We start from the raw sequence: 245,121 nt of genomic DNA, 5'->3' as shown, positions 1-245,121 counted from the left end.
ACAAGACCCTAGCAACCAGAATGCTGCTGAAATTCCAAACTGGAGAGCTGCACTAAAAAATAATAAAACCCAATGGCAAGTTGTATCAGAATATCAATGTCTAGCTCATACTTGGAGTTAACTTAAAGGTGAACAACCCCTTTTAAAGGAGAACTAAACCCTAAAAACGAATAGTGCTAAAAATGCCGTGTTTTACATACTGAACTTATTGCACCAGCCTAAAGTTTCAGCTTGTCAATAGCAGCAATGATCCAGGACTTCAAACTTGTCACAGGGGTCACCATCTTGGAAAGTGTCTGTGACACTCACATGCTCAGTGGGCTCTGAGCAGCTGTTGAGAAGCTAAGCTTAGGGCTCGTCACTAATTATCCAGCAGAAAATGAGCTTCCCCTGTAATATAAGCTGATGCTACAGGGCTGATTATTAAATTCTGATGCTAATTGCACTGGTTTCTGTGCTGCCATGTAGTAATTATCTGTATTAATTACTAATCAGCCTTATATTGTGACATTTCTATTCTATGTGTACTGTATATTGTGAGTGGGTCCCTAAGCTCAGTAAGTGACAGCAGCACAGAGCATGTGCAGTGAATCAGCAGAAAAGAAGATGGGGAGCTACTGGGGCATCTTTGGAGACACAGATCTTTACTGCTAAATGGCTGTGATTACCTTGGGCTGGTACAGAAGCCCTAAAAATAATGTACAACATTTCTACCTACTTCTTTGGTTTAACTTTCCTTGTCCTTTAAGTTCTAGCAATATGTGATGGCATAAGTTCTCAAACCTGGTGGGCTGGCCTGAAACCTGCAGGACCCGTGTGTTGGGCAGGTTCAGGCCCTTCCATTGCGGGTCATGAGCAGGTGCAGCTGAACTCTGCCCTCGGTCTCCATCAGTGGGGGTGTATATATTGCGTCTTCTTTGGCCCATCCTCTTCAGTGACATCATGGCTGGGTGTGAGCAATTGGTTGCGGGTTGACTTTTTGCACATCACTTGTTAGACACCCCCAGTCATTAGAACTGTGAATTTCAGCCATTGTAATGTGGTCTCTTGTCCCAGGATCCCTTGTGTCTGCCCTGGGCAGTGCAAATGTGCAGTACATTCAAATTGAAATGACTTCTAATACTGCACATTCAGGCTTTAATGAATGGACAAGATGGAACTCTCTTCTGATATTAGAGACCAACGTAGGACTGCATCTGAGCCATGCAATAATAATATACATTTCTTATCCCTACAATATTACCAGTCATGTATATTAACCATAGTCTCTGTCCAATCACGTCTTCCCTTTTTCAGCTGTAGTTTATTGGCTGTGTTATAGATACAGATCGTTTCATTGGTACGGAGAAACCTGGCTGGCCATCTCTATCCCTGATTCACATCTTGCTGCTCCATTGAGTTTTATTGACCCCTTTCACTGCAGCGCTGTTCATCATTTCCCACGTAGCTAAATGGTAATTTGATTTACTCCCTGTTAACCTCTGGATCGTAGAAAAGAGGATAGAAAATCCTCCGGAGGGCTCTATCAGGCTGACAGGCCGCTAGTTTAGACAATCAGCCCCTAATGCATAGATTTTTCATCTTGACTTTATGCTTCGCTGAACAACGAAAGAAGGAAGAGAGATTGTCCCCCCCCTGCATGGGAGATTGCAACTGCATAATTGTGACATCATTAATGCAGGGTTTTTTCTGCACATGTCCCGTTCATCTGGGATCATAACCAGGGGTAATTTTTTGTATTTTAAGTGCCCTGTATAGAGAAGGACCGACAGATATACTGCCTTCAGCTCAATTTACAAATAACTATACAATCATTAAATGATATAAATAATAAAATAACTATAAAATCTTTAGGGATGCACTGAATCCAGGATAGGGTTCAGAATTCAGCCAGGATTCGGCTGAATCCTTCTGCCAGGCCGAGATGTATCCTAATTTTCATATGCAAATTAGTGGTGGGGAGGGAAATTGTCACAAAACAAGGAAGTAAAAAAATGTTTTCCCCTTCCAAACCCTAATTTGCATATGCAAATTTGATTCGGCATTCGGCCAAATCTTTCACGAAGGATTCGGGGGTTCGGCCGATTCCAAAATAGTGGATTCGGTGCATCCCTAAAAATCTTAGAATGTTAAAAGTATTATTCAAACAGATGGTTGCTAGGGTCATGAAACCTAGCAATGAGAGCGGTTCAACTATAACCTGGAAACCGCCAAGAAAAAAAAAATTAAATTTAAATTATGGCTGATTATCTTGGGGAGTATAAGCAATAATTGCCCCATTGCCATAACTTTCTCATTCAATCCTGTGGCCTATAGTGATTAGCGTTTACCATGAAGCCTTAATCACTTCCTGGTCCACAGAGTGTATTATGGGATGTTACACAAGGTTATTATTAAAGTTTTTCAAAGCAATGCGAATATGATGTACTGCTTTACTGCACTGGTAAAACTGGTGTGTTTGCTTCAGAAACACTACTATGGTTTATATAAATAAGCTGCTGTGTAGCAATGGGGGCAGCCATTCAAAGGAGAAAAGGCTCAGGTTACACAGCAGATAACAGATCAGCTCTGTAGTATACAATGGGATTCTTCTGCACTTATCTGTTATTTACTGTGTATCCTGTGCTTGAATGGCTGCCCCCATTGCTACACAGCAGCTTCTCTATATAAACTATAGTAGTGTTTCTGAAGCAAACACACCAGTGATTTAAAGCTGAAAAACGAGAAAATGCACAGTATACACAGTTGATAAAAGATAAGCTGTGTAGTTTACAGAATGTATCTGTTATCTACTGTGTATCCTGTGCTTGAATGGCTGCCTCCATGGCTACACATCAGCTTGTTTATATAAACTATAGTAGTCTTTCTGAAGCAAACACATCAGTTTTACCAGTGCAGGGCAACATTGCATTATATTGTCATTCCATTAAAGAAGTGGTTCACCTTCAAACAACTATTTGGTATCAGATAGATCATCAGAAATAACGACTTTTTCCAATCACTTTCTATTTTCTATGTGTGGCAGTTTTTCTAATATTGAAGTGTAAAGTGTCATTTTTCACCTTCTGAAGCAACCCTGGGGGGGGGGGTCGCTGACCCTGTAATTTGATACATTTAGTTGATACATTTCTTATCTTTGTCCCTGCTGAGCAGAATCTCTGGGTTTCATTACAGGCAGCTGTTAGAATTGATACAATAGTTGCTAATACTCCAGAGATGCTGCTGAGAAATGGATCAACTCAATGTTGCAAAATTGTAACAGTTCAGAGTCTGCACCTGAATTACTGAGCTGTCAGACTCAAACACCAGAGACACCAACATTCATCTTTAATCTTAGATTTTGGAAAAAGAGTAAAAAATAAATAATGTAAAGTAAGTAAAAAAAGTCTTTATTTCTGGGGAGCAATCTGAAAACACCTGAATTGAAAAAAGTGTTTGGAAGGTGAACAACCCCTTTGAAGCACTGGAAATGTTTGGTGTTACTGTTCCTTTAAAGGGGTGGTTCATCTTGACATTGATTTTTAGTAAGTTATAGAGTGTGTGATCTGACTGATCAGGCTGAAGGTGTAGTGATTAAAGTAGTCGTGGTCCTGTTTGTACTGATCAACCATAAACACCATCGGCTGTGGTTCCAGGTCACTTGAATTCCTCCCAGGTTTGTCACCTTGAGATATCACGCTGGGAGCTACTTGCAGTCTGAATTCCAGTTCTGGATGGGGAAAAACAAAGGGTTAGACCATATTGTGTTGTACAGCCAGAATATTAGGCTTAACTCCCCATATTCTGAAACATCTGTCCTTCGTACTCAAATAACATAAATGTTCAGCTGTCCAGGCCTAGAGGCTGTTTAGGGATGAGATTTGGGGAGAAACTAATTTGTTCTCCCAGATACTCCTGAAAGTCCATCTTCAATATTGTTGATTTGTGACCCTGTATATTCTTGGAGCTGTGGCTGAATGGTGGTTACAGTACTGTCTTTATATGAGCTAAAGCAGGATTTCTTGACCTTGTTTTTTAACCCATGAGCCACATTCAAATGTAAAAATAGTTGGGGAAACAACACAATCCTTAAAAAACTCCCTGAAAGTGCCAAATAAGGGCTGTGATCAGTGTCGGACTGGCCCACCGGGATACCAGAAAAAGTCCCGGTGGGCCCAGGTGTCAGTGGCCCTCATGCTGCTAAACATTTGGCCTATTTCATGGCCCTTCTCTATTTCTATGAGAACAAAGAGGCTAAATAGATGGAAGATTGAGTATAGTATGTAAAGAAAAGAGACTAGGAGAATTGAGGTTAAGCAAGCGGAGGAAGAAAAATAATACTAAGAGTGGGCCACTGGTCTAAGATTAATTGGTGGGCCCCTGGCTAAGATTTTTGGGTGGGCCCCTGGTGTCCCAGTCCGACACTGGCTGTGATTGTCTATTTTGTTGCCCTGTGTGGACTGGCAGCCTACCGGAGTCTCTATTTGGCCATAAACCTGGTTTTTATGCAACCAAAACTTGCCTCAAAGCCAGGAATTCAAAAATAAGCACCTGCTTAGGGGGAGGTAAAAATAGTTGGGGAACAACACAAGCATAAACTTCCTGAGGTTGCCAAATAAGGGCTGTGATTGGCTATTTGGTTGCCCTACAGTTTGTCCTCTGTTTGGCAGTGCACCTGGTTTTTATGCAACTAAAACTTGCCTCCAAGCCTGGAATTCAAAAATAAGCTCCTGCTTTTAGGCCATTTAGACTAGAGCAACATCCAATGGGTTGGAGACATGTTATTCACAAGCTACTGGTTGGGGATCACAGAGCTAAGGGCTCCCTAACTAAACGTCTGATTCAAATCACGGTTATGAATCCAGCAGCATGTAAATGTATTGGTGTCCATAGCACAGGTGAAAGCATTAATGGCAGAAGTAGAAATGCATGAGGGGGAGGAAGAGCGCTGGCACGTTATTCTCATCCAGCCATAAATCACTTGTCCTATTTACATTGCAATGGAAGAGCTTCTGTAATTGTATTAGTGATGTTTTTCCTATAAACTCCTGTATTTCAATTAGGCTAACCAGGCTCTACTCTCCCATCACAATCCTACATTAACCATTAACTTCAACACTTCAAGACCACCTGAAGATTTATCACTCCTGGTCTACCTCTTCCCAATCTCACACCATACAGATCCCATGGTGATTCGCCATTATGGTCGTTTCAGTCCATGGTACTGTAGGTACATTAATGAGTATGCGAAGCACAGACTGAATCCTCTTTTTTTTTTTGTTAAAATCCTTCATTAATATGCATTCTGAGTCCTCCAGTCGGTACTCTGCATGCTCTCGGGGGAACTGCTATCTGCTTGTTTTCATGGTAGAGCAATGAAGGGGCTAAAATGTCTCCCAGCAGACAAGCAAATGATTTGCTCTTTTTTTGTTCATCATCAGCATCTTCATTGTCAAGAGAACTTGCTGTAAGTTTCAGTAATTCTTAAGAAAAGAATGTGAGCCACACAGGAGCAAGGAGCCCATAGGCCATGTGTATGGTCATAGCTGGGCCAACATGTTTCAGGTAATGGCCAGGGTTCTTTGCTGGAAACGTTGATGATGGTGCGTTCTCATCTTGTACACTATGCTTTGATTCAGAAAAGAGTAGGAGAATCTGCCTCTTGTACCCCCAGTCACTGTACAGTTGCAATGTTAACCAGAACAACCTAAAAGTGAACCTGCACCGTGTGTGACCTGCAGGTTATCTTCAGACCAGTCCAGCATAGAACCTGACATTTTGGAGCCTATTCTTAAATCAATTAGATATAGATATTGTCAGATGTTTTTTAAAATAATAGTGGAAGTGGCAGATCCTCTGGTAGGCTGGTCTGGCCGGGCTTGAGGCATTTAGTCTTACATGGTGTTATAGTGTCTGCGAAGTGGTAATGGAGACCCAATTATTAGTGGAAAGCTAAAGAAGAAACATTTGCCTAAAGTATTATTTGAGGATTTAATTATAAATTAGCCACTCCACCCACTTTTTGCTTCCATTATTTATGGTAACTAAAGTAGAAGATCGCACCTTCTTTCTGTATCACTGCCTAGAGATGCTTATTTGTGCCCTACTCCCTCATGGCAAGATCTGCCACAGTCCAACCATTCACTTTCAAGGCTATACTTATTTACCCTAAGACAAGTACCCAGCTGTCAGATTTTGGGTGTTGCTACTCTTTTCTACAAGGAATTACTGCCTTGTCCTTGTGAACAGGACTGGACGGGCACGATACTAGGAGCTAACTCTGGGCCCTACTGACCTAGGCTTGCTCCCCTGCCGGGCCACCCCATCACAGTTGAGGAGGAAAAAGGTAAAAGGTGTGGGTGCTCTCATTCTTGCTTGTATGGGGGGGGGCCTAAAGCCCCAGTCTGACACTGCTTGTGAATACCCTCTGCGACAACTGTCATAGCCACAGGATTAGGTAAGACAACAGCAGAGGAAGAGAAGATAAGTAGGTGGTAAGGTAATACAATGCAGAAAGTTTGCACCAGGCCAAGAAACATTATCCTTATAGTCTGTGGCCATCATAGATACATGATTGGAAGAAGAATGGTGGAAACAGCAAGGACAGATGAACTAGACCAAGGCAGGACAGACTGACCCTGACTGAAACAGACAGCAGACCTTGTCCAGGAGTGAAGCCCAAAGGCAGATACTCAAATGAGTAGGTATGTATTGCTGGTCTCTGGAACAAGGACAGAACTAACATAAAATTCCCCACTGTATTTCAAATAACATGGTCCAAAACAGGGGCAAGAAGACGCTCTTCACAGTAATAGTTGCAGAGTTTGTTGGCACAGCTAACAATCATCAGTGCCAAGGTGAGACAGCCCTTTGCCAGGAAACTTGGCTTTGGCCACAGATTCTCCACAGACTGCATCTGTTGTGAGAAGATCTTCCTGGAGACAAGGCTCTTGTCAATTCCAGTGATCCAAGACCTAATGAATCCTTGTTCAATATTCTTTCAGAAGTGCTGAGCTCAGGACGTTGGCACACTTACAGGCCGATGGCTGCTTGTTCCTCCATCTGCAGCCATTGGGGACAACCCACGCCTGTCACAGGCCAAAATTAGCTACTAGTGCTTTTCATTAGGTCCATGTTTGCATATCAGAATAATACGTCTTTAACCCTTTGTTGTATACAATGGCCTACTTCTAGGTGAACTCTGGCAGAGTATTGTTACATGTATGACCTTCAGAGGAGGCTGAACTCTCAACACTGACTGTGTGAAATAATGAATGGCACCAGTGGTTCTAAAACCAAACAAATGATCTATTAACAGCAGCACAGTCTCAGTACATCATATAGGTACAGTTGCAGAGCATGGGCCACATTGTCTTGCGGGTAGGTTTGCCACCTTTTCTGGAAAAAAAATACCGGTCTTCCTATATTCTTGACGTTTTGTCCTATTGATAACATTGGCATCAAGCATAATTTTTACCGCCCTGGCCAGTAAAATACCGGCCAGGTGGCAACCCTACTTGTATTATTACTCACAAACCACAGTTATTGTCTCCTAGTGTTTTACACTGCATCAAAGGTGCTCCAAGAAGTCCTTACCCACTCAAGTCCCTACAGTTGATCCATCCAGGGAACTACCCCTCAACTACGTTTCCTTGGTGGACCACAAACTGCTCTTTCTAGCTATCCTATCTATCTCACAATGTCTAAGGGAAGTGCATTTCTCAGACTTCACTAAGGAACCTCTTTCCCTTACAATCGCATATGGTCCAGGCTCCTCAGCACATCCAACCCACCTGAGATGGAATCCATAGTCTCCATCTGACCCTTAAATAAATTATGGTCAGGAACAGCTAATCCTACCCCTTTGGGCCTATGGGAAAACATCCCTCCCTCAAAGCAATGGTTACAGTTGCTGGGACTTCCTAAGCCAGTAGGGCAGTGATCCCCAACTAGTGGTTCGTGATCAACTTGTTGCTCACCAACCCATTGGATGTTGCTCCCAGTGGCCTTAAAGCAGGTGCTTATTTTTGAATTTCTGGCTTGGAGGCAAGTTTTGGTTGCATAAAATTCAGGTGTACTGTCAAATAGAGCCTCCTGTAGGCTGCCAGACAACATAGACAATCACAGCCTATATTTGGCACCCCAGGAACTATTATCATGCTTGTGTCGCTCCCCAGCTCTTTTTATATTTGAATGTGACTCACTGGTAGAAGAGGTTGAAGAACCTTGCAGTAAGGGAATAAACCCCTTGGGTGCCTTTCACACTTCTTTTACTTTAACATCATGGAACCTAGCGCTACATTTTTACTTCTAAACTTACAATAAAATCTGCATTTTGCACTGATCAGCCACTCCATGGTTGTCACATTAGTATTAGTATTTTACTGCGGATAAAAGGGAACATCTCTTCCACACAATTATGGATGGCGCATGCCTGTTCCACACTACTAGTCTCCGCCATGTTGTTTGCTACTATGTAGCTACTGTTACTTTTTCTGTCCAGCAGATGGAGCTTCTGCTCAGAGTTCAGGGCACCCTCTGAATACCAAGTTGTCTTATAGGATAGTCAGAAGAATGCCTCTTTCCAACGGAATGTTTCTAGATGTGTAAAAGCCAGTCTGGAAAGGCCAGTAGCGTGCAGTGATTTGATAATATGGATCCGACAGGACTCCTGGCTGAAATGACTACCAGCAGGGAAATGATAGCTGGTCTCAGATACCAACTGAAACTGTGCCGGAAAAACAGCAGAAAGCAACGAGGATCTTCCAAATGACATTCCATTCTGCTGAAGAGCAGCACATTCTCTATCACATGTATCTCTGGTTGGGAAAATGTTAATATATGTATCTGGATGGCAAAATGTGAAGCTTCTGTGATTAAGCCACAATAAAGACTCTTAGGGGATTATTTACGAAACTCCGAATGCAAAAATCATGAAAGACTTTTGTTTTTTTTTAAATAAAATCGGACTTCGAATCTCAGACCTGTCGAGGTTGCAGTCAATAGGAGTCAATAGGAGAAGTCCCAATGATGTGCGCTGGGTTTCGTGCAATACCCCGAAGTTTTTAGGCAAACATTTGAGTTTTCAGAGGTGAAAAATCAGAAAAAATCATGAAAATCGTTTTGTTTTTTCTACCCGCAAATTTTCAGGACAATGTAATAATAAATCAACGTAAAAAACCTAATCGGATTTGATCGGAGTTAGTAGCAGAAAATATTGAGATACATTTGGACTTTGATAAATAACCCCCTTAATGTGGCTTAGTCACAGGAGCTACACCTTTTGCCATCCAGATACATATATTAACTTTCTAATAAAAGGAATTATATCCAATTAAAGAAAAACATTACACCCAGAATGAATCCATAACAAACAGTTTATATCATATTATGTGGCCTATTAAAGAAGCTTACTAAACCGGAATATATATACATCGGTAGATATTGCCCTTTCCACCTTTTCCCTTGAGCCACCATTTTGTGATGGTCTGTGTGCTGCCTCAGAGATCACCTGACCAGAAATACTGCAGCTCTAACTGAAACAGGAAGTAATTTGAAGCAAAAGACACAACTCTGTCCATTAATTGGCTGATGTGACCTAACATGTATGTGTGCCCTTAGTTTGTTTGTGTGCACCGTGTATTGTATGAACTCAGGGGGCAGTCCTTAATTCTTAAAATGAAACATTTCTATTTAGGATTACCCAATGGCACATACTACTAAAAATGTATATTATGATACTGGTTTATTGAGATGAATCAGGGTTTTACATATGAGCTGTTTTATGCAATATGTTTTTATAGAGGCCTACATTGTTCGTGGATATGGTTTTCCTTTAATAGTTGGGTTTAGTTTCACTTTTTTTTTCAAAATGTTTAGTCTATAGAATAATGGCAGTGCTGTTTTGTCTGCAGAGACTGGATACTTGATATACCATTAACCTGACCCAGTTAATAGGACAGTCCTGATTGCTGAGCTGAAAGTGGAGGGGGGGGAGTTGGTAAGGTTTGAGGTGGATCAGGTAAAACATTGGTTTAAATGTTGTGTGGCCTAAAATGTCAGTATTTAAATCACATATGTTAAGAGGTATGGCCTAAGGTTATTCAGAATGCAAATCAGTGCAAAGCCTTAGGTTTTTTGTATAAAGTACATGATGAATAAATGTTATTTTTTTCACAAACATTTTACGGCATAAAACGTGGTCATGGCACATCAGCCCAGCAAGCGAGAAGGTTTCCATACAACTCCACTCAGCCACAGAATCAAATATATATGGTGCTCTTACAGGAAATGTCCATCTCCACATTCATGGGGTAAACTGACTTTGTGGGGCCCCATTTGAACCAAGAGTAGGACTGTTGGGAATGTTAATTCTTATATGTTGTACCAAGTGTGAACAAAAACACCTTCCAATACATCGTTACTGCAGAAGGCATTTGTTGGAATGCTGTTTTAACTGACCCGTGGATACTGGACCATTCTTCACTTCTGGGCCAATGGCTATTTGTGCCTACGTCTCCATCTTGCTTCAAATTTTTGAATGTCCCCATAAAATATATTTCATAAGGGAAGCTCCAGAAACATCACCTCATTGTCATCAGGGAGATAATGATACATTCTATGCTACCACTTGGTGTAAAGAGGAATAAGGGCTCATACATGCCAGGAATGGATCATTATTTTCTTGATGACTTGGTATTAGATGACATTTCTGTTCATCTAGCTTAGCATTCCTTCACAACATACTAATGCCTCCTATACAATATAACCCCACAATATACTATAACTTCGTCTTCTGGAATACTAAGTGCAACGTATTTTATATTTCAGAGCCCTGTTCTTGCACAACCCAATACCTTGTGTCTTATATTCCCTTCTGCTAATGAGCAGGGGCCTCAGTATTTGTATGTAATTACTATGTTTGATGTGTACACTGTTGTGTACAGAGCTACAAAATATATTGATGCTTTGTAATTTGGTTATCCCCACTATAAAAACTGTTACAAGCACCAGTAATATACCAGCCACAGCTCCTTCCCAGAGACTATTATCCCACTGTTACTATAGGCACCATCTCTCCCTACTATACCTGCTATCCCACAGTCACACTCCCTTCCCAGAGACTATTATCCCACTGTTACTATAGGCACCATCTCTCCTTACTATACCTGCTATCCCACAGTCACACTCCCTTCCCAGAGACTATTATCCACTGTTACTATAGGCACCATCTCTCCCTACTATACCTGCTATCCCACAGTCACACTCCCTTCCCAGAGACTATTATCCCACTGTTACTATAGACACATCTCTCCCTACTATACCTGCTATCCCACAGTCACACTCCCTTCCCAGAGACTATTATCCCACTGTTACTATAGGCACCATCACTCCCTACTATACCTGCTATCCCACACTCCCTTCCCAGAGACTATTATCCCACTGTTACTATAGGCACCATCTCTCACTACTATACCTGCTATCCCACAGTCACACTCCCTTCCCAGAGACTATTATCCCACTGCTACTATAGGCACCATCTCTCCCTAGTATACCTGCTATCCCACAGTCACACTCCCTTCCCAGAGACTATTATCCACTGTTACTATAGGCACCATCTCTCCCTACTATACCTGCTATCCCACAGTCACAGTCCCTTCCCAGAGACTATTATCCACTGTTACTATAGGCACCATCTCTCCCTACTATACCTGCTATCCCACAGTCACACTCCCTTCCCAGAGACTATTATCCCACTGTTACTATAGGCACCATCTCTCCCTACTATACCTGCTATCCCACAGTCACACTCCCTTCCCAGAGACTATTATCCCACTGCTACTATAGGCACCATCTCTCCCTACTATACCTGCTATCCCACAGTCACAGTCCCTTCCCAGAGACTATTATCCACTGTTACTATAGGCACCATCTCTCCCTACTATACCTGCTATCCCACAGTCACACTCCCTTCCCAGAGACTATTATCCACTGTTACTATAGGCACCATCTCTCCCTACTATACCTGCTATCTAACAGCCACCGTACCTTTTTAGAGACTATTATCCCACTGCTATACCCACTATATCTGCACGTTACTGATTAGTGAGGTATCATTATGTGAGATTTCAAGAGTAGTGACTCCTATTTAGAACCCGCTACAGACAGCTGTTACATGCTGTTACCCATAGGCACCAGAAGTAATGTCATGAGAAAACATGATCAAAGTTAAGGCCACATTGTTATATCTGCTACTTTCTGTTAAATAATGAGTATTTTATTACCCTAGCAACCAATGCACTGATTTGAATAAGAGACTGGAATATGAATAGGAGAGGCCTGAATAGAAAGACGAGTAATAAAAAGTAGCAATAATACATTTGCATCTTTACAGAGCATGTGTTTTTAGATGGGGAAGAAGGTGGTGCGTATTTTGGTTATTCATTTTACAGAGTCAAGTTCCAGGCTCTTGTCCCTGGGAGTCTGGATATGGCGCAATACAGTTTGTTCCTGATTGAATCCTTCATTGCTCCTTCAAAGGGAAAGGAACAAAAGGCTGCTAGTGTGCTTGGTGTGCTTCCCAGCTTGTCTGACAGACACATGGAATGGTACATGAGACACATGGACAGAGGAACAGAGGTATCAATGGAGACAGAAGAGGCCATTGGGGCCCTTTGTAGAAAACAGATAAAGGTCTGAGGGATGGTACACTTTGAGGCCCAGTAACTTCATCTCTATTAGACAACTAATGGTTTCCATTGAGCTGCATACGACTTTTTGCACACAAGTGCAAATGGTGCATACAATGTGTACTTACTCAGGACTCTCAATTACATTTTTGGGTTTAAATGCCCTTGAATCTACCATTTATGCTACAATCACCTCCCTTCCACCCCCCCCCCCCCGAGGGTTAGTGTGTTACCCCTGTTGCCTTTAATCCACCCAGGCAGCTATTGTCTATTTTCTAGGTCAATTGTAATTGTTTTTCGTTGCCCAGTAGGTGGCAGTGTTTAAAAGTATAAAGGTTATAGCCCCAGGTGCTCAGAGTCTTTCCTGGGACCTCACCTCTCTGGGAGGTTGTTACAGGTCCAGGGCTACAGTTTGGTGAAAGTTTAGATTAGGTTAGCTAGCAGGGGTGTAACTATAGAGGAAGCAGACCCTGTGGCTGCAGGGGGGCCCAGGAGGTATAGGGGCCCCAGGAAGCCCTAATTCGTATACAATTTCAATCAATATTGGTAAAAAAAAAAGGTCAACCTTCAGGGGGCCTAAAAATTAATTTGCTGTGGGGCCCATTCATTTCTAGTTACGCAACTGTCTAGCGATAGTTAGTTTTGTTACAGTTGCACTAGGAGCGTAGCATAAGGCTCAGGGAAGGTAGTGAGGACCAGGTATGGTGCCAATATACTGTACAAGGCCCCAGGCTAAGGATCCCAAGTTCTACTCTTAGGGAGGAATTGGCTCAGGAGTGTGGTTATTATACTTTGCCTATTTTACCTCTGGTAGAGATCTGTTAATATTGCATTTGCACTCCTCAATCAAAGCGACTGCTAACTACTGTACTAAAGTTTTCTTGTTAATAAAATTGTTATTTGCTGCAAGAAAATCTCTCTGTGATTTGGAGTCTGCAAAGAGAACGGGGAGCACACAAGGTACCGGGAGTTGTTTGGGTACAAGTGGGTCTAAGGCACACTACAAGCAGCCTACCCTGTCTACTCACACTCTTTACCCTATTCTCAGGCCCCCTACGGGTGTGCTACATATTTATATATATATATATATATATATGCCATGTTTGCTGCACTCCCTTATATAATCAACATATGCCTTGGTGCCGTCTTGTATATCATAGGTAAAGTTTCTCAGCAACAGACGCACTACAGGACTTGATATCTCAAGAGAAAGGTCCAAATATATATATATATATATATATATATATATATATATATATATATATATATATATATATATATATATATATATATATATATATAATATTGGCAGGCACATCCTAAAGGTTTTAGACACCTTAATGGGTCCTAATGAGAACTTATGTCAATGCTCTGCTTATGTAAGCCTCTGTAGTTCTCACAGTAAACTGTAGATGGCACTGTGCAATAGTATAAAGTACTAGGTAACCATGCAGTCTGGGTCCATTTTGCTTTAGCCCTTACCTGAGCAGGCAGGAAGGGAATGGGTAGTGGAACCTAGGTATATTAGGCCTAGTACAGGATAAGCATACTCCAAAATTGGTCACTCTAGGAGTGACAGACAGGTTATTTAGTTGAGCTGCTCAAGGCTCCGATGAGGAGAGTCAGAGGGATTAAAATCCCAGGTACTAATAACCCAGAAGTAGGGACCAAGTGCATAGATTTAGGGATGTATAGATTCCCCTGGGTTCCACTTAGGGCACAGGCTGAAAGCTGGGTGTACCTTTTTAATTGCTGTTTAACTACTACTGCTGTTACTGCTCCCTTGCCTGCAGGGACGAAGCTGTTTCTCTGGTACCATGAGTATATGCTATCCTTAATGTTATTTGTCCTATGAACTTCTATGTGGATTGTTCTGTTAAATAAACTCAGTTCTATGGTTAAGCATAAAGAACCACTGGCGCCCAGTTCTTGTGCATAAGCGCATTGTTAGAGTTGCACTACACCCTGCCTCCACACCGTTTGCGAGGGCTTGCACCTGAGAGAAAGGTCTCATCCGTGGCACAATTATATTTGAAAGTAAGCTCATAATAGAGACGGTGCCACTCAATTTATTATAGTGCTACGTATATAGCAATGCAAATTGACAACACTCAGAGGAAAAATCACAAAAGGATGTGTAGCAAACATACTAGAGGTTTGTTGTATCCAACGTTTCCATTCATACAGGAACCTTTGTCAGGAAAAATACATACATATATAGGCCTGGGTGAAGTCCATGTCCAGAAAGCATTCAAAAACAAGAGTGGACATCCCTAATAGCAAATATATTGATTATTGAATAAAACTGATGCTTTAACTGGATCCCAAGCCTTTATAAATGTTCTATGAACAGGTATTGAATCCATTATCTGGAAACCTGTTATCCATAAAGCTCCAAATTACTGGAAGGCTATCTCCCATAGATATAATCAAATAATTAAATTTTTTTTAAATTTAAATGATTTCCTTCTTCTCTGCAGTAATTAACCGCTACCTTGTACTTGATCCCAACTAAGATATAATTAATCCTTATTGGAAGCAATAATGTATTGGGGTTTAAATTACTTTTTAGTAGATTTAAGATATGAAGATCCATATTACAAAAAGATCCCTTATCCAGAAAACCCCAGGCATCTGGATAACAAGTCCCATACCTGTATATAAAAAGAAATGATTCAGCTGCCCATCCAACCAATACTATTTAAACAATTGTTTTAGAAATTCACTAAAAGGATGTGACCTTTAAACCTGGGACCAACAAACATGGATCTGTAAAGGTCCTGTTGTAGACTAGACTACTACTTTGTAAGTACAGGGCAGAGCAAAGACAGGGCTTATTAAATAAATGTATGGGTAAGTTAGAATGTTGCTGAGCTCTGTGTGTCTTCCATTCTGTCTTGTTCTCACTCCGACTGTTGGGCTGCTAAATATATCCTAAGCAATGGCTAAACTAGGACCTGAATAAAAGCTGGCAAGAGATCAATGTTATGGAGGCTGCTGCTTTATTGTTACTGCAAGAACAATATGAACTCTATTGTTTCAGGTGCTACAGACACTGTGCAGAATATTGTATTATGAATAAAGTGACATCTAAAATGAGAAGTGGAGCATCTCTGGTGCAAAATGATTAGCAGGTAACAATAAAGAAATATTTTTAATATTATATCTACAAGGTTTCTTCCCACACTCCAATAAGATACAGGCAAATGAACTGGCCCCTGATTAAACTGACCCTACTATGTGTGTGACTGGGATAGGGAGCCTGAGCCCATAGGCGTCAGAACCAGGGGGCCAGACAAAAATTCTGTCCTTCGCTAATTTAAATTTGAGCCCTGACAAAGGTAAAATGGCTGACCGATCCTTCCCTCCTGCAGCTCCTCATTTACAGATAAAGAGCTTATAAAGAAGGTTAGAGAAAAGAGTTGTAGCGGGTACAGATCAGTCAGTGATTTAATCTCAAAAGCAGACGCAGCTAAAGAATCCTGACTTGGGCAACATGAAAAGTTGGCTTCAAAACCAGCCCAAAACTAGCCAAGAGGCACTTCAAAAGTAGCCAAAAAATAGCAAAAAATAAAATAAATATATGTGTCAATACATCCATTTTAAAATCTTCGCTAATTAGCAAATTTTTCCATGAAGCAAAATGGGACAGATTTGTCTTTCACCAGGTGTGTAAATACAGAAGGGGCCCAGGAGGTATAGGGGCCACATAAGGCCTAATACATAGACAAATTCTATAAACATTGGTAAGACAGGTCAACCTCTAGACTTTTTGGTGGCCAAAAAATTGGCTGAAATTGAGGAAAATGCAAGAATGCTTAAAGGGGTTGGTCACCTTTGAGTTAACTTTCAGTATGATGTAGAGACTGATAACTGAGACAATTTGCATTTGGTTTTCATTTTTTAGTTTGTTAGCTAGGGTTCAAATTCCCCTAGCAACCATACATTGATTTGAATAAGAGACTGGAATATGAATAGGAGAGGTCTGAATAAATAGATGAGTAATAAAAATTAGCAATAACAATACATTTGTAGCCTTAGAGAGCATTATCTTTTTAGAAGGGGTCAGCGACACCTATTTGAAAGCTGCAAAGAGTCAGTAACTATAAAAAAATAAAGAAAGAAAGCCAATTAAAAAAATTGCTTAGAATTGGCCACTCTATAACATACTAAAAGTTACCTTAAAGGTGAACCACCCCTTTAAGTGGGACGGGAGACTGGAGTACAGACTGGGGTACAGAGCCCAAACCTGGTAATGCTCAACTTCTACACAAGTCAGTCCCATTGCATGCTGGGTATTGTAGTCTTACGTTAAACTTGGCAGTTGGCAAATTGTTGAACAAAGACTACATTACCCAACATGCATTGTGAGACGCAGGCTTGGCACATTAGGGCAAGAAAGAAAACTTTGGCTGGTTTCCAGACTACAAACTAGCCAAAGGCCCAAAAAGTAGCCCAAATCCATACCTTGGCTAGTTTATACTTTTAAAACAGCCTTGGCTTTAAATTAGTAGCCAATTTGGCTGGAAAACCTCCAACCTGACAAATCTGCGAGCCTCCCAGATGCTCCCCCTCCTTCAGCCGACTTCTCTGTGTTTAGTGTAAATCCCGGTTTAGCCGCTCATGGATTGGATAATCTTGGAGAGTGGCATTTGAACTTCATTCCAGCCTATCCAATCCCTGTGCTACTAGACAGGAACTTAAACTATTTGTAAAAAAACGAGCAGCAGCTAGGGTTGCCACCTAGCCAGTAAAACACCTGCCAAAGCTGGGGCCAGTCTCAGTGGTCCCCTGGCAAATACACTTAAATGTAGTGCCACTTGCAGTTTTACTTAGATACAAATCCAGGACAGGGTGCAATGTGCCATGTTTTTACACTTTGATGATTCTTCTCTTCTCCTTTCCTGAGCAGAGCAACATCACAAGACTTTCCTTTTCTCAGTTTCTTTATTTTCTGCCGACTGTGTTGGCCCGAAACAAACAGCAGGTGGCGCTTAATTTCAAATCCATATTAGTAGTGTAAAATATATTTTGAAAACTAAAAAACAAATAATCAATGTAAACTGCAAAAGTGCTTATACGGGTACTCTGAGCAATTCACTGTCATTTGTTTTGAGGTTTTACATTTCCTATAACTTAATGTATTTTTGTTTATTCTAGGGGGGGAGTAGGAGAAAACCATTTTCCTCCGCTGTGAGGCCTCCTCCCCCGAGCAGAACACTATAAAGTATTCAGTAAATGTTCCTATTCTGCATGATTTCATCTCTTTATTGTTTTGGCACCTTTGGATCTTTGGAGTTGAAGGAACAATGGATCTTATTACATCTGCTTTTAATAAGAGAAAAGTTATCGCTTTAGGTTCAATCTTGTCCTAAAAGGTTAAAGAGAAAATGTTTAATCCCTAAGGGAGAGCTAACTTGTCCTTCCTCTCAACACATTGACTGCAACACTCAATAAGCTTTTAGGCGGAAGCCGACCCCGGAACACAAGCAATTTTCCCATCGTTGGAGAGTGAAAGAGAATAAGGTTCTATAATGTATGCGGCAATAACGAGGGGTATGTTTGTGCCTCTGGGGTGGCTTTGCTAAGCAGCACTAAACTGCAGGCTCCTTCTTTTCCTGCCGCACATAAACTAAACATTCAAATACTTATTGGTATTGAATAATGGGATTGGACGGAAGGGCTGGCTGAGACCAAGATTTAGATACTGTAAGCAGTTTTAGAACCCAACATGAAAATCCAATTTTTTCAGACAGATTCACAGCCATGAAAGGAGAGACATGTCTCTGGGGAAGTAAACCTTGACCTTGAACAACTCATGGAGCAAATGTACTGACGTTACAGTCCGAGGCATCTCAGGAGGGAATGACCAGTTCTTGGTTCATCTCCATAAAGGGCTCATTTGCAGTAGAAGCTGCCCCTGGTGTCGCTGCAGTGGGGTCCTGCACAAACTCACAAGTGCCGATCAATCAAACCTAGGTGCACACATGCATGCCCTTACTACTACTACTGTCTCTTCTAAATACTTCTCACAACACTCAAATAAGCTTCTAGCCATTCTCTATAAAGGGGCAGTATGCTCAATGAATAGGGCTTGAGCTGAACATTCTTTTGGCCTCTTATTTTAATTAAAATAATGTCTGTGGTTTCTGTTATTTCAGGCACTAAACAAGAATATGAAGCCACTGCCTGTCACTTCTGGTCCCAAAGAACTTCAGAGGAGCTGATACGAATGAATTCGATGAACGAATTACCAGTCTACTGGGAAAATCCCTGATAATGAGGTGAGTCAACTTTGGGTGACTTTGGAAAAATGAAGTGTCGCTTATGGTTTGCATTATTGAGGGTAGAAAAAAGTATTTTCAGGAGATTAGTCGCCCATGATAACGAAGACTTATCGCAGGCAACTAATCACCTGGTGTGCCGTTGTCCTGATGAGTCGGATCTTGGAGAAAGGCAGGCCGAGAATATGCTCCTCCACTGCTCCTTTGCTAATCAATGTGTTTGCACCTGAAAACATTGCCTCCCCTCTGGTGCAGGCAGACATGGTGGAATTTAGAGTGAAATTTAAAATCTCACATGTTGGTGCTGAAAGTTCACCTTCATGGAGTAAATGTTTCTGGGTGGAGGAACATTGAGAGAGAAGGAGTGGATCTGACTTGTCTTGCCCTAGTCTTAGAGTAGGGGTTTCCAACATTTTTTTAAAACGTAAAAAAAAAGTTGAAGAGCAACAAAAGCATACAAAACATTCCTAGGGGTGCAACATATGGGATGTAATAGGCAATTGGTAGCTCCAATATGGACTGGCAGCCTACAGGAGACTCTGTTTGGCAGGACACCTGTTTTTTATGCAATAAAAACTTGCCTCCAAGCCCGGAATTCAAAAATATGCACCTGCGTTGAGGCCACTGGGCGCAACATCTAAGGGGTCGCTCGCGAGTCACTGGTTGGGGATCACTGTCTTAGAGGTTTATCTAAAGGTAGATACGGAGCTCTGAACAATTTGCCCTGTTTATAAAGGAAGAGGGAGAGGAGTTCAGTAAAAATAGTGCTTTGTAATGGCAAATTGGAAAATGTGGATTTTTAAAAAATGTAAACAGTAGGCAGCATTTAATTTGATCATAAGGTGTTTTTTGGTGTATACTGTCCCTTTAATGATATTCCTATTCATATGTGCAATCAAATCTACTTAAAGTGCATTTCCATTACTCTATTTATAAGGGTAAAAACCTAATATTTGAACCATATCAAAATGCAAGCGGCTGCCCCTGGAGGAGGTTTTTTTTTTAAACCAAAAGGAGAAGGAATTCCCTATAAACAAAGGTCAGTGGATGAGCAGTGTAATCAGTTATGACAGTCAGTATGTCTTTAACACTGCCCACTTCTGGATTTCCAGTATGGCAGCCATGGCTGAAGCTCTCCAACATTCCAATGGGTCTTTGTGTCCAAAGATGCACCACTGCATCCATTCCACCTCTTCTGATGAATCACATACATCTACTGATGATCGGGAAACCCCAAAGCTACTGCCACCTTCAAGCTATCGGCAAATCCAATGTTCCTGCATCTGTCGGCACAGCAACTTGTCAAACTTGTCAATACACCCTCCTAAAGTGAACGTATCAATTGTGGGGGGCAAAGCTCACTTGCAGAATTACAGGATAAAAGCTGCATTGTGGGTAACAAAGCATATTGCATCTGGAAATGCACTATTCATAAAACATAGAAAATGATTCCAGGCCATTTGAAAGCACTATGCCAACCAGATGGTAATATCTGTGAGAAGTACATGGACATACATGCAATCAAGAACTAAAAAGTGTGGAATTGCACAAGATATCATTATTATTATAATAATATTATAGCTTTAATACAATCAATGGTGCTCATTTATCATCACTGGACAAATTTTCCTTTGGGCAGTTACCCATAGCAACCAATAAATAATTAGCTTTCTAAGCCAACTGCAGGTAGAACAATGAATGCAGCTATTTGATTGGTTGCCATGGGTTACTGCCCACAGGCAAATTTGCCCAGTGTTGATAAATGTCCCCCAGTATGTATGTGTGTTGGATACGATTCAGCAATAGGAATACTGCCTATAATGTATAAATAGTGAGTGATATAAATATTAGAAGCAAGGAGTTCTTGCTAGGTTGGAAACCTAGTCGGCGCAAACCCCCCACCCCCCCTCCTGTTTGTTGCCCACCCTCCCTCCTCCCCCATGGTCTACCCCTCCCGCTGGGCAAATGCCCCTAACTTGTTACTTACTCTTCTGCGCAGGTCCAGTCCAGGGAGTTCACAGACGCCATCTTCTTCCACGCGATCTTCTTCCTGCTGTGAACGGCGCATGCGCAGTAGGATCATTTCGCCGGTACGATCTACTGCGCATGCGCCAAAACGCCATTCACAGCAGGAAGAAGATCGCGTGGAAGAAGATGGCGTCTGTGAACTCCCTGGACTGGACCTGCGCAGAAGAGTAAGTAACAAGTTAGGGGCATTTGCCCAGCGGGAGGGGGGGGTGGGGGGTTTGCGCCGACTAGGTTTCCTTCCCCTTTAATCCTCATTGGAAGCAAAACCAGCCTATTGGGTTTATTTAATATTTACATGTTTTTCTTGTAGACTTAAGGTATGAAGATCCAAATTTCAGAAAGATCACGGGTCCCAAGCATTCTGGATAACAGGTCCCATACCTGCACTAGTAAATATCTAGGACCAATATAGGAGACAAAGGGACCTATGTACTTTGCTACATATGAAGCCCACCAGGGTTCAAGCTGCACCCGGTTGTAAGGACATCAAGGTCCCAGCAAACAGTCCAAATAATTGATTTCAGAGAAGCAAGCTCCAAAGCAAAGTGCATACTCCCCCCCCCCCACTCATAGGGGTAATGGGCCAGAACTGGGAAATCTCCATGGGTATCACTCTACTAGGATCTATTAGGTGCTACACCATCCATGACTGTTTCTTCCTTGCAATCGGTTTAGAGACAGGATTGGCTACGTTTGTGCAGGGGAACCTCAAGTACTAAACATACAGAGCTATCTGACCCCTGTCTTAGGGTTAGCGTCGGCCTTGTTGACTGCAATCAATAAAGAAAAGCAGAAGGATCAATATCTTCCCGGGAAGCAGAATCCCAGACCCATCTGAGGCATCTTTCTTCATGTTGGATTAGGAAGAAAACTGCTTCCATAAGGAGAACCCATTTCTCCGAGGATCAACCAGCCCAAAGTTGGTATTTTCAACAATGAATTATTTTCTGCGTATTTATCTCGGGATTTTAGAGAACAGAACAGGGGAACAGGGGATTTTAGAGAATAGAACAGGACCAGCTCACATTTCTTCTTTTAGCAATAGGGTCCCATTAAAAATGGCAGCTCTTTCAGATCGAATTCTAAAGTGCCGCGGTACAGCCCAGCAGAGTCGTCTGTACGGTGTAATAAATACATTGTAATAAATATTTATCTGTGCAGCTAAGTTGTTCGAGGCATACTGGCCGCTTCTCAGAATAGGCTTTCTTTTCAGATTTGGGCCTGACTAATGGCGAGAGAGTGAATACAGCTATTTATATCCAGCGGCTAACCACATACCACTAATATATATTGCTCCGGCTTCGAGTAAATTACGCAGCACCAAATTTAGAAATAACAAAGCAATGCTTTTATGAAGCAGTAGGACTTGTTGGAAATGGGGTGGCACACACATGAGACACATAGAGCATTGGGTCTTCTTAGGGAAGTGATTACCTAGAATCTTTAATATCCCTTAGGGCGTCTCTGTCCGACTTATGTGGCCCCCACATGAATGTCTGCCCGCTGTGACTGCTTAGGATACAAAACACTGTATCCAAAAAGAATGTGAGGACCTCCAATAATAAAGAAACAAATTTATAAAAAAGTAGAAAAATGTATTAGGACAAAAGACCTAATGCGTTTCGTGCCTATTGAGGCACTTACTCATAGGCACGAAACGTGTTAGGTCTTTTGTCCTAATATATTTTTCTACTTTTTATAAATATGTTTCTTTGTTATTGGAGGTCCGCACATTCTTTTTGGATACAGTGTTTGGGACTTTGCACCTTGGGACTGAGGTGAACTGTGAGTGAATCCTCCGTTATTTACTTAATAACGCAAAATTTTTTTGATTCATTAATTATAAATAGTGGTACTATTTATATTTTTCTTTAATGTGGCAGTAGCACAAACTTTATCTTTATTATGCTTAGGATACAAACCAAAAAAAGAAATGTGCGTATTCCCAAAAATAATAAAAGATTTAAAAGTACAAAAACATTTATTAGGACATGGGGAGCAAAGCCTGATGCGATTCATGCCAACTGGGGCACTTTCTGATATTCTATGAGTAAGTTCCCCAGGAGGCACAAAAAGCATCAGGCTTTGGTCTTCATGCCTTGTAAATGTTTTTGTACTTTTTACATTTTTTGTTATTTTTGGGAATACTCTTGAAGAGATCCTGAGGCAGTCTCCCCTGTATTTGGACACCTAAAGTGGTTCTGAGGATCTTTAATTCACCCAGGCAGAAGACAGGTACCGGCTCAGCGCCCCCCTTTAGTTGCACCCTAGGGAGGTGCCTCTTCTGCCTACCCCTAGTTCTGGCCCTGCTGTAACTGCTTACTTTGTGTAAGCTTAAAAAGGTATCAGTACTAAGAGGCTCCTGCATTGTTTAAATTTTACATTTACATTTTATCATTTGGAAATTGTTGTTTCGGGGCCCCTAATTAAATTATGTGCTGGGGGGTGCTGTGTTATCACAGGAGAGGAGGAGGCATATGGATTTAAAGGGGACCCGCCGCCCAAACAAATATTCAAAATCCTATTTTATCGCTTTAGTCAAGCAAAATGAACTTTAATTACACCATATAAATGATTTGAATCTTGTTTCCATCAGTCTGGGAACTCATAATTATAGCAAGCAGGCAGGAGCCATTTTGTGGACACTGTTATTAAGACAAGCCTTGTATCATCTCAGAATCTTGTTTGTGCACCAGAATGGGGGACCTGATGTCCATCCCCATGTCCTGGTTACACAATTAAATGGTGAAGAGAACTGGGGAATGTGGGGAGAGCAGTGACATCTAGGAAGTGCTGAATGGAAAGTGAAAGTAATTGTCTGACTAAGGCTTAGAGGAGGGGCAGACACTATTACTTACAACAGCTATGAATGCTTTAATAGAAAATAGAAATTGTATTTCATGTTTAATTTGAAAATGACTATTTGATAAGGATATGTTGTAATATGACTTAAATTTTCCACACATGAGTGATGAGTAATATCCCTGCAGTGAGCACCAACTATTTGTCTTTTTGGTGCGTTACCACCATTAATGGTCTTAACAGGTCTTGTGGTAACATGGGTGTGGTTTAAAGTGGGTGTGGTTTAAAAACAGGGAGTGGTGAACACTGGCTTCCGTTATTGGACCTCCATAATTTAGGCCAGGGCTGTCCAACTGGTGACCCGCAACCCCCCCGTCTGTGGCCCCCCACATTCTGTGTCTGCTTACCATATGTAATCTTTAAAAGGTATCACTACAGAGACTGACTGGCCCCTGCATTGTTTAAACCTCAAATTCAGACTCTTATCCCCTGTATTATTCACACCTGTGATCCCCCTGCATGGTTCACACTTGTGACACCTCTATTGTTTATATCCTAAAGGCCTGTACTGTTCACACCTGAGACCCAGACTGAAACTGCCCACATTGTTCACCTGTTCACACCTTATTCAAAATGCTAATGGGGCACCAGCACTGTGTCACTGTATGAAGTATATATAACAATGAGAGCTTTCCCTGTCTCCTGCTCTGTTCTTCCTTCCGACCCTATGTCCCTCCCTCTGCTTGCCCAGTGCTGCTTGTGTGTGCCATTCTCTACTTTCCCAGTGCTGCTTGTGTGTGCCATTCTCTGTTTGCCCAGTGCTGCTTGTGTGTGCCATTCTCTGCTTTCCCAGTGCTGCTTGTGTGTGCCATTCTCTGTTTGCCCAGTGCTGCTTGTGTGTGCCATTCTCTGTGTGCCCAGTGCTGCTTGTGTGTGCCATTCTCTGCTTGCCCAGTGCTGCTTGTGTGTGCCATTCTCTACTTGCCCAGTGCTGCTTGTGTGTGCCATTCTCTGCTTGCCCAGTGCTGCTTGTGTGTGCCATTCTCTGCTTGCCCTACGCTACCTGTGGAATGTAAGCCTGTTAGGGGTTTGTTCTGGGGGTTTGTTAACATTTGGAAATTGTTGTTAAGGGCCCCTAAGGTGTTTAATCATGTGTTGGGGGTTGTTGTATTATCCACAGGGGAGGATGAGGCATATGGATTTAAGGGTATGTTTTAACATGACTTAATTTTTCACATATGAGTGATGAGGTATTTGCCTGCAGTGAGCCCTAACCATTTGGTTTTTTGGTGTGCTACCACCGTTAATGTGGATATGATCTTAAAAGTTCTTGTGGTAACATGGGTGTGTTAACAGTGGGTGTGGTTTAAAAGGGGGAGTGGCCAACACTGACTTCTATTATCGGCCCTTCACCTCATAGGCCAGTAAAAATTAGGCCCTCGGTACCACAGAAATTGGACAGCACTGATCTAAGGGGATTAAGTGTGGCTACTCCCATATTTGACTGCTCTTTAACTCTCACCAACCATCTGCTGGTTATCTCTGTTCCCACTCAGGAGCCAGGCATTGGGTAGGGGGCATTTATTAGCGCAGAGTGGGTTTCTGTGCTCTACTGCAAATTAGGATCCAAACATCACTTAAAAAAAAAGAGAAATGGACTCTCACTTGTGCACTGTAGGAGCTTTTCCTGTTGTTATTTCTTGCCCCAGCAGGTACTTAGCTCATATCATGGCAAAAATGCCATTGGTTGTTGGAGGCAACAAGGATATGGAGATCATTAACAGCAGTGGATTGAACAATTCTACTTTATTTAAGTAATGGAGTCCTAGAAACTTTGTTTTGCCCTATTTGCTGCTTCCACTTAAGACAGACATGTGTATATACATTCCGTATCCGCTTGCTGTTTCCATGAATATGTATCCAGTGTCTGTGGATTCCTATATCTTTCCTCTCTGCCTCTCTCTGGGTGATGATTCACTGTTTACCAATCTCCCTCGGTGGTTCTGCATTGATACCGCCTGCCTCGATGTGTTTGTGTGGCTGTCGGATCATTTCTTCACATACAGAATGATATTTTAATGGTTTAACTTGTTTATATGAGATGAGAGCTTTCTCTGGAACTAGTTATAAACCCTACATTTCCCTCTGTAGTACCTAGTAGCAATGTATTCAGTGATACCCAGGCCCATATACAATCCTTAACTCCAATCTCCCAAATAAATAGGGGTTAATCCCAGCAGTGTCTCCCATGTTATGTTTGTCCTGAGACTCCGTGTCTGCAGAGGATCTGCCGGGTCAGCACCCATGGGCTCATGCATTATTTAGGGTTCTGGGCTCTGTTCATCAGGGGGAGGAGCAGGAATATGTGGGTAGAGGATTGGGACGTGAAGGGGTGAATCTATAGAGTGCTGAGCTTGTGAAATATACAGCAGAGCAATAAATCTTTGTGCCTTGAGTCTGTTTTATGCAGCTAAATATTGATATCAGTTCTTATTGTATATTGTTTTTCTTCTTATATCTACTGTATGTGAATGTTATGCATAAATATGAGAGATTTCTGTATCCCTTGTAGCTTCAGTATTGGCAGGACTTCTGTATGGGCTTCCTGCCTTGGTGTCACCTTCACAGAAGTCCTGGCATTGGCACCCATGTAACCGCTCCAGGAGATGACCTTGCTGCTCTGTAGAAAGATCCCAACTGGAGATTAACCGGCTCTATCATTCTGTCAGTTCTGACAGCCCCTACCTACTAGTGTTCTCCTCTAAAGCCAGTTCTGCTGCCAGAAACTCCCCCCCCCAGTCACTTCTCTGTCAATTGATCTTAGCTGCCAATGTCAGCTCCTAAAAGCTTCTAAAACCAGACCAGAATTATTATGGCTATGTGGCCCAGCATGCATCCATACAACAGCTCATATAAGATGGCGACCCAAGGCTGGGCTTGGTCTGTGTATGGGGCCTTTCCGATGGTTTTCCTGGCCATCAGTTGTGGTCCTCTGGTGCTTATTTTGATTTCCTGACTTGGATGCTACCAAATACCCAATCCCTTATTTGGAATCCACAGGGACTTTTTTCATGCTTGTGTTGCTCCCAAACTCTTTTTACGTTTGAATGTGGCTCATGGGTAAAAAGTTTGGGGACCCCTGCCCTATAGTCTCAGGTTCTTCTTATTTTTTTATCACAACCACAGTGTCTTGACTTGTATATCAGGCCCAGCAAGGCTGCCACCTCAAGGGCACCCACCCAAGTCATGATTATCGATGCCCTCCTTGTCCCCCGAATACCTTTTACTACTCAATGCAATTAGCATGGGGGTCAGGAGAAGCGGCAACAGTTTGTGGCAGGGACCAGCTGGACTGAAGGGGCCTGGGGTCCGCAAGGTTCTTTTTCTGGTGTCTCAGTTCGACACTGCAAACTCATTTCCCTTAGACTCACTCAATCTGAAGTTTTGAAGTGGGCGATATCGGGCTGATCCGATTGTGGGCCCTAGGGACCAACGATTGGATCATAATGCATCTGATACGGGCGGTCAGATCGCTGGACCACATACACGCACAAATGCGGCCACCATCCGACGGGATTTTTTAACCTGCCGATCGAGATCTGGCCGACTTTTGGCCAGATATCGATGGGGGAAGCCCGTCGGATGGCCCAACACACAATAAGCTGCCGGCAGCTTTAATCGGCCCGTGTATGGGGGCCTTTATGGTTACATTGATGGGGTTCAAACAATTGTCCCAACAGCTTTAAACATTTTCGACACAAAATGATGAAATCGGTGGGTGGGATGATAAGATCATTGCTAAACTAACATTCACTGTCCATGCCTTTAATTTAAATGGTTGGGTTCAATGCAAAAGTGAACAAAAGGACAGACGGCCATCGGTTAGTGTATGTATGATCTTGCAGCCAACACAACATAGAGACAATTAAAATCTCCGCATGTATCGAAACTAGTTTGTTTTGTATGTGAATTTGGGATGCACAGAATTCAGGATTCAGTTTCAGGATTCAGTTCAGGATTCGCCCAAGATCCGGCTTTATTCAGCAGGATTCAATTTGGCCTAATCCATGTTCCTGGTCAAACCAAATCCAAATCCAAAAAAATAACCTGCCTTTTCATCATACAAGGAAGTCAAAATTTTTTTACATTTGTGAACAGTTCTTTTTCCCTTTTTTTCTACTTAATTAACATATGGGGTTTGGATTTGGTTCGGTTTTCAGCAAAGGATTCCGAATCCTAAAAAAGTGGATTTGGTGCATCCCTAATCTGAATTCATTCAAAATAAACCCTGAAGCATCAGCTTCTATTATGTACATAACATTACCTTCTGCCTGAGGCTCTTGGACCCCAAGTCAAACTCTGCTTTTCGACACACAAACAAGGAAGCAAAAATTAGTTTTTCCTCTTTTGCCCTTCCTTGCCCTAATTTGAATATGCAAATGATGTTCCAAATTCCATTTGTTATTTGCCCAAATATTTCTGGAAGAATTCCGAGTTATGCCAAATCCCAAATCAGTGAATTCAGTGTGTAGTAAGGTAAAATGTTAATGGTTTAATATAAATGTTAAAAGGGGAAAGCCACACAAATATAACTTATGTTTTTTGAAAAGTAAACATAATTTCAAGCAACTTTGCAATATACATCAATTAAAAAATATGCAGACTTTTTATTATTTTTAAAGGTTTCTGACAGTTCCCTAAGCCTAGCCCCCTGCTCTCCTGCTGATCTGTCTGACTACTTTGCTGGCTGACTACTGTTACTTTGTATCAACAACCATCTGTCCTCAGCCTGCATCCGCCAAACCCCACAATTCCCTGCACATGTGATTTCAATAAGGAACAGAACATCCCAGTGCAATGCATTGTGGGTGATGTAGTTCGCGCATGCTGTCTGTAAGCTGTGGAGAAGTTGTTACAATTTATAACATCAGTGTTTAGTCCCTCCTTCCCTGCCAGGATTTCAAATGATGCAGAAAGAGAAGAACTGCTAAACAGATGGATTTCAGCATTGGAATATGGCTTTTATTCATACAGGTAACTGTGATGGGTATATTAGGGGTTTCTTTGTTATGTGGGCCTCTTTATCAAATTTTGATTTGGAAGCCAGAGCTCCCCTTACAGAGAAATACAGAGAAGTAAATGGGGAGGGGTGGGGGAGGCAAAAGAAGGCCGCCTCAGGCCTCATAATGGCAAGAATCGCCCCTGGCCCCTCTGGCATTTGCCAGAATCCACAGATTGCCAGTCCATGTCTGCAGGGTATTTGTTGGTGAAATGGCAGAACCAGAGAAATAGACTAGTGCTGGTCTTAGCAGAGAAAGGAATAATGGCAGAACTTCTACAGCAACACTGACCGGGTTAGTAAACTGGTGACATTGCTGCAGAGAATGCGATTGGCTGAATAAACACACTGGTGTTATGGCACAGCTGAGTGAACTGGTTCCTTAGTTTTGCTGGAGGAGATGGGCGAGAAGGTGCACGAGTGGAGCCACACAGGCCCAGACTGCTAATCTGTGGATTCTGGTGTAGGGGCCCACATGGTTAATGTGCCCCTATGGCTTTAAATCCCTACACTTCCTGATCTCCCTAGTTGCTGGGCAGATGGCCATGTGTCTAGTTGTAATTTACATACCCCAGTTATTGGCCAAGAGGTGTTGTGACCACTTCCTGTCATACTTTTTTTTTTTAGTGAGTGAGATGGGATGGATCTTCCTCTTTGGCTTCTGGTGTATGACACAGCTCGATGTTCTCATTGAGTCTGGTTACAACAAGGCCCAGTAAAGCCAGTTGCCCTAGTGGGGCCTGAACCTCTAGTGTTGAAGTCAGGGAGCAGGGACCCCGTGAATGAGGCTAGTGAGTGGCAGGAATATAAATGTTATAGACTCTCTAGGAGAGTAAGACAGTGAGGAAAGATAGAAAGAGCAGCTTTGTGCTCCATCAAGGAGGTGTAGCAGAGAGTAGCTTCCCAGGCTGTAAGAGTTGCCTACAGTAAAGGGACACAGTGGATAGGGTGTAGGGCTTTAGGTTCTCCTCCCTGACCCACCACTGGGTGAGATCCAGACCACGTGTGAGGTATTTCTGCCTAGAGGTAAGTTGTACTGCCTTGACTTCATCCTCAGGGAATGCACCTGCATCTACCTCTGACATACAGTCTGACATGTGTGTCTGTTTATTCTCCAAATGCCTCTTTACTTATGTAAGTAACCTGTGGATCATTTGTCTCTGACAAATAAAGTTACTTTGTTCTGTTTGATTTGCAAGAACCTCCTGGCACCCATTTCTTTATTGATTTATGCACAGTAGCCTATGGGAGGTGTAGTTGCACTACACCACACCTTCACTACTTCCAATTTGCAAAGGCCCTGCCTTAAGTGTTAGAGTCAAGTGTAACCCATGCTCTAGTTTACTAGCTGGTGATTAACCCCGTTAGCCTGTATAGTCCAAAAACGTGGCTAATGCCAGAGGAGCTGCTGTAAGATGCCATAGACTCTCACTATTTATTGGGTCTGAAAGGGGGTTGTTTGGGCTTCTGTGGATTGAAATGCCAGGGCCTATATTAATTCCCAGTCCAGACCTGGTGCCACATCAGAGATGAGTAAGCCTCATTAGAGCTGATTGACTAATTAGATGAAAAAATTTAATAAAACAGGTTAATACTGTGCTCGCCGTGTTGAAGGTGATCCAAATTTTGTTGCAAACGACTCAAAGAAAGGACCCTTCAAGGTCACTACCCTGCCTACATATCGCCACTCTATTCTATCTCCCAGCCTTATTTTGCCAATTTCCCTTAATTTTTTCCACTCATTCCGTTCCTTTTCTCATCCCTCCCTAATATTTGCTACTTTCTCTTTTTCTCAGCAACTTTTGTTTCTCCCTCTACTTTCCCTCTACAACTCCAATGGAATGAATGTGTCCTTTTACTCTAGTGCTACTGGTCCTGAAACTGGTTATTGCATTGGATGACAGGGGCTAAAAGACGTTCTTCCCAGGTCTGTTAATCGGCTGGCAGCCAGAAAGACACCTCTTTTCAACAGTAAATATATGCTATTTTGAGAATTTGCTTAGAATTTCATTTTTGGTTATTATGCAAAAGACAAAGCTTTTGGGTGGAGTTCCTCTTTAATATATTGGTGCTACTGGAGCTGAGAGGAGAGTATATAGACATGATATGACAAGACAAGAGTTAGTACATTAATGTTATTGGAGCTGACAGGCACGTAGTACATTGTCATTATATGAATGAGGTTTACACATAGTTGTGAATGATACTAGTGATCAGCTGCAGCTTGTAGTGGAGCAGACACAGTTAAGAAGCAGCAGAGTAAAGTAGTGTGTCAGTAAGTGCATTAAGGAGATGAGGATGCAGCTGGAGGAATTAAATGTAGTGGCTGAATAAAAGGGTTTCAGGATCTCACAGGGTTTGCAGTGTGCTTGTTCCAATAATAGCTTCCCTCTGTACAAGTGTCTACTACAGGCAGTGCCATCATCGTGCAAGAGAAGTGTCCTGATTCCACCCCATACAGGTGAAATAAAGCTACTCCTTTTTTCAGGCCCGGACTGGCAATCTGTGGGTTCTGACAAATGCCAGAGGGGCTGCTGTATGGCTCCATAGAAAGTTACAATATAGTGGGCTGGTTGGGGTCTCTTTGGGCTGGTAGGAGGCTGTTTGGGCCTCTGTGTATTTGGAATGACAAATATATTGACTCCCAGTCCAGGTCTGCCTTCTTTATTCAGCACTCGGATAATTTAATTGTCTATGTCTCCTGGCTCACTGCTCTTTCCCTGTAGCAACATGAGTGTCCTGTGGGACTGTGTATAGACAGCTGTGTGTAGTCGTATCGGGGCTGTGTGTAGTCGTATCGGGGCGGTGTGTAGTCGTATCGGGGCGGTGTGTAGTCGTATCGGGGCGGTGTGTAGTCGTATCGGGGCTGCGTGTAGGCGTATCGGGGGCTGCGTGTAGGCGTATCGGGGGCTGCGTGTAGGCGTATCGGGGCTGCGTGTAGGCGTATCGGGGGCTGCGTGTAGGCGTATCGGGGCTGCATGTAGGCGTATCGGGGGCTGCGTGTAGGCGTATCGGGGCTGCGTGTAGGCGTATCGGGGCTGCGTGTAGGCGTATCGGGGCTGCGTGTAGGCGTATCGGGGCTGCGTGTAGGCTTATCAGGGGCTGTGTATAGACGTATCGGGGCTGTGTGTAGAAGTATTAGTGCTACTTCTTACAAATGGATCCATGCATGTGCCCTTCTTTTTTTTTTTTAAAAGGTAAGTTTTATTGCTTTTTGAACACAAAACAGACACACAAAACAGACAGTCAAGCAGACCGCTTCACATAGATTATACATAGGTACAAAAAATGGCTGGACATGCAAGTTGACTACAAGCACAATAAAATAAACATCGCTATGAGACAATAATGGACTTCTGGGATAATCGAACACCCAAAAGACCTTACAGGGAATACAGGATGGGTGGAACCACCACTAGTACGACCCAGACGGTCAGCATAGCTACCGTTCAGTCAGGAAGGTTTGGATCTATGTCAGCCCACGAGCCCCATATTTTGTCAAATTTCGTAGGCGAGCCCCTGGATTCATAGGTGAGTTTGTAAAGGGGTAAGACATTATTAACTAGTTGCACCCACGCTCTAAGAGAAGGTGGTAGGTTGCCCATCCAGTGCATTGCAACTGTTTTCTTTGCATAGAAAAGGAGGATACGAAAGGCAATTCTGGGGTATTTGGCCGGGACCAGTTCTTCTAAGACCCCCAACAGACAAACGGACGGGTTGATAACCCTCGGGAAGTCAAGGTTATCGGCTAGAAAGTTAACCACTCGCGTCCAGAAGCTTAAAATCGGTCGACATTCCCATAATAGGTGGAAGAAGTCCGCACCTGGTTGCTGACACCTCGGACAAATGTCAAGGGGGATTCGGCCCATTTGCTTAAGACGTACTGGGGTTATATACACATGGTGTAAAATTTTATACTGAATCAACTTATCTTTAAGAGAGATAAGGCCGGTGTACACATTATCTATTGCCTCATCCCAGTCCTCCTGTGTAAGACCAGTAATTTCATTAGTCCACCATTCTTGAGTAATCAGGAAGGGTTTAGGTCCAGCTAGTAGTAGCCGGTGGTATAGCCGGGACACCAATTTGGAAGGGCTAGGGTCATGGAGGGTGTCTTCTATGGCCAGGGAGGACTGTTGGGGGCCAAGGGTACCAAATTGGGAGTAAAAAGCATGTCGAAGCTGAAGGTATTGAAATAACAAAAGTGGCATCGGGTGGGTCTTACGCTGAAGAGCACAATATGTGGGAAACACCTGGGGATCAAGAAGATCTTTTAAGCACTTAATGTCCCTGCTAGGCCAAAATACGAAATCCGGGAGGTACCTGAAGTGAGGTAAGTATGAGTTACCCCACAAAGGTAAGTGAGGGGACAGCAGCGGAGGAGCATGGCCCAAAGTTTTAAGGGCTACCTGCCAAGCTTTGTGAGGGGTGGTCAAAGTAGTGGGCAGGGGACTGTAATCCCTAATAGAACGGTATGGAAAATGTCGGAGACCTTCCCAGGAGGCTACAAGGAGAGCCTGTAACTGCGAGTTTGGGTTGTACGGGTCTGGGTGAAAGCACCAGTGTAGGTAATAAAGTTGTGAAGCCAGATAATATAGATAGAAATTGGGGAGAGCCAGGCCCCCCTCCTCACACGGGGCACATAACCGGGTCCAAGCAATTCTGGGTGTTTTATTATTCCAAAGGAAGGGGATCATGATCTGGTTAAGGCGCTTGAAGTAGTGTTTAGGGAGATATATGGGCGCATTATGGAGCAAATAGAGGATTTTGGGAAGATAAATCATTTTAATAAGATTGACTCTACCCCACAGAGATAAAGGTAACTTCGTCCAACGGTTCAGCGTGGTGGTCAGATTGGTAAGGAGGGGGTCCAAGTTGAGGGAGACATACTTGGAAACATCTGCCTGGATTGTCACGCCAAGGTATTTGAACTGAGTGGCCCACTCCAGGGGGGTCTCGGCTGTCAAAGGTCGAGGCTGGTCAGGGTCAATGGGGAATAGAACAGACTTATCCCAATTCACCCGCAAACCAGAGAAAGAGCCAAATCGGTTGACCAGGTCTAAAAGGGCGGTAAGGGAGTCATTAGGGTCGGCCAGGTAAATGAGAAGATCATCAGCAAATAGAGAGATTTTTTCTTGTATAGTGCCGAAGGTTAAGCCTTTTATCCGAGGGGACTGTCTGATCAATATCGCCAGAGGTTCAATCGCAAGGGCAAATAGGGCTGGGGAAAGGGGGCAACCCTGTCTCGTACCTCTCGTCAATGTAAAAGGGGGCGACATAAGGCCATTGACTCTAACTCGCGCCGTGGGATTCCTGTAAAGGAGCTTAATCCAAGTTAAACAGCGGGGGCCGAACCCAAATCGGGCCAAAACCTCCCACAAGAAGTCCCACTCCACCGAATCAAAAGCCTTAGCAGAGTCTAAGGAGGCTACAACTCTGGTGCCTGTCTCCACATGAGTGATTTGTAAGTTGGTAAACAGTCTGCGAAGGTTAATGTTGGTGGAGCGTCCTGGCATAAAGCCAGATTGGTCAGGGTGGATCAGGTCTGGGACCACCCGCTGAAGGCGGGAGGAAAGTATTTTAGCTAAGATTTTGGCATCGGTATTGAGCAGGGAAATAGGGCGGTAGGAAGAGCATCGGGTAGTGTCCTTACCTGGTTTGGGGATAACTACTATGAGAGCTTCATTGAATGAGGGGGGCAATGAGTTACTATCAAAAGCCGACTGGAGAGTGTCAAGGTATTTGGGAACTATTTGATCGGAGAGGGCCTTGTACCAGTCGGGAGGGAGGCCATCCGGTCCAGGCGTCTTATTAGGGGGTAGTGAGGCAATGGCCTCCCTAACCTCTTGGGGAGTAATAGGGGCATCTAGAAAAGCTTGATCGTTAGGGGAGAGCGATGGTATGGGGATGGAATCCAAGAAATGCTGGAGTTGGGCTTTGGAATACAGTGCCGTGGTGGTGTAGAGATTTCGGTAAAAGGTAGCGAATTCTTGTGTTATAAGCCTAGGTTCCGTGACCACTGAGCCATCGTCTAGTACGATGCGGGAGACCGCCGAGGGTGCAGAGTGTTGCTTGGCCAGAAACGCCAGGAGTTTACTATTTTTGTCGCTTTGGTCAAAAATGCGTTGATTCTGATAGAGAAGGGCTTTCCTGGTGAGGGAAATAGAGGCCTGAGAAAGGGTATTTTGAGCCTTCAACAGATCAGTGTAATTAGCAGGGGTAGGGTCCTGGGTGTGTATAGAGAGAGCTTGCTGGAGATCATATTCCGCAGCAGAGACTCGTTCTAGGGTAGCATTTCTAGCTTGTGATATGGCCCCCGTGAGAGCACCACGCATAACTGCTTTGGAAGCATCCCATAATGTTTGCTGGGAGGCAGAACCCGCATTACAGGTCCAATAATCCCCATAAGCGCGAGCATTAGCATCGGCCACAGTATTGTTTTTGAGCCAAAGAGGGCTCAGCCGCCACAGCCTATCAGTGGCCGCAGGGTTCCACCTTAAGGTGAGTTGTAACGGGGAGTGGTCTGAGAGGGCCTGAGGTAAATACTTGACCTGGTCAATAACGGGCAAGAGTTCCATAGAAACAAGGGCCAGATCAATTCTCGAGAAGGTCTTGTGGGTTGGGGAGTGGCAAGAGAATTCTCTTTGAGAGGGGTGTTTCCATCTCCAGGGGTCAGTTAGGTGCAGGGCCTCTGCCCAGGAGGTGAGATTAGTCAGAGTACGGGGGTCGGGGCCTAGTTTGTCCAAAGAAGGATTTAAACAGCAATTAAAATCCCCAAGGATGCAGAGAGGGCTGGGGGGGAATGCAGAAAGCTTAGTCACCATTAGGTCCAGGATCGACACTGCGAATGGCGGCGGCACATATATGTTAACTAAAAGGATGGGTTTGTTGGCAATGAGGCCATGGAGTATTAGGAATCTGCCATAGTGGTCTAGGTGGAGCTTCAAGAGCTCAAAAGGTAAACTTTTCCTGATTAATATAGAGACCCCCCTCGAGTGCGAGGAGAATGTAGAGTGGAAATGCCAACCCACCCACGGCTTTTTTAATGCCAAAATTTTTTGTCCAGTAAGGTGCGTCTCCTGGAGAAGAAGGATGGACGGGGGGTATTTTTTCAGATAGTTGAACATAAGGCTCCTCTTAAATTTAGAATTGAGGCCTCGCACATTCCACGAAAGTATTGAGAAACTAGCCATAACTCACAGAAATAGGTATATGCCAGGCCAAACGAAGTGTCCATCCCGTAACACAAAGCCAATGGAAAAACATAGCGAGCACATTTTGTACACATATTACATCAGTCAACACACAGTGAGTAGTCTGCAAAACATATTGAAACATAAACCCAACAATAACATATACCCAACCCACCCTACTCACCCCCCAAACTTGAGCGAGTCTAGTACCCATAACACTTAAGAACCTAAACAGGGCTCAGTCCCTAGATATCTGCTAAAAAACAGTCCCTCCTGCGGGATCTAGGGTGGCAACAAGTCCTAGCGATTGCCTAAAGCTGAGGCCCGCACTGGTGTGCTGAACAGTTACCCTGTGACAGAATGCAAGCGTGGCCCCCAGCAAGGGGGGCAGAGATATAAACCCAAGAGAGGAAAATATATGGAGGGAGAAAAAAAAAAAAAAAAAAAAAAAAAAAAAAAAAAAACCACCCCCAACCGGGGGCCGGACTTCAGTGCTTAACCAAAGGGCCATGGCACACCTATGGCAGGAAGTGGGAAGGAAGTTCCATAGTATAAGGCGGTGCAGTCGAAATGGCAGAGCATAGTCAAGAGGTCACATTCCAACCCTGGGGCGAGGTAGTGGCCCATTAGCTTAGTTGGGGAACCAGTAATAGGAATCAGGCGTGGAAAGGACTATCCTCAATATGAAATCCACCGAGAAAAAGAAAAAAAAAAAAAAAAAAAAAAAAAAATGGTACAATCCACTGCAGATGTTTGATGCCCATAGCATTGCCAAAAAGGTTGTCACCCAGGTGTGAATGGGGTGAAATTCTAGAGGCTTCCTGCGGTTCAAGGCAGCTCAGAAGGACCTGTAGGCGAGGCTTGCTACAGTCAATCATTCCTGCTTGGGGATCGGCGAGGGCCCCTTCTGTTAAGCCAGTCATCGACCTCCCCGTGCCCTTCTTTTTAACATAAACCCTCAGTTGGTGCAGTTTGTATCCCTTAGGGTACACGTGGTGTAATATGCCTCTGACATAGTTTATCCTTGAAACTCTGAGGTCCTAGATTCAATTCCAGATGGGGGAATATCTGTAAGACAGTTGTATGTTCTCCCCGTGTCTGTGTGGTCCCTCCGGGTACATTGGTTTCCTCCCACACGCCAAAAACGTAGAGGCAGTTTAATTGGCTCATGATCAAACTGACCAAAGTGTGTGTAACTGTGATAAGGACCTTAGAGTATCATTTCTTTTCTGCTCTTTTTAAACAATTAAGCAAAAAAAAAATAAGCATAGGAATTCATTATACGAGAACAGCAAGAGTTTAGGTAGGGACATTAGACTGTAAGCTTCACTGGGGTCACAGATTTCCGGGAATGATGTATAATCTCTCTGTAAAGTGCTGCAGAATACATTGGCACTATATAAATGAAGCCTAATAGGAATGATACATAACGCCGGCTTGTTTTTGTGGATACAGCACTCTGTGACGCAAGCACAGTCAGGATGATTTATAAAGGAATAAACACTGATGTAAATATATCTATAGTATCATCCCATAAAGGCACAGAGATACAAGTGAGAGGAGAGATGCATCTCCCATGCTGATGCTCCGAGGGAGGGGAGAAGCTGGGAGGGAGTGCAGGAAGGTGAGCGGGATGCAGGAGGAAGCAGAGTGTCTGCATCAGCAACACTGCAGTGAGAGGGGACAGCACACAAGCTGAATGATGCTCTGGTACCACCGCCAAGACACATAGAGAGGCAAGAAAGAGGTAGGTACTGGCACACAATAATGGCACTGCACTGAATCCTGCCAAAGGGAATGGGGGGAGATGGAAGAGGAAGGCTATGCAATATGAGCTGCATGTTGCAGGAGAGAGAGGGATGAGATGGAAATTGCAGCCTGCAGGCAGTGTGACTTAGGGCTTGTGGGCAAACAGAGGTAAGTATGGACTGGCCATTCTGCTCCCCCCCCCCCAGCTCCTGTGATGGGAAGGAATGGGGGATAAGAGGCAGGAGTACGTGCTGACCATATCTCTCTGCAGGGACAGAGGTGGAAAGGGGTTTGCCGGAATGGGAAAGAGCGGCCGAGAAAGAGAAGAGGGAGATGGACAGTGTAAGATTTGCTATGGGGAGAATGGAAGGAGCAAGTGATGTTTGCTGGGGGAGAGGGGGTTGAAGGAGATTTAAAAAGGCACAGGGAGGGTGACATGGGGTGAAGGGGTAAAGTGCTACATGAAATGCTTGTGTGGGTAAAGAGAAAGAAGCTTTATATACATATATATTATATATACTCATTTAAATGTCAAGGCTAGAGTCAGGCTAGGCACATGCAATCCAGAGGTACAGCACTGCAGTCATGTTGTGTTACAGGCAGAGAGATGTTTGTGTCCCAACACAAGAGACCGTGTATATACCAGAGTGTGTGTGTGATGTAATGGGTTTACATGGGACTGGCCACTCTCCCTCTATACCTTTCTATTATTGATGTGGCTGATTCTGGGAAATGTCTGTCAGTGCCCACTGCTCCACTGGAGCCAGGGAGATCTTAATCCTTCACTTTGTCCCACACACACTTCACACTTTGTGTTGCCTGTGGTGTAGATTAGGAGTGTGTCCCTGTGTGTGTGTGTGTGGGGGTCACAGTTGTGCCATTCTCAGATCACAAAAGCTACCAATGTTTCAGAAATGGCCATCAAATGCCTATATTACCCAGTACAAATCGCAGCTCTGACCTGCCACTGGCTGCAGGAGGATGCTGGGAGCTGTAGTTCAGACGCAGGTGCAATGCCCCAGGTTACCCAGAAGTAGCCAAGTGCAAGAATCAGCTGACACAATCAGTGAACATATGCTGTGCACATAGGGGGCTCCCTGTGGGGTGGATAATATCCTGATTGACGGCACTAAAGCTAAAACCAAGCACAAAACTTTGCCCAGGCTACACAATGTACTGTTTATAGCAATAGTGGGTTTGTGTCTGTTATAAGATGTTTGTATATTGGAATTAGTGCGTCTGCCAAACTAGGCTACAGTAGTGTTTTAGTGCATTCATATGAATATGAGTGTGGGCTGTTTGTTAAGCAGATGGCGTTGTGTGTGTGTGTGTGTCTGCCATACTCTCGGCTTTCTCCCATATTCCTAGCTCCATGCAACACATATTAGGCCAAATTTATGCTACTAATGTGAAACTTGCAGTGGACTCGAACCTCAGGCACCCAGTGGCTAGCTGAGAATGCTGGGTAATGGCAGGTCACAAGAAATGGAAGGCTGGGCCTTTATAATAAAGCACACAAGGAACAGCGTGGCCCCTTCTTTCAAAATATAAATATCGGAGATCCATCTCAAAAGAAATTCATAAGGGTCGAGGTCATTGAACTCCAAGGTGATATAATATTCTTAGATCACTCAGCATGGGGTCCGTTTCTTTAATATTACATGTTTCAACGTAACAATGACATCACTGATGATGTCACTAGGCATATCGCTGGAGACGTGTGGGCGCTTTTTCATTTGTATAAATGGCTTTTGATCTAGGAATTGCACTTGAAAAACACATTCCTAAAAGCTATTTTCCTCTTTTGTAGGGTGAGCAGCCCCAGGAACCGATGCTCAAGGACAAGCCGTGCCACACACAACCGACTCGGGAGCTTTCTATGTTACTCTGTCTTTCTGGATCGAGGTCCAAGCTTGAAGCCTTGTGTGTGGCATTGTACAGGGCAGCCCTTGAGGAGTGAGTGGGGTTCAGGATGGCACAGGCTGCCAAACAACTGAAAAAGATCAAAGATGTGGAGGCCCAGGCGCTGCAGGAACAGAAAGAAAAGGAGGAATCTGATCGCAAAAGGAAGAGCCGCTCCAGAGACCGCAAGAAAAAGGTAATTCTTACAATATTATGCTGAGTAATATCTTTAGGGCCCCAGGGCAAAAAGCAAAAAGTGGGTTTGCTCCAAATATTAAGCCTGAAAGACCACCGCCTGTTTCCAACGTTAATGGCATGCAGTTCCCATGATGCTCAGTGAAACCCTTGGTGCCCGTATTGAGCCAGGGCTGAGGAGCACAAGCTTGCCTATGCTTCATTTAATGCATTGCTACGAGTAGAAGTGACGCTGGCCTCTGAAATTGGCTCTCTGCCCGCCCCAGATCTGAGCCCAGCAGAGCGTTTCGAGTAATGCCAGCTCTTGCGTTACTGCATGTAAACTGGCATCTGAGTCACACAGTAACAGAACAATTTCAATGCCATAATATTGGAATTCGGTTACAATAAATAATATCTGGCCGTTCTCTGCTCTTCCACCGGCTTTTTTAATATCCAGAATACAACACATTTCGTTAATCTTGACTATTCAGACAGGGGTAATTCACCTTTAACTTTAAGTATGATGTAAATTTTGTAATACTGAGACAATTTGTGATTGGTCTTTGTTTTTTAATGTTTATCATTTTCAATCAGCTTTACTGTATGTTCATTTTGGAATTTATTCGATTCAGTCCAATTTACCCTAAACAACCAGGCAACGATTTAAATGAGAGACTGAAAAATGATTAGGAAAGGGCCTAACTAGAAAGATGAGTAAGAAAACAGTAACACTAACCTTGCAGAACAATATTTATTTTTGGTTGCCAGGGTCAGTGACCCCCTTCCAACAACCAGGCAGAATTTTAAAGTGGTTGTTCACTTTTGAGTTATCTTTTAGTATGATGTAGAGAGTGATATTCTGAGACAATTTGCAATTGGTTTTCATTTTTTATTATTTGTGGTTTTTAGGTTATTTAGCTTTTTATTCAGCAGTTCTCCAGTTTGCAATTTCAGTAATCTGGTCGCTAGGGTCCAAATTACCCTAACAACCATGAACTGATTTGAATACGAGATTGGAATATGAATTTAAGAGGACCTAAATAGAAAGATTAGTACTCAAAAGTAGCAATAACAATACATTTGTAGCTTTACAGAGCTTTTTTTTTTTAGATGGGGTCAGTGACCCCCATTTGAAAGCTGTAAAGAGTCAGAAGAAGAATGTAAATAATTACAAAAAAAACTTTTTTAAAAAAAACAAAGACCAATTGAAAAGTTGCTTAGAATTTATAGCATACTAAAAGTTATCTTAGAGGTGAATCAACCAAGCTGGAAGGAGATAGAGGAAAGGCAAATAAAAAAATATAGACCAATTGCTAAGAACAGGAAAAGTTTCATACTAATAGTTGGGAAACTGTCCCAAATGATGGCTCCGGCATTTACTCGAGTCAAGACCAATGTACTAAGATTTTAGATTTACCTGTACTAGATATACCATGACCTGGATGAATGAAAATCTTCATAGACTTATATTAACATTATTTTTTGCTTTTCTGTTATTGGTGGATCCACTTGTGGGCTATTTTCTCTTTATCATTAAATATAATATATAATGGGATGAGAGGAGTGATAAATTAGCTGCATGTTATTGGTGGATCTACTTGTGGGCTATTTTCTCTTTATCATTAAATATAATGGGATGGGGGTGATACGGTTTGGTATACAGTATGTGCTTTCATAATGACTTGTAACTTGGGTCTATGAACACAAGGTGCCATTCAGGTGGTAGCGAGGGATGTCCGACCTCAGAGGTGTCTTCTCTTTCTGATGACTAAGGTGTAAGTCGCCTAAAAATAGTACCTGGCCAATGTGAGATGCAGCAGGGCCAGCAGATTGGGAGAAAGTGCTGCTCAGCAGATCTGTGTTTTAGCAACACCCATACCTTGCTACCCGCTCCACTCTGTGTCATGTTAAGGCTTGGAGCTGGCACATCAGTCCTGACTAAAATGCAAAATGAAAACCCCATCACCGAGTGCCCAATCCACGGACGCCTCGTCTTGTAGCCTTTGTTCCAGCGTTTAATTACTTGTGCTCATTGTGCTTCTCTTACTGTGCCTTGTGCTGATGTGACGGAATTCTAAAGGGTTAGGAGCGATATACTATAAATATTGTGAATTATTATGTGTTCTGCACATTTTCCTCCCTTTTTTTCATTCCGTTTCTTTGAGCCGAGTAACTTTCTCTGACACTGGGGGGGGTTGGATTGTATTAGACAAACTGTATATTTTTGCCTGGTTCCTGTAATAACCCACCCTGGTGATCTAGTGGGCGGCAGGGACGCCCCTGCGTAGTGCTTCTGCTTCTTATTAGCGCAGGCTTCCTATGGCACTCGTGCCACGTACTTCCGCATTTTACTAACCGTGCGTAATGACATCATGGAGCTTTGGTACGAATTCAAACTATTAAAAGGGGCTTTGGGCTAGAAGTCTTGGCCTATTGTTAGGTCTAACTTGTTAGTATCTGGGTGTGATTTTGGTCTGTATATATTCCGGTTTTGATCCCTACCTGACTGACTCTTCTGTTTTCTGCCAATCCTGACCTTTGCCTGGCTGACCATTCTGTGAACTCTGCCTATACTGACCCGGCCTGTCTGACTATCCTTGAACTCCATCTGTACCCAGTGTCGGACTCGCACACCAGGGGCCCACCCAAAAACCTTAGACCAGGGGCCCACTCTTGGTATTATTATTCTTCCTCTTCTCACTCAACATCTATTCTCCTAGTCTCTGTTCTTTACATACTATAATCCATTATTCCATCTATTTAGCCTCTTTTTCTCATAGAAATAGAGAATGGCCATGAAATAGGCCAAATGTTTAGCAGCATGAGGGCCACTGACACCTGGGCCCACCGGGAGTTTTCCTGGTATCCCAGTGGGCCAGTCCAACACTGCCTGCACCGACCCCGGCCTGCCTGACTATGCTTTTTCATTTAATCCGTGAGAATCTGGTGTTGCCTTCCGTCCTAAACCTTGCTTTGCTTTACTCAAGTTAAGTCCTGGTGGCATGAGGGCTCCTCCCGAGGCCAAAGGCGGCTGCTACAGGCAGAAGATTGAGCCGTGACCAGAGAGCTTAACACTTGTTCTGAATTTAGGGAGCCGTACGTGACAGTTTCGTACTGTAGGTCGTAGGCATTTTGCTCCAACTCTGTCGTATACTATGACACAACAGAAAACATTGTAATAATTATTAAATAACGACAATTCTGTCTTCATGGGTTTTGCCCCAATAAGATTTCGCATTGGACTGGCCTATCTGGACACTAGGAAAACATCTGGAACCTCCTGATCGTTTACCTTTGCATGCCCATACCAGGACCGCTTTCTATTTCTGTTTGAGAAGAAAGAAGAGAAATAAAGTACAGAATAATCCATCTGATAGACTGTAAAAAGAATAGCATAGGAGAGTAAAGAAGGGGAGTGAAAAGAGGAACAAAAGTAATTTGAAGGGTGCGCCTGAAGTCTAACATTTTCTTGGAAGACTATCAGCAGGGGTCCAAATGTCCCCAAAATGGACATTCTCCCATAAAATCAGTATCCAGTATCAATCAGGAATTAATCATGGAGCAATAATTTTTGACCAATAGGTAAAAGGACTCCTAAAAGGCAACCGTATCATAGAAGAGCAGGCACTTCAAAATATCAATATCTGAAAGATTATGTACATGAATAACTACTACTCTTTTTACAAGTCTGTCTGGAAGATTGGTCTTTTGAAATGCCTGCTCTTCGATGATATAGTTGCCTTTTAGGCTGAGGGTTCAGGGAGGTGCACCTTGACCCAGTGGTGTAACTACTGGGGGAACAGGGGGTGTGATTGGGCAAGGGCCCGCACCCCCTCAGGGCCCCCCCCGCCAGCTCGTGCGCCACTGTGTTCTTGGGGAACGGCATTCGTTTCCGGGTGTACGGAGGGGGGCGGGGCTTGTGGTCATTATACTCCTAAAAGGCAGTTTGCTCTAGAGAGGACCAGACTCCACTCAACACATTTGTATCATTTGGTTTATATAGAAAGCATTTCATTAGATGTGGGCAAAAAAAAGGCTCAGTGCAATCACCCATAGCAACCATTCAGCATTTAGCTTTGAACAGTCCACCGCAGGTAGAATACTAAAAGCAAACCTCTGATTGGTTACTATGCTGAGGCTGTTTTGCCCAGTGTTAGTAAATGAACCCCAATGAATGACATATATTTTCCTCTACACAGCACTGACGAAACTTCCTTCTCATGATCTATTTAATATTTTTCATGGAAATATATCAGTGCATTATTGTAACAGACGTTTCCCTGGAGTCTATAACGTTGTTAGTGATTCTGCTTGCATTTTCTGTGATGCGGAAGAACTTGCTGTTTTCTTCCATCCCTTGCAAAGCAATGCTGTTATTCTTTCCCTAGGGGTCGGCACCCAGGATGGGTCTTCGTGCTGTTTAGCACAGGCCTCCTTGATTGTATTTAATATAGTGAAATGCAGTTTTGTATTTGCTAGACCATAGTTATGATAAGGAGATAATGCTACACCCATTCACAGACTGAATTTTGGTCTCATTCAGAAAAGGTCAAGGTACACATTAAATTGGACTATTGATGCCAATAGTTTGGGGAATCCAAGGCATGGCCTTCATATGGAAGAAATGTTGCTGCAAGCACAGAGCTGATCTCATAGCTGCCTGCCAGAAAATCATTCAAGGTCAGTCAAAGCACCTCTGATACTATTGTGCCCGCCAGCATATTTAATTCAAATGCACGGAGGAGAGCCATGGATCCTGGCACACCCAGCCATGAGCTAGGGACGATGGAAGGATAGACAGTATGTTGGGAGCGATTGTGCTTTACAGCAACACAGGAGCCAAATATTGTATTACTGGCTCATTAGCTGAAAAGGGTGAAAACCAAATACTGCACCCAACATTTACTGTGAGTGCAAGTGCTGGAGTATTAAGGGTTCCATACAGTAACCACTTGTACCTACCCGGAGTGAGGTACCTGCTGTCGCCAGTATGTTGTTTGTTTTTTGTTCCTTTAGTCCAGGTATGGGATCCGTTATCCAGAAAGCTTTGAATTACGTAAAGGCCGCCCCCCCATAGACTTTTCCAAATAATCCAAATTTTAAAAAATAATTTCCTTTTTCTCTGTAATAATAAGACCGTAGCTTGTACTTGATCCAAACGAAGATATAATTTATCCTTATTGGAGGCAAAACCAGCCTATTGGGTTTATTTAATGTTTAAAGGATTTTCTAGTGGACTGAAAGTATGAAGATCCAAATTACGAAAAGTTCCGTTATTTGGAAGACCCCAGGTCTCAAGCATTCTGGATAACAGGTGCCATGCCTGTATTAAAACCCTGATGTGCTTCTCACCTAGTGCAAAAAAATGCAAACAGGTTCATGAGGGTCTCAAACTTCTGGGTCCCCTAGCCAAAAGGCACAAAAAGATCCAGAGTCCTCCGGTTCCACTTCACAGAGGCTAGGGGGAGCCCCTTTATCCCTGACCCCATGGCCAAAAGGCACCGCGGGGGGCAAGGATCTTCAGGCCCCCTTCAGCACAAGGTTAGGGGGGTCCCTCCATGTCCAGCCCAAAAGCCGTCAGGGTAAGAAATGGACCTGCAAAAAGGTCCTGACAACGGGGTGTGCTCTTGTAGGGCCTTAGGGGTGTAGCAGTCTAATGGCCAGTCAGTGCTTTTGACCCAGAAGCCAATGCACCAAATCCAAAGTGCAAAATGTAGTCAGTATCTTGTGTCAGATTACATATCCGGTGCAAGGAAATGAAAGCAGCATTGCAAGGGAGCTCATGTGACAGGTACAAACTGCGCCCACCAGTGTATTATTCACTGCTCATTAAAACTCCATCATCTTGTTTTTCACTGTACCCCCCACTGCTGTCGGTAGCAACTATTTGTACCTCTGGAATGGAGAGAAAAAAACTAGCAACTCACAACATTTTGGTGCTTTCACAGAGGGAAAGGTGCATTGTGGGCAAAAACTGTGAGAACTTTGTACCAGTTCCACCTTTCATTATTGAGCCTTTTAGTTTTCCAGCCCAGGCCTGCCAATAAACCTGTTAAGTATGGAGACTTCTAAATCTACAGAATTGTCATCCTTCATCTGGAGTGTTGGCTTCTTAGAAGCTCCAGCTGGCACTAGGGTCCTCTTATGCTGATTCTACTTTCTTTGGCAGTAAAACAGTTAAAAGATTTTGGTTTCCTACTTATTTTTAACTCGTCTGCTAATTGCTGTCTCAGTATTGGCGGCCGGGTGAAGTCATTAGAGCCCGGCGTAGTTTTGTAGTAACGGCTGGAGCCTTTAAACGTTCAGTGTGTTGTCTAACCTTGGGCGAGTGTGAGTTTGTGGTTAAATGTAGCACAGTAAGTGGATGAAGTGTTTTTTTCTTACAGCACAACAGATGTTCCATAGTATCATTCTGCTGATGCATGTCAGTGAAGGCGTTAAATGAGTGTGCTTGTGTTTATATGATTCAAATATGTGCTATAATATACGACGGCATCTCCCGCCTTGCAAACAGATAATGGCTGGCTTAGCATGAGAAACTGCAGATTCGTCTGCAATTACAGCTGCCTTAAGGCTTGGAGCTCATAGATGTGCTGAATCTGCTGTCTCTGGGAGTTAGTGCCGTGCCCACAAAGTGCATAATCTATTTTAAGTTTGATGGCTGCATGGAACGGATGGAAAGTTGGGTGGAAATCCTTCTTTGGGGCCTTGTTTGCCTTGTAGGTATATTCCAAGCTGAAATCTGACCTGATAATGCTTTTTATTTTCTTTACCCAAAGCCACAAGTATTGTCATATAAAAATATCTATTTTATTTTTAAGTAGTACGCATAGCTTCAAATGTATTCCATACCTGCTCATTTGGCTCCTCTGCTCTCCTCCGTGGCATTGGGATCACTATGTTCCGGAATATACTGTAGCTGACATTGCTCTAACCCTACAAGGGTCCCTTTCTCTATTTAGTAAGCTCTCGTGCATCTCCTGCCCTTGAGGGCATCATTACTGGCAGTGTGCGCAGTACATACAGTAAGATAGGGCTTTATATCATTTATATAGTTGGGCTCACTATATGCCAAGCCTCTCTGCTCTGCTGCTTGACCCCCTGAAACATGCACAGGTGCCCTCACTCCTTTTTTTCCGTAAAAAAATGCTTTTTACACTGTGGAACCCCTGATAATTTTAGTCTAGGCTTCTGACATTGCAGCATACTAACCACCACACCACCAGCACTGAGCCAAGTCTCCACTCCTTGTATTCACATGACAGCTATGACCAGGGGACCCTTGTACTATATCTGACTATGCTGACAGTTTTGACCCCCTACATCAAGTTGCATCCTGGTTCCATTCTAAACAATTCTACTGCATCTAGGGTTGCCACCTGTCTGGTATTTTACTGGCCTGGCCGGTAAAAATGATGGTCGATCCCAATGTTATTATTAGGGAAAAAAGATAGATAGGAAGGCCGGTATTTTTTGTCAGAAAAGGTGGCAACCCTAACTCCATCTCTTATAAAAAAAAAAGTAAAGTGGGACCCAGGGTCATGTGATATGCTGTACGCTTCCCCAATGCAATGTCACAATACAGTGTCAGAGCACTGAGATAGGACAAATCTTAGTGGGTCCCAGTCAGGGTGGGACCCTCCTGCAGCTCCAGGCGGCCTCAATGATTTTATTGGCCCTGTGGCTTCTGTCGGATATACTGCTCCTACCCTGGCAGTGGCAGGAAGTTGGGGGGTGATGGAGGCTGCAGGTGGGGTGCCCATGAACCAGAGCTGGGCCTGAACGACCAGGCACCCTAGGCAACCTGGCCAGACACGGCACCGACTGGGCGTGTGCGAGAAGTGCGAATACACACGAGCACCAATAGACACGCATGCGGCAATAGCCTCAGATATGAATACAAGATTGCATGTGCCAATAGACGGATGCGAATACACTCTAGCGCGTGCATGCGACTGTAGGCATGCATGTGCAAGCGCACAATCAGGCAGAGAGTTGACCGGACTCTGAGGCAAAATAGGTAAGTGCCTGCCGGCCCTCCAGTTTTGCACCCTAGGCATGTGCCTTCTCTGCCTACCCGGCTCTGCCATGAGCCCCGGCTCCAGGTACCCCAGTCCGACACTCCGTATAGTGCTCCCCTGCACTTTTGCGCACCGTGCCTGGTGCTTATTTCTCATCAACTGTCAGACATTGCCAGAAATGCCACTCACTATTAAACAAGGCCCTGTTCCATGAAATTCTACAAACTGAAAACTATTTTGAATAGTGTGATATGTTGCAAGTTTAACTTTTTAAAAATGCCTTTCCATTGTGCACCTTAGTGTTTGAAAGCCTGCTGATTGGGCGATTTATGAGCACACTCCCTCCCTAGAGAGCCACTCGGGCCCTGCAGCATAAAAACCTGAAAATAAATGGCAGGCAGGTTTTCAGGAGTCCTGGGATTCCTAGATCGAAGGAGATGAAATACAAGCTGATGCATTTTTACTAAATACAGTATACTGCAGCGTGCAACAGAGTTGCTGTTAATGAGATTTCAGAATACAGAGAAGGGGTTTTGGGGTAGAACTGGGGTTTAGCAGAGCTTCAGGACACACAGAGATTGAAGGGGTTTGGTTATTCGGGAGCAGCAGACTGTAGGAATTTGGTGATACTGAGAGGCAAAAGCAAAGTAGACACAGCTGATAAGGGCAGGGGAAGGTCTGGCTGAGATGAGGGACTTCACCCTGTGAACCCTCAGATGCTTTTAATATTTCCAGCAAGTTTCACTTTGGCAAGACTGGGACTATGGCCTTAGGGTAGAGTCCTGAGTGGAACCAATTTGTTAAACCTGACCCATGACCCGCAACCGGCATACTTACCCGCTTTGACCCACTACCTGTCCCAACCCACAAGTACCTCATCTGCAATCTGATCCGCGACCCGTTGACCATCAAGAAACAGGAAGTGCTGTAATTGTAAACCGGAAGTGACATAATTAGAAGTAGGTGTGATCAGAAAAAAAGGAGTAAAACTTGCTATTGAGAAGACCCACGACCCGCAAACCCGGAGAACCGCCAACCCGCGGCTATACCTGCTCCCGAAAATTCTACCTGCAACCCACAGGGTACCCCAGGTTTTTGCGGGTAACCTAAGAGTACCCCACCCGCTGCAGGACTATACTTTACTTTAAGGGCTCATCCTCCCCAATGTCCCCACATGAACAGGGACCCTGGGAAAAGATCATTATTTCTAGTGAATAAAGCAGCATTGCGATTATAAGCAGTAACATTCTTTAAGAAAGTTCTCAGAATGCTTAAAGGGGTTGTTCACCTTTGAGTTAACTTTTAGTATGATGTAGAGAGTGATAACGGAGACAATTTGCAATTGGTTTTCATTTAATATTCGTGGTTTTCGAGTTATTTAGCAGCTCTCCGGTTTGCAACTTCAGTAATTTGGTTGCTAGGCTCCAATTTACCTTGGCAACCATGCATTGATTTCAATAAGAGACTGGAATAAGAATAGAAGAGAGTTTAAATATACAGATGAGTAATAAAAAGTAGCAATAACAATACATTTGCAGCCTTATGGAGCATTTGTTTTTTTAGAAGGGGTCAGTGAACCCCCATTTGAAAGCTGGAAAGAATTAGAAGAAGAAGGCAAATAATTCAAAAACGATACAAAAATAATGAAGTAAAACTGAAAAGTTGCTTAGAATGACACATTCTTAAAGGGGAACTGCCCCTTTAAAGGAGAACAAAACCCTAAAAATAAATATGGCTATTAATACTGTTCTTTATATACTGAACCTTAACGTTTCCGCATCTGTGTAACAGTAACAATCCAGGCCTTCAAATTTGTGCACAGGCGTTTTCCATGTTGGATTTTGTTAGGAGTGTCAGTGGCACGCACATGCTCAGTGTGCTCTGGACAAATGTTGAGGGGTTGTTGCAAATATTCAATCAGTAAGTGGGATTATTTAATTCTGAAGCGGTTTCAGAGCTGCCATGTAATGTGAATCTGAATTAATTACTAATCAGCCTTGTATCACACATTTATATTCTATATATACAGTATATTGTGAGTCCCTAAGCTCAGGTAAGTGCCCAGAGCATTTATTCTGAATCAGCAGAAAGGAAGATGGGGAGCTACTTGGGGGTACAGAAATTCACTGCTAAAGGGCTGTGGGTTCCTTGATAGAACCCGACCCAAGACCTAATATGCAACATTTCTGCCCTATTTCTTTAAGTTTTAGTTCTCCTTTAAAGCCAAAAATAAACATTGAATTTCATTTGAATCAACTGTCCAAGATACGTTTTGAATGGTCTTAGATGTATCTTTAAAGGTGTGGTTCATCATTAAGTTAAGTATGTTATGGAATACCCAGTTCTAAGCAACTTTACAATTGGTCTTTATTATTTATCTTTTGTAGTTTTTAAATTATTTGCCTTCTTCTTCTGACTCTTTCCAGTTTTCTAACGGGGGGTCACTGACCCCCAGCTAAAAACAAATGCTCCGCAAGGCTACAAATGTATTGTTATTACTGCTTTTTATTACTGATCTTTCTATTCAGGCCTCTCCTATTCATATTCCTGTTTCAAATCCATGCATGGTTGCTACAGGAATTTGGACCCTAGCAACCAGATTGCAGAACTTCCAAACTGGAGAGATAAAAACACGAAATAACTCAAAAAACACAAATAATAAAAAATGAAAACCAATTGCAAATTGTCTCAGAATATCACTCTCTACATCATACTAAAAATTAATTTAAAGGTGAACAACCCCTTTAAATGTAACTGCCTTTAAAAAGATGTTGCTGTCTATCTATTCTCTGCATTGGTGGTTCTGAGTAACCAACCTAAGGCTAAGGGGGGCTTAGTACCCCAACCTCCCACCTCAAAAACTAGATTTCCACATTTTGCTAGCTATAGCCATTAATCATCAAGGTAATGGAACATTGTCTGAGCTCACAGCCGAACTATTGAGTTTTCTATGAGAAAAAAGGGGGTGCTAAGCAGCTGCTAAGGCACATTCCAGACAATTGATGTCCCACCGTATAGAGACTCATAGCTCAGCTCATAGCCAGCATTGCAATTATCATGGTAATTAACTCTGTCATACGGTTTTAGCATTGCTGGCAAGACTACACAAAGGGTTTGCCATGATCCTTACATCTGAGTGACATTGTTTTGCCAGGAGACTGATTTGTGCCTGCCCTGGGATAGGGCTCTTTATGTTGGGTTTAGTGATGCGCGGGCCGGCCCGATAGTGATACCGTGGGTCGGGCCTTGCACCCCCCTTTCGAGGCGAGCTTACTAATGCCGGCTTTCGGGTTGAACTTTTATAGGTGCTCCTGCCCCTTTTTTGACCCCCGTTTGGGTCTATAAAAGGAACCTGGAAGTCTGGCTTGGGCCGGTGGCGGGAAAATCCCGACCCGCACATCACTAGTTGGGTTGCTGTCCCTTTTAAAGGAGACATATTGTGTAAAAAATAAGAATGTACCAGTGCATTATACTCATTTAGATATAGAAGAATTGTGCTTAAAAAAGTAGTGTTTCAGGCTGATTTATTGAATAATTTTGCAAAAACCCTTATAATCGCTCCCTTCTCTTCCAATTCCTGCTCCCTGAATTCCCAAGCTGTGCAGGGGAGCTGGCGACTCTCAGCTCCAGTGTCGGACGGGGGGTCCTGGGCCCACTGGGACTGCTACCTCAGGGGCCCCCACACAGTGTCGGACTGGGACATCAGGGGCCCATCCAAAAACCTTCCATGTCCGGACTGAGAATTGAAATAGGCCCTGGTATTTCAGGTACACAGAGGCCTAATCAGCCTACATAGAGGCCCAAACAGCCCCCACCAGCCCACTAAATACTGACTTTCTATGGGACCTTATAGCAGCCCCTCTGGCATTTGCCAGGACCCACAGATTGCCAGTCCGGCCCACTCTCAGTTCTTTTATTCTTCCTCTCTTCACTCAACCTCTATTCTCCTAGTCGCTTTTCTTTACATACTAATGTAGGGATGTGAAAATCTTAGACACCCTTACACTTTACAGACAGGCACATCCCTAGTAATATGGACACCTCAGTGGGTCCTTATGGGGACCTTGTGCTTATGTAACCCCTGCAGTTCACACAGTGTACACCAGATGGCACTGTGCCAGAGTATAAAAGGTTTAGGAACCATGTGTTCTGGGTCCATTGCTTTAGCCCAACCAAGCAGGCTGGAAGGGAATGGGTAGTGCTGACCCATAGATCACTCTAGGAGTGATAGAGAGGTTATTTAGTTGAGCAGCTCAAGGCTCCGCCGAGGAGATTAGAGGGATTAAGATCCCAGGGTATTACTGACCCAGAGTAAGGAACCAAGTGTTGAGATAGGGATGTCAGGAGTTCCCCTAGTCTGCCACTGGAAGATATCCCGAAAACTGGGCAATACCCATCACATGACGGGCGAATTTGCGCTGTTTCGCTTCGCCGAAAAATTTGCGAATTTCGCAAAACGGCGAAAAATTCGCAAAACGGCGCCCGTTTTTGACGCCGGCGCCCGTTTTTTTTCCGCGAATTTTCGCGGGTGTTTTGCGAATTTATTCGCTGGCGGCGAATCGCGCAAATTCGCCGCAAATTCGCGCCTGGCGAATAAATTCGCCCATCACTAATGCTGTCAACTTACTCTCTGCTGTATATTCCCTAGCCTGTGGGGATTCAGCCTATACGTGCTGTGAGTATATGCTTCCTTTATGCTGCTGTGTATGTTCTATACTCCATTGTGGATCAATGTGCTGAATGATCTATGTGCTATTGTTCAATAAATAGTTATTTGTTCAAACGTTAAAGAACTACTGGCGCCCATCATTGTGCTATCGCACCCAGTTACAGTTACACTATACCCTTGCCTCCACCGTGTTGCGTGGGCTAACCCCTGAGAAAGAGAGCTCATCTGTGGTCTCAGCCCACAAAGGAAAGTAGCTAAAACTGCCCTGACACAAGTCAGTTTATTATAGCGCTACACTATAATCTATTAATCCATCTATTCAGCCTCTTTGTTCTCATAGAAATTGATAATGACCTTAAAATATATAGGCCAAATGTTTAGAAGCAGGAGGGCCCACCGGGAGTTTTCCTGGTTTACCGGTGGGCCAGTCCGACACTGCTCAGCTCACTGCATTGTAGGACAGGAACCAATTAGCAGTTAGCAGGGCCTGATAGGGAACTGACGCCTGTCTTTGCTTGTGTGACTGCAGGGCTGTGATTGGCTGTCGCTTTACTACTGTGTTTTTGGCAGGGACCGTAAAAAAAAAAAATGCACACCCCTCATTTGAAACACGGACAGGAACTGTAGCAGATCTATTAGCTCCAATAAAGGGCTTATTTAGAAAGATAATATTAACTTTTAGCACCAGGTAAAAGCAACACCATATATTTCTTATAATTGTCTTCAAAATTAGGGTTTTTTCATTTATCCTATATGTCTCCTTTAAATGTCCGAACACACATCAGTCGCTGATTAAGGTGATCTGAAGCGGAGTTGCGTAGAATAAGCAGAACAAAGGGCTTTAATGAGCTGCAAAAATTGTACACATGTCTATAACCAGCCAGCATAATAAGTATTTGACTCTTTAGAAAGAAGTTCAATCTTTAATTCTGTATTATTGAGTCTTTTTTTTTTGAGATGTAAAATCTCTACTTCACTTCAAAGAGATGATTAGCCCAGAGCATGGCAATTAGTGCATTGGGGACTCATTAGCATATACACATGGCACACACTGATGACATCGCCGCTGGCAAGGAAAGTGATTAGGATGTGTAAATGAAAAACCACAGGCCTGCAGGGAGCATGGGGCGGAAATCTCAGGCTAGTGTCACTCTGACGTCTCGTAATAATGAGATAATAACGAGATAAATATCAGGTCCGTTTACCTTTGGTATGTTATAGGATATCCTGTTCTTAGCGACTTTTCAGTTATGTAAACGGAGTACTCCTTTAATGAAGTACAAGTATGGGACCTGTTATCAAGAATGCTCAGAACCTGGGTTTTTTTCCCCGAATTTGGATCTCCTTACCTTAAAGGTAATTTAATCGTTTTATTGAATTATTTGCCTTCTTCTTCTTCTTCTGACTCTTTCCAGCTTTCAAAAGGGGGGTCACTGACCCTACCTAAAAAAACAAAAAACAAATGCTCTGTAAGGCTACACATATATTGTTATTGCTGCTTTTATTGCTCATCTTTCTATTCAGAGAGAGAAGAAACTCACAGGTCCATATCGTGGCCACTCTTTCGTTGTGTCCAGTCCCAATGGTGTGCTGGTTCCCTCTTACTGGTCTCCAATCCAGTGGACATCATATGTAGGGGGTTTGGTGGGTGAGAAAGCCAATCCACACACTTTGGATAAAAATCACTGTCCAGCTTTATTGAAAAAATTAAAACAACAGACAGGCATCCTTAGCAGATGTACTCCTACCCTATGACATGTTGAATCACCTGACGCGTTTCATGCCCCCTTTCTGGCACTTCATCAGAGGTTTCTATTCAGGCCTCTCCTATTCATATTCCAGTCTCTTGTTCAAAGCAGTGTATGGTTGCTAGGGTAATTTGGACTATAGCAACCATATTTCTGAAATTGCAAACTGGAGAGCTGCTGAATAAAAAGCTAAATAACTCAAAAACCACAAATAATAAAAAATGAAAACCAATTGCAAATTGTCTCAGAATATCAGTCTCCACATCATACTAAAGGTTAACTCAAATGTGAACAACTCCTTTAAGTCTGCTAGAATTTATAACAACGTTTGTTGTTACATGCATACAAAACACAACTTTAGATCATTTTATGCATTTTGCTTATCTATGTTTTATAGATGAGAATAAATTCCTTTTAATTATGCGTATTGTAACATCCCTTTAAAAAGAAGGAAAGGTTAAAATGAAGTAAGCTTTACCAAAAAGGTCTTTATAAATACACCAGTAAACCCTCAAAGTAATGCTGCTCTGAGTCCTCTGTCAAAAGAAACACCACATTTCTTTCCTTCTATTGTGTACTCATGGACTTCCTGCCTTCATCTTAAACCTCCTTGCCCTGGGCGTGAGCATGCTCAGTTTGCTCCTCTTCCCCCCTCCCCTCCCTTCTCTGCTGTAATCTGAGCCCAGAGCTAAAAGTGAGCAGGGAGAGACTCAGGCAGGAAGTGATGTCATAACAAGCTAATAAGGCAGCTGCTATCCTAAACAAACCGAGACCGTTTCTATAGCCGTTTACTCAGGTATGGTAAAGCATTCTACAGAATAAATATAGTGTTATAGCTTGCACTATTGTGGCTTATCTATTGGCAATAAACTGCTTCAGTAGCTTTCTTTCTCCTTTAAGGCCAAACCATAATTTAATGAAAGACCGAGCAAGGAATACAAACATCTTTCTTGTAGATTGCGGCTTCTGTGCACTTTGTATGGTTGACAAGAATGCTGTATTGTGAATAATACGGCATCACAGTGACACATATAGTGCAATACACAACATATATGCAGGCACACGCACACACAGAGACTTAATAAGCCGAGACACATTAAGAGAGAAACATACTGAGTAACTGAAGACAATCCAACGGCACAGCACTAAAATCCTGCCAATATAATCCGGGTTTTATGGGGTGCAAATTGACCCCCCTCTAGTGCCTGTACGTGAAGCATTCTGTAGTGGCTGGTACAACACACAAATCCATGGCACAGTAATGCCTGTATGATGGGCATCCTCATAAAAACAGTGGCTAAGAGCTTGGCACAATGTATTCCCCTGAGACTGAAGTTCAACTTCAAAATAATCCCTGCAGCGGCCAGATTACAATGCATGAGTAAGATCCTAGCTGCGGGGAAATGATCCTCTATGCACGTTAATTCATCTTCCTTGGCTTCTAGATAACACAGCTCCTACTTTAAAGGAGACATATAGGATTGCTGAAAACCCACCTAATATTGTAGGCAATAATGAATAATTAATATGAAATTAATGAAAAATAATATTATCCTTAAAGAGGACCCATCACCCAAAAAAACATTCAAAACTCTATTTTATCACATTATTCAAGCAAAATGAACTTTAATTACACTGTATAAATTATTTGAATCTTGTTTCCTTCAGTCTGGGAATTCATAATTACAGAAAGCAGGCAGCAGCCATTTTGTGGACACTGTTATTAAGACAAGCCTTGTATCATCTCAGAATCTTGTTTGTGCACCAGAATGGGGGACCTGATGTCCATCCCCATGCCCTGGTTACACAATTAAATGGTGAAGTGAATGGGGGAATGTGAGGAGAGCAGTGACATCTAGGAAGTGCTGAATGGAAAGTGAAAGTAATTGTCTGCCTAAGGCATAGAGGAGGGGCAGACAATATTTGATTGACAGCTGAGATTTTTAAATGCGCTTACAACAGCTATGAACGCTTTAATAAAAAATAAAAATTGAATTTCATGATTAATTTGAAAAGGATGTTTATTATATAGACTTTTGTGTCTGGGTGACAGGTCCACTTTAAAAATGGCCCCTTTATTGGATCTTACTGTAGGAGAGTGACAGCCAATCACAGCCCTGCAGTCACACAAGCAGATAAGCTTTAGTTCCCTATCAGGTCCACCTATCCTACAGTGTAGTGTGCTGAGTGCCGCTGGCTCTTCTGCACAGTTGTGATGTGCGGGTCGGGCCAAAACCTGCAGGACCCGAGGGTTTGGACTGGCTACTGTATAAAAATAAAAACCTATATTTGTGTGTGTGTATATATATATATATATATATATATAATTCCAACGTTTATGATGCACTAATCCCAATGTATATCAAAGTCAAGGGTGCTGATCCCAATAGCAGTGAGTAATTCCGCTTCTTAGTTATATTGGTCCAACCAGATCGCACTCCATATTTAAAACATAGCTTTTATTAGCTTGTTAAAATGTATCACAAAATGGCATTCTTCACAACATAGTAGCAGCGTCATTTGTATCAAGACACTTATCTGTTAAAAGTCCAGCATAAACGCTATATCCATCCACACTCACGCGACGTTTCGGGACACATCCGTTCCCTTTCTCAAGCGTATGTATCGTGTAGTAGCGTGTAGGACTCCATTGCACACACTTTCTGCTTCCTCATTAGGCGGGGCATACGTGGTAAGTAACTGTGATGATGCTTCCTCACCTGGAGGCCGGATCTGCACGTCAGTCACCACATATCTCCACCCTCCCGTTACTATGCAAAGTCCATAGTTACCAAAGAAAAGAAATATATCAGTAACAGCAAATTACATGGGCATTTTTCACTATATCTGATGATTGTAGTTGTTTGAGCAGATTATGCCAAAATGAAAAGCAAAAGTTAACAGATGAATGGCAAAAAAGAAAAATTTTTTTTTAAAAAAAATACAAAAATACTTATAAAGAAAATATTCAAAAAATATACACAAAATAATATTAGTTGCCCAAAATATTACTACTCACCCTAAATGAGTACTTTACAGAAATAAATGCAAGTCAAAATCACGATTTAGACCCCTTGGACTGAGAGTCCCTAGACTGTCAATCCATTTAACTTCTGCTCTTATTAATGCTAGAACACGATCTCCTCCTCTTTTCAGAGGTGGGACATGTTGGATAACTCTGAATTTCAGCTCCTCTGATGTATGTCCTTGTTCTAAACAATGTCTAGAGACTGGCAATGATCTATTGCCCATGTGTATAGTTGATCTATGTTGAGAAAACCTATCCTTCACCTTCTGGGTGGTTTCTCCAACATAGACCAACCCACATGGGCACACCAGCATGTATACAACAAAATTGGTATCACACGTATTATAACCCCTAATTTGATACTTCTAATCCCTATGTGGATGGTCAAAATCAGGACCTACCAATACAAATCGACACTGGGCACAACCCTTACATCTATACATGCCCTCTTTCTTGGGACCCCAAAACATTGCCTTATTAGGTGGTTTCCGTATGTCTGCATTCACTAATCTACTCCCTATGGTTGCTCCTCTGCGATAGGACATCATAGGGCCTTGTTGAAACTCTGGAATTGAAGGATATGCATCTTTTAATAAGTGCCAATGTTTATCTAATATGCATTTAAATTTGGAACTGGCAGAATTATACTGGGATACATAAGCTAATCTATTACCTGTAGTACGCCGATCTCTTGATGTACATCCAAGAATCCCTTCCTTAGCAGCCTGTTGGTTTTTTTGTATTAGCTGATTCGGGTATCCCCTATCTGTAAGTTTCCTAGACATTATTTCTAAGTCTTGTTCCAGGACCACTGGATTATTTGTAATTCTACTCACTCTGGTAAACTGGCTGATAGGAATCGATCTCTTAACTGAGGGGGGATGGAAGCTGTCATAAGAAAGAAGTTGATTTCGATCCGTGGGTTTTGTATAGATACGAGTATCAAACCCTGTCTCGGTTCGTGTAACCAATACATCTAAGAAAGTAACTACTTGGAGATCAGCTGTCATCGTGAATTTAATGTCATTATGGGCCCCATTAATTGTCTCATATATATATACTGTATATGTATATATGTCAATCCAACCCTCTTGCCACAGGCAGTTGCAGCCAATAAATGTCAGCTCATTCATAAAATATCAGCTAACCCCAGCAAAAGGGGTCATTCCTGCACACAGATGGAAGGTTGGGGTGAGATATAAGGATTTAAAGTATTCACAAAAATAAAGAAGCGTCTTCTATCCAGCGAGCATTTGCACTTGCTTCCTATCACCACTCAAATGTATGACCTTTTCCAAGTCTTTACCAGAAAACAGAACAACAAGAGCTGGAAAATTCTATCACTGCAGCAGAATCCATCACTTACAGGCAGTAAGTCACACAAACAGGGAAATCACTGCAACAAGCCTCCTGCCTGATTACTCTTGTATATTATTTCCTACATTCTTCTTTATGGATACAAAGTATATTATCATAAATATATGTTTGTATTTATAGCACGGATATGGGACCTATTCCCTGGAAACTCATTATTCAGAAAACCCTAATATACAGCAATGACATTTTTTCAGTGTTTCATTCAGCGGAACGATTCTTCATTTTTTTGCTGATTTGCTTTATACTTGATGTTTAATATGCTATGATGTAAGCAGCAATATTATAAGATACTTTGTAATTGGTCTTCGTTTTTTGTGTTTTTATTGGGATATTTAAATTTTTTGGTCCAGCCTTGGGTTGGACTGGTGGGTGTAGGCCCCAGGGGCCCCCACACCCCCTAGAGGCCTCAGCTCAATTCTCATTTATTATATTTGTCTGCCCTATGTGTTCTTTTTTATATTGTAAAATTATACAGCTCTTTATATCTTAGTAACAATATATAGAAAAAAAAATACACATATATTTTTCATTCTGCAACAACAGGTTTTGGAATTCTAAAGGCTAACTGGTTGTTGGGGCTAAATAACCCTAGTAACCAGGCCACAGTAGTTAAACAACCAGCTAGGGCTGGCACTGATTTTAACACTGACATTACAAATTTACCAGAATTGTGCTTGCCGGTAAATTCTCCAATTGAATCCCTTGAAGGGGCAGATTATTTGCCTTCCCCAGCCTTTGTTTAGCAGACTTTCTGAAAATGCTCTGATGAGAAGGTTCAAAAATGGGTCTACAGTTTTGGAATCACAAATTGCATAATTTTCCCTTGGAACCTTTGGAGCAAGCAGATATTAATTGACAGTGATTTAACGCCTAGGCGTTGGAACCAGGGGGCCAAAGGGTTCGTTCCCCCACCAGATTTTTCCTCCTCCAGCTTGGAACGTTTTTTTTTTGCCTGTTTTTCCAGTGGCGGGCTTGCGGGGTATGTGGAGCGGGGGGAGAAGTTGCACCAGGCGCTTTGGATTTTTTATTTTTTTGGGGTTTTTTTGCCATTTTTTTCCCGCCTGCCGCAGAAACGGAGCCCGGAAGAGGAGACAGTGGCAGGCTGGCGCCATATGTGGAGCAGGGGGAGAAGTTGCACCATGGCCTGCTCAGTGCCGGAACCCTAAACTAACTCTAATCAGTGCTGGGCCACAGCCACCCCCATTTTTCTTGTTAAATGGAGCAGTCCAAGCCAATATAGACTTGTCTGAGTGTGCCCACCCTTTTTTGGATTGGAGGTACGCATGGATTGGAGGTATAATGTGTCTATTATATAACAGTCATATATTAGGATTTTTTTTCAGAAGCAAGGTGTCTTAATAACTAACCTGCATTTTTTTGTCCGGCATTAAAGGGGTGGTTCACCTATAAAGGAGAAGGAAAGCTACTGAGTCATTTTATTGCCAATAGATTAGCTGCAATAGTGCAAGATAGAATGTTATATTTATTCTGTAAAATGCTTTACCATACCTGTGACATCACTTCCTGCCTGAGTCTCTCCCTGCTCACTTTTAGCTCGGGGCTCAGATTACAGCAGAGAAGGAAGGGGAGGGTGGAAGAGGAGCAAACTGAGCATGCTCACGCCCGGGGCAAGGAGGTTTAAGATGAAGGCAGGAAGTCCATGTGTACACAATAGAAGGAAATGCAGTGTTTCTTTTGACAGAGGACTCAGAGAAGCATTACGTTGAGGGTTTACTGGTATATTTAGGTGGACCTTTCTGATAAGGCTTACTTAGTTTTAACCTTTCCTTCTCCTTTAAGTGAACTTTTAGTATGTTATAGAATGGCCACTCCTAAGTAACTTTTCAATTAGTCTTCATTAATTTTTATAGGTTTTTAATCATTTGTTGCCTTCTTCTTCTGACTCTTTCCAAATTCAAATGGACCCCATCTAAGAACAAATGTTCAGTAAGGCTACAAATTTGTTGTTATTGTTACTTTTTATTACTCGTCTTTCTATCCAGCTTTCTCCTATTCATATTCCAGTCTCTTATTCAAGTCAATACATGGTTGCTAGGGTATTTTGGAGAAATGCAGAAATGCAAAAAATGCAATCTGGAGAGCTGTTGAATAAAAAGCTAAATAACTCAAAAACCACAAATAATAAAAAATGAAAACCAATTGCAAATTGTCTCAGAATATCACTCTCTACGTCATACTAAAAGTACTCCTAGCTGAACAACCCCCACAGAGATGTACCAGTCCTCTTCTTTCCATATTCCGTACCTCCAGAAGAGGTCAGACTTCATTCTCTGGATGTTTGTAGATTTTCCAAAAAGTTAAAATTAAAGCATTAAAAGAATGGAGCATTGGGAATGCATTTATCCCTTTTTTGGGCTAAAAATAAGATGCAGACCGTCTCCAAAATAAGTCTTGCAAGGTGGAAACAAGACACAATCCAGACCTGCTGGATTGCAGAAAACTGATCTCCTCCTATTTTTAATGAGGATTAAACAAGATATAAAAACATCAACAACTAAAGGAGCAGGAAGCAGAGGGCAAAGAGTGACATCACAAGAACAAGCTTTCTCATAGAAATAACTATATAAATAAAACTTCAAACAGACAATGCTACTCGAACAAAGTGACTCTTTAAAGGAGAACTAAAGCCCAACTAAAGACGTAGGTAGAAATGTTGTACATGATGTTTTGTGCTTCTGTACCAGCCCAAGGCAACCACAGCCCTTTAGCAGTGTCTCCAAAGATGCCCCAGTAGCTCCCCATATTCTTTTCTGCTGATTCACTGCACATGCTCTGTGCTGCTGTCACTTACTGAGCTTAGGGACCCACTCACAATATACAGTAAACATAGAATAGAAATGTCACAATATAAGGCTGATTAGTAATTAATACAGATAATTACTACATGGCAGCACAGAAACCAGTGCAATTAGCATCAGAATTTAATAATCAGCCCTGTAGCATCAGCTTATATTACAGACCAACCTCATTTTCTGCTGGATAATTAGTGACGACCCCTAAGCTTAGCTTCTCAACAGCTGCTCAGAGCCCACTGAGCATGTGAGTGTCACAGACACTTTCCAAGATGGTGACCCCCTGTGACAAGTTTGAAGTCCTGGATCATTGCTGCTATTGACAAGCTGAAACTTTAGGCTGGTGCAATAAATGTAGTGTATAAAATATGGCATTTTTAGCCATATTACTGTTTAGAGTTTAGTTCTCCTTTAAGAGGAATATTCTCACCACCAGTATTATATTCTAAAGCATCATACAATACATTCTCTGGGGGCATAGTCACCTACAAATCTTTCCATAAGACACATAAGTACTCATTTACCAAAGTGCAAAAATCTGGCACAATTCCCTGTTGTTTTTTTTATTGAAAGTGCATATTTCTTCATGTCAACATTAGTGTGTGTCATTTTGTAACAACACTGCTAAATAGACATCTGAACAATAACCCAGTTAGACAGTCTTACTTCAAGTTGGATCAAAACAGCGGTTATAAAATAAAAACAAAGTGCAGCCCGAGACCCCACTGGCCCCAAGTGGTAATAGTTCCCCAGATTTTTTAACAGAGTGGAGCAGAGAGTGGGGAGGAATAGAGTACAGGTATAGGATCCCTTATCAGGAAACCTGATATCCAGAAAGCTCCGAATTACGGAATGGCTGTCTCCCATAGACTCCATTTTATCCAAATAATCCAAATTTTTAAAAATGATTTCCTTTTTCTCTGTAATAATAAAACAGTAGCTTCTACTTGATCCTAACTAAGATATGATTAATCCTTATTGGAAGTGAAACCAGCCTATTGAGTTTATTTAATGTGTAAATGAATTTCTAGTAGACTTAAGGCATGAAAACCCAAATTACGGAAAGATCCGTTATCCGGAAAACCCCAGGTCCCTAGCATTCTGGATAACAGGTCCTATACCTGTACCATGTTTTTTTACTGGATTTTTACCCAGCATTTCATTGTACAGCACACAGCGTTTGTATGGGGGGTCTAGGGCCCCCCAGCCTCAGCTCTTATCACCTCTGGGCCCCCCAGCCTCAACCCTCCTCTGATCTAACCTTAGATAATCTTGTTAAGGCTGCATTTGGGGTGGAGGGGAGTAACAGTGCTACGCAATATGTACAGTGCTACGCAATATGTTGGCGCTATATAAATACATGTTAATAATAATAAGGGTGCAGCACCCAGGGTGGTGAGCAGGTGTGGGTCAGTGAGGGCCTCATTATGATATTATAGCCTTATAGAACAATGTCTTTTTGGTTTCTAGGGTCACTGACCCCCTCCTACAACCAATTTTAAATTGGTTGTTCACTTTTGAGTTATCTTTTAGTATGATGTAGAGTATGATGTAGAGAGTGATATTCCGAGACAATTTGCAATTGGCTTTCATTGTTTATTATTTGTGGTTTCAGTTCTGTAGCTTTTTGTTCAGCAGCTCTCCAGCCTGCAGTTTTAGCAATCTGGTTGCTAGGGTCCAAATTACCCTAACAACCATGCATTAATTTGAATAAGAGACTGGAATATGTATAGGAGAAGGCCAAAATAGAAAGGAGCAATAACAATAGATTTGTAGCCTTACAGAATGATTGTTTTTTTAGATGGGGTCAGTGACCCCCATTTGAAAGCTGTAAAAAGTCAGCAGAAGTAAAATAATTAAAAAAGGACAAAAAAAGAAATAATGAAGGCCAATTGGAAAGTTGCTTGGAATGGGCCATTTTATAGCATACTGATAATAACTTAAAAGCAAACAACCCGTTTAAAACAAACACAAGTAGTAAATCTTATTTTCATCGGCAACACATAGAGGAACATTTATCAAAGGTCAAATTTCGAATTCATGTGAGTTTTTAAAAACTCGCCTTAACTCCCTTAAATTCTAAATTCAACCAATCTAAATTTATTAAAAAAATAATTTTTTTTAAACTCGGATGAATTTATTTGACCTGAAAACTCGAATTTGAATTTTAAAAACTAGTTTCGAGTTTTCCCCCCGAAAAAAACTCGATTTTCAGGAAGGCTGCCAACAACTCACAATTGATCCTTGGACGTCTCCTATTGACTTAAACAGCAATTCGGCAGGTTTTAGGTGGCGCATAGTCAAATTCAGTTCTTAAAGGGCCAGAGTATGCTAAATCTCAAAAATCTAATTAGATTTTTTTTTTAAATTCGAATCAAATTTGAATAACTCCCTAGTCCAATTTGACAGTTTTGGCCATAAAAATTTTTAATTTTCAATTAGACCATTTATAAATCTGCCCATAGGTTTGCTATGGACTGGGGTATGTGTTCCCCCTTCTCTTACAGAAAATATCAACAAGAACAGATAAAAATAACAAAATACAATGTAATTAAATTGAATTGATACTTTTAATGAGAGCATATTATACTGTGTAAAATATGTTCTTCAATTCAGTCTCTAACCCACCCTAGAAGTGACCCTGACTGACGCAGAAGTGCTGCAGAGTAATTAGACAATGATGTGTGATTCTAGCAAACTAGTGCCATTGTGTAGTAACAGGGAATAAAGTAATGAGTACACTGTAACCATAATGATGAGATGTGACTAGTTCTGTGAAGATGTGTGAATCTAAACACCCCATTGTACCGTAACACTGCATCTATAATGCTAAAGTGAAACAAGCATCAGGCAATAGCCTTTATTTTCCAGCCAGGATATTCCAGGATATTGATCCCCTGGTCTTCCTTTCCTTAAAGGAGAAGGAAAGTCATCCTGCACTTGGGGGTGGCAAATGTTAGGCACCCCCAAGTGATTGTATTGATTTACCTGAAACTTCGGGCCAGTGCTCCTATCAGCAGAAAACGGCACTGGCCCGAGGTTATACCAGTGAGCACCACGGAGCGACATTTGGCACCTCCAAGTGGTGCAAGCCTTTCCTTCTCCTTTAAATTAATAGCCATCATTAGCAATAATAATTAAAGGAGAAGGAAAGTCGTTTCACACTTGGGGGTGCCAAATGTTAGGCACCCCCAAGTGATTGTATTGGTTTAACTGAAACTCCGGGCCAGTGCTCCTATCAGCAGAAAACTGCACCAGCCCGGGGTTACTCCAGTGAGCACCACGGAGCGATCCTCTTCCGTCTTCCTCTTTCTTCGTGTGGCAGTAGAACAAAAAGCCGAACTTCAACGAAAAAGTCGGCTATTTTGTTCAACAGCGCATGAGTTTGGCACGCGAAGAAAGAAGAAGCCGGAAAAAGATTGCTCCGTGGTGCTCACTGGAAGAATCCTGGGCCGGTGCAGTTTTCTGCTGATAGGAGCACCGGCCTGGGGGTTTCAGCTAAGTAAATACAATCACTTGGGGGTGCCTAACATTTGTCACCCCCAAGTGTGAAACAACTTTCCTTCTCCTTTACTATGTTGTCTTTAATGGCATGTAGCTGTAGCTTTTACTAAATTATATATTTCTGGTTGGGTTAAGGAATAAGGAAATTTATCAGCGACTTCCCAATTTCCCAATTTGAACAAGGAAAATATTACAGGTTAAAGAGGGGGTTTAACTGTAAGTTAACTTTTAGTATGGTATAGAATGGCTATTTCTAAGCAGTATTTCAATAGGACGCTATTCCTCCTTTTATTTTTTAATAGTTTTTGAATACCGGTAATCGGTCTTCTTCTTCTGACTCTTTCCAGCTTTGAAATGGGGGTCACTGACCCCATATAAAATATATAAAATGCTCTTTAAGGCTCCACTTATATTGTTATTGTTACTTTTTATGACTCATCTGTCTATTCAGGCCTCTCCTATTCATATTTCAGTCTCTTGTTCAAATCAGTGCATGGTTGCTAGGGTAATTTGGACCCTAGCTACCAGATTGCTTATAATGCAAACAGGAGAGCTGTTGAATAAAAAATGAAATTACTCAAAAACCACAAATAGAAAATGAAAACCAATTGTTTATTGTCGCAAAACATCACTCTTTACATCATACTAAAAGTTAATTTAAAGGAGAACAACCTCTTTAAGTTTGAATTACTTATATTCTTCACAAACAACCCAGATTCTGAGCTCTAAAGGAGTAGTTCGCCTTCCCGTTAACTTTTAGTATGTTATAGAATGGCCAACTCTAAGCAATTCAATTGGTCTTCATTGTTTATTTTTTTTAGTTTCTCAATTATTTGAATTCCTCTTCTGACTCTTTCCAGCTTTTAAACGGGGGTCATTGGCCCCAAACTAAAAACAAATGCTCTGTAAGGCTACAAATGTATTGTTTTTGCTACTTTTTATTACTTATCTTTTTACTCAGAACCTCTCCTATTCATATTCCAGTCTCTTATTCAAATCAATGCATGGTTGCTAGGGTAATATGGACCCTAGCAACCTTATTGCTGGAAATCCAAACTGAATAAAAAGCTAAATAACGTAAAAAGCACAAATAATTAAAAAATTAAAACTAATTGCAAATTATCACTGTAAAGGTTAACTCAAAGGTGAACCACCTTAAGGAGGAACTAAAGTGAAAACAAATTTAATGTAAGAATCCCAAGAAAATAGGCCAATCATTAAATGTAATCATTCAAAAGTACTGTGTTCATTCTGGCTAATCTAATTACACTTCTCTCTGCAATCCATTGTTGATGGACAGTTAAGTCTAATACATGATTGGTCTGCGCTCCGTTCGATTAGAGTTAACTGTCTTTATAAAGATATAACTCTGACATTAAGCCTACATGGAGCAAGACTGATGGCCGAGAGGAAATTGTGACGAGTGAAGAGTAACCTATTAAGACACATTATGAAATTTGTAATTGATTATCCAGTATTTAGAAAGCTTCTTGTTTCCAGGAATACATTACAATTGCAGTTTACCTTACTAGTAGGGAGAAGGCGCTCAACTTATTTCTATACACTGATGATGTCACATAGTGAGTCTCAAATGTTGCAGTATATATGGCTCCAGAGTACAGTAATTAATAACTTTATCCCGGTAAATGTAACGAGACGGTAATGGCGGAGCTCCCCCAGGCAAGTAACGTCTCCTGGTGGGACGCAGCGCTCGCGAAATTTCGCTACTTCTTCCCGAAGACTCCAACATTTACGCCCACTTTTAAACTGTTCTTGCATTGTGTGTCACAATAAAGCCGAATTGTTATTAATAGCGTCTTTCAGGGTCGGACTGGGGGGCCCCCTCTGGCCCCGCCTACTGCTTTTTGTGTAGCGCCGCGTGTGCGCACCTACGTGCAGTGTTTTAGCCGCCCAACAAAGGGAGGTTGCGGCATTAAGAAGGCTCCAAAATTGCGGATCTGGGCTGGCGGGGCCCACAAGAGCCGGGGGCCCACCAGGTTTTTTCCGGTGTCCCGCCGGCCCAGTCCAACCCTGGTGTCTTCAGTGTGGCGTGATGGTCAGCGCTCATCGCGAGTATCTGTTTGTGTAAATATAGTAATTAATAACCTCACATGATCATAAGATACACACCACTGGTGGGCACCTCAAATCTAGATGGGAGGCCATTTCTAATTAATTACATAGTTTTCTGTTTATGTAGAAACAGTATTTGTAGCCTGTGCCAACCTACTTAAAAGAAATGAAAAGGACTGAAAGAATTTGGCAGAGGTCATTTATATGCTGTAATATTTTTTGGCAATAATGTACCCCCTGATAAGAATATTATAAGTTTCCAGGGATTTTAATGATCATATAAAGGCAGGGTCAGACTGGGCCAGCAAGACACCAGGAAAAAAACCCTGCTGGGCCCTGCTGACCATGATCCACTACCTGCCTTTGACAAAGCTCGTGCATTCCTGAGCGAAACGCGCGTCAGGCGCATTTTACTTTGTTTTAGATTTTATAAGCAGGGTGTCGGAACTTTCTTAAAATGGGACAATGAACGGCTGGGAGGGTATTTTGCTGGTGGCTGGAGGTTGCGATCAGATCTAACGGGGGCGGGTAAATACACGGAACGACTTCAGCACTTCCAAGTAGTGGTGCAAAAGCATAACAGCCTTTTTACGGTTCGGCAGGCTCAATACTGGCCTCTTCAACAGTGGCCCTGGGAGCTGTTGATTACCGGTCCCTTCCATTTTGTTCCTCTCATGCTTCTGCCTATACAAATTTTAACCAATTCCTCTTGACATAACTTTTATTAAAAACAAAATAAAATTAGGTAAGTCTTAACTCATACAAGAGAGGGGGATAACCTGGGTGGGAAGGTGCAACCTAGATTGGTCATTTCTTCTTTTTCTCTACTTATTCATGGTAAACGACTTGACCCTGCACACCACTCCGTTCTTCTCTTTGATGGAAAGTGCTCCCAATCATTACTATTCTTACCCCAAAATGTCTAGAGGTTGACTTGTTTTACCAATATTTATTGAAATTGTATATGAATTAGGGCCTCATGGGGCCCCTATACCTGCTGGACCCCCCTGCAGCCACAGGGTCTGCTTCCTCTGTAGTTATGCCCCTAAGTCCAGTGCTGTAGAAAGGCACAATGCTACTAAAGTGCATTCACAGAGGTCTTAGAACTGCAAGGTGTTTTCTAATATCCTCATATTTTACAAAAAGGGGTACATTATATTTTATAATACGCAAGTTTCTGTTAGTCACGTGACATTAATAAAACCAATAATAAATGATCACTGAGCACCTTTTGCAAAGTTGTATTTTACAGGTTATTGTTTTACTGCATATACTGTTATACAAGAACCTGTCATAATCCAGTTGGACATGGGTACTATGGCAGCCCACCAAGGCCCTGACACAAAACACCCCAGAGCTGTGTACAGGGTCGCCATCATGGGGGCACAGGGGTTACAACTGTACCGGGCCTGGGCCTGATGGGGGGCCCGGCTGTGCTGCAGTTTTTGAAATAGCCGGGACCCCCTTGGCAGCACCAAAGCCGTTTCCGCCTCTTCGTAAGTCCTGAACTGCCAAAAAGCCAAAGTTCCGAACTGCCGTTCGCGAAAAGAGCTGAAGTGCCGAAGTCCCGAAGCTGCGAAAAAAGTGACGAAAAGAGCCGAACTTGAAAGTCCTGAAGCTGCAAAAAGACCTGAAGTCACGAATAGAGCAGAACTTGCAGTCCTGTTTAGTTCTACTGAACACCAATGTGTGTTTTTTTTATTTTTTTTAAAGCCCAAGCCACCAATGTAACAAAGTAAAATAGTAAGTTAGGTTGAAAAAAGACACGCGTCCATCAAGTTCAATCTTTTAACTTTTTTTAACCTGCCGAACTGCCAGTTGATCCAGAGGAAAAACCCATCTAAAGCTTCTCCAATATGCCTCAGAGGGGGAAAAAATTCTTACCTGACTCCAAAATGGATCAAATTGTACTATGAGCTATCTTCCATAACCCTGTATTCCCTCACTTGCTAAAATTATTATTAAAATAAGTATTATTCTAATACTTTACAGGACCCAATGTTTTTTGTTTTTTTTTCAAATAGTCTGTTTTATGGGGCCCCGTGATTTCTAATGGCGGCCCTGGCTGTTTATCACAAGCAGGATTTTGTCAGAGCCCTATGGTAGTATATCACAAGGGTTTTAGGCTCAAAGAGTTTGGGCTAATTGTAGTATATTCATTGGGTAGGCTTTCCAGTCTCAGATCCACTCCCTACTTGAGACTCGATGTTCCTCTGTCCGTGCAGCTAAGAAGTTGCTATGGGACTATAGTAGCTCAATAAAAGCCATTCAGTATGAACAGGCCTATTTTAGGTTGCTTCAATGACTAATTCTGACAAAGTCAGGCTTGAAAAGAAGGATGCTGTTCTCTTCAATAGACAGGTCTCCTGGTAGCTCAAGCTCTCTCAGATCCTTCAAGGGAAGCCCCTTACCCTTATTGCTATGTAATGACCATGGCTGCCTTTCATGACTATCTGGTGTTCGTCAGAATGCGACAATACAAGGACAATTCAAAGGACAGCAACCTATTGATAAACATGCTGGAGATCCATTCCATTATCAGCACTCTCTGGGTCTGTAAGATCTGACTGACAGGTCAACCTGCCATCAGTTAGACAATGGGACCATGGCAGCCCACCTAGAGGAGCCAATAGTTGTTTTACTGTCCTAGCACAGAGCTTCCAAGAGCTGCGTGTCATAAACTGGATATCCCTATGGCATTACATTACAAGTAGTTATTAGGGCTAATACTTGAATCATCGTTGGAAAGGATCTCTCCTGTCTCAGATCCACTCTCTCTGTGGGACGCAATGCTTTTCTGTCTGCGCCACTTGAAAGTTGCCATAGGACTATGGTCGATTCATTAAAGTAATTTGCTATGAATAGTTCTATTTCAGGTTGCTTCAATTGGCAATTTTTACAAAGTAAGTCTTGAAGAAAAGGATGCATGCAGTCCTCTTCACCAGACAAGTCTCCTGGTAGATCAACTCCCCCCCCCCAAATCAGGGGAAGCCTCTTATACCTTATTGCAGCGCAGGGTCGGACTGGTGCATTTTTGTGCCCACTGGGTTCCAAACCTCGGGCCCCCCGTGTGCATGCGTAAAAGCTGTCAATAACCGGCACACCGTGCACATGCACAAAAGCCCGGCACAACAAGCGCATGTGCAAAACCAGCACGCCGCACGCATGTGCAAGTCCTGTGTGGTGCGTAAAGACTTCTTTTTTTTTTACTTTGCCCAATAGAGTAGTCCGCGGGGGCCCATAAGGCCCAGGGCCCACCGGCCCAGTCCGATCCTGTTGCAGTGATCCCCAACCAGTGCCTCTTGAGCACCATGTTACTCAGCAACTCCTTTGAATTCCTGACTTGGAGACAAATTTTAATTGAATTAAAACCAGATGTACTGCCAAATAAACTCTCATGTAGGCTGCCAGCCCACATAGGGGCTACCAAATCTCCCCTATTTGGCACCCCCCATTGACTTTTTTTCATGATTGTGTTGCTCCCCAACTCTTTTTACATTTGAATGTGGCTCATGGGTAAAAAAGGTTGGGGGCCGCTGCCTTATTGCTTAACCATGGAAGTCAGTCTCTCTTGATTATCTGGTCCTCATCAGACATCTGACAATCCAAGGACTTTGCTCTTCTAGAGGAAAGCAACCTATTGACAAACATGCTGAAGTCCCAGGGCCATTTTCAGCACTTACTGGATATGCTGAGACCATGGCAGCCCACCTAGAGGACATACAATTTATTTTAATACACACATATGAATACACACACGTATATTTGTAATAAAAAAAGTGCTTTAAATGTAGATTGTTTATGCAGTACATTTCTAGTAACACTATTGTGTGATCATTTAAATGTTAAGGGTTTTTTTTTTACAGTGAGAGCTGTGAAGATGTGGAATTCTCTCCCTAAATCAGTATGTATGTAAATCAGTATGTAGGGACCCATAGGGGTTAATCTGCCCCTATGGCTTTAAGGCCCTACCTTTTCCTTTCCCTAGTTACCAGGCAAAAGCCTATGTATCTAATTTCTAGTTCTATTTGCATAACCAGTAGTTATTGGCCAAAGGGTGTAATGACCACTTCCTGACCACTTCCTACCTACTTTGGCTGCTGGTGTCTGTATTGACTGGATGTGCCCATTGAGCCTGGGTACAACAAGACCCAATAAAGCCACGTGCCTTAAAGGGACAGCACCTGTAGTGTCGGGGACCAGGAAACCCCGTAAATGAGGGCTAGCTAGAACAGGGTAGATCTGTAATAGTCTCTCTAGGAGAGAAAGGCAGAGAGTGTATGTAGAAAGAGCAGCTGAAGCTCCAACGAGGATTCGTAGTAGGGAGTAGCTTCCCAAGGCTTCTTGATGTTGCCTTACAGGTAGGGATCACAGCGAATAGGGTGTCAGGCCAGACTCCTTCTCCCTGACCATTTCTCTAGGTGAATTTGGATCACTGTAAGGTGTGTTGCCGGCAGACCCGGACTGGCAATCTGTGGGTTCTGGCAAGTGCCAGAGGGGCTGCTATAAGGTCCCATAGAAAGTCAGTATTTAGTGGGCTGGTGGGGATGTTTGGGCCTCTATGTGGGCTGATTGGGCCTCTGTGTACCTGAAATGCCAGGGCCTATTTTAATTCTCAGTCCGGACCTGGTTGCCGGGGATTGTTGTACTACGTGACTACATTGCCTAATGGAGTTCTGTTCCTCAGCTGATTCCTGTGTTACCTGTTCTAAATGATATATTATCTGCTAACGCCTATTCAAATGTGAGTAAACCCGGGGACAATGTCTTGGACTAATACACCTTTTCTTTGTTTGCATCATAAGAACCTCCTGGCGCCCATTAATTTTTGTATATTTTGCATGCACAGTATTCTGGGAGTTGTAGTTACACAACGTCTGTCTGGGAATGCTTCCACTTAGCGAAGGCCCTGATCCTGAAGTGTGAGTCCAATGTAACCCATGCTCCTATCTTAGCTGGACATTAACTATTTGTGGCTTGCCTAGCCCAAATTAGCGTTACAAGTGGTACAGGCTGATACATTAGATAGCTTTAAGAAGGGGTTGGATGGTGTTTAGCAAGTGAGGGAATACAGGGTTATGGAAGATAGCTCATAGTACAAGTTGATCCAGGGACTGGTCCGATCTTGGAGTCAGGAAGGAATATTTTCCCCTCAGAGGCAAATTGGAGAGGCTTCAGATGGGGTTTTTTGCCTTCCTCTGGATCAACTGGCAGTTAGGCAGGTTAAAAAATGTTAAAGGGTTGAACTTGATGGACATGAGCCTTTTTTCAACCTAACTTACTATGTTACTTTTCACTATGGTTTTAAGCCATAAAAAAGTCTCTTGGACTCGGTAATAAACAGGCCCTATACATTCCCATAAAAGTGTGGGATAGAATTAGAAAGTGTCACTTTAAACAATCTGCAACAGGAATCCTATTCTTATGATAAAGCCCTAAAAATGACTAAGATTATGCAGCATTTAAAGTAACAGGGCATTGGGCACTGATTATAAATAATATGCAGTGGAAGCAGCAACTGGGAGCCATCGCCTTTGTTGGTGTGCTTGTTTTGTATCTAGGACTGAGTTGACAAAAGTGTGGAATCGTGGAGATTTGGTGCACCGGCATTTCAAATAAATCCTTTGGCAAGAGGTGAATGAGAAAAGGATCACTATTTTAAAGGGGTTGTTTACCTTTAAATTAACTTTTAGTATGATGTAGAGAGTGATATTCTGAGACAATTTGCAATTGGTTTTATTTTTTTATTATTTGTGGATTTTGGGTTATTTAGCTTTTTATTCAGCAGCTCTCCAGTTTACAATTTCAGCAGTCTGGTTGCTAGGGTCCTAATTACCCTAACAACCATGCATTGATTTGAATAAGAGACTGGAATATGAATAGGAGAGGCCTGGATAGAAAGATGAGTGATAAAAATCATGATAATAAATGTATAGCCTTAAAGAGTATTTGTTTTTAGTGACCCTCCCATTCGAAAGCCGAAAAGAATCCTAAGAAAAAGGCAAATAATTAAAAAAAACTTTAAAAAATAAATAATGAACCAATTGAAAAGTTGCTCAGAATTGGCCATTGTAACGAAAAGTTACCTTAAAGTGGTGGTTCACTATTTGTATCGTATAGAATGGCGAATTCTAAGCAACTTTTCAATTGGCCTTCATTATTTCTTTTTTTGTCCTTTATTTAATTATTTTACTTCTTCTGCTGACTTTTTACAGCTTTCAAATGGGGGGTCACTGACCCCCATCTAAAAACCAAACGCTCTGTAAGGCTACAAATGTATTGTTATTGTTACTTTTTATTACTCATCTTTCTATTCAGGCCTCTCCTATTCATATTCCTGTCTCTCATTAAATTAGTGCATGGTTGCTAGGGGAATTTGGACCCTAGTGACCAATTGCGGAAACTGCAAACTGGAGAGCTGCTGAATAAAAAGCTAAATAACTCAAAAACCATAAATAATAAAAAATGAAAACCAATGACAAATTGTCTCAAAATATTACTCTCTACATCATAATAAAACAACTCCTTTAAACCAATGTTGTACTATACAAGATGCAATCCCACATTGTGCGCAGCAGTGGGTTTGAGAAATCAATTCCAAACGTATCCCTGCAGATCAGCCCGTTTCATGTCCTCCCCCCCCACTTCATGGGACCCTTCTCTGCAGTCACTTGAGACTCCCATTCTGCTTGTCAGACCTGTGCAGTGCTGTGCTCACTGCAAACATACACTGACTTGTTTTTAGCGTTCAAGTGTTTGCAGCTGTCAGTTGCTTTAATAAAACGAAGGCACAGAAATTCATAGTAGTGGGTAATATGTGCATGGCACGTCATTTCTCTTGGAATGATAGAGCATTGAGTTACTCTTCAACCTGTGATTGAACTGGCATGAAAAGGGAACTGTATTATTATTATTATTATTATTATTAATAATAAATAAAGGGAAGCTGTAGTGACAAAGCAAAATAATGAGAAGGATATGGTAAATGCAATAATAGAGGGTGGTGCAGTAAGGGTTGCTATAGCGCTATCCTATTGTAATAACACAGGTATTAGAGGTTTCTCACTGCAGAGTAACACATGGATACAGCAGGGGGAATAAAGAAGTACTGCACTGCAGTAACACATAGTAATATGGTGCAAACTCAGGACAGGTAACCAGAAGGCAAATAAAGTTAAAGGACCAGTAACATCAACATTTTTAAAAAAAGAAAATCATTAGTATACCACGGAAAAAAAACACAGAGACAAATTACACTTTAAAATCGCACAGCCTTTATTAAGAAATAACTTAACAAAACTTCGCTTGCGCTCCTCTTCAGAAAAAGCTATCCGGTGATCCATCGTGCAACGCTCGATTTCTCCTCCCTGCCTTCCTTATTGGAGATAGCAAGGGAGGAGAAATAGAGCGCCGCGTGATGGATAGTCGCCATGTCGCCTTTTCTGAAGAGGAGCACAAGCGGAGTTTCGGTCAGTGATTTCTCAATAAAGGCTGTGCGATTTTAATGTTTAATTTGTCTTGTTTTTTTTTTCGTGGCATACTATTGAATTTTTTTTTTTTGATGTTACTGGTCCTTTAAGCCTTCATATGATGCTGTTTCCAATATTACCAGAGGGTGGCGATGCACTACAACAAGTAATACATGTGGCTTTCATATCACTACATTAACACAGTGCTGTGAGCTCCATGCATCCATGTAGATATACACACTTTCTGTCTATAGTATTAATGTCAGTGCCCAGTTATGGTCGGACAGCACAGTTACTATGGCAGAGTTTGCCTTTCACACTACTGGGACTCATTTTTTCTTGTGTTGATTGTTGCAGGAATCATAGGCAAAAGGATAGGATTTCTCACTGGAACGCCATCAGAGCCGAAGGACAAAATTTGGGCGGCAAGTCCTTGGGCAAAATGGTTATAGAAATGTTCCAATACTTATATTAAATATAAATAAAGGCGATGTTCACCTTTCAGTTAACTTAATTTGCAATTCAATTTCATTTTTTATTATTTTTGAGTTATTTAGCTTTTTATTCAGCAGATCTCCAGTTTGCGATATAGGGTCCATATCACCCCAGCATCCATGTCTTGATTTGAATATGAATAAGAGAGGACCTGAATAGAAAGATGAGTAATAAAAAGTAGCAAAAACAATAAATTTGTAGCCTTAGGGCAGAGACACAATGGCAGATTTGGGGAGATTAGTCGCCCGGTGACAAATTTCCTCTTCTTTGGGGCGACTAATCTCCCCGAACTGCTTCCCGTCGGCTAGAATGTAAATCGCCAGTGGGATGGCACAAGGAGTGATTCATTTTGCGAAGTCACCCGAAGTTTCCTCGTTCTAGCAGATGGAAGGCAGTTCGGGGAGATTAGAGGAGATTTGTTTTTGCGGGTGTCTCTGCCCTTACAGAGCATTTGCTTAGATGGGGATCAGTGACCTTTATTTGAAATCTAGAAAGAGCTAAGAGAAAAAAGGCAAGTAATTAAAAAAACTATTAAAAAAAATAATGAAGATCAATTGAAAAGTTGCTTAGAAGTTAACTTAAAGGTGAACCACCCCTCTAAGATACTGAGATGCAAATTACGGAAAGACCCCAGGTCCTGAGCATTCTTAAAGGGATCCTGTCATCGGAAAACATGTTTTTTTTCAAAATGCATCAGTTAATAGGGCTACTCCAGCAGAATTCTGCTCTGAAATCCATTTCTCAAAAGATATATTCAGTTTTGAAATCTGACATGGGGCTAGACATATTGTCAATTTCCCAGCTGCCCCTGGTCATGTGACTTGTGCCTGCACTTTAGGAGAGAAATGCTTTCTGGCAGGCTGCTGTTTTTCCTTCTCAATGTAACTGAATGTGTCTCAGTGAGACATGGGTTTTTACTATTGAGTGTTGTTCTTAGATCTACCAGGCAGCTGTTATCTTGTGTTAGGGAGCTGTTATCTGGTTACCTTCCCATTGTTCTTTTGTTTGGCTGCTGGGGGGGAAGGGAGGGGGTGATATCACTCCAACCTGCAGTACAGCAGTAAAGAGTGATCGAAGTTTATCAGAGCACAAGTCACATGACTTGGGGCAGCTGGGAAATTGCTGGAGTAGCACTTTTAACTGATGCGTTTTGAAGAAATTTTTTTTTCCCCATGACAGTATCCCTTTAAATTGACTGCAGCTTTGCCGGCCCTTGCAGTAGTGTATATAAGTCATAGGCACAGTGTATCCTGAGGCCCAGACAGATACAGTTACTCGAAATGCTGGACATTAAGCAACACCTCAACGTGGAATAAGAGATGCAATAAAACGTCATGAAATATGTAGAATATGACGGATGCCAGGCTCTGACACGGAGTAGCAGGTCACATGGGGTAACGTGAGGTATTGGGGCATGCTCTGGTGCCAGACAGTAATGCAGGGTATCAATTGACAGGATGAAAAGCGAGTGTGTAACCCATAGTCATTAAATACATATTGACTCACTCAGCGGCATTGGGCAACAGTGGCACGAATATAAGCTAATGGGACTCTCGTTTTTATTTCTAAATGAGACTGTTTACACTGCAAATAATTCACTTTACAATATAAAATTTCATTCCTGAACCAAGAAGTGTATTTTATTTTAGTTATAATATTGGTGTGTAGGTGCATCTCAGGTCATTTTGCCCGGTCATGTGATTTCAGGAAGAGCCAGCACTTTAGGATGGAACTGCTTTCTGGCAGACTGTTGTTTCTCCTACTCAATGTAACTGAATGTGTCTCAGTGGGACCTGGATTTTACTATTGAGTGTTGTTCTTAGATCTACCAGGCAGCTGTTATCTTGTGTTGTGCATATGCAAATTAGGATTTGGTTCTGTATTCGGCCGAATCTTTTATAAAGGATTCGGGGGATCGGCAGAATACAAAATAGTGCATTCGGTGCATCCTTAGTTGCTAGGCTGCTGGGGAGGGGGGTGATATCAGTCGAATTTGCAGTACAGCAGTAAAGAGTGACTGAAGTTTATCAGAGCACAAGTCACATGACTGGGGGCACCTGGGAAATGGACAATATGTCTAGCCCCATGTCAGATTTCAGAATTAAATATAAAATAATCAGTTTGCTCTTTTGAGAAATGGATTTCAGTGCAGAATCCTGCTGGAGCAGCACTATTAACTGATGCGTTTTGAAATATTTTTTTCAGATGACAGTATCCCTTTAAAGGAACTGTTCAGTGTAAAAACTGGGTAAATAGAAAGGCTGTGCAAAATAAAAAATGTTTCTAATATAGTTAGGCAAAAATGTAATGTATGAAGGCTGGAGTGACTGGATGTGTAACATAATAGCCAGAACACTACCTCCTGCTTTTCAGCTCTCTTGGTTTACACTGACTGGTTACCCTGGTTACCAGTCAGTAACCAATGAGAGACTTGAGGGGGGGGGGCACATGGGTCATATCTGTTGCTTTTGAATCTGAGCTGAATGCTGAGGATCAATTACAAACTCACTGAACAGTTATGTCCCATGTGGCCCCCCCTTCAAGTCGCTGACTAACTCAGAGTTAGAGAGCTGAAAAGCAGGAAGTAGTGTTCTGGCTATTATGTTAAACATCCAGTCACTCCAGCCTTTATACATTACATTTTTTGCTGAGTAACTATATTAGAAACATTTTTTATTTTGCACAGCCTATCTATTTACCCAGTTTTTTTATTTTCACACTGAACTGTTCCTTTAAGGAAGATGATCTCTTTTATCTGTATATATATATATATATATATATATATATATATATATATATATATATATATATATATATATATATATATATATATATATATATAATACACAAAAGCCATGAATATCCTGTAAATTATATTCTTATAAACGGTGAGTTCTGATGTCATCAGTTATAAACGGTGAGTAATGATGTCATTTCTGTCACATGACTCACTAAAACTTGTGTATTATAGTAAATAAAGTACCCCCAGTTGTAAAATATGAGGATATTAGAAGTTACCTCGGAGTTCCATGACCTGTATAAAAACACTCGGCCTTCAGCCTCGTACTTTTATATGGTCATGAAACTCCTCGGTAACTTATAATATCCTTATATTTTACAAGAGGGGGTACTTTATTCACTATATATATATATATATATATATATATATATATGATACAATATGTGGATCAATAAGGACCCCAAAGCATTCTGCAAGTTCTTTTGCTAGTCCAGTGCTCCCAATAAATAGTTGCCTGCCTGTGTACGGGAGAGCGGCTCTGCCATAAGGGTGTAGCGCTGGTGGTGCCACAGACTTAATGCTGAATCATATCTATTGTACGGCGCTGTGGAATAATACGTATAATGATCATGCTTTCAATAGCAATAACATTTATTAATAACGTTAAAACCAGAAAAATGTGTACATTGGAAAATTAGCAAGTACAGGTATAGGACCTGTTATCCAGAATGCTCGGGACCTGGGATTTTCCGGATAACAGATCTTTCCATAATTTGGATCTCCATACCTTAAGTCTACAAGAAAATCATGTAAACATTAAATAAACCCAATAGGCTGGTTTTCCTTCCAATAAGGATTAATTATATCTTAGTTGGGATCAAGTACTGGGGTGCTGATTTATTATTACAGAGAAAAAGGAAATCTTTTTAAGAGATTTTTTAATTATAATGGAGTCTATGGAAGACGGCCATTCCATAATTCGGAGCTTTCTGGATAACGGATATCCAGATAACGGATCCCATACCTGTATGATATTATCTTTTATTTTGGGTTTACATCACCTTTAACAGAAGGGATAGTACCTGTTGTGGCGGGAGGGCAGGGAAACTATTTAGACACAGGTATGGGATCTGTTATCCTGAAAGCTCCAAATTATGGGAAGGCCATCTCCCATAGACTAGTTTTTTTTATAAAATAACTAGTTGTTTTTTAAAAAAAAAATTTTTTTCTATAATAATATTACCGTGCACTTGATCCTAATTAAGATATAATTAATCCTTATTGTGGTTTCATTCAATTTTTTTTTCAATACACTTAAAGGGTTTGTTTACTGTTGAATAAACTTTTAGGGGCAGATTTATCAAAGGTCGAAGTGAAGATTCGAAGTTAAAAACTTCGAATTTCAAAGTGAATTTTTGGGTACCTCGACCATCGAATAGTCCAACTTCGATTCGAAGTAGAATTTTTTTGAAGTACTCTTTAAAGTCTCTTTAAAACTTCGACCATTCGCCACCTAAAAGCTGCCGAAGTGCTGTTTTAGCCTAAGGGGGACCTCCTAGAACCCGTATGGAGGCAATTCGGGGAGTTTGGTAGATCGAAGGTTGAAGTAAAAAAAATTTCAAATCGTTTGACCACCATTCGATTGGTCTTTTTGAATTCGAAGTTCAAAGTTTTTTTAACTTCGACCTTTGATAAATATGCCCCTAAGTATGATGTAGAGAGTGATATTCTGAGACAATTTGCAATTGGTTTTCATGTTTTATAATTTTTTTGTTTTTTGAGTTATTTAGCTTTTTATTCAGCAGCTCTGCAGTTTGCAATTTTAGCCATCTGATTGCTAAACCATAGATTAATTTGAATAAGAGCAGTACCATAACTAGAGGGGGGCGGGCCCTGGTGCGTGACGCGCAGCCGGGCCCCCTCCGTATGGCCCGCATTTCAGTGGCGTGCAGGCTGCCGGGGGGCCCTGAGGGGGTGCGGGCCCTGGCCCACTCGCACCCCCTGCTCCCCCGGTAGTTCCGCCACTGAATAAGAGACTGAAATATGAATAGGAAAGGGCCTCTGTATAAAGATGAGTACCAATAACAATACATTTGTAGCCTTACTGGGTCAGTGACCCCTATTTGAAAACTTAAAAGAGTCAGAATAAGAAAGCAAATAATTCAAAAAGATACAAAGGAAAAAAATTGAAAACCTGCTTAAAGTGATACTGACACTAAGAAAACTACTCTTCAAAATATTAATGTACATTTAGGGGCACATTTACTAAGGGTTGAATTTCGAAGTGTTAAAAACTTAGCCAAATATTTGCTATAGGTTCTACGAGGTCCCCATAAGCTAACATAGCAATTCGGCAGGTTTAAGGTGGCGAAGTGTCGAATCCGAAGTTTTTTAAAGAGACAGTACTACGATTTTCGAATGGTCGAATATTCAAAGTTTTTTCAATTCGATCTAATTTTGGCCTACTCGATGTTTGAAGTACCTAAAAATTACTTCGAAATTCGAAGTTTTTTAATTCGAAAATTCACTTCGACCATTAGTAAATGTGCCCCTAAAAGTTAATTATAAATCATGTTGATTGTTTCTCACTTATAGGGCTGTTTTTTGATAATTGTAACTTGAAGTTCCTAAACCTGTTTTGCCAACCTGACTGTCCCTTCTCAACTGGTCAGTTAGAGTTTCAAATGCAAACGGACTCCTGCTGCACAAATATGGCAGCCCCTTCATAGAGGAAAATTGGGGGGATCAGATAAGTAACGAAAAGCATTGGGCAAATACTTTTATGGTATAAAAAGTATAATCAGCATGCAACGACAGTTATGATAGTTAGATGTAAAAAAAGATTTAATTTCTGGTGTCGGTATCTCTGTAAAATTGGCCATTCTAAGGGTACAACTACATGAGCGTCTTCAACGCGATTCTGGCGGATCCGACGTGGTGCGCCAAAACGCAGGCATCAAGGGTAAACATATGGAAACAAATAGGCAGCACTCCGGTTAAAATGAATAAGGAGTATTTATTCCAACAAGAGATGGATCCACATCGCCTTATGCGTTTCGGGAAAAGGTTCCCTTCAATAAGGTAAGCTATAGCAAAGTCGGATGGTTTCACAGCGTTCATCCGACGCGACACGACTGTCGGATGCAGACTATGACAGAACTCTGCGACACCATCCGACATTTGTATCTACCTTATTTTCCGTCGCATCCAACTTGACACCTGCGTTTTGGCGCACCACGGCGGATATGCCGGAATCGCGTTGAAGACGCTCATGTAGTTGTACCCTAAAACGCTTTAAAAGCCAACTTAAAGGTGATTAGGGTATGGAGAGCCAAATTACAGAAAGACCCCTTAGCTGGAAAACCCTAGGTCCTGAGCATTCTGTATAACAGGTCCCATAGCCATAGCTTTGAGTAATGCTTATACAGGTATAGGATCCCTTATCCGGAAACCCGATATCAAGAAAGCTCCGAATTACGGAACGGCTGTCTCCCATAGACTCCATTTTATCCAAATAATCGAAATTTTTAAAAGTGATTTCCTTTTTCTCTGTAATAATAAAACAGTAGCTTGTACTTGATCCCAACTAAGATCTAATTAATCCTTATTGGAAGCAAAACCAGTCTATTGGGTTTATTTAATGTTTCCATGAATTTCTAGTAGACTTAAGGCATGAAGACCCAAATTACAGAAAGATCCGTTATCCGGAAAACCCCAGGTCCCGATATAACAGGTCTCATACCTGTATTCTTTCTCATCATGCTATCTGCTAGTTCTTTAATCCTTGGCATTTATAAAATTCTGTTAAATATAAGCAATAGCCCATAAGCTTTCTAAGACGCAGAAAAGACTGCTATGCCGGCCGCTGGCTATTAAAGCAGCTCTCATGGGCTTGCCAACCCACTGAGCAGTGACTACCACACTGGTTAAAAGAGAGTTATAGATGGCGGTGTAACTAAATATTACTGGGCCCCACAGCAAATTATTTTTCAGGTCCCCAAAATGTCTAGAGGTTGACCTGTTTTATCAATATTTACTGAAATTGTATATGAATCAGGGCCTCGTGGAGCCCCTATACCTCCTGGGCCCCCCTGCAGCCGCAGGGTCTGCTTCCTCTATAGTTACACCCCTGGTTACAGAACCTGGCATACAAGAAACAATGCAGGTCAAATTAGAGTAAATGAGTGGGATCTGGATTAAATAAGGGTGGGGATGGTTTGAAGACCAAAAACCCCTCCTGCTGCCGGTGATAGGGCTCCAGTGTGCACTTATAGATAGCAGGAGAGTGGCTCTGGCAGAAAGAGAGGGACCCATAGTAAGACACAGTATCAGGAGGACTGCTCCCTCCCTGCTTTCATCATGCGCCTGAAGGTAAGTTCTGCTGCCGTTTTGCAATTTACTGGTTTCGTTCTTATTTCTGCGGTTGTGTAGGGTAGGGTTACTAGTAGGTTCGTGACCCTCACCTACAGAATAAAGCTGAGCACCTTTCATAGGAAGCAATTATATTACAGGGCTGAGCAAATGCTAGTAATTCATTTATTCATTCAACAGGTTCCTCTGCTGTATCTGCTTTTAAAGGAGAACTGAAACCTAACCTAAAGAAGTAGCTAGAAATGTTGTACATTGTGTTTTATGCTTCTGTACCAGCCGAAGGCAACCACAGCCCTTTATTAGTAAGCATCTGTGTCTCCAAAGATGCCCCAATAGCTCCACATATTATTTTCTGCCGAGTCACTGTACATGCTCTGTGCTGCTGTCACTTACTGAGCTTAGGGACCCACTCACAATATACAGTACACATAGAATAGAAATGTCACAATATAAGGCTGATTAGTAATTAATACAGATAATTACTACATAACAGCACATAAACCAGTGCAATTAGCATCAGAATTTAATAATCAGCAAACCTGTAGCATCAGCTTATATTACAGATCATTTTCTGCTGGATAATTAGTGACGAGCCCTAAGCTTAGCTTCTCAACAGCTGCTCAGAGCCCACTGAGCATGTGAGTGTCACAGACACTTTCCAAGATGGTGACCCCCTGTGACAAGTTTGAAGTCCTGGATCATTGCTGCTATTGACAAGCTGAAACTTTAGGCTGGTGCAATAAGTTAAATAAAATATTTTTAGCTATATTATTGTTAGGGTTTAGTTCTCCTTTTAAGGGGTAAGGTGACGCCCAGGCAGGAGTTTTGTGGGCCACAGTGGTGTTGTTATTCACTCTATAGGCCTTATTTATGACCACAAGTGCGAAGGGCACAAATGATCACAAAACCTTATAGCAAGTTGATGCTCTTCATAAAGGTACTTGCGCCAATACATGATCCTTTAAACCTGCAGCCAGTGCCAATACATGTGCCCAACCTGCGCTGATGCATTTTACTCAAGTACAGCCTGACACAAAGGAACCATAGAATGTCTATCAGACTGGACCTGCCACTAATTCCAATACTCTTTTAGCAGCTTGCTTTAAAGGGGCACGTCACCTTCCAAACATTTATTTCAGTTCAGTTGTTTTCAGATCGTTCACGTTCACTAGAAATAAAGACGTTTTTGCGATTATTTTCCTTTTTTTCTTTTAACCATTCTTCCAAAATTGAAGTTGAATGTTCCTTTCTCTGTGTTTTAGCCTGGCAGCTCAGTGATCCAGAAGCAGATTCTGTTAAAAATGTCTGCATTCGTTTCTCAGCAGCATCTGTGGAATATTAGCAACTATTGTATCAATTCTAACAGCTGTCTTTAAAGGGATTGTTCACCGTTGAGTTAACTTTTAGTATGATGTAGAGAGTGATATTCTGAGACAATTTGCAATTGGCTTTCATTTTTTAGTATTGGTGGTTTTTGAGTTATTTAGCTTTTTGTTCAGCAGCTCTCCAGTTTGCAATTTGAGCAGTCTGGTTGCTAGGGTCCAGATTACCCTAGCAACCATACTTTGATTAGAATAAGAGACTGGAATATGAATAGGAGAGGCCTGAATAGAAAGATGAGTAATTAAAAGCAGCAATAACAATAAATGTGTTGCCTTATAGAGCATTTGTTTTTTTAGATGGGGTCAGTGACTCCTGTTTGAAACCTGGAAAAAGTCACAAGAAAAAGGCACATAATCCTATTGAAATTGTAAATGTAATGCATTACGGTGTAATTCTTATAATTGTTGTATACCTATAAAAGGAAAAATGGAAAAATAAAGAATATGTTTTCAAAAAGGCACATAATCCAAAACTATAAAAAAAAAAATAATGAAGACCAATTGAAAAGAATTAGAATTGGCCATTTTGTAACATACTAAAAGTTAACTGAAAGGTGAAGCACCCCTTTAGGACAGGGTCACACGAAGCTACTGGGGGAGATTCGTGTTAGGGGCACACAGAACTACTGTCGCCCAGCAACAAATCGCTTCTTATTCGGGCGACGAATCTCCCCGAACTGCCTCTTGAGACGAGTTAATCGAAAAAAGTCTTTATATCTGGCCAACGCTCTGAAAACAACTGAACTGCAAAAAGTGCCGGAAGGCGAACAACCGCTTTAATGATCTGCCACTGACTTGTTAATGATGAACTCCAGGAACTTTGCATGGAAAAGATGGTGAACTCTAGATATTCCTTGCACTTTGCCCACCTTAGTAAATAAATCTGAATTAGTCTTGCTGTGAATATTGATGGGACAAATGATGTGTACTAAATTTCCAGCATTCAGCCAGTTTCCACTAGCTTTAATCAGAAGGGAAGCAATTCTCTGTTTTTTTAACTTCCGTAAATGCTGCAAAATCTCATCTTACAAATAAGCAATTAAAAACAGTGGCAAACCCTGCTCTGTGTATATGAATAATTGCTAAATTGAGTGGGTCGGGTGTTATCTGAGATGAATCTGTGCTTTGTATATGTTACATTTTGTATAATATTCTCAATGTGGTTCCAGCTACCCCTGCTCAACCCGCGGGCACCTGTCTGGGGGCTGGGGGCTAGTTGAAGGGGCGTATGTAGCTGAGGGTGCTGCTGCCTAAAATTTTTTTTGCTGGGGGTCAGGCCCTTTAATGCAGGGGTTCCTAACCGTTTTTGGCCTGGGGACCAAAAAAGAGCCATTTTTTTTTCCAAGGACCAGGGGGGGGGGATCAGGAGGGGTTGGGGGGTTCAGGAAGGGGTTGAGGAGGTTGGTGGAGGGGTCAGCGTCCAATTTGGGCGTCATTGTTCGGCGGCCCAGTTCAGGACTGTCCGCGTTGCTTGGAGACCCCTGCTTTAAACGTACAGTTCAATGTGAAAATAAAAACTGTGTAAATAGCCTGTGCAAAATTAAAAATTTTCTAATATAGTTAGCCAAAAATGTAATTTATAAAGGCTGGACTGACTGGATGTGTAACCAGGCCCGGATTTAGGGAAAGGCCCCCTAGGCCCGGGCCTAGGGCGGCAAGATGTTAGGGGCGGCAAGAAGGCGCCCCCTAACATCTTGTGTAAGTCGGCTGCTCCTGATAGATCCGGCTGGCTTTAGGACCGCTCCTCCAGCCTATCTCCCGCTGTGGCTCCGCCCCCTCCCACTCCTCTCTGTGCTCGTGCTGCTGCTGCCTCTGCTGTGCTGCGTGTGTCCCAGCAAGGTGATCTGTTCCTGGTATGTACATTTAATATTTCCCCTGCAGATCTGCTGTATATCGGCCATGTAGAGAAATATGTCATAGTCAACTTGCAGATTTGCTGGAGGTGCAGAATCACAAGTGTTCTAACTTCTAAACCTGTTACAGATTTTTTTATGTCCCTTTCCTGCTTCCTACAAAATGAAAACCATTTCAGTTCATGTATTATAAGGGATAATGTACCCCCTACTGTAAATGATAAGGATATTAGAAGTCACTGAGGGGTTCTATGGCCATATAAAGGCACAAGGCTGCAGGCTGAGTTATACAGGGAACTCTGAGTATCACTCCTGTATTATAAGGGATAATGTACCCCCTACTGTAAATGATAAGGATATTAGAAGTCACTGAGGGGTTGTTCTGTGACCATATAAAAGCACAAGGCTGCAGGCTGAGTTATACAGGGAACTCTGAGTATCACTCATGTATTATAAGGGATAATGTACCCATACTGTAAATGATAAGGATATTAGAAGTCACTGAGGGGTTGTTCTGTGACCATATAAAGGCACAAGGCTGCAGGCTGAGTTATACAGGGAACTCTGAGTATCACTCATGTATTATAAGGGATAATGTACCCCTTACTGTAAATGATAAGGATATTAGAAGTCACTGAGGGGTCCAGTAACCATATAAAGGCACAAGGCTGCAGGCTAAGTTATACAGGGAACTCGGAGTATCACTCATGCATTATAAGGGATAATGTACCCCCTACTGTAAATGATAAGGATATTAGGAGTCACTGAGGGGTTGTTCTGTGACCATATTTAAAAGGGACAAGGCTGCAGGCTGAGTTATACAGGGAACTCTGAGTATCACTCATGTATTATAAGGGATAATGTACCCATACTGTAAATGATAAGGATATTAGAAGTCACTGAGGGGTTGTTCTGTGACCATATAAAGGCACAAGGCTGCAGGCTGAGTTATACAGGGAACTCTGAGTATCACTCATGTATTATAAGGGATAATGTACCCCCTACTGTAAATGATAAGGATATTAGAAGTCACTGAGGGGTTCTGTGACCATATAAAGACACAAGGCTGCAGGCTGAGTTATACAGGGAACTCTGAGTATCACTCATGTATTATAAGGGATAATGTACCCCCTACTGTAAATGATAAGGATATTAGAAGTCACTGAGGGGTCCAGTAACCATATAAAGGCACAAGGCTGCAGGCTAAGTTATACAGGGAACTCGGAGTATCACTCATGCATTATAAGGGATAATGTACCCCCTACTGTATATGATAAGGATATTAGAAGTCACTGAGGGGTTGTTCTGTGACCATATAAAGGCACAAGGCTGCAGGCTGAGTTACACAGGGAACTCGGAGTATCACTCATGTATTATAAGGGATAATGTCTGCTGAGAAATAGGAACTACAAAGATTATGATGCTGCCAAGATTTGACTTTTTTATTTTATAATAAATATTTAACTGATGCTGCGGCTGCGCACTGTAGCACAATTGACAAACTTATCAAAACAAGGGACACATCTCTCTCTGCATCTATGTATAAAAAGGTGTCTATATATAGAGAATATATATAGATATATCTCAAACAAGCCTAACTGCTAGTTGATCCATCTGATCCACTTTTGCATAAATGTCCTGATTGGAAAAAGATTCACATCCAGGGGGGGGGGGGGCGGCACAGTAGCTGGGCCTAGGGGGGCAAGGAGGGTAAATCCGGCCCTGTGTGTAATATAATAGCGAGAACAATACTTCCTGCTTTTCAGCTCTCTAACTCTGAATTAGTCAGTGTGGGACATAACATAACATGTTCAGTGAGTTTGCAATTGATCCTCAGCATTCAGCTCAGATTCAAACACAACAGTTATGACCCATGTGCCCCTCTCAAGTCACTGATTGGTTACTGCCTGGTAACCAATCAGTGCAAACCAAGAGAGCTGAAAAGCAGGATGTAGTGTTCTGGCTATTATGTTAGACATCCAGTCACTCCAGCCTATTTATTTACCTAGTTTTATTTTTAAACTGAACAATTCCTTTAATGTCATGCCAGTATTTGTTGCTGGCAGGCCCTGTGGCTGTTAGGCAGGGATTGCATGGGAAAGCTCTCTCTAGTGTTGCCAAGTGTTATTGGCGTGCCACAGGCAGCACATTTCACATGGTTATTTACAGAAACAAGTAGGCAAGGGAATTCTGATCATGCTGATCCTTCAGCCTTTACTAGCCACCCCATGTGCCATTAGGCTTAGGAGCCCTCACAATGATGAGTCTTCCCCTAATAAACTCCTGCCTGCTTTTCAGCATTCTAATTTATTTGTCCAGGGGCGTAACTACAAAGGAAGCAGACCCTGCGGCTGTGGGGTAGGTGCCCAGGAGGTATAAGAGGCCTTAATTAATGAGCAATCTCAACATATATTGGTAAAACAGGACAATCTCTAGATATATTAGGGGCCCACAAATTAAATTGCTGTGGGGCCCAGTAACATGTTACAGTACAGTTACACACTATTAATCCATATATTTAAAAAACAGTATTTGGGTTAGGGTTGCAACCTGTTTGATTTTGACCCAAACAGTTGTTTGTTTTTCAGCCTTATGAAACCCGAACAATAATCTGGCCAATACACATAAAACATTTAAATACTAAGACACTCTCCCCAACATGGCTTAGTTACTATCGAGTACAGTTCATTTCTTATTATTACAGAAAAAACAAATCAATCAAAAAATAAGATTTGTTTTCTAAATTGGCATTGCTGCATTTCAGAGCTTTCTGGATAATTAATTTCTGTATAACAGATCTCATACCTGTAATTAAAGGATCGGGCTTAATCATCAAGCAGAATAGAGATGGGGTTGCCACCTGTGTGGTTTTGAACCGGGCATCAACACTTTAAAACATTGACAGTGGCATCCAAGTGATGCAATAGCCTCACCCCGGTGTCATAACTTCACCAACATCATTGTGCCCACCTCTGATGTCATCATGCCTGTTCCTACATCACTGCCCCACCCCCAATGCTATCTCCCCCCCCCGTTCGGGTTTAGCAAAGGTGGCAACACTAATTTGGGTGGATATTCCCTTTGAGGATCTGCCAGCCTCATCTGGTAAAGATAGTGAAACACGGGCAAAGTCTATTAGCCATCTTATAGTAGCTGCATTTTGTTGTGTTTGAGAGTAAATCCACTTTTTTAAATTACCAAAAAGGCCAATTTTTAAGCTAAGCATTCACCACAGGTGCGTGACAATGACCGTTACATCTGTGCGAATGGTTAGTGATGGGCGAATTTGTCCTGTTTCGCTTCGCCCTGAAATTCGCGTATTTCCTGCAAAATTCGCGAAACTGGAAAAAACTTTGACACCGGCGTTGAAATCGTGCCGCCGGCTAATTTTCACCAGTGAATTTCCCACAAAATTAGCAAAACTGCCGAAAAATTGGCACCAGCGCTGAAAAAACTTTGACGCAGATGAATTTTCATCAGCGAATTTTTGCGGCAAATTCTCAAATTTATTTGCTGGCGGCGAAACGGGCAAATTCACTGCAAATTCGTGCATGGCGGGTAAATTCACCCATTACCACCAATGGTCCCTAATTTTCAGGGACACACAGACTGGATCTTTCTGTAATTTGGATCTTCATACCTTAAGCCTACTATAAAATCATGTAAACATTAAACAAACTTAATAGGCTGGTTGTGCTTCCAATAAGGATTAATTATATCTTAGTTGGGATCAAGTACAAGGTATTGTTTTATTATTACAGATAAAAAGGAAATCATTTTAAAAGATGTGGATTATTTGGATAAAATGGAGTCTATGGGAGACAGACGTTCCGTAATTCGGAGCTTTCTGGATAACGGGTTTCTGGATAATCGATAACATGCCTGTATCTAGAAATAATTTTCAAATATTAACAACTAGGCTGTTTTGTGCAATGTTGATGCACAGAGTTTCCAACACTGAGACCCGGCCGCGGCCTTATCATACATGTGCAGAGCTCAGGGTGGGGCCACAGAGAATTACACAGCACTATCTGCTCATCTGTTCATGTGCTCCCACGATAAACATTATTCCATACATTTACTCTGGGTTGATATGTACCTTGCATTAGACCTATTCTGCTTGCTGGTGATTGCTGACGTAGAACACTTTTAATAATATTGTGCCCTGTGCACTGGAATTCTGTGTGTGCAAATAAAGAGAGAATGGTTGGAGGGAGCCTTTAAGAGGTAGCAAGGTGGCAACTCTAGAGTGCGAGCTCTATTTGCAAACATCTTTGAACTATTTTAGGGTGACAGGTGCCCTTTAAGGTGTGGGAAGTCTTAAACGTATTATACATGACTCCTCTCAGTTATTAACAGTTGGCCTTACATAGGGTTCATTGCACCAGCCATTAGTTCCCACAGTTCTCAGCGGGGAACAGGCCTGGGCCAACAGGACCCGCCAGGTTTTTTTTCTCAGTGTCCCACTGGCCCAGTCTGACCCTGACCCTACAGATTTTAGAAGTCGGTGGATCTGCTGCTGCCTAATGAAAGACAATGCAATTCTACGTACCGGTAGCTTTGCAATATACATTCATTAGAAATTGTTGGCAATTATTCACTCTTGCTACTAAAAATGCAACAAATCCAGGATTCGGTTTGGGGTTTGGCCAAGATTTTTCAGCAGGATTCAGATTTGCCCAAATCCGATTCCTAACGTGCATATGCAAATTGGGGAGAGAATTTCTTTCCACTTTTTCCCTATACAAATGCAAATTAGGATTTGGTTCAGTATTCATGTGGATATTTCATGAAGGATTGGGGGATTCAGCCGAATCCCAAACAGTGGATTCAGTGCATCCCTACTTGCTGCCTATAATACCAGGACATATCTCTTATGTCCAAACCGATCTTGTATTGTACCTGTAGCAGTTGAGATGATTTATTATATATTCTATATAAAGCCCTAGCGGGTGGGCTGTTTGACTAAGATTGGGAAATCAGACAGTAAGCTCCACCTGAGCAGAATTATGAATGACTGAACATAAACCATTGTGGAATGCACAATGTATATTGACAGCCATTAAACTCAGCCACAGCAGAGATGTTGAGTTTTCTAACTCTTTACATTGACAGTGAGCTAAACCTTTTGGCAAACTGCTTACAAGGTTGCCATCAGGGGTTCCCAGTTATTAGCCCATTGGCCACCTGGGCCCTGAGGGTGGTGGGCCCTGAGGGTGGTGGGCCCTGTCAACAAGTTAAATGGGATAAATCCCGAAAAAATGTGAGTTTTTTTTTTAAAAATTAGGATTTTATAGTCAAAAAAACTCTAATTTTTCAAGTTTTTGCCGTTCAGCCTTTAATAAATAACCCTCAAATGTAAGGCTACAAATGTATTATTGCTACGTTTTATTACTCAGACCCTCTCCTATTCATATTCCAGTCGCTTATTCAAATAAATGTATGGTTGGTAGGATAATTTGGACCCTAGCAACCAGATGGCTGAAATTGCAAACTATAAAACTGCAGAATAAAACCACAAATAATAAAAAATTAAAACAAATTGCAAATTGTCTTAGAATTGTCATACTAAAAGTTAACTCAAAGGTTAACTACCCCTTTAAGGGTAAAGGCACACAATGCTATTTGGCAATGCCTTCCTGTCGGCTAGAATCTAAATTGCCAGCAGGATGGCACTCAAAGCGCTTTGTTTTCCGAAATTGCCAGAAATTTCATCGTGAGGCAACTCCGGGCGACTTTGGAAAACTAAGCGATCCGAGTGCCATCCCGTTGGTGACTTACAGTACATTCTAGACGGCGGGAAGGCATTGTGGGGAGATTAGTCGCCCGAAGAAAAGGCGATTTGTCACTGGGCGACTAATCTCCCCCAATAGCATTGTAAAGGTGGCCATACATGGGCCGATAAAAGCTGCCCACAGACCGTGTCGGCAGCTTATTGGCCCGTGTACGGGGCCCCCCGACGGCTTCACCGATCGAGATCTGGACGAAAGTCGGCCAGATCTCGATCGGATGGGACGAAAAATCCCGTCAGATCGCGGCCGCATCTATTCGTTGATGCGGTCCCGCGATCCGACCGCCCATTGCTATTCGTTAGGATCCGATCGTTGGGCCCTAGGGCCCACGATCGGATCAGCCCGATATCGCCAAACGAGATGATCTCTCAGTGTATGGCCACCTTAAGCCTCTACCCTAAGAGCAGTCCGATGCCTGAATCTGCACCGAAGGGTAAGGAAAAAGTTAGGGGCATTTGCCCGGGTTAGAAGCTAGGCTGGGAGGGAAGAAGGGAGGGGGGCGGTGGGGTTTTTTTTAATAAGGGGTTTGTTTCTCCTTTAAAACTGGATAATTAAGTCCTAGCAACCAAGCAGCAAGTGAGATTCCAAGCTAGAGAGTTGCAATCAGTTATATGCATCCTACTGACAGTTCCCCTTTAAATACAGATATTGCATTAGGCTTCCCACTTGAAGTCTGCAAGGAATGTTCTCTTTCCTGACCAGGAGCAATGCATTTGCATGTTATGATTGTTTTTGTAAGTGACATCTGAGAGGCTCTAGGGCCAACTTCTTCTTACCCCCATGCCAAAGACATATGTCCAGGATGTGCTGCCCTGGGCACTGTGCCTGGTATTTAAAGATGGGAGAGAAAGCAGGACAGGGGAGGGACGTAGTGTGTGAGATGGAAGGGAGGGGGGTTTGTCTGTATGCAGCAGCAGCAGCAGAATGGCAGAGCGGGCGGGCAGGCAGCGGGCACAGCCTGTGAGTAACAAGAGGGAGTGAGGGGGGGTTAGATATGGGGTTAAAAAGACTAGAGGGGTGGGCTGCTTTAACATTTCCCCCTTAGTCTAAAGCCCCCAGAGAGTTTATTTATGGCCTGGACACTGGGCACCTGCTTCACTGTATCCCAGCCGGCAAGAGAGAGTGAGAAGCAGCAGCTGAGGCAGCTCCCTAACAGTAGCACTGCCTATAGCACTTTACATTGTCACTGTCTGTGCCCTCCCCCTGCACCCTGTGACCCTGGATGGACTAAATCTAAATGACAATTCTCCGGTGTCATCTCATGCGGGGACATGATTTACGCTCAGCCACTCTCGTATCGGATTGCTAGCTCTTTGGGGGAACTATTCCTCTACTTAACTGGCTATCATCCATGCACTTAATTAAAAATACTGCCCAACTATTATAATACTTTTATGCTTCTTAATTCTCTTCATCTGTAATCGGGCTATAGCCATTCATACGGACATACCGTATATACTCGAGAATAAGCCGAGTTTTTCAGCCCCCAAAATATGCTGAAAAACTCTACCTCGGCTTATACTCGGGTCAATCGCAAAAATGGTCGCCGGCGTCTAAGAATAGTCGCCGGCGTCCAAGAATAGTCGCCGGCGTCCAAGAATAGTCGCCGGCGTCCAAGAATAGTCGCCGGTGTCCAAGAATGGTCGCCGGCGTCCAAGAATAGTCTCCAAGAATATTCGCCGGCATCCAAAAACGAGATGCCGGCACCTCCAATGGGAGCAGAAACCGTCAATTTTTTGATTGAAACTTACCAGAAGCTGCTGCATCTCACCCTCGGCTTATACTCGAGTCAATAAGCTTTCCCAGTTTTTGGAGGTAAAATTATTTACCTTGGCTGATACTCGGAACGGCTTATACTCAAGTATATACAGTACTTACACTTGCTTTACTAACATATTACTCTCAGTTTCTCTGAAGTATCTAATGAGCCTTAAGCTCACTCACATGCAAAGTAGAATTAAGCAATGAAATGCCACATCCCTTGGGCTGTTGATCTTGTAATTACCCTGTGTCATTTCTGATATCTATTGTAGGTTAATAAGATTTTTAGGATGTCTCTGTTCCTGTCTGTATTTGCATTCCATAGTATAAAAAGTAGTTCTATATAATATGTTTGCCATGTTTTATTTTGTAAATAATATAAAGATATTAGAGGCTGCATTCTCTGGCCATATTCATAAAATAAAGTTGATTGTTGATAGCTTTATACAGGAATGGGACCTGTTATCCGGAATGCTCAGGATCTGTTATCCAGAATGCTTGGGACCTGGGGTTTTCCATCTGTAATTTGGATCTCCATACCTTACGTCTACTAAACAAATCATTTAAACATTAGGTAAACCCAATAGGATTGTATTGCTTCCAATAAAGATTATTTCTTCGTTGGAATCAAGTACAAGTTACTGTTTTATTATAACAGGTACTGGACCTGTTGTACAGAATGCCCGGGACATGGGGTTTTCCTTAATTTGGATCTCCATACCTAAAAAAATAATGTAAATATTAAATAAACCCAAAAAGATTGTTTTGCCAACGAGGATTAATTATATCTTCGTTTGAATCAAGTGAAAGGTACTGTTTTATTATAACAGTTATGAGACCAGTTATCCAGAATGCTTGGGACATGTGATTTTCCATAATTACAATACAAATTGTGCAAATAAAGTACAAGGTACAGTTTTATTGTTACAGGGAAAAAGGAAATTATTTCAATAAAATGGACTCTAGAAGATGACATTCCCGTAATTCAGGGCTTGCTGGATCACAGTTTTCTGAATAACGGATCCCATACCTGTACAGAAAAAAAAGGAAATCATTGTAAAAAAATGGGAATTAATTGATTATGATGAAGGGTATGGGGGATGGCAGAGCTTTCTGGATAACAGGTTCCTGGATAACAGATCCAATGCCTGTATATTTTATTTTGGGAGAATGGCTTGAGAAATCCTGGTAATGAGACATTTTCTCCTAACATGTATGTTTGAGTATGTTTTATAAATGATTATGTACAGGTATGGGACCTGTTAGCCAGAATGCTCGGGACCTGGAGTTTTCTGGATAATGGATCTGTCTGTAATTTGTATCTTCATACCTTAAGTCTACCAGAAAATCCTGTAATCATTAAGGGGGTTATTTACCAAAATCCGATTTTATCTCGACATTTTCTGATCAAATCTGCTTGTTTTTTTAGGCTTATTTATTATTACATTTTCCCCAAAATTTGCTATACAGGAAAAAAAAAATCTGATTTTCACGATTTATTTGGATTTTTCACCCGAAAATTTGGGCATTTGCTTTTTTTTTCACGAAAACTCGGAAAACTTTGGGGTATTGCACGAAAATAAAATAAAGCGCACATCAAAAAATCATTGGGACTTCTCCCATTGACTTGTATGCAACCTCAAAAGGTCTGAGATGCCGGATTTTCTAATTCGGACATTTCCATCCTTGGGGTTTAATAAATTCCGAAAAATTTGTGATTTTATATATTTTTGCATTTGGAGTTTAGTAAATAACTGCTTAAATAAACCCAATAGGCTGGTTTTGTTTACAATAAGGATTAATTATATCTTAGTTTGGATCAAGGACAAGCTACTGTTTTATTACTACAGAGAAAAAGGAAATCATTTTTAAATATTTGGATTATTTGATTATAATGGAGTCTATGGGAGACGGCATTCCTGTAATTCGGAGCTTTCTGGATAATGGATCCCATATCTGTATAAGATATTCTAGCTATAAGATCAATAGTGTTATAATACTTAAATTCATCCCTTGATCTACTACCTGCTTGAAACACAGGGCACAGCTGGCATTATGAAGAGGTTGGCGTTATAATGAATTGAACTTCTGGCTACAAGCAAGGGGGACTCTATAAAGAGGGCCAAGTTTAGTCTTTCTAATCATATTCCCTGTAAACTCTCAGCCTGTAAAGCAGATGAAGAATAATGTGTCTCCTGCTAGAGTCGTAGTAAATGTGTTCCTCGCTAGCATTTGTCTTGATTTGTCTGCATGTCCCTTAGAACTCAGTACCCTTATGTATATAAAGTGTACTGATAATAATAGCCCTGTGTGTATGCTTTGTTCAAACACTGGTTATTAATGCAATTGCTAGAATTCTGCCAGTTTTGGACACTGTCAGCTACAGATAGATCACTGTATCTTGGCAGTTGCGGTATGCACATTAAAGGAACAGTAATACCAATAATTGAAAGTGTTTTAGAGGAATGACAATATAATGTACCGGTACCCTACACTGGGAAAACTGGCGTATTTGCTTTAGAAAGACTACAATAGTTTATATAAATAAGCTGCTGTGTAGCTAAGGGGGCAGCCATTCTAATCTGTAAAAGGTGAAAAGGCACAGGATACACAGCAGAAAACAAATAAGTTTGTTAGTATACAATGGGATTCTTCAGATCTGGGGGCAGATTCACTAACGGGGGAACTTTCACCAGCATCGGCTTCGCACCACTTCACCAGGCGCAAATACACTACGACTAATTCACAAAAATGCGAAGTTTCGCCCGGGCGTCAAATGATGACGAATTTTCGCCAGCTTTCCTTTGGCTGTGCGAGCATTTCATAGCGTAGATGCGCTAGCATTCATTTGTGCCTAGCGAAACATCGCTAGTGATCTTGCACTTAGGTCAATTTGCATAGGGAAGGAAATTTAAAGTTGCATGGACGTCTTTATTATAAATGATGCTGCAAATGGTTTAAATTACCGGTTTTTATCACACATGTCCAGGGAACCTTAATAAAAGCAAGAGCGTTAATATACTGCCCTACACATGAGCCCACTGTAAAATGAATGTTCCATACATTAGGAAATGTCTGGAAAAAACTAGGGATGCACCGAGTCCACTATTTTGGATTCGGCCGACCCCCGAATCCTTCGTGAAAGATTCGGCTGAATACTAATCCGAATCCTAATTTGCATATGCAAATTACGGGTGGGAAGGGGAAAACATTTGTAACTTCCTTGTTTTTTGACAAAAAAGTCATGCAATTTCCCTCCCCTTCTGTAATTTGCATATGCAAATTAGGATTCGGAATCGGTTGGGTCGGGCAGAAGGATTCAGCCTTACTCCGAATCCTGCTGAAAAAGGCCGAATCCTGCCCGAATCCCAAACCGAATCCAGGATTTGGTGCATCCCTATAAAAAAACGGACTTTTGCAAGCAATCACACTGAAAAAAAGGAAAAGTCGCCAGGTTTTTTTTGAACTTTGATGCATTTTTGGCTCACAGGGTATGATGCAAGTGACAGAGATTGAGGATATAGCACTTCGCCTGGTCTGAGGTGGCGAAGGCAACTCTGGCGAAAGAGGTAACGTTCAGTAAAATCCACATTTTAGCAAATTTGCGGAGTAACGCCCGTTCACAAGCGCGAAAAGTCTGTTTCACTAGCGTATTGGCACCTGCACCTGTTAGTAAATTGGTGACATCCCTGCGGGTGGCAACGCTGGCGAAAAATCACTTCACTCTTTAGTAAATCTGCCCCTGGTATCTACTGTGTATCCTGTGCTTGAATGGCTGCCCCATGGCTACACAGCAGCTTGTTTATATAAACTATAGTAGTGTTTCTGAAGCAAACACATACGTTTCACTAGTGTAGGGCAACAGTACATGATATTGTCATTCCTTTAAAACACTTTTTTGATATTACTGTTCCTTTAATAAAGTGACATATGCAGATAAATAAGACTCTCCGTGCACACTACCCCTATGGCCTAATGTTATGCTGAATATTTACCTAGTAAATAAATTGTAATGAAGAGAAAGATTCAAAGGCATTTATTCAAAAGGCAATTACAGTGTATAATAGTCTGTGACAGGCACAAACAATGTATCCCTTGTACCAGAAGCAGCCAAGTTATTCTCCAGCTGTTCCAGAGCCGACGCTCCCAGTCTCCGGCGTTTGTATGCTTCATTAGCAGAAAGAGCACCATAACACACGACTGCTCCCAAGATCACTTAGGTTAATGGCATATGGGGTGGGGTGAGTACAGTTCAATCTGTAAAAGAATATCTGAATTGGCCCCTTGGTCTCCTTTAGTTATGAATGGAAAGTAAATGGTTATAAATGGAAAGTAACCTGATCCTATTCACCTGGGCTAAGAAGTACCAGTACTAGTACTTTCAGGTATTTTGTATTGAAGGGGTGGTTCACCTTTATGTTAACTTTTAATTGTTATAGAGTGGCTTATTCTAAGCAACTTTTTTTATACACGGGAATCAAGCACAAAAGGTGGTCCTGTATGGTACAAACATTGGTCAGATATCAAGTTTGAAAATCCCATCAGACGAGGAGCACATTGGGACGTTGATGCAGTCCTTGTCCAACGGGTCTCTGATGGCTCAATGGATGATCGGATCTTTGGCCAAATTTAGACCAGAATATAGGTGGCCAAATTGTGCCCAGATCCACTGGTTTGGTGACCTTGACAAATGAATGTATCTGGTTGTGTATTGTAACTGCAGTTCATCTTCATTATGCATTGGCCTAGGTGCCATGGAAGATGAGTTCAGGCGGAGGGATTTGGTGGATTTTGGTTCTACATGCAACTTTTCTTTCCACCCCTAGCTCCCCACTTGGCCACCCTCGTTAACTTCCAAACCTGGTGTTTAGTTTGATTTTGCCTTATCAAGATGGTGGTCAGACTTAAGGCGTGCAATGACCTGTGCTTTTCTGATGAGTACATTGCTGTCTGTAATTGTCAGTGCTATATTCAGGAGGGGTGGACAGCGGAAGGCATGTAGGTGTAGGCATTCCCTCTCACTATCATTCAAATGGGACATTTTTCGTGCAAGGTGCAGGGTGCTACAATGCCCACAAGTATTGGGTAAATGAGCAATAAGGGGCATGTGCATCTAGGGATTTTGTAAATGACCCCTAAAAATGTATGCCATCAAGTTAACCATACAAAAACTACTTCATAAAACTAGTATGGGGAAGCAGAGGCATAAGTAGACAATACCTAGCTCCACCGCAAATTAATTTTAGGGCCCCATATCTAGAGGTTGACCTGTTTTACCAATATATATTGGAATTGCTTATTAATTAGGGCCTCATAGGGTCTGCTTCCTTTGTAGTTACACCCCTGTAGGAAAGACAATATTTCTTATTAGTGGAGAAATAACAGAAGGTACAGGTATGGGATCCCTTATTTGGAAACTTTATCCAGAAAGCTCTGAATTACATAAGTAAGTTAAGTTGCAAAAAGACACACATCCATCAAGTTCAACCTTAAAGGACAAGGAAAGGCAAAAAAATAAAATCCCCCTTTTACTTTCTTTAATGAAAAAGAAACCTATTTCCAATATAATTTAATTAAAAAATGTGTACAGTTTTAAAAGAAACCTGACTGTATGCAGTGAAATTCTCCCTTCATTTACTGCTGTGGATAGAAATTGTCAGATGGTCCCTAACTGCTGAGCAGGGAAACAATCATACTTATGAACAGCAGGGGGAGCCTCCGCCTTACTTCCCAGCCATGCAGAACTCAAGCAGCTTTGTTTATGACGATCCCTAAGCAGCCCAGACCACACTGAGCATGTGCAAGGTCAGGGTCAGGCAAAGATGTTTAACAAAGTTTCAAGATAACAGCCCCCTGTGGCAAACTTTGAAAGCATAATTCATATGTTTGATTAGGCATTGTGGTGCAGTAAGTTCATGCTTATGTTTAGTATTCAAAATACAGCATTTCTAGCCTTATTCTATTTTAGACTTTCCTTGTCCTTTAAGTCTATATATAACCTGTCTAACTGCTAGTTGATCCAGAGGAAGACAAAAAACCCATCTGAAGCCTCTCCAATTTGCCTCAGAATTCCTTCCTGACTCCAAGATTCAATTGGACCAGTCCCTGGACCAACTAGTACTATGAGCTATCTCCCATAACCCTGTATTCCCTCACTTGCTAAACACCATCCAACCCCTTCTTAAAGCTATCTAATGTATCAGCCTGTACCACTGATTCAGGGAGAGAACTTCAAATCTTCACAGCTCTCACTGTACGAAATGACCATCTCCCATAGACTCCATTTTATCCAAATAACCCACATTTTTAAAATTGATTTTCTATTTCTCTGTAATAATAAAACAGTAGCTTGTACTTGATCCCAACTAAGATATTATTTGTTCTTATTGGAGGTAAAACCAGCCTATCGGTTTTATTTAATGTTTAAATGATTTTCTAGTAGACTTAAAGTATGAAGATCCAAATTACAGAAAGATTTGTTATCCGGAAACACCCTAGGTCCCGAGCATTCTGGATAATCCCATGCCTGTATCAGGAAGAGATGAGTGGATTAGTGATGGGCGAATTTATTCGCCAGGCGCGAATTTGTGGCGAATTTGCGCGATTCGCCGCCAGCGAATAAATTCGCGAAACGCCCGCGAAAATTCGCGGCAAAAATTCGCCGGCGTCAACATTTTTTTTTCAAAAAACCGACGCCGGCGCCATTTGCGCAAATTCGCCCATCACTAGAGTGGATTACTTTGGGAGAGCCCCCAAATGCACAATGCAGCTTTTTCACTGAATATCACACATAAAACCTGATCTAAAATGCATATCAGAGATCAGATCATAGACTGGCACTTTCTGGTTTAGACATAGAGAACATACAGGATTTTAAGCTGTGCAAATGGCTGTTGTGTAAATACCATGTATATACTGTATACTGGATACCCATCCAGTTGTCAAAACATATCAGCATAGCCCATGCATATCAAATACATATCATCTTCTTCTTCTGCACAAATGAACGCTACAGCTTTATGTTCTGCAGCCTTCAAGCTTACCACTCCTTCCTCTTTATCTAATTAGCTGGAATATCTTTCATATAGACATTCTCACAGTAATTAACCTCACCGTTCCTACAATTATCATCACTCATGAGCCAATCCTTCAATTATCTTTATTTAGAAGGTATAAATGTGTTCTGGATTCCATGTCTGCCAGTGACATGCTCTCAGCAATACAGTGTCGACTAAGCAGGCAAGCACTTTGTGGATAATGAAATAATAATTTGCGTGAGCCCTGCCAATAATGTTTCAGTGAAATGTTATTGTTTTCTTTTTAGGCTGATGCAGCAACCAGTTTCCTTCGAGCGGCCAGAGCTGGGAACTTGGACAAAGCTTTAGACCATCTACGGAATGGAGTGGATATAAACACATGTAACCAGGTAAGGTGTATATAGTAGAAAATAATTACCGACACTCAAGGTAAGGAATACTCCAAACCACAATTAGAAGTATTTTAGTTACAAGCCTTTTCCACTAGGACAGATTCAACTTGAAGACTAAAGAATTGAATCCTTATTCAATTTAGAATTTCCCCATAAGCTTCTATAGAGTTTTCATGTAATAAGCCATAGGATAATTTTTTCTCATTGACGATTAATCTACCCGAAATGCCTTCCCGCCGGCTAGAATAAAAATCTAGAGTGCTTCATTTTTCGAAGTCGCCAGAAGGCAGTTATGGGAGATTAGTCGACACTGAAGAAGAGATTTGTTGCCGGGCGACTGACCGTGTTTCTCTGCCCTAAATGGTACTATCAGTAAATGACTCCATTGTGACTATAAGACTATCAAGCCCTTTAAAACAATTTCATTTTCACTGCTCGCCATGTCAAAATCCCAATCCCATGCAGCTGTAATGTTAATGGTGTAAATCAGGCCATAGCTGGATCATTCACACTTAAAGGATCCTGGGTCCCCAACCCTTTTTACCTGTCAGCCACATTTAAATGTAAAAAAGTTGGTGAGGAACACAAAGAAAAGAAATGTTTCTTGGGGCTGCCAAATAAGGGCTGTGATTGGCTATTTGGTAGTCTCTATGTGAACTGGCAGCCTATAGGAGGCTCTGTTTGGCAGGACACCTATTTTTTATGCAACCAAAACCTGCCTTCAAGCCTGGCAGGGTCGGGCCAGACCAGCTTCCCCGAACAGCTGCCCTCCCCCCTATAAAAAATATGATGTGCCACAATGAACGGTGGGCCGGCGCTTACACATCCGCATGGAGCCGAGATTTGGAAGTCGGGAGGGGACCCCTGGGAACTGCAAGGAGGGCCCTTAGTGTCGCAGCCCCAGTGGGCCCCCTATGCTCCAGTCCGATCCTGAAGCAAGGGATTCAAAAATAAACATCTGGGTCCACTGGGACCAACATCCAATCCACTGCTTGATTGCATTGTTATTCTCTGTAACCCTTGTTTGGTAAATGGTTTTCCCCATTCCCAAGCCATCAACATACTGCTCTCTAATCTGGAAAGTACACTTTACACACCTCCATCCCCAAACCATTCAGCACTTGGACAGTTCTGCCTCAAAACTAGCTAGCATTGTGAAGTTGCTCCATCCACCCACCCCCCTTAACACCCTGTGGCACCTTTTCATCTCCAAAACTATCGCCATATTGAAACAAAATAATATTAAAACGAGTTCCCAAAGTAAAATGCACTTTACTGCACCCACAGCTGGACACTTATTTGCACACACAGTCCCTCAACTAACCAACTTCCCTTACTCATCCATCTCCAAACTATACAGCGTTTTCCACCCCTCCCTGCATTCTAGTGTTGCTTCTTCTGTTCCAAACCTAAAAAAGCTCTGTCTTAACGTTCACAGCAAATCATCCAAAGTATGATGTTTCTTCTTCTTCCGTCTATCACTACATGGCACCCTGAAATACTAACTTGGGTTCAGCTTGCACTTTTGGGTCCTCTGGAGAATATCGGGCGTGTGGGAAAGGTCCAGCCTCATATGTCCTGTGATCCTGAGGGGGAGATATGTGGTCAGACCTGTCCCACAGGTCGTGTATTCTACCCTGACCTCACCGTGCCTTCTGACCTCTACTCTAACCCACTAACAATCTCATTCCTTACAACTTTGGCTTCTTATTCATATTCTGATCAATATTTGCATCTATTTCCCCATTGTATCAATGCAGCAGCTCTAAACATTCATATATAGCTTTTACAGGTATATATATATATATATATATATATATATATATATATATATATATATATATATATATATATAGTGTAACCCTTTCGACACCCCTATTCGGTATTACACTCCACGTGTGGCGCTTACCTGATGGCACTGAACAAACCTAAGCCACCCCACAATGGTATTGGGAGAGACTGGGTACCTGGTACTTACTAGCGCAGTGCCTCCACCTAGTGGGATCCGGCAATGCACCTACGGGTGGTCCCACTAGGAATACAGTAATAAAACACACAGTATTGGTTAAACGGAATAATGGTTTATCTAAAATAAATGGCCAACTAGTACATGCAGCACTCCTAACCAGTGGCAATAAGGCCTCACTAACTAACTGTCTAGCTAACTCCGTTATTGTCCTTAAAATAAACAGTCTTTTTATCTGTAGTTCTCTTTAGGGTACTGCTCCTTTAAACAGGATACTCACACAAATCCTCTTTGGATACTTTAGAGCTCTCTTCAGGCGAGTCCAGCACATTTAGTCATACAGTGCGACTACCAGCTACTTTGTATGCTCAGAGGCACAGTATGTGTCTTCCCTGTGCCAGCCCGATCCAAATGAATGCTTTTGGTGTAGCCTCTCAGCTCTCTGGACCAACCAGCCTCTTTCTCTGTTAACCATGCAGCTTTCAATGCCAGGCTTTCTTCTTTTGCCAGTCTCCATGACTTCCTCTTCCTGCCAGCCAGTCACTAGCTGCTGTGTCACTTCCTACTGCACTGAACAGCTGGTTGCTAGGTAACAGCTTACAGCACGCAGACACAGGCTCTGTGCTAATTCCCTATATTAGCTTTCTGTCTCTCAACTTTTTATCTCAATGCACGTAATGCAAGTTATCTAAATGCTTTACACTGCCACTAAATTTGCAGGCTTATCTCATATAAGCAAACGAAATGCCACTGTTCTAGTTGTATATATAACACCTTTAGATTACTACATCTCCTGACACTTTTTAAGCTTCCATTTCTCTTTGAGATGTTCACAGGTATTACATTAGCCGTGGTACAGTCTGACCCTGAGTTACTCTGAGCATTTCCTAGACTTCCCTGGATGTGTAGCCTCTTCAGGTGCAGCTCAGCTTTGCAACTTTGCCAAGTAGCATTGGCCAACTGTCCGTCAAGCTGATTTAGTGACCACATTTCTTTTAAAGACAGCTTAGACGTAAATGAATGTCAAATTGATCCGTGTTCCATCTTATAATGCTGTGCCGACTTCAAACCTCTGTGTATAATTCATGTGATGCGGAAAAAGCCTTGTCTCTGTGTATCAATGTCTATTTCTAGGTCTATTTGTGCCTAGTGATACTTCTTCCCCCCCCCCCTTTTGTGTCCTTATATGTTCTCTGCCCTTCCTGTCTGAAAAGGGTTTTTCAGTTGGTCTACCAATGGAAAAAGCCTTTATAGGAGAAGGAAAGCTACAGAAACATTTTATTGCCAATAGATTAGCCACAGTAGTGACAATCTTCTTGCCAGCTATGTGGGAGTGAACCACTGGCGGGCCTTGAAGGGGTGCGGGCCCTGGTGCAATCACACACCCCTCTGCTCCCCTGGTAGTTATGCCACTGCTACAAGGTAAAAGAAGTTACATATGTTAAAATTAATATACAGGTATGGGATCTGTTATCTGGAAACCCTTTATCTAGAAAGCTTTGAATTACGGGAAGGCTATCTCCCTTAAGGGTTGTGACACACGGGCAGATTCGGGGCGACAATCTCCCAGAACTGCCTTTGCATGTCTTGCCGTCCGCTAAAATGAAAAGTCGCCTGCGTTAAAGCACACTCGGTACTTTGTTTTCCGAAGTTTCCTCGTGAGGCAGCAAGAGATTGAGAGATTGTCGCCCAGAAGAATAGGCAATTAGTCGCGACTAAATCTCCCTGAATCTGCCCGTTTGTCACAACCCTAAAGTGGTTGTTCACTTTTAAATGAGCTTTTGGTATGATGAGAGTGATATTCTGAGACAATTTGCAATTGGTTTTTATTATTTGTGGTGTTTCAGTTATTTAGCTTTTTATTCAGCAGCTCTCCGGTATGCAATTTTAGCCATCTGGTTGCTAGGATCCAAATTACCCTAGCAACCTTGCACTGGTTTGAACAAGAGACTGGAATATGAATAGGAGAGGCCTGAATAGAAAGATGAGTAATAAAAAGTAGCAATAACTATTAATTTGTAGCCTTACAGAGCATTTGTTTTTTAGATGGGCCAGTGACCCCCATTTGAAAGCTTGGAAGAGTTGAATTTTAGCTTAAAATTGGCCATTGCATAATATACTAAAAGCTACCTTAAAGGTGAAATTATTTTTGGATTCCAGGCTTTGAGGCAAGTTTTGGTTGCATAAAAACCAGGTGTACTGCCAAAGAGAGTCTCCTGTAGCCTGCCAGTTTAAATAAGGGCTACCAAATAAAATTAAAGCCTTTATTTGGCACCCCAGGAACATTTTACATGTTTGTGTTGCTTTTTACATTTGAATGTAGCTCATGGGCAAAAAAAAGGTTGCCCGGCTCTACATCATACTAAAAGTTAACTCAAAGGTGAACAAGCCCTTTAATAATAAAGCAGCACCGTAATTACTCGCCTGTTGGGTTTAATTCATGTTTAAATGACTTTATAGAAGATTTAAGGTATGGTAATCCAAATTATGGAAAGACCCTTAGGGCAGTGACACACACTACGATTTGGGGAGATTAGTCGCCCGGCGACAAATCTCCTATTCTTCAGGGGGACTAATCTCCCCGAACTGTCTTCCCGCCATCTAGAATGAAAATCGCCGGTGGGATGGCACTCGGAGCAGTTCGTTTTCCTAAATCGCCAGAAGTTGCCCCATGAGGAAACTTTGGGCGACTTCGGCAGGGGAGGCAGTTCGGGGAGATTAGTCACCCTGGAGAAGAGGAGATTTGTCGCCGGGCGACTAATCTCCCCGAATCGCAGCTTGTGTCTCTGTCCTTATCTGGGAAAACTCCAGGTCCCAAGCATTTTGAATAACAGCTCCCATACCTGTATCAGGTTTTATACAAATGATCCTGAATTTTCACAAAGACAGACTAAACTAACCTCATATATAACCTCAAGTACATGAAATAAAAGACAGGAGGGTTCCCTAGCTGTGATCCAGTCTCTAATCAGATTAGGCAGTCTCAGCAGTGCAGTGGAAACGCTAGAATCTGTATCCTGTGGGGATTCAAGGCAGAAATCCAGGGAGGTCAGAAGAGAACAGATTATATAATTAAACATTTTACTTTAACCTTTATGATGGTGAATGATAATATATCCTATTTTATTGTATAATTAATCAGCTGTCTTGTTCGTAAGTCATACTATGCAGCTAGACACAGATCTTTACTGGGAATAGTCATGTAGCAGATAAACCACTATAGAAAGCTACTGTATGTACAGGTATGGGACCTGTTATCCAGAATGCTTGGGACCAGTGGTTTTTTCGGATAAGGGGGTCTTTCCTTTATATGAATCTCCATATCTAAAGTCTTCTTAAAAATAATTTGAATATTAAACCCAATAGGATTTTTTTGCCTCCAATAAGTATGAATTGCATTTTAGATGTTTAGAAATTAGAGTAATTTGGAGTCTATCGGAGCTAATCCGTAATTCATAGTGCTCTGGATAACAGGTTTCCAGATAACGGATCCTAAACCTGTATGAAAATAAATAGTATATTGCGCAAATTTGGTTTACTGTCTATTTAAAAGAAAAGAGTTCAATTTAAAGGGGTTGTTCACCTTTAAATGAACTTTTAGTATGATGTAGACACTGATATTCTGAGGCAATTTGCATTTGGGGTTTTCATTTTTTATTATTTGTCGAGTTATTTAGCTTTTTATTCAGCAGCTTTCCCGTTTACCATTTCAGCAATCTGGTTGCTAAGGTCCAAATTACCCTAGCAACCATGCATTGATTTGAATAAGAGACTGAAATATGAATAGGAGAGGCCTGAATAGAAAGTAGAGTAATAACAAGTAGCAATAACAATAAATGTGTAGCTTTATAGAGTATGTGTTTTCAGATGGGGTCAGTAACCCTCCCATTCAAAAGCTAGAGAGAGAATATTAAAAAGGCAAATCAATAAAAACTGAAAAAAATAAATAATGAAGACCAATTGAAAAGTTGCTTAGAATTGGCTATTGTATAGAATACTAAGAGGCACATTTATCACTATTTTAATATATTTTAATATTCATGTGAGCTTTTTGCATGGCACTCAGAGAACTTCATTTTTCAAAGTAGCCCAAAGTTTCCTTGCGAGGCAACTTAGGGCAATTTCGGAAAACAACTGCCATCCTGCTGGCGATGTCTATTCTAGCCATCACAGAGGCAGTTTGGGGAGAGGCTAAATCTCCCCGAATCTTGTCGTCTGTCTCTGCCCTAAACAGCAAAATCTAGGTCCCACTGCGACACATTCTGTTACATTGAGTAGGAGAAAACAACCTGTCAGAAAGCAGTTCCATCCTAAAGTGCTGGCTCTTTCTGAAAGCACATGACCAGGCAAAATTACCTGAGATGGCGCCTACACAATTTACATTCTAGCCGGCGGGAAGGCAGTTCAGGGAGATTAGTCGCCCGAAAAAGAGGAGATTTGTCACCGGGCAACTAATCTCCCTGAATCGCAGCACCTGTCTCTGCCCTAAAGATGAAGGAGTGTTTCCTTCCTCAGAGGTCAAGCAAAGATATGTTTGCAAATGATTGGAATGTTATTCAGGGTTTAATCTCAACCAACTGTCTAAGTGAAAACCAGATGTGTTGATACATGCCATATCCTTTTGTGCAAAGGTAATTAATTCAGGAATACCAGAATAATGAATCAGAGTTGTTGCTGCAAGCGTGATCATTGTAGCGCAGGGACTTTCAAGAAATTTTGGAGGAGTCCTTGAAGGCACTCACTGATGATGAACCAACAAAAATGGTTTTGGCACCATCCTTGAATAGAGAATTAGCCAATCACTTACAGCTGAGACTCCAATTCCATCTTGCCTTTTGCAATTTTATTCCTCTTATTTTAGAACTGTAGTTAAAGAGAAACAGCAACCCCCCCTCACCCCAAGTTTAAATGGCTACCAATAGAGTTATCTTTATTTGTAAAGTGTTGTTGAGGAATACACACAGTACAAATGTACACACAGGGAGGGCAAGTCAGACAAAAAATACAATGGTACACAGAGCTCATAGAAGGACACAAAGCTTAAAGAACCAGTAACATCAAAAAAATTTTTTAAAAATTTGTTCCTGCCACGTTAGTCATTTTTATATGGGGTCAGTGAACCCCTCCATTTAAAAGCTGACAAGGGTCAGAAGAAGGCAGCAAATAATTAAAAAACTATAAAAAAAAAATAAAAAGGGAAAACCAATTGAAAAGTTACTTAGAACTGGCCATTCTTTAATATACAACAAGTTAACTTAAAGGGCACCTGCTAATAGAGTCCGCACTCCGGTTGGGGGGTAACATATATATATATATATATATATATATATATATATATATATATATATATATATATATATATATATATATATATATATATATATATATATATATATATATATATATATATATATATTAGGGATGCGCTGAATCCAGCATTCGGTTCCGGATTCAGCCTTTTTCAGCATGATTCAGATTCGGCCAAATCCTTCTGCCCGGCTGAACAGAATCCGAATTTGCATATGGAAATTAGGGGACGAGAAGGAAATCGCATGATTTTTTGTCACAAAACAAGGAAGTAAAAACGTTTTCGCCTTCCCACTCCTAATCAAATGCAAATTAGGATTCCGGTTTGGTATTTGAACGAATCTTTCGTGAAGGATTCAGGGGTTCGGCTGAATCCAAAATAGTGGATTTGGTGCATCCCTAATATATATATATAGGGGCATATTTATCAAGGGTCGAATTTCGAATTGATAAAACTTCAAAATTCAAATTCAAAAAGTCTAACAGAAATTAAGTCAAAGTTTTTTTGGTCAAATAGGTCCGTTTTCAAATAAGTAGGTCCCTATTCGGGTCAAATCAAATAGTACGAATAGAAGGAATATCGTATTCGATCAAATTCGATTTGAAGTTCTTCCCAAAAAAAAACTTCGATTTTTCAAAGTCCACCAATTGACTCTGAATAGGTTCTAGGAGGTCCCCCATAGGCTAAAACAGCAATTCGGCATGTTGTAGATGGTGAATGATCGAAGCCGAATTTTTAAAGAGACAGTACATAATAATTTTCGATATTCACATTTTTTAAATTCGATATCGGATTTGGAATATTCCCTAGTCGAAGTGCACAAAAAATAGCTTGAAATTCTAATTTTTTTCATTCGAAAATTCACCTCGACCTTTGATAAATCTGCCACATAATGTTTTTCTTCTACAAAGCATACAGACAGGCCAGTTAGCAACATTTTTTTAAAATCAATATTAACCAGTGAGATAAACAGAAATATCCATCTAGTGGTCATTGCAGATACTGCAGTTCTACTGAATGCTAAGGCCCATACAAGAAGCATACTCGGTATAAAGGTATAATAAATTCATATCGTTATTAGTATTTTGACACGAGTTTTCGGATGAACACTACAGTATATTAAAGGAATGAGAAGATGTTGCAGTGAATTAATGTGATTCTATGCATGTCAGCACAGTAATGATAAGCAATGAATTTGGCTATTATCCAACATAAAAACAAAACTAAAGATCTTATTATAAAAGTGTCTAAACAGATGAACTATTAGATCATTTGAAAGATTTAAGCAACAGGTCTTGCAGAAATAAATAATAAAGTTTAATAATTATCATTATTTAGGTTGGGCAATGACATTTTCAGCTGTGGTTGCAATGAAGGAGATGCCCCTGCTGGCTAGTCTTCTATTTGATACTTGACTGCTCTTTTCTAATCATTTATGAACATGCCCGCGACTGTGGGTGCCGTTACACTGGAGTAATGACCCCCTCATGCCTTCTGAATTAGACATCATTTTGGTGAGCAGCTAGCTGACCATTATAGTCAATTCATGGTGTTCATATTATAACTGATCACTTTTTGTCTTCCAGCATTTTAACCTTTCTCTGCACAAAATGTACTCATTTGTCCCCGCAGAATGGGCTGAACGCTTTGCACCTCTCCAGTAAGGAGGGCCACGTCAAAATGGTGACGGAGCTGTTACATAAAGATATTGTGCTGGAGACCACAACCAAGGTAAGAGGAGAAGAAGCCTCCTTACTGCCTCAATGATATTTTCATTACTCCCCCCATGTCTTCTGGGGCTCCCTTCTTCTTCTGGCTCCCCAGCAGGGTCTGATTACTCTGTATTTAAAGGAGCACTAAACTGTAAATATGGTTAAAAATGGCATATTTTACATACTGAACTTATTACACCAGTGTAAAGTTTCATCTTATCAATAGCAGCAATGATCCAGGACTTCAAACTTGTCACAGGGGGTCACCATCTTGGAAAGTGTCTGTGACACTCACATGCACAGTGGGCTCTGAGCAGCTGTTGAGAAGCTAAGCTTAGGGGTTGTCATTAATTATCCAGCAGAAAATGAGGTTGGTCTGTAATATAAGCTGATGCTACAGGGCTGATTATTAAATTCTGATGCTAATTGCTCTGGTTTCTGTGCTGTCATGTAGTAATTATCTGTATTAATTACTAATCAGCCTTATATTGTGATTATTTTTATTTCTATTCTATGTGTACTGTATATTGTGAGTGGGTCCCTAAGCTCATTAAGTGACAGCAGCACAGATAATGTGCAGTGAATCAACAGAAAAGAAGATGGGGAGCTACTGGGGCATCTTTGGAGACACAGATCTTTACTGCTAAAGGACTGTGGTTGCCTTGGGCTGGTACAGAAGCCCAAAACATAATTTTCAACATTTCTAGCCTAATTCTTTATTAAGCTTTAGTTCTCCTTTAAACCCTTTGGTATTTAAAACAAATTGACTGGACACTTCCGCAGTTCCTAGCTAAAAGCCTAATAAAATGAGCAGACCCCAGATGTTGGCTAAAGTTCTCTTTGCTTGGCAGAACTGGCAGTTTTTGGCCTTGGTGTTGTTGGTTCCAGCAGGTACACATTTCCTCTATTCCGCAGAGCTGACTTTTTTCATCGGATGAATGTTTTGAAGGAAGATCAATAATGTTTTACAAGTACCAAACACCCACTGGTTCTGCTCTTCATTAACAAGATTGTACTTATTTCCAGGAGCATTCTGTAACATTTGTGCAATGAAACACTCCATGATGGCAGGACAAAATGAGTGCAGGCAATATATATTTCTCCACCAGCCGGATGCCATATGTATAACTTCTCACAAGCTCTCAAGTCATTAGAAGTACTACACACACATAGGGAAAATTATAGGAGTAGCCCTTAACTTATGTCCTTGCTGCCTGTCAATCTCTGATGGGAGAGAAATGTAATTATAAGTTCACATTCCAACCCATTTTGGCTTTACAGAAATGCTATATTCTGACTGGTTGAAAAGTAATTTTACCTACCCTACGGGGAAAGATGCCCTAGTACAACCAGGGTCAGATTGGCCTGATAGAGGATAATTCTATACTGTGTATCAGTTCAGTATTGGAATTGCTAGCACTGCTTTACTATTAGAAAGGCCGCTAAACTCGAGTGTAGCACTAAAGTGGAATACAAGGGGAGTCAGGTCACATTGCAGGTTTGATACCTGTAATGCACCAAATTTTAACATGGAAATCCATATCCACTTAAGCTATCATTTTATTTAAAAGACTATGACTATTGTGTCCTTTGTATACATCACTTTTAAATAATTCAATGGCCTCCACTTTATCTCCATTATTTCCCCCACATAGAATGTTCTACACCATTCAGGTATCACAAGCTGCTCATTCTCACTGTACTACCTTCTGCACAAATCTATCTCTCTATATCTATCTACCTCTATCTATTCTTTTATCATCTATCTATATATCCTTCTATCCATCACTTATCTATCAATTGATTTAGCCATATCTATCTATCATCTACCGTCTGTCAGTGGATCTATATCTATCTATCACTATCCTTCTATCTCTCTATAATCTATTTATATCTATCGGTCTCTATCTCTCACTATTTATCTATCTTTTTTATCTATCAATCTCTGACTATTTATCTATCTCCCTGTCATCTATCTATCTATATATATCTGTTGCTATCTATCTCTTTATCTTCTATCTCTAGATACTTATTTCCCTGCTATCTATCTATCTATCTATCTATGTATAGTGATGGGCGAATTTATTCGCCAGGCGCGGATTCGCGGCGAATTTGCGCGTTTTGCTGCCAGCGAATAAATTCGCGAAACGCCCGCGAAAATTCGCGGCAAAATTTTTTTCTTCGGAAAAATGGACGCCGGCGTAAAAAACGGGCGCCGGCGTCAAAACAACGGCCGTTTTGCGAATTTTTCGCCGTTTCGGGAATTTCATGCAAAATTCGCAAATTTTTCAGCGAAGCGAAACGCCGCAAATTCGCCCATCACTATCTATTTATCAATCTCTCTATCTCTCCCTATCTGTCTACTATTAATCTATCTGTCTCTATCTACCTAGTTATATCTATACCTCTATTACTATCCTATCTCTCTGTCAACTATCTATTCCTATCTCACACTATCTCTCTGGCATCTATCTACCATCTAGCAATCTATTTATAGATATCTATCCATCTATTACTATCCTGATATATGATCTATCTATATCTATCTCTCGATACTTATCTCCCTGTCTTCCGACTACTATCTATCTATTTAGCATCTAGCATCTATCTGTCTGTCTATCTATCATCCATCATCTATCTATGTATCTATCTATCTCTATACTGTATATGTATATATATTATCTATCTATCTATCTATCTATCTATCTATCTATCTATCTATCTATCTATCATCTATTTATCTATCTTTCTATCATCTATCTATCTATCTATCTATCTATCTATCTATCTATCTATCTATCTATCTATCTATCTATCTATCTATCTATCTATCGATCTATCTATCATCTATCTCTATCTATCTATCTATCTATCTATCTATCTATCTATCTATCTATCTATCTATCTATCTATCTATCTATCTATCATCTGTCTGTCTGTCTCTATCTCTATCTGTCTCTGTTAAGTGCACCACTTCTGTTCTTCTACAGAACTTTGTTCACGTTTTTTAAAGGGGTGGATCACCTTTAAGTCAATTTCCAGTATGTTATAGAATGGCCAAATCAAAGTAACTTTTCGATTGGTCTTCATCATTTATTTTTTTTATAGTTTTTTTAATTATTTTTATCAAAATCATTATCTAGCTGGTGTCTGGCTGTTTATATTCTCTGCACTGGGGGGGGGGGGTCCCAATTCTAACTGATTTAGTGGAGAACTGACTCCTGCTTCATTGTTTTCAACTGCCAATGTCTGTTTGGCAGATTTTACTCAGTCCCTGTCTTTCTCTTTCCTCCTGACATGACAGAAGGGGAACACAGCGTTGCACATTGCGGCCCTGGCAGGTCAGGAAGACGTGGTGGGGGAACTTGTTAATCACGGGGCCAACGTTAACAGCCAGTCCCAGGTAAGCGCAGCACTGATTAAATTAACAATTGTTAATCATTTGTATTTATCTATGAAGAGAATATAGACTAAGAATCAATGGGAATTCCAATTGGGATATGTGATGGCTCTTAATTGTGTTCCTTCCCTAAACACAGAAAGGCTTCACCCCCCTGTACATGGCAGCTCAGGAGAACCATCTTCCTGTGGTAAAGTTTCTGCTGGAGAATGGAGCCAATCAAAACCTGGCTACAGAGGTCAGTCATGTGATGTATATTATTTATACATCTCTACACTCTTCCCTCATTTCAGTACAGGTATGGCACCTGTTATCCAGATCTTTCCGTAATTTGGATCTTCATACCTTAAGGGCAGAGACACACGCTCAGATTCGGGGAGATTAGTCACCCAGCGACAAATCTCCTCTTCTTCGGGGTGACTGATCTCCCCGAACTGCCTCCAGCTGGCTAGAATGTAAAACGTTGGCGGAATAACAATCGGTGTGCTTTGTTTTCCGAAGTATCTTAAAGTTGCCTTACGAGGAAACTTTGGGCGCCTACATTAAACGAAGTGCTCCGAGTGCCATCGGGGAGTTCAGGGAGATTAGTCACCCCAAGGAAGAGGCGATTTATCGATCGTGTGTCTCTGCCTTAAAGCTAGCCATAGATGTAAAGATTTTAAAAAAGATCCGATCGTCATCGTGAGACCACGATTATCTCGAAAAGACCATTTGCCAGGAAAACAAAGGGTAGCTCTGCCTGCTTGTCCCTGCAAACATATATAGATTGCACTGGGACCGACAAAGATTTTTTAACCTGGCCGATCAATTTTCTGACAGATGTCGGCCGAAAAATCGCAAGATGTACGATCGTTCAAATCCCACTAACCGCACGATAATTTCGAAGGATTGGTCGGACATCACTAAAATCGTCTGTCGTCTGTGTCTATGGGCACCTTTAGTCTTCTAGAAAATCATGTAAACATTAAATAAACCCAATAAGCTGGTTCTGCTTCCAATAAGGACTAATTATATCTTAGTTTGGATCAAGTACAAGCTACTGTTTTATGATTACAGAGAAAAAGAAAATCATTTGCAAAAATTTGGATTATTTGATTATAATATAGGAGACAACCTTTCCGTAATTCAGAGCTTTACGGATAATGGATCCCATACCTGTACTATGTGGTTTAATTACCTGTTTAGGTTACATACGATAAGGGGCTAATTTATCTATGTCTGAATTTGAGATTTGGCCACAAACAAAAAATGTTTGCTCTAAAACTCGCAAATTTGAATTATAGTGTCAAAAACATGAATGTTTAGTATTTATTCAGCCCATTGGAAACTTGGAATGTAAAAAAAATCTGGAATTCAAAATGACAGCATCTAAAAGCTTGCATGTTTATGTCGGTCAAGTCAAGACAACATTTAAGCCAAGTTTTTAGAATCTTTTCATTATTTTTTTGAAAGTTTGCAGACCCACTGAAAGTGATGAGTAGAATATGAATTTGAAGCATTCAACTTTTTTAAAATATATACACATTCAAGTTTTGTTAAATGTCACGTTTATTCGATAAATGGGACTCTTAAGTATTGATACAAACTATTTATGGCATATTGATTGGCAGGGGCATAAAAAGAGTGCACCAGGGCCCCCGCCAGAAAATTTTTCATAGGGCCCCATGTGCATAGGCACTCCCGCTTGCTTCTGGCTGCAGCCCCTCCACTGTCTCGTGCTCAGTCAATTTAAAGAAGAAATTGGCGGGGAGGGGGATTTGAACACTATAGAGGAAACTGACTATGGAGTCTGCTTCCTCTACAGTTACGGCAATGTGTTGATTGGTCATGCTTTTCTCTAAAAGATTGTTGCTATGCAAATGTATAAGTCCTATACTACACTACTATACTATAGATACTTAGCATAGGCATGAGTAAAACATTATTGGATGTAATAGCTAAACATTGGGGGTCTAAGACCCTGGATGCTAGAGCACTAAGTGGCACAAAAGCACCTCCCTTAGTGCTCCAGAGTCTGGATGCACTCTGCACATATAGAAAAACAATAGGGCTGGTAGTACGTACAGAGCAGGTGCTCCCTAACTTGCAAGTCTGAATAACACACAATTGCAACCACCATCAACCCAAGACCCATTGAAAAATTAAATAATCGTCCCTAAACTGTCTGACACCCTCTGGTCCCATAGGATGAGGTATATTTCAGTAATTTGACCATATTTTAAGTCAGCTAAAAGATAATTTAAATGGAAATTCAAAGTAGTGGTCATTAAAGAAAGGAGCAGAGTAAGAAATGGTGGGCAATTCACAGGTGGGTGTTTTTTGTATATCGCCAATTGGGCTGTGTTGGTTTTGCTTAAATAATAATATTGAAATGCTATAATAACGGATACATGCAAACATTTTCTTGAAATTTAAAGTGTACATTAGAAGATTGCGAGAAGGTTGTGGCAAAAAGACTCAGAATTTTACATAACATAGGATACTTGGAAAAGAGGTTATGGGAGAGCAGAAATAGAGAGTTCTAGGAAAATAAGAGCAGAAACAAACAGAATGAAGAAAAGATCAATAAAAAAATAGGAATGGATAGAAGCACATAGGAACAGAAAATACTGTAAAAGAAGAAGAAAAACTTACATTAGAGGAGGCAAGCAGGAGGGAAATGACAATAAAATACAAGTGATAGAAGGGATATATTTTATTTATATATTATTATTAATATTTTGTTATAATTTTATATAATGATTGCTCTAATAACCCTTTAAATGCCACAGAATGTAGAATCTATGTTCTGCAGCTTTAAAGGGTTTTGGAACAGAGGAGTGGCTTGTAAAGCCGATCACTCCATTACTACTCATTCCCCAGCCCCTAGGCAAAAAGCCTAGTTTGGGAACAAGTGGCCCCTGAGGCGCAATTGCCCAGGGACCCCAAAGTCAGCAGCAGGCTCGAGCAATGCTGCTGACTGCACCCTCGGGATGATCCTGAGCCTGCCACCCCAGGTTAGTGCCCACCCCAAACACAAAAAAAAACACACACTTATTTTATCAATACACACTTACATTCACACACACATACGATTTTGGGGGATCAGGGGTCACACATATTCACAGCACTCACATGCTTGCACACAACACACAATTTGCCAATACACACTTACATTATTTTGTCTTTTTTTTGCCAGAAAAACTGGTTTATTGCCATTGGCAATATTGTATTGCACTGCACAAAACCTTTTGCTTGTTATTTCGGTGATTATATTGCAATTTCTGTGATTTCGGTGCATTTTTAGCCGTTTTATTGCATGTTTAGCTATTTTATTGCATTTTCAGCTTTGCGTAGGTGTTGTTAGCTTATTTCAGTCCGTAAAACCTATTTGGCCATGCTAAAATATTCAAACTGGAATTCTGACTGCTGATTACAGTAATAGAGGAAAAAAAAACATTGGTTTTTGTGGTTTTGTTGGTTTTTGTGGTTTTGTTGTATTTTAGTGATCTTATTGTATTTCACTCTGTTCTTTGTTACTTAATTTTGCCCATGGAAACTGTGTATGCTATATATCCATATTGGGGGTCTCTGTGCATGACATAGTTTGGTTTATCTATGCATATCAGGCATCAAGCTGTTCAGTAGACCTCTGGTGTTCATATTTAGGATTTGCTTTGTTGGTACGTTACAAAATGGGAGGTATACAATGGGGTAAAATGCAAGCTGTGTTATGATTTTCAGAAATTTCATATAAAGCTTTATGTTTGGCATAGCTTTGCAGTTTGGTAGTTTGCAGTAGAAAGACATATTTACCCATTTTATAGTCATCGGAATGTGTACTTTCTGAAAATATATGTTTTTGTAGAGTTTCCATACTGTTAGGTGGGTATGGCACATAATACACATACTGGTTGCTTATATGGTAGTAGCCAGAGTGTCATACATGAGAATTCATATACACTATTTGGATTTGGGGGTCTCTGTATGCCACATAGTTTGGGAAATCTATGCATATTGGGCATCAAACTGTTTAGTAGACCCCTGACATTCATATTTAGGATGCTTTATGCTGATAATGATACATGGATGATACAATGCTGGAAAGTTGAAGCTTTGAGACAATTTACAGGTATTTCACCAAAACCACCAATTTTGGGAAAGCCTTGTGACTCAGTAGTTTGAAGCAGAAAGGCATGGGTACCTATTTTAGATTCGGTAGAATGTTTACTTTCCAAAAATATATGGGTTTGGGGGGGTAAACATATATTTCTGTGTTTTTACCCCACGAAAAATGCAGTCAATGTGTTGATTTTTCATTAGCTGAAGTTACCCACAGGACTATTTGTCTATTTATGCGCTAACTTCATTTTGGGGCCTCTAAATGCCAGATACTTTGGTAATCCTATGCACAATGGGCACCAAACTGTTTGGAGGACCCCTGGCAATCAAATTTAGGGTGCTTTTACTTGGCACATAATGATACAATTCACTAAAGCCTTGCGACTCCGAAGTTTGGCATAGGTACCCATTTTAGATTTTTTAGAATGTGTACTTTCCAAGAATATATGGTTTAGGGGGTAAACATATATTTCTGTGTTACCCCACAAAAAATGCAGTAAATGTGTTTTTCAGTAGCTGAAGTAAAGTCCTGGACGATTTGGATGCGCTAACTTCATATTGGTGTCTCTAAATGCCAGATACTTTGCACAATGGGCATCAAACTGTTCAGTGGACCCCTGCCAATCATATTCAGGGTGCTTTTTTTTTTTGCTGCTTCACAGAATGGATATTTTATCTGTTTAACTGAGCTTTCATTTTGTGGAAAGAATGAATCCTGTACACGCTTTCAGTCACAAATATCTATTTTGTCATTCAAATCTTGCTTGGCATGCACTAGTTAGTTACACTATTATATATTATGTCCAAGTTTTTTTTAGCATAATTAATTCTGGCTCTACACAAAAGTGCTAAATAAATCTTTTGCAGTAAAAGCTGCTATTTTGTGTGCTCCATCCTACTTCGATTTTGCATATTACATTGGTCAGACTGATGTGGCCTAATCACGAGAGAGAGCAGAAACAGATGGTGGAATTTCGTTAGAACAAACCTACCTTGTCTACACAAAAGTGTGTCTGTTACATGGATGTTATACATTTGTGAGACAGATTGATTGTTAAAATGCACAGAATGGCATTTGTAATATAATGGCACACAGGGCAATTGAAAAAGCAGGGTTACCCCTTGCTACTTTTATTTAAGCGGACGTGCGACGTTTCGGGGTTCCTACCCCTTTCTCAAGCATACATGAAAGGAACCCCGAAACGTCGCACGTCCGCTTAAATAAAAGTAGCAAGGGGTAACCCTGCTTTTTCAATTGCCCTGTGTGCCAGTGTACCTTTTTGGAAGCCTTTACCGAGGGGGTTGCCGAGCCCTCTACCCTGAGCACCGGGCGTCCTTGATTACACTGAGGAGTGTGCTCTGCTTCACCATCCATTTTATTTGTAATATAATGACATCCTTTTGTGCACTAACCAGATTTTGTTCGCATTCTTTAATAGAAATAAGTCTTTTGTTCATTTTTTATCTTTGTATATGGTCACAAATACTTATATACCATGAGAGACATTCATTCTCTGTGCTAGGGATAATTTTGTATACAGAATGGATTTGGGACAAACAGCACCCAATAACGTTCTGACAAGCTTTGATGTTTGATAGTTAGGAGTAGAGAGACATAGTTACCAATTTTGGAATCAGCAGAATGTGTACTTTTAAAAAAATGGTTGTCTGGTAAACAGGTTTGGACTGGGGGGCCCAGGGCCCACCGGGATTGCTGTCCAGGGCCCCCTCCAGACCCCCTGTCCCCTATCTGTGACGCACGCGCATGTGCGCATAGAACCGCAGAGCATGCATGCGCACACAGAGCCACATGGAGTCACACATATGCGCCAGGAGCCGCAAGGCGCGCATTCGCATCCGGAGCCGCGCCGTTTTCTGCCTTTGAAAAATTGGTAATATACTGCCAAATCTCCCTAAATCAATACATATCTGGCACGGTTGAGAGACATGATGCTTTCCAAATCAGTTGCGTAAAATGAAATATTTTTTGGTATAAATTTATATAATTATGAAAATAATTTTTATTTTCTTGGTATTTAGCACTATAAATCTTTTTGCAGGGGTGGTAATACATGAAATCTCAGGCAGATTTAGAAAGCTCAGGTATAGTTTTTTTATGTAAACTAAAGGTTTCCCTCAGAAGATGCCCCTAAAGCGAGAGAGCACAAAATGTTTTGAAAACGTCTGGTATTTTCCAGTAACCAAAATGCCAAATTCTGGTAGCACTTAAAGGGTTAAAAACATTTATTGTTGACTCCTTTATCAATAATAATAGTATAATATAATAGTGCATATATTACATTTACATACAGACATATATACTGTGTGCATGATAAATATATACAATATAAATACAAAATAGAATATAGAAAAAACATAACTAGGAATTAATTCAAAAATATATCTTTATTTATATACAATTGGATGTATAAAAATACATGTATAAATATAAAAAGAGAAAATATACAAATTCAAGACAGTTCTGTGCATGGTCTACACTGGTGATGTACCGTATATACTCGAGTATAAGCTGACCCGAGTATAAGCCGAGGTACCTAATTTTACCTATGAAAACTGGGAAAACGTATTGACTCTAGTATAAGCCTAGACACAACTACAGCCCTGTCTCCCAGCAGCGTACATTCTGCCAAAGTGACCCCCCCCAGCGATCAACTAGACTTCTTTGCAAAGTTGATGGTGACAGAGAATTGCCAAATGGATTACTGTGTGCATTGTCCCACTGTCCCACTACCATTTGCAGAGGGTGCTGTGTGATATTGCCATCACTGTTAGTTTTTAATATAACCAACAGAGGGCGCTGTGTGATATTGCAGTCACTGTTATTCTTTCATATAACCAACAGAGGGCGCTGTGTGATATTGCAGTCACTGTTATTCTTTCATATAACCAACAGATGGCGCTGTGTGATATTGCAGTCACTGTTATTCTTTCATATAACCAACAGATGGCGCTGTGTTATATTGCAGTCACTGTTATTCTTTCATATAACCAACAGAGGGCACACTGTTATTCTTTCATATAACCAACAGAGGGCGCTGTGTGATATTGCAGTCACTGTTATTCTTTCATATAACCAACACAGGGCGCACTGTTATTCTTTCATATAACGAACAGAGGGCGCACTGTTATTCTTTCATATAACCAACAGATGGCACTGTCATTTTGCAGTCACTGTTATTCTTTCATATAACCAACAGAGGGCATTGTGGGATATATTGCAGTCTCTCCCCAAGTGAACTGTTGGTATAGGAATGATTAAAAGTGACTGCAATCTCAGCTACTGCCCACTTACCCGAGTATAAGCCGAGATAGACTTTTTCAGCACATTTTGGATGCTGAAAAACTCGGCTTATACTCGAGTATATACGGTATAAATATTTGCATAATCCCAACTTTCTCAGAATTCCCCTTCTAAATCCACCTTTTTGCAGTTTAATATAGCACTAAGAACCTCCTGTAAATAATTAAGAATTTATCTATATAAAAATCTTGCTCTCGCCTGGAGACTACAAGTTGAAATTTAAAATGTTGAAGCTCCACTTCTTAGTTCCCTGTTGTGCGCGGTATGGTATTATGCCACACAAACGCCGTGTCCTGTGTCACCAAACCCAGGGCTGCCATCAAGGGGGCACAGGTGTTACAAGTGAACCAGGCCCGGGCCTGAAGGGGGGCCCGGCAGCGTTGAAGTTTTCGAAAAAACCGAAGCCACAAAATAGCCGAAGTCAAAGTCCCAAAGAGCCGAAAAGACCCTAAGTCAGAAGAACAGCCGTAATTCAAGTCCTGAAGCGATGTAAAGACCCAAAGTCACAAAAGGAGGTGAAGTTGAAGTTCTGAAGCCACGAGTTCAATTCCTCTGAACACCAATGTGTTTCTTTTTTATTTTTTTTAATCCCCTGGCCACCAATGTGTTATTTTAATACTCCATAGGCCCCTGCCACCAGTGTTTTTTTAAAAAATGTTCTTTTGGTTTTTAACTTATAGGGGGACCGTGGTCCCCAATAGCTTTTTATAACTTGTGTGTGGGGGGTTACCTTTTTTACAGCTGATATCTGTGTGGTCTTTTAACTGTAAGGGGGGCCCTGGGTGCAATGTTTTTTAAAAAATATTCTTTAGGGCCCCAATTTTTTTTTTAACCAAAAATTTTGTTGTACGGGCCCTGTGATTTTTAATGGTGGCCCTGACCACACCTAATCTTCCAGCGGGACTCTAAGCGTTTTGCACTGTGTACTTTCTCAAGGATGCCCTCTGGGAGTTCTGGATAGCTTAAATACCCTCATCACCCTAACCCTTTACTTCTAATGAATGGGACTACATCTCCAATCATAGTTTCAGCTAAGTTCTGTGCCAGGAAAACATTCCTATATAGATATGTAGTGTTTTATGCCACTAGTTCTATGTGCATGAAATCCATATGATTAAAGCTGGGATTGTGCAGTTGTCTCTATACTTTCATGATGTGCGTAATTTTTGAACAGTCAGAATCAAGGTCTCGGTCTTAGTTATAGACTGATGAATTATAGAGAGGTTTTGATGGGTTTCCGCAAGTGGTGAAGATTGAAGTATGCTTGCAGGGAGAATGAAATTTCGTTTACTTTTACATCAAAATAAATGGACACATATTACATTTATTTTATTACATGGGCCCTGCCATACAGAAATCAAAATAATATGAATTAACCAGAACTCATCATAGCACCCCTCTGTTTTACGACACCCCAAAGTACCTGGTTATTTCTGGATGATGATAGCTGTTGGCATCTCTGCCATCTTCTTTTTTTTCTTCTTCTTTATACGATATGCCGCAATAAAGAAAAATACCGCTCCTATCACTGCCACTACTGGCATAATTGTCATAGCAAACTGCATACTCTTCGGCTTAGTGGTTTTAGGAAAGATCTTCATTAATGCTTCAGAGACCTGGCAGAAATAAGATTTCACTGCAGATTAGGTGCGAACTAAATCTAACAACAGAATTTGAAAATGTCCTATTCACTAGACCCTACAATAGAAAGGATAACAGACGCTACTTACCTTTTCAATTAATAATAAAGGCCCGATAATTCCGAACAGCTTACCGTAGTTTAGAATAGCTCCATAACATTGGTTGTCTTACGTCGTTTTGGACTCACTCAGTCCTGGAGAGAGAAGACAAAGTGTTAGGATCATCTACCATTGATTATTTTCAGAAGCACTTAAAGGCCAAAAAGACACATTACAGGAGCTACAGAGCCCTTAATTCATTTCTATAGGAAATAAGGAACAAGAAAAAAAATGACCGGGATAAATAGTTTGAAGGTAAAATATAGTACAGTAAAGTTTACGCTACCAGTTGCATTTTAAGTTTCGGGACTTGGCATATAGCTTCAAATACTACAGCGATGGCAATGAAAGCCTGAAAAAATGAAGAGTAAGAAAAATTGACAATTAATATAAGCTAATTTCTTATAAATGGCAGAATATTCATAACAGGAGAAATCCATGTTCATTGTTATATATTAGGTCCTCTAATTCTATAGCCACAAAGAACAGACTGATAATACTCACATAGGCAATGGCAAAGTTGATCTTTGGTAAAACTATAAAGAGCATTAAGATGGGGGCACAGAGGATGAGCCCTATTCCACACAATACTGCATCTGCTTCAGGATGACTCTTCTTATAACGCTTGCTGAATTCTGTGCCAATAATAAGGCCTATTAGATTTGTTGCACAATTGATGACTCCATAGAACATGCTAGGAAAACAAAAAGAACATAAAAAAAAGAGAACATTAACCAGAGTAATTTTTTGGCAAATCAGCAATGCAGAAAACTGTAAGGTTTTGTTTAACTTTCAAATCAACCTCAGTTATCGGTTTTCAATGTATATAAAATATGTTACTGCTAAAGTCTTGTATCTAGTGAAAAAGTATCTCGTAAAAAATAAACAAAACATTTTTGCCCATAGACTTCAACGCATTTCGGCAGGTCAGATTTAAACAGGTCAGATTAGCCCATCACTACTTGTATCAACCCTGGCCTAAACCACTGGTCATTACCAAGTTATTTTGCCTGTTTAGAAAATCTGAATAGTACTACTGATACAGGTATCTTACATGAAGGGGGGATCTTAGACATATATCATAATGCTTTGCAACTTTACAAGTTATTGGTCAATAATCTAGGACAAATTGCCAGGTTTTCTGGGTTAAAGGGAAAAAATGAACCAGTGGCAGTGACATATTTACACAGGGCTCCTTTACTAGACACCTGATAGGCAACTTCCCCAGGCTGTAAGGGTCCCCTATGTTGCTGCATAGTCTGTATGTCTGTACAAGAGTTGGAAATAGTTCACTGTAGGTAATGGGATACACAATAAAACATCTAACTTTACTTAATAAGAGCAGAATTTACTTGTTGTCATAGTTGCAGCCTGTGGTCAAACAAGTTGTCTTGATATGTAGCTCTTTCCGGGTTTCTTTAAATAATTTGTTGACCCATGAAATGTTTGCACCATATACAAAAGCATAGCATAAAACGCCAGCTGTGAAGGTGAGAAAGCTACAACTGAAAGAGGAGAGTTCACGTTAGTGACCAACAGGTTTTTTTTATAGTTAACTTTAAGTTATTTCTATCAAGTTAAAGTTTTGATACTTTATTTAATGTGAAGAGACACCTACTTGGTCAGCAATTTCTTTAGGTCAGAAAAGCAGGAACAGTCTAATTCAAGATTGGCATCTTCATCTTCCTCTTCATCCATGCCTTCAGGTTCCTTCATGATTATTATGGCCAGCACCAGACCAAACAAGCCAAGTGCTGGAGTTGTCTATATTAGAATGAATACACTTGTTAGTAAACACTTACAATCCATATCAAGCACTAGAATAACAGAATTATCCCTGGGTCATACCATATAGATGGTTGTAGAGTTACTTTCTCGGCTTATATTTAACTATGTACTGCCATTAAATTAGACCATTAGTCCATAAGGGGTGCCATGTTTCTGTTTTGTTTTAGTGGCTTTAGTAGTTAAATAAACTTTATTGCCCAGGATGAGAAACATTTTTCCATTTACAGAAGCTGTGCTATAAACTGTGATTTTTATATCATATATTTCAATATACTACAAAACTGAAACCCATTATATAATATTCCCTACTATACATATTGAACTTCCTTAGTTTGAAAAAATGCAACTTTTTTTGTTTTACATAACGCCAGTGTTGAGACGCCAAATCAAGTATTGTTGTTCCATAGACGCGAGCAAACACACTGTAATAGAAGGACAGCAAATTATACAGGAATAAGTATCAATGTATATTGTAATTATTTAAATCAGTGGATGAGGTAAAGGCCTCACATGCATTCATGAGAGGAGACTTTAGGAATTCAGTGGTAAAATGAGTTTGCAACATATAAACACCTAATATTATTATTATTAACGTATTTATATAGCGCCAACATATTGCATATCGGGTATAATCTACTACTTACCAGCAAAATGCTTTACTGCAGGTATATAAACCTAGCACGTCCTCTTCTCAGGATGGAAAAGATCAGCAATCACTAAAGGAACCGTGGCTAAGCAGCTTTCTGCCATTGCAGCCACAAATAGTCGCGTGATCGTGAAGAGCCAGAAACCCTAGAGTTGGGAAAGATAAAAAACAAATTGAGCACTTTATTAAGAGTCACACTGAATAACAAGATTCAGACTTATGCAAATAAGTCAAGTGGGGTCAATTCTATCTAAACCTTAACTTTACATCAGCTAACTCTGCTCCTGAATGGCTCAGTCAGGGGAGCTTCTGACTCCCCCGTGCTTAAGGCAGGTGGTAAGGGGAGGATTTGTCAAAATAATGTTAAAATGGTAGAAAACATTTGTGAAATTTACAGAAAGTAAAGTAAGTTGAATGAATAGCAAATAAGCACATACCGTATATACTCGAGTATAAGTCGAGTTTTTCAGTCCCCAAAATATGCTGAAAAACTCTACCTCGGCTTATACTCGGGTCAAGCGCAAAATCGGTCACCGCGTCTAAGAATAGTCGCCAGGCGCCTAAGAATAGTCGCCGGCGTCCAAGAATGGTCGCCGGCATCCAAAAACGAGACGCCAGCACCTCCAATGGGAGCAGAAACCCTCAATTTTTTGATTGGAACTTACCAGAAGCTGCTGCATTTCTCACCCTCAGCTTATACTCGAGTCAATAAGCTTTCCCAGTTTTTGGAGGTAAAATTAGGTACCTCGGCTTATACTCGGGACGGCTTATACTCGAGTATATACAGTAGTTACCTGCTGGGGGATAAATGTGCATCCAAAGGAGAAAAAGGAATACAAGAATAGCCCAACGCACGTTACCATCTTACGATTATAGCGAGATATGGCACAGGTTAGAAACGCTGTTGGGGGAAAAACATGATTATGAGTGACAGAGAGACTGACTCACGTGTAACAGTAGGCTAGGTAAATATGGGTTAAATAACAGCTGCCCCCAAAAAGTTTCACATTAAAGGGATCCTGTCATCGGAAAACATGTTTTTTTCAAAAAATAGTGCTACTCCAGCAGAATTCTGCACTGAAATCCATTTCTCAAAAGAGCAAACAGATTTTTTTATATTCAATTTTGAAATCTGACATGGGGCTAGACATATTGTCAATTTCCCAGCTGCCCCAAGTCATGTGACTTGTGCCTGCACTTTAGGAGAGAAATGCTTTCTGGCAGGCTGCTGTTTTTCCCTTCTCAATGTCTCAGTGGGACATGGGTTTTTACTATTGAGTGCTGTTCTTAGAGCTACCAGGCAGCTGTTATCTTGTGTTAGGGAGCTGCTATCTGGTTACCTTCCCATTGTTCTTTTGTTTGGCTGCTGGGGGGAAAAAGGGAGGGGGGTGATATCACTCCAACTTGCAGTACAGCAGTAAAGAGTGATTGAAGTTTATCAGAGCACAAGTCACATGACTTGGGGCAGCTGGGAAATTGACAATATGTCTATGTGAATATAAAAAAATCTGTTTGCTCTTTTGAGAAATGGATTTCAGTGCAGAATTCTGCTGGAGCAGCACTATTAACTGATTCATTTTGATTTTTTTTCCATGACAGTATCCCTTTAAGATATTATGGGGGTTATGTAATATAAGGGCAAAGTTTCCTACAATCAGGGTTGGACTGGGTCTGTAGGAAACCGGGAGCCTTGGACCCTCAGCTTGACGCTGGTTACAGTTATAATGGCCTATAGCAACCAATCAAAAAGTAGCTTTTACTGGTTACCTGGGCAAAAATGCCTTTTATTTCATATGCGGAGTTAAAAAGAAAACACAGAGAGTGGCCTTACAGACAGATATACAGAATAAAATGAAAAGTTTTGTCATACCTATAATTGTTAATGATGATGTCACTTCCACGTTCTGATAGGCTTTTTTTATAATTGGCAGAATAGCCATAAAATGAGACAAAAAGAAGACATTTTTAATACAGATGCTCAGGACCACCGTGGGTCATTAAGTAGCATCCCCATTACCTGTTCTCCCACCCAAAACCCCAGAAGGGACATTTCTCTAGTGTAGATAGTGTTATGGTGCTTTCATGTATTAAGTTTTAATGCTAAGAACATGGGAAGTTTGTTTATAAAAATTTCCTCCAGGCTAGCAAATAAGTCTTCCAGCAGGCAGCCTTTTGCTACCCTGAGAAATTGTCATCCTTATAACCTTGTCTTATGGGAGCAATATGCTTTATTAATAAAAAACGGATAGATATACAAGCTAATGAAAAATCTATGTCTTACAAATGGTGAAGAGTGAATTTTCTCACCAGGCATGGGTTTGCGCATTTCACTATCTGTAAATCTTTTCACAAAACGGCGACAAAAAAAAGTCGCGGCAAGAATAAAGCCCCCATTGGCTTTAATGCATTTGGACAAAAATGTCGGCAAGACAAAATAGTCAGTACAAGAAAAACCGCCCATTTGGAGTGAGAAAAAAAAGTTGCGTCTCAAAAAACAATTTATCGCCTAGCCTATTGACTTTAATGCGTTATGCAAGTTTTCTGCAGACAAATTCACTAAAATGATTGTAGTCATTGATTACAGAAATGTAGCCTGTAAATGATAACCTTATACACAGTGATTATGGAGCAATTGGGGGTTATGATATCCTTAGATTTTATAGTGGGGGGAACATAATGCAGCAAGCATAGATACAGTAACTGGACAGTGATGAATAAACCTGATTAAGTCAAAAGATTTGTCCTAATACAGTCACATCACACACACTGAGCACTAACTTGGTTGAACTGCTTACCCAGATATATATACTGGTCCAAAACGGACACAAAATGTTAACTCAAAGGTGAACAACCCCTTTAAAGGGGAACTATTATAAAAATGAAAATGCAATATAAACGTCATCTTAGTAAAATGAGAAAATGTCTAAATCAAGTGTGATTACTGCAAAATAATAGTCCCATTCCTAATTAGGAAACCAAAAGAGAAGTGTTATTTATTTATAATGTTAAGATAAATTCTACCATGTGGTCTAAATTGCCCTGCTTTTGAAATTCAGATGTGTGACATGTTCTTCACATAGCACTTCCTTTTCTTTCATGGCTAGCCTTTTAATAAGCACCTGTCTGTTCCTCTTTTAAAGGGAAACTCCATCCAAAAAAATCTGATACAATAAAATAAAATATGATTGTATTATGTTTATGCTCTGGACATCACAAGGAAATGTTTAGAAATACAGATCATTTCACCTTTGCAAGCACCAAATCAAATCTACATCTCTAAAACTCAGTGTAGACGGCTTATAAAATATATAAAATAATCTGCATATGGAAATGACAGGCATGAGAAGCAAATGTGTGTGCTCTGCAATAACAATCACAGGCGCAGTGCCATTTTTGAATGCTCAGTACTGTTTAATGCACTGTGGCCTTTACAAGTATTGATTTTGGAGACATATATATTGAATTCGGGGGTCTTTCTTTCTCCCAGGGGGTGCATGTAATTTGTCTATAATCTGAGGGAGGTCAGACATGTAGGGGTATATTTATCAAAGAGTGAAGTTAATAGTGAAGTTCTGCCACTAGAGTTAAATCCCGCCACTCTCCATTCATTTCTATGGGATTTTTATAGGCGTATTTATCAAAGGTTGAACTTTCACTTTCACCCATTGATAAATACGCCTTTCAAAATCCCATAGAAATGAATTGAGAGCTGCGAAATTTCACTCTAGTGGCGGAACTTCACTCTTTGATAAATTTAGCCCAATAGCTTACAACTGCCCCCTGCATCCTCTGCAATCTGCTGGGAGTTGAAGTTTACAACAGCTAGAGTGCAATAGGGCTGTTTTAATAAACTAGGTGCTAAAGTGCACCAGTGCAGATGCCAATGGCAACCAGCCTGATCTTTGTTTTCATTTCCAAAATGATAGTAAACTGATCAAAACAAATCTCTGATTGGTTGCAACGTTGCAGCTATGTTTGTGAATGAGTTTTGTATTGCAGGGTAGCCTCTAATTTCTTAATCATACAGTGTCTTGTCTTTTTGCTGGGTATATGCAAATTTATCTGAATATGAAAGTGGAAGATTAATGGGCTCAAAGCAATCATACAGATTAAAGAACATTGCGACCAAGTGCCCAGTTCAATAGTCACTAAACTTATTACCTTGATTTTTTTTAGCTATTTCTCTCCAGACCAGCATTTCTCTCATGAACCATCTTGTTCATTTATTTGTTTTACAAGGACATGCATCTCTACACATTACGTTTTTAATGTCACACTGTTTTGTACTAATGTTAAAATAAGATAAGATCATAGGGATTTCAGAAGCAGAAGCATAAGCAGTAGAGGGCACCCAAGCAACTTGAGTCTCCTGGTGCTCTATGGCTGGCAAGTTCAAATTACACCACTGGCCACATTTATTCCAGGGCCAAAGCATGTAAACAAGCAGGGTCATATTGGGCCCGGCTCTTGTGCTAGCCCAGAAACGCTCCCTATGGAGGGTTGTGGCTTGGGGGGGGTCGTGGCTGGGGGCCCAGTCCGACGCTACAAGCATAAAAAAGGGCATTAACTCAAGGGATGAAAACATAATTATGCCTCTTTATAGGTCCCTGGTAAGGCCTCATCTGGAGTATTCAGTGCAGTTTTGGACTCCAGTCCTTAAGAGGGATATAAATGAGCTTTTGCTTTTGTTGAGCATAAACAGTATGAAAACTGAATACTAAAGTATAAAGGTTTATTACACACTGCTTGCATTATACAAGATAACAAACAAATAATCCACTAACATTCTTGGATATCATACCACCCATAATAATTATTATTATTAACATGTATCAACCAGTACCGCTACAAAAAGTGAGGAAGGTCCTGCACAAAAAAAGCTTACAATCTAAAGGGGAAGGGAATGAGACACAAGGTGTGGAAGTGCGCAAGATCAGAAATAAGCGGGTGAGAGATGTAGCATATGGCATTGCATTTGGTAACTAAACAGAGTGAGGGTAAGCTTCTCTAAATAAGTGTGTTTTAAGAGATCTTTTGAAAGCAGAAAAGTTGGGCATTAGTTGGACAGACCATGGGAGAGTTTTCCAGAGGAGAGGTGCATCCCTTGCAAAGTCTTGATCATGTGAGGAGGTAATGAGAGAAGAGTTGAGTAGCAGGTCAGTAGAGGAGCATAGTAAGTGGTTGGGTGAGTATATAGAGATGAGTTCAGAGATGTAGTATGGGACAGAGTTATGAAGTGCTTTGAATTTCAAGGTTATTAGTTTGAATTTAATTCTGAAAGGTAGTGGAAACCAGTGCAGGGATTGGCAGAGTGGCATGGTAGAGGAGGAGCGGTTGCTGAGGTGTATAAGCCTGGCCGTAGTGATCATTATGGAGAGTTACAGTAATCTCAATGTGATATGATGAGAGAGTGAATAAGAAATTTGGCTACATCTTGGATGATAAATTATCGTATTTTGGATATGTTTCTTAGGTGATAGTGACATGGTTTAATAAGTGACTGGATATGAGGAGTGAAGGACAGGGCAGAATCTAGGATAATCCCAAGGCCTCTAGAGACGGGGTGATCATAGGTGTCCGCAGGAGGGGGCAACTGCACCACCCTGAATTCTCCAGCTAGTTCCAACAATACATTAAACTTCCCTTCCCAAGGAAAGCCTTGATTAGGTTACCTTATGCATTGTCATAAATTGGTTCATCTTCAGTGGAATCAGGGGAGCTCCGTCAATGAGTCGAGCTGAGCAACTCACCCCAGATGGCAGCACCAGGGGGGCGGCAAAAAGCCACTCCTGTGCCTTTAAGAGCCTAATTTCCATTTTATAAACAGGAAATTCGGCTTTACTAGTGCGAGAGATCGATACTGCGCTCTCCTCACTAGTGTTGCTGCCTCCCCCTGGAAAGGTAAGCGGGTGGGGGGGCGGCATTACATGAGCCGCCTCAGGCGGCTCTTTCCTGCAAAACGGCTCTGAGTGGAATGCTACACTATGTATTAGTTTACTTGTTCCCCCCTGGAGAATTTTCTGTGGGGGTGATAGTGGAATTATTAACTACGGGGGTTAGGGGTGTTAGTAGGGGGAAACAGAACCATTTCAATTTTAAAGAGGTTTAATTTAAGGTAGCATTGCGACATCCAAGAAGAGATAGCGGACAGGCAGGAGGAGACCTGAGTTTAAGAGCTATGGATTGAGATCAGGAGAGAAGAGACATTTCTGAGTATCATCAGCATAGAGTTGTTATTGGAATGCATTCTGTTACACATTACCCATCTCTCTGGGGACTTGCACTCTCTTCCTACAATTCTATATGTCATCTACAGTATTATTACTGATCCAATCCATTGTTTTATATGTCTCCTTATGCACAGGACGGCTTCACTCCACTGGCTGTAGCTCTGCAACAGGGCCACGAGAATGTGGTTGCTTACCTAATCAGTTACGGGATGAAAGGGAAAGTACGACTCCCGGCGCTGCATATTGCGGCTCGAAATGACGACACGCGGACGGCTGCTGTCCTTCTGCAAAATGACCCCAATGCAGATGTGCTATCAAAGGTCAGGGGATGTGATGACTTTAATGTCACATAAGTACTGAGTTGTGTTGATAGACCTGTTTATACTGTAGCATGCTATCAAGTGCTGTTGTATCAATACAATGTTGTTGAATTACTGGCACAGGTACAATCACTGAGAGATCTGGTGGGCTAGCTACATTTCCCAGCACAGCCTAACAACTAACATCTGAACTAGCATAGTTGTGGCGACTGGTATCAGTCTGTAATTGTGATACAACTGGTGATATGTTGCACTTGTGACATTGTGTGATTGTGTTACAGACAGGATTCACGCCACTGCACATTGCCGCACACTACGAGAATCTTAATGTTGCGCAGCTACTGCTGAATCGAGGAGCAAACGTTAATTTCACTCCTCAGGTAAGAAACCATAGGCTGATCCATATATCTGCCCCTCTTACTTTCTAACCCCACTGCAAATGAAATACAGGCAAGGTTCCTGTTATCCAGAATGCACAGGGACCTGGGGTTTTCCAGATAAGGGATCTTTGCATAATTTGGATTTCCGTACCTTAAGTCTACCAAAAAATACTTTAAACATTAAATGAACCCAATAAGATGTGTTTGCCTTCAATAAGCTTGAATTATACCTTAGTTGGGATCCAGTACAAGGTACTATTTGATTATTACAGAGAAAATGAAATCATTTTTAAAAATGTCATTATTTGATTAAAATGAAGTCGATTGGACATGGCCTTGGAACTTTCTGAATAACAGGTTTCTGGTTAAAGAGATCCCACACCAGTATGTCGGTCCATTCTCCCTTAGGGCAGAGACACATGGTCAGATTCTGGGAGATTAGTCGCCCGGCAACTTATCTCCCCAAACTGCCTCCCCTGCCTTTGCGTCTGCTAAAATGTAAATCACCAGCGGGATGGCACTCGGAGTGATTCGTTTTCCGTAGTTGCCTCGTGAGGAAAGTTCGGGCGACTTCGGAAAACGAAGCGATCTGAGTGCCATCCCGATTTACGATTTACGCTGTAGCCGAGGAGAAGGCAGTTCGGGGAGATTAGTCGCCCCGAAGAAGAGGAGATTTGTCGCCAGGTGACTAATCTCCCCGAATCAGAGCGTGTGTCTATGCCTTTATATTTCAAACGTTGTTCCAGATTCAGTTCTCTGAGCAAAACTTATACCAGGTATGTCCAAAGTCAGGCCCGGGGGCCAAATGTGGCCAGTTTTCAAATTTACACCGGCCCTTGGCCTCCATCATGAAATTAATAATAATGTGGCCCGCCAGCGCAGTGCAATCAGGAATCGCCTAGCTGTAGCAGTACTATTTGGGCACAATAGTGAAATGAACTGCCACTTGGTCTATACTGCTGCCTGTGTGCTGAAGGTGTTAGAAATAGACACCTACTGGCACGTAGAGACGCGCCGCTTCACATACTTCTTTCGGGCTGAAGGTGTCAATAGACATACTGATGTGCCAGTACAGTAAACTAAAGATGTATGCGAAAGCAGTGCGTCACTACGTGCCAGTACGTGTTATATTGCTAACACCTTCAGCACACAGGCAGCAGTATAGACCAAGTGTCAGATCATTTCACTAATGTGCCCAAATATTACTGCTACAATTACATGATTCCTTGTTTAAATGAGTTAAATGATGTTAATGGTTCAAAGAATGTCAGGCTGAATGGTCGGCCCCCACACATTTTCACCTCACAAAATCTGGCCCTCATTGCAAAAAGTTTGGCCACCCCTGATTTATACCATGGTTTCTCTCATGAGCACTAATAAAAGTCTATGTGAACATTTGGAAACAATTTAGTAAAAAAAATATTCTCACTGAACTCTAAAGATCTCCTGAACATTCTTGGTTTATATTTGCCTCTTTCCCATGAGATTTCCATTTATTAAATTGCATATGATATTCTCTTCCATCTTTTCCCACACTCTGACTCCTCTACTCCCAGTCTTCCATTCCAAGTATATTCCCTTTGTCACACTCAGACTGTTACTGGTCCTTTAACAAATGTTGTTCTCTCCCTCCACCACAGAATGGCATCAGTGCACTCCATATAGCCTCCCGCCGTGGTAATGTTATCATGGTGAGACTGTTATTAGACCGTGGTGCTCAAATAGACGCATGCACTAAGGTAACGTTATTGCTGAAGGATGTGGCAGCAGCTCTTGGTACTGTGCTCAGACATAGGAAGTTTTAGGGTACTCTTTTGTAAAATAACCAATTCTTCATTGTAGGATGAGCTGACCCCTCTACACTGTGCTGTACGAAATGGACATGTCAGAATCTCAGAGATTCTGCTGGATCATGGGGCTCCAATTCAGGCAAAGACCAAGGTACACCAAGAAATATAGTTATAGTTATAGTTGGTAATCAATCTTAATTTAAGAAATGTAACTGTAATCTCTGTGAAACTTTACTATACATGTATATAGTCCTATTTTCCTTATGTTGGGTTTATGTGAATATATTCCCCTTTATTTTAGAATGGTTTGTCCCCAATCCACATGGCTTCCCAGGGGGATCACCTGGATTGTGTCCGACTCCTGCTCCAGTACCAGGCACAAATTGATGACATAACAATGGATCACCTAACTCCACTGCATGTGGCTGCCCACTGTGGTCATCACCGAGTGGCTAAACTCCTGTTGGACAAGGGAGCCAAGCCAAATTCAAGAGCCTTGGTATAATGAAAACTAGTGATTAAAAAAAATTACACCTTATTGACAATGCTTATCCCTTTCCTCCAAAAAATGTCCCTTTTTTTAAAAAAGGCCAGTTTATGACTTCATTCCTATAATCTAAGTTTCTTACAAGTTTTATTAAGATTTACTATAAACAAACCAGATTTTAACAGAACATCAGTGATGGATTATTCCTATAATCTCATGTCTTGTACTTTTTTTTTATCTCCAAATCTTTTCCCTCTCCTGCTTTTCTGCACCCCCTTCCTATATAGAATGGCTTCACACCCCTACACATTGCCTGTAAGAAAAGTCACGTTAGAGTCATGGACCTTCTCCTGAAATCTGGAGCCTCTATTGATGCAGTAACAGAGGTCAGAAAACCTGATGATGTTATCAGTTACTTGCTTTTCTCTCTGCCCTATGTTATTATTTAGTTATTCTCCTAATTATCCCTTGCTCCTCCTCCCTTTTAAGGAAAACTATACCCCCCAAACAACATAGGTCTCTATAAAAAGACATTGAATAAAACAGCTCATATGTAAAACCCTGCTTCATGTAATTAAACTATTTTCATATTGATATACTTTTCTAGTAGTATGTACCATTGAGTAATCCTAAATAGAAAATTGCCTTTTAAAAAATAATGTCTGCCCCCTGGGATCGTACGATTCACTGTGCACACAAACATACCAACAAACCATACTTGTTAGGTCACATGAGCCAATTAATAGACAGAGTTCTGTCTTTTGCTTCCCCACTTCTTCCTGTTACAGTTAGAGCTGCAGTATTTCTGGTCAGGTGATCTCTGAGGCAGCACACAGACCATCACGAAATGGTGGCTCAAGGCAAGAGATGTAAAAGGGCAATATTTACTTAAATATATATTCCAGTTTGGTAAGATTCTTTAATATGCCACTTAATATGATGTAAACTATCTGTTGCTTAAGTGTTCATTTTGGGGGTATAGTTTTCCTTTAAGCATTTTTTTCTGTTTGTTCGTATGACTTCTTTTATCTGGCTTTTATCAGGTGTCTGTCTTCATCCTTAATTGTTTTCCCATCAATATGTGTATAGCGTCTCATATCTTTTTCTCTCTACAGTCTGGCCTCACCCCTCTCCATGTTGCCTCATTCATGGGCCATCTACCCATTGTGAAAACATTGCTTCAGAAAGGAGCAGCTCCTAATGTCTTCAGTGTGGTGAGAAAACATATGGTCAACCATATTATTATGGTTATCCACAATGGGGTTTTCCAGATAAGGAATATTTCCATAATTTCCATAATCAGGATCTCTCTATACTTTTAGCCTACTAAGGAATCGTTTAAATATTAATTAAACCATATCTTAGTTGGGATCAAGTACTGTTTTATTATTACATGGAAAAAGGAAATCAGTTTATAAATTTGGATTATTTGGATAAAATGGTCTACTAGAAAATCCTTTAAACATTGAAGGCTGATTTTGCTTCCAATAAGTAGGGATGGATGAATTTTTTCACCTCGTTTCGCCGAAAAAATGACGCCCATAGACTTGTATGGCGGCGTGTGTCAAAAAAATGACGCATGACAAAATTTTTTTGAAGCCCATAGACTTTAATGGGCATCTGCAACATGTCGTCGGTGGTGAATTTTTGACGAAACGGGTCAAATTCGCCCATCCCTACCAATAAGGATTAATTAAATCTTAGTTTGGATCAAGTACAAGTTACTGTTTTATTATTATAGAGAAAAGGGAAATCATTTTTAAGAATTTGAATGATTTCTTTTTTCTCTGTAATAAGAAACCATACTTTGTACTTGATCCCAACTAAGATATAATTACTGCTTATTGGAGGCAAAACCAGCCTATTGGGTTTATTTAATATTTAAATTACCTTTTTAGTAGACTATAGGGCAGATTTATCAAGGGCGAATTTCAAAGTAATGGGAGTTTTTTTGAACTCCCATAACTTCAAAATTTGAATAAAAAAAGACCAACCGAAATTTATTTAAAAAATCTAAGGGTTTTTTTTGCCAGTGAATAGGCTGTATTTGATCGTTCGATTTGAAGTAAGATCGAATTCGATCTAATTCGATTCAACATATTTAAAAAAAAAAAAAAGTCCACTAATTGACTCCATATAGGTTCTGGGAGGTCCCCCATAGGCTAAAACAGCAATTTGGCAGGTTTTAGATGGCGAATGGTCAAGGTCGAAGAGACATTACATGATAAATTTCGATATTCACATTTTTGAAATTTTTTCAAATTGGAATCGAATTTGGACTATTCCCTAGTAGACTTGAAAGAATCTGACAATTTCAGTTTACCAAAAACTCGCTGACGACAAAATTTCGCCGACGCCCATTAAAGTCAATGGACGTCAAATTTTTTTTGACTCACGTAATTTTTTTTTTTTTTTACAAGTGACGCCATACAGGTCTATGGGCATCATTTCCTCAGCGAACAAGGCGAAAAAATTCGCCCATCCCTATTCCCTAGTCAAAGTACACAAAAATAGCTTGAAATTCGATTTTTTTTACTTCGACCCTTGATAAATCTGCCCCTTAAGCTATGAAGATCCAAATTACGGAAATTCTAGATAACAGGTCCCTTACATAAAAGTTTATTCAGTTTTAAATGACATTCTATTTTAGGGTCACGGCACACACTCAGATTCAGGGAGATTAGTCGCCCAGCGACTAATCTCCGTGAACGGCCTTCCTGCCAGCTAAAATGTAAATCGCCTGTGGGATGGCACTCATGAGGAAACTTCGAGGCGATTTCAGAAAACGAATCGCTCTGAGTGACATCCCACCGGCGATTTACATTTAAGCCGGCGGGAAGGCAGTTCGGGGAGATTAGTTGCTTCAAAGAAGAGGAGATTTGTCGCTGGGCAACCAATCTCCCGAAGTTGCCTCACGAGGAAACTTCGGGCGACTTTGGAAATCGAAGCGCCGCGAGTGCATTGGTGCTAGTGTTTTGTCATTATAGCAGGCGGCAGGCACAGCGAAGGCAGTTCGGGGGGGTTGTCGCCCGCAAAAGAGGCAATTAGATGCCAGACGACTAAATCTCCCAGAATCTGCCCGTGTGCTTGAGGCCTTATGTTCTTAAATCCCATTTCCAGAATACAATTACATCAGTGGATGAACTACCTTTGTCTATTTTATCTAAGTAAAACAGCAGTGCTTTAAAGTTGACAATCATGATTTAGAATTTAAGAAGAAATTGAATGCTGATAAAATGAACTAACCTTAATTTTTCACCCCAGTTGGGCCAAGTAGTATTGGTGACCTATTTAATCCTACTACATTTATAAATACTGGGCACATTTGCATCTGGGCAGTAATACTCGCAACCAATCAGTGATTTGGGTTTTTTTTTTCATCCACCTGCAGGTAGAACAATGAAAGTGAATATCTGATTGGTTACGATTGAGGTGCACATTTGCCTGGTGTTTATAAATGACCCGTCTTTATATCGAATGCATCGTAAATTAATAATGCTACTTTTATATTATCTGGAGTGCTACTGCTAGGGAACGCTGGACCTTACTAATAAAGGAAGCATCCAAATCCTACATTTTAACAATAAATAGGGCTGTAGTATGCCAATTTGTTTTTACTGCACAGCCATTCAAAGCAGAATCCATTCTAATAACAAAGAATAACCTTAAAGGGGGTTTCACCTTTATATTCAATTTTAGAATGATGTAAAGAGTGAAATTCTGAGACAATTTGCATTTGGTTTTCATTTTTTATTATTTGTCGTTGTTAGTTATTAAGCTTTTTATTCAGCATCTCTCCTGTTTGCAATTTCAATAATCTGGTTACTAGGGTCCACATTACCCCAGCAACCATGCATTGATTTGAATGACAGACTGGAATATGAACAGGAGAGGCCTGAATAGAAAGATGAGTAATAAAAAGTGGCAACAAAAAGTGAAGACCAATTGGAAAGTTGCTTAGAATTAGTCATTCTGTGACATACTAAAAGTTGACTTAAAGGAACAGTTCAATGGGAAAATAAAAACTATAAATGGATAGGCTGTGCAAAATAAAAAATGTTTCTAATATAGTAAGTTATCCAAAAATGTAATGTATAAAGACTGGAGTGACTGGATATGTAACATAATAGCCTGAACACTACTTCCTGCTTTTCAGCTCTCTAACTCTGAGTTAGTCAGTGACTTTAAGGGGGGCCACATGGGACATAACTGTTCAGTGAGTTTGTAATTGATCCTCAGCATTCAGCTCAGATTCAAAAGCAACACATATAACCCATGTGACCCCCCCTCGAGTCTCTGATTGGTTACTTCCTAGTAACCAGGGTAACCAGTCAGTAATAACCAAGAGAGCTGAAAAGCAGGAAGTAGTGTTCTGGCTATTATGCGAGACATCCAGTCACTCCAGCCTTTATATATTACATTTTTGGCTAACTAACTATATTAGAAATATTTTTTATTTTACACAGCCTATCTATTTATCTCGTTTTTATTTTTACACTGAACAATTCCTTTAAAGGTGAACCAAAAAAGTAGGAAAAAGAAAGGCTTACATATGCACTACTTTGCATGTCTTGAAAGAAATTAATTTAAGGATTCATTTGTCGATACAATGAGGTGGTAACATAACCATATCCCGATTGTGTTGCTGTGTTACAGAAAGTGGAAACCCCCCTTCACATGGCGGCGAGAGCAGCTCATACGGATGTTGCTGAATTTTTAATCCAAAACAAAGCAAAGGTCAATGCAAGAGCAAAGGTGAGATGGCAGTTAGGGGTGATAATACAATGCAAGTGGCATATCTCTTACAGAACCAGTCTCATGTAGACAGGATGATAAGGACTGACATTTCTGAACATTTATTTCATATTAGAATTAAAGGGGTTGTTCACCTTCCAAACACTTTTTTCAATTCAGTTGTTTTTAGATTGTTCCCCAGAAATAAAGACTTTTTTCAATTACTTTCCATTATTTTATTTTAAATTTTTTTTATTTTTTTTTTTATTTTCAAAATCTAAGTTTAAAGTTGAATGTTAGTGTCTCTGGTGTTTGAGTCTGGCAGCTCAGTAATTCAGGTGCAGACTCTAAACTGATACAATTTTGCAACATTTAGTTGATACATTTCTCAGCAGCATCTCTGGAGTATTAGTAACTATTGTATCAAGTCTAACAGCTGCCTGTAATGAAACCCAGAGATTCTGCTCAGCAAGGACAAAGATAAGAAATGTATCAACTAAATGTATCAATTTAGAACAGTTTACAGGGTCGGCGACCCCCCCTCCCAGAGCTGCTTTAGAAGGAGAGAAATGACACTTTATACTTCAATATTAGAAAAACCGTGACACATAGAAAATAGAAAGTCATTGGAAAAAGTCATTATTTCTGGTGATCTATCTGAAACCAACTAGTTGTTTGAAGGTGAACAACCCCTTTAATGGTGAAGAGGAACTAGGTTTTAAATGAAATATGATTGGATCATCATCACACCCCTTTGAAACAAATAATAACAAAAGTGGGATAAAGGTGATACCTTTTTGGTGCAAATACTTCGAATGCGGTAAAACTTAGTTTTGAACGATTCAAATACAGCCTATTCACCCGAAGTTAAAAACTTAGATTTTTTTTAAAATAAATTTCGATTGGTCTTTTTTAATTTGAATGCCAAGTTGATGGGAGTTTAAAAAAACTTCACCAGACATTCAACAGCAAGTGAAGCCCCTTCGTCAAACCCCGCCCCCGAAACGTTACATCACAAGACTTGAATAAACACGCAGGGGTCCGCCCCGCTTCACTTGCTGTTGAGTGTCTGGTGAATTTTTTGTCTCTATGTATATTGGAGAGGTGCCGACCTCTTTTCCAGACATCAAGCTATTTGACTGGAGAGGCTGGGGAATCAGGAATCCTTTTTGTGAGTTTAAAAAAACTCCCATCACCTCAAAATTCGACCCTTGATAAATCTGCCCCTAAGTGAAGTTAGATGTGCATTGCTTATCTACTACCCAACCAAAAAAATGTTTAGCCATATTCATTTTTAGGCTTTAGTTCTCCTTTAATGCATGTGCTAGTGCCAATTCCCCCCACTTGCACCACTCTTTCTCCCTTTTTTCTACCGCAGGATGACCAGACGCCACTTCACTGTGCTGCCCGCTCCGGTCACTTTGAAATGGTGCGGTTGCTACTTGCTAATGGAGCTCACCCTGATCCCCCAACTACAGCAGGTCACACACCTCTGCACCTTACTGCCCGTGGGGGCCACACTCAAACGGCAGAGCTTCTCTTGGATAAACAAGCAGCACACACCTCCATGACCAAGGTACAACTGCACCAACATTCCAAACATTTTGAATGAGCGCTAAGGTTTTGCTGACTGTAACTTGGAACCATCTTATTCTTTCTCTTTCCTTCCAGAAACGTTCTTCTTTCTTACATTCTCCCTCTCTGTTTTCAGAAAGGATTCACTCCTCTCCACGTGGCTGCCAAATATGGAAAGATTCAAATTGCCGAAATCCTGCTGGAGAGAGGGGCTCATCCCAACAGCGCTGGCAAGGTGACTCTCTGCCCTGCATGCCTGTGTCATTTCTTACACTGTAAACCACAATAGCACATTTACTTCTATCCCACTACAATTCCTATTTCAGAACAATTACCCTATAGGTGGCCATAGACTTAGAGTTCCGCTCGTTTGGTGATGTCGCCAAATGATCGGATCTCTCCCCGATATGCCCACATTGAGGTGGGTGATATCGGGCTGATCCGATCGTTGGCCCTAGGGCCCAACGATCGTATTATAATGAATCCGATACGGGTAGTCAATCGCGGGACCACATACACACACAGATGTGGCAGCAATCCGATGGGACTCTTTAACCTGCCTGATCGAGAAATGGACGACTTTTGGCCAGATATTGATCGGGGAAGCCCGTTGGATGGCCCCACATACGGGCCAATAAGCTGCTGACTGTCGGCAGCTTTTATCGGCCTGTGTATGGGCGCCTTAACATGTTGCTTGTGAGCCACTGGTTGGGGATCACTGCTCTAGACTGTGTTGGAAGCTTATTGGTCAGTGTATGGGGTCCTCCCCAAAATTCAACAGCAATTGATTAGACAGGTTTAAAAGAATCCATTTGGGTGAGGACCACATCAGTGCGTTCCTGTGGTCTTCTCCTGACTGGTGTCTCAAGGATTCCATTATTATCTCCCACATCCAATTGGATCTTTCCAATTTGGCACAGCGTGTTGGCCAGAATGGTTACGGATCTCTTTGGCAATCTCACTGAATGAGTGGTCGTTAAAATGCATGCCCACCTCTTTATAGCATACTAAAGACGGAAGGCCCCACACACAGGCCAATAAGCTGCCGACTCGGTCTGTTTATCGACCCATGGGGACCTCAACAGCACCAATAGCTTCTGCCTCACTTTATCCAGCCTCAGCGTCACTGCCTGTTCATCTGTCAAAATATTACAGAAAATGTAACCCCCTCAAGACAAATACATGCAAAATGACTCTTGTAAACACTTTTGCAATTTACACTACTTTTATTCTAATTTTCAAAACATCAGAAGTTTAAACCGCTAATGGAATGAATTTAAAAGCAACAGCACCACCTGCTGCTTATTTCAGCCAACTGCTGTAGTCGGCTTTGACAAAGTGTCTTGAGAAGTTGCCTTGCTTAGAACTGACCAGGGAAACTGGTCCCAGCAACATCACAAAAATGTTTCCTATTCAGTTATTAGCCAACGCTAGTCAGTCACCTACAATGACCAACAGGTGCCAATGTTGTTTTAGATTTATTATATCCGCCATTTAGAGACTGCTAATATCTTGAAAACTAATGGAAAATGCAAAAGTGCTTAAAAAGAGAGTTCTGAGCAATTTCACATTATGTTAATTTAACATGGCATACATTGTACTTCACAATCTGGGGTGGTGTCAATAAAAATAGAATAAAACTACCATATTAATGAACTGGATTAAGGCTTTTTTAATCAGCCGATTAACTCCAATAATACTTCTTATAGCAATTTCAGTTTATGCCACTTTTGTGAACGCCCCCCTCTGGGTGTTAAACAGTTACTTTACCCTGTTACTCTGTTAAATAGAATTGACATTAAGGTTGCGGGGGGTCTGGGGAAAAGGGGGCGCAGACAGCCAGGCCCGGATTTGTGGAAAGGCCACCTAGGCCCGGGCCTAGGGCGGCAGGATTTTAGGGGGGCGGCATGCTGCCCAACCACACCCACATTGGTTTAAAAACACTGGGAATGCGCTGGAGATACAATCATTTTTAATTTTAAATTTCCTACGCACCAATCCCCATTGATGATGAAAATTTGCACGAATAAAGGGGAGGGGACAGGGGGGACGAACGGCAGTGGGCCTAGGGGCACCCACTATGTAAATCCGGCCCTGCGGACAGCGGGGTCTGTTTCCTCTATAGCATTCTAATCCCCCTCCCTGCCGTTCTTCTTCTACTAATTGACGCGCTCGCGTCTATGCGAGTTTGCAGCAGGGGAGGGACGTTGTGAACATGGGGGAAGCAGACCCTGAGGTTGCAGGGGGGACCGGTGTTTTAGAGGGCCCAGTGAAGCCATCACTAATGATTAATTTCAATATTTCATGGTACGAAAAATCGACATACCTCCAAAAGTTTTTCTGGCAGGGGGGGGGCCCAGCATGCACTTGTTATACCCCTGCTGGCACCTGTAATGTTTATACTGCTGTTTATCATAACATTCACTCCTGTTCCATTGCTAGCTTTTCCCCTCTCAGAACTCTGAAGCCTGCGTGACTGCTTGTTTCCTGAGTCGGAACATTGACGGCTATGCTGCTGCTTGTTTCCCCTGTCGGAACATTGAAGCCTGTGCTATTGCTTGTTTCCCGTGTGTCGGAACAGCCAAGCCTGTGTTACTGCTTGTTTCCCTTGTGTCGGAACACTGACGTCTATGCAGCTGCTTGTTTCCTGTGTCGGAATATTGATCCTGTGCAACTGCCTGTTTCCTATGTCAGAGTATTAAAGCGTGTGCCAGTGCTCGTTTCCCCTGTTGGAATTTTGTAGGCTGTGCTGTTGCTACTGTCTACTAAGTGCATGCAACTGTCTGCCGCTGCTTGTCTGAAGTGTAAGAAAATGCACCGTGTCATGTGTTTCTTTCAATAGCAGCCGCCACTTCCATGTAACACATTAACACAGCATGCAATTCCCTTGTTTTCTCCGCTACTGCATGATTGTCTTTTGTCACATTGTGCCAGTAGCCTTTCTGTTCTGCCATTGTTCTATGTGGCAACGAATGGTTATTTAGTTCATAGTAAAATATTCTCTGTATATGAATTATATAGTAAATAAAGAACCCCTTTTGTAAAATATAAGGATATTATAAGTCACTGAGGAACTCCATGACCATATAAAAGCACAAAGCCGAAGGTTGAGTGTTTTTATACAGGTCATGGAACTCTGAGGTAACTTCTAATATCCTCATATTTTGCAACAGGGGATACTTTATTTATTATAATACACAAGTTTCAGTGAGTCATGTGACAGAAATGACATCACTTAGCTCTGATTATAACCGATGACATCATTAAGCACCTTTTATAAGGATATCATTTACAGGATGTTCATGGCTTGTGTATTTTATATATATACTGTATATACAGTATATATATGTACATATGTACCTCACTTTTACATACCCTGATTTTAGGTTTTCCCACCAACATTCTGGTTACACCAATATATAATGCACATTGTATTTCCCTGATTTTACATTTTCTCCAGTGTTGCAACATTTTTTTCTGGGCCCCTGAAAAAAATGTTAAACAGGGCTTCTACTGTATATGTAAGTGAAATAAATTTTCTGTATATATATATATATATATATATATATATATATATATATATATATATTATATATATATATATATATATATTTTACATGTGTATGGGTAATGCGTATGAATGAGAAGTGTAATATTGCTTACCATGGCTGAGCCAGTTGTATGCATTAGTACAAGTGCACATAAGTAGCTTGCAGGGTGATCTAAATATAATAGTAATTCTTCTTTAGGTGAATGGTATAAGTTAAATGAAATAGATATACTATGTACCCCTCATTATCTTTTCTTCTATGATATTTTCTTGTCACTGTACTTTGGAATCTGCCATATTATACACACTGAGGGATCGTTTATAAAGTTCGCACTGCACATATTTATTCGCAAATGGTTGTATTGCCCATGTTTTTTCCTGAACGCTAAAATATTGCACTGCTGTGCCTGTCTTTCCGGTTTTTGCAAATTCGCATTGAGAATACATGTTCGCAAATGAGACAGGTGTTTGCGTGAGTGCGCCCACTGTGCGAGGTTGTTTTGCGAGAAAGTAGCGTTGACAGTAACTTAAATTCGCAATTTGCGAAACTGCTTTTTGAATATTGTCTCTGCCATCAAAGTTGTGGCGTAAATCAAACTCAGAGTGTGCACATAATATTCGCAATTTGCAATTAATCCCATGTTTAAAAAGCTCTTATAGATGTCGCAGTATGAAAAAAAAAATTTGCAATTCTGTTTGCACACTCTTATTTAGATTTCTAAATATAACCATGTGCAGGGCAAATATATTCAATGTGCGAACCAATCTCCCCTGTGCGAAGTTTATAAATGAGCCCCGCTGTCACTCAGCTGTGTTGGACTGGGACACCAGGGGCCCACCCAAAAACCTTTTACCAGGTGTCCACCAATTAATCTTAGACCAGGGGCCCACTCTCAGTGCTATTATTCTTCCTCTCCTCACGCAACCTCTATTTTCCTAGTCTCTTTTCTTTACACACTATAATCTATTATTCCATCTATTTAGTCTCTTTGTTCTCATAGAAATAGGTAATGACCATGAAATAGGCCAAATGTTTAGCAGCATGAGGGGCCACTGACACCTGGACCTACCGGGAGTTTTCCTGGTATCCCGAAGGGCCAGTCCAACACTGCTCTCTTCACTTGCCACCATCTGCAGGGCCATATTTATATATCGGCACATAAGGGCCATGCCTGTCTGTGGGGTGCAGTTAGGTGCTTATATATAATAGCAACAACCCAAAACAAAAATCCCCCCCCAGCCTGCAACCAGATATTGTGCTTAAATCTAGAATGGCATGGGCTGCCTTAGTATTTACCCAAGAAGGATATGAATCACATAGAGGTTTGTTCAGGTTTCAGTGTCATGTTCCAGAGCCGTATAATACAGATCCACACTGAAAGCCATAAGGCCAGTGGTTTCCAAACCATGGGTTGAACCCCCTTTGTAGGCTTGCATTAGTGGCTTGTTTAAGGGACAATTAGGATGAGATTTGGGGTAAATATGCATTTTCTGTCATGGATAGTCTTGAACTATGGCTGAATGACTGATCCAACCATATTTTCCTATATGTATACTGATTGGATGATCTATGGGAGGGAGCTCTGCCCAAAAGCTGGACCTTCAAAGGCTGCTTGAATTCAAAAACTTTGCCAACCACTGTATTGAGGTGACATTTAGGGGGTGAAGGCTTTTTTTTCAATTCAGGTTTAGTTAGTGAAAAATGAATTTATCACTGCCAAAATCAGTTGAAACTATTTAGTTGCAGTGAATACAAACACAGTTTGCAAACCTTAACTACATGGCACATTGTCTAGAGAAAGATTGTATGATGTGCATTTGCTCTCACCAACAGACTGGCCTGAGCCCTCTTCACATTGCTGTGTATCACAATCACCTGAACATTGTGAGGCTTCTCCTGAATAAGGGGGCATCTCCACACTGCACAGCCAGGGTAAGTACACACATACTGACAGAATGGACAAGGTGACACTTTAATATTCTGGAAAGACTCACACTTATGTGCAATTTGGTATAGGTTATAGACTGATTTTATACTAATTCATCAAGAGGGGAAAAGCTGCTACAATACATCCAAAAAATGCTAGATAGCTCCCTGGATAGGTGGTTCACCTCTAGTTCATTTTTAGTATGTTATAGAATGGCCAATTCTATAGGTTACCATACATACAATGTCGACAAACGAGCGGATCTCTCCCCGATATGCACACATTGATGTGGGCGATATTGGGCTGATCTGATTGCTGGCCCTAGGGCCCAACGATCGGATCACAATGCAGTCCACACGGGCGGGCGGATCGCGGGACTGCATCAACTGACAGATGCGCCCGCGATCCAACCTGCCCGATCGAGATCAGGTCGACTTTCAGCCAAATATCGTCCGGGGAAGCCTGTCAGACCAATAAGCGGCCTGTGTATGGGGGCCTTAAGCAATGTTTTGATTGGTCTCCATTTTTTTTTTTTCTGAGTGGCACATTTTTCAGTGATCCAAAAGTAAAATGTCACTGCATAGACCTGCACTGAAATCTTCTAGAAATGGAGCAGTACACGCATTCAGGCAATTACCATATAAGGGGGGAGTGCAGCCATTTTGTTGCTGAATTTTAGATGCAGCCCTTCAAGCCTTTACTCTTACAAGGACTTTATTTATTATATTTAGGAACTAAGCTAAAAAAAAAAAATCGAATGTGGCATAAGACAGTTTTTAACAAGAGGGGAAAATAAATTATTTTGTAACCCAAATATAGCAGTCAGATCAATAAATTAGGCACTCGTCAGATAAAAAACTCAGTAAGTGATCGCATTTGTCCTTGCAATGAGTCATTAGCACCTCCAAAGTCAAGGACTTCATTGTCATTATTGACTTTACTAAAAAGGACCCATCCTTTTGACCATTGCTCGTATCTACTTTAGTAGCTCAGAGGGGATGGCATCATGTCACTCAACGTGTGCTGGTGGGAAGAAAGAATTTCATGTACTGAGCCTATATGTATAAATTAGCTTTTTCAAAAGATGAGCTCCTGTCCCGCCTAGACAACCCAAGGGCCAGGGGTCCCAAGCGCAAGGCACATTCCCCATCAGAGGATGAAAGCGCAAGTTACTCCAGGGACCCATCACCTACACCCCAGAAGGGGAGGAGTTACAATGTCTTATCAGAGGGCGAGTTATCACACAGCTCAGACCTACAGGAAAAATAATCCCCCAAATTCTCTTCCGAAGCAGTGGACTCCCTAATCTTGTCAGTATTAGAGACCCTGAACTTACAGGAACCAGAGACCACCTCGGACTCATCCAAGAGAGAAACAGCAGATCTTCGCCTACTTTTCTGGCCCACTCCCAACTGGAACAGATAATCCAACAGGAAAGGGACAAGCCTGAAAGCAGTTTCCAGCCAAATCGCAGATTCCTTAAGCTCTGCCCATTATATTCAGAGCTTACCGAAAAATGGTCTACTCTACACTTGGTGGATGCTCCAGTTTTATGGCTCTCTAAAACCACAGCCCTTCCAGTCCCGGATGCCTCTTCATTTAAAGGGATACTGTCATGGGAAAAAAACGTTTTTTCAAAATGAATCAGTTAATAGTGCTGCTCCAGCAGAATTCTGCACTGAAATGCATTTCTCAAAAGAGATAACAGATTTTTTTATATTCAGTTTTGAAATATCATTATGGGGCTGGACATATTGTCAATTTCCCAGCTGCCCCAAGTCATGTGACATACTATACTCTATTCTTCCATTATTAAGCCTCTTAAAGAAATAAGAAATAACCATGAAATAGGCCAAATGGTTAGAATCAAGAGGGCCCACTAATACCTGGGCCCACCGGGAGTTTTCCTGGTATCCTGGTGGGCCAGTCCGACACTGGCTATACCCCATGGTTCAATGTGTCCCCCATGCGGCCAGAGAGAAAGAGAGTTTACAGTGAGTTCACAAAATCTGCAGTCAGCTAATCCATTTTTCTAAGCCTTTCTTCATATTGTTGTTGTAGAGAGTGATATTCTGAAACAATTTGCAATTGGCTTTCATTTTTTATTATTTGTGGTTTTTGAGTTATTTAGCTTTTTATTCGGCAGCTCACCAGTTTGCAATTTCAACAATCTGGTTGCTATGGTCCTAATTACCCTAGCAACCATCCCATTGATTTGAATAAGGGACTGGAATATGAATAGGAGAGGCCTGAATAGAAATAATAAGTAATAAAAAGTATCAATGATAATAAATTTGTAGCCTTACAGAGCATTTGTTGTTTAGATGCAATCAGTGACCCTCATTTGAAAGCTGGAAAGAGTCAGAAGAAGGCAAATAATGAAAAAACTATCAATTAACGAGTTGCTTAGAATTGGCCATTCTATACTATACTAAAATTTAACGTAAAGGTGACCACTGAATATAATTTGAAACCTGTGGTACAACCCTGGTTACTATATCCTATTTTGAAAATACAATATTTATAATGAAATACATAAATTAACTAGTGCATGTGAAGACACTGAATTGTGTTCCTAATTGAGTATGGTAGGGTGACACATTGACGTTCATTAAATATGTTGCATGGGTTATAATGTTGGGAGCACATAATGGAGTCCATTGTATATACAGATGTTGTGTTTTTCTATTACAGAATGGATACACACCTCTGCATATGGCAGTTAAACAACGCTCAGTGGACACGGCCCGGGCTCTCCTTCAGTTTGGTGCAACGTGCAATGCTCAGTCTTTGCAGGGGGTCACACCTCTACATCTTGCTGCTCAGGAGGGTCATGGGGATATGGTGACTCTGCTACTCAGCAAGCAGGCAAATGTGCATCTGGGAAATAAGGTAAAGGACATCAAATACAGGCAGAAACCTCACAAACTGCTTTAGATCCTGATTAAAAAAAAAAGCATTGGTAACATAGTAAGTTAAGTTAAAAAAGACACACGTTCAAAGTACAACCTTTTACGTCTATATATAACCTGCCTAACTGCTAGTTGATCCAGAGGAAGGAAAAACCCCAATTTGACGCCTCTCCAATTTGCCTCAGAGGGGGACAAATTCCTTCCTGACTCCAAAATGGCAATCGGATCAGTCCCTGGATCAACTTGTACTATGAGCTATCTTCCATCACCCTGTATTCCCTCACTTGCTAAACACCATCCAACCCCTTCTTAAAGCTATCTAATATATCAGCCTGTACCACTGATTCAGGGAGAGAATTCCACATCATCACAGCTCTCACCGTAACAAATCCCTTCCGAATATTTAGAACCTTCTGTCTTCTAATTGTAATGGGTGTCAGCTGGAAGGACCTACTGGTAAATAAAGCATTAGAGAGATTATTATATGATCTCCTTATATATTTATACAGTGACGGCATTGGTAAAATGCGGATTTCATACTTGCCAATGGTAGAGAGGTACAGGGGCCTCTGTTTTGGCTCAGAATTGGGTTAATTGTTACAAATACTGATACAAATAACACAAGCAGTGACATCTTTTGATATTGGTTTTAGAAGTGGTTTCATGCGACTAATAAAACTGCAAGTGTGAAATGAGTCAGGACGATGGTCAGTGCAGATAATGGAAAGGTATGGGATCCGTTATCCAGAAAGCTCCAAATTACGGGAAGGCTGTCTCCTATAAACTCAATTTTATCCAGATAATCCAGATTTTTAAAAATTATTTTCTTTATAATAATAATTGTTTATACTTGATCCAAACTAAGATATTATTAATCCTTATTGGAAACAAAAACAGCCTATTGGGTTTATTAAACATTTACATGATTTTCTAGTAGGCTGAAGGTATGAAGATCAAAATTACGGAAAGATTCATTATCCGGAAAGCCCCAGGTCCCAAGCATTCTGGATAACAGGTCCCATACCTGTATTGCATTGCATCGGTCGGAGTTGATCAAAACAGGCTTGATATCTGCAACCTTATGAACTGATATAATCACTGCAATTTACTTTATAAGACGTCTTAAACTAATTTGTGCCATCATTGATTTTCTCTCTCTCAGAGCTCTCTCACTCCTCTCCATCTGGCTTCTCAGGAGGGTCACTTGAACATTGCCGAGGTCTTGGCATCACATGATGCATCTGTGGGCGCAGAAACAAGGGTAAATTAGTTAGGGAATAATAATAATGTGAAAGGGCATGCTGTAGACTTGGAAGATAGAACCCAAGCCTAAATGCATTTATTATATCAGACAGTCCCTGTGATTTCCAGCTTTATTAATATTTCTGCCTGGGAGAAATGAGTTTTGCTATGACAACCTGCATGTTATGTGCAGCAGTTCTAAGCCCACATAGAAACCAAAGGCAGTGGTACTTTTAGGGCAGGAGTTCCACACTAAAACATCCTGAAAATTGTCAGTATTACTACAATTTAGATTTAATTGTATAAAAGCCTGGATTAGGCCTAATCCGATCTTTTTTCAGCAGGATTCGGATTTGAACGACTCCAAGAGCCTGGTTGAACCATATCAAAACCATTAAAATGACACCACTTTAGGTCAAGTGATTAAGGGGATACACATTTTTTTGCATGCAAATAAGGGTTTGGAGTCAGCCGAATCCTTTCCTACAGATTACATTTATGTATTTGTATTTGCAGGGTTTTTGTTTGAATGTATATTTGAATTTTATCAAAGCAAAACTGACAAATGCTCCAGTGGACTAGTGTCCATCCATATCTGCCAATGCAAAAAAAACATGGAGGGTGGTTGGATTTCACTGCATATACAGACCCAATAACAAGTGGACCAATGTCTACCCACTTATTTGAGAGGTTCAGAATAACAACATATAGGAGGTTATTTACTAAAGTCTGAATTTATCTCATTTTTTCAATAAACAAAACTCGACCAATCGAGTTTTTTTGTCTTATTTATCATAAAAATAATTAGAATAAATTAGATGGGGGAAAAACTTGATAAAATCGAGCAAAACCCTGAATCATACTTTTTTTCAGACTTTTCTCCCAAAATTTTTTTAATTACACCCCTATGCTGCAAAAAGCCAGAATCCAAAAATTCACCATCTAAAACAAGGTCAGGCATAAGTAAATGGGAGATGTCCCTATCCCAATTTAAAGATATCGTGGTTTGTGCTGGGTTTAGCCCGATAATCCGAAAAATTTGAGGTTTCGGATGATAACCTGAAAAAAGGTATGATTCCGTTCCCATCCATGAGTTTGTCTTATTTATCATAAAAATAACTATAATAAATTAGATCGGGGAAAAACTTGACAAAATCAAGCAAAATACCGAATCATACTTTTTTTCAGACTTTTCATCTTATTGGCCGAAAACCATGATTTTTTTCGGATTATAGGGCTAAACCCAGCTCAAACCACGATATCTTCAAATTGGGATAGGGACATCTCCCATTGACTTATACATGACCTCGACAGGTTTGATATAGCAGATTTTATGATTCAAGCTTTTTTCAGCATCGGGGTATAATAAAAAAAAGCCAGAAATAGCCAGACCAGAACAATGTGAGTTTTAGTAAATAACCTGCAAAAAGAAAGACTTACACTCGCACACCCTGGCCGTCCAGACTTCAGCGACTCCCAGGTGCTCGATGCTAGAGGGAATGGGCAACCTCAGAAACAACGTAGGAACAGGACACACCGGCACAACATGGGTAATTTCAGCAGGTAAAACCTTGCTCGTTTATTGCGGATGCAACGTTTCGGGGCGTGACCCCTTTCTCAAGCATGCTTGAGAAAGGGGTCACGCCCCGAAACGTTGCATCCGCAATAAACGAGCAAGGTTTTACCTGCTGAAATTACCCATGTTGTGCCGGTGTGTCCTGTTCCTTTTAGTAAATAACCCCCATAAAGTTCCAAGAACAAACATTGTAGGGGTTATTATACTAAAACTAAACGAAACAAATTTTTATTACACCCCGATGTTTCAAAAAGCCCGAATCCAAAAATGTAACTATCTCAAACAGGTTGAGGTCATGCATAAGTGAATGGGAGATGTCCCTATCCCAATTTACAGATATCGTGGTTTGTGCTGGATTTAGCCTGATAATCCGAAGAAATTTGAGGTTTCGGGCGATAACCAGAAAAAATTAAGGAGAAAAGTCTGAAAATATCGTATGATTCGGATTTTCGATTTTAGCAAGTTTTTCCCTGTTCCAATTCATTTGAGTTATTTTCAGGATAAATACGTCAAAATCGTGAATTGGAGTTTGGTCACGTTTGTTTGAAAACAAATGAGATAAATTCAGATTTTAGTAAATAACCCCCTGTATGTAGGATCTCCCGAATCAATCAGTTCTACCCAGTGATGCTTGTGTCTCCTTAGATAGTTACGGAGTCATAGTAGAAAAAAGGCACTTTGTTTGCTTAGGTGCAGTAACAGATACAACAGATCAGCATTCAGGGTCGGACTGGGGGGCTCAGGGCCCACTGGGGCTGCTGTCTCAGGGCCCCCCGAGCCCCGACCCTGCCGCAAATCCTCCTCCGGCCCTGGCCGCAGCCACCTTCGGCATGCCCACTCCTGCACGTGCGCATACCGTGCTTTGCTGCAACTGGAACCCGGAGACAGAGATCACAACAGCAAGTGCAGGGAGTGGTTCTGGGCCCACCGGGTTTTTTCCTGGCGCCCCGCCGGCCCAGTCTGACCCTGTCAGCAGGTAACATTTACAGGTTACATGTTTAAAAGCAAACATATGTTGCTATGAGTTACTGCACCTGGGCAAACTTTTACTGCCTTAACTATATATGGGGATTAGAGTGTTGCAATAATGTCAGTCTACCAGTAGAACCATGTTTTTTTGAACCCTATAATAATGTTTTATACTGTATATGATTTAATAGTGAATTTAGCATTGACCTATTGATCTTTGCCCACAGATGGGCTTCACTCCACTTCATGTTGCTTGCCATTATGGGAACATCAAGTTGGTGAAGTTTCTTCTTCAGCACCAGGCTAATGTTAATGCTATTACCAAGGTGAGAGGCAATTCCACTTTTTGGCTGCTATGTTACTTTTTTGCTTTGTGGTAATAACATTTCCATTGTTGTAGAATGAACCCCCTATGAGCTAGAGCAGACCTGGGAAATAGCGGAATTATAGGAATGGGAAGTTATTATTGAGCTAAACATTGCTTATAGCATTCCCTCTTCTTGCGATCATGCTTGGCATTGAAAATTGTTCATTATTACAGGTATGGTACATGTTATCCAGAATGCTCAGGACCTGGGGCTTGCAAGATGAAGGATCTTGCTGTAATTTGGATCTCTATGCCTTAGGGTAAGGCCAGGGATGATCCAGGCCCCTCTGCCGCCTGAGGCAGCAGTTGCTGCTGCCCCCCCTCCCCCGGAAATTCGCTCTTAAAGTACCAGGAGCAGCATTTTTGCTGCCCCTGGTACCTAGTGGGGCGCTGCTGCCTGAGGCGACAGCCTCAACTTGCCTCATTGGCGAAGCACCCCTGGGTAAGGCCAGACGAGGAGATTCAGGGAGATTTTGTCGCCTGGCGACTTATCGCCACGTCTTTTGCGCGACTATCTCCCCGAACTGCCTCAGCGTTTTTTCCCCCATAGGCTAGAATGAAAAGTCGCCTGCGCTAATGCACACACGGCAATGCGTTTTCAATAGTCGCCCAAAGTTGCCTCACTGAGTGTGCATTAGCGCAGGCGATTTAGCGCTGTAGCCTATGGGGAAAAAGACGCTGAGGCAGTTCGGGGAGATGTTGCGCAAAAGACGTGGCGATAAGTCGCCAGGCGACAAAATCTCCCCGAATCTCCTCGTCTGGCCTTACCCTTAAGGGTCAGGGCACACAGGCAGATTTGGGGAGATTAGTCGGCCGGCAACAAATCTCCTCTTCTTCGGGGCAACTAATCTCCCCAAACTGTCTTCGCTGCCTTCCACCGGATATAATGAAAATCGCCAGCAGGAGGGCACTCGGAGTGCTTCGTTTTCTGAAGTCTCCCAAAGTTTCCTCGTGAGTCAACTTCAGGCGACTTCGGAAAACAAAGCGCTCCGAGTGCCTTTCCGCCGGCAATTTTCATTATAGGCAGGGGAAGGCAGTTTGGGGAGATTAGTCGCCCAGAAGAAAAGATTTGTCACTGGACGACTAATCTCCCTGAATCTGCCTGTGTGCCCTTGCCCTAAAGGAACAGTACTGGTGCCCTGCAGTTAAGGTTGCCACCTTCACCCATTTAAAACCAAACACATATGGAATACACAGCCTGCATGGCTAATTAACAATTCATTTAGACGCATGCTGCAGACTGAACTGATTTATGTGCAGCCATGCATCATGCATCTAAATGAATTGCTAATTAGCCATGCACGCTGTGGATTCCATATCTGCTCGGTTTCAAAAAGGGGTGAGGTGGCAACCCTACCTGCACTGGTAAAACTGGTGTTTTGCTTCAACTATAGTTTTTATATAAACAAGCTGCTGTGTAGCCATGGGGGCAGCTACAGAATACACAGTAGATAAAAAAGACGTTCTGAAGAATCCCAATACAGAGTTTTATCAGTTGTGTATCCTGAGCCTTTTCTCCCTTTTCAGCTTTCAATGGCTGCCCCCATGGCTACACAGCAGCCTATTTATATAAACTATAGCAGAAGTTGTGTAGCAAACACACCAGTTTAACCAGTGCAGGGCAACAATACGTTGTATTTTCATTACTTTAATGCGCTTCCATTTTTTTTTGGTGTCACTGTTCCTTTAAGCCTGCTAAAAAAATCATTTAAACACGAATTAAATGGAATAGGATTGTTTTGCTTCTAATAAGGATTAATGATATCTAAGTTAGGACCAAGTGCAAAAGTACTGTTTTATTATTACTCAGAAAAAGGAAATGTGGTTTAATGTTCTGAATTATTTACTTAAAATGGAGTCTATGGGACATGACCATCCCAGGGTTTTCTGGATAATGGGTTTCTGGATAATGGATATGAAAGTCAAAAATAATAGCCCGTCCAGACTCAACACTCGTGAGTTTTCTTCCTCCACTCAGTTCCACTCCAGTCCCGGGTGCTCAGCCACCAGTGTCCCAGTTGTGCATAAAAACAGTAAGCGACACTCTATAACTGAATAAAGAGTGTTTATTCCAATAGTAGATGGATTCACATCAACTCACGCGTTTCGGGAAAGAATTCTTTTAATCATAGGATTACAGGCCAGACAATACCGTTTCCTTAAATAGACAACATGACAGTGACATCTACTGGGCAACTAGATTACAGTTCAAAATACATAGATATCATGTGTTCTATTCATCAGAATATGGTTCCCAAGTAGTTATTAAAATTATGTTTTTATTCTGTTTCCTTAAAGGGCAAAGGCTATAATAAACTGCTAAAATGTGTAATTTGAGATGGAGCTAGTGCCTATAGCTTACATATGCTGAAAAAACAATATATAAATTAAATATTCAAAAACATATACAAAATATCGGATTATTATGGGATTATTTTGCTTCTAATAAGGATTAATGATATCTTAGTTAGGACCAAGTAGGAAGTACTGTTTTCTTAATACACAGAAAAAGGAAATGTGGTTTAATATTCTGAATTATTTACACAAAATGGGGGGGGGCTATTTAAAAAAAATTCCAAGAGCATGCATGTTATAGTAAAAATTGTTTATTAATACATATTAAAAAGTATAAAAAAAAAATCCCCACATACCTCTTTTTCGTCACTAGAGGACACCAGCATGTTACTAGTGATTTACTGGTGTCTATTTCTAAGCAACTTTAATATATAAGGGGGATATTTATCAAAGTACAAATTTATCTCAATATTTCCAAATTCAAGACCAAATCCGCACAGGTTTTTTTTGGCTTATTTATTAATACACTTTCCCAAAATTTTGTTTGCAGGAAAAAATCTGAAAAAATTGTGTAAAATCCGATTTTCACCATTTTTATCGGATTTTTCACCCGAAAACTTAGAATTTTGCCCCAAAACTCCAAAAACTTCGGGGTATTGCCAAAAACCCAGCGCACATCAAAAAATCATTGGGACTTCTTCCATTGACTTGTATGCAACCTCGACAGGTCTGAGATGCCGGATTTTCTGAATCGGACTTTTCCATCCTCGGGGTTTAATAAATTCCAAAAAAATTCATGATTTTTTAAAAGTCCGATTTTATATTTAAAAAATCATGAATTTTTTGTGATTTTTGCATTCGGAGTCTAGGGAGTTTTCTGGATAACGGGTTTCTGGATAAAAGATATGAATCCTGTATTAGAACGTATAAATACATCCTGCTTAGATATCAGTGGAGATGAATGCTTGAGGGTTTTGTTTGGATATCACACAGTTTGGTCTTTCCTGATAGGTTATTTGTAATGCTTCTTATTCCCCTGCAGTTAGGCTTCACCCCTCTCCACCAGGCTGCCCAGCAGGGACATACAGACATTGTCACCCTCCTGTTGAAAAACGGAGCATGTCCAAACCAAGCCAGCATGGTAAGCACTTGCCTATGAGCTATGGGGTGCCGTTTGTCCCAAATACATTCTGTATACAAAACTATCCCTAATACACAGAATGAATGTCTCTCATGTTATATAAGTATTTGTGACCATACACAGAGAAAAAAATATACAAAAGACTTATTTCTATTAAAGAATGAAAACAAAATCTGTTTAGTGCACAAAAGGATGTCATTATATCACAAACTCCATTCTGTACAGTTTAACAAGCAATCTGTCTCACAAATGTATAACCTCCATGTAACGGACACACTTATGTGCAAAGTTACTTACAGAATGAATTATGTAAAAACAAAGTTGGACATAATATATAATAGTGTAACTAACTAGTGCTTGTCAAGCTAGATTTGACTGACAAAATAGATATTTGTGACAGAAAGCAAGATTTTATAGTACAGGATTCATTCTTTCCACAAAATGACAGTTTTGTTTCACAAAACAGATAAAATAACCATTCTGTGAAGCAACACTGTCAGTCACATTCCTGAACCAATAAGAACAAAGCTTATTGCCATATACAAACAAGATGAGAAGTGGCCAGCTCTGCTCCACATGGCTAAGGCAAAGTATCTGGCCTGCTATAGAGGCGCCTCTAATGTCCCCTGTGCTGCATAGTAATAAACATGAACAAACCTTTCCTAAAAGAGCTGCTGTTAAACACTACAGGTTCATAAATGGAAGTTTTTACAAATGGCTGAGAAATATAATGCTGCACTTATAATGATTGTAGAGAAAGAAAAGTATGCAAAACTTATATAAATATGATCATTTTAGGTGATATGGCTATTCTTATTGTAGTATAATAGAAAAGTTTCTGTATAGCACCTTATAGAATAAAAATGCCTTTATTCAATTTTTCATGGCAGTATCTGGTTAGCAACATTTCAAGCCTACATGCGGCCTTTTCTATTCTTATTGTAGTAACCTGCTTGTGTGGCCATTTTGGTTAAGGGCATTCCTGCTGTTTTGCAGCCTTCTTATGACTCACTCCTGTTCCTCTTCCTGTCGAAGCTGAGAGTAATAATGGGACAGGCCACACCCACCTGCGATCTTGTATTAAATGTACCAGAAGTTACTGTGCTTGTCTGGCTGCTTTGCCTGACTCTCAGAGTCAGTTATAAGTTTTGTATATGATAGTTAGACTCCAATGTCTCCTCCTAGCTGTAATCTTGCACCAATTAGCTTTTAGTAGTCTCTTAATAGTGTGCATAGCTATAGTTCAACTACTACATAATAGCTTTAGCCAGAGACTTTGGACTGATCATGTGCACACATACCTCCCAACTGTCCCTTTTTCAGAGGGTCAGTCCCTCTTTTGACAGCTCAACCTGAGGTCCCTCATTTGTACTGGAAAGTCCCTCTTTTCTCTGCACTGAACTGCCAGAAAAAAAAATAATTCTAACTTAATTGGCTTTTGGCAGAGAGGCCAGTACAGCTAACAGGTGCAACTAAGATACTTTGTAACAATTTTGAGATAAGAAAATAAGTAATTTTAACAGTTTAGATAAGGAGAAATATTTTCAAACTTTTATAACCTGCCAAATTTTGTAAAATGAACATGGTAATTAAGGGGTGTGGCCACAAAAATGGGTGTGGTCAAAAAAAAATTGCCGCTCTACATGACTACAAATTTTGTGTCCCTCTTTTTACTTCCAAAATGTTGGGAGGTATGACCACGCATTCTCTATAGTATGATGTGTAGGTTATATGAGCAGCCACTCCTGAGTACTGTGTGTAAACCAAAGGGGGTCATTTAGGCAGGGGTAATTTTAGGGGTTCATAATCTATTTATATAGAAGCAACAAGCTGCACAATGCTTTATATTTATTTATAACAAAAGACTAATGATGCCGTCCCCTTACCTGCCCAGTGCTTAACCCTTTCACATCAGAGTGGGTGGAGGGAGGCACAACACTAGAGCAGAGAGCACAACTGTGCCCATGTCACATGCATGTCCAAGGTCGCCAGCAGGGCGGACAAGTGTTCCGGGCCTGAAGGGGGGCCCAGAAGTGCTGCATTTTTCAAAGAGCCGGGTCCCCTTTACGAGCGCCCGAGCCATGCGGCCATTTCGCATATTACAGAATGCGGAAGTGCCGAAAAGACGAAGCTGAAGTCCCGAGGCGGAAAGACCCGAATTCACAAAAGGAGGTGAAGTTGAAGTCCTGAAGCCTTTTGTTTACACACAGTACTCAGGAGTGGCTGCTCATATAACCTACACATCATACTTAACACAATGTGTGTGCACATGATCAGTCCCAAGTCTCTGGCTAAAGGCGGTAAAGCTATTATGTAGTAGTTGAACTATAGCTAAGCACACTATTAAGAGACTACTAAAAGCTAATTGGTGCAAGATTACAGCTAGGAGGAGACATTGGAGTCTAACTATTATATACAAAACTTATAGTCAAATACAAGAGTCCTCTGCACTCAACCCATTATCAATATATTTAAGACAGCGACATTTTGTGCATACTGCTACTAAAAAATGCCTTACCCTTTAAACAAAACAGGGATTGTTTGTCCATATATTGCAATATATTTAAGCTGGCCAACTACGTCAAAGTCATCCCATATCTGGCCAGTCCTATGCTCAATTTTATCTGATTCATTAAGAATTCTATTGCTTCATTATACATTTTACAAAGGGACTAGGTATTACCTGCAACTTAACTTGCTGCTTTCAAAGTAAACCTCCATACTTGGCTGCCCTTTTATTAGACACCAGTGGGATCACCTGACTATAGCTGGGAAGGGTGGGAGCTACAACATAGAGCTGGTCACTGCTCCTGTATAAACTATAACAAACAAGGGAAAGTTGTGCTCACCACTATTTTTTAAAACCATTAGGCGGGGGTGCAATGAGGCTGTGACCACAAAATACATATAGTCAAATACAAGAGTCCTCTGCACTCAACCCATTATCAATATATTTAAGATAGCGACATTTTGTGCATACTGCTACTAAAAATGCCTTACCCTTTAAACAAAACAGGGATTGTTTGTCCATATATTGCAATATATTTAAGCTGGCCAACTACGTCAAAGTCATCCCATATCTGGCCAGTCCTATGCTCAATTTTATCTGATTCATTAAGAATTCTATTGCTTCATTATACATTTTACAAAGGGACTAGGTATTACCTGCAACTTAACTTGCTGCTTTCAAAGTAAACCTCCATACTTGGCTGCCCTTGGCTGCCCACTGGTGTCTAATAAAAGGGCAGCCAAGTATGGAGGTTTACTTTGAAAGCAGCAAGTTAAGTTGCAGGTAATACCTAGTCCCTTTGTAAAATGTATAATGAAGCAATAGAATTCTTAATGAATCAGATAAAATTGAGCATAGGACTGGCCAGATATGGGATGACTTTGACGTAGTTGGCCAGCTTAAATATATTGCAATATATGGACAAACAATCCCTGTTTTGTTTAAAGGGTAAGGCATTTTTTAGTAGCAGTATGCACAAAATGTCGCTGTCTTAAATATATTGATAATGGGTTGAGTGCAGAGGACTCTTGTATTTGACTATATGTATTTTGTGGTCACAGCCTCATTGCACCCCCGCCTAATGGTTTTAAAAAATAGTGGTGAGCACAACTTTCCCTTGTTTTATATACAAAACTTATAACTGACTCTGAGAGTCAGGCAAAGCAGCCAAACAAGCACAGTAACTTCTGGTTCATTTAATACATCGCAGGTGGGTGTGGCCTGTCCCATTATTACTCTCAGCTTAGACAGGAAGAGGAACAGGAGTGAGTCATAAGATAATGGCAAAACAGCAGGAATGCCCTTAACCAAAATGGCCACACAAGCAGGTTACTACAATAAGAATAGCCATATCACCTAAAATGATCATATTTATATAAGTTTTGCATACTTTTCTTTCTCTACAATCATTATAAGTGCAGCATTATATTTCTCAACCATTTGTAAAAACTTCCATTTATGAACCTGTAGTGTTTAACAGCAGCTCTTTTAGGAAAGGTTTGTTTATGTTTATTACTATGCAGCACAGGGGACATTAGAGGGCGCCCTCTATAGCAGGTCAGATACTTTGCCTTAGCCATGTGGAGCAGAGCTGGCCACTTCTCATCTTGTTTGTATATGGCAATAAGCTTTGTTCTTATTGGTTCAGGAATGTGACTGACAGTGTTGCTTCACAGAATGGTTATTTTATCTGTTTTGTGAAACAAAACTGTCATTTTGCGTAAAGAATGAATCCTGTACTATAAAAATCTTGCTTTCTGTCACAAATATCTATTTTGTCAGTCAAATCTAGCTTGACAAGCACAAGTTAGTTACACTATTATATATTATGTCCAACTTTGTTTTTACATAATTCATTCTGTAAGTAACTTTGCACATAAGTGCGTCCGTTACATGGAGGTTATACATTTGTGAGACAGATTGCTTGTTACTGTACAGAATGGAGTTTGTGTTATAACGACATCCTTTTGTGCACTAACCAGATTTTGTTTTCATTCTTTAATAGAAATAAGTCTTTTGTATATTTTTTTCTCTGTGTATGGTCACAAATACTTATATAACATGAGAGACATTCATTCTGTGTATTAGGGATAGTTTTGTATACAGAATGTATTTGGGACAAACGGCACCCCATAATGAGCCGTCCTGTCATTGAGTCTTGTCAGCCTGTCCTTTGATATGTTTTTCTTGTTTGTTTATGATTGTCACTCTATCACTGTGCCGTTTACTTTGTTTGTCATTTGTCTTGCCTCTTGCTTCCCTGCATTATCACCCATCACTTTGGTCATTTGTTGGTCTCTCATGGCCACTATTCTCCCTATTACCCCACTCCCTGCCTCCTGTGCCCTCCACCTCCACAGAATGGGATAACACCCTTGGCCATAGCAAAACGGCTCGGATACATCTCAGTGACAGACGTCCTGAGTCTGGTGACAGACGGACCACATATTCAGGTGAGTAAAGGGTAGTAGACTTTTTAATGCTGAAAGCAGATGTATATAAAGGTTAAATGGGTGGTTCACCTTTCAGTTAACTTTTAGTAGTCTGTAGCAGGGACGCGCCGCCAATGAGGCGAGTTCAGAAACTCGCCTCAGGCGGCAACGCAGGAGAGGTTTCCAGGGGCGGCAAAAAGCCGCTCCTGGTACCTTTAAGAGCCGAATTTCCGGTTTTTAAACCGGAAATTCGGCTTTACTATTGCGAGAGAGCGCAATTGCGCTCTTCGCATTAATGTTCCTGCCGGCGAGGGAGGGCGGTATTGAAGGAGCCGCCTCAGGCGGCGCTGTAAGTAGAATCGGCGCTGGTCTGTAGAATGGCCAATTTAAAGCAACTTTTCAATTGGTCTACATTACACACTAGTTTTTGAATTATTTACCTTCTGACTCTTTCCAACTTTCAAACAGAGGTTGACTGACTCTGTCTAAACAACCAAATGCTCTGTAAGGCTATAAATATATTGTTATTGCTACTTTTTATTACTCATATTTCTATTTAGCACTCTATAGCATGGCCAATTCTAAGCAACTTTTCAATTGGCCTACATTATTCATTTTTTTTTATAGTTTTTGAATTATTTACCTTCTGACTCTTTCCAACTTTCAAACAGAGGGTCACTGACCCCGTCTAAACAACCAAATGCTCTGTAAGGCTATAAATGTATTGTTATTACTACTTTTTATTACTCCTATTTCTATTTAGTACTCTATAGCATGGCCAATTCTAAGCAACTTTTCAATTGGTCTACATTATTCATTTTTTTTAAATATTTTTTTAATTATTTACCTTCTGACTCTCTCCAGCTCTCAGAGGGTCACTGACCCCGTCTAAACAACCAAATGCTCTGTAAGGCTACAAATGTATTGTTATTGCTACTTGTTATTACTCATCTTTCTATTCAGGCCTCTCCTATTCATATTCCAGTCTCTTATTCAAATCAATGCATTGGTTGTTAGGGTAATCTGGACCCTAGCGACCCATTGCTGAAATGACAAACTGGAGAGCTGATGAATAAAATGGCAAATAACTCAAAAACCACAAATAATGAAAACCAATTGCAAATTGTCTCAAAATATCACTCTCTGCATCCTACTAAATGTTAACACAAAGGTGAACAACCCCTTTAAGTGAGAAAAAAATGAAATAATGTACAGCACATGACTTTGCATATTGTACTGTCATTGAAATACAATTTAAGACTTGCATTGAGCTTGAGGCATCTGAATAAAACATAGCAAAATATTACTGTTTCTCCACTAAACCTATAAAAAGTCTCTTTATAATCTACTGTATGGTGCCTCATTATTATTTTTACTTGGCACCTACAAATCAAGCTCAAAATATTAATGTTAGAATGGAAAGTAATGAAGTTAGGCTGGGGGGGTGAGGGAGGGAGTCTACGCGGGGTGGGGGGTATGGGTTTGTTTGCTAAACGATTGAATTCTCCTTTAAGTCTGTATATAACCTGCCTAACTGCTAGTTGATCCAGAGGAAGGCAAAGAAAACCCCATTTGTAGCCTCTCCCATTTGCCTGAGAGGCGCAGTAGTCTCATTGGCTTTAGAGCCAGTTGCAAGAGGTACATGAGTGACTTTGTCTCCTCCACAGCTAGCCAACGAAAGGCACAGAATGAGCTTCCCTGAAACAATGGATGAGCCCATGGATGTGTCAGAAGATGAAGGTGAGAGATCCCTTGTCTCCTATATTCCACACCCTTCCTTTTCCCCAGGTCACCCGTTATCCCTAAATCGTCAGTCTCTGTGTGTATCCCTCTCCTTCCCATTGATATTTATCCTCCAGTGTTTGACCCACTTTAGAAAATGAATCCCTCTAATGTCTGTCCCTAGTTAAATCTCTGGTTTTTCTTACTTTCTAGGAACCCCCCACCTGCCTCTTCATGGTAGGAAACTGTGACAATATCTTCCCAACCCAAAAACTTCATAACACTTCCTCACATGTGCTTTCTCATCATCAACCATTAACCTAATCCCATCCAATTTCAGTAATGGCTCAATGATCTCTTACACCGAGCGCCATACACATCTCATTCACATACGACCAGCAATGTTTGATGGCTATGCTGCTGAGTGTTTTACTTTTTGTACTAAATCATCTTTAATAGACTGCCACAATTCATCATGTTGCCTTAGTTTGTTTGTGACATGGCATTGTATTAATAGACACCTCTTTTCAATACCAGTATGGGACCTGTTATCCAGAATGATAACAGATCATTCCATAATTGAAATCTTCATACCTTAAGTCTACTAGAAAATCATATCAACATTAAATAAACCCAATAAGCTGGTTTTGCTTCCAATAAGGATTAATTATATCTTAGTTGGGATCAAGTATAAGGTACTGTTTTATCATTACAGAGAAAAGGGAAACAATTTGTAAACATTTTGATTATTTGGATACAATGGAGTTGAACTTTGGAGCTTTCTGGATAACGGGTTACCAGATAACGGATCCCATATCTGTACACAACTGAACCAGAGCTTAAAAGCATCGCCTCTGCACACTGGGCATTAAAATGAGTTCTTGTGTAATAATTTCATTCCAGCACTTGTATATTAGTTTGCTACCGTGTAATCATACTGGAAATTACATAGTAAATAACGTATCCGCTGTTGTAAAATATAAGGATATTATTAAGTTACGGAGGAGTTTCATGACCATATAAAAACACAAGGCCGAAGGCCAAGTGTTTTAATACTGGTCATGGAACTCCGAGGTAACTTCTAATATCCTCATATTTTACAACTGGGGGTACTTTATTTATTATAATACACAAGTTTTTGTGAATCGTGTGACAGAAATGACATCAGAACTCACCGTTTATAACTGATGACATCAGAACTCACCGTTTGTAAGGATATAATTTACAAGATATTCATGGCTTTTGTGTATTATACATATATAATACACAAGAGCCATGAATATCCTGTATATTATATCGTTATAATACACAAAAGCCATGAATATCTTGTAAATTATATCCCTATAAACGGTGAGTTCTGATGTCATTTCTGTCATATGACTCACTGAAATGTGTGTATTATAATAACTAAATCCCATTGGAATTAATAGAACGTGGATGAGGTTTTTATTTATTAAGTTCTAAACTCACATTTTGATAAATCTGCTGATAAGCCATCACAGAGTTTAGGTAAAGGACACACGAGGAGATTCAGGGAGATTTTGTCGCCTGGCTACTAATCGCCTCATCTTTTGAGCAACTATCTCCCTGAACTGCCTGAAATTGCCTCACTGAGGCAACTTTGGGCAACTATTGAAAACGCATCACCGTGTGTGCATTAGCGCAGGCGACTTTTCATTGTAGCCTATGGGGAAAAACGCTGAGGCAGTTCAGAGAGATAGTTGCTCAAAAGACAAGGAGATTAGTAGCCAGGAGACAAAATCTCCCTGAATCTCCTCGTGTCTCCTTACCCTAACATGAATTTCACCTTGTTTACATACAATGTCACAATAAGAACTGATATTTTTTATGAACACTTACATGACTGTCCCACATAAGTTCTACCTAATTACTTTATTGACAAACGTAACCTTAAAGGGATACTGTCATGGGAAAACATTTTCAAAAAACGTCAGTTAGTGCTGCGCCAGCAGAATTCTGCACTGAAATTCATTTCTCAAAAGAGCAAACAGATTTTTTTATATTTCATTTTGGACTCTGACATGGTGCAAGACATGTTGTCAGTTTCCCAGCTGCCCCCAGTCATGTGACTTGTGCTATGATAAACTTCAGTCACTCTTTACTGCTGCACTGTAAGTTAGAGTGATATCACCCAGCAGCCTAACAGAACAATGGGAAGTTAACCTAAAGCTGGTCATACATAAAGAGATCCGCTCGTCTGGCGACATTGCCAAACGAGCGGATCTTTCACCGATATGCCCACCATCAGCAGGGCTATATCGGGGTAATCTGAACATCCTTAAGTGCTGGCTCTTTCTGAAAGCACATGACCAGGCAAAATGACCTGAGATGCACCTACACACCAATATTATAAATAAAAAAATACACTTGCTGGTTCATGAATTAAATGTTATATTGTAAAGTGAATTATTTGCAGTGTAAATAGTGAAATTTAGAAATAAAAACGACATCATAAAAATTATCAAAGAATCCGATGGTGGGAATTTGCAAAATTATCCGTAAGAATGCATGCAGTTCTAGGTGTGGCCTGCCAAATAAGAATGATAATAAGGCAACAATATTTTACAAAATTTAAGGTGCTGTGGTTTGCAGTTTGTTACACTGTTATAGTGTAGAAGTGAAAACTTCCTCGTTATACTAGACTTTAGTGAAAAAGTTCTCGACTACATATCAAAGTTAAAAATATGTGAGCAACAAAGAGAGAATTTTAATGCAGTTAAAGGAGAAGGAATGCTACGGAGGCATTTTATTGCCAATAGATTAGGTGCAATAGTGCAAGCTAGAATTCTATATTTATTCTGTTGAATGCTTTACCATACCTGAGTAAACAGCTCTAGAAACTCTCTATGTTTGTTTAGGATAGCAGCTGCCATATTAGCTTGGTGTGACATCACTTCCTGTCTGAGTCTCTCCCTGCACCCATAGCTCTGGGCTCAGATTACAGTATCGAAGCGAGGGGGGGGAGAGGAGCAAACTGAGCATGCTCACGCCCGGGGCAAGGAGGTTTATGCTGAAAACAGGAAGTCTGATACAGAAGCCCATGAGTACACAATAGAAGGAAAGAAATGCTGTGTTTCTTTTGACAGAGGACTCAGAGCAGCATTACTTTGAGGGTTTACTGGTATATTTACTGGACCTTTCTTTTATTTTTTTTTTATTTTAATGTTTCCTTCTCCTTTAATACCCAAACTTTAAATCACGGTGGCTTTGGTAGTCTATTCTACTCACAAGCAAAGAGATTTTTTTTGTGTTTCTCAAAGCATACCTCCCAACTGTCCCATTTTAGAGGGGACAGCTCAACCCGCAGTCCCTCATTTCTACTGGAAAGTCCCCTTTTTCTCTGCACTGAATAGCCATAAAAAGAAACAAAGTTTCTAACTGAATTGGCTTTTTGACAGAGAGCCCAGAACAGCTACAGCAGGGGATAAGATATTTTTGTAACAATTTCGAGATAAGAAAATAAGTAATTGTAACAATATAAGATAACAGGTCCCTTGGGAAAAGTTAGACTCACAGTTTAAAGGTCAATTCATTAGCAAAATTGTAATAACTGGAAAAAAAACACAGAAATATGTTCAAACTTTCATAACCTGCCAAATTTTATAAAATGAACATGGTAATTAGGAGGTGTGGCCACAAAAATGGGCACGGTCTAAAGATTTGCTGCGCGCACCAACTTTTTTGTTCCTCGTTTGTTTCCAAAATGTTGGGAGGTATGCTCAAAGATAAGGCTGTTGGTCACCCACTTCCAATGCCCCATCTACCCTGGCCCTCAAGTTTACCAAACGCCTTGCTTTTTAGATTTCAGCAGATTTTTTTTGTCTGAGCAATTATCAAATGTTTGCACTACATTTATCTTTACCGACACCTTTGTGAATGCCACCTGTTGTTTAGGCCCATCTCGCCTACAATGTCTTTTGCTGGTATGGGTCTGTTCTGGCCACGTGTAAGGGCAGAGACACACAGTCTGATTCGGGGAGATTCTGACTAGAATGAAAAATCACCGCCGGTGATTTACATTCTAGCCGGCGGGAAGGCAGTTTGGGGAGATTAGTCGTTGGGCGACTAATCTCCCCGAATCTGAACGTATGTCTCTGCCCTAAGCAAATATGGGTGAGCTGATAGCGTGCCGTCAGTTCAGGGTGCAAGCTAAGCAGTCACACATGGGATCTGTCTCATTCTTTCACTGTGCCCTCCTTGTTATGCCACAAACATCAGACTTACAGATCTCTCTGCTTGCTGGAGAGCCATAAGTTTGACAGTCTTAACTTGTTTCACCATCACTGTGTCTCAGCAATTGTTATTATTCATTTACACATATGAACATTCCATTTTAACATGATTTGCACATCACGGGCTGATTTACAAACATACGTATATTTGTAAATCAGCCTTTTTGTTGCTACGTTACCATTAGATTTAAAAGTTATCTTTGTATGGATTTGCAATGATAAAAAGACATCTTGGTAACTGTCTAATAAATACACTCATGAATCTCATTGATGTGAATAGCATGTCGCTTGCAATGTGCCAGCTCCTCATATTTATATGCTTTTCATTAATTCGAATATGACCGGCAGTTGTCTGAGCATTGCTTGTTTGTGTGTGGTTTGTGTGTGTATCTTCCAAGTGGAAGGGCATGGTATGACTGAGTGTGTATCTATGTGTGTGTTGTCCTATGCCTATGTGACCACAGTATAATGTTCTGTTTCTGTGTGCCCCTGGTAACTGAATGTCTGTCTCAGATTCTGTGTGACATAGATTTAGTGGATTTAAACATTTTTATGTTTGTGTGTAAAAGGAAAATACTTAATTCATCTACGTTTTTTCCCCCGGTAATTATAGCAGACGAGCCTCCGTATTTTCGACCCCCTCCGCCAAGCCTCCGGGATCCAGATGAAGAATTCTTAACAAAAACAGTGTAAGTGTACATGTGTAAGTCACAATATATAGTATAGAATCTTCTTGGAAAAAGACAAAATTGATCATTAAAAAGCCCCAGGTGCAATGCTAGGTGCTAATATAGTAGGGACGCACCGAACCCCCGAAACCAGGGTCGGACTGGGGGGGGGGGGTCAGGGCCCAACGGGGCTGCAACATCAAGGCCCCCGCACCCCCCCAAGGCCCCCCCTCCCCAGTCGCAGGCCTCGCTCCCCAGCAAACTCCTCTTCTGCCCTCTCCCAGCCCCTCAAAGCACTTACCTAATTCACGCTCATTTGCGAGTGTGGCCAGTGGGTGGAGCGGGCAGGGCAAGTGGGCGGTTCAGGCAGGACAAATGCCAGAACGGGCTGGGCAAGCGGGTGGAGGGGGAGGAGGTCACAATGAGTGGAATGGGTCTGGGCTGGCGGAATGCCAGGTCATTTATGAAAAAACGTCTAATATTCGATCGAATAGTCCTGAACCAAAAAGTTGAATTGAATTCGAATCAAATCTGAAACGAGTTTTCTTCCGAAAAAAAACTCGGAATGTCAAGAAGGCAATTAACATATTCAAATGGTTCAACGGACCTCGGCCAATTCGAATTTGTGAGTTTTGGCACCAAAAAAAAAATTTGAGAATTCGAATTTACCATTCGAACCTTAATAAATCTGCCCCATAGTGTCTGTAAAGACACGAAACACGTAAGTACTGAATAAAATACACTTTCTTTTGTACGTAACATACATAGTAACTAACAGGTATTTGTACGTTCCCAGCAGATCGGAATCCCCTCCAATACCCAGAATCCCCCGGGTCACACCGGAGACAGATGTTATAAAAGAGGATGACGCAGAACAGGTAAAACAGAAATGACAAGTACATTTGTTAAACAACAAACACCACTAGATTACAAATCCATAGTTACACTCTAAAACAAAAACCTGCTACTACTGCAAGACAAAGAATTTTGTAAACAAAACAGTAAAACTCAGGCCATTGGCCTTGTGCTTTGCATGGAACCCCTTGATAACTTCTAATATCCTTATATTTTATAATCAGGGATACATAATTACTTATATAATACACAAGAGCGATTAATATCCCTTGAATTATGTTCTCACAAATGGTGCTTAGTGATGTCATCAGTTATAATCATTCTTAGGCGGTTATTTATCAAAATCTGAATTTATTTCATTTTCTGAAATATACTACGACCAAATCCGCACAGGTTATTTCCCCTTATTTATCAATGCATTTTCCCGAAATGTTTCAGTTCCATGACAAAAGCATTTGGCCGAATGGTCATGAAACTCCTTGGTGACTTAGAATATCCATATTTTACAAAAGGGGGTACGTTAATCACTATGTGAATAACTGTAATAAATGCCTGTTATGAATTGCTCCCCATTATGATAAGTGGGATTACCCATCAAATTCTGCTACTTTCTTGTCACGTGACATTTTTTAATTCCCTGGACCCAAGTGCTAGTGCTCTAAGTGCAAGAATGCTCCCCTTAGTGCTCACTTACCAAGCATTGGGAAATGCTGCTGATCCTAAAATGCAGCACTTGATGCAAAGTGGAGCATAGGAGGCGACCAAGCCCTGTATTATCTTTTCATTTTCTATAAATGATGTACCTAATTAGTTGTCCTTTCCTGAAATGTTTGTTTTATTAAATACTTCCTGTAGAAAGAACCTCCGGTGAATATAATAATCCAGGTGAGCCCTCACCTCTGGCCTGCAGACTACTAATGCAATCTTCCTCTTCTTGCTACTACTTTAATGCTTTGAATAAAATCTGGTTACTCTCCCTGCTGCTTTGCCTTTCTATGCCCTGTAAAAATAAAACATGCAAATTGATATATGGAAAAAGAACAGCTCCATGTCACTATTCCAATACATAACGCAAGCCATTTTCTATGATTCTAATATATGACTCACACCAATATAGAACATGTATTTAAATAACAGTGGCTTTCTTAAATGAATGAGGTTTGTCTGTGCTGGGAAAGAGCAGGACTGGAGGGAATTTATTTATTGTTTGAGTAAAGAAGGAAGAATTAATCCAGTGCCACCTGAAGTTGTACCGCAGGCACAGTAAATATGCTGACTTTTTGTTTCAAAAACAAGCAGAATGAGACTGGAAATGAAAGAGATTTTTAAGAAGGGAGCCTTATAAGGCGGAAAGACAAATATGCTGTACAGTACAAGAGTGTGAACAAACTAATTGAGAGGAAAACTGCTGATGATATTGTATGATATTTAAATGTACAGTAAGTGCAAGAATATATTTCTTCTGGAAATGAGAAGATGAAAATATTTAACAATTAGGGGGCCTATTTAATAATATCTGAATTTATCTAATTTTTTTTTATTAAACTAAGCTCAACCAAACTCCCATACACAATTTTGCCTTATTTATTATCATTTAAAAAAAATGTCAATAAATCGGATAGGGAATTTTTTTTTAGATTGAGCGAAAACCTGAATCATTCGATTTTGAACGATCCGCCACACTTCTCGGCAGATGCAAATTCATTGCCAGTACGCTAATTCACTAAAATGCGAAGTTGCTTTTCAGCAGCTGAACGCTGGCTTACACTCAGGTCAATTTGAATAGGGCGGGTACATATATAGTTCGTATAGACGTTTTTATTAAAGATGTTGGTGCAAATGCTTAAAGTGGCAACTTATTATTACACATGTCCAAGGAAGCGAACTAAAGACAAAAGAGATCATCTAATGTCCTAGACATGAGCCCACCCTAAAACAAATGTGGCATGCCCCTCAAAATGGTTGGGAAAGACATTTTAACACCAAAATTTTAATAGTTAGAACTTTTGAAGGCAATCCCATTCAGGGCCGGAACTAAGGGTAGGCAGAAGAGGCTCATGCCTAGGGCGCAAAAGAAGTACGTACATCTTCTACTGCCTTCCCCTAGTTTGGGCTGTTGTTTCCCCCAGCTCGGCAGCTATTACAGCGTTGCTGCCATTACCTGAACGTGAATGCGTTCTCCTGTGCATGGACGCTCACATTCATGTGCGCACACTAGTGGGGAGGATCTCCTGTGCATGCGCGCTCATGTTAATGTGCACTCACTACTGGGGAGGCGATGTAGCCAGTAGGGTTGCCTAGGGTGCACTGCCAGCTTGGCCCACCGCGGATCCCATTTTCCGAAGTTGCCACACGAGGAAACTTCCGGCTACTTCTGAAAACGAAGCGCTCCAAGTGCCATCCCACTGGCGATTTTCACTCTAGCCAGCGGGAAGGCAGTTCGGGGAGATTAGTCGCCCGGAAGAAGAGGAGATTTGTCGCCGGGGCGACTAATCTCCTCAAATCTGCCCGTGTGTCTCTGCCCTAATGACTTTCTGGCATACAGGATATGATGTCACTGATATAAGATTGGGGAGGATGTAGCTTTATCTTATCAGTTCACCAGGTCTAAGGTGGCGATGGAAACTCTGGCGAAAGAGGTAACGTTCTGTAAAATTCTCACTTTAGTTATTTTGCAGAGTAACGATCGTTCGCCTGAGCGATAGGGTGTGAAACTGCGCTATCGAATTGTCCTCTACACCTGTTAGTAAATTGCCGATGTGCCTGCGGATGGGATTTCTGATGAATTTTTGAAAGCTTAGCCCATTAGAAAATCTGCTCCATATGTGAGGCCCCCATAAGCTTTTCACTGAATGATTTAGGACAAAGTTACCATGAGCAGACTAACACAGTGAGCAACTTATGCCGTTATATTAACCACCTAACTATATACCTTCAATTTAAGTGCAATACAAGGGGGGTCACCAGTCTGCACATGACAACTAATAATTCTCTGTTTATTTCTGGTTCTCAGTTAGATGAAGAATCCCAGATCCCCAGCAGCCCAGCTACAGAGACCTCTGATAATATCAGCCCTGTGGCCAGTCCTGTTCACACTGGGTGAGTAACAAGATGCCAAAGGAACAGACTTGGATAAAGAAAAGTGAGCTGCTTGTTGAACTACAATGAGATGCAGATTACATTGTGTATCATATGGGCTACACAGGAACATTACAGCAATGATACAAACATTTCCCATCTACTACTGATAAGCTTAGGACTAGTAGCTGAGTCAATGACACTCCCAACAAAAGGGCGACTGGTCTGTAAAGTAAAACATATCTTCTTCCAGGTTTCTGGTCAGTTTTATGGTGGACGCTCGCGGTGGTTCTATGCGTGGAAGTCGCCATAATGGCCTGCGTGTCATTATTCCCCCGCGTACATGTGCAGCTCCTACAAGAATTACCTGTCGCCTAGTAAAGCCTCAAAAGCTCACCACTCCACCTCCACTGGGCGAGGAAGAGGGACTGACCAGCAGGATCATCGCTTTGGGACCCACAGGCGCTCAATTCCTCAAGTAAGGGCTTCATTTAGCATGGCTACCTTCATACCTACATACTCCTGCTGCTTATGTAGGCCATTTGTTACTTTTTCTATTCTTCTATGCCTTCCATCTTCCCTTTTCATCTCTTCTGATCTTGATTATGTTACATCTTAAAATCATCTATGAAAAAAATTGCAAATAAATTAGAATCTTAGAACTTTTGTTCCCAATCGCTGGCGTATGGAAAAAGGTACTTGTGTTAAGAAGCACTACTAGGCACAAAATAACACCACTTAGTGCCCATTTTGGCTGCACTCTGCACCTGGGGGGGGGTTATTTACTAAAACTCAATTTTTTATAATAATTTGAATAAAACAAACTCAACCAAACTCCCGTCCACGATTTTACCTTATTTATTAATGAGATAACTCGAAAAAATATCAGTTTGGAAAAAGTCTCTATAAAATCGTGAAAATACTAGATTTGTACAAATATTTTGGATTTGACTCCAGAATCGCTAGATTTTTTTTGAGTTATCGCACAAAAACTATTATGGTACGAAACCCATTGAAACATCTGCCATTGACTTCTACAGGACCTCGACAGGTTTGAGATGGGGTATTTTTTAAATAAAAATAAAGTGTTAAAAAAAAAATGTTGAAAAATTCAAGTATTTTTTCCTCTAAAATGTGAACTAAAAAACTTGATCTGACAAACTCGACTTTTAATAAATAACTCCCCTAGTGTCAGATTGGATATCTGGTGTAGAGCACAGCATCAGTGCTGGGATCTGTTGTGGCCTGTGACTACCAGCGCCCCATCATTTGCATATCTAAATGAGGAGATGACTAACCAAATAGTGTTCTCTCTCCAGAGAAGGGAAAACACAATTTTGGCAAGTACCAAAAGTCCTTTGCCTGCACAAGCATTCCCCTGTAGTAGGAACAATTCTGCATAAATCATCTAAGCCTTTAATGTTGCCCTTTATATATTGACAAGTTTTTCTTAACTCAGAGAACATTTAACCTACATTTCATCTTTTCCTATGCATTTGTTTCATAGCCCAGTGGTGGTGGAGATACCACACTTCTCCTCGGGGGGGCGTGGCGATCGGGAGCTGGTTGTTCTGCGAAGTGACAATGGTTCAGTATGGAAAGAACATCAGAACCGTTATGGAAAAGCCTATCTAGAGGATGCACTGAGTGGCATGGATGAGGGTAAGAACATCTAATCCTGATTGTGGTCCAAATTTTGCACTTAGCATCATCAACGAGCTCTTATGACTTTTAGGGCAGAGACACACGGTCAGATCCAGGGAGATTAGTCGCCCGGAGAAACATCTCTTCTTCTTCGGGGCGACTAATCTCCCCAAACTGCCTTCCCGCTGGCTAGAATGAAAATCACCGGCAGAATCGCAATCGGAGCTCTTCGTTTTCCGAAGTCGCTGGAAGTTCTCTCGTGAGGCAACTTCGGACGACTGGTATACAAAGCTCTCCAATTCTGTGATTTTCATTCTAGCTGGCGGGAAGGCAGTTCAGAGATCTTAGTCGCCCCCGGCGACTAATCTCCCTGACAAGCCCGGATTTCTTGGGCAGGCACCCCTAGGCCGCGCGGCCCGCCCACAATCCCCCCGTGTGCCGCGAGCGCATGCGCGCCCTGCAAACGGCGTTATTGAATGGGGACGCACAGGTCCCCATAATGCGGCTGGGCGGCGTGCTGCCCCTAATTTTTTGCCGCCCTAGGCCCGGGCCTATGTGGCCTTGCCACAAATCCGGGCCTGCTCCCTAAATCTGACCGTGTGTCTCTGTCCTTACAATTAATGATTGCTGTGACCGTGGGGTCCGTTTACTAGAGTTTTTAAAAATTGTCCGTAACCCATCACCCATTATCGCTGAGAATATTCTAGCCACAAAATTAACGCTGCTCTTGTGATAAGTAGGGATGCACCAAATCTCTTTTTGGATTTGGCCGAACCCCCAAATCCTTCGCAAAAGATTTGGGCGAATACCGAACCAAATCCGAATCCTAATTTGCATTTTGTTTTGTGACAAAAGGTCACGCGATTTCCCTCCCTGTCCCTAATTTGCATATGCAAATTCAGAGGATTCCTCTGAAAAAGGCTGAATCCCGAACCGAATCCTGGATTTGGTGCATCGCTCGTGATAATAATGCTATAATGAGAAAACGCTAGCGCAATGGCTCTCGCCGCGCTTTGATTTCCGAAGTTGCCTCTCGAAGCGCCACGAGTGCATTGCCGCAGGTGATTTTTCATTTTAGCAGGCGGAAGGCAGTTTCATGGAGATTGTCGCCCCGAAGAAGAAGCGATTAGTCGCCAGGCGACTAAATCTCCCCGAATCTGCCCGTGTGCCCCTGCCCTTATATGTTACAAGTTGACTTGCTATTGGTGTCCATGTTCTCACACAACACTGACATGTTGCCTTTCTCAGAACTGGAGAGCGAAGAGGAACTTCACAAGAAGCGGCTTTGTCGTATAGTCACCACTGACTTCCCTTTATACCTTGTTGTGATGTCAAGAGTATGTCAGGACTGTGAGCTCATCGGTCCGGAGGGCGGGCCCTTGAAGAGCCGATTAGTACCTCAGGTTCAGGCCACCTTTCCCCCCACTGCTGTCACCAAGAAAGTCAAGTTGTCTTTACAAGTAAGATACAAGCTGTCTTTCTTTTGTGATACATCTCAGCAGAGAAATGCTCCCTATGTCAACTATATCTATAAATTTCTAGAGTCTGTTTTGTGTAAATAATGTGGATTACCTCTAAAGTAATGCAGAATATGTTTTGCCATATAAAAGAAATTATAATACTATAGTACAATGAAAATGCACAGTGTATTTCATGACAGGTGAGCAATTTTGTTTATTCTGGTGGGGATAGAGGCATCTTGTAAGAAGAAAGACATTATTTTGAATCACATTTCTGTATCTCTCAGGCTCAGCCTGTGCCAGATGATTTGGTGTCCCGACTGTTAGGTAACCAGGCCACTTTCAGCCCCATTGTCACTGTGGAACCTCGGCGAAGGAAATTTCACCGGCCAATAGGCCTGCGTATTCCCCTCCCACCATCTTGGAAGGATAATCCAAGGGATAGTGGAGAAGGAGACACAACCAGTCTGAGGCTGCTCTGCAGTGTAACAGGTATGAGAGGACCAATGGCTAATACAGTAAGTGCAGAATAAAGGGGGCCATAGACAAACCGATAATATCCTACAAAACTGACTGATTTGGGCAGAAGACTTGGATATCAGTCGGCTCATCAATTGGGCTGGCCGGAAAATTTTGATCAGTCCATGGCCACCCTAAGTCTAATGTCAGATTAGCATTAGCTTTTCCAGAGAAAAGTCACAATGACAAAGCAGTGTGTGATGTTTACCTTTGGCAAAGAGGCTATTAATTATACTTGGACAGAGATTAAATAGTATAGACAAATAAACTGGAGCAGCAAAAAAGATAGTAAAAGGTTAGTAAAAGGTTGGTAAAACATATTTCTACCAATTCTCTTGACTACAGCATTTACTGCACTGCAAACAGGGTCGGGCCAAATCGGCCGGGCGCCCCAGGCAACACAACCAGTCGCGTCGCCCCTCCAACCCAGCGCACGTAAGGCAGCACGCGCATGCGCACACGTACAGGAGCGCACATGTTCTGGAGTGCACACACACTGACAGGCCGTGCATACCACCCTTTCCTCACCTAAGTGCTCTTACAATGTGCATAGCCCAGGATTCTTCAGGCCGGACTGGGGGTAGGCAGCAGTTAGAGATACGTGCTGGGCGCCCTCCAAGCTTTGCGCCCTAGGCACGTGCCTACTCTGCCTACCCCTAGTTCCGGCCCTGACTGCAAATGCGATTGTTCACCGTCAGTTGAGTGAAAAATCAGATTCATTAAAGGAACTTGCCTCAACATGCACTCCTTGCACTAGGCAAAGGATCCCCCTACCCCCTTTCGGGTTGTCTTAATCCAACCATAATTATGACACAGAGACTTGTATAGCGGCAAAATCTGTGGATGACTAGGTACAAACTGACCCTACCATCAAACCTGGGCCTCTGGCCATACTGTAACCAAATTTCAGGGAGCAGAGATTCTGAGGCAAAGCACACTCTGTGACCGACCGTTAGCCCATCCTCCTGCTCCATATCATGTGCATTAATGGGGCTAACCCAGCCTCTCAGATGACAAGACTGTGCAGTCCCAGTCTGATCCACACTAGTGACTGACTCTACAAGGTTAGACCTGCACTGTAACCATCACTGTTTCTGGAGCTGCACTGACGCCTGATTTGGAGCCGCAACTGCGTCAGGAAAGTACCGCTGATCTACACAGATAATGGCATTCCAGAGGAAGCCAAAAAACTCAATTGCCTGCAGCCAATTTGCATCCTGATGAAAAATTCCTTCCTGACCCCTTTAAGGCGATCGGTTATTGGAATCCTGGAGCACCATCCTTTCGAATCCTTCTTTTACCGAGGGTGGGAGACAAAAACACAAGTTAGTATACCTGAACAACACCTGGGCTCTCCTTTAAGAACTCTTTCAGCCCCCCCAAACAACTCAATCCCATCCCCCAGCCGCCCCCTTTTTCCTGCCGAAAGGAGCTACCTATTGTCCTACTTGAGGTGGGGGGGCTGGGGGCAAACATACTAGAGATGCACTGAATCCAGGATTCGGCCGAATCTTTCTGCCCAGCCGAAACTAATCCGAATACTAATTTTTGTCAGAAAACAAGGAAGTAAAAAAATGTTTTCCCCTTCCCACCCCTAATTTGCATATGTAAATTTGGGGTTGGAATTCGGCTGAATCTTTCGCAAAGGATTCGGGGGTTCGGACGAATCCAAAATAGTGGATTTGGTGCATCCCTAAAACATACCTATAGCCATACACCTACCTACTAGGGGAGGGGGCCCAGCCTAACATAATTTCAACCCTAACAGGGGCCTCATTCTCCCTTCTCTATAGTTGTGCGCTGCTGCCTTCCTCCTGTTCCAAATGTGAACGGTTGCGACTACTGATGGAGGATAACCCTGAGCTACCAGCTCTAAACCAGGCGGCAGCTCCACGATTCACACAGCTCTGTGTATTGATCTCTGCAGCAGGGCCAGAACTAGGGATAGGCAGAAGAGGCACGTGGGCACAACAGATTCTCACGATAAATGGCAGAAATAATGCCACTTGATTTAGAAAAATGTCATCACCATTGTGTCCAATGAATGTAAAAGCATCAATGCTGATGTATCAGCTGTAATTGCACCATGCACATCTCCTTGCTAATAAATTTACATTGGAATCATGGGAAAAACACTTTATTGTGGGTAAAAAAAAATGGCAATTATGCTCAAAAGTAAAGTAAATCAATACATATATCCTCTTGTCTTCTCTGTCTTGTTTTCAGAGGTATTTGGTTATTTTTAATTATTTTAATGACCCTTTCTCATATTTTAGGGGGTACAGCTCCTGCTCAGTGGGAAGACATCACAGGAACCACTAAATTGGTATATGCCAATGAATGTGCCAACTTCACCACTAATGTGTCTGCCAGGTAAGCATTCCATAGCTGGGCCACATCATTCACAGCCAGTAGGCAAAACACAGGACCAACTTTTTTTTTTTAAATGACTTTTGGTTCCTCCCACTTTCACATCCATGCCAGCCACATCCATATCCACAGAGTACAAGTACACACTCAATTGATATCAATTATAATAAATTATTATTATATAAATATTATATAAATTATAATAAATAGACCATATTTTGAATTAATTTATTAGCACTGGTCAATTTAATGATTCAATGAACTACTTTATAATGAATTTAAAGGGGAATTGAAGCAATACAGTTGATTGTAAAAGCACTTATTATATAGTGAATAAAGTACCCCCTCTTGTAAAATATAAGGATATTATAGGTTACCGAGGAGTTTTGTGACCATATAAAAACACGAGGCTGAAGGCCGAGTGTTTTTATACAGGTCATGGAACTCCGAGGTAACTTCTAATATCCTCATATTTTACAACTGGGGGTACTTTATTTATTATAATACACACATTTCAGTGAGTCATGTGACAGAAATGACATCAGAACTCACCGTTTATAACTGATGACATCAGAACTCTCCGTTTAAAAGGATATAATTTACAAGATATTCATGGCTTTTGTGTATTATATAAATATTATATAAATTATAATAAATAGACCATATTTTTAAATTAATTTATTAGCACTGGTCACTTTAATAATTCAACAAAACTACTTTATAATGAATTGAAAGGGGAATTGAAGCAATACAGTTGATTGTAAAAGCACTTGCGCTTTATAAGCAGTCACCGGAGTTTTTAAACTTTATTTATTGTTTCAATGTACATTTACAATATACAGAGTTAATAACGTGCTAATTTATTCGATATTAATTAATTGAATCAGTATTGATTTAAAGCACTTGCACTTTCACTAATTATTATAATTACAGGAATCAATGATATATACAGAATCAATGGTGTGTCTCTGATCAGATATATAAAATCATTGAAATAAAAAAGTGGCAAATCACTATTAGAAAATTAATTATTTGGTCATAAGATCTTTAATCTCCAAGTAACATAGACAGTTACTAACAAACGGGTGGTGGCAAATAAGTCTAACTAAACATTGTAAACAAGGTTTCTTTCTCTTTATAGAATACATCATTGTGCAGAAATATATATAGTGAATAAATTTGTAAAATTTAAGGATATTATAAGTCACCAAGGAGTTCCGTGATCATATAAAGGTCTATTGCTTTTATATAGGTCAAGGAACTCCGAAGGGACCGATCATACATTATTAATTATAATACACAAGTTTCAGTGAGTTCTGTGACATCACTAAGCTTTGATCATAACTGATGACATCACTAAGTACTGTTTATAAGGATATAGTTTACCGGATATTCAAGGCTCTTGTTTATTATACTCAAGTTCCAAACAGGGAGGAAGCACAATAATACATTCCGGCAATACCTTTAAAACATTTAATCAGTAGAAATGTGGCACAATGCTGGGGAATATTTTACCTGAGGAAGGGTTTGGTCCCTGAAACCTTGTGCCACGTTTCTGCTGAATAAACGTTTTAAAGGAATTGCCGGTATGTATTACCGTATTGTGCTTCCTCCCTGTTTGGAACTTGAGCATGTCGGTTGGCTTGGAAGAGGCTTGAGGAGTTGCATGCTACCAGGTGAAATAAATAAGTGGTGTGCTGAAGATTTACATGTATCTTGTGTATTATATATAAGTAATACCAATTACTGCATAATCACAAAATGAACTTATAACAATGCATTCCTACATAACATGCAGATTCACCCTACAGCAATTAATAATAGATAGTGATGGGCGAATCTGTCCCGTTTCGCTTTGCCGAAAAATTAGCAAAACTGCGTAAAAATGCAAGAACTGTCAAAAAATTTTACAAAACTGCATAAAAAAAATTAGCAAACTGCATTGAAGCCAATGGGCGTCAAATTATTTTGACACAAGCGACTCTTTTGTCCAAATGCATTAAAATCAATGGGCATCAGAATAATTGACGTGCAACAATTTTGACAAGCGACAATTTTTTTTGTCGCAGCGATTTCCCACAAAGAATTTTCGCTAAAACATTCGCCGGCGGGGAGTCCATGCTTGGTGAATAAATTTGCCCATCACTAAAAATAGAACATTGATTATATTTCATGAGTTTAAGGCTTGCTACATTTTGCAGAAAGTCATTACTTAGGGGCAGATTTATCAAGGGTCGGATTCCGAGGTAATGGGAGTTTTTTTTAAACTCCCATCGACTCGAAATTTGAATAAAAAAAGCAATTGAAATCTATTAAAAAAATCGTAGTTTTTAACTTCGGGTGAATAGGCTGTATTTGAATCGTTCGAATCTACTGTAAGTTTTACCGCATTCAGTCGAATTCAGATTTGCCCCAAAAAACTTTGATTTTTCAAAGTCCACCAAATGACTGCAAAAATTAGGTCCCCCATAGGCTAAAACAGCAAGTCGGCAAGTTTTCAATGGCGAATGGTCGAAATCGAAATTTTACATTTCGATATTCGAATAGTCAATTTATTTTCAAATTGAATTTTGGACTATTCGAAGTACACTTAAAATAGCTCAAATCGAATTTTAAAATTCTTGATAAATCCCATTGACTCCATTTTATCCATATAATCTAAATTTTTTTAAATGATTTCCTTTTTCTCTGTAATAATAAAACATTAGCTTGTACTTGATCCAAACTAAGATATAATTAATCCTTATTGGAAGCAAAACCAGCCTATTGGGTTTATTTCATGTTTACATGATTTTCCAATAAACTTAAGGTGTGAAGATCCAAATTAAAGAAAGATCCATTATCTGGAAAAGCCCAGGTCACGAGCATTCTGGATAACAAGTCCCATAGCTGTACAAAGAGGGATCACTAAAATGGTTGAGAACTTCAGGAGGAGGGATGCGTTGTTCCAAGTCACTTGACCTCACGTTGTTATAATAAGTAAAAGCATTTATGAAGGATCGTAACGGAAATCCACCAAATTTAGGCTTACACGTTCCAAGACTCAATGCGGCAGTGTAAATGGGTAACGTGTAAATTAGTGCACAAATGTGTTTTTGTATCACAAAAGTGTACCAGTTTGTGCATCAATTGTTTCCCTACCACAATATTCTGGGCCACTTATTTTCCTCTCTGTCCCATTTCAATATATACATTTGTTTTGCGGCTGCAGATTCTGGCTGTCAGACTGCCCTCGTACAGCAGAGGCAGTGTCCTTCTCTACACAGCTGTATAAGGAGCTTAGTGCAGTCCCCTACACGGCACGTTTTGTGGTCTTTGCCAAAATGTCTGATGGGCGGGAGGGACGTCTTCGCTGCTACTGCATGACTGGGGACAAGTTGGAGAAAACATTGGAACAGCATGAAAACTTCACTGAGGTAGCACGGAGTCGGGACATAGAGGTAATCCCCCCCCCCCAAGTGTGTAAAAATGACTCGCAATCGACAAATACCCAAAATAAAATACATTTGTAAATTTGGCAACAAGGTAGATTTTTCACACAAGTGGCCAGATATCGTCCCAAACAGTGGCCAAAAACATTTTGGTTGGAATCTGCTTGTGATGGGCAGTTGGTAAATCCTATCATCCAGTATAACCTAATACAAATCATGCAGCAGATCTGGTCATGTGCTCAACTGCTGAAAGACACAACCTATGCTTTCACTTGCCAGTACTTGTGTGTATATTATTTATTCATCCATCTGCTTCACTGTATAAATTTGCTGTGGCATTAAAGGGGACCCGTCACCCAAAAAAAATATTCAAAATCCTATTTTATCACATTAGTCAAGCAAAATGAATTTTAATTACACTATATAAATGATTTGAATCTTGTTTCCTTCAGTCTGGGAATTCATAATTATAACAAGCAGGCAGGAGCCATTTTGTGGACACTGTTATTAAGACAAATCTTGTATCATCTCAGAATCTTGTTTGTGCACCAGAATGGGGGACCTGATGTCCATCCCCATGTCCTGGTTACACATTTAAACGATGAAGAGAGTGGGGGGAATGTGATAGGGATGCACCAAATCCAGGATTCGGTTCGGGATTCAGCCAGGATTCTGCCTTTTTCAGCAGGATTCTGATTCAGCCGAATCCTTCTACCCGGCCGAACTGAATCCAAATTTGTATATGCAAATTAGGGGTGGGGATGGAAATCGCGTGACTTTTTGTCACAAAACAAGGAAGTAAAACCTGTTTTCCCCTTCCCATCCCTCGGTATTCGGCCAAATCTTTGGCGAAGGATTCGGGGGTTCAGCCAAATCCAAAATAGTGGATTTGGTGCATCCCTAGAATGTGAGGAGAGCAGTGACATCTAGGAAAGTGCTGAATGGAAAGTGAAAGTAATTGTCTGCCTAAGGCATAGAGGAGGGGCAGCCAATATTTGATTGACAGCTGAGATTTTTAAATGAGCTTACAACAGCTATGAATGCTTTAATAAAAAATAGAAATTGGATTTTATGTTTAATTTGAAAAGGACCTTTATTATACAGCTTTTTGTGTCTGGGTGACAGGTCCCCTTTAAGACACTTTTTTTAGGTATTCTATCTAAGCCAGTGGTTTTCAGGCCTACTTGGTTCAACACCTCTAGGGGGTGCAACGTTCATGATCTTAGCTTAGAACAAGGGATTTTTCCCCCTCTGAGGCAAATTGGAGAGACTTAAATAGGGGGGGGTTGCCTTCCTCTGGATCAATTAGCAGTTATGCAAGTTAAAAGGTTGAACTTGATTCACTTTAACTTACTATGTTACCATGTTACTTCTCTAAGCTAGGTACTAATGCACATACATTTTGAGGCCAGCGCACAAAACACATTGTGGGGAACTTGAAACTTTTTTGGTAAAAACATATCTGGGGACCGACATCCCTGACAGATTAAGGGGTGTCCCTTACTGTTCATTTAAAAACGCTTGCTTCCAGGTTCTGGATGAGCTCTGCAATAAGCTGTAGGGCACAACTCAGTCTGGCACAAGGTTCATTGCAGCCTGCACCCACCACCGGCTCATAATTTGGGCACAAGTTAGTAACAAATAGGGGGTGGGGAGAGGGCACACCTACGTTTCTCCTCCAATTCGCCCTTCAAGAATAAAGTGTTGGCAAAGGCACTCGTGCTGTATTCATTTGGACAGACACATGTCTCTCCCCTCCACTTTTTGAGCACAGAGACTAGAAATTTTTCTACCTGCAAGGCTCAAAATGCAAGAAACATGGGGGCAAATCCCCTAATCGGCACAAATTCGCTAGCGACCGCTTTGCCCACTTCGCAACACTTCACCAGAGCGAAAATTCAGTTGGTGTTAGAGTGCGAAGCAACGCTAGCGTTGATATCCTTCGCTAGCGAAGTGACGCCTGCACCCGTGATGTCATGCTGGCGAATTTTCACTAGCGTTAGTTACTTTGCCCTTTAGGGAATCTGCCCCATGGAGGCTTGTGCTTTATTTTGCTCCCTGCCCTGCAGAAAGTGACCCACCCACTTATCTGCACAATTGGGCCAGATTCAATTTGGTGACAAGCTTATATCCTAAATCAATTCCAAATGGCCTCATACTGCCAGATGCAATTCAACGAGAAAAACGTATTTAAAGGAACAGTAACATGAAAATAGTATTTTAAAGTAATAAAAATATAATGTACTGTTGCCCTGCACTGGTAAAACTGGTGTGTTTGCTTCAGAAACATCTGTTATCTGTTATCCACTTTAACCCGTGCCATATAGCCTTTTAACAATTTCCGCCATTGCTACACAGCAGCTTGTTTATATGAACTATAGTAGTGTTTCTGAAGCAAATACACCAGTCATTGAAAGCTGAAAGGAGAAAAGTCACAGGATACACAGCTGATAACAGATAAGCTCTGTAGTATACAGTTCAATGGGATTCCTCAGAACATATCCGTTATCTACTGTGTATCCTGTGCTTGAATGGCTGCCCCCATTGCTACGCAGCAGCTTGTTTGTATAAACTATAGTAGTGTTTCTGGAGCAAACACATCAGTTTTACCAGTGCAGGGCAACAGTACATGATATTTTCATAATTTTAAAGCACTTTAATTTTTTGGTATTACTGTTCCTTTAATTGGTTATCGCATGAAAACTCTATTGAAGTCTATAGGGAAAACTGAATTAGGAGAAAAGTTTATTCTCCTCTAAATGAACCTCGTCCATAACTTTTCATGTTATAAATCATAAAATGAAATGTTTTCATTGATTAGAATCTGACTATTGTTTTAAAGTGTGCACTAAAGCTCATTTTTGCACCCACAGCCAAAAATATAATTAAGAGGAGCGCACTACTCTCGCATGCTTTCTGCATTATAAATGAGCTCATTTACTCTGGAAATATTTCTCTGCAGGTGCTCGAAGGGACAGAACTATTTGTGGAGCTGTCAGGAAATCTGGTACCGTTAAAGAAAGCAACTCAGCAAAGAAGTTTTATTTTCCACGCATTCAAAGAGAACAGATTGCCGCTACCTATTAAGGTGAGACATAATAAAATTGTGTTATCCTTCCCATGCAAAAATGTACAGAATAAAGTATTATGCAGTGCTCTTGGAATATAGATAGCTTGCATTTAGCATGTCTCCATGTCTGCACTGGGGATACTCATCAAACTATTGCAAACTGGCCAGACAGTGACTGCAATTTGACCAAAATCCCTAATTTAGATCAAAGAAAATTTTGGGAGGGCGGAGTTTAAGGTGCCCTAAATTGCCCCAAATTTACTGGTAACCACCAACTACATTTGGTTACTTGATTCAGGACTGTCCTGCCTAAATGACAGTATGGGAGATGATTTGCAAGCGTGGCAGATTGGGTATGGTGTTTTTTTAGATGCATTTAACAAGAACATTTTAACAAACCCTAACATTCAGCAAAATATGTGTCCATAAACATATGCCTTATGTGCAGTATGAAGAGGGATGATCCTGTGTTTTCTTTTTGTTGTGAATCTGGTCAAACAAAAAGTGTTATCTTTTGAGACAGAAGAAGAGGGGGCATGCTTTTCAGCACCGGGCCAGGTCGGCCAGTCACCCTAGGCAACAGGCTGGTCATGTGGCCTCCAATGCCCTGGCACACACGCACACAAGCAAATAGGCACACACAGTCCCTCTCAGCCGGAAACAGCCAGCATGAGAGAGGAGAGAGGGAACCGAACTAGGGGTAGGAGGCAGAGAACTTTAAGTAGAACTAAAGACTAAAAATTAATATGGCTAAAAATGGCATATTTTATATAATAAACTTATTGCACGAGGCTAAAGTTTCAGCTTGTCAATAGCAGCAATGATCCAGGACTTCAGACTTGTCACAGGGGGTCACCATCTTGGAAAGTGTCTGTGACACTCACATGCTCAGTGGGTTCTGATTGGCTGTTGAGAAGCTAAGCTTAGGGGTCGTCACTAATTATCCAGCAGAAAATGAGGTTGGCTGATGCTACAGGGCTGATTATTAAATTCTGATGCTAATTGCACTGGTTTCTGTGCTGCCATGTAGTAATTATCTGTATTAATTACTAATCAGCCTTATATTGTGACATTTCTATTCTATATGTACTGTATATTTTGAGTGGGTCCCTAAGCTACTTTAGTTAGGCTTTAGTTCTCCTTTAACATCCGTGCCTGGCGCCCCCCCAGCATTGCACCCTAGGCACGTTCCTACTCTGCCTACCCCTAGTTCCAGCCCTGTTGCTTTTGCCTCTTCTTAGATATTAAAATATATTTAATCAATTGAAAGGCAAAGTTTCAACTCTCGAAATCAACCTACATTCCTCCGTAGGGCAAAAGTTGTAGTATACATTTCTGTGTCTGTCTTAGCCATGGCCCACATGTCTAAAGGGTATTCACATACTTATGCCTCTGCTGGGCTAAACTGTCAGGCTGAAAATTCCAGGCATTGGAAAAGACACTGGAAAAGAAGCAAAGGAGAAGGAAAGGTAAAAACTTATAAGAAAAGTCCACCTAAATTTACCAGTAAACCCTTAAAGGGGTTGTTCACCTTTGAGATAACTTTTAGTATGATGTAGAGAGTTATATTCTGAGACAATTTGCAATTTGTTTTCATTTTTTATTATTGAAGGTTTTTGAGTTATTTAGCTTTTTATTCAGCAGCTCTTCAATTTGCATGTTAAACAATCTGGTAACTGGGGTCCAAATTACCCTAGCAACCATGCATTGATTTGAATACGGGACTGGAATATGAATAGGAGAGGGTCTGAACAGAAGGATCAGTAAAAAAAAAGTAACAATAACAATACATTTGTAGCCTTACAGAGCATTTGTTTTTTAAAAGGGAGTCAGCGACTCACATTTGAAAACTGCAAAGAGTCAGAAGAATAAGGCAAATAATTGTAAAACTATCAAATATAAATAATGAAAACCAATTGAAAAGTTTCTTAGAATTGCCCCTTCTATAATATAATATGTTACTTTAATGGTGAACCACCTCTTTAAAGTAGTCCTCTGTCAAAATGAAACAGCATTTCTTTCCTTCTATTGTGTACTCATGGGCTTCTGTATCAGACTTTCTGTTTTCAGCTTAAACCTCCTTGCCCTGGGTGTGAGCATGCTCAGTTTGCTCCTCTACCCCCTCCCTCACTTCGATACTGTAATCTGAGCCCAGAGCTATAAGTGAGCAGGGAGAAACTCAGGCAGGAAGTGATGCCACACCAAGCTAATACTGCAGCTGCTATCCTAAACAAACAGAATCTTTTACTCAGGTATGGTAAAACAGTCTACAGAATAAATATAGCATTCTAGCTTGCACTATTGCAGCTAATCTATTGGCAATAAAATGCCTCCATAGTTTTCATTCTCCTTAAAGGCACCTACAAATTACCCTAAACCTGGGAATAAATGTATATGTTTCTGCAGCAGAATGAAATTGAAGGGGCTCCATTAGTTGGCTGCTATGCAGAGTTCTGGTATATAAAATCTAAAATATTCAATGCTGTTTCCTGTGCTGAAGATTCCTCCTAGATTTCACAAATGTTCAAGGAGCATTTTGAATATATAACATAGGGGACTTCCAAAACACACTGTGCCATATAAAGGATTACCTCTAAACAGTGATCCCCAACCAGTAGCTTGTGAGCAACAAGTTGCTCTCCGACCCCTTGGATTGAGTGCTTATTTTTGGATTACTGATTTGGAGGCAAGTTTTTGTTGCATAAAAACCGCATGTACTGCCAAACAAAGCCTTGTGACAGTCCACATAGGGGCTACCAAATGGCTAATCACAGGCCTAATTTGGCATCCTAAGAACATTTTTTATGCTAGCGTTGCTCCCCAACTCCTTTAACATCTGAATGTTGCTCATGGGTTCAAAAGGTTGGGGATCCCTGCTCTAAAGTAATAGTTACAGCCTACTACAATGAGATGGCACGTCCCATATCAGAGTGGAAAGAAAGTCTGTGTTTAGTGCCTGGCAGATTTATTTCTGGAGCATTTACTGGGTCTCTAATTGTGCTCTTGCCTTGTTATTCCACAGGTACGCGACAGCAGCCGGGAGCCATGTGGATCTTTGTCCTTCTTACGCAAATCCATGAAATATGAATCATCCCAACAAGTGCTGTGTCACCTAAATGTCACAATGCCACAGTATACCCAGGTGATGATGAATTTGTGATCCTCCGGTGTGTATCTGGGAAAGCTGAGTTCATGATTTGAATTTAGCTCAAGGATTCACATCTTGTAATAATGCAAGGTTATGGTATAATGGAATAAAACCTTGGGTAGACCTATTCAGGAGTTATGATAATATTATTTGGTCTTTTAATGCTTATGAACATGATGGGACATTTATTTGAGGACTGTATAGCTGTTCTTTGCTTTTATCATATTGTCATATTGTGTAAATATGTAGCTGTGCATCATTAACTTAAGGTTGTTTATGGGGTTTATTTATTAAAATCCAAATGTTAAAATCTGGAAAAAAATTAGGTTTTTTTTTTTTACTAGAAAACCTGAATCTTTAGAGGGGGAAAAAACTAGAATTTTTCAAGATTTTTTATACCCTGATGCTACAAAAAGCCCAAGTCCGGAAATCCACCAGCTCAGACCTGTCAAGGTCCTATATAAGTAAATGTGAGAGTTAGTGATGTGCGGGTCGGGATTTCCCCTCACCCGACCCTAAGCCGCCCTTCCCTTAGCCTGCCCGCATCCGCGCTTTCGGGTTGCTTTGAGAGACCCGCGCAGGGCTATAAAAGACGAACCCGGAAGCCGGCATTTGACCCTCGAAGAAGCGTGTGAGGTCGGGCCAAACCTGCCCGACCTGCGCGTAAACCCACGGGTCCCACGGGTATCGGGCCGGCCCGCGCATCACTAGTGAGAGTCACCTGTCTCAATTTGAAGTTTTTGTGCTTTTGTGCTGGGTTTAGCCCAAAAATCCTACTTTCAGGGTTTTTGGGCAAAAAAATTAAAAACTTTGAGCAATTCAGGCAAAAAGTCTGAAAAATTCAAGTTTTCGCTCGATTTTCGAGTTTTTCCACAATCCACAATCCAATTAAATCAAGTTTTTTTATTAGTAAATATTGCTGAAATCGGGCATGGGAGTCTGGTTGTGTTGTTTTTTTAATAAAATATGAGATAAATTCAGATTTTAGTAAATAACCCCCTGAATGTGTTGCCCTTTGGATACACATCTTATTGTGTAAGCTTGTCGTAAAGTAGTGTTTCGTTTGACCTGTCACATTGGTGGTTGTTTTAATTTTTGTTGCTGTGCTGCCTTAGTTTGTGAATACTTGTCCTGCACTTTATTTTGTCATTTAGGGGCAGATTCATTAAGGTTCCAGTTGTGTTTTCCAGAAAAATTTTGGGTTAAAAAAAAGAAAATTAAATTTTTCAAGATTTATTATAACCCGACCCTGGAAGCTCGAATATGAAAATACACCATCTAAAACCTGTCGAGGTCATGTAGGAGTCAATGGCAGAGTTCCCTTGAACTGGTTTTTTTCTGAGTGTTTTGCCCAAAAACTCAAATGAATTGAGTTTTTTCCAGCTGAAAACTCAATCAATTTGAGTTACTGAATTTTTATACAATGTACCTGCTTTATAGTTGGTATTTTGCATTTTTCAGCATTCTTTTTTTTGTTTTTAATTCTAATCATAATTGATATTCATATCTATTGTAATTTTTACTTAATAGCAAACTGAATATATATATATTTATATATATATTTATATATATATATATATATTTGCAAAATATACATTCAGGGGCAGATTTATCAAGGGTCGAATTTCGAAGTAATGGTAGTTTTTTGAACTCCATAACTTCTAAAATGGAATAAAAAAAGACCAACCGAAATTTATTTAAAAAAATTACGTTTTTTTTTTCTGCGGGTGAATTCAATCATTCGAATCGAAGTAAGATTGTATTGACTCCAAATAGGTCATAGGAGGTCCCCCATAGGCTAAAACAGCAGTTCGGCAGGTTTTAGATGGCAAATGTTCGAAGTTTTGAAGAGACAGTACATGATAAATTTCTATATTTGATTTTTCAATTTTTTTCGAATTCAAATCAAATTTGGACTATTCCATAGTTGAATAGAGTTTGGCATCTAGGAAATAATGTGGGAATCGTTTATTATGTGCATGGAATTCCTTCTCTTCATAATGTATGTATATTAGAAATCTTACTGCATGCATAAACATGTGTAACAAATAGGACTATACAAAGTAACAACTTCACCCAATTATGATTTTCAAGCCTTATTTACAAAAACTAGGTCGAGATGCAAAAACAGCAGCACACCACACATGTTTTCCACACTTTCACACCGTGCTGTGTCCTAAAACACAACTTTTTGAGCTACTAGCAAGGAAAACTATACCTTTATTATATCATGTTTTATTCAGTTAAGTTGTTTTGAGTTCAGTTAAAAGCCCGACCAGAAAAATTTAAGCTTTAATAAATAACCCCCAATGCTGATACATTTCTCAGCAGCATCTCTGGAGTATTAGCAACTATTGTATCAATTCTAACAGCTGCCTGTAATGAAACCCAGAGATTCTGCTCAGCAGGGAAATGTATCAACTGATTCAGAAGGTGAAAAATGACACTTTACACATCTATATTAGAAAAACTGTCACAAATAGAATGTGATTTAAAAAGTTTTTATTTCTGGTGAACTATCTGAAACCAACTGAACTTACAAAAGTGTTTGAAGATGAACATCCCCTTCAAGTTAATCAAAGAATCTTACCAAACTGGAATATATATATATATATATTGTGTTTCTACAGGGCCAAGGCAGCCTAGACAGAAGGAGGACGCTAACCCCACTAGCTCTAAGGGAGAGATACAACCGGCTGAATGATAGCACAAGAAGTAAGAATATATATAAGTCTGCAGGAGACATTGAGGCTGCTGGAGGGGAAAGGGGGAGATTGAGCATCAATGGCATTAAAGGAACAGTCAATGTAAAAATAAAAACTGAGCAAAATAAAACATGTTTCTAATATAGTTAGTTAGCCAAAAACATAATGTATAAAGGCTGGAGTGACTGGATGTCTAACATAATAGCCAGAATACTACTTCCTGCATTGCAGCTCTCTTGGTTTCCACTGATTGGGTACCAGGCAGTAACCAATCAGTGACTTGGGGGGGGCACATGGGTCATATCTGTTGCTTTTGAATCTGAGCTGAATGCTGAGGATCAATTGCAAACAGTTATGTCCCATATGGCCCCCCTTCATGTCACTGACTCAGGGCCGCTTCTGCCATGAGGGAAGGTGCGAGCGGGCAGTTACAAGGGGTGGCAAAAAGCCGCCTCTTGTAACTTTAAGAGTCGAACGTCCGAGTTTTAACCCAGAAAGACGCAAATTTTTAACCGCAGAGTGGGAGAGGAGGGGGGCGGCAGCAGCCCCAGAATCGGCGCTGCACTGACTAAAGCTCCCCATAGACGCGACGATTCTTCTTGCCGAACGACCGATTTTAGGGAAGCCCGACCAATTATCGTGTGGTTAGTGGTATTCGAACGATCGTACATCTTACGATTTTTCGGCATCTGTCGGGAAATTGATCGGCCAGGTCAAAAAATCTTTGTCGGTCCCAGTGCAATCTCTCTATGTTTGCAGGGCCAAGCAGACAGCTCCCCTTTGTTTTCCTGGTAAATTGGTCTTTTTAGTTGATGGTAAATTCGTACAATCGTACGATCGTTCTGAGAAGATCGTGGTCTCACGATCAGGATCTGATCTTTTAAAAATCTCAACATCTATGGCCAGCTTAACTCAGAGTTAGAGAGCTGAAAAGCAGGAAGTAGTGTTCTGGCTATTATGTTAGACATCAGTCACTCCAGCCTTTATACATTACATTTTTGGCTAACTAACTATATTAGAAAATTTTTTATTTTGCACAGCCTGTCTATTTACCCAGTTTTTATTTCTGCACTGAACTGTTCCTTTAAGGGCCAGATTTATCAAATGCATAGAGAAGAATTCTCAGAAGTTCCATATTACCCCATTTATCAAAACTTTCTCAACTGCCATCAACATTTTCGAAAAATATACCTGTCAGAAGGTGTTCTACTGCTTGGCACTGCCACTGTTACTTCTCTTTCCTGTATGTTCATCCATAGTAGCAGCACTCTGTTTCTCTTGTGCATTCACTCTTAAGCTAAGGTCACTGTATAGAACTGTGGGGTGGGGTGACACGGAGCCTCCGTTGAGCTGCACCAGGCTAGTGATCCTGAGAAAATGTGTACCTATTGATAAGTCAGGATTGTGGTAAAATCTCTTTTCGCATTCTCTTTGTGACGTTCTTATCTGTTTTCTTCCCCAGGTTCTCTCAGTGGCATTGACCGCCTTGATATGAAGATGGCTGTAATATCAGAACACCTGGGCCTCAGCTGGGCTGGTGAGCTAAACCTTCATTCACCCTGTCTCCAGAGAATAGACTTACTGGCACCAGCCACGGCAATTATAGTTCCCATAACTAAGCTTAGAGTTTGGAGAACTCTCTGTTATGTGTCCTTTATTTGTTTATGTCCTGGTTCAGCGTTGTCACTTTTCTTTTCCCAGAGCTGGCACGGGAGCTGCAGTTTGAGATGGATGAAATCAACAAGATTAGAGTGGAGAATCCAAACTCCTTGCTGGAACAGAGTGCTGCATTACTCCAATTATGGGCATCCCGCCAGGAACCCAGTCCAAAGAGTAGGTGCACTGTATCTAAGCCTAGACAGGGCCGGATTTACATAGCGGGTGCTCCTAGGCCCACTGCCGTTCATCACCCCTGTCCCCTCCCCTTTATTCGTGCAAATTTTCATCAGGACCTGAGCAATGGAGATTGGCGCACTCCCCTTTATTTGTGTATATTTTCATTGGGACCGGAGCAATGGGAATTGGCGCGCAGGAAATTTAAAAAACGATTGTATCTTCTGCAGATTCTCAGTGTTTTTGAACCAATGTGGGTGTGGTTGGGCAACATGCCACCCCCTAAAATCCTGCTGCCCTAGGCCCGGGCCTTGGTGGTCTTTCCTTAAATTCGGGCCTGAGCCTAGTGCTTGATTGCCATAATGGTCTAACAAGAAAACGACCAGGAGAAGTGCAAAGGTTTTGCACAGATTCTCAATTTGCTTATGATATGGTCAGTTGTCCTGCCTGCATGTCCCATATGGTATCTTATTTCTTGTTCTAAAATTTTGCTCAGCACAATGCTGTACTCAGATCTTAGTATGAATAAAAAAATAACTTTACCCATATGCTTCCATGGAATCCAGTACATGTAGTTAGAATGTATGAACAAATGCAGATTAAAAGAAAAACACTTGAGATGAACACCACCTTTAAGAGTTTAATGCAGCTTGGCTGGCTTTTATTAGGTACAAAATCAACCAATTTAGCATACTTACTTCACATCGGAATTAGCTGTCCCAATTCAACACCCACATTGGTGTACACAGTAGCACAGATTTCCAGCCTTGGACGTAACAAGTCACTTAGGAGGCGTTTCGGTTCTCTCTCCATTCATTTGGATCTCTCGCCAACACACACACACCCAGCACAAGGAGGAATCCATGGGCCCTGAGGTGTAGTCAAGGCCGCCATTATAAGTCACGGGGCCTCGTGCAACAAAATTTTCGGAGCCCCACCCATCCCGGCCCCCAAGCCCCACCCCAGATCCCGTCCACTCCATATCACAGTTAAAAGACCACACAGACATCAGCGCTAAAAAGTTATAAAAAGCTATTGTGTACCAGGGCCCCCCTATAAATTAAAAAAAAACTTTGGCACCAGGGTCCCCCATAAACATTTTTTTTAAAAAGCATTGGTGCCAGGGCCCTCCTTGCAAGTGAAAAAAAATTGGGGCCCCAAAGAACATTTTTTTAAAAAAACAATGGTGCCAGGGCCCCAATTACAAGTTAAAAAAAAATTGGGGCCCCAAAGAACATTTTTTTAAAAAAAACATTGGCGCCAGGGCCCCCCTTACAAGTTAAAAAAAATTGGGGCCCCAAAGAATATTTTTTAAAAAACATTGGCGCCAGGGCCTATAGAGTATTAAAATAATACATTGGTGGCCAGGGGATTAAAAAAAACACTCCTTCCGTGACTTTGGGTCTTTTCACTGCTTCAGGACTTCCATTTCGGCTGTTTCCGTGACTTCGGGTCTTTTCGCCTCTTCAGGACTTCAATTACGGATGTTTTCGTGACTTCGGGTCTTTTCAACGTTTCGGGACTTTGGCTTCGGCTATTTTTTTGCTTTGGGTCTTTTCGACGCTTTGGGACTTCTGAACTTTCGGCACTTCTGAACTTTCGGCACTTCCGCATTGCGGCTGTTCGGGACTTTGGAAGGAGGCGGCTCAGCTTTGGCGCTGTCAAGGAGGGCCCTGCACTTTCCAAAAGTTCAGCACTGCTGGCCCCCCTTGTAGTCCCACACCTTTTTTTATCTGCAGCTCACATGCACCCTAATTGCATGACTACCACTAGCTAGGCAGCTGCAAAACCCTTAGTGGAGTAAGGAATGGAAGTCCCACCCTGCACTGCTACAAAGTAGAAAATATCTATAATTAGCTGTAAATCTAATCACGCCTGGTAAAATATTGAGTTGTCAGAAATTGTAGGAATGACTGTTCTGAGCCATGAAACAAGAAATGCATCAATAAATCGTAGCTAGAGGTTGATGTCCTTATCATGCTAAATCAAAACTTGTTTTGATATTTGTGCATAAATCATTTGCTTGTTATGAATTAACACTCAGCACATTCCACTGTAATCAAACAACTTTCTAAGTCTGTATTTTTGACTGGGATCCTCAGTTCTTATTATTACTGTAGCTGCTCTGCTCTGGAATATCTCATGTACTTATGAGTATAAATTGGAATCCACACACTGCACTGAAGTATGAGACACCCTTATACTTTAGTGCAGCTATTTTCTATTTTATCAAACTCCAACTCTGCACCTGCTTTAAATCTCACCTGACACTAACACACCCAAGCTGCATTTACCTTCTTGGGTTTTCTTTTCCAAATTGTTGTTTTACAAACTGGAACTAAATTGGATTTAACTGGGATTTTTAGCAACCGACTTAGGGCTCTTACAGACGAGTGTTTAATGCTGCGCTCTCCTGCATTCCTTTTTTATGCGTTCAGCCGCAGGGGAGCGCAGGAGTAGACGCATTCAGCTTTTTTCATGTAGGCGCCGAATGCATGTTGAGATGCAACATGCTGCATTTTTCCTGCGTTTGGCGCCTACAATGACCTACTGTTAAGTGAAAAAGTAGCCCAAATACAGTATTTTTTAAAAATAAAAAATCTTTATTAGGACATACATTAGCCTATCATGAATCATGTCAGCCACACATTCTCAATCCAAATGAAGCAAGGGCTTTGATTGGCCCATTTCAGTTTCTTGGTTTCTTTGAACCTGTCTGAGGTCTCTTGCACACTCAAAGCAGGATCTCTTTAGAATTTCCTATATTGGGCTCCATCCATCTTGTTCTTAATCCTGACCCATTTCCCAGTTCCTACAGATGAAAAGCATCCTCGCAAAGTTATGCTATCATGATTCAAATTGGGAGATACTATTCTCAGGGTGAGGAACAATGTTTGCTTACTGTCATACATAGCTTTTTGAGCTAAGGCCAAAACAGGTTCTGATATTACAGTACATTTTTTAGCAATGGCTTTTTTCTCACCTCTCATCTAAAAAGCCCATCCACATGGAATATCTGGGGTATAGTTGTCCTATGGATATTTAAGCCACGGGTCTCTATATCTTTTATTACCACTGGATTTCTAGAGGCTTCTTAGCCAGTCATTGAGTAGGCAGCCCTGTTAGGGGGAGGGGGATGTGAATTAAGTAATGATTAATGTATAATTAGTTTGGCAGTAAGCCCTAAGTAAACTGTGAAGTATAAAATTGTTGGTAGTGAAAGGTGAATAAAGCAAGCAGGAACAGGAAATATGATGGCCAGTTTGGCAGTGATAGAGCAAAGGACAGCAGTCTAGGTCAGGAAGAGGTGAGGAGGAAAAAAAGTCACCACAATAAACTTGATCTGTTTATGAGAAAGTCTTCCATACCTCCTGTTGTAAGGTTACAGCCTTCTCTAGGTAGGTTCTTTCCATTTTTAAAAAATGGTTTTAATGATGCTCCTATGATGTTTATTTTATAACCCAACACTGGTGCTCCTCTAGAACTTTATCCAGGACTTATTTTGATAGCTCTTTTGTTTTCTTGATGATATTTGTTTAGATATGATTGCTAACTTCCCAGTAACAAGTGTGCCGTATTATTTTTAGCTTACATTTTAGGTGCATGCAGACAGACTTCAATCAACAAATTAATTGACTTATAAGAGCATATTGAGCATTTGAAAATAATGACCTGACTAAAAATTAAATAGCCATCGAGGGGGAATTACATAAAGCCCAAGACCATTTTAGGCGCTCATTTTATCTAAATATGTAATATCTGTCTCAGTGACAATATGTGTCTTTTAATGACAATGTTTTTATTAAAATTTTGTAAATGAAATGCCTTTCTGCCAATCTCTTGTACTTTGCAAATATGCACTTTAAACAGCACAATGTTTCTTATCCTCTAGTGGAGGACCTTTATACGGCACTAAGGAACATTGATCGAAACGAGATTGTCAACATGCTGGAAGGTCGTCAAAGCAGGTGTTTAAATGCAGACTGCCGCTACACTAACAGCGATGGATCTGTTTCTCCGTCCCTAAGGAATGGTATGTTCTTGTTAAATCAGCCGGATATAAGTTGATGGAAGTTATGAAAATACATAAGTATAGGATTTATTGTACAGCTAAAAGAAACACAGAGAACACAAGTGGTAGAAGGAATGAGTAAGGAGGCCAAAAGAAGGCAGAATGTGGCATATGGCCAGTCCATTTGTTGCGTTCCATCATAACTATAATATAGGTTAATGGGATTATGCTGATAAACTATAAGATCTTCATATCACATTCCCTTCTGGTGAAAACATGGTCATCTAACTATCATCTAAAGAAGTTTTAAATGCATCAATGTGAAGGCCGATATTTTCAGACATATTCTGTGTTCCACACATTGCTGCCTATTGACATTTTCCCAAAAAGGCCTTTCACATTCATGTTTTTTCTCCAAAATATGTGACAGGTGGATTACACTGAAGTAAATGGCAGACTGAATGGCCATGATCAGTCACTTCTCTGCCGGCTGAAAAAACAGTTGACAATACGCACCATTTGCCATAGCCCCGTATTAACATCTGACAGCAATCTCATTCTCACATCCACCCCAGGAAAAGTAATCAGGGACTTAATTGCATGTCTCTCAACCTCTCTTCTCTCTCTCTCTTCTTTGCTATGCTTATTCGTTCACCTCTGACCTCCCCATGCTACTCTCCTCCTTTTGTTAGTCAGATTACAGTTCCTCTCTGCAGCACACAGATCCCATTCTATTTACCCTAATATTCTGAGTCTTGTATGTCTTTTTCTAACATTTTAACCAAGCTTGACAATAGAAAAGCATCCATACGATCATTTTAAAAATATGGTAACATAATTCCTTCCTCTCCATAGAGCTTGCGGCAAATTGTTGAACTAAGGCAGTGATGAAATATTGCTCTATTGATATTTTATTTATAATTATTTTAATTACAGTTGTACATAGCTGATTTCTTTGGAGTAGCTAACCTACGTATGATGCTCCTATGAGGCCTCATGATATCTCCAAGTCACCTAGACACTGATTAAAAAGATAACTCGTCTTTAATTTAAGTTTTGGCTTGTTATCGATGGACATATTATAAGGAAAGTTTTATTTGATATTCATAATTTGTATGCATCATGAAAAAGCTGTCATGATGTCAGGTCACTGGTCCGAGCAACAACAAATCAAAGGATAGGCTACAATAAGCCTAGGGCCACACTTGGGTGGAAATCATCCAGTTAAAATCTGTAGGCCGATTTCTGTCTCTACTGAGAACAGCATCTTCTTTCATCTTCCGGAACCATTGTGAAGGCTCCAGCGTGAACACACGCTGAATTTCGGCACAAAATGTAAAGTCTCACAAGTCTTAAGCTCAAGTACCTCTTTCCCCAACACTGACAGCACCTAGGCAGCAGAAGACGAGAATGTGCACCTTGGATAAGGAATAGCTAGAACGAACAACAAACCCCATTATAGCTCACTCTAGGAGTAAATTAAACCTAGCAGTTGAGCAACGAGCAAAAGAGGTCTGAAGCTCCAACCAACATACACGTTAGAAATTCCAGAGAGCAGGACTAAAGCTGGCCATAGATGTGCAGATATAGCCTCATGTCTGACGAATAATCGATTGTTGCAATCTTTCTACTTATACCAACCATTCAGATGAAATAAAGTAAAAAGAAAAAAATCAGACCGTGTTCTGGCCATTAACTGACAGACAGCAATCGTACGAAAGTTTTATCTGACAAATAGTAGTGACAGTCTCCCATCGATATCATCAGATAGGCTATACATGCTCGCCATTGCATGAAAGGTGTTCGGGACGATTCACACACGGTCAGAAAATCGAAGATTGCTTCGAATTTATCTTTGCGTATATGGCCAGCTTAAGGTTAAGGAGAATTACTTTAAAACACCACCAGTGGCGGATTAAGGACATATGAGGCCCCTAGGCTACACTTTCCACAGGGCCCCCTTCTAGGGTACCACTTTTTTCCGTGACTCGTGCCACGGTTTTTTTTTTTTTAAGAAAAAGCTGACCACAATTTGCGAGTGGTCCAGTGATTGATCGGTGTTGGGAGGGGCTGCAGGAGAGTGCTGCTGTGTGGGTACCAGGATTACAGGCATGTAGGTATGTAGGCATGTATAGCTGTACACATATTGTCAATATGTATTTGCTCTCTCTGGGACCCATAGTTTTTGGCCACACAGCATCCAATCAGTGGCACTTTGATGTACCCTGAGCAAGGTAAGGTGCTAGCATGGGCAGTGGTTTCTGCTGCCTGCGGATCCCGGGCAGTGGCGTAACAGCTCGTCAAAGGGCCCTGGTACAGGATCGGGCCCTCCCCATATGAATCTTGTGCTGGAATACTGCAGGCGTGCACACTGTGCCTATACAGACTGTGCAGAAAGCTGGCACACTGGCAGCATATACACTGAGCACCTGAGCTGTAGATATAGCTACAACGAGATCTGGCATCCAATAACACCTGGCACAAACAGCTGGACATGAACCGACGCTGATTGATACCTCGACTGCATAGCCTACTGAGATTTGGCATTCCAGACTTGGCACCCCAAGGGCAACTGTCAGTACTGGGTGTTGGCAATCGAAAAGCACTGATGGATGTAGTGAGAACTGGCATTCCCCTGTATCCAGAGAGGGCACCTCTACTGTGTGTGGAGTTGTCACTTCACTAAAGGCTGGTACCTGGGCAGCACGGTGAACCTGCGGGTGCGAGGGAAGGACTGCACGATAATTGCAAGAAAAACCCATGGGCCCCTGACCACTAATGGTCCCCTAGGCTACAGCCTAGGCTAGCCTATTCGTTAATTCGCCCCTGGGCACCACTGTGAGGACACCGGATGAAAATACTCCCTTTAAGGGCAGTGACACATGGGAATATTTGTTGCCCTTGATAGCAATTTTTTAATACAGGTGACAAATCTTCCTCCCCAAAAATGCCTTGCCATTCGCTTACCTTGAAATACTCGCAAGTAATTTACTCTACTCGCAGTGCCATCCCGCCAGCAATTTAGATTCTAGCCCCAGTTTGTGGAGATTAGTCGCCCGAAGAAGAGGCGATTTGTTTCCAGCCAACTAAATCTCCCTGAATCTTCGCGTGTCTCTGCCCTAATGGAGATTTGGCACCCACTGTAGCGATTTTCTAGCAAAGGAAATGTCCCCGTGTCATTGCCCTAAGGTGACTTCTGTTGCTATCTAAGGATACATCTAATGTGGACAAAGCGAAGGTAACTGTTTTGTCCAGCAATGAAGCATCCTATATTTAGGATTTCAGTAAGAACTAGCACCCAAATTACTGAGAGTATGAACCTGAAAAATAGCACGGAAGCCTTTCCTACACTACCATCATGATGACCTACCTTAAAGATCCACTTGTTTGGTGAGACACGCATGCTTTTATCCATTCTTGTATGGTCACCTTTAGAGACAAAGTCCCATTATATGTGTTCTGCCTAGTAGCAGAGGCTGAAATGGTATAAACAAAAACAAGCCGTATAATAATTAAGTATGAGCAACCACATAGTTTAAATTACAATCCCAAAGGGTGGTTGTTATAACATAAATACGCAGAAGAACCTTATCATCATGACAGTCCTAAAGGTGAAATATTCTATCATGAACCCTCAAAAATAAAATAAATGCCAGTGCTTTAGATCAACTGCCAGCCACAAGCTTTACCTGGAATAGGGGGAGTAAATCAACCTCTTGTATTATGTGACGGTGTCCCTTCCTACTGCCTTCTAAAGAACAATCATACACAATACATTTATCACTCATGATTTCCTTTTTTCCCCCGTCTACTGGTTTTAAAGGGAAGACATTACCAAAATGTAACTTGAGCTTCATTCCCATAAATGTGTTTACTTGCACTGGTGGTCACATTTACCAGGCTGTTCAGCATACGTTAAAAAATATTAAAGATTTCAGAAGGCCCTTGCTAGTGCAGTAAAAAAACTGGTTGCCTGCACCACATGTAGAAGAAAACAGCATGCACTTTCTCTCTATATCTGGCACCAGGTAATCCCATTTAGTGCACCAGCACTGGGGGCAGCTGGGAAATTGACAAAATGTCTAGCCCCATGTCAGATTTCAAAATGGAATATAAAAAAATCTGTTTGCTCTTTTGAGAGATGGATTTCAGTGCAGAATTCTGCTGGAGCAGCACTATTAACTGATTTGTTTTGGAAAAAAACATGTTTTCCGATGACAGCATCCCTTTAAATTCTTTAGCATGTGATGAGAAGCTTCATCGCACTCAAAGCAAAAGCAAACCTTAAAAATAAGTGAATGTAAAATTGATGAGAGTGCTATTATAAGCACGTTTGCCATGTACATTCATTATTATTTGTTTTCATGCCAAGATATTAAGGATACATGTACTGATAATATTAATGAATTTTGTTACAACAGCGCCACCTTCCTGTCATTTTCTGACCAGTCTGACCACCAAATAGTCAAGGAAGTTGTCAGGAGAAAGAAAGAGGTTGCTCTGATGTTCTTCTACTTAGGAAAAAAAAATAGAAACCTTTCTTAAATCTTTCCTAACCAGAATAACATCAGAACAGCCTCTTTCTTTCTCCTGACAACTTCCTTTAATGGTCAGAAAATGACCAGCAGGTGGCGCTGTTGCAACAAAATTCATTCATATTAACAGGACATGTATACTGTAATATCTTGGAATGAAAAATAAAAAATAATGAATGTACATTGCAAAAGTTCTAAGAATAGCTCCCTCGTCAATTTTGCACTTATTTTTGAGGTTTACTTATCCTTCAATAATATCCATGACTATGCAGCCTGAGGCTTTTGGCACACAGGGAGATTTGTCTCCCACATTTAAATTTTCACTACCATTGGTGACAAATCTCCCCGGAATTGTTTCTAACTGGCCACACATTTAGTTAGGGTTGTTTTGTGCCCACGTGAAACAGAAAGTGCAAGGAAGGGTGCAAAGTGCAAATAACATGGCAGTTCTCACCGATTGTCTTGCCATAAGTAAAGGAAGACCCATATCTTTTCTTTATATCAAGATATACCTTGTAAGAGGAAAAATACATAAAAATGAAAATAAAAAAATGTCATTTAAGAAATGTAAGAATTTTTAGATTTGACTTTTTTACTACCTTATCTTTCCATGAAAAATGCAATTTTCAGACAAATGTTTCAGATGAAAATACTATTTCAAAGAACAGAATTTATTGGCAATGTTTTCCCTTTAAATACAATACAAATATGTTTTAACATATCTAATGAAATGACCGTCCATATTACTTCTGAGTGCCTATGTATGCCTTATTAGTGATGTTTCGTGTGGTTTGTGTATTTGCAGCACTGTGTCTGTCCCTTGCTTGTGTGAGAGTTCTATATGTTTGTGGCTAATTTACCCATTATTTGTATGTGTGCATAGATATAGCCAAAGGTGACAACCAACTGAGGCTTCACAAAAAACTGCTTGCCTCTTATACATCCTGATGATGATATAGCTGGACACACAGCTGATTTATTGACTAGCCTTGGGGTAGAATATCCATTGCTAGATTAGGTGTGGCAACACTCACTCTGGGCTAAACAAGTGAAAGGTTATGAATGATATCTAAAATTGTTTTCAGTTCTGTCAGTTGCTTATCTCTGCTTGGAAACTCTAGCTGCTGCTGCTGAAATAGTGCATGCGGGGATTAAAAGGTAAGCATGTGTGCCACTGTAATAATGAGCATTTTATCTTTGCTGAAAATCCAAAGAGAGCGTGTGAGGAAGGAGCCAATCCATGTCGTGGGTCTCTTCTCCCTCCCGTGTTGGGTTTTGTGTTACTGAAAGCAGCAGGGATGGTGTGACACGTGGCATGGTGGCTGTCAGAGCTGATGCCTGGAACAGCTGGGTGACAAGAGACCTCAGCACTTGCAGATACAGCATTTTCCTCACCTCTTTATATAGGAAGCTAGATGAAAGAGTTGACCTTACTATATTTTTGTTTAATTTAGAGCTCAACACTTTACGCTCCTGAATGTTTGTCAGTGTCGGACTGGCCCACCAGGATACCAGGAAAATTCCCGGTGGGCCCTAATGCTGCTAAACATTTGGACTATTTCATGGTCATTCCCTACTTCAATGAGAACAAAGAGACTAACTAGATGGAATAATAGATTATAGTATTATAATACACAAAAGCCATGAATATCCTGTAAATTATATCCTTATAAACGGTGAGTTCTGATGTCATCAGTTATAAACGGTGAGTTCTGATGTCATTTCCGTCACATGACTCACTTAAACTTGTGTATTATAATAAATAAAGTACCCCCAGTTGCAAAATATGAGGATATTAGAAGTTACCTCGGAGTTCCATGACCTGTATAAAAACACTCGGCCTTCGGCCTCGTGTTTTTATATGGTCATGAAACTCCTTTGTAACTTATAATATCCTTATATTTTACAAGAGGGGGTACTTTATTCACTATATAATATATAAAGAAAAGAGACTAGGAGAATAGAGATGAGTGAGGAGAGGAAGAAAAATAGTACTTGGAGTGGGCCCCTGGTCTAGGGTTATATGGTGGGCCCGTGGTGTCCCAGTCCGACACTGATGCAAGTAGATTAATGAGGCAATCATTAGCACATCAAAAAGATGTGAATTCCTAAATAAAATGTGCTATAAATGAAAACAAAAATGATCATATATATATATATATATATATATATATATATATATATATATATATATATATATATATACACAAATATATAGCAATAAGTCAAATCAACTGGACTTTTCTTTTTCTTTGAAAACCTTTCTCTAGTCGTCCGACTTTCTTTCTCAATTGAGAATGACCTGTACAAAAATATCCACAGCAATTCAATACAGACTCTTCTCTTCGCTAGTTATCCCAGAGGGACTGGAGAGGATACGGTGTGCATTTAACAGTGCAAAGCTCCTCACTGCATGATACCAAAACATTTCAGGAACACTCCTTAAAGGGGAACTCCACAAAACGTAACTTAAGCTTTTTGAAAAGTAAACATATTTTCAAGCAACTTTACAATATTCATCATTTAAAAAATATGCAGACTTTTCATGATTTTTAATGGTTTGGAACAGTTCCCTGAGCCTAGCCCCCTGCTCTTCTGCTGATCTGTCTGACTACTTTGCTGAGCTGGCTGACTACTGTTACTTTGTATCAACAGCCATCTGTCCTCAGCCTGCGACCTCCAAACCCCACAATTCCATGCACACATGATTTCAATAAGGAAAGGAACATCACAGTGCAATGCATTGTGGGTTATGTAGTTCCTGCATGCTGTCTGTAAGCTGTGGAGAAGTTGTTACAATTTGTAACATCAGTGTTTAGTCCCTCCTTCCCTGCCAGGATTTCAAATGATGCAGAAAGAGAAGAACTGTTAAACAGATGGATTTCAGCATAGAAAATGGCATTTATTCATACTTTTTAAAGAAACGGGTAACTGTGATGGGTTTATTAGGGGTTTCTGTGTTATGTGGGCCTTTTTATCAAACTTTGGCTTGGAAGCCGGAGTTCCCCTTTAATCATAGGCCACCAACAACCACAAATATTTTTGAACAGGTTATTCTGAATTGAGAAAGCCAATTGGACGACTAGCGAAACGACTTCTAGGAAAAAGAAAACACAGCAAGTCCAGTTGATTTGACTTATTACTATAGATATACCATGACCTGGATGAATGAGAACCTTCCCAGATCTTTAATATATATTTTTCAGCTTTCCTCAAAAGGCAATAAAAAATATATTCCTGAAGATTCCTTCACTAGAGCCTAAGCATTCCTAACTATTTGCATAAGAACATAGCTCAAATGTTTTGCATGGGTTATAATGTCACAACAAGAAGAGAAGCATGGGAAGAACCAGGGAAGCATCAACTCTTTCATTTGGGATTTGGCTGGACAAAAGAAATTCCCCACATATGATTTGGCAGAATACCAAAGTTAATCTGTATTTAGAAATGGTCTAAATGTTCATTAATATGTCTATGTAAGTCTGAATGTAAGTATCCTGGGATCTGGCCAAATCATAAAATGAATGGTATATTCAGTGCATCATTGCAAAGTACAAAGAGTGCATGCATTGCTTCTCAAAATATCGCATGGTTCCCCAAGTGCCAACGATCCTCCTGTAAGTGGCAGTTTCTTGCACTGCACTGAATGAGCAATGAAAATGGGCTTGAACCTCTAATGGGAAATAGTGCCTTAAAATGTCTTCTCTCTGAATAACAACCAATAAGCTGCTTGTGCACTTTATCAGGGGGTGGCTGAAGCCAGTAGAGATGCAATTACATGTACAAATATGCAGATACACTAGTAAATTGCTTTTCCATATAGTAACTATTTTAGAATCATTTCCACCATTCACTGGCATGACATTAAAATTCAATTTAAATCCATCAAACTGGGACAGGACTGAAACCGGTCTTCCTAAAATACAATAGACATATTTTTAAGACCCAGGTATATGAAACTGTGGCCTGTACAGCTATTAAGCATTTAAACACCAGTGGTAGAGAAATACAGGAGCTGTGTTTGAAAAACATTGACAAATGATGGAAAACCTTTACCAAAAATGCGAGAATCTCAAGTTCAACATGTTAAACCTCTTATAAATCCCACTACATTTGTGGAAAATTGGATATAAAGAATATTTCTGGTTAAAATATTGTATTTTGGGAAACTGGGCCAAACAAGTGTAGTAATATATAACAAATAGTATGTACTCATTAAATTAAGTCTTGGGAAGAGTCCCATCTACAGACAACAATATCATAATATATTAAGGTTGTGGATTTGATCAACTAAATTGTATTTATAAAGGTGTGTAAAAGGTTTTACACCAAAAACATGTCAAAAAATTATGAAGCTGTATTGTTCTCCATAATCGCAATTTAACATCATCCATAACCATTTCTGAAATCAGTAGGTAGAATCTGCAACAGATTTAAAAGTATAGTTAAATATAGTATTTAAATGAATACAGAAGTTTATGCTGTTATTATCTTGCTGTAAACAATTTTAAGGCAGAGTATAAAGCAGTGCAACTACATCCATTTTACACATTAATTACACAGCTTTTTAACTACATATGGCTCATTTACAGCCACAAGCCCAGTGGGCAACTTGCTTTTTTTCCTTGCTTTTTCCCCACTTTAGTTAAAGGTAGTTACATAAAAAAATACCTCTTCCCACAACCGTACAGTTATTTTTGCCACGGCTCTGTCCTTCCTGAATTCTGTTCTGAATCAGGCACTGCGGCAACACTAGACACAGGAGAAACCTTGAGCTACTGCCCCACCTGACCATGCGGTAGCTCCAGGATTCTCACAGCGATCTGCATCAATTTGCCGCAGCACCAAAAGGACAGGGTGCACCCTCTTGTGGATGTAAATGAGCCCTCATGTGTCATATGATGTTAAATGGTTAAGCATGTTGTAAAAGTGGTGATCTACAGTGTTTTCTAACACTTAGGGGCAAATTCACTAAGATTCGTAGTTGCGCCAGGCGTAGTTTCGCCAGCGCTCCGCAAATTCACTAAAATCCGAAGTTGCGCTCAGGGGAAGCGTAAGGTTGCGAAGTTGCGCTAGCGTTGATTCGCTAAGCGAAGTTACGCTAGCGATGGTTAATTTGCATACGGTGCCAAATTCAAATTTTAATGGAGGAATATGTAGCAGCACTACAAATGCCTGGGAAACCTTCAAAACATCAAATAAAATTTTTATTTTGCCCTACACATGTGCCCACTGTATAGTTTAGTTGCCATGAGTTAGGAAATGTAGGCGGGAAGGAGGGGAGCCCCAAAAAAAATTTCGATCTTTTTCAGCCTATCACCCATAATATAGAAAAAACCACAGCGTTTTTTGGGACTTCGAAAAAATGTGAACTTTTTTGAAGCAATCCCTATCTACTCTATTGCGCTTCGCCTGGTCTGAGGTGGCGAAGGAGGTCTAGCGTAAAAGGTAGCGTTCAGTACAATGCGCGTTAGTGAATTTGCGTAGTTACGTCCGTTGCGCAAATTCACTAGGCGTAAGGGTGTGAAGTAACACTAGCGAAGTTATGCCAGCGTTCGTTAGTGAATTTGCGAAGTAACGAAAATGGCCAACGCTAGCGTTAGGCGCTTCGGCGCTTAGTGAATTTGCCCCATAATTTTTACACAACTTTATAAATATGTCCCTACCGATTCATCTGAATCCAAATCCTGGAAGAAGAAAAAAAGCGCTGTCATTCTGCATGCATCCATAACCAATGATTTGCCCAAATCACTGAAAAACAAACCATAATGAGATTCATTTTTACTATAAAATAAATCTCGGCTAAAATTACAAAATGTGCAGTTAAAATTTAAATCTGGAAGGAATGTTGGGGGGAATGATTGCAAGTTTCTCATATTTTGAGTGAGTGTGTGTGACCGCCCTTCCCCACCCTCCCCCCAACAGGTCACCCCTTGACGCAGGATGAACTACTATCCCCAGCATCTCTCAACTACTCCCTTCCCTCCCCATTACGACTGGAGCAATACTGGAGTGAAGCATCAATTTTGGATGGAGTCCCAATGGCGACAGCTGAGCCTGATGGGCTTTTGGACCTGCCTGACCTTCCGCTCTGGGCCTCTGGCCTGTCTCCTTCTCTTGTGGCCCCGGAGGACTCATCCTTAGATTGCAGCAAGGCTGAGGACGAATGGGATCCTCCACCACGCCCTTCCTCAGGTTCACCTGACTTGGAGGAGGAGGAGGCTGAAGCTGGAGGTCAGAGGCTGACGAATGAAATGGGAAACAGCTAGAGAGAATGAGGGAGAAAGTTGGAGAGTTGGACAATGCACTCTAAGCGACCTGCTTGTTTCTCTTATTGCAGGTCCAGAGAGGGTGCAGGCCCGAATTACTGAAACCCCCACTACATGCTGGGTATCGGGGAGCAGTATTGAGAGGTAAAACTCCACATACACATTTTATCGATGATAATATCTTACGCTAGGCAGTCGTCAAATGGAGTCTTCTCTCATGCAGCAAACTTGGTGAAAACAATAAATTTCACATGTGCAGTAATACAATCAGTGACAGCCTTAGAAGTGACATGGTCAGCAAAAGACAAGGAAAATGTGTTCCTTCAACATAGCCGATCAGGTTAGCAAACGTAATCTGCATTTCATACACACCGACAGCACATTTTCTTTTGTGTGGCCACTGGTACAAATCAGCTATATCCAACTTATTTTATGCAAAAGGATGATAATATTTTATACCTATATGTTGGAATACAGAATCTTATCGTACAAAAAGGTCTATAAGGCTCTTTCATAGGAAGGAAGGCAAGTCAAAAAATGGCAGGCCTCCATTTGAAACAATCCTGGAAATGTTCATTAACGCATATATACCATAAACTTTAGGGTTCTGGACTGGACTGCAGATGCTCCTGTGTCATCTCCTTCTCTCTCCCCTCACCATGACAATGGTGCCCCTCTGGCATATGAGGAGCTTCATCCTACCTTCAAGGGTAGTACCAGAATCCGAGTTTCACAGCAGAGCACAGTATACACTGGAAGAGAACGGGTAAAGGTAAGTTTATATTGAGAAGTTGCCAAACCCAAGAGATTTTACATTATATTTTTACCTTCAGGTCATTCCACCTCACCTTCCTTGCCCAACCTTAGGTATTTTAGGTGTCTCTGGGGCAAACTTTGTTCATTGATTCTGATCGTTGTACACAAAGACTTTCTGTGAGTTGTCGTGTACACAGTAAAAAAGTACATATTTGCTTTTGCTCTCCGATATTGGGCCAGAATTCTTGATTTGAGAAGAAAACCTTTTCTCCAAATTCAGTTCCACTTTTTTTGTCTTCAATAGAGTTTTCACGTGATCAACGATGAGATACGTTTTTCTGAATTAAAAAGCATCTCAAATTGAATCTTGCCCATAAGTTTTGACGTGATAAACCTTTTTCTCACTGAATTAAATCTCGCCCGTCATCTCCAAAGATACAGCTAACTGAATTTTAATTGTAGTAGTATTGGCTCAATAGAGAAATGACTTCCATTTTGAATCATAGCAGTTCAAGACAATATAAAACGGTACAATATATTTAGAGTTATAAAAGTGTAAATGCAGTAAAGCTTGTGATATCCCTATAGTTTGCGATAGGCACACCTATCATTGTGAAACCTGTACCTATGTGCATAACGCAAAGGGGCTTATTTACTAAAATCCGGATTTATCTCATATTTTATTTAAAAAACACAACCAAACACCCATGCCCAATTTTAGCGTATTTATTAATAAAAAACTCTAACTAAACTTTAATTGGATTGTGAAAAATTCAATAAAATCAAAGAAAAACAGAATCACTTTAATTCTTTGGTTTTTTTTCGAAATTGCTCAATTATTTTTTGCCAGAAAACCCCAAAAAAGTCAGATTTTCAGGCTAAACCCAGCTCAGATCACAAAAACTTGAAATTGAGATAGGTGGTTCTCCCATTGATTTATACAGGACCTTGACAGGTCTGAGACTTTTTTCAGCATCAGGGTATTATAAATCTTGAAAAAACTTCAATTTTTAGAGATTTTAACGTTCTGATTTTAAAGAATAACCCCCAAAGATATGTAAGATGTGGTGTTTGGTTCCAACGGAGGTGACCTTGCTCCATCAAGCCGCTTTATTCAGTTTCTCCAGTCTCTGAGTCTTGGAGCCAAAATGAAAATTGGTCTTCATTTTTGGGCAACCTCCGCTCTGCTGAGTGTGCCTTCATGCAGGTTGAAGCTGAACTTTTAAGAGCCGAAAACAAAGCTTGGCAACGGAGAAGATCTGCTTCTTTCAGTGTGCAAAAAAAAAACCAAAAGATGCAGGCTGAGAGCAGCGGAGCCAACTACAGAGAGATATAGCACACGGACAGTGAAGGATATAGGATATGAAGAGAGATACACAGAAAAAGTGGAAGAAAGAGGAAACAGAGAAGGACACTTAGGTCAATGATACACAGTGCAATACCCTGCCAAAAACAATACTGAGAATTATCTCTGCTACAACACTCAAGTCACATAATCTCTCAAATATGCAAGCCATAGCTTTTTTTTTTGTTAAAGAATTACATGTTTTGAGTGTTTTAGCAGAGGCAAGTCTCAGTATTGTTTATGGAAGGGTATTTTCTGGCATTTTGTAGCCGCTGCAAAACGCTGAGCGACAAATAGCATTGTATGTCATTGGCCTAAAGAGTACACCGTAGCCACGGCAAGGCAATAAAAGCATAATATATACATAAGTAAAGGATAAACATAATGGGCCAGATTCAATTCAGATTTATCACGTGAAGAGTCATGGATGAGATTTAATTCGAGGAGGAAAAACTTTTCTCCAAATTCAGGTCCAGTTTTTTCCCCCATAGACTTCAATAGGGTTTAACCCGCGATATAAGTTTTTCTGTATTGAATTGCATCTCAAATTGAATCTCGTCCATGACTTTTCACTTCATAAACCTTTTTCTCACTGAATTGAATCTGAGCCAATATATGGTGCACAAAGAGAGTCATGGATAAGATAATCAGATAAAAAATAGTGAGCAAGTAGGCAGGCATACAGATACAGAAACAGACAGATCAATATCCAGGGTACATAGACATGCAGAGAAGGTTATAGAAAAGCTCACAAACAGTTCTCTTGGCCAGTGACTTTCAGTACACCACCGAGGTCATTCCACTACCTCATTCAAATCCTGCCCCCATTCCCATCACTTAAGGGTATTAAGTGTTCCTCTACATTCCTTGTCCTGGGTCTGGTTTCAGACCATCCCATAGACAGCTGAGAGGCAGCAGAATAGAGAGAGAGAGAGGGGGTGAAGCCGTCGGTGGATTACAGTAGGAAAACTCCCATTTTGGAATTGGTAGGAAGCTGGTTATGGGTTAAGATATGTGCCAGTTATAACTGACAAAATAGCTACAAATAATGTTTATTCTGAGGAAGGGGTTGCCCATATTATTGTAAAGGGCTCAGCATTAGGATAAGCGACTGGTATGCCAGTTGTAGCTTTTAGTTTAAGTGACTGTGAAAGACAGCAATATTTGAAGAATACTAAAATGGGTTTTAATCAGCTGTAGTTATTATACTGCAATAGCAAAGGACTGGAATAGAATATCGAAGAAGACAAAGTGTTATCCCTTCAACTGAAAGCAGGGCGGTGATGTGGGGGTTCCTGACAGAGTTGGGGGTGTGCATAGTGCTCATAGGATTCTTTGTGGTGAGCTGTCAGAATGTGGTGCACATTGTTCGGGGAGCTGGTAAATTTGTTCTTCGCCGACTCCACAACGAGCTTGACAAAGAACTTGGGGAAGGAGGTGGAGAAGATGATGAGGAGACATTGACTACAAAAGTTGTGAGGAGGAGGGTCATCGTCAAGGTATGTGAGAAAAACCAAGTTTCAAAAATCCAGTATATATATTTATTTACACAATTTGACTTTCATTGATTTGTTGAAGACCCAATTTTCTCTGCTCAGTTTATAAGAAGGATCCTTGTGTATATCCCATTTATACAGTAGGGCTTTTCTCTGGTCTGTATCTCAGTTTATAGGAGGATCCCCGGTGTATATCCCATTTATACAATAGGACTTATCTCTGGTCTGTATCTCAGTTTATAGGAGGGATTCCCGGTGTATATCCCATTTATACAATAGGGCTTTTCTCTAGTCTGTATCTCAGTTTGTAGGAGGGATCCCCGGTGTATATCCCATTTATATAATAGGGCTTTTCTCTGGTCTTTATCTCAGGTTATAGGAGGGATCCCCAGTGTATATCCCATTTATACAATAGGGCTTTTCTCTGGTCTGTATCTCAGTTTATAGGAGGGATCCCCGGTGTATATCCCATTTATATAATAGGGCTTTTCTCTGGTCTTTATCTCAGTTTATAGGAGGGATCCCCAGTGTATATCCCATTTATACAATAGGGCTTTTCTCTGATCTGTATCTCAGTTTATAGGAGGGATCCCCGGTGTATATCCCGTTTATACAATAGGGCTTTTCTCTGGTCTGTATCTCAGTTTATAGGAGGGATCCCCGGTGTATATCCCATTTATACAATAGGACTTTTCTCTAGTCTGTATCTCAGTTTATAGGAGGGATCCCCGGTGTATATCCCATTTATACAATAGGGCTTTTCTCTGGTCTGTATCTCAGTTTATAGGAGGGATCCCCGTTGTATATCCCATTTATACAATAGGACTTTTCTCTAGTCTGTATCTCAGTTTATAGGAGGGATCCTCAGTGTTTATACAATAGGGCTTTTCTCTAGTCTGTATCTCAGTTTATAGGAGGGATCCTCAGTGTTTATACAATAGGGCTTTTCTCTAGTCTGTATCTCAGTTTATAGGAGGGATCCTCAGTGTTTATACAATAGGACTTTTCTCTAGTCTGTATCTCAGTTTATAGGAGGGATCCTCAGTGTTTATACAATAGGGCTTTTCTCTAGTCTGTATCTCAGTTTATAGGAGGGATCCTCAGTGTTTATACAATAGGGCTTTTCTCTAGTCTGTATCTCAGTTTATAGGAGGGATCCCCGGTGTATATCCCATTTATACAATAGGACTTTTCTCTAGTCTGTATCTCAGTTTATAGGAGGGATCCTCAGTGTTTATACAATAGGGCTTTTCTCTAGTCTGTATCTCAGTTTATAGGAGGGATCCTCAGTGTTTATACAATAGGGCTTTTCTCTAGTCTGTATCTCAGTTTATAGGAGGGATCCTCAGTGTTTATACAATAGGGCTTTTCTCTAGTCTGTATCTCAGTTTATAGGAGGGATCCTCAGTGTTTATACAATAGGACTTTTCTCTAGTCTGTATCTCAGTTTATAGGAGGGATCCTCAGTGTTTATACAATAGGGCTTTTCTCTAGTCTGTATCTCAGTTTATAGGAGGGATCCTCAGTGTTTATACAATAGGGCTTTTCTCTAGTCTGTATCTCAGTTTATAGGAGGGATCCCCGGTGTATATCCCATTTATACAATAGGACTTTTCTCTGGTCTGTATCTCAGTTTATAGGAGGGATCCCCGGTGTATATACCATTCATGTGATAACGTGTTTTTTTTTCTAGCCTATATCTTGGTTTATAGGATGCATCACAAGTATATGCATTCTATTCATACAAGATTTAACTTGGCATACTTTCTTTATTTAAACCTCTTTTTCAGCCAAGGTCTCACATGCTTATTATATTCAACTCACAAGCTTCAGCTTATATAAAACATCAATGCACTACTGTAATTACACTTCGCCTAAGTATAAATACACACCAAGAGCTTTGCAGCCAACTATAAATCACCCGATATAACTCACTGCAAAGATGGTGAAAAAGAAGAAACACGGATTTAAAAGTTGTGTACAGAGTATAACTAGTTTATAACTATTTATTTGTGTCTCTGTGAATGTACTTTTGCAGGTGGATATAAATATATATATATATATATATATATATATATACATCAGCCTAGAGCTGGTCTGTTTGTGCAGCTGTTTAGGCTGTGTTATTCTTGGCTCTAGTGAAGAACTTTAAATGGGTCACTTTTTTTTTTACAGGGGAATGAAGTCCCAGATATTCCTGGGGAACAGGTGACAGAGGAAGAATTCACAGATGAACAGGGGAACATTGTGACAAAGAAGGTCTGTGTAATTCTAAACAAAATCTGTATAGACAATTATGCTAGGAAATGTCTTAAAGGGGTAGTTCGCCTTCCAAACACTTCTGGGCACATTTACTAAGCTCGAGTGAAGGATTCGAAGTAAAAAAACTTCGAATTTCGAAGTATTGTTTTGGGTACTTCGACCATCGAATAGGCTACTACGACTTTCGACTACGACTTCAATTCGAACTAAAAATCGTTCAACTATTCGACCATTCGATAGTCGAAGTACTGTCTCTTTAAAAAAAAACTTTGACTACATACTTTGGCAGTTTAAACCTACTGAGGTACAATGTTAGCCTATGGGGACCTTCCCCATTACTTTGCTAAGGATTTTTTGATCAAAGGAAAATCCTTCGATCGATGGATTAAAATCCTTCGAAACGTTTGATTCGAAGGATTTCATGTAAATCCTTCGACTTCGTTATTCGAAGTCGAAGGATTTTACTTCGAGGGTCGAATTCGAGGGTTTATTAACCCTCAATATTCGACCCATAGTAAATGTGCCCCTTCCAGTTGTTTTTTAAATTGTTCACTAGAAATTAAGATTTTCTTCAATTGCTTTCCACTTTTTATTTTGTAACGCTTTTCCAAAATTTAAAGGGGTTGCTGATCTTAAAATTAACTTTTAGTATGATGTAGAGAGTGACAATTTGCAATTGGTCTTTTTTTTTTTATTATTTGTGGTTTTTGAGTTATTTAGCTTTTTAATCAGAAGCTCTCCAGTTTGCAGTTTCAGCTATCTGGTTGCTAGGGTCCAAATTACCCTAGCAACCATGCATTGATTGAAATTGAGAGACTGGAATATGAATAGGAGAGGCCTGAATAGAAAGATGAGTAATAAAAAGTAGCAATAACAATACATGTGTAGCCTTACAGAACATTTGTTTTTTAGATGGGTTCAATGACCCTCATTTGAAAGCTGGAAAGAGTCAGAAGAAAAAGGCAAATAATTAAAAAAAAAAGCTATAAAAAAAGGATGAAGACCAATTAAAAAGTTGTTTCGAAAAATGTTAGCAAAATTAATACAAATAGAAAATATATAGTAATTGACAAAAGTCTTCATTTTGGGGAACTATCCAAAAAACACCTGAACTGAAAAAGTGTTGCAAGGCGAACAATCACTTTAATATCTTAATATCCCATTTTAATTCAGGTATGAGATCAATTATCTGAAAATTATCCAGAAAGGTATGAATTACAGAAAGGCCATTCCCCATAGAGTCCATTTTAAGCAAATCATTGAATGGATTTCCTTTTTCTCTGTTATAATATAACAGGACCTTGCACTTGATGGGAACTAAGCTGCACAAATCCAGATTGTTGGCAAAACAGTGCTGCTGGGGTTTTGTTTAATGTTTAAATAATTTCAATTTTTTCAACCCCCCGTATAATTAAACCCACTACCCCCAACCCTCCATAGTCCCTGCTCCCGACCGCACAGGTGATACCTGTAAATGTCCCTAGTCCTTTAAATAACTCTTGTTGCAGAGTAAATGCAGTGGGGCTCACGGGCAACATCTTCTTCTCTTTGGTCTTCTTCGAAAAGTAAGCGACGTATCGGTGCAAGTGCAGTTAGAGCAATCTTCCGGTACTGGACAACTGCGCATGCGCCTAAAGTGATGGAAATAGTCGAAGGGAAGAAGACCTAAAGATTACCGAAGAGAAGATGGCGGATGTGAGCTCCGCTGCGCTTACTCTGCAACGAGGGGTAATAAAAGGATATGGGGCAATTACTGGAGTTATCACCTGTGTGGGCAGGAGCAGGGAAGGGGGACTATGTAGCATAGGGGGTAGTGGGTTTTATTATATGGGGGTTGAATTCTCTTTTAAAGGGCACCTGCCACCCCAATATTGTTTTGTCTGGCAGTCTTGTTGTGATCACACACATGTGCATAATAAACACGCCTGGACAAGTGTTGTTTATGCTCACGTGTTCCACTAACAATAGCATTCTGCACCCGGAGGCCCCAGCCTAGCACACGCAGTGGGAATTTTTTTTAAAAAAAATAATTGCACCCAGATTAAAGAAAGATCCCTAATCTTGAAATCCCAAGGTCCCAAGCATTCCAGATAATAGTTCCTATATCTGTACTCTTTTTGTAGTTTTGTGACCCTGTGTGCTGGAATCTATTATGTCTTTAAGTCTTTTTGGGCTGCATTGCACTTACAGGAACAGTAACACCAAATTTTTAATGCTTAATTCCCCCCAAAACAGCTATAATAATAGGTATGACTTTCTTCCCCTTGGATTTTTTCAATTTGACTTTCAAAGTGCCCCCTAGGAGAAAGGCAAAAAGGAGATGGCAGTTTCAATTCCTCTGTGTGCTGAAAGTACCTAAGTTTTTTTTTTTTCCAGCGTCTACAGCTTAAATAGCTGTCTGTAGGAATAGTAACATAAATTTAAGCTGCAGACACTGAAAAAAGCTTAGGTTCAGCACACAGAGAAATTCAAGATGCTGTTACCTATCTCCTATGGGGCACTTTGCTTGTCAAATTCAAGCTGAAGATTTGAAAAAAAAAAAAGCCAAGGGGAAGTAAGCCTTACTTATCATTATAGCCATTTTGGGGGGGAAATAAGTATTAAAACTATTAGGTGTTACTGGTCCTTTAAATCCATGAATATTTGTGAGGCAACATTTCTTCCTACAAATCATACATATATTGAATATGACTGTCTCTGTTTCTCTCTCTCTGTGTTCTCACATATGTAACGTACATTACAGATAGTCCGGAAGGTTCTACGCAGAGTGGGTCCACCAGGAAGCACAGATTTAGAGGATAACGATGACCTTTTGATAGAGGGGACACTGCAGGAACCTGAAGAACTGGAAAGTGAAACCCCAAATTACCTGAAGTATGCTGTACTGCATCGAGAGGTATATTGACTACTTATTCGGATTTCTTCCCTTATGTCTGTGGTTTCATCTTTCCTCCACTTCATTTCCCATTTGCCTGAAGATGCCAACATCTGGTCTAGCTGTATAAGGCTGATGGCAGACAAGATATTGTGTCAACTGCAGCAGTTCAGAAGGCAAAGCTACATGCGTACCAGCATTAATGTTAATGGCAGGTGGTAAAACATTTGCATTGCGTATACATCGGCTAATAGCCCAAAGCTGCCTTGTGAGGATACTATGTGATGGATATATCTTACTGCCATAGCCCTTATGCAGGTGACTATGGTATCAATGCACCAACAAAGAATGTAAGCAATGCATTTCAATATTCCTACTGTTTATTTACAATATTCCTACAATTATTTACAATATTCCTACTGTTTATTTACAATATACAGTATACATATAAAGAAAGTAGAGCCAACCAAGGGCCTACCTGATTAAAGGGATACTGTCATGGGGAAAAAACATTTTTCAAAACGCATCAGTTAATAGTGCTGCTCCAGCAGAATTCTGAACTGAAATCAGTTTCTCAAAAGAGCAAACGGATGTTTTAATATTTAATTTTAAAATCTGACATGGGGCTAGACATATTGTCAGTTTCCCAGCTGCCCCCAGTCATGTGACTTGTGCTCTGATAAACTTCACTCACTCTTTACTGCTGTACTACAAGGTGAAATTATATCACCCCCCTTCCTTTCCCCCCAGCAGCCTAACAATAGAACAATGGGAAGGTAACCAGATAGCAGCTCCCTAACACAAGATAACAGCTGCCTGGTAGCTCTTAAAACAGCACTCAATAGCAAAATCCAGGTCCCACTGCAACACATTCAGTTACATTGAGTAGGAGAAACAACAGCCTGCCAGAAAGCAGTTCTAAAGTGCTGACTCTTTCTGAAAGCACATGACCAGGCAAAATGACCTGAGATCACCTACACACCTATATTACAACTAAAAAATACACTTGCTGGTTCAGGAATGAAATTTTATATTGTCTAGAGAATTATTTGCAGTGTAAACAGTGTCATTTAGAATTAAAAACTACATCATAAAAATCATGACAGGATCCCTTTAAAGGAGGGCAAAAAATTTACACTGGACTATAGCCACTGGGCAGAAATGTATCACCTGTAACTAGGGTTGTCACCTTTTCTGGAAAAAAATACCGGCTTTCCTATATATTTATCTTTTTCCCCTATTAATAACAGTGGGATCAACCATCATTTTTACCAGCCAGGTGGCAACCCTACATGTAAACTTAGTCCTGAGACCCCAACAGTCCACAGAACATGCCAAGTTAAGATGCTTGAAACGGCTTCCCCTTCACCAGTGATAGTAACACTTTCTGAAGTAGGCAATTGTGTGCTTCTCTACTACAAATATCTTTACTACTTCTCTACTACAAGTCACATCTTTGCCTGTGCAGCAGGAAATCTCTTCCAATATTGTTGCACTTGTTTACGTAGTAGAAGTGCACATTCTATTGCCTGCTTCAGAAAGTGTTTCTATCTAGGGACCAGGCCAGAAACTGCAGAGGTCTTAATGTGCCGACTGCCAAGTTCTAGCTGACTGTCAGCTGTCAGCAGTAGGAAAGGCTAAGGATAAATTTGGGGTTACTGCTGGCTGGGAATGTGAATGCGAGACAAATCTATAGTGTATGCCTGTTTCAGGATGTTAAAAATTGTACTTATATTGTGACACACCCCCTGAAGTATTTTCCCGGTTGTGTTCAGCAAGTGTGTTTGCAAGTAATAGCATTTTATATTCCTTTGTTTAGTACATTCCCACATGGTTGCATCATTTTTGCTAAACTTCGATTCAAGTCAGTGCAGGGTATAGTAAATCAACAGAAACAAGCCATGTATTATTTTTATTGAGTATGTATTAAGAGGCAGCATATACTGCTATGAAACTCTTGCTATGCTTCTATTCATTTGTGTAAATGCAATTGTCATATGGAGTAGTGCCTGTGACTGGTATTACTGCTAGTAGCAAGTTATACATGGGAGAAAAAAAAAGTCATATGCAAGAAAAACATAAGCACGTATTCTTAAAATATCATGTACTTCATACATCTCTATATAAAGCTCTGTGTGAAGCTGTCATTGATGCGTCTGGTACTAATACTGGCCAGAGAAGATTATATAGTGAATAAAGTACCCCCTATTGTAAAATATAAGGATATTATAAGTCACTGAAGAGTTCCATGACCATATAAAAGCATGAGGCCAAAGGCCATGTTTTTATACAGGTCATGGAACTCTGAGGTCACATCTAATATCCTCATATTTTGGAACAGGGGGTACTTTATTTATTATAATACAAAAGTTTCAGTGAGTTACGTGACAGTAATGACATCACTAAGCTCCATTTATAACTGATGACATCACTAAGAGCTGTTTATAAGAATATAATTTACAGGATATTCATGGCTTCTGTGTATTATAACATAATAATGACAAAAGCGCCAGAGCACTGGGGAGCTAATCTCTCCATAGAGCGGCTGGGCGACATGCCACCCCTAATAGTTTGCCGCCCTAGGCCCAGGCCTTTGTGGCCTCGCCAAAACTAACTGTGGCCATATTTTACTGCTGTTTAAAGTACACAGGGACTAATTAACCCACCAAAGTACAAGAAAGCAACAGGAGACTTCACAGATACTGAAAAACGATCAATTTAATCCGGTGTGAATCCATTTAATCTGAGTCAGAAAGATTCAGCTTTAGTTTAAATTGCAAAGAGCTAGAGGTGCGAATTGTGATAAAAATCATATTGCTGAAATGTCCTACAACACCAAAAGGAAAAACAACAGGTGCCCACTGAGACCACTTTTAACTGTGTCAGAGTTCAAAAGTCTTAACAGCTGCCTCTCATATATTCAAATTATTGTCGTGCTTTCAATTTCAAAATGCACTTCTAGCCAATCACATACCCACCATGTGACTGACAACCAATGCTCTCTTTAAATATCTGATTGGAAGCTAAACAGTTAGTTATGTTAATAATGTTATTAAACCAGCCACATGCATGAAAGAAAGTGCCACAGTTTGTGATCATACATTTTACTACAGCAATAGATGTTTTTTCTTTAATCGGTTGTCCACCTTTCTGCAATGTCCTACCAAAGACGTAGGACTTTGCAAAAGAAACACTTTTCCCTATTCACCTCTTTAAAAAGAAAAAACACACATTCGGGCAAGCTGCATTTCTCTTTCCCTGGATTTAATGGCGTCTCTGAATTGACGCTGTTTTGGTGTGGTCCCCTGGGAAACATAAAATCGGGGATCTACTGTATTAAGCTACAAGGAGAATTTATACATTTAAACTGAGATGGTGATGTCTGATTGTGCAGATCTGGCCAACAGCTTTTTCCTTTGGGTCAGGGTTTGTGTAACACAATTTCTAGCAGCTGAGCAACACTAACTGGTATAAACGAGTGCTCTGTTATTTGTTCTCTGTATATTTTGGCCACATGCATTTGTTATGTCTATGATTATTTCCCTTACGTGGAAAACACACACACATACACACTGGTAATGAACTAGAAGAAATCACTGCGAGTCATTTATTAAATCCAGAGCAATGTGTAAAATGCCAAAATTGGATGCAATGCGCCATGTTTTCTGCACTTTGCACCCTGCCCTGAACTTTACAGAATTGCTCTAAAATCTCGTCACTCCAACATGGAGCACAGAGACCCGTGTTCCCCTGAGGGATACAGTGCAACCAGCACTCTGAGTCATATCGAGGGGCAAGTTAGGGAGCTGCTTTATGTCTGCCGACCCTGTCCTCTGAACCTCACACCCAGGGTCAGACTGGGGGGCCCGGGTGTGAGTGTGTGTGCATGCGCTCACTCATTTTTTGCTGGCAGGAATAAACCTCTGAAAGCCCTGGGTGCTAAACTGACCCACAAGAGCTGGCCCAGTCCAACCCTGCTCACACCACATTCTTCATCTAGCGCAAGGTGCATAGTGCAACACTGTCCCTAAGTGTGAAGTAAATGATCAATAAGGGAAGTGATTACCTCACCCCTAAATGACTTAAAGTACTGAAAGTCTGAAGGCTTGGATTTTCCTTAGTATGTGGATTCAGAAAACTATTGATTTGGTGCAACTCTACTTAAAGGAGAACTAAACCCCCAATAAGAAAAGTCCATACCTACTACCCCAGATAGTCCCCCCACCCTGCTTCCCCCCCACATAGTTGGTTACCCCTGAAAGTGTCCAGAATACATTGCTCACGTATCGATGTAGAGTAAGCGCAACAGAGCTCATGGGCGCCATCTTCCAGATCTTCGGTCTTCTTCAGGTCCTCTTCCTTCACAGCACTTTTGGTGCAGTTGCTACGAACTGGAAGACTGCTCCAACTGCACATGCGCCATTACGCCAATACAGTGCTCCCTTACACATGAAGACTGAAGATCTGAAAGATGGTGTCCGTTAGCTCCACTGCACTTACTCTGCACATAAACTGGAACAATGTATTTGGGACACTTTCAGGGGTAATGAACTATACGGGGGGAAGCAAGTATGGGGACCATCTAGGGTAGTAGGTAGGGCTTTTCTTATTGAGTGGGTTTAGTTCTTGTTTAATGGGAATGGTGTACAGGGTGATCCCAACTTGGGCTGCCCAAAGATTTTGTCTCCCAGGTGTTTAGTTGTTCATTGGGTAGGGAACAAAATGTGTAAAACCTCCTAGGAGAGCAATTTTAGTACTCTTACTGTAATTTTGTTGGAGGGGGTTACAATACAGTTTATATTTAGCCTATTCTTAATGTTTTCAGCTAATTGTTTCTTTTTCATCCACCACTCTCTCATTCCTTTCTCAATTTTCTTTTTTGTTTTTCTTTGCAAATTTTGTGTTGACCTTTGCTGCTTATGTTCGTCTTTGATATTGCTCCGTGCCGCATTGTTATTCATTGATCCCTTGTGATGTCCTTCCTCTATGTTCCCTTAACTCCCTGATCCTATTGTGACACTGTGTCCCCTCCTTGGCTGCCTGTGGCAGGCAGAGGACGAAAATGACCCTGTCAGATCAGAGGTCACAGACGGGAGAAAGGGGGCACAGATTGTGAAAAGAGCCGGCACCAAACGAGTGCAACAGTGAAACCCAAAACTGGGACACCCCAAATAATGGGAAACACCCAGGTAATTCTGAGTGTACAAGACATACCCCAAGACTAACCAAACCCCTCCCAAATAACATTCCATAATATGTTAAAGCTACGGCATATGAGGCATTTTGATCACTATTATAAAACAATGGACTTCCCCAATGGAAAGCATCACAATTAAATATTGGGTTAATCCGTGTTATAGGGTCTGGCCATACAAGCAGATTCTGCGAGATTAGTCGCCCCAGCAACAAATCTCCTCTTCTTCGGGGCGACAATCTCTCCGAACTGCCTTCCCTCCGCCGGCTAAAATGAAAATCGCCTGGGGGAAGGCACTTGCGACGCTTCGTCTTCCGAAGTTGACCAAAAAGGAAACTTTGGCCAACTTCGGAAAATGAAGCGCCGCATGTGCCTTCCCCCAGGCGATTTTCATTTTAGCCGGCGGAGGGAAGGCAGTTCGGAGAGATTGTCGCCCCGAAGAAGAGGAGATTTGTTGCTGGGGCGACTAATCTCGCAGAATCTGCTCGTGTGGCCTGACCTTTAAGGGCTTCATTGAATGGTCAGCAATAAGCTGCAATCCTGAATTTCGCATCTTCTTCTGTTGGTGTTTATAACACGGGATGCGCAGAATCCGCTATTTTGGATTCGGCTAAACCCCTGAATTCTTGTGAAAGATTCAGCCAAATACCAATACTTGCATATGCAAATCAGGGGGGATTTTTTTTACTTCCTTGTTTTGTGACAAAAAGTCACATGATTTTAAGGATTTGGATTTGTTTCGGCCAAGCAGGAGGATTCCAAATCCTACTGAAATTGGCTGAATCTTGACCGAATACGGAACCGAGTCCTGGATTCATTGCATCCCTACTTATAACACATCACATGCCATTGCTCTTGTATGCAACAACCTTTCCTTTTATTAAATAAAATAATTTATAATACTGGCACACGTGGAGATTAGTCGCCCATGATAATTCTTCTCTACCGCTGGCAACCAATCTCCTGTCCTATCAGCAATAATATAAATTGTGGGAAAACATACGTGTTGCTTAATTATACCTGTCTGTGGGCAACTAATCCCCACGTGTGCCATCACCCTTAACTCACGCATCTTGACTGTGCTTTTCTCTTTTAGTACAGCTTATATATAATATATATATTTATACATTAGGAAAGCATGTGTAAGGACCAGCCGTATGTATATATAAATACACAGACTGACATATACTAAAGTTCACACATACTAAATTCATTACAGGCAGTCTCCTCTGTGTTGCTGTGATTTAGGATCTGATAATCTCATTCTGCTCTCTGCATTTAGGGAACAGGTTTCATGCTCCACCCAACATGAGACATAGAAGGGTATCCCTGTAATGTGACAGTGGGGGGGGGTCTGACACATGGGAAGATAAATATAGATAAGTGACAGCTAAGAGAAGGCATGCAAGACAGCAAGAGATAGCGAGACAGGACAGAAGATGTTTGCACAAATAAGCATATAATCATAAAACATTAGGACTGACTTTAGCACATACAATGCTACAATACTACTATGTGCTAAATATGCTTGTAGGGAGCAATATGCTGCCCACACTGAGATGGAGCTCCCTATGTTTAGTCACACACATACACTTACTCAGAGTATAACTACAGCGTGCCAGGCCCCCCTGCAAAAAAAATCTTCGGAGGGCCCGGCGTCCTGCACTTGCCAACCCGCCCACCTGTCTGCACCGCCCACTCCCCCCAGCGTCGGAGAAGCCTGTATCCCCATTCCCGAGCCAAATGTAAGATAATGCCTGGGAGGGGGTGTTCCACGTAACTATAGAGGAAGCAGACCCTGCAGTCCGGGCCCCCAGCAACCACAGGGTCTGCTTCTTCTATAATTACACCACTGCACTTACTGAAAGAGCCTCCAGTCCTGGCTCATTTACAAACTTGTGTCCCAACATGGCTGGATGCACTAGGAGCACCTTCCCAATACTGGCAGCATAGTGCTTGTTACTGGCATGTTATGCACAAAATATTATTGTTCCCAGCTGGAGTTCATGCTCTATAGGCCTGCACCTCCACTGAGGGCATCATGACTAGTGATGGGCGAATTTGCGGCAAATTTCCGCGTTTCGCCGTCGGCAAATAAATTCGCAAAATTGCAGAGAAAATTAGCTGCCGTCAAAATATATTTGATGACGAAGACAATTCTGACGCCGGCGACTATTCTAGGCACCCATTGACTTTAATGGGTGGCAGAATTGTCTCTGGTGTCGGAATATTCACAGTCGTCAAAAATATTTTGACGCCAGCGAATTTCGCGGGAAATTCACAAATTTTTCAGTGAAATTGGAGAAATTCGCCCCCCATCACATGACCAAATGAATTTACTCAAGGACAAGAACCAAGAGCAGAGGCTCCATTTGTGAGCTTATCAATTTCAAGATATTAAGGGATACATGTACTGTTAAAAAGAGGCTGCTCTGATGTTCTTCTGGTTAGGAAAAACTTAGAAACCTTTCTCAAATCTTTCCTAACCAGAAGAACATCAGAACAACCTCTTCCTTTCTCCTGACAACTTTCTTGACTACTTGGTGGTCAGACTGGTGGGAAAATGAACAGCAGGTGGCGCTGTTGTAACAAAATTCATTGATATTAACAGTACATGTATCCTTTAATATCTTGCAATTTAAAATAAATAAATAATGAATGTACATAGCAAAAGTGCTTAGAATAGCCCCCTCATCAATTTTACATTTACTTATTTTTAAGGTTTACTTATCCTTTAAGGAGATCCTAATGGAAGTCTCAGTTAAAATAGCAGATGGAGAAGAATACATTTGGGGTACTTGCTATTTTGCTGTTCTGAAAACACCTTGAACTACAGCAGGGTGGTAATTATGTCAATACTATTTTTCCTCTAAATTTGATATTGTAAGGGTACGCCTGACCAAATGTGGGACCCCAAATTAGAACTTCAACCCAAAAAGTCTAAAAACCTGTGGCTTCCTAAATTATCGATTGAAAAGGTTTGAAAACACTTACATAATAAAAACGATTGAAAATCAACCGTTCAGGAGGTAGAAAATACTGGAATAGGAAAACAATGGGACAATCTCTTGTCACTGATTGGTGTTTATGTTGTTGTTGATTTCGGAGCCATTTGTACTAATTTCTTTTAACAAATTCCGGGATTGTTTGTCATTATTCTGCATAAGTAAAGAACGGTTTATATATATATATATATTTATTTGTTTTTCTTTTTTCCTACATTCTGCTGGTGAATATTTGACTTGTGGACACTGATCAGTTGTGTTTGTATTAATCAGTATTGTGACTGATTAATATAGCTTGGCTTGTATTTTCTCAGTAACCCATATTATCCTCTGATTTATAATAAAAGGCCTGTGTTGTTATGACGGTACTTAATTGAATCCATCATTCTACCATATTTCACTTCTTATCCCCTTCTCCCTTTTAACCTGTTGACTCCCCTTGCTAATTACACTCTTTATCTGACCCCATTTTCTCTTTCTCCTTTTTTAAGAATTACACTTCGAGTACAAGCTACTGACCTGACCCATCTGCACCTCACAGAATATGATCCAGTACAAAACGGAACCTTTTTTCGCTCATCTATGAACAGACGACACTCCCAAAGAACCCGAGGGACCCCTCCCAAGTGCGAATCTGATGCCCGCCCCTGTATGCTCACGGCATGAAGACTTGCACCCTGCCTGTTACAGTGTAATATGCATGTGATGACATTTGGGAAGTGGAGAGAGCTGCCCCCTTCCCCTGACCCTCATTCAACCCATTTGTCCTCCCTCTCCATACTCTTTTATTTATTTTTTTAACCCAAGCCAAGAGGGTGAATTTATGAAAATTTTTTAGAAAAGGGAATAAACCCTTTCCTGTCTCCATCTCGTCTCAAGAGCTTTCCATCTTTGGTACTATATACAAATGAGTACTGAGTATGTCTATACACTCTTCATGTCCTGCTGATCTATTTCATTGGCTGCCCATCGACAAACAGCAATAGCAGTTACCCTAAGCCTCTGTAGGAGTCTTCCCATTGGCCACAGGGCACAGCACAATGTCGGTAGGGTAGACTTGGCGAGGTTTCTGCTTATCGTAGGGCATTTCTGCTTCGTTTCCTCTCAAGCGAAAGGGCTACGCGTCAGGTCTACACAGCATCATTTTGCAGGGATATTCTCTCACTTATTGAGGGTGACAAAGTGTATGTAGATACTCAGTACCATTAAGCAATGCAGCATGTTCTTTTTTCAGATGGCTAGGCATTTATAGAGGCATTCGGCACCATTATACAGTGCAGCATGATTATTATAAAGCTACTGGTAGTGCGTACAATTATTCTGCATTATTATACAGTGCAGTAAATTCATCACGGGGAGGGGATTAAAGTGTACAGAGATATTTAGTATTGATACAGAGAGCAGCATGTTTATAATTGGGCCGGGAGTGTATAGAGATACTCAAAACCGTTATGCAGGTGAGCATGCTCATTTTTAGTGTACAGAGATGCTCAGCATCATCATACACGGTGGCATGTTCATTATCAGGGGCTGGATGTGTATAGCGACATTCTGTATAATTATACAGTAGAGAATGTTCTTTATGAGGGGGTAGGGGAAAATTGGGATTAAACTGACTCAGGAATTTGGATCCAGCTTTAGGGGGGAATGATGAGCATTCTGTATATTAAATGGATTAGCCTACCCCCTCCCCAAAAAATCTCCAGGCCCTCCAGCCCTACTCCAGAGAGAGAGAAAGCACTCACCCACACAACCTCTCCAATGCTCTTTTTAGATGCGATTTCTGATATGCATAAGAAAATGATTGTACAATAATCGCTCATATGGGAATAAATACTATGCAATATAACCTCATTTAGAGTTCTGAATTCTGTGCATAAAACCTGTTGTGCCTGGAGCACCCCGAGGCTGCGGCAGCAACGAACGTGAACGAGGGGCAAGTTCATTAACATGTGATGTGAGCAGCAGTTAAAGGGGGGTTCACCTTTAAGTTAACTTTTTGTACGTTATTGAATGGCTAATTCTAAGCAACTTTTAAATTGGTTATGTTTTTTTTTTATAGTTTTTAAATTATTTGCATTCTTCTTAAAATGCTTTCCAGGGTTCAGATGGGAGTCAATGACCCCATCTAAAAACAAATGCTCTGTAAGGCTACAAATTCATTGTTACGGCTACTTTTTATTACTCATTTTCTATTCAGACCCTCTCCTATTTATATTCCAGTCTCATATTCAAATAAATTCATAGTTGCTTGGGTAATCTGAATCCTAGCATCCAGATTGATGTAATTGCAAATTGAAGAGCTGCTGAATAAAAAAGCTAAATGACTCAAAAACCGCAAGTAATAAAAAATGAAAACCAATTGCAAATTGTCTCAGAATATCACTCTTAACATCATACTAAATGCTAATTGAAAGGTGAACAACCCCTTTAAGTCCAGGGTTAAACCAGTGCTCTGTGGCCATACGAATGATTTTGTGCCAGATGTATAGAGTGCAAAAGGAACACATAAGAGAATTTCCATGGCATTTCCATGTAATGTCTATAGTGATGCATTTAGGGTTCCCACCTGTCTGGTTTTGACCCGGACAGCCCGGTATTTTGAAGGGTTGCCCGGGTCAAAACTTCCTGCCCGGTTTTCGAAATAAGGAAAACCACGCAGGAATCCCCATGATTGACACGGTGACCGGCTGATCGCCGTGTCATAGACCCGCCCCTCAATGTCACGGCCCTGCCCCACTATGTTATGGCACCGCCATCTCGATGCCATGGCCCTGCCCTCTGCCTGGTCTCCACCGGGGGAAAACGTGGCAACCTTCATGGTAATGGTAATAGAAAAGATCCTAAAATTTTTGCGAAAGGACGAATGCATTAAAAAAACATGGCGGATTTTTTTTTTCTTATTGCCATGTTAGTAAAATGAGCTCAAATGCCTTACTGGAAGACTATGTCAGCATGTTGTGGCAATTCCATACTATTTAACAAATAAATGCATTTTCATAGCACAACTCTATATCCTGCTCCATGACCAGGCCCGGATTTGTGGAAAGGCCCCCTAGGCCCGGGCCTACGGCAGCAGGATTTTAGGAGGTCGGAATGCTGCCCAACTACACCCACATTGATTCAAAAACACTGGGGATGCGCTGGAGATATAGTCATTTTTTTAAATTTCCCGTGCGCCAATCCCCATTGCTCCGGTCTAGATGATGAAAATTTGCACCAATAAAGGGGAGGGGACAGGGGCGATGAAAGGCAGTGGGCCTAGGGGCTCCCACTATGTAAATCTGGCCCTGTCCATGACCATGTAAAAGTGTAAAAAAAGCAAACTGTATATTCCTTTCCCTGACCAAATAAAGGCCAAAAAACTATGAAAATATTGGTTTCCTGGTGCTATATACACACAACATATGAACAAATATATGTCCAAATAGGACAAAAATAGCTACTCCTGTGGCCAGTGACAGAACAACATCGCAACACGTTTCTTTTTTTGGCACCAGGTGCCGCTGTGGTTTCATAGTTATCAGTTTAAACAAAAAACAGATAAAAATACACATAGCATGTTGCGACCCCATAGGGTTAATGTGCCCCTATAGATTTAAATTCTTACTTCCTAATCTCCCTAGTTGCTGGGCAGATGCCCATGTATCTAGTTGTAATTTACATATCCCAGTTATTGGCCAAGAGGTGTTGTGACCACTTCCTGTCACACTTTGGTATAGTGAGTGAGAAGGGGAGTATCTTCCTCATTGGCTTCTGGTTGTTGATCCAGCTGGATGTTTTCCAGGGAGCCTGGGTACAATAAGGCCCATTAAAGCCAGTTTGCCCTAGAGCAGGGGTCCTGAAACTTTTTAAACAGGGGGCCATTTGAACAAATGCAAGAATAGCATTTCGTACCGGTTCGATTCAGCCCCCCAATAGTGATGGGTGAATTTGGGGCGTTCACTTCACCGAAAAATTCGCAAAACGGTGCCGGCTTCTCGTTTTTGACCCTGCCGTCTCGTTTTTGACTCCGGCATCCGTTTTTTTGACGCCGGTGAATTTTCACTGCATTTTCGTCGTGAATTTAAACCTGTCGGATAAATTCGCCCATCACTACTCCCCAACTCTCGGCTAGAGCAGTGAGTCCGTCTGTGGAAAGTATCAGCATAAGTGCTTCTGTGCATGTGCATTGTGGGACCTGTAGCGCTTTGAGTTGCCACCTTTGCTGATGGCTTAACCCAAACATAGGGGCGGGGCAGTGATGTAGGAACAGGCATGATGACATCAGAGGTGGGCACAATGATGGTGGAGTTATGACATCAGAACAAGGTTATTGCATCACTTAGATGCAACTGGCTGGATTTCTATCCAGTATTCTCCATGTTTAAAGTGTTGATGCCCAGTTTAAAACCACACAGATGGCAACCCTATCTCTAGCTTTATTCTGCTTGATGATTAAGCCCAATCCTTGAGTTACAGGTATGAGATCTATTATACAGGTATCAGTTATCCAGAAAGATCTGAAATACCGCAATGCTTTAGAAAAAAACACTTATTTCTTATTGATTTGGTTTTTTTTGTACCTGTAATAATAAGAAATGAACTGTACTTGATAGTAACTAAGCCATGTTGAGGTCGCTAAACGAGCGGATCTCTCCCAGATATGCCCACATTGAGGTGGGCGATAGGCTGATCCGATCATGGGCCCTAGGGCCCAAAAATCGGATCAGAATGGAGGCAATATGGGCGGTTGGATCGCGGGCCCACATCAACGAACAGATGCGGCCGCAATCTAACGGGATTTTTTACCCTGTCCGATCAACATCAGGCGACTTTTGGCCAGATATCGATCAGGTTGCCCATCGGATGGCCCCACACGCGGGCCAATAAGCTGCTGACTTGGTCTTTAGACAGCTTTTATCGGCCCATGTATGATGGCCTTTAACGTTTAAATGCTTTTCATGTATTGGCTAGATTATTGTTCGGGTTTCATAAGGCTGAAAACCAAACAGAAAAATCAGACCCGAACAGGCCTTACAAAAACCGGACTGTTCGGGTCAAAACCAAACAGATGGCAACCCTAGTAGCACTTCACCTTCCCACCCCTTCATCTGACACCTCTCATTATACCCAGGGCAGCCTGAGACTAGAGGAAAGGTAGGGGGCCGCGTAAATACCTTGGAGGGCCGTAGTTTAAGGACCCCTGCCCAAAAGGGACCAGTACCCCTAGAGAGAGATAAGTCAGGGAGCAGGGACCCCATGAATGAGACCAGCTAGAGATAGTTTACTACCTGTAATAGACTCTCTAGGACAGTAAGATAGGCAGGTTAAGTAGCAAGAGCAGCTTGGCTCCAACTAGGAGGGATAACAAGGAGGTAGCACTTCCCTCTGGCAAGACTGGCTTGTAGTATAGGGACACCGACTAATAGGGAATTAGGGCTAGTGAGTTCCCTGATCCAACGTGTGAGGATCCAGGTCACGGTGCTGAGAGCCTGAGGGTGTATCTATCCTGGTGTGACACTATCTCCTCAGGGAGTTCCACTGGGCTGTCTCTGATGGACATGTTTGACTGCAAGAGCCTCCTGGCGCCCATTTCTTTATTTGTTTTTGGCACAGTAGCCTGTGGGAGTTATAGTTGCATAGTTATAGAGTCATGTGTAACCCATGCTCTAGTTTACTAGCTGGCGATTAACCCCGTCGGCCTGTATAGCCCAAAATCGTGTTACAAGTGCTTTGAGCGATTTAACATGGATACATTTTGAGGCTTTATTTGCCCTTTAAGTGATCAGGTTGTGAATTTAAAGGGCACTTGTAAAAAATAAAGACAAAAAGAACATTCTTAAGACATAAGAAATAAAGAGGGGTAGCAAAGGATAAATAAGGAAAGGGGGTACAAAACAGTGTGTGAGTGTATTGGATACACCAGTGGGCTGTGTTGGTTCCATTATCAATTGCCCAGAAAAAGTGGCCCCTCAAAGCCACAGAGAAGTCAGCAATCACTTGCCCATAGTACCTGCACATTTCTAAAACTTGCATTGGGGTACAGTGTGTATTGCACAAAAGGGGCAAGTTCTAGAGCTGCAGAATATGCTCAGGTATTAGATATTCTATTCTATATGATTCAACCTGGTACTGCTGGCACCACATTATCTTACTGGGGGATGAGGCTTTCAATTGTTGTGAAAAGGTTGGCACATCCATAGCCCTCTGGAACTGTTGCGCTTAAAGGGGTTGTTCACCTTTAAATTAACTCTTAGTATGATGCAGAGAGGGATATACTGAGAATATTTGCAATTGGTTTTAATTTTTTATTATTTGTAGTTTTTGCGATATTTAGCTTTTTGTTCAGCAGCTCTCCAGTTTGTAATTTCAGCAGTCTGGTTGCTAGGGTCCAAGTTACCCTAGCAACCATGAATTGATTTGAATAAGAGACTGGAATATGAATAGGAGAGGAGCTGAATAGAAGGATCAGTAATAAAAAGTAGCAATAACAATACATTTGTAGCCTTACAGAACATTTATTTTTAAATGGGATCAGTGACCAAAGCTGGAAAGTTTCCGAAGGCGGCAAATAGTTCAAAAACTATACAAAATAAATAATGAAGACCAAGTGAAAAGTTGCTTAGAATTGGCCATTCTAAAATGTATTAAAAGTTAACCTAAAGGTGAATAGGTGATAGATTAGCTAATTCTAAGCAACTTTTCAATCAGCCTTCAGTTATTCTGTTTTATAGTTTTTAAAGGACAAGGAAAGGCAAAAAAATAAAATCCCATTTTTACTTTCTTTAATGAAAAAGAAAATTATCTCCAATATACTTTAATTAAAAAAGGTGTACCGTTTTTATAAGAAACCTGACTGTATGCAGTGAAATTCTCCCTTCATTTACTGCTGTGGATAGTAATTGTCAGATGGTCCCTAACTGCTGAGCAGGGAAACAATCATACTTATGAACAGCAGGGGGAGCCCCCGCCTTACTTCCCAGCCATGCAGAACTCAAGCAGCTTTGTTTATGACGATCCCTAAGCAACCCAGACCACACTGAGCATGTGCAGGGTCAGGGTCAGGCAAAGATGTTTAACAAAGTTACAAGATAACAGCTCCCTGTGGCCAACTTTGAAAGCATAAATCATTTGTTTGATTAGGCTTTGTGGTGCAGTAAGTTCATGCTTATGTTTAGTATACAAAATACAGTATTTCTAGTCTTATTCTATTTTAGACTTTCCTTGTCCTTTAATTGCCTTCTTCTTTTGACTCTTTCCAGCTTTTCAAATTCACATTATTACAGCGAGCGTCCACATCAGCCCCAGCCAGCTTCATGTATCTTGAGATCATTCACAGACACTAGCATACCTCCCAATTGTCCCGATTTTGACAGCTCAACCCTCAGTCCTGGTTTCGTACTGAAATGTCCTTCATTCGCTTGCATTTAGAGACAATTGTAACTGATTCCATAAGCAGGTCTCTTTGAGGGAATTGAGACTTAAAGGAGGTGGTTCACCTTTAAGTTAACTTTTAGTATGTTATAGAATGGCTAATTCTAAGCAATCTTTTAATTGGTCTTCATTTTTTCTTTTTTTATCGTTTTCGAATTATTCAACTTTTTCTTCTGACTCTTTCCATCTTTGCAAGGGGGGTCACTGACCCCATCTAAAAACAAATACTCTGTAAGGCTACAAATGTATTGTTATTGCTACTTTGTATTACTCATCTTTCTATTCAGACCTCTCCTATTCATATTCCAGTCTCTTGTTTAAATCAGTGATTGGTTCCTAGGATAATTTGGACCCTAGCAACCAGATGACTGCAATTGCAAACTGGAGAGCTGCTGAATAAAAAGTTAAATAACTCAAAAAACACAAATAATAAAAAAATGAAAACCAATTGCAAATTGTCTCAGTTTATCACTCTATACAATATTAACTAAATGTTAACTCAAAGGGGAACAACCCCTATGGATTTCTGAACAAGGCGGTTATTCCAGGGTTTCCACAGCATCAATAGCCACAACAGACTTGCATCAAGCAAATTACACACTAATAACATTATCAACGCGGAGCGAAATAAGTGACTTCACCCCCCCCGTCAATACAATACAAAATTTATGTGACATTTTGGCACAATCGGGGCGTGGGGGGGGGGTGCAGCTAAACACAAGCATGGGATGATGCTGTAATTTTGGAAAAATACACTGAATTGAGAAAATATGGTGATTTTGATCCGAAAACCTAACTTTGCACACAACGCTACTTTATAAGTAAAGTAAGTTTGTAACCTTGGTATATTGAATTAGAGAAAATCCTAAGCTCATATATATCTATCTATATATATATATATATATATATCTATACATTTACCAGTAGGTCATTGGAGTGGAATCAGGGCATCCCTTTTCAGATTAGAAGAAAGGAGGTTCCATCTTAACATTCGGAAAAGGTTTTTTAAGGTCAGGGCACATGCTCAGATTCAGGGAGATTAGTCGCCTGGCGACAAATCTCCTCTTCTTCGGGACGACTAATCTCCCTGAACTGCCTCCCCTGTGGCTAGAATGTAAGTCTCCGGCGGGATGGCACTCGGAGTGCTTCGTTTTCCGAAATTTCCTCATAAGGCAACTTCGGGCGATTTTGGAAAATGAAGCGTTCCGAGTGCCATCCTGCCAACAATTTACATTCTAGCCACAGGAGAGGCAGTTCGGGGAGATTAGTCGCCCCGAAGAAAAGGAGATTTGTTGCCGGGCGACTTTTCTCCCCGAATCTGAGCGGGTGCCCTGACCCTTAAGGTGGCCATAGACACACAGATCCTATCATACGAATTGAGGATTCCTACGATTTTCGGATCATGTGTGGCGTGTGCCGACGTCTTTTGTCCGGCGGAGATCGGTCGTTTGGTCGATCGGTCAGGTTTGATTTTAACCCGACCGATCCCGCCGGAGCCCATGGCACATCGTAATCCGATCGTTCGGCCATACGGCCGATAAATCAGATTACACCCGATATAGCGATGTTTGTTAATGGCATATCAGGGAAAGATCCGCTCGTTTGGCGATGTTGCCAAACGAGCGGATCTTTGCATCTATGGCCACCTTTACAATGAACGCTGTGAAGTCATGGAATTCTCTTCCTGAAGTGGTTGTACTGGTAGATACATAAGTAGCTGCAAAAAGGTGTTGCCTGGCTTTTTAGCAAGTGAAATATACAACAAAATAAATACAGGGTTTGGAATTAGCTCTTATAACAAAGTTGATTCAGGGACTGTTCCAATTGCCATGTTGGAGTCAGGGTAGAATTTTTATTGAAATTGTAGAGGCTTTAGAACGTTATTTTGCCTAAGATACTAAGATAGTAATTGCAGACAGCAGGCATACAGATAAGTGCATTTCTGCAGTATCAGTGCAAGTACAAAGCTTGTATATAATATAACAAGTAAAGTGATTATAAGTTTATATTCCCTGCAGCAGTGCAGGTAGAGGATTCTACAGGGAATAATGCACCACCCGTTGTGAAATATTAGAAGCCACAAAGAGTCATATGATCATATAAATCAGCAAAGCTGTCAGAGTAAGTGACTAATATCTTCAGCAGTCGGTACAAAGATTATATAAGTAATAATGTATTCCAGGTATCGGTATAGAATGCAATCACACAGGTTATGAGACTGATTCCCAGCATTTGTGCAGATATTAGGTAAAAATGATAAGTGTGTTTCTACAGTGTCACTGCACACAGCATGTACATTATCAGCACAGACAGCAGGTACAGGGAATATAAGTGTGCATCACCATTATCTGAGAAGACAAAAGGTCCAGGCATTGGGAGTGTGCACCCCGATTATAAGCGCAGACAGCAAGCACAGGGATTATAAATGTGCACCCCCATTATCAGCTCAGATAGCAGGCACAGACATTTTAAGTGTGCACCCTCATTATAAGAAGAGACAGCAGGTACAGGGGAATTATAAATGTGTACCTACCCCCATTATCAGCACAGACATCAGGTACAGAGATTATGAGTGTGCACCAAAAATGATTAGTGCAACAGCTGGTCCAGGGATTGTAAATGTGCACCCCATTATCAGTGCATACAGCAGCTACAGGGAATAAAAGTGTGCACCCCATTATCAGTGCAGACAGCAGCTACAGGGAATAAAAGTGTGCACCCCCATTATTGTATCAGACAGCAGGGATTTTAAATATTGCTCTGCCAAGGGTATCTATGTCCTTGTGGCTATAACTGGTGAATGAGCTTCAAGATGATGCAGTTAAATACAATGAAAATTTAAAAAAATAAAATAAAATATATTAAATGATTTTTAAATAAATAAACATAAGAAAGAAGTAAAATAAATTGAGTGCTGCATTTATTTTAACCAAATGTATTAAACAAAATCAATGTGATGATGTTGATTTAAGTTGCAGCAATGTGCACCTTACAGACTCATAGTAAATGGTGCCCTACATGTTTCTGTCCTTAGCATCACTGTAGGTAGCAGGCATAATATATAGTGTGTAGGTGTCCCTAGGATTAAAATTGACAGGGAAAAAACATTATTTTTATTGTTCAAAAGAGCGGTAAAATTAGCCTGTAATGTGATTGTGTTTAAAACTGGTGAAATAATTTGAATAATAAGCAAGGAGGGGAACTAATGGTCGATAGGAGTTGGAATTACACAGCAGTGAACTGCAATCTATTAGTCTTGGATAGCTGCTATTATGTGAAGGAAAGGGGATAGGCAGTTTCAGTTTGTGGACAAACATCTCAGTGGAAAAATCAAACTCATTAAATCCCAATCTTAAAGTTCAATTTATCTAGGGACATCCGGCAGGGTGCAAAGGCAGTTGGGAGTAGCCAATCAGTGTGTGTCACCCATCACCATAGCCAATAATGGTGCAGAACGCAGGGAGAGGAGTGGGCTAATAGAAGGGTGGGTTACACCTGCGTAATGTTGTTATCAATTGGTGACCAGGGTTATAAGAAGAGCGAAAGTTGTTGGGATTAGCAAAAGGAAGAAGAAGTAAAAGGAAGTTAAAAGGTGAGAGAAGGAAACGTGAGACCAGGAGATAAAAAGCCACTGAGCACAAGGGGAGGGAGGAAGCTTAACTGGGAGTTGGGAAATTAAGAATTGAATGAAGGTTTTTTAAGTGGAGTGTATTGGGGGAAATCTAGAAGAGGTAGAAGAGGTAAGGGATATACCAGGCAAAGGGCAACTTAGTGCTTAGGGAAATACATAGATTGAGAACAAAAGAAAATGAGAATTGCAGAAAGAATGTGATGGAGTGTAAGACAAGAGCAGGAGAGAAGAAGATAAAGGAGAAAAGAAGAGGAGAGTGTGAGAGAGAGACATTGAGCGAGTCAGCCAGTCAGACCCGAAATAAGAAATGAGAATTTGAGAGACATTGATGGAGTAAAATATAGTGACAGACTTTGGGAGAAAGAACAAGGTGAGAGAGGAAAGGAGAATAAAAAGGGAGACCAGAGAGAGAGAATTCGGTCAGTGGAATAAGAAGGAATGTAAAATCAAGACGAGGTGAATCAATAGACAATCAGGGGGAACTAGAAGAAAAAAAGAAAACTACAAAATCAGAAACAGCAGAAAGGGAAAGCTAGAGATCAGCAGGGAACAGAAACCGGTGGAGGCGTCTTATAGAATGCCATGCTAAATATTGCAGGTAAAACAAAAGTCTGCTATAACCACTTTATTCTGGGGGTTTAGTGCACATTTTTTTGTTTTTAATCTTATATAAGGACATTTTTAACTTAGAGAGGGCATATAGGCTGAGAATCTGGGGGCAACATACAATTACTTGTTATATAGTCAGGGTTCCCAGGTCTACAGCCCTATTCCATGGGCTCCTCATCGCTAGTTCCATGTTGAGAGAGCAGAAGGCCTATAGACAAGAGGTATGGAGACTCATCATCCTGGAGCATTTTTGCTCCCATCCTACTCTGAAATGAAATCTTCTGGATGCCAGTTTCCAACACATACTCCCTTCCACAAATTAAACCCCAATGTATTAGGATGTCATCTACCATCAGGGACACCACACGGCATTTCAGACATACTTAGCAGACCACTGCCTGCTTCACATAGCGGGATGTTCCCAGGATACCCCACGGTGCAAGGATATGGAAGTTCTTCAGTACCGGGGACTTGTTACGGAGAACAGGGCAACATTTTGACAAAGAGTGGGACCCCGTACACCAACCAGAGTCAAGGAGGTTGGACAGACATCGAACAGGACTGGAGAGGAGGGAATCCAGCTCTAAGCAGTGGTGAGTAAAATTAAAAATATCATTTTTATATATTGTAGTATTACACTGCTGGGAAGCATATTTAGAATATGACATGACATGCAAAACTGACTGAGATGAATATGTCTATTATAAATAGACTGCTAAAGTAACAACAATGACTGAGCAATAATAGCCGAGATATAATTGGCTATAATCAAGGGTGTCACTAATGAAATTACCATAATATAAAACCAAAAAACACAACAGGACTTAATCCCCAGAAAGCAGTATCATTTGGTTTTCGGGGGGATTATATCCTATTGTTTTTTTTTTGTTTAATATTATTATAAATAGAGATAAAAATATGAAGATACAGATATCTAATATTGTTATTTGTCTGATATCCCAGGTTGTGATTACACATATGGGTATTGCTCCATACTTTATAAATGTAGCAGCTTTCTAAAATATTCTCTCCTAATTCCTATATTTCTCACCTAGTTCAATAAGAAGCATATGAGCTTATTCTAACGTACCTTTACAAATATATGTGCGCGAGTGTATTTTGAGCCAGGCAACAGGATTAAATAAGACAGTTATTTATTATAAATAATATTAAATGAGGATTTGAGTATTGGATTATACTTGAAGATAGGTTTCGGCACAATTATGACCCTAATGGCTGCAATAATTAGTTTGAGAGGCACATGTACAGGTATGGGATTTGTTATCTGGAAACCAGTTATCCAGAAAACTCCGAATTACCAAATACCAAATAATCAATATTTTTTAAAAGATTTCCTTTTCTCTGTAATAATAAAACAGTACCTTGTACTTTATCCCAACTAAGATATAATTAATCCTTATTGGAAGCCAAATTGGGTTTATTTAATGTTTACATGATTTTCTAGTCGACTTAAGGCATGAAGATCAAAATTACAGAAAGATCCTTTATCCGGAAAACCCCCGAGCATTCTGGATAACAGGTCCCGTACCTGTACAGGTGAAAATTTTTTGCTGGTTTAGAAAAAGATATGGCCCGAAAAATACATTTAAAATAATCCATGAAATACACAAGAGCAAGAATATGGAGAATTTGCTTTGTATACCTTTACATATGTCATAGCTAGTGAAAGAAGCAGAACATGTATTAAATATTAAAATATATTTATAAAGCTCTGTGATCTGCAGCAGGGCTTTGTAAAAAGGGATACGGCTATAGAAACTCAAATAAAAATAAACACAAAACAAGGTAATAAGCAGAGGAAAGCATGGATTGTCTGTGTGTGAATGTGTTTAGTACCATATCCAGGGTATGATCACAAAAAAACGTAGCACTAGGTGGGAGAGGAGGAAAGCAAATTTGGAAATAAGTAGGCAATTTAGAGAAAATGTGAATGACGTACAGCAAGAACTGGAGTGTATACATTTCAAAAGCCAAATGGATTACAAGACTGGAGCCTTGCAATGATACAATCCCTGCCAGCTCTTGCAGTCTGTATAGTCAGAGAGTACCTGTGCATTCATCTGCAGGGAGTGTGGGTCTTCCAAATTACTTTATTGCCCAAACGTGCTGGTGGGAAACCCTCTTCTTCCTACGATAGTGCCTGCAGTGCAATAATGTAAGACTTATCTGATGTGTGATTCTTTTGTAGGATACAGTGTGTAACCTCATTGTGTAATATTGTATATTATTCCCTTTGCCGTTATTGTTTTGCAGAAAATATCACATATCTCTATGTTATTATCTACATCTACAGCAGTAGGAGTGTTTAGTGTACAACAAAGTATACTGTGCAATAGTAGCTGACGCTAAAGGCCTCGTTTATTAATTTTCTCCCTAACTCATGTGCTAGAGCACTAAGGGTACAAATTACAGCTCTTTAGAAAGCATTTGTGCACTCTGCATTTTGCATTGGATGATAAATCTGGCACAGGGTGCTGAGAATGCCGCCAATGGGCTCCTTGGACCACGCTCCCTAACCTACACAACTGAATGGGGTGCAAGTTAAGGAATGGGCAGGGAGGGGGTGGGAGATGGGACCAATATGGCCTCTTTCCCCTGCTCCATAAAAACAGCCCTGTATGAAGTGTAGGTTCTTGCACTCCAACTTGCACCCACAGATGCTGATGGCGAGGAAGTGCAAAAAAAAAAAATATACCATGGCGCTTGCCCCCCATTTTTTTTTGTTCTTTACACTCTTCCATTTCTCTGTATTTTATTTTCCCTATTACATTGTGGCACTTTTCCCAACATCATTGCTAACTTGAACTTGCCAGTAGCAATGAACTAGGTCTTTGCTTGTCGCATTTCACCTGCATTCGGCGCATACATGCGTCTGTGTGACTACAGCCTCCTTCACAATAATTGAGTGTTCTACTCCTGCGCTCCCCTGCGGCTGAATGGAAGAAAGTGCAACGCAGGGGAGCACAGGGAAAACCGCCCGTGTGTAAGAGCCCTTAGGCTAAGGCCACACTAGGCGATAGCGCCGCGATTTGACTCGCGGCGACTTTTCGCCGCGACTTTTAAGCCGCAATCGCTGGGGAAACTTTTGCGCTGGCGTCTATGGGGAATCTAGTAGCCCTGCGATCTTTTTTCTATTGTCGCTCGAAATCGCCTAGCGAGGCAATTTCGAGCGACAGTAGAGAAAAGATCGCCGCGTGTGTTTTTACGCTGGTGATTTTTCGCGATTCCCCATAGATGCCAGTGCAAAAGTTTCCCCAGCGATTGCGGCTTAAAAGTCGCGGCGAAAAGTCGCCGCGAGTCAAATCGCGGCGCTATCGCCTAGTGTGGCCTTAGCCTTAAACTATAGTTCAACTTCTTCTAGATTCGTTTTCTTAAAAGGATCCCATGTCCCCAAAACCTTTTGGGCTTAATCACCTCCAGTGTCCCGGTTCCCTGGATATAATTATATACCAGGAGTATGTGCACCGGAAGCTATGACTAAGTTGGCTTTTAGAGCTCAGTAGAGGAAGAAGCACGTTCTAGAAGCATCTGATGTGAACCTAAGGGGGGAATGTGGAAGAGTTCAGCAGGGCTACTAGTTGGAAGGGGCCCATTTATCTTTAAAGGGATTGTTCACCTTCAAATTAACTTTTAGTATGGTGTAGAGAGGGATATTCTGAGACAATTTGCAATTGGTTTTCATTTTTTATTATTTGTGGTTTTTGAGTTATTTATCTTTTTATTCAGCAGCTCTCCAGTTTTCAATTTCAGCAATCTGTTTGCTAGGGTCCAAATTACCCTAGCAACCATGCACTGATTTGAATAAGAGACTGGAATATGAATAGGAGAGGGACTGAATAGAAAGATGAGTAAGAAAAAGTAGCAATAAAAATTAAAAAAATAAAGGGAAGACTTATGAAAGGTTGAAGTGAAATTTCAAATTAAAAAAATTAGAATTTCGAGCTAATTTTTGTGTACTTCGACTAGGGAATAGTCCAAATTTGATTCACATTTGAAAAAAAATTCGAAAATTCTAATTTATCATGTACTGTCTCTTTAAAACTTCGACTTCAACCATTCGCCATCTAAAACCTGCCGACTTGTTTTAGCCCTGTTTTAGCCTATGGGGGACCTCCTAGAACCTATTTGGAGTCAAGTGGACTTTGAAAAATCAAATTGTTTTTTTTGGCAAAACTTTGAATCTATTAAGTTGATTCGTACGATTCAAATTTGATCAAAAATGGACCTAGTCAATCAAAAACTGACCTATTAAAAAACCTTTGATTAATTTCGGTTGGTCTTTTTGAATTCAAATTTCAAAGTTTCTCAAATTCGAAATTCGACCCTTAATAAATCTGCCCCTAAATGTGTAGCCTTACAGAGGATTTGTTTTTAGACGGGGTCAGTGACCCCCATTTTAGAAAGCTGGAAAGAGTCAGAAGAAGAATGCAAATAATTCAAAAACTATAAAAAATAAATAATGAAGACCAATTGAAAAGTTCCTTGGCCATTCTACAAAATTCCAAACGTTAACATAAAGGTGAGCCACCCCTTTAAGCAATATGTGAACAAGTGTGATATACTATATAATAGAAAAAGGAGGTACAATAAGGAGAAGGGAAGAGTATGGGAGCACTGTGATGTAGATTAGCACTGCAGCATTCTGGATTTGATTCTCACTAAGTCACTTTCTGGATCTTTCTTTTACCTGGGTCTGTATTTAGCTCATTCTACACTCTCAATAGACAATGTATTCCTGATTAATCCACTAGTTTAAATTGTTTCAACTTTTTAAGGCTCGTTGACAGTTGCTGGAGTAGCCACCTCCATGTAGTATCATAACCAGAAAACGTAGGAACTGGAGAGCCTTCCAATGTAGTTAGTATTTCTTTATTGAAGCACTACATGTTTCGGACCGCTGTCCTTCTTCCCATTGTCTTCATGTATGTTCTACCCATGTCTGTGTGTAGATCATTCCACCTTCTAAAACCATATAGGCAGGTTATTCAGCCCCTAATAAACCTGACCCTAGTGTGGGCATGATACTTACACATTCAGGTATGGGATCCATTATCCGGAAACCCATTATCCAGAAAGCTCTGAATTACGGAAAGGCCGTCCCCCATAGACTCCATTTTTTTCAAATAATCCAAATTTTTAAAAATGATTTCCCTTTTCTCTGTAATAATAAAACAGTACCTTGCCCAACTAAGATAGAAATGATCCTTTTTGGAAGCAAAACCAGCCTATTAAGTTTATTTAGGGGCAGATTTATCAAGGGTCGAAGTGAATTCGTGGTAATTTTCAAAGCAAAAAAAATTCGAAATTCGAAGTAAGTCTTTGGATACTTCGACCATCGAATAGGATACTAAGACTTCAAATTTACTTACTACTAAAATAGTTTGAATATTCGATAATTGAAGTACTGTCTCTTTAAAAAAACTTCGACTTCAATACTTCGCCAAATTAAACCTGCTATGTTAGCCTATGGGGACCTTCTAGACCATTTTTCTAAGTCTTTACACATCGAAGTAAAATCGTTCGATCGTACGCTAAAATCGTTCAAAAAGTTCAATTAGAACGATTTAATCGTTTGATGGAACGATTTTACTTCGATCGTTGATTGCCAAATTCAGTGAAAAATCCTTCGACTTCGATATTCGAAGTCAAAGTATTTTAATTCAATGTCGAATTTAGAATTTTTTTTTACTTCGAAATTCAAACCTTGATAAATCTGCCCCTTAATGTTGAAATGATTTTCTAGTAGACTTAAGGTATGTAGATCTGGAAAATCAGTCCTGAGCATTCTGGAAAACAGGTCCTATACCTGTATTTAAAGCATTTATTGCATAGAGAATTGTTGTTTTTGGGTGCTTTTATTTCTATGCGTTTCCTCTTGAATAACTACTGATTATTTCTGCAGCAAGCAACACAGAAGGGTCTTCTCGAAAGAAGCACACACGTCCCACGTTCACAGGCCACCAAATCTTTGCTTTAGAAAAGACGTTTGAGCAGACAAAATACCTAGCGGGTCCTGAACGAGCGAGGCTAGCCTTCAGTCTTGGAATGAGCGAGTCCCAAGTTAAAGTGAGTCAAAATACTATCATCAGCTACTGACAAATAAGAAATGGACCAGCAACAGAACTTTTATCATTTATACATATTTTTAAAAGTCTGCCCATCACACACCAACCTGACCAACCTGATTTATGTTTCCTTTTTCACTGATTTATATTACAGGTATGGGATCTGTTATCCGGAAAGCAGTTAGCCAAAAAGCTCGGAATTACGTAAAGTCCTTCTCCCATAGACTCCATTACAATCAAATAATCCAAAATGTTTAAAATAATTTCCTTTTTCTCTGTAATAATAAAACAGTCACTTGTACTTGATCCCAACTAAGAAATAATTAATCCTTATTGGAAGCAAAACCAGCCTATTGGGTTTATTTAATGTTTTCATGATTTTTAAATAGACTTAAGACTCATGGAGATCCAAATTATGGAAAGACACCTTTTTCTGAAACCCCCAGGTCCTGAGTATTCTGGAGAACAGATCCCATACCTGTATCTGTTTAAAAAAAAAAAAAAAAAAGTTTTGCTTTAAGGGTGACAAAGCGCACGAAACTACCCCTTCATTGAGATGAACAGCAAGTGGCATTTGCAAGACATTTAAATTATCTCCTACATTTTCCTGCAAATTAAATTCTTTACCCACGACCATTGCCATTGGTCTTTGTAAGAGGCACTTTGTTAGCTACAGGGAGTGTAATTTCATTCAGGAGGCAAAAGTGCCCTCCAATGTGATATAATCCGAAAGGGAATTTCCAAATTACTTTTTTGCATAATAGAAGAAAACATAATTCTAACCAACTTACTTAATATACGTTTATTAAAAATTCTTTTCAAATTGAACTGCAATTAAATAAATGAATAAATAAATGTACCAACATATTCCCAAGGCTGTATTTAATAAATCCTAAATGTACTTTTTGCTCCGTAGGTTTGGTTTCAAAACAGACGTACTAAATGGCGTAAGAAAAGCGCTGTGGAAACGCCAGGGCTTCCGTCTCTGAGTACACGAGCCCCCGGAGACCTAATCCCATCTGACAATGAGGATGATGAATACAGCAAACCGTTGGATCCTGATTCAGACGATGAAAAGATCCGCTTGTTACTTAGAAAACACCGTGCAGCCTTCTCTGTGCTGAGTCTGGCCACCCACAACCTGTAACCATAACCCAACTATTGTTACTTACCCCAGAACCCTGTATCACTACACCTGCACCACCAACCCATTGCCAAAAAGGGTATAATTCCATTTTAAGACTTATGATTTGCCCTCTGTTATTTTCTGGATTTAAACAACCTTAACTACAAAGACATTATTCATTCCCTTTCCAATGTTGTATTTATTTACCCTGACATTTACTTTGTAATACTGAATTTATTTCTGCCCCACACATATGTGACTCAAAGATATCAAATTGTATGAATTTAGACTAAATCCGGAATTCGGTTCGGGATTTAGCCTTTTCCAGCAGGATTTGGATTTGACCGAATCCTTGTGTCTGGCCGAACCGAATTTGCATATGTAAATTAGGGGCAGGTAGAGAAATCATGTCACTTTTCGTCACAAAAGAATTTTCCTGTCCTGCCCCTAATTTGCATATGCTAATTCGGATTCGGTTTGGTATTCGGCCGAATGTTTCACCAAGGACCAAATAGTGGATTTGGTGCATCCCTAGTTTAGAGGAAGGGTGACCTTGGCCTACTGAGCGACTACTGGGAAACAGGAGGTGAGAAAATGAAACCGATTCATTTTTAAAATGTACATTTTACAAAAGCAGTCAAATATAAAAAAAAAAAAATCTATAGCAGACTGTACATTATTTGTAATGTTTGGGTCCAGTACATTTTAGGATTCTACTTTAAAAAAGTGAAAATCTCTATAATAGGGGCTTGCAGAGACTAATGTGTCCATACTCTATGGCCATATTTATATATGGAAACCTGAAAGCTCTTGGGTACAGAAAATGAAGATTCCACCAAGCACCGGACACTTGTGGCTAAATCTGGCAGCAGAGCTGCAATATGTGCACTGACAGTGTAGGGAAACGCAATCTGAAGTCTAGGGCAGCACCAGACCATCATTTGTCCCTGGATACACCAATGCTTTGGTTCATTAACTGTATGTACAACATGCTAAAGAAGCAATGATAAAGAATAAAATTTGCCTGAATGTATATTTCATTAAGGAAAATGGAAATTGTCTGATATAAAACACTTTAGGGGTTATTTATTAAACTTGAATTTATCTGGTCAGGCTTTTTGGGACAAAAACTTTAATTTTTCTTCGGAAAAAAACCCAATTTTTTCTAGATTTATTATACCCCGATGCTGCAATAAGCCCGAATCTGAAAATCTGCCATCTCAGACTTGTCGAGTCAGCGGGAGATGCCGCTATCCCAATTTGAAGATATCGTGGTTTGCGTTGGGTTTAACCCGATAATCAGATTCATTCAGGGTTTTCGGGCAAAAACCCGAAAAAACAAGTGATTTGGGACACAAGTCCGCAAAAAAACAAATGATCGGGTTTTTTCCCTGATCGGATTTATTCTAGTTATTTCATTAATAAATAAGGCAAAATCAGGTTTGCTCTAGATTTTTTTATTTTAATTATAAGAAAAATTAGGATTTTATTCAATAACCCCCTGTATGTGTGGAGATCCATCTTTGCATTTTGTTACTGCTCAGCAACGTAAAAGACCTACACTGACCCTATGGTGGGTCCACTTGGGAACTGACTGATCACCTTTAAGACTATGAATGTCTTTATTAAAAGAATGTTAAATTAGGCCGAATGATGAACTAAAAAATCAGAAAACTTCAAAAAAGTCAAGTTTTTCAGGCAATTCCTAGCAGAAAAATAATCGGAAACCCCTCTAAAAGTCTGAGCTGATTTAAAAACAGTCCAATTGGGCTCTATAGGACCTTGACAACTTTTACTTGACAAAGTTTTGCATTAGAAGTTTTTGTGGTTTTTACAATTGATACATCTTGAACATTTAGAGCATTTAAAAAAAAATGGCAAAACCATGAATTTTTAGAGACTCGTGGAAACAAATCTAAATTCATTTGTTAGTAAATGGGCCCCTTTGATTCTTTTGTACAGTTGGCCGATCCTGTTTCCCAAAGAGCGACATCTATTGTTGCCCAAATAGCAGAGACTTTTGTCCTTCAGAGGTAGAACCGAAAAATATCACACCCAAATATCTATTTGTACTAAAGCTGCCATATCTTACCCCTTTGAACCGCTTATAACGATAATATATTTATTATTTAGTAACTATTTCCCATTATTACAGACTAAATCCATGGTTTACAAACTGCTAGCCATACAATGACTGTGCCCCACAAGTTGTTATTGTGCTACATACAGATACTTATTGACTCATAGTCTTTGTCCAGTTGCTTCTCTTCTGTCTCAAAACCTTCTGCAATGAAACAACCATATTGCCAAATACCCCATCCCAATATACAGAATGTGATGATCTTCAAAACTTTCTGCCCAAAGAAAGATTTCCTCTTCTTATATCCAATTGCCACATGAAGTCTAAAACCCAAAGATCTGCTGGTATTGTAAACATTTCAGATGCTGTAATAAAAGGCGATTTGTAGTAATTGTTGCAACTCCCTGAAAGAATTAAATCTGCTTCTGCCGCTTTGATTTTTTTAGAGTTTATTTCAGTGAACCTGGTCGTTGTTACAGTGAAGAGGTTAAATGGTGCAGGGACACACCTTTAGGGTGTGAGTGATGGTGTGTTTGGTGAGAAAGGTCATTTAACCTAATTGAAATCGATAAGAAAAGGTGTAACACAGACACATTGCACTCCAAGCATCTACAGTATCGCCATTATTAACAAGTTTTTATCATGCGCCAACATATTTCACATTTCTCTACAACAAAGAGAGTGCCAAACATACAAATTACACACTGATCATTAGAGGAGGTAATTACCATTGCTTCAGGCACAAGATCAAGAGCATTTACGGCCCATGCACTTAATGAGTTTAAAGGAGAACTAAGTCCCCCAATAAGAAAAGCCCCTACCTACTACTCGTCACATACTTTATTACCGATGAAAGTGTCCT

At 40.8% G+C, this 245,121-nt stretch overlaps 2 protein-coding genes across 18 annotated transcripts; both read left to right on the top strand.

The window, feature by feature from the left end:
- Positions 1-37,658: 37,658 nt before the first annotated feature.
- On the top strand, positions 37,659-225,165 carry ank1.L (ankyrin 1 L homeolog). Of its 17 annotated transcripts, none has more exons than XM_041587071.1 (47): positions 37,661-37,781; positions 39,594-39,881; positions 100,283-100,384; positions 109,294-109,392; positions 112,678-112,776; positions 112,913-113,011; positions 130,734-130,919; positions 131,201-131,299; positions 132,940-133,038; positions 133,142-133,240; positions 133,391-133,588; positions 133,864-133,962; positions 134,692-134,790; positions 138,233-138,331; positions 139,689-139,886; positions 140,022-140,120; positions 145,270-145,368; positions 148,058-148,255; positions 149,438-149,536; positions 152,290-152,388; positions 155,767-155,865; positions 160,735-160,827; positions 162,474-162,546; positions 162,742-162,765; positions 167,398-167,470; positions 168,249-168,327; positions 169,160-169,189; positions 171,318-171,403; positions 171,636-171,860; positions 172,890-173,044; positions 174,275-174,486; positions 174,774-174,978; positions 177,282-177,378; positions 180,587-180,815; positions 183,769-183,894; positions 186,899-187,018; positions 189,655-189,739; positions 191,192-191,266; positions 191,431-191,562; positions 195,455-195,595; positions 206,035-206,343; positions 206,450-206,522; positions 206,982-207,150; positions 212,151-212,234; positions 214,981-215,133; positions 220,162-220,301; positions 223,803-225,165. In XM_041587071.1, the coding sequence occupies exons 2-46, from the start codon at positions 39,756-39,758 to the stop codon at positions 220,258-220,260; spliced, it is 5,541 nt and encodes a 1,846-aa protein (XP_041443005.1). In that variant the 5' UTR covers positions 37,661-37,781; positions 39,594-39,755; the 3' UTR covers positions 220,261-220,301; positions 223,803-225,165. The 17 variants fall into 17 exon arrangements, with proteins under 17 accessions (XP_041443016.1, XP_041443010.1, XP_041443005.1 ...); XM_041587070.1 differs by having other exon boundaries at positions 168,246-168,327; XM_041587069.1 differs by having other exon boundaries at positions 167,395-167,470.
- A 9,633-nt stretch (positions 225,166-234,798) lies between these two features.
- On the top strand, positions 234,799-242,431 carry nkx6-3.L (NK6 homeobox 3 L homeolog). The gene is given in 3 exon segments (NM_001099901.1): positions 234,799-235,560; positions 240,891-241,054; positions 241,970-242,431. Coding segments are annotated over 3 exon segments (765 nt in total). The 5' UTR covers positions 234,799-235,190; the 3' UTR covers positions 242,201-242,431.
- The last annotated feature ends 2,690 nt before the right edge of the window (positions 242,432-245,121 follow it).

The sequence above is a fragment of the Xenopus laevis genome, chromosome 3L (genome assembly GCF_017654675.1).
Source record: "Xenopus laevis strain J_2021 chromosome 3L, Xenopus_laevis_v10.1, whole genome shotgun sequence".
Lineage (NCBI taxonomy): Eukaryota > Metazoa > Chordata > Amphibia > Anura > Pipidae > Xenopus > Xenopus laevis.
The sequence above is the reverse complement of the archived record's forward strand: the minus strand, read 5'-3'. Positions and strand labels throughout refer to the sequence as shown.

What these genes read in the sequence shown, in the direction of transcription:
- ank1.L (XM_041587068.1), top strand. Translation starts at nt 39,756, where the DNA reads ATGGCACAGGCTGCCAAACAACTGAAAAAGATCAAAGATGTGGAGGCC. An exon ending in CACACACCTCCATGACCAAG is followed by an intron (nt 139,887 to 140,021) that starts GTACAACTGCAC and finishes CTCTGTTTTCAG; the next exon opens with AAAGGATTCACTCCTCTCCA. An exon ending in TTCTCCGTCCCTAAGGAATG is followed by an intron (nt 195,596 to 206,034) that starts GTATGTTCTTGT and finishes TCCCCCCAACAG; the next exon opens with GTCACCCCTTGACGCAGGAT.